The sequence below is a fragment of the Marmota monax genome, unplaced genomic scaffold, assembly GCF_021218885.2.
Source record: "Marmota monax isolate L192 unplaced genomic scaffold, Marmota_monax_Labrador192_F-V1.1 WCK01_AAM20220418_F8-fsc00022, whole genome shotgun sequence".
NCBI classification, from domain to species: domain Eukaryota; kingdom Metazoa; phylum Chordata; class Mammalia; order Rodentia; family Sciuridae; genus Marmota; species Marmota monax.
The window spans coordinates 22,384,392-22,628,184 of record NW_026695215.1 but is presented as its reverse complement, the minus strand read 5'-3'; the positions used below and the strand labels follow the sequence as shown (position 1 = coordinate 22,628,184).

Sequence of the window (243,793 nt, the reverse complement as noted above, 5' to 3'; positions counted from 1 at the left end):
AGACCAAAGACCGAAAAAAAAAAAAAGAAGAAGGCTGGAGAAATAGGACATTTTTTCATGGTAGACGTTTTCACGAATACATTTCTTTTGATAATATTCTTTAAGAATTCCGTAGGAAGTCTGAGTAAAAAAAAAAAGTGCCTTTCCTCTGACCTTTTCAGAGACTGTTAAATCTTGATTCAAGAACAAGGAGAAAAGTGGGTTTTGGCAAGCCTTGTGCCACTTACTGGATTCTATTTGCATGCAGTATCATCCTCCACTCTTCTCCCTTTCAATCTGCGTGTGACATTGCTGGTGAGAGGTGAGTTTACAACTTCTCTGTTCAAAGACCTACCTGCCACTTTGGACTTGGCTGCTTGTCCCCCACTGTCATTCTCTTCAACAATGTGTGAGCATCCTTGTAGTGTGGACCACAGCTGTATGGGAACAGCTGGGATGATGGAGGCCTTTATAGATAGCCACAGGTGGATGAGGAAACCGCTTCCTCCATAGTTGTGCCTTCTCAAAGTTAAAAACTTCAAATATTGGAGATCCCTTGCTGGCTACTCCCCTGCACAATCACCCTCTCCCTTCGTGCATCCTAACTGTTTTGCCGAAGCCTTTTTGTGTGGTGCCTCTTGTGTCTTCCCTGTCTGGTAGTCTGGAGGCTCCTCCTCTCCTGCAACCAGCCACAAGGGAAATCTTGGAGGGATCTTGATGGGGGAAGCCCTGACTGGGAAGCCCATTCTCCCTCCTCTCTTCCTGCAAAAACTTCTCATTTTAAAACCATGTGGTTCCTAACACATGGCAAAGCCAGCACACTACCCTAAGAGGACTGTTGCTCAGTGACTCCTGGCAACAGCCTGCAGAGACAGAGCCCTAGAAATGGCCTGAGGCTCACAAGATTCTAGTCAGTACACTCTCCCCACCATGACCAGGGCAAAGGGACCCTTGTTCTCTTTGTTTTTATAATTTGGAGACTTTTTTCCCCTTTCAAAAACAAAACAAAACAAAACATACTGTTCTTTTTAACATGATTTTATCTAAATAAATAAAGGTAGGGAAAGAGGTAAGTACTGATGACACAAAGTGATCTGCCTTAGAGTGTGGTACGTACAGGACAGTCGATAACTGAAACAAATAACTAATTTAGCCAGCTTTCTTTAAAGAGAGAAAAATCACAAGATTACTAGTATTGGGCATAATCTTTAAAGCCAATTATTCAAAAAAATCCTGATTTCTTCTAAATTACAACTTTGCAAATTAGTAATAAGGTTACAGGATTTGCTCCACATCAAATAAGGAGACCTTATAAAGTAGTATTATGTTAACTAATTTCCAGATGTTCTATATGGCTTCAGTGTTTCTCACAATAGGCCCTTGATAGGTGAGGGTCCTCTAGGATTAAAAACTTCATCTCAATGTGGAGAAAGAAAATGAGCTATACAGAGGGTAACAGGGCAGATGTTGCAGAGGACCTCACCACACACAGGGGACCCCAGCCCAGGGCTGGTCAAATTCCTGCACCTCCACACTCACCCAAGGAGAAATTTAAATCATGATGGAAAGCATCTAAGGACATCATTAAATTCATGGGATGTATATGTGTTCTGATAAAACAAACTTAAAAGGTTTTAGGGGAAAAACCTTTTATTTGAAAATTTAAAACTTGATCAGTTACTATTGCAATGATATTCACACAAAAATGTAATAAGAAACAGGTGAAATAATTTTTAATAATATATTTTATTTAACTCAATATTTCCAAGTTATTATTTTGATATGTAATCAATATAAAAAGGTATTGAGATTTTTTCATGCTAAGTTTTCAAAATCTGGTGTACATTTCACACTTACTCTGTTTTCTTCTTTGGATGCCAAATTTTGATTCAACATACTTTCTCTGTATTAAGATTTCATTAAATTTACAGTTGAAAAAGTAGATTCACATAATCAAGTCATTCTAAGCATACTTAAAAGTTTTCCCCTAATAACTAAATTTAATTTTTTTTAAATTAACAATTCAGTTCCTCAGTTTCTTTTTCCTTTTGGTACCAGGTATTGAACTCAGGGGCACTCAGCCACTGAGCCACATCCCCAGCCCTATTTTGTGTTTTATTTAGAGACAGGGTCTCACTGAGTTGCTTGGGGCCTTACCATGGCTGAAGCTGGCTTTGAACTTGCAATCCTCCTGCCGCAGCCTCCTGAACAGCTGGGATTATAGGTGTGCACCACTGTGCCTGGGGGTTCCTCAGTTTCATTAGCTACATTTAGGGTGCTCAGAAGTCACACATGGCCGACAACTATACTGTGTGTGACAGCTGACGTAACTGCCACAAGGATGTCTGCACAGGCTGCTGCTGCTCCTGGGCCACTCAGAGCAGACTGTCTTTAACCTCTTAACAAAACAGAAGAACTTTCTTGCAGCTCAATCTGTCCACTGTTCTCATTAACATTTTATAAGCAAGTAAAATGGTTCTTAGTTATATTTTCTCAAAATTTGCCATGTTTTCTTGTAAACTATCAGCTGCATTCAGATGGAAGACAAGTGCTCCAGGCTGTATTATGAAGAAGTTAGAATTGCATGGATTCTAAACATCCCATATAGCCATGTGCAAACTTTATGGCACGATTTCAAACTAACCCCTCTAAAAATAGTGTTTAAAAGAGATCCAACTATATGTTTTTAAAAGCAGGATGAAATATTATTGAAGTTATTTACTTATATTAATTCCTAAAATTCAAAACATCAAACCATTTTTATGCCACACAGGAAATGTTTTAGAAATAATTCTCCATTATTTTATGATCTCATTATAAGTTGCACTTAAAAGCAAATACTAAACCACTTAGTTACTAGACCTAAGAACAGCTACAGATTTTCCAACTTATATCTGTGTGACCCTTGAAATTATAAAACTCACTGATCAAAATAGAGGCTAAAATCTTTACCGTAAGTGAAAACTAACCCTGTTCTCAATCTGTTACAAAAATGTGAGACTCAAACGTTGGAGCTGATTAAGGAATGCGTCTACCCTGGGGATGGAGTGGTGTTGCCTTCCTCACATCTTGGCTCTCTGCGCTTTGGCTTGGTCCTGTAGCTCCATCTTGGCAATTGCTGAGAGGTGCACTTCATCGGGTCCATCTGCTAGGCGCAGAGTTCGTGTTAATGCATACCTGATAAAAACAAAAGAGCAGGGATTTGTGGGAGGTGTCAAAGAGGAACATGATAATTTAATGAAATAATAATTCTAAACCAAGATTAATTCCAATACAGCAGGAATAAGAAAAGGAATGCAATTAAAATGAAGGGAGTAAGCCAAAGGACTTCCAAGATGCTATTTTAAAGTTCCTAACTTGGGAGGATTCAAGATGGCTAAATAGAGGTGGCAGTACTCACTCCTCTACAGAGAACTCTAGCAACAGGTGAACAAGTGCATTTTGAGGTGAGTGATTTTGAGAGACCACTAGAGATTGGCAAAGAGGAAATGGAACCTTGGGAAATGTAGAGACCTGGGATAAAAGCAAAAAAACCCAGTATCAACCATCATGACTCTGCAGGGTCAGGGTGAAAGGAAGAATTCCAGCACACTCTATTAATGAGGATGCTGGCAATCCTAGCTACTAGAAAGGCTCATAACCTCACAGGCTTGAAGCCCACTTAGATAGGTAAGCTGAAATCTGCACAGTGGCCTTGCTTTGGAAAGGATTTCACATCGTCTCCTAGTGAACTCACGGTGCTGTGGCCAGGAGCCATCTTGAGAAGGGAGCTGTGGTCTGAATTTGGACTGATCTAGGATTCAGAAACCTACACATGCCCACCCTGGGAGCCCACAGACGTTCCACTGCACTGGCTCAGAAGGTAGTCGCTTCATTAACCCCCAGCTTGGTGCAGCAGAGTGACAGTGACAAAGCCTGAGAGCTGCCCTGCTCTGCAGGGGACTGGTGTTGCAAAATGGGGAGAGTGGAGGTTGGTGCCCTTGAGAACTACAGGCTGGAGGCACTTGCCCTCTGAGTCCAAGGGTATGGCCAGCTGCTGGGAGACTCACACCATTCCAGGACTTAAGGCAGATGCCCGTGCAGTTTGCTGATGCCGTCTACCTGGGCCAGTTTCACCTACTACTGATAGAGCAAGGAGGGAAAACTATAGTTCCTGCGACTGCTCAGACCACAGGGATGAGCTGAGGGGCCTTGGGCAAGAGTGGGTCCAGCCATTGCCTCGCCCTCACATGTGCACTGTAGATAAAGGACTTGTGAAAAAGTCATGGATCCAGCAGCCACTGTAAACCCAGGTGTGCACGGCAAAAAGGGACCAAGAGGAATTTTACCTGACTTCAGCCACCACTGCACCAAAATGGCAAAGAGGAACACTGTGATTGGTTCCTGTTGCTACCCTGCCATCTGGCTATGCACTGCTGTCAGAACTGGATGTAAGGAACACAGAGAGGGTGCTGTAGTTCCTGCCACCTCCTTTCCCCATGCAGATTCTGGGCTTGAACCAGTGGGGTTAATCTCATTCTTGGTTTGCCACATGTTACCAGAACTTGGAAGAGCTAAGAGGTGTCTTAAGTAAGATACAGGTAGCAAATGGTATTACAGCATATGTTTTGTTCTTTCTTAAGGCTAAAAATCCATGGAAGGTGAGACCCTACTTCCAGTGCGATAGACCAGGTGCACTGTGGCCATGTGTGGGGACAGATAGTGGATGGAGAATGCTTCTTCTAACCTCCCTGTAATGAGAATCTGGCTATTTCATGGCCACTGGCATTCTCTGCTGCAAGTGCAGCTGCTGGTTCCCTGTGTGGCTGGTGACTTGTCCCATACACATAGAGTTGGCTCTCAGCTGTTTGGCTCTCTCTGGTACTCCCCACCTTCGTATTTCTGGGTAGATCTCCATGCTATGTCTTGGTGTGAAATTTAACATGTCAGAATGAGCTGATGATTGTAATTATGAGTCAAATATCTCTTGGTGCTGAGGTCTATATTAAAAGTCCCAGTATCACTTCATTAAGCCTTCAATTATGCTGTAAAGTAAGTATCTTTATTTTCTTCCTAAACAATCAGTGTCAAGGTTTTGATATATTTTTAATTAAATATTCTATATCCACTCACATGTTAGCCAGAGGGAAATCCTGAGAGACGCCTGCACCTCCACACACTTGGATGGCTCGGTCAATGATCCTGCAGACGGCCCGTGGGGCAGCCACTTTGATCATTGCAATCTACAATAGCAAGATATGCAAGAATGCTTTTTTAGACCATACACACAGAGCCAGAATTTGATAAAATCTGTATTTTCCTCTGTGAATTGAAATAAGGAAAATTTCCCACAGCAAATCACCACTAAAACAAGATCTTTGGTGAAAGCCAACAATGAGATTTGTTATAATGTAGTTAGTGGCCATATTTCAGTCAATGCAGACCTTCTGGAAAGAGCTATCTCTTCCAAGTCATGTTTTATTCATTTATTTATAACTTGCCTCATTTCCAAAAGGATTTCAGGCAGCTCATAAATTACACTCATCATGATTGGGGTCATAAAAAGAGTTCAAGGGTCATCACTCCACTACTCAGTTTTCTCTTAGTGATTTTATGGGCTTTTAGAAATAAATGACATGTCCTTATCCCATATAAGCCAGAAGGAAGGCAGTGGCAAGAGGTGCCTTTGTGAAACATTACTATGTGGCAGAATTGTCCTGTGTATTCTATATGTATCACCTTGGTTACTCTCCTCAAGAACCCTGGGCCAAAGCAGAAAGATCAGTTACTTTGCCCATGGTCACAGGCTAGCAGAAAGTGGCATAGTGAGTACTGTTAATTCCAGGTCTATATAAAGCCTAGAATTTCCCCATTCCTTGTTACTGCATATCAAGAAAGCTGAAGATATTCTGCATCCCTCAAAATCATCCCTTAAAGCAGCCCTATGAAAACTAGCAAATAATAGATATTTATAATCTTTAAACCATAATTACTGAAGGCTTCCAATATTTTGAGAGCCACTGAAGTGTCTTAAAACCTGAAATGCACAACGGATGGGAGAAAATGAAAAAGTCTCTGCAGTTAGTGGTCCAGGGAGCCTCACCTCCTTTCTGGCACCAGTGCTGCCCAGAGTATCTATGCTGTGGGCGGCTTTCAAGGTCAACAAGCGGATCTCCTCGATGGCAATTCGGCTCTCAGCAATCCAGTGAGCCACAACTTCCTGTAGGGGAGCAAAAGGAAGGAGAAGATAAGCTGGTATCTGAAGATCACATGTGACACAGCTTTATAGTTTGAAGAAAACAATTTCTAGGCCAATGATGTTTCTATATATTTCAAAATGAAAGAGTTCATTCGCTTGATATACACCACCTAGCCACTTACCTGTGGACTACTAGTTAAAATTGAAAATTTAAAAATAAACTTTATTGGTTCCGAAAAATCTTTTATTTTGGATATCTTTATGCTTAAGATGTCTGAACTGGGCAGTTTATTGCCAAACTACTCCTGAATGGCCCTCCTGAATGCAAATTACATGTTCTCATGGAAACCTGACTAGATATTTGGTGGTGGAGTTGGCCATGGTCAAAGTAGATAATTCCCAGCAAGGGGATAATTCAGCAGCACTCTTTTTTTAATTTCATAATTTTATTTATTTATTTATTTATTATTTTTTTGTATTGTGGATTGTACCCAGGAGCACTTAGCCACTGAACCATATCACCAGACCTTTTTTGAATCTACCAGTTCTGCCTGTCCTCAAAACTCCCAAGCAATCTACAAAAAAATTTTCTAGAATTTATGTTATTTCAAGATCATAGGATACAAGATAGACATACATAAATCAACTGCATATATATAATATATATGTGTATGTGTGTATATTAAAAATATAGAGACACAAAAATTAAAAATACAACACCATTTGCAATTGCTCAAAAGCCAAAATACTTATGTGTAAATAGAGTTAAGTACTGCTCTATATGTAAGTAAAGTTAGGCATAGTTGTGGCATACATTCTAGGAAATGTGTTCTTAGGTGATTTTTTTAATTGTGTAAACATCATAGAGTGTACCTACAAATATGAAAACAGCTATGACATCACTAGGTGATACATCTTATGGGACCACCATGTATATGCAATCCATCATTGACTAAAACATTGTTCTGTGAAGTATGACTTTGTAAAAGGACATGCATAGGATCTGTATGCTGAAAGCTACACAGAGATGATAAAAGAGACCAAAGAAAAGCTAAATAAATGGAGAGACACACCATGTTCATGGAATAAAAATACAACATAGTAAAGTATCTGATAAGCCCAGCCTAATTCCCTCTTAAGTCAGGAGCCATCTTGTCAAAAGTTATAAAAGATTCATTTCTGTTTTCTGTAAAATATTAGGATTTCTATTTGGCCTGGCTGTATTTTGATGTTTTAAACTTGTTTGGAATGCCTGCCCGTGCCTTGAACTCATCCATGCCTGGCTTTCCCTAACCAGATAACAACCCTCTCTGAAACCTTAGTGGCGCCTCATAAATTCTGGCTTTCCATGACCAGATAACAACCCTCTCTGAAACCCTAATGGTGCCTCCTAAATTCTGATGTTGGGATCTAAATTTACTCCCTAAGTACTGAACCATTTAGACCATTAACCTACTACCTGCCTTTGTATTATGCTTGACAAAATCCTGTTATCGGAAGTTCTCAAGACACCTCCCTTTTTGCAACTTTCTGTGCTATAAAGCTGCACTCCTAGAGAGCTGGAGTACTGTCTTCTATCCCACGGATTTTCGGAGAGGGACAGTTCCAGCTAGTCAGAATTACAAGCTTGCTTTAATTTGATTTAAAATTGGAGTTGGTGGTATTTTCTTTGCATCGTGGTTTAACATATTAATTCTTTCTAAACTGATGTATACATTTAACATAATTCTTATCAAAATCCCAGAAGGACTCTTTGTATAGATATGAACACGATTATTCTAAGAATTACATGGAAAGGGAAATGAATGAGAACAGCTAAAACACTTTTGAAGAGAAGTCAGTTACTAAATGACTTTTGAGAAGAGTCAGTCTAGTTTATTTCAAGAAAAGTTTTATTACTACAGTAAGCAAGATTGTGTGGTGTTTGTTGGCAGAGAGACAAACATAGATAATGAGGATATAAGACAACCAAAAATAGGCCCACATAAATAAGCCTGATAGATTTTTGAAAAAGGTACAAAAGCAATTCAGTAGAGGAAAGACATCCTTTACAACAAATTTTGCTGAAGCAATTGGACATCTGTAGGGGAAACAACCAACCAACCACCACAACAAAAAACAAACCAAACCAAACAAAAATCAAACTTAAGTCTTATATGTTATTAAAAAAATTAACTCAAGGGGCTAGGGCTTTACTTCAGTGGCAGAGTGCTTGCCTAGCATGTGTGAGGCACAGGGTTTGATCCTCAGCACCACATAAAAAAATACAGAAATTTTAAAAAAATCAACTCAAAATGTATTGCATATTCAAATTAAAAATTTTAAGGAAAAAAATCATAGGGGAAAATCTTTAGGACATAGAGTGAGACAAAGAGACAAAGAATTCTTAGAGTTGATACCAAAACCATGACCCATAAAAGCAAAAAATGACAAGTTAGGATTCATTAAAATTAAATTTGCTCTGTGAAAGACCTTGTTAAGGATGAAAAGAGGGGGAAATATTTGCCAATTACATATCTGACAAAGGAGATTTTCTGGAATATGTATAGAACTCTCAAAATGCAACAGTAAAAAAATAAACAATTAGAACATGGGCATAATACATAAACTTAAGAGGATATAAAATGGCAAATAAGCACACAAAAGGCTCATTTATGATTAGCTATTTGGGTGATGTAATTAAGGCCACTTGAGATAGCGCCATTAGTCTATCAGAATGACTGAAATTTAATAAGTTTCAAACCATAATATGCTGGTGGGAGTGAGGACAAACTGGGTCATTTATACAAAGTGAGAATGAAAAACAGAAGAGAGTCTGGCAGCTTCTTTAAAAATTAAACATGGTAGGCTGGGGGTGTAGCTCAGCAATAAAGTGCTTACCTAGCATTTGTGAGGCCCTAAGTTTGATCCCTAGTACCTCAGAAAACAATAGAAAATTAAGCATGCAACTGTATATGATCTGTTGTAAGTACTTAAGCAAACTTGTCATACAACCATACAAGTAAATGCTACCACAAGAAAAGTGATACATGCAACCTAGATAAATCTCTAAAAGATAGTGCTTGAGTAAAGAAACCAATCACAAAGGTTTACATACTGTATAATTCCATTCCTGGAATCATAGAAGTATAAAAATGAACACCTAGTTGGTTGCTAGGAGTTAATTGTAGGCCATGAAAGGGTGGTGTGAAGGACCTGGTAGGGATGGAAATGTTCTGTAGCCTAACTTTATCCATAACAACATTGTGGTTCTGATACAAGATGTTACCATTAGGGGATGTAGGGGATCTCTCTGTATTATTTCTTATACCTGTATGTCTATTTATAATTATCTCACAACAAAAAGTTTTAAAAAATTGGTAATTGCTTCTCATTTATCTTAGTGAACATCTCTTGAGATTGTCCCCTTTTGTCAAGCCTCACCATAAACCCCAGGAGCAAATGTATATTTAGAATTCAGCACAGAAGCTCAGGCAACATACTGAATGTTTCCTGTTAGCTGAAATCCGTTCTTGTTTCCCAATTGTAAACATAGAATTGGTTTTTACATTGGAGAACAATGTTTGTTAAGAAAGTTAGACTGGCAGTGCTTTCACCCAAGCCACACTCACCTGCCACAGCCATGGTTATGCACCATCATGTTTGCTTTGGGAAATTTCTTTAGCCATAGGATGTTTGGTTAGAGATTCTCTGGAGCACTTATGTTCAGAATGACAGCCACTAATCAAATGTGGCTACTAAGCATTTAAAATATGCTCAGTCTGAATTGAAATGTAATGAAAGTGTAATAGAGATGCCCAATTGTAAAGAATCAGTATTTTTGAATAATTTAAAATATCTCCTTAATAATATTTTTATATTGATTTCAAGTTGAAATGATCATGTATTGGGTATCTTGGGAAAAATAAAATATTTTTTAAAATTAATTTCATTTATTTGTTTTTACTGTTTAAAGATGTTGCTAAAGTACTAGAAGATTTAAAATTATATTTGTGCTGGTGGCATATGTCTGTAATAACAGCTACTCAGGAGCAGAAAGACTAAATTTTGAGGCCAGCCAGTGCATCTCTGTCTCAAAAAATAAAAAAGACTCAAGGAAATACCTTAATGGTAGAGTGCTCTGGGTTTACTCTCCCATACCACAAAAAATAAAATTTGTGGCTCATACTGCATTTCTATTGGATGGCACTATCTTAGAGGTTGAAACATATAGTTCTGAATTCATGATTTTAAACAAGCTGCTGGCAGTCAACAGAATTTTTTTTATGGTTGCAAAACCAAGTAATTGTAACTTCATGAACAGAATCAAAATGCATTTACTTTTTTAGCTTCAGAATAAAAGAATGTGTTCTCAACTGGGTCATTTCAGACCCTAGATTTGCTAAAAAGCATTAAATGAATAGAACTGAGTGCTCTAGGAAACTGACAAATTTATTTACTAAGACTGAATTTTGCTTTAGAAACTGGAATTGTTTGAAGAGAGCTGGAAGGAGTCTCCAAATTCAGGGATATGGAATGTTAAACTTTCACAAATTGGGCGGCGGGTGGTGAGTAAGCTGGCCTGAATTTTTGTTTATGACATACATTTCTCTTTTTTGCCTCAGCTAGATCATCTTATTTGTACCAGATGTGAGAAGTTTCCAATAAAGAAGCATATTTTTAAAAAGCAGAAACTTCTATCTAGAGTAGCCAGGTACAGTGGCATATGCCTGTGATCCTAGCAACACTGGAAGCTGAGGTAGGAGGATCTCAAGTTCAAGATCAGTTTCAGCAATTTAGCAAGACCTTGTCTCAGAATAAAAAATGCAAATGTCTGGGGATATAGCATAGGGGTGAAATGCCCAACGCATGTTTGAACAATGTATCAATTTTACTCTGTCCTCCCTTCACCCTGCTCAATGGATTGTGTGGCAAAAACTGAAAAGAGAAAAGGGGAAGAGGCCATAGTTGATGCTAGGAGCAACTCTTTCATCCCTAAATAGCAGCAGCAGGGCTGTATCCATGACCCCAAAACCTCCTCCAACAGTGCCCATCAATAGCTGAACACTTCCCCTGCTGTGTACTCTGTACTCTGAGGTTCACCACAAACTATTCTCAGTTTTGATATCATAAAGCGAGCTCTATTTTCTTCATGAGAATAGTGTTGCAACTAAGCCATGTGTAGGCTGAATGAGCATAAAGACTACAAGATATTGATCTCAGTAACCATTGCTATTCTTTTTGTGGCTCTCTCCTTCCTGCCCCTCCCCCTCGCACTACTGATGTTATTAATATTAGCATTAGTAATACTGCCATTATTACTAATATTAAACATGTTATACTTCATGGAAAGCAAACACAGTCTAAGAATTTGGATAAAAAATATACTGCAAAAATTTAAAAAAAGATCACAAGTGTACTTTACAAGGGGATTGATGTCCTAAAATATACTTGTCCAGTAAACACAAATACAGTTCTATGAATACAAATTTTACCTAATATTAGCTTGTTAGTAATAGTACATGTTAAATATTTAATAATACTTTTTCTTGATTTCTTAAAAATTAGAAAGTTTTTTGGGGGGATGATTTCATTATCCCACTTTCTGTAGAAAGTTTTTCAAGGGAGACCGCCGCCCATGCCTGCAAGGTAGGCAGACCTGTGACTGACCGGGAGAACAGGCCCAGCCGCCCACCGGTGTGGTAGACAGATCACCCCAATTGGAGGAAGGGCCCAGCCGCTGCCTGCAAGGTAGGCAGACCACGCGACCCGGAGAAGGGGCCCAGCGGCCCGCCGGCCTAGTTGACAGATCACCCCAATTGGAGGAGGGGCACAGCCGCCGCCTGCGCCTACAAGGTAGGCAGACCTGCAACCTGGAGAACAGGCCCAGCGACACGCCTGAGCGGTAGACAGACCTCCCCAGTTGGAGGAGCCCAACCTCCCGCCGGTGAGGTAGACAGACCACTCCAACTGGAAGAGGGGCCCTGCCGCCCGCCCGTGCGGTCACCTGACCGAGCTCTTGACAAACATAAGGTTTCCCCAACACCCCCACCTCATCAAACACCTTATGAGAAAAACTGATGGAACTCATCTTGGAAAATCCCACTAACCCTTAAAACCCACCAACCGGTTGACTGGCGTGGCTACCAGTGCGGTTCTGCAGCGGATCAGGCACTGGTTTACATCTCAGAGAATAAGAGTAGAGAGGCCACAGGTGGAAGCTCAAGTCCTCTCACACTGACTACCACCACCATCCTGAACCTAGAGAATCAAGCTAGGAACAGACAACGCCACCAACTGGAAGAAATGAAAACAGAGTTCTGAGAGACATCTTTTTTTCTTTTTTTGTCTCTCTTCTCTCTCTCTTTTCAGCCATTCACCTAGTCTTCTCTACCCTTCTCCCTCAGGTCTTCGCAACCTCAACATATGTGAAACCAAAAATTGTACACAAAAAAAGGTCTTTAACAACTGAATCACCAGAATAATATACTATAGAGGAATTGCATATGCCCCTTCTCCCTTCCCCCTTTTTATTCCTTTTCTTTTTTTCTCGTATTTTTTTCCCGCTCTCTTTTTTCTCTCCCTTTCCTTGTTATCTGTTTTCCTCCCTCTTACTCCCTCTGTCCCACTTGCAACCCCCTAAATTTTACTATTCATAAGTAGGGTAATCTTATAAATACAGATAGGAATTTGAATCTATACATTCTTCCATAAATTACCCATCTATTGGTTAGAGCTCTCCAAAGTTACTGTTAGATTAACCCCATACCCTCACTCCTTTCCCCATAAACATAACATCCTACACCTGAAATCCAGTTTTCTTCAAGCTACCAGAAATGGTATGCCTTTCATGAAACTAATGACTATATTTGTAAACGATAATCAAAACCAACATTTGTAGTCATAGAGTCTAGCTATAAATGTAGTAATAAGGAAAACTTGTGCTTAGATGATGTACTATTGATATTGAGAACTGTTAAAATTGTCTTTCTCCACAAAAGGGAGACTTTGCAACTATACAAGAGCAATATAAATATATAGGGGGAAAATTCAATAACACAACAGTTTCACCAAGCAGAAAGAAACACGAGCAGTATGAAAAGACAAGGAAAGAAAGGACCACAAGCATTGCAGGTCAACTCAACTTTAGAAGAGGTAATAGCTGCAGCAGATGGAATGTCAGATAAAGAATTCAGGATATACATGCTTCAGATGATCTGGAGTCTCAAGGAAGACTTAGACAGCAAAATCAGACAATGAAAGATCACTTCGACAACGAATTACATAAACAAATCCAAGAAGCAAAAGATCAACTATACAGGGAGATAGAGGTTATAAAAAACAAACAAACAGAAATCCTAGAAATTCAGGAAGCAATAAACCAAATTAAAAACTCAAATGAGAATACTACCAGCAGAGTAGAACACTTAGAAGATAGAACATCAGACAATGAAGACAAAGTATTTCAACTTGAAAAGAACATAGACAGCTCAGCAAGACTGTTAAGAAACCATGAGCAGAACATCCAAGAAATATGGGATAACATAAAGAGACCAAACTTAAGAGTCATTGGGATACAGGAAGGTATAGAGGTCCAAACCAAAGGAATGAGCAATCTGTTCAACAAAATAATATGAGAAAACTTCCCAGACTTGAAGAATGAGACAGAATCCCAAATCCTAGAAGCCTACAGGACACCGAATGTGCAAAATCATAAGAGATCCACACCTAGACACATTATAATGAAGATGCCCAACATACAGAATAAGGAGAGAATTTTTAAAGCTATAAGAGAAAGGAAGCAGATTACATTTAGGGGTAAACCAATCAGGATAACAGCTGATATTTCAACACAGACTCTGAAAGCTAGAAGATCCTGGAACAACATATTTCAAACGCTGAAAGAAAATGGGTTCCAACCAAGAATTGTGTATCCAGCGAAATTAAGCTTTAGGATGGAAGATGAAATCAAAACCTTCCACGATAAACAAAAGTTAAAAGAATTTGCAGCTAGAAAACCATCCTCAGCAAAACATTACAGGAAGAGGAAATGGAAAATAACAATGAAAACCAACAGTGGGAGGCAGTACAGTAAAGGGAAAAAATAACCAAAGAGGAAAAACAAACCATGTTAAGTAACATAAATAAACAAATATGGCTGGAAGAACAATCCATATCTCAATAATAACCCTAAATGTTAATGGCTTAAACTCACCAATTAAGAGACACAGGCTAGTAGAATGAATCAAAAAAAAAAAAGATCCAACAATATGCTGCCTACAGGAGACGCATTTGATAGGAAAAGACATACATAGGCTGAAGGTGAAAGGTTGGGAAAAATCATATTACTCATATGGACTTCGGAAACAAGCAGGAGTGTCCATACTCATATCAAATACAATAAATTTCAAGCCAAAGTTAATCAAAAGGGATAAAGAGGGACACTACATACTGCTCAAGGGAACCATACACCAGTAAGACATAACAACCATAAATATATATGCCCCAAACAACGGTGCAGCTATGTTCATCAAACAAACTCTTCTCAAGTTCAAGAGTCTAATAGACCACCAAACAATAATTATGGGAGACTTCAACACACCTCTCTCATCACTGAACAGATCTTCCAAACAAAAGTTGAATAAAGAAACTATAGAACTCAATAATACAATTAATAACCTAGACTTAATTGACATATATAGAATGTACCACCCAACATCAAGCAGTTACACTTTTTTCTCAGCAGCACATGGATCCTTCTCAAAAATAGATCATATATTATGTCACAGGGCAACTCTTAGACAATATAAAGGAGTAGAGATAATACCATGCATCTTATCTAATCATAATGGAATGAAACTGGAAATCAATGATAAAAGAAGGAAGGAAAAATCATGCATCCCTTGGAGAATGAACAATAGGTTACTGAATGATCAATGGGTTATACAAGACAGCAAGGAGGAAATTAAAAAAATTCTTAGAGATAATTGAAAACACAGACACAACTTATTGGAATCTATGGGACACAATGAAAGCAGTTCTAAGAGGAAAATTCATTGCTTGGAGTTCATTCCTTAAAAAAAGAAAAAACCAACAAATAAATGATCTCACACTTCATCTCAAAATCCTAGAAAAAGAAGAGCAAAACAACAGCAAAAGAAGTAGAAGGCAAGAAATAATTAAAATCAGAGCTGAAATCAATGAAATCGAAACAAAAGAAACAATTGAAAAAATTGACAAAACTAAAAGTTGGTTCTTTGAAAAAATAAATAAGATCGACAGACCCTTAGGCATGCTAACGAAGAGAAGAAGAGAGAGAACTCAAATTACTAGCATATGGGATGAAAAAGGCAATATCACAACAGACACTTCAGAAATACAGAAGATAATTAGAAATTATTTTGAATCCTTATATTCCAATAAAATAGAAGGTAGTGAAGGCATCGATAAATTTCTTAAGTCATATGATCTGCCCAGATTGAGTCAGGAGGATATAGACAACCTAAACAGACCAATATCAATTGAGGAAATAGAAGAAGCCATAAAAAGACTACCAACTAAGAAAAGCCGAGGACCGGATGGGTATACAGCAGAGTTTTACAAAACCTTTAAAGAAGAACTAATACCAATACTTTTCAAGCTATTTCAGGAAACAGAAAAAGAGGGAAAACTTCCAAATTCATTCTACAAGGCCAACATCACCTTGATTCCTAAACCAGACAAAGACACTTCAAAGAAAGAAAACTACAGACCAATATCTCTAATGAACCTAGATGCAAAAATCCTCAATAAAATTCTGCGAATCGGATACAAAAGCATATCAAAAAAATTGTGCACCATGATCAAGTAGGATTCATCCCTGGGATGCAAGGCTGGTTCAATACACGGAAATCAATAAATGTTATTCACCACATCAATAGACTTAAAGATAAGAACCATATGATCATCTCGATAGATGCGGAAAAAGCATTCGACAAAGTACAGCATCCCTTTATGTTCAAAACTCTAGAAAAACTAGGGATAACAGGAACATACCTCAATATTGTAAAAGCTATCTATGCTAAGCCTCAGGCTAGCATCATTCTGAATGGAGAAAAATTGAAGGCATTCCCTCTAAAATCTGGAACAAGACAGGGATGCCCTCTCTCACCACTTCTGTTCAACATAGTTCTCGAAACACTGGCCAGAGCAATTAGATGAAAGAAATGAAAGGCATAAAAATAGGAAAAGAAGAACTTAAACTATCACTATTTGCAGGTGACATGACTCTATACCTAGCAGACCCAAAAGGGTCTACAAAGAAACTATTAGAGCTAATAAATGAATTCAGCAAAGTGGCAGGATATAAAATCAACACGCATAAATCAAAGGCATTCCTGTATATCAGCGACAAATCTTCTGAAATGGAAATGAGGACAACCACTCCATTCACAATATCCTCAAAAAAAATAAAATACTTGGGAATCAACCTAACAAAAGAGGTGAAAGAATTATACAATGAAAACTACAGAACCCTAAAGAGAGAAATAGAAGAAGATCTTAGAAGATGGAAAAATATACCCTGTTCATGGATAGGCAGAACTAACATCATCAAAATGGCGATATTACCCAAAGTTCTCTATAGGTTTAATGCAATGGCAATCAAAATCCCAATGGCATTTCTTGTAGAAATAGATAAAGCAATCATGAAATTCATATGGAAAAATAAAAGACCCAGAATAGCAAAAACAACTCTAAGCAGGAAGTGTGAATCAGGCGGTATAGCGATACCAGACTTCAAACTATACTACAGAGCAATAGTATCAAAAACAGCATGGTACTGGTACCAAAACAGGCGGGTGGACCAATGGTACAGAATAGAGGACACAGAGACCAATCCACAAAGTTACAACTATCTTATATTTGATAAAGGGGCTAAAAGCATGCAATGGAGGAAGGATAGCATCTTCAACAAATGGTGCTGGGAAAACTGGAAATCCATATGCAACAAAATGAAACTGAATCCCTTTCTCTCGCCATGCACAAAAGTTAACTCAAAATGGATCAAGGAGCTTGATATCAAATCAGAGACACTGCGTCTGATAGAAGAAAAAGTTGGCTTCGATCTATATACTGTGGGGTCAGGCTCCAAATTCCTCAACAGGACACCCATAGCACAAGAGTTAATAACTAGAATCAACAAATGGGACTTACTCAAACTAAAAAGTTTTTTCTCAGCAAGAGAAACAATAAGAGAGGTAAATAGGGAGTCTACATCCTGGGAACAAATTTTTACTCCTCACACTTCAGATAGAGCCCTAATATCTAGAGTATACAAAGAACTCAAAAAATTAAACAATAAGAAAACAAATAACCCAATCAACAAATGGGCCAAGGACCTGAACAGAAAATTCTCAGAGGAGGACATACAATCAATCAACAAGTACATGAAAAAATGCTCACCATCTCTAGCAGTCAGAGAAATGCAAATCAAAACCACCCTAAGATACCATCTCACTCCAGTAAGATTGGCAGCCATTATGAAGTCAAACAACAACAAGTGCTGGCGAGGATGTGGGGAAAAGGGTACACTTGTACATTGCTGGTGGGACTGCAAATTGGTGCGGCCAATTTGGAAAGCAGTATGGAGATTCCTAGGAAATCTGGGAATGGAACCACCATTTGACCCAGCTATTCCCCTTCTCGGTCTATTCCCTAAAGACCTAAAAAGAGCATACTACAGGGACACTGCTACATCGATGTTCATAGCAGCACAATTCACAATAGGTAGACTGTGGAACTAACATAGATGTCCTTCAATAGATGAATGGATAAAAAAAAATATGGCATTTATACACAATGGAGTATTACTCTGCATTAAAAAATGACAAAATCTTGGAATTTGCAGGGAAATGGATGGCATTAGAGCAGATTATGCTAAGTGAAGCTAGCCAATCCTTAAAAAACAAATGCCAAATATCTTCTTTGATATAAGGAGAGCAACTAAGAACAGAGTAGGGAGGAAGAGCATGAGAAGAAGATTAACATTAAACAGGGACTAGAGGTGGGAGGGAAAGGGAGAGAGAAGGGAAATTGCATGGAAATGGAAGGAGACCCTCATGGTTATACAAAATTACATACAAGAGGAAGTGAGGGGAAAGGGAAAAAAAACAAGGGGGAGAAATGAATTACAGTAGATGGGTTAGAGAGAGAAGATGGGAGGGGAGGGGAGGGGGGATAGTAGAGGATAGGAAAGGTAGCAGAATACAACAGACACTAGTATGGCAATATGTAAAACAGTGGATGTGTAACCAATGTGATTCTGCAATCTGTATACGGGGTAAAAATGGGAGTTCATAACCCACTTGAATCAAAGTGTGAAAAATATGATATGCCAAGAACTATGTAATGTTTAGAACAACCAACAATAAAAATTTAAAAAAAAGAAAGTTTTTCAAGGAAATCTGCAATGAGGCTTTCTATTCCCTCTCAATACTTTTTGCTGATTTTTATTATATTGCTCACATGTAACTATGTTTATAGTGCTTTGTAAATAAAAGACTCAATAGAATCTAATTTGCAGATGAAAATTCAAAATATCATGAATGGTCCACCGGATATTGGTCCCATTTTGACATACTTTCTCCACTGATAGGGAACTCACTTCCTCCTGGGAGTCCATTCACTATTCAATCTATCAGAATATTCCTCTTTTTGGGCTGGGGATGTAGCTCAGTTGGTAGAGTGCTGCCCTTGCATGCACAAGGCCCTGGTTCAATCCTCAGCACTACACACACATAAAAAGAATGTTCCTCTTTTCACTAAGTTTTGGGCTGTTTTCCATCTTTACACTAATCTGTCCTGATTTCTTCCACAAAACCAAAGATCAAGGCAGGTCCCTCTTCCAGTACAACCTCTTCATATCCACAGAGAGCTCTAATGACCAGGTTCTTTAGAAGAGTCTGAGAAATTTGAAGCCGTTGTCCACACTATGTGCTGAGGTGATGAAGCACTGAAGGAGCTCAACTTTCAAAAGATAAATATTTTTTCATCAAACTATATTTAAATAAAGAATAAATATGCTTTATGGGAAAGAATCACCTTGTTCATATAAAGTAAATTTCTCTAGCCAAGGAATGTTGTTTTTGTTCATGATTAGTGTAGTATACTGGGGTACCATAAATTCAGGGATGTAATCGTCCTTACATGTTCATACAGTTTCTTCTTAAAGGCTTTCCTTTGTGCTGCCCGTTCACACATGATTTGCAAAGCACGTTCTGCTAAACCTATTGTTCTCATACAATGGTGGATTCTGCCAGGTCCAAGGCGGCCTTGGGAAATTTCGAATCCCCGCCCTTCACCTACAAGTGAAAAAGGAAAACATGAAAATGTTCCTTTTGTTATTCACAGAAATTCTAGAAAAATGATGAGCTTCCCTCAATAAAAATTACCTCTGGTGAGGAAAAATAAAAAGGAATGTTCATTATGCATTTAAGGGAATTTTGAGATCTGTTTTTTTTAAACCAACATCATTAAAGATTTCAATCAAACTTAAGCTGTGTCTTTTGAGCACTTACTATACATAAGGTAGTTTATTAGTGCTGCAGTAGTTACAAAGGTGGATTAGACAATTCCCTACCCTAGGGATTTAGAATCCAGAAGAACAGGAGAAGATAAGGGCTACAGAGAGGGCCAAAGAAAGGGAAAGGAGGGCGAGGTTGTTATCATTGTTACCATAGTAACTTTAGAGCCTGGCAAGGGTTTGTTGAGTAGATGGGGTGAGAAATACAAAAATATTCCTGAAAGGAATAACACTTGAGATATTCTTTGAAGGCTGAGTAGGATTCCAATAAGCAAGAGTCTTTCCAGGCATACAGCATACAAAACTGTTTATTCGTCTGTCTTATATATAAGACGTGAATTCAGAAAATACTAAGGTCTTCTTAAAACAAGGAGAGACCCAGAGATCATGTCTTGGGAAAAAGGGTGTTGCTTTACATTGGATATTGAATGATTTTTGTATTTAGCTATGTTTTCAAATCATATGAAATACACAAACACATCTAACATTTAAATAAAACTTTATCATTCTACATAAGTCAAGTCACAAAATGGAAAATTTATCTTTGATAAATGGAGTAAATAAGATAGAAAAGCACCTAAATAAAGGATGACTGGATGTGTTCTACAGATTTAGGTATGAAAATATTAATATACAATACTGGAGAATAATCTTTCCAAACTTATCTCACCTAGTATTAAATTTGTAGCAGGAACTCGCACTTGGTGGAAATGGATCTCAAAATGTCCTCCATGTAAGTTATCTGTAAAATAGAAAATACAAGTTTAAAGAGAAAAATTTTTTAGAAGAAAAAGAGAAAAATGAGTTGACTAAAATAAAATTATACATAATGAATCTGCTGAAGTATGATTACTCAAAAAAAGTAGGGTTTAAAAGATCCATGTGTAATAGACATTCCTAAGTAAAATCATCCCTGAACCCCCAGCACCCAGCAGTTCAGAAAACTCATCATCTCTTCAAGTGAGAAGAGACTTTAGAAATCATTTGATCCAGAGGTTTCTCTGAGCTATGGAAAAAGAAGACTGGGCTCCATGGTGCTGGTAAGACTACATTATTATTATTTTAGTATTGTTTTTTCTTTTAATTTTTCTACATTAGGAATCCTGAAGAAAAGATCTGGTGTTTCAAAAATAGAAAATAAGTAATGTAATTCAAGATTCTATTTTGTCATTGTGGAAACCAATGCCTGAAGATACAAAGGGCCTGCTTGAGAGGACAGAGCAGGCTCAGCATTAGTGATGAAGCAGAGACCTGACCTTCATTTAGGCATGTCACTCCTGATTTGCACTTGTTCCACTATGTGTTTGCTTCTTGAAAAGGCTGGCATTAGAGCCACTGAGATTGGCAACACAATCACTCCTCCTCCCCATCAAATTATAGAAATTATCTCTAGCTAACTCCACACCCTTTTCTTGTCAGAATAGATATTAAAAATCAACATTCTGTACACTGTTTCTTTTGGCCTTGGACACAGGGAATTGGAAAGATGCTAGTGAATATTTCACAGTAAAAATTCAAAAGCAGGCTCTGCAGTCGACTGCCTTTGTACCCAACCTGTATTTAAAATTCATTTTTGGTGTCTTCATGCTGTTGCTCTGCAACCCAAATGTGCAATTTGCTCCAGTGATCTTGTGTGCCCCATCTTGTCCCTAGACTTCACTTGTGGGTACATCCTATAGCTGCATCTACAGAAGGCTCTGATGTCAAACTTCTGTAAAACCAAGCCTTGTGTCTGCTATTCAAACATATTCGTCAGTCATCTTCAATAACAGAAAGTTAGACTCACCATAAAGCCTGAATTTCAACCAATTTTGCATGGCATTTATCCCCTGCTAACATGCTATATAACATATTTACTTATGTTTGTCATTATCGCCTGCTTCCTTCCACCAGTGTGCACGCTCCAGGGGGCAAGGATCTTAGTCTCTCGTGTTCCTTTGTGTATTATAAGCACTTCGAACTGTACTCAGCACTCAATAAGCACTTGCTCAGTGGATGACCTGAGCAGCATGGACACAATGAACATATGCTCAGGATGGGTGGCAGGAAACAAAAGCAGTCTTGCTTCTTAGAAGTTTGTCCCATGAGCAGAAGGCAAAGCTTTGCACTCAAAGTCAACACTCAACTCACTGCTTATTGACAGTTGTAGTAGGTTGATTGACTAAGAAAAGTAAACTTGGAAGCAAAAAAAAATTAATTTTGGTGTAGATTATCTCAATTTATCTGTTTGTCTGAATCTACTTCATTAATCCATTCTCATGAATGACAGAGAAAAGACTGGTGGTTTAGAGTTGCTTTTCCTTGAACACATTCTGCATTTTCCGAAGCAGTAAATGAAATGTGGCCAAATGCTGCACTGCCTCACCTGCTGCACCTGAGTTCCACATTGCCAGGGCCAAAGGCATTTCCAAGAATACCTGTCATATGTTAAGATGCTCTCTATTTTTGCCAGCGTCACTGCAGATTCAGGTCTGCATTAGCAAGCAGGGACATATGTACTGAGTACTTACCCGAGTACCCAAAAACTGACAAAGGCCTTATTATTTTTATTCCAGGTGTGTTGATAGGAACAAGAATCATGCTGTGCTGTTTGTGCCTAGTCAAAAGAAAAATAATGTTAGGAAAAGCTTGCTAAGAGGAGAAATGAAATAGACATTAGGCAGAGTTGAAACTGTCTTGTTATCACAATCACATAAGCAAGCAATAGTGATTGGAATGGGAACTGTGTAAAAGACACACCAGCACAGTCTGTTGCAGGCTATGATCTGGAACAACAACTACAAAAAAAGATTCGAAAATAGTGAAATTTGTTTGATTGAGGGTTGTTATGATTTGGATCTTAAATGTTCCTCAAAATTCATGTATTAAAGGCTTGATCTCCAGATGATGGAGTTATGGGAGCTGATTGAAAATTTCAGAAAGGGGCCTAGTTGGAGGAAGTAGGTCATGGGGGTGTGCCCTTCAAAGATATATTGGGATTCTGGATGTTCCTCTCTTTCTCTTCTTTCTGCCTACCATGAGATGAATGGTTTTGCTCTACCATGCATACTTACCACCATGATGTTCTGCCTCACTGCAGCCCAAAGTGTTGAGCCAATGACCTTGGACTGAAACCTTTGAAACTATGAGCTAATATAAACCTTTCCTCCTTTAAGTTGATTTATCTGAGATATTTTGTTACAGCCATAGAAATCTAATTAATATACAGTTTTATGTTGTTGTTCAACAATTGTAACTGGGAAACTGATATGAAAAATTAAACATTTCAAGACTACAGCCTTTGATTACGACATCTGATCACTTCAATAATACAGACAGTTCTGAAAAATTCTATCTCTAATCATCTGATCCTAACAGCTTTCATGACTAAGTAACACTCTTGAATACCAGAAATTCCACAGTGAAGAATGTACAACAACACTCCCCAAAATATTTTTCAAATATGTCTTTTGGCAAAGTACTTGTGAAATACAAACAATGAAATTTAATCTCATAATATATTTTATATTATTATGATTTGTAAGTCCAGTGTTATATTTTAAGTAAAATAAATGAATAGCAAGATTGACTTTTATTCCTATACATATTTTTCATTCAGTATTATTTTATTACCTGGACTGTGAAGTAGCTTTACTTCTTCCCAAAAGAATTAAAATTTTACACCTGGGATTCCCAGCTCCTAAAACCAGGGAGGAAATGATCAGAACTCTTTATAAAAGAAAATTTCTTATTTGGCGTTTTATCCTAAAGGTTCTAATACTCCTAAAGTTTATTTCTGGCAAAAACAAAAGGGAGAAAATCTTTTATTCATTAAAATAATAATGCTTTACACAACCCTGTTTGTCACCCAAGAGAAACAACTGAGCAAGTACTAGACTGGACTCCATCAATGAATGCTGCTGCACTAAACTAACTGAGAGTCAAAAAAGCAAGCAACAGCTGCCACCCTTGAGGCAGCCCTCCTATTCCCACCACTTCAGACACAAGCATGCTACAAAGGTGTGAAATGTCATGCCTGATATAACTGTATGTCATATATAATACAAATTTTATATCTAACATAATATTTTATATGTTCATATATAAGAGACTCTGATCCAACCTTCAGAAAGCCTGGGTTCTCATTTATTAATTTGTTAAGGGTCAAAATTTGGCAATGTAAAATTATTCCTATTTTAATACTTAATATTATTTTATCACATATTTCAGGGGGTTTGAGAATTCCCCACTGGTCTTGCAAAAAGCATATTTCATGTTTACCAGTAAATCTAAGCACCTGGTTCCTCAGGGAAACTACTGAACTGGCCTTCCAGCTACCATGCCACACACACACACACACACACACACACAAAAGAAAAAAAAAACTGGATCCAGACTAAGTTAAACATGTCTATACAAAGTCTCAAACAAATTATCAGATTCTATTTTCTAATTTTTTATAAAAAGAGGTTTTGACATATTTGAAATCATATAAAGATATGGTGAGAAATGGAATTATGTCAAACAATTGAATAATACCGTATAATTTCAGGAGAGATGCAAGGGTGGCTTATAGATTAATAGACTTAAAGGCACTATCAACCAACTGCAATTTTTAGACTTTACAGGGATCCCAACTGGATCAAATAAAATAAAAAAGTATTAATGGCACTCATGAAACAATAAAAATTTGAACACTTATTGGATGTAATAGTATCAAGAAATTTAGGTTAGTAATAATATTGTTATATCATAAAGGAGCTCTTATTGAGATATGTACTAAAATATTCGTGAAAGAAATGATGTGATATGTGGGATTTATTTCAAAATAATATGGGGAGAGGAAGAAATGGGAGCAGGAATAAAGAAAGATTGGCCATGAGTTGAAAATTATTGAATCTCAAAACTGTTCAGAGAATTCCTAGGGAACTTCAATGTGCAGTAGGGACAGGAAGGAGAAACACGGGTGGTATACTGAAATGTCTGGAAATGACTCACATACCAGCAGGAGCAGTAAGGAAGGTGGCACCCAGAGGAAAATGCTGCTTTGCCCCTGAAGATCCAGAAGAGGTTGGGAGGAGGACAGAGTGCAGCAAAACAGTACTAGGAGAAAGATAACGAGGCGAGAAACAGACACCAAGGCAAGCAGAGGGAAAGAAAGAGTATAAACTGAAGAGTATAGTTAGAGTGAAGCCCACTGCAGACTTTAGCATTTACAATAGACATTTGAAACTTCCTGCAATTTAGTCTCTGGATCTGTGGAAGACACAGATGAATCCAATTCACAACAATTGCTCATACAGAGTTTTCAGTCCAAGGGATGCTAAATAAACAGAGAAAATTACACAATGGAAGCAATGTAAAATTCCCTGAAGTTCAGAATGGTAACTGAGCTGATGGCTTTCTGAAACAAAAAGAGATTTAAGAGAGTAGAAACATGTGTTTGCCTCCCACTGTTCCCAAGATCCCATTGAAAGAAAAATACAAAAGTACAATGAAGACATAACTGACAGAAAAGGAAGAGGAGTCTGTAAAAGCACATGATTGGGGGTGTTGGTGGCTGATGGATAAAGGATTTATTTCAGTCAATGTCTGAGAAATAGGTGGAGGCAAGTGGAAAAATGAAATTTGCAGAGAAGTTAATGTCTAGAAAATAATAATAAGAGGCTGAATATAGAGAATGTTCTTTCTGGCCTCAGGGTCAGAAAGTGTGACTCAGAAGTGAGGCTACAAAAGAGTAATAATGAGAGATTCTTAAGAGAGAAACATAGCAGCTGGTGCTTTCATAGGCAGGTATCTGACACTTAGACTGATGGGGAGAAGTATAAATCATGTTACAAGGAAGCTGAATGGAATGACTCTGATCCTGGGTGTTGAGCCCCAAAGCTGGCTTCCCGTCAGTTAGCCCTGATGGAATCATGGCCCTACGCAGCAGTTCTTACAGAATTCTTACTCAGGAAAGATGCAGGGCTGGAAAAGAGTTCTCTGTTCATAACAAATTAAACTTTAACCAATTACTTTTCCATTCCTTCTAAGTATTAATGGAAAACCAAGGATCTGTTGTATATGTAGAGAACCTGTAGCATTCAAGAAAATGACTGGCCAAAATAAGCTGGAAAACTGACCACAAAGGAATGAAATAAAACAAGAAACAGAGAGAACCTAAGGAGCAAACACAAAACAACAAAACTGAGCTAAACCAAACACAAAACTTCTGGTTAAAGTAACATGAGAGAGCCAAATGTTTTACAGCCATAAAACCAGAAAAACATGCTTCCTGAGAAGAATAACACAAAAATGTTTAAAGATTAGCATATTATTGCTAAACATAAAGTTTCATAGAAGCATTAAAAAAATAAATCAAGAAAAATTTCCATAAGTAGAAGAAAAAGCAAGAGACTGAAAATAAGAGAAAAAAGAGATAGCCAAAACATGAAGTACAGCATCAGGGTAAAAATGATGAATGAGAAAGCAAAAACTTTAAAGAGAAAGAACTTTCTGGGAGAAAAATTTCTAAAATTGAAAAAAATGAAGAGTTTTCAAATGGAAAAAGCCATTGATGAACAAGAAATAATCTATCAGATATGTGCTAAGGACATTTCAAAACATAAATGATAAACTAAAAGGTTTCAAAGAGACTAAAACAAGTCACTTGGTATCAGACTTTTCATTAGCCACAAAGGATGCTAGATGAAAGTGAATAATTCAATTTAGAATTCTATACCTATCCAAACTATCAATTTTGATGAAGGCAGAATAAAAACACATTTACTCATGCAAGAGCTGAGAATTATTTTTCCTAGAGTTAAGAACTAACTCAGGCAAAATGAGGGAGTAAATCAAGAAGAAAAAAAAAAGAAGCCCTAATACCCTAACAGTCCAGTAAAGTAATTCATGAAAACCCCAGGATTACTGCCCTAAACTATGTCTAAAGAACAGTCAGTCCAGGATGGAAAAGACTAACATCTACAAAAGAGAGCTTCCAGAAAAGAAAGTTCAAAGAATTAGTGTGGTTGAAATATAAAATGAACTGTAAATGTGAGGAATTTAAGTAATACACAAAATATAAGAAAAGCTAATTTAATTGTCCTTAATGCTAGAATCACTCCCTAGACTGGCCAGGTAATTTATAATATATCAGTTATGGAAAGACACAAAACTCTAACACAATACTTGCATAGCCTTATAAGTTAAGCATTATGTATTGGTTTTTAAAGTTTAGAGTCATCCTGTGGTCAACCATGATTTGTTACAAGACAGAATATAAATATTAGTCATCTTAACACTGTAAAAGTAGAAGCTGTAGCTGATATACAAAAAGGAAGGAAGGGATAAAATGTAGAGAAAGGGGTAAAAGAATCATATCCTTATATTACAAAGTGGAGCATGAAGAGATTCTGTCAAATGAGAATGCAGAAAGAGATTTAAAGATTAAAATCTAAAAACAATTTAAATCCTAATAAATATCTACATTAGTAAAAGGAAGACAGTTACAATACAAATGATCTAAAATTGTCACTATTCAAATTGAAGTGCCAATTATAATGTTTAAAATGAATATATTAGGAGTGAGAAAAGAGCATTTTACCTAGAATTATAGTGGAAATGAGAAAACTAATATTAATGTTCTCCAGGGCATAATACAGGTATGTGGAAGCACAGGAAATAGCATGCTCTTAGTCTCATTTGTTACCATTTCTAATTGGATAATAATAATTCTTTAAATATATTAAAGAAAAAAACTAGCGTACTATTTTGCAAATTAATCAGCAGATCCCAATTAGGAGAAGGAGAGGCTTGCTGAGTGAACTACAATGTTTTCTTTTCCTAATTTTCTTTTAATCCGAACATTTCACGTACTGGTTAAAGAGGAGTAATTTTCTGCAAACAGTGGGGTATTTCCCCACTTCTCTGTGATTAAACACAATTTCAGAAATCCTATGGGCATTTTGTGCTTGATAAAACATTTAAATTGATCTAAAAAAAACCCCACTTAAAATAGATTTCACTTGGGCTGGGGCTGGGGCTCAGTGGCAGTGCACTTGCCTGGCATGTGTGAGGCACTGGGTTTGATTCTCAGCACCACATATAAACAAATACAATAAAGGTTTATCAACAACTAAGAAAGTTTAAAAAAAAAAGAATTTCACTTGGGAAAGGGAGGGAAGGGCAAGAAGGCGGTATGCCTTAAATGGGTGACTCTGCTCACCCCCAGGCTATTGATAGAATAAGGAGACACCTAAACTGATTTTAAGCTTGAATGACAAGATTGCTTTCCTTACAGGCATAGCCATCAGAATTGTATGAACATGAAATCATATGTACATATATGTGATTTTTATCTATTACTAGAAAGGGAGAGGTCTTAATTTACTGAAAAAGGAAATGTAAAAAATAAAATTAGTCAGGCTGGGGTTGTGGCTCAGAGGTAGAGGGCTCGCCTAGCACGTGCAAGGCCCTGGGTTCAATCCTCAACACCACATAAAAATAAATAAAGATATTGTGTCCAACTACAACTAAAAAAATAAATAAACATTAAAAAAATTAGTCAAAATATGTCACACTGTAATCAGATAACAAATGAGCTAGGCAAATTTGTCTTATTTTTTCATAAATACTTGACTTATAGTACAGTTTTGTTCACAGTATACGTGAGAAAGAGGGAAAAAAATTCTACACTTCTGGGCATTTGTGATATAATCTTATTATTAAATCCAATAATTAGTAAATTAAGTGAAGTAAAATACAAAATTATCATAATGAAAAGGAATATTTTTTTATTAAAAGAAATTTGCAAGCATTTTCATAAATACAAGTAAGAAAATTATAATAGTCAAATAGAAGACTTTGCTTCAAAAAGTGTGCAAGCAGGTGCACTGACATTAGACAACAAAGGCCCTTCATTCAGGTTAAACACACTTTATATTAATCAGTATTGTAGTTTGCATGTTGAATGTCCCTGAAAGGCCCATGTGTTATAAGCTTTGTCCCTTGGTGGCACTACTGAGTGGTGATAGACCCTTTAAGAGATAAGGCCTAGGAGAAGGTCCTTATTTCATTGGGAGTGTGTCCTCAAAGAGTCTGTGGTACCAAAGTCCCATTTTCTTCCTCTTTTGCTCCCTGGCCATGAGGTGAGCATTGGCTCCATCACACACCTCCCACCATTGCTATCAAGTTCCTGCACCAAGGACTTAAAAGCAATAGGTCCACCTGATCATGGAATGGAACTTCTAAAACCATGAGCAAAAAGAAATCTTTCCTCTTTGTAAGTTAATTGTCTCCGGTATTTTGTTATAGTGATAGAAAACTAACCGACAGAGATAATAGGAAATAACAGTTTTAGAATTTCTAGAATTTGTTCTTCTTTATAATGGCAACCTGCCCCTCTCTTTCATTGTTGATTTTAGCTAAGACTCATTATCTGAAAATGCTCAGTTGGGGGAAATTTATCTTACCCATAATTGGCTCTAGTTGCATAATAATATATAATTAAGCTTTAGAGAGGAAAAATCTTTTATAGAGTGGCTTACTTTTAATTTTGCAAATATATATATATATATATATATATATATAATTTAATATATATAAATTTAAATTTATATAAATTATATAATTATGTATAATTACATATATATTACAAAATTATATATAAATTTAATATATATAATTTTGCAAATATATATAATTTTTTTTTTTTTACTTGGGGCTGACTTTGAGGTTTTACTTGTAGGAACCCATGGCCAGTAGCTGAAGGGTTGAGTCCCACATAATGCACTGTCTCCTTGCTGGGCATACTTCTGAAAATCAGATTAGGACATGATGACATGACTTTGGGTTAATTTTCATTTGCGATCTTTTCTTTTTCTACTTTTCAAACTGGCAATCAAGGACATTTTGGATAAATCTTTTAAGGTCTCATTAATTCTAGATAACCAGAAGCTGAAACACAGAAGTAAAATCTGTATAATTCTTTTGAACTCTTGTCCAAAGCCCTCTTTTTCTATACTCAGAATATATAATTTCCTGATATTTCCTAATGTTATTATTGCCTTGTTCTTTCTATTTTGAAGAACTTCTTGTCACATCTTTGTATAAGCCCAACAGATTTCAAATAGTATGTAAAGTCTGAAGAAACTTAAAAAACAAGGCAAATGATTCTTTAATTGTTGGCTTGCTTAAACATGAAGAATGATTCAGATTCTAAAAAATTAAACATCCAACCTGGTTCTCTTTTTTGCAAACATTAAGTAGAGGAAGTAAGGATGAATGCATGGTTTATAAAATTAAAAATATTTTTATTTAATTGTGTCAGAATATAAATATATCATCTCCTCTTAGCTACAAGCAGAATTTGGCAGGTACAGCAACTGAAACATCCTTCTATTGAAGATAATGATTACTTTAGTTAACAAGCAGGATTCAAAAAATCAGAAACAAAATATATTAGGGGAAATATGAATAATCCAGAGAACATTTCAACATATTTGCTGTTACAGGCCTTCATGAATGAAAACAGATGGCATAGATAAAATATTTTTGTTTTTAATCCAGACTCTCTGGTATTTCAAGACTGTTCAAGTGCCAGGATTAAGTCAAGTTGAAAATTATATCTCCCTGATATTTACTGATGTTTTTTTTAACTTCTTAGGCACTTAAAAATCATTTTCTAACAAAAGGAAAGATGAAAAGTGGAGGGGAAAAAAACCCATAAGTGTCATGTGTAGTGTGGTCTGAAATAATTAATAAATAATATTAAAATTACATAATATAAAATTAGTCATCCACAGTCTCAGGGCTATTTCTTCTACAAACATTGAATTTCTGAGGTTAAAAAAAATTGATTTAGGTCTAGGTCTAATAATAACAATTCACTGTAAAATAAGCAAACATTTTTACAATAAAATCACTTGAAAGCAATCCCAAGGTTAAGGAAAAAATATCTCATTTGTTGGGGAAATACCCTTTGACATTCACTGAATCCATCTAAATATTAAGTATTCAATGTTACATGCTGCTGCTCTTACTGCTAAATTACAAATTATGGTTAGAGGAAAAAAAATTCCCAAGAGAGTTGAAACTTTTAAAAATTTTAAAAAGGGACTGGGGATGTGGCTCAAGCGGTAGCACGCTCGCCTGGCATGCATGCAGCCCGGGTTCGATCCTCAGCACCACATACAAACAAAGATGTTGTGTTCGCCGAAAACTGAAAAATAAATATTAAAAAATTCTGTCTCTCTCTCTCTCAAAAAATAAAAATTTTAAATAATTTAAGCCATAAAAATTGGTAGAAAAAATCTAATATTTATATCTCTAGATGGGAAAGAAGTTTAAGCTTTAAAACTATAAATGAAAACAAAAGGAAAAGATCAATTGGTTTGCCTATATAAAATTGTTGTACATTAAAAAACAAGGAGATTCAAGATGGCAGACTAGAGAAGACGACATTCCTAGTTGCTCGATGGCTCAGGATTCAAGCAGCAGGAGTACTACTTCTCTGCAAGGTGGGTGAAAGAGGGGCTCAATTAGTGAAATCAATACTGGACAGTTAGACTGTCTTAGAGACTCAGAAATTTGGGTACTTTGAACAAAGAAGAAAGACTGTTGGAGCCAAGCTGGTAGTGGCAGCTGTGGTAGCAGTAGTGGTTCAGAACACAACAGACAGATTTTGTATGGAAAAACCTGAGATCAGAAAAGTGGGCTGCCCTTAGCCATCCAGAGGCTGCACTGGTGCTTGAAAAGTGCCTTAGGTTTCCCAACTGGCTGTGGAGAGTTGAGGTGGGAGTGGCCACACTGCAGCTACTGCTGTGGGAGCCAGAAGATCTGAGCAAACACAGCTACACTGTCATGGAAAGCTCCTTCCATGTAGCCTAGGATATACCTAGAAGAACTGGAGTGAAACAGGCACAGAGAGTATTTTACCCAGGAGGATTCAAGTCGGAAAACCAAAGGAGAGCCTAACTCGCTTCCTACTTTGAGTCTGGTGGCTCACCTAACCAGCTGAAGTGGGTTGTGAATCTGAACAGTGTGAACACACTTAAGAACTAAGCTGGGGAGCCTAGAAAAAGTGTGTTTGTGGGCAGCAGAGGGGTGAAGGATTGGCTTCCCTGCTCCCCAAGTGGAATCCTTGGGAGGCTTCTAGATCTAGATTCTCAGCAGAGATCAGCAACTGCCAGACCCTAGGGGTGTATTGATCTAATCTTTCCAGAGCAGAAGCCACTCAGCAAAGGCCTAATTAGACCTAAGCCTCACCTGCTGGAACTTGACTCATAAAAGTCCGCAGCAGCCCAAACCTGGGAGTGCATCCATCTGAGTCTGTATAGACAAAACTTCAACTGACAGTACTTCCCATTCCATTCCTTCTCAGAGAAGCTGACAATAATTTGAACCAGCTTCAGTTTTAGGCATTCCAACTGCCATCTTGGTGAGCAACACTAAAAAAGGAAAGGGTTAACAACCCTCAGCCTTTGATCTTGCTATCAGTACACAGCCCAAGAAGAAATGGAAAGATAGTCACAAGATCCTGGGTTTGGTCCCTAGCATGGCATGAAAGAAAGAAATGTGGGTGATGACATCCTTTGGGCCTTGGCTGGGCTAAGAGTGCACAGCACATGAAGAACCCTGGATAAATAAATTTTTTTTTTTAAAAAAAGGAAAGAAAATCTAAACAGACCAATGGCTTGTAATGATATACAAGCAGTAGTAAAAAGCCTTTCAACAAAGAAAAGCCCAGGACCAGATGGATTTTCAGCTGAATTCTACCAAACCTTTAAAAAAGAACTAATGCCAATTCTCCTCAAATTATTCCATGAACTAGAAAGGGATAGAACACTTCCAAATTCACTCTATGAAGCCAGTATCACACTCATATCAAAACCAGGACACATCAAGGAAAGAAAACTACAAACCAATATCCCTGATGAACGTAGATGAGAAAGAATATAGTATTAGTAAATTATATTTAAAAACATATATAAAAGATTATATACCAGGATCAAGTTGGATTTAGCCCAGAGATGCAAGGATGATTTAATATATAAAAATTAATAAATAAAATTTATCGAATTAACAGAATTAAGGACAAAAATCACTCAGTAATCTCAACAGATGTACAGAAGACCTTTGACAAAATTTAGCACCCATTCATGATAAAAACACTGAAGAAACTAGGGATAGAAGGAACCTCCCTCAACAACATAAAGGCTACATATGAAAAACCCAAAGCCAACCTCATAGCAAATGGGGAAAATCTGAAAGCATTTCCTTTAAAATCTGGCACAAGTCAAGGATGTCCATTCTTATCACTCCTATTTAATTCAGTAGAAAGTCTAGCCAGGGCTATTAGGCAAGAAGGAAATAAAAGAGGTAAAAAAGGAAAGGAAGACAAATTATCACTGTTTGCAGATGATACAATTCTATATCTAGAAGATCCAAGAAAAAAAAAAAAAACCTCTACCAAAGACTGTTAGAGCTAATAATAAACACATTCGGAAAAGTAGAAGGTTACAAAATCAACATATAAAAATCAATAGTTTTCCTATATAACAATAATTAATTTGCTGAAAAAGAAATCAGGAAAAATAATTCCATACACAATAGCCTCAAACAACAACAAAATATAACCTAGGAATAAATTTAACCAAGGAGGTGCAAGAGCTCTAAAATAAAAATGATTTGGTCATTAAGGAAAGAAATTGGAAAGACCCCAGAAGATGGAAAGACCTCCCATGTTCCTGGAAAGGCAGAACTAATACTGTTAAAATGGCCATACTACCAAAAGGAATATATAGATGTGTCGTACTCCCCATCAAAATACAAATGACATTCTTCACAGAACTAGAAAAAACATCTAGAATAAAGAGTTCAAAAACTTTTCACCAAACAAATAAAATTAATAAATGGGCAAATGAATTAAACAGACACTTCTCAAAAGAAGAAATACAAATGGCCAACAAATACAAGGAAAAATGTTCAACGTCATTAGCAATTATGGAAGTGCAAATAAAAACTACATTGAGATTTTATCTCATACCAGTCAGAATGGCAGTCATCAAGAATACAAATAATTATAAATGCTGGAAAGGATTATAATGTGGGGAAACAGGAAGCTTTTCCACTGTTGGTGAGACTGTAAATTAGTACAACCACCCTAGAAATCAGCATGGAGGCTCTTCAAAAGACGAGGCATGGAACTACCATATGACCCAACTATACCACTTCTCAATATTTACCCTGAAGAATTAAAGTAATCTTACTGCAGTGATACATGCATATCCATCTTTATAGCAGTACAATTCATAATAATCAAACTATGGAACCAGCCTAGGTGTCTATCAATGGATGAATGGATAAAGAAAATGTGATATATGTACACATATATCAGCCATAAAGAAAAATGAAATTATGTCATTTGGAGGAATATGTATGGAACTAGAGACCATCATGTTTAGCAAAATAAGTCAAACTCAGAAGGTTAAGGATCATATGTTTTCTCTCATATGTAGAAGCTATAGAAGAAAAACGAAAACAAAGTTGGGGGTGGGTCTCCTAAAAATCAAAGGGAAATCAATAGAGGAACTGGATCAAGGAAGATGGAGAGGAAGAAAGGAAGTGCTGGAGAATTATATTGTTATATTGTCATATTGTGTGCATCATGAGTATGTAACAACAAATCCCATCAGTATGTATAAGTATAATGCATCAATAAAAATGTGAAAAATAAATAAATAAATTTACCTTTGGTTATAAAAAATCAAAAAAGGAAAAATATTTCACATTTATGACAAAATATTTATAATAGCTAATACTATGATATTATATCCTTGGAATATAAATAACAACTGAAAATCAGTGTAAAGGTGAACAAAGAATAGATCTTCAAAAGGAGGAAATAAAATGTAAACAGATTATTAATTTATCATTAATTAAATAAATGCAGAAGAATGCATTAATGGAATACTATTTATCTATTAACTGGCAAAGTTAATATTCAACAGCTGTTTACTTCACACATGGCTGGTAAGGGAATGGTAAAGTGTACTGAATTTGTTGTGAGTTATTTAGAAAGCAGAAGGTAAAATACATTCTGTAGGCTATATTTTAGGGAAATTATTGTTGGGAGACCAAAGTAATACATTCATATGAAGTACAATTTAGAAATATTCTTCAAAATTTTAGACTGAGTCAGTCTTTAGCCCATCATTCCAACTTTTATGATTTATCCTGTAAGCATGTGAAGCAGCAGATGCAGATTACTCATTGCAGTGGTATTGTTAATATTTGCACAGAACTAGGCATTAGCTAGTGCCCACGAGTAGGAGACTGTTGAAATATACTGTGGTATGTCCACATAATGGAACTCTTCTAAGAATAATAAACAAACTTTCTTTGCACAAATATGAAAGAACTCCAGGATTATTATTTAGTGTAAACAGTATGAACACTACCTTGGTACGGGGGAAAAGAGGATAATTATATGCATTTATTACATTCCTTAAAATTCCAGAGTGAGATTAGGTTTAAGTTCTTTCCATACAATATCCACAAATATGCTCTCCACATCATTTAGATTAACAACACACTGGAAACAATCTAGAAGTCCTATAATATGAAATGGTAAAGCAAATTATAATAATCTATACAATAAAATATTAAGCTACTGATTTGTCATTTATAGTTAATTTGCAATAACACATTTTGCTCAAGCAAAAATATGATGTAAGAAACTCATACAATATAAATTGAATATATAATAGGATACTACAGAGAAATCATAAGGTTATACTTAGTATATCTCCCAATATTGGTGATATTCTCAGTGATAATGTAGTATATAGTTTAGCCAAATGTCTATTACTGAGCAAAATAACACCACAAAAAAAGAGAGCGGAAATAGATGTGGGGAGACATTCTTCAGGGGCAAGGCAGGAGATCATTTTTATATTTCATTCATAGAAAATTGGAATCATAATGACTCAGTTCTTAGGGATATAATTAAAAACTGTAAGAAAGTTATAGGAAAAAATAACAATTAAGAAACATTAAGTTCTTGGAAAACCTATCTAAGGTGAATGATGCCTTTCCTTATCTTCTAAGCTATATGATTACCTTTTACATTCTGTCAAATCTCTCTTCTTCCCACCAACCTCTTAGTTCTCTCCGAAGAATAGGAAAATACAGGAAAAAGCCAGTGGGTTGGTTTTACTACAATCCACACAACTCACTATATGATACCAGAGTTGCAGCTCAATCCTGACATCCTTTATGCCCCTAGGATTTTGTTTGAGTTCACAAAAATGATGTGCAAATTCAAAAGATGTAAAGATTAATAACATTATAACTAATTTACAAGATGGGAATGCAATTTACAAGAAAATGTGGTTGTCTGGGGTGGGGAAAACAAGGGAAAGGAAGAGAAACTTTCAAATATCTATAAAATAGTATCAAGAGTTTCTAATAGCATAATGGAATATTAAAAAAATTTTTTTGTAGTTGTAGATGGACAGAATGCCTTTGTTTGTTTATTTTTATGTGATGCTAAAGATCAAACCCAGTGCCTTACACATGCTAGGCAAGTGCTCTGTCACTGAGCTACAGCCTCAGCCCAGCATAATGGAATATTTAAAATGTGTTCAGATAGCATGATAAAGTGGATAAAACTGAAGACGTGAAATCAAAATTTCAGCTCAAGTGTTAAACTTATACGTTTGTGGAGGATACTATTTAAACATTGGTTGATTGATGTATGTATTTATTATTTGGTCAGTGCGTACCATAAGTAAGACACCAAGATAAATGTTGAGAATGCAGCAGGGCACAGAACATCTATAAAAGACAGGAAATTTTAATAAGTACTAACAACAGAGTAAGATGGTACTACAGGCATAAGAGCAGCTATATCTGACCTAATCTGGAAGAGTCATGGAAGGCTTCTTGGATTATTTAATGTTGTGGTCAGACTGGAATCTGAATTCTAAATAGAAATTTGAGATCTAAAATGGAGCAGGAGGGAGCTCCTCTAGGCAGGAGCAACAGAATATGCAAAGGCCCCCAATTCCTGATTGCAAAATCTATAGCTGGGGTGAAGAGACTATCTAATTGATACCCAAGGAGGCTGCGGTTATTGATCAGTCATTATAGAAGTATAACATCAAGGACAAGTAAAATGGGATAATAATCACAAGGAACAGTAGGACTGCTATTAACCCAAAATATTTATTGAATACCTATTATGTGTCTAGAATATCTCAGGGAATAAAGCAAATAAAGAGTTTCTGTTCTGATGAAGCTTATATTCTAACACAGGGTGAGGGATGGTAGGAAGCAAACAATATGAATGATATGGTTCACCAGAACATGATAAATGATATAGGAAGTAGACTGGGAGAAGGGGAAGGGTGTTTTGAGTACAGTAGTCAGGGACTGCCTCAGTGAGTGGGTGGTGAGTGGACAAAGACTTGCAGGGGATGAGGAAGTGAGCATTGTAAATATTAAGATAAAGCACATTCCAAACTGACAGCAGAGTCAGCACAAAAGCCATGATGAGGACTTACCTGGTATGTTCTAATCAGCAGGGACACTGATGTGGCAGGCAAAGTGGTGAGTGGTATGAAATGAGGTCAAAGAGGCAACGAGGGGTGGGAAAGGCAGACTTTTGGGATCTTGTAGGTCACTATAAGAATTTAGTGGAGGGTTGTTTGTTCATTTCCTCCAGCCAGGGTAAAAGAAGGGAAAGACCAGATAGTCTAGCCAAGGCAGAGATAACATTAAGAGCAGTATCCTTTAGAAGGCAGCAAGAGATTAGAAAATGATCAGTCACAAGAAGAAATGATGCTGCTCTTGGAAAAACTGCTAGAGCCTGCTCAGTCCGCTAATTATGCCCATCTCTTTAGTGACTTTGTTAGTTCGAAATTGACCAAGGTGGGATATTAACACCATGGAAAGTAGCAAATGCCACAAATCTAGGTAGTGAGCCAGTTTAGCTGCATGCAGATATTTCTTCAGGGTGATGCAAAAATAAGAGAAGTTGGCTATCCCCTGTGATGTATATTAAGGGAAGGTACAGGAAAATGAAGGCAGGCCCCAATGAGCTGGTTTTGTGTGACTCAACAAGAAGGCTAGACTAAAGGCTTGAAGAAAAAAATGACTGGGGTCTAAAATAACTTCTGCAGGTGGGGACTGAGGCTGGCCTTGCATGAGAAAATAAATAAGGCAGCTGCCATGCAAATGTGAGGAGAGTTGAGTTGAAATAGACCAGAAAGGGCCACATCTGCATATACTTTTCTTCTTTCTTTAATTTTCATTTCTTTGAAAGTATGGAAAAATAAGCAGCCTCCTAAGACAGAAGGATTTTGAAGGTTTATAGTCTTTGAAGGAAAATGTTACAAGCAGGCAGGACAGTTTATAGTCTGGGGAAAGATGCACTTTGGGGCATGGAGAAATAAAGAGTATGGGGAAGCCAGGACTCTTATAGATTAAATAAATTGCTCAATGATGTGGCATAAAAGTATTAAGTACTACTGTAAATGTATAATGATTACTCATTATTTAGTCTTCGATAATTTAGTCTTCAAAATGATAATTTTTCTGGGTCAAAATCATTTTTGTTTTCTTTCTTAAACAAAATAACTTCAGAGAGTATTTCTCCAGATGCGTCTAAAAGGAGAAGGTTGCTGCTTCTGGTGAATCTCCTGCTTTAGCATTCAGTTGCTAAGCTGCAGGCACTTTCTTGTTCTCTTCAGCGAAGTGGAAACTTTGAAGAGTCTGTAGTTTTGGAAACAAGATGGAATTCTTCCAAATTTGTATTCTGGGACATTTAAGAACTTGGATTTGACTTTACAGAATGGTTTTACATAAAAGACAAAACCAAGTCCTCATGAGTTTAAAATTTCAGGAAACTTTCGTAGATCCAAGATAAAGGCGGGGTGTAAAAACGAAAACAAAAGTAGCCAGAGTCAGAGAAGCCCTGTGATTTTTATCCTCTGCACTCAAGACTGCTCCTCTTTGCTGGCTGAAACAGGTTGGTTCATTCTTTCTTTTCTCATTCTAACTTGGATATAATTTTTTTAAAGTCCAAGGATTCTGTATTTTTACCTATGTAGAGGAAGGTTAGATAGATGCATAGCAGTTTAATATTTAAATGAACAAAAAGAACTACTTAAAACTATACTTTAACCTTAAAATGAGAATCTGAATATAGCAAAAATATTTTCAGTACCAGTAGTTCTATGTAAAACATTGATGATAAAATAGGTTTTGCTGTGCTATTTTCTTTTGCTTTCTTTTACAAGCACTGGTTTTTTGTTCTTATAATAGTTACAAAAACATTTAAAGACTTTCTATATGTCTGCCATAAGGATAATTTCTACAAATAACTTCCATTCCTATTGCTCACCTTTTTAATAAGATTAATCATTACTTTAAAATGCCCTGCCTTAATATCTTATATTATTTGGACATATTATTCTTTAATCATCAGGCTTAAGAACTCTGTGATAAAAGAGAAGAACGAAGTTCATGTTATGTTAATAATTAATTCATTAAAAAAAGACCACAGTGGTCTTCCAGACTGGAACTTTTCAAATAATCTTAGTGATAAAAAATAGTAGTTTTAAATTTTGGTACTTGGTTTTTGCATAATGAAAACAATTCTTCCATGTGGTATCTTTCCCCAGGGGCCAGCTTCACTTTGCTCTACTCATTCAAAAAGGGTTAGCCAGTTTCAGATTGTTCTTTTGAGAATGTAGCATGGTTGGCAAAATGCTTTGTAAATACGATCTTTATTATTGTTTCTATATAATTACTTGGGATTCTTCAAAGGATAAAAATAACCAAAAGAAGATAAAAAGCCTAAAAAAAAGCAAAAGAATGCTAAGCACTATAATAAAAACATTGAAAGTCATAAAATGCATTTTTAAAATTTGTGAATACTGTGTGAGCTTATCTTAGTACTATCAAGTATTATTAACCAACATAGTACAACAGCTTCATGTTGAAACAGGAGATTCCTGGCATATCCTCTATCCATTATAGAGTAACAGCTTTATACATGCCGGCAAAGCTTCAGTCTGACAAATACTCACTGAGCAGCTACAGTGTGTGCCAGGTACACTAACAAGACTTCAATTACAATCACAAATCAAACAGGTCCAACTTTGGGGATCATAGAGCCTAAAGGGATAAGGCAGTCCAGGACATGTTTTCCTTGGGGTGGGATCAGTTCTTTGGGAGGTATGTCTTAGATCAGGAAAGTCTTCTGAGGTGGTAACATCTGATTTGATTGAGTAGGAATTGGCTCTTAAGGGAAGGGCGGGAAATAATGCTGGATAAAGGATTAGAATGAGCAATGATGCAGACGTGCGTGAGATGCAGCATGTTGCGTGTCCACCAAATTCTGGCAAAGCAGCATATTCCTATTGAAGCATGAGGATGGAGCTGGGAGTAGCACCACATTACAGTGAGAGCTTATCACGCTAGGAAGCTTGGATGTGACTTTGAGGGAAAGCAATGTGTCCTTCAGGAAAGAAGATAGCAGGGAAGTGGCAGACTGGCAATTTAGAAATATAGTACTCAAATAACAATCAGAAAAATGTTTTTGACAAGATGAGGAGGAGGTATCCAGAAGGATCCCAGCTAAGATGATACTGTAGTAGGCCAGGTGAGAGTCACATTGCTCAGATCATGCAGGTGTGTGGAAAAGCGTGGTCTAGATGGAAGAGACAGATTCAAGACAAAATTGGAAGATAAAACCAGAACATGTGGGCTGCTTGGAGATAAGGGATGAAGAGAGAAATCAAGGATTGTTGAGGCTTATAGCCTAAAGGATTAGGGGCTATAGGAGGGATGATAATGCTAACAAATAATAGTATACCTAAGCAAGTAGTGACTGGTTTGGGAGGGAAGTTGACTAAAGGAGTCTTGTTTTATAAAAGCCAACTATGAATCTTCAGCACAGATGCTGAGATAATTTATTTAACTTCAATTTATAAATGACATAAAAATGAGAAATGAATTTATTATTTCTTAAAATTTGTCATAGATATACATCACAAGATTGTTATATATGCAAAAATCATAACTTTTTTATTCTCTTATGTTGAAATCTGACTTAAATTTTCATGTTTTAAAAACTGTATTTATATAAAAGTCTTCAATTTTATTTTAAGATTTAATGATTAAGAACATTTCTGAAGGTATTGTTTTTCATCCCAGTGTCAATCCCAGTTCCTGCACACAGACCCATACATTAAAAGGATGGGTAACTAATTTGGGGGATATACTCCAATGTGGCTCCCATTAAAGCTTTTTAAAGGGTGGCAGATTCAGGCTCACATGTTATAGCAACAATCTATTCTCTAGGAAAGAATAGAACATATGCTGGTCAAAAGCTTGTTTCCTTTTAAGCAATATTAAAATTAGTATCTTGTGTTCTTTTTGCCATCTAGATTGCAGTCATGGCTTTGGAGCAGAACCAGTCAACAGATTACTACTATGAGGAAAATGAGATGAATGGCACTTATGACTACAGCCAGTATGAAATGATCTGTATAAAAGAGGAGGTCAGAAATTTTGCAAAAGTTTTCCTCCCTGCCTTTTTCACAATAGCTTTCATCCTTGGACTTGCAGGCAATTCCATAGTTGTGGCAATTTATGCCTATTACAAGAAACAGAGAACCAAAACAGATGTATATATCCTGAATTTGGCTGTGGCAGATCTACTCCTCTTATTCACTCTACCTTTTTGGGCAGTTAATGCAGTTCATGGGTGGATATTAGGGAAAATGATGTGTAAAGCAACATCAGCCTTATACACAGTAAACTTTGTCTCAGGAATGCAATTTCTGGCTTGTATCAGCATAGATAGATATTGGGCAGTAACTAAGGCTCCCAGCCAATCAGGAGTGGGAAAACCTTGCTGGATCATTTGTTTCTGTGTCTGGACAGCTGCCATCTTGCTGAGTATACCCCACCTGGTTTTTTATACAGTAAATGACAACATGAGGTGCATTACCATCTTTCCCCACCACCTAGGAAAATACATGAAAGCATCAATTCAAATACTGGAAATCTGCATTGGATTTGTCATTCCCTTTCTTATTATGGGAGTATGTTACTCTCTAACAGCAAGGACTCTCATCAAGATGCCAAACATTAAAAAAGCCCGACCCCTCAAAGTTCTGCTCACAGTTGTCATAGTTTTCATTGTAACTCAGCTGCCCTATAACATTGTCAAGTTATGCCAAGCCATAGACACCATCTTCTTTCTGATCACTGACTGTGACATGAGCAAACGCATGGATGTTGCCATCCAAATCACAGAGAGCATCGCACTCTTTCACAGCTGCCTCAACCCAATCCTGTATGTTTTTATGGGAGCCTCTTTTAAAAATTATATTATGAAAGTTGCCAAGAAATATGGATCCTGGAGAAGACAGAGACAAAATGTAGAGGAGATTCCTTTTGATTCTGAGGGTCCTACAGAGCCAACCAGTTCTTTTACCATTTAAATGTAAAACTGTTCTACCTTTTGCTTGGATACATAAGAATGATGCTTTTCCTTTTGATAAAAAAAAAATATTGCAGGGAATCTGAAATTCATATCTCAAACACTGTTGCTGCAACTTATAACAAAGAAGGAGTTGGGGTCATGGTGGAGGTAGAAGCCAAAAAGAAGAGGGGACAATAAATACACAAAATATGAAAATTAAAATTGATGATATAGGAAATAGTAGTAATAGGCATAAATCAAAGCACTAACAAGAAGATCCTTATGTGATGGAATGGTTTTTATATCTTGATTATACTATTGGTTACACAAATCTATAATGTTATATATTGAAAAAGATTTCTATACGCATTGTAACAATTTCAACTTCCTGATTTTGATTTTCTACTATAATTATTATTATTGGGTTCATCTATGGGTGATGGCTACCCAAGATCACTCTGTACTATCTTTGTAACTTCTTGTGGATTTCTAATAATTTCAAAATACAAAAGGTTTAAAAAGAAAAACACACTATACTAGAAGTTTAGAAATCTAAAACTGATTAATACAAAGGCTTATGTTAAAAAGGCATTTGTAATTATTTTTATTTATCTAAATTTTAACACAAGAACAATTTCCTCACATAACTTTAGTACCTAAATAATTGTGTAGCAAAACAATCTTTTTTGTCGTTGTTGTTTCTTAACTTATAAGTAATTTTATAAAATTCCAGAAAGAATAACAATTAATAACTGAAACATCCAAAAACAACCAAAAAAACTCATAAGATTGTCTAGCCCTTTCATATACTCCTGGTAAATTCTTAAAAACACATGTTTTGCTTCCATAATGTCAACTTTCTTTAGTAATACCTGGTTATCCTAATAAATGTTGGTTTATTGTGTAGGTTTTAGAAGAATCCTCAAATTATAGTCATCTATCTTCCAATTTTTATAACTTCCTAAAGAATTCATTTGTTTATGTGAGTCTGAGAGTTGAGTAACTCTATGCATAAAGTTTCTTTATAATGTATAGTTTCTCATTTTTCATTTAAACACTTGTATTTTTAAGCAATAAAAATATGTACCATAATAAATTTTTATTAGTATTACTGGTTTTTGTGCTAGGGATTGAGCCCAGGGCTTTGTGCATACTATACATGAGTTCTACCACCGAGCTATACTCCCATAATAAATTTTTTTAATAACATGCACAGATTATCTTTTATAAATTACTTTTTCTCTATCTACTATTTCTAAATTTGAAAATGCTTTCAAAGGCAGAATTTAAAGAATTTTGATCATGAAATTAGTATCTGTGAGTCATAGCATTATTATAACACAAAGGACCAATCTTTTGAGTGAAAAAATTATGCGGAACACTCACCACTGCTCCACCATTTCTTGCCATTAATTATATAGCTATCTCCATCTTGCTCGATGCTACAATCAATATTTGTGGCATCACTTGAAGCTACATCAGGCTCTGTAAACAAACAAAGATTGGATTTACAGGCAGGCAGATATCATTAGTTTGCAAAAGAGGCTTAGATAAGGGAATGCAAACTCTGAAGAACAGAAGCATCCTTGTCTCTTTCATTTTCCATTCTTCCTCAATTCCACCCTGGTCCTCCCCTCTCCTATACATTGTAGGTACTTAATAAATATGCATTGGAAACCCTGAATGAATGAAGTATTCTATTTCTAAAGCGTGAGACTCAGATTTTTGAGAGAGGGACTGTACATATTCTGTAACCCCCTGTTAGTGCATTGTAAACACTATATCATTCTGTGGGTGTTAAATAAATGCCTCTTACTCATTTAGGTGAAAATCAGTTTTGTTATTACAAATAGTTATAGAAAACAATAAAATCTGGCCTTTATTGAAAGTACTTAATTATAGACAACTGAAATTAAGTTTAACTCAATCATGAAACAATGTTTTGTCTTTTAAAGTGTTCTTAATTATTGTTTCCTATGTATAAACAGTATACAAAGTATTTTTATTAACATTTTCCTAGTTTTAGTTTCTTGTATGATTATAATTTGAGTCATATGTCCATTTTTCTAGGTTTACAGGAGAATTGAGTACTTTGTATCAATATAAAATTATCACAAAGACAAATATTTCACACATAAGGACAAAAAAAATCTTAAATTAGAGAGCAATTTTAGAAATGAAAGTTAAAAGGTTATGAGACTAGATTTACTCTGCTACTAATGCTAAAGCAGGATGCCAAAAAATATCATCCGGTGTTCTCCCAAAGGTGAGGATAACTTTATTCTGCATATTAAAAACTGCAAAATTTAAAAGCAGGCTCAAAACAAACATATTCACATTTCTGGCCATTGGTAAATTTGACTGAAACACACAGCCACATTCCATGCTTCTTCAACTCACCCATAACAACTCCAGGATGACTGAGGACACAGGGGAGAGTGGAGATTTGCCTTTACCTGTCATACAGAAGGCAGAGGTAATGTCCCCTCGAAGAAGAGGCTCCAGCCACTGCTGCTTCTGTTCCTCACTTCCATAAAGGTGCAGTACCTCCATGTTCCCTGTGTCTACAAATAGGAATAAAAAACATTTATTTTACGTTTAAAATTTTACTAGTATGAAATTCACAACTTTATGTAGAAAATATAGGCATGCATCTTTTAAAAGCTAATATTTTCTAACAAAAACATTTGGAAACACACAATAAGTACAATTTGCAATGATGGCATGCCACTATTGTAAGTATGTGGCATTCAGTGCACATTTATTTAATTTCTTCTGAGTCAGACTCTTGCCCAGTTCATCCCAGCAACACATGGCTCCAATAAAGTCTAAATCAAGTAAGACTGAAGAAAACAATTCACTGGAATAGATCGTGCCTGCTACAATTGCAAATCATGTATGCCCTGCAGGGAGTGAATGCAATGTTTCAAGAGAACAATTAACATTACATGTCTGACTGATGTCCCAGTTCTTAAGTCTTCATACTATTCTTCAAACATGCCCTGGGCTTTCTATCTTCCACATGTTTGCTTGGACAAGCTCTTTTCTCTGAAAGTCTATCAGTCATCCGTAAATAAATTCCTGCTTATGATCTCTTTTCTCTGCGAGAACCTCCAATTACCCATTCGAAACATCTCTTTCCTCTGAACTCATATAGCAATTATTTTTATCTCTAACATCGCTTTACAGAAAAGTACTAAGTCTTCTCTCAAGCATGTGAAAGACAGAATCCCTGCCCTGGTTAAAAAGCAGCAGCAGATAACTTTCCCAACTCTTGGATGATAGTATTTGGTACATGATACACTGTGGTATCTCCCTCAGCCAAAAAAGCAATGCTTCATGTTTTCCATGAATAGAATGCTCTAAGACACCTTTGTGGATTTTCACTCCGATCAGATTTCTAAACATACTATGTAAAACATCTCCCTTTTGTGCAAATTACTCAAGATTTTGAAGAACAATTTTTCAGTATCAAGTCTTAGAACAACTTTAAGGATAATTACTTCAATGCCTATGAAAACTAAGTTAAATCTAAGTTAAGTCCTTCTAGATATGTTCGTATTCTGTTCAGATATTCCTCATATAACCAAGACGCACAAAATTCCTAGTAGATTAATTGAAGCTTCACATTAAATAAGACAGAAAATTAGTCTTGAGTTACATTAGATGAAACTCATTGTTTGCATTCTTTGCTTGTTTTAAATTCAGTGTTACTTTTTATAATTCAACTAAGATAAATATTGAATAAATATTCCAAAATTATCAGTTATTCTGAGAAGCTGTCAAAATTATCATTTATAAATTGTGAAAGTAAGCTCCATTATTTCTACAAAAAAATGTTTTCCCATTAAAAAATCATCCCAACAGCCCCCAAATCCAGCAGTAGATTTGGGATTAAAACTGCTATTTCCAACATTCCAATATACAATATTGTATGATTTATTTAAGGGTAAATATACAAATTGGAAAAACACATGTTATAATCATGGTATCTGGGAAATGATTTAGGTAACTTGGATAGAAACTGATCTTTTGTAGTTAAGAAAGTTCATAACGTATTTAACAGCATCACTTACATTCCTTTCTTCATCTGCTTTGGAAATGCTCTAAAACACAATGTTCAAGGCTTTCATGAAGATATCTCTACCACAAAAGAAAACACCTAGTTTTCTACTTCCAGTTTTATATATCTTACTTGCTGAGTAGAGTTGCTAATCATTCCTTGATCAAATAACATATATTTTCCTGCCCAATTTGAAAATTTCAACAGTTTTCTGATATCATTTAAATAATACAAGTGATAGACTTATGAAATTTTAATATGAGGAAAAAATCCATGACCATCTAGTAACAAGTGAGTTCGCAGGTCAAATGGAAAATAATGGGAGAGCTGCATCTGCAAGAATGTCTCCTAGAGACTTATTTGTCATATTATGGCCATTTGTGTATCATGGAATCAGTCTGATTAAATATGGCTAGCATGCCTTAAAAAATAAAACAGAATACATTAGATTAGATTTAGTGGGAAATATCTGAATGCACTACATGTAGTAATCGAAAGTACTGTTTTATGAAACTTTTGTTTCTTGTAACATGTAGGAATATTTATCCATCCATCCATCCATCTGCCCATGCAAATGCTACATATTGGGTCACAATATAATGTATATTTCTTACCATGAATAGCAATAAAAACGTTTCAAGTTAGAAGATCACTAATTAATTTCCCTTTCTACAAACTCATGCTACCTATTGTAGTATATTGTAATAGCTTTATTCAATTGGTATAACTCTTCAGAAACTTTGCAGAAAGATTCCTTTTCATTTACAATGTATCATTATTAGATTACAATGCAGTAGAGTGATTTTTGGATCAGTATTTTGAAAAGGGAAGTCATCTCAGGGCCAAGCTCTGTCATCATCAGACATCTATGAACTGTCTTAGTAATGCCAAAAGAGAGAGAGAGAGAGGGGGGGGGGAGAGAGAGAGAGAGAGAGAGAGAGAGAGAGAGAGAGTCTGGAATGAAGCCACTTTGCTAAATCCAGAATATGTTTTCTCCCAGAAGTCAAATATAATTGCATATCTCTCTCTCTCTCTCTCTTTTTTTTTTTTTTTGGCAGCTTAATACTGCTTTAACTCTTGGGGAAAGCCTTAGCCACAAGGCCATACAATGAGCATGAAACTTGTGTGGGGATACTATCATCCTATTACAAATCAAGTGAAAGTCCTTGACTAATAGCATCAGAATAACCAGAGTAACTGGGGACAGGAGAAGGGGGAGACATTCCATTCCTACTTTAGATATACTAAATTAGAATCTGTAGAGATGGAGCTTGGGGGGGAAGATGGTGGCGAGGGGAGTGCATTGCCCCCGTGTGCCGCGTCACAGTGTGGGAGAATGACGAGTCAGGACGGCTAAAGGCTATCTTGTTAGGAATTTCCAGCAATAGTGGGGTGCTCCGAGATGGAGCTTGGGAATATGAATTTCCCTAAAGCTTCTTAAGCAGTTCTACAAATTCAGGTCTGAAAATACCTCCAACAGACTACATTCTAGGTTTACCTCTCCTTCCTTCATTTGATTTTTCACAAATATCCTCAGAGGCATCCTTGACTCCTCCATTAACAACCCATATCTAATCAGGAAATTCTCTTGGTTCCCTCTTCAAAATATCCTTAGAATCTTTCCACTCACCACTCCCTCCACAACTACCCTCGTCTGAACCATCATCATCTCTCACCAGGATCACTGAAGTAGACTTCCTGCTTCCCACCTTCCCTCCTTTCATCAGTTCTCACATAGCAGCCAAAGTGATTCTTCTAGATCTGAAGTTAATCTTATCATTGCTTTGCTCCAAATTCCCAAAGGTTCCTCTTCTTCCTGAAGGTATAACCCCTTACCTGCCCAATAAGGCCCAACACATGAGGCCTTTTCCTTTCTGAACCCTTCTCCTGCTCTTCTTCCTCTAGCCACATTGGCCTCCTTAGTTATTCCTGGAATACACCAATAACACTTTTGCTTTCAGGTCTTTGAATTTTATGTTCCTTCTGCTATGAAAACTTCCCCTCCCCACCAAGTATCAGTAGAGCTAAGTCACTCAATCACCTTCTACCTCTTTATCAAATGTCATTTTCTCATAATTGTAACCTACCCCTATCCTGCTATTTATTTTTGTTACAAAGTACTTTTCATCCTCAGATTTACTGCTTAATTTACTTATTTCTTATCATTATTATTTATTTTTGTTTCCCTTTATTAGAATTAGACCCTTAAAGGCAAGGTTCACTGACTATTTTATTCCCTATCATAAAGACCTGTGGTTGGCACATAGTAGATAATCAATAATTGGCAAATGAATGGAGAGATAGTGAGGCTAACCAAAAGATTTGGAACTCTATTCAATCTCATGAGCCGTAGAAATACCAAATCTCCAATTAGGAAATCAGGATCCTCTATAACCAATCCCTTTTGTAGCTACTTTTCTTCACCATTTCCCTTACTGTAATGATGTTTAACAAAAGAGTAGTTCAATGAGAACCTCAAGACATCAAGTCCATTTTTATATTTAAATCAAAGCATATGAAAAATAAAAGTTATAGTGAAATTTACAAATCAGTGACTATGTAGAAAAACTTTATCAATGAAAGGTAGAAATTTTGAATAATGCTCAACAGTATCCGAGAAAATTCTGTTTTGAATTAATTAGTAACCTGGTGCTTGGCAGTTAAAGACATCTGGAGCAAAAAAGCATTTTCCTGTTTCTTCAGCTATCAAGGCATAGTCCACCTGGCTCAGACCGCTCACAGCTGGCAAAAACAAGTTCCAGAGGCCCTGTGCTTTGGCCATTTCCTGTCAAGGTGAAGAAAAAGCCAAAGTGAACAGAATTCATTAGGACCTAAATGATCTTATTTTAAAAAGATATTGGTGTTTATGCTTTCTGAATTAAAAATACAAAGTTTTTTTTAATAAAACCAAGCAGTTATTAATTCCTTATAAATCAAGAGTTTCTTAACTATTCAAGAAATGTCTTTTCCTCCAGTTTTCCTTAGATTTGGCAAAACAAAAACAAAAACACTAAATTTGCTTACTTTAGAGCTTATTAAATCTCCCATACTTGAGCATATTAAGCCAAATACACTATTTTACCTGTTTGAATTTCTTACACATGTTGCTAGTAAGACTTGAAAATGAGAAAGGTGGATTAAGCCCACGTGGGACAATGTCCTATTTTATTATTTTCCTTCCAGTTCTGGGGATTGAACCCAGAGTTTTACTCATGCTGAGAAAACTCTCTACAATGAAGCTACACCCTACACTTTAAGCTCCCAAGTGCCTGCTTTGACTTTGATCTTAGGTAAGTGATAGGTGATCATGAAGTTTTAATCTCATTTTTATTTGAATAGCTAAAATCACATACCATATATAGAACAATATATAGCCCAATTTATTGTTTATAGATTCTACTTTTGAGCTTTCTTCTAAAAATTACTGATGATTATCTTCTAAGTAAATAACAACAAAAACTAAGATCTCCAAAAACACTTGCATTTGCATTTTCTAATATTAAAGATTCTCTCATTTTCTTACCTTTAGTTTATCAATCACTAAAGGTTGTTTCCACTTCTCTATGGAATTTTCATTTTGAACATAGTATTCAAATACCTCCTTAAGGTAATAAAAAAAATATTGGCTTAAGTTAACCAAAGTAGATAATGTCACAAGTGGATAATATCAAAAGTAAACATTTTTGAGTGAAGAAACTTTTTCAGCTTCTATTAAATCAGTAATCTTTTTAAAACCAGAAACAGAATAACAAAAATTCTAAAGGTTTGCTGCTCACAAAATTATTCTGCCTCAATATTAGATAGTAAAAATCTAATAACCAAGATTTGAGTGTTTCATTTCCAGCAATACGCTAGATGGGCATAGAAATCCCTCAACTAAAAAGGTTAGGTAAAATATTAAAAACAATTTTGAAATACATTTAGTAATGCAAGGATGTGCTGGAAGGAAAATAAGAAATCCCTCAGGGCCAAGAAAAAACAGGCCTGATTTTTAAGATGTGAGAGAGTCCTAGAGCCAAGTTTGTCTGGGCCATAGAGGCTGATCTATGCTCACTTAGGCCTTGGGTGTTAATGGGCCACATAGGCAGGTGTCCAGACAAAAAGCAAGAGGGAGGATCTGAGATCACCTCTTTCCTCCACCAAAGTCAGAGTTCTTGATGGATAAAACTTAAAAAAACAAACATTAAAGAATACATTAAAAAAAACACACAACACACACCCCTAGACTGGTGTGGTGGTACACACCTGTAATCTCAGCAACTTGGGAGGTAGAGACAGGAGGACTGCAAGTTTGAAGCCAACCTCAGCAATTTAGCAAGACCCTGTCTCAAGATAAAAAATAAATAAATAAAAAGGGGTACAGGTATAGCTCAGTGGTAGAGCACACATGGATTTAATCTTCAGTACTTAAAAAAAATAAAATCCCACCCCTCTGAGGTAGTCCATAGAAGTAGAGAATCATATGTAGGTCTTAGTTCTGAGTGGAATAGAAAAAAGAGATTCTTCTAACTTAGTCTGCCTTCAACCAAGTTTGGGATCTGAATTCAAGTCCTGTGTGGTTTTAGGGAGAAAACCTCAAACCAAAAAATAAGTTTACAACATTCTTGGTGACAGTGTCCACGAGCACTTGGCAGAAACAAAAGTAAATCTTCTCTGAAAGAAAGGGCTTTAAAATAAAGGCCTTAAATAATTCCCTCAGATAAAATTACATTCCAAGGAACATGAGTATACCATGAAAAATTACTAATCACTCAAGCAAACAAGCCACCATAAACAGGAACTAGCAAAAACAATAATTCAACAAAACAAGCTCATACTTCCCAAAGACTACAGATACAGATAGAGTAACAGTGAGGCACATGATATAAAATATTTGTATTCAATAGATTTCAAAAGCAAAAACATTAAAAGTCTGTCAAAGAACTATCAAAATCAACAAGGCAAATTTAAAAATAATGAATGCAACTTGAGAAAAACATAACCTCAATAATTAATCTTAAGAACTCTGTGGCAGAGCTGGGTGTGTGGTGCACATCCATAATCCAAGTGGCTCAGGAGGCTGAGGCAGGAGGATTGCAAGTTCAAAGTCAGACTTAGCAAGACCCTCAGCAACTTGGCAAGACCCTGACTCAAAAAAAAAAAAAAGTGTGGGGATGTGCTCAATGGTTAGGTACTCCTGGGTTCAAACCCTGGTGCAAAAAAAAAAAAAAAAAAAATCTTCCCCAAACATAAAACCTCTGTGGCAGGGATTCTCAAACTTTGGTGTTATCAGTATCACTCGGTGAACTTGGTGAAAAAACAGGGGCACAGGCCTTAACCTACTTCAATGAGCCTGGGCTTCTGTGTTCTTTAGAGGTCTCCAGGCAATTCTGACATACTCCAAAATTCGAGAACTGCTATTATATGGATGAAAAATAGACTACATACAGCTTAAAAAAAAAAAACGGAAGAAAGATCTGAAGAAATTACTCAGGATGAAGAAGAGAAATTCAAGAGAAGAAAAATATGAGTGGTTAAGGGATATAATGGATTTAGAGAGAAGTTCTAACATTATTATTATTATTATTATTATTATTATTATTATTATTATTTTGGTACCGGGGATTGAACTCAGGGGCACTCGACCATTCTGCCACATCCTCAGCTCTATTTTGTATTTTATTTAGAGACAGGCTCTCATTGAGTTGCTTAGTGCCTCACTTTTGGTGAGGCTGGCTTTGAACTTGTGATCCTCCTGCCTCAGCCTCCTGAGCAGCTGGGATTATAGGCGTGCACAATTAAGTCCAGCTCTAACATAAGTTTTACTGGAGCCTTAGATGAAAAGAATGTTTCCATCTTTTTTGTAGTTCCCTAAACTGCAAAAAATTTGGAAACATTTTTGGAAATTTGGAAAAATTATTCCAAGAAGTTTTCAGAACTGATAAGTCAATTCTCAAATTCAGAAAATAAAATGAAGATAAAGCATAGTAAAACTACATAACATCAAAGAAAAAGAAAATCTCTTAAAGGGAAAAAGAGATTATTGATAATTAAAAAATTAAAATTGAAAGATGATATCCATAGTAACACATGAAGCCAAAAATCAGTGGGAAAATATCTTCAACTGCTGAGTGAAAATAACTATTGACCTATAATTCTATATAAAAAATAAAACTACCTTTCAAGTAGTAGGGCAAAATAAAGGTATTACCAATAAAAAAGTCATTACCCACTCAGCATCCCCCACCCCTCAAAAAATAGGGAAAGACAAATAAGAGTTTAGCAAGCAGATTCTCCCTAACAAACTTGATTCTAGAAGAAACACTTGAGTTGCAAGAAAGAATAATAAATCAATAAAGTAACAAATATGTGAGTAAATCTAAATATAAACCTAGTAAAATAAAACAGTAATAACTTCTAGTATGTGCAACTAAAAGAAGTTAAAACATAACGAAAATATTGGACTATATAAGCATTGTGCAATGTACTGCTATTATTGTATCTCTACCTGTTTTTATTTTTTTCCACAGATAAAATTACATTCCAAGGAACATGAGCATACCATGAAAAATTACTAATCACTCAAGCAAACAAGCCACCATAAACAAGAACTAGCAAAAACAATAATTCAACAAAACAAGCTCATACTTCCCAGGCTAGTAGAATTAACTGGGTTAAAGGCTATAAACATTGTCAAAACTCTTTATCCTTATTATCAAATTATTTCCAAAATTGTTCAGACCAAAAGACACTCATATAAGCAATGTATTGAAATGTTCTTTTCATTGAAGGATGGCTACCTTGGAGTCCTGCTTTATTTGGTGATAACTTCAACAAGGCAAAGATCTGTCCTTTCAAAAGTACGAGAATAAATAGCTGTTGTCATTTCTGTCAGGAAATCAGTTAAACTGGAAGATTTCCTGTTTAAGGTTGTTTATTTTTTCTATTCCTCATGTTGCTACAGAAATAGTCAGTGCTATTGTGTTTGGTAATAAACATATTATAATTTCCTTATTTCTGACTACCTCTCTATAATACTAAAGTTCTAAGAAATTAAATCACAGCAATACTAAAGTTCGAAAGAATTAAATTATGCCAGTGTTTACTTGCATTATTTAATACTTTATATTCTAAAGTCATTTAGGGAACTGCAAAATCTATTTGTGATTCAGAATTAAATAAAATACCTCATTGTCAGGGGGCTGCCCTGAACAGGAGCTATACACACATCTTTAAGTCCTGAGTAAAGAGGTATTGGACTGGTATTGCACCCTGCAATGAAAGTGGACTTTACCTCAGCTTGGATAAGAAAGGTGCAGCTCTGGAAGTGGGTGTCACCTGATGGGGCTGAATTACACCCACTTGTTTGTTGTAATTCTACCCTTCTGCCCTTTTTTGGATAGAATGTTCCATGGATTAGTCCCCTCATTAATAAAACCCGGGTTCAAGGCGTGCTTCCTCTCTTTCTTGCCTGCTTTGCCTCCTTTTGTGGGAACTGGGTCAGAGGAGTCATAGAAACCAAAGAAAGATATTTTTCTGTCTGGGTGTCTTTAAATAGTGCCAGCCTAGTTCTTCTGCAGTGACCATGACTTAGTTGTGTGTCGCAACACCTCATTACAAAAAAAAGTCCTTCTCAGTTCTTAAAGTATGAAAAATAATTTAATAAGCTAGGTGCTGCAGGTGCTGTAATATACCTGTGTAATATACCTCTGTAGCCCCAGCTACTTGAGAGGCTAAGACAAGAGGATAGCTTGACCTCAAAGTTTGAGGCCAGCATGACAATAAAGCAAGACTCCAGCTCAAAAGGAAAAAAAAAAAAAAAAAAAAAACCAAACTGTTGGTAAAAGACAAAAGCAAAAAATATATTTTGAGCCTGGTTAATATTCTCGAAATATCAACCTTAATTTGGTACTTCTTCATCTACTAACTGAGGAATATATTAGTTTAGAATCTTAAATCTGAGCATACAAATAATTTCACAGTATATGATTTTTACTTTAAACTTAAGTCTACTAGAAAGAATCAACAGTTCCATGGTTTATGTTTTACATGCTATTTTTAGGATTCTTTATCAATTTTAAATGGGAAGAACTGACTTTTACTATTTTCACAGATAATGGATTATGTTCTCAGTTTATGCTATTCAAAGAATATAAAAAGGTCATTGCCATAGTTTTGTGAAGCTTATTTTTTCATATCATAAAAACTTGAAAACTATGTAAAAATATAAAGTCATTGAGAGTCTTAGTAGCTAAAGGTAATGCTAAAATGTTGCTGTTTTATGACACAAACTTAACTTATAAATGTGACTGTTTTGGGTTTTGTAAAACTCAGTTATATACTACTGGATAGATTTTATATAGGATTTCTCCCCTTCCATTTTGAAAAACCTATTTATTTTTCTCCAATATAATTTCAAATGTGTATGTCTCACCATCAGGGATTGGCATCATTGAGAATCATTCTACCCAATAAAACAGATGTTGGTACAAGTTTTTAAAAGAAGAAAAAGTGCACATTGTCAGTTATGGCACATTCCAGATTTCAAAGATTTGTAAAGACAAAATGACTGTGGGTTTCCTTATCACATAAAACATGGAAAATCTTCTTAAAGATACAGGCTAGGGGATGTGGCTCAAGCGGTACCGCGCTTGCCTGGCATGCGCGGGGCACTGGGTTAGATCCTCAGCACCACATAAAAATAAAGATGTTATGTCCACTGAAAACTGAAAAATAAATACTAAAAAATTCTCTCTCTCTCTCTCTCTCTCAAAAAAAAAAAAAGATAAAGGCTGCCTTTTTAAAGAACTTATACAACATTTTATTTTATTGCAGATTCTTTGCAATATTTTAACTGCTGCATGATAATAATGTCAGTGGAGTATCACTGACTCTTCAGTGCTGCAGTGTCCACTGAATGCCTATTCACATTTATAAGTGAAAGAGACAACTCACAGACTGCATTTTAGGGTGAGCAGATAGGAATGAGGGAGGCTGACAGACACTAGAATCTCTATTCAAGCCCTACCCACCCCCACTAAAAGCAACAAAAGCAAAACAGAAAAACAGTACATGGAGGGCCCTGCTTAATCCACTAATCCTCAGTTAAAAACCTGACTTCTTTGAAGCCCATGGTTACTTTTTTTTTTTTTTTTTTTTTTAAGAATACTATTGCAGTCTGCTGTTTGGGGCAAATACCACTGCTATGCAGGGTTATGATAGACCAACCCAAGCAACCCATCTGCTAATTTCTTCAATCAATCATCGCTCTTTCTCTTCCCCTTGGCATTCTTGCTCTCCTTCTTAGCCATTCACAGAGAACTCCATTTCGGATAAATGGTTACCACCTGTGCTATAACCAGCTCTTTTTTTTTTTTTTTTTTTTTTAATTTTTTTTATTGGTTGTTCAAAACATTATAAAGCTCTTGACATATCATATTTCATACATTAGATTCAAGTTGGTTATGAACTCCCAATTTTACCCCAAATACAGATTGCAGAATCACATCGGTAACCAGCTCTTATTTCCAAATTCTTTTGAAATGTGGCTCATACTGTAATGATTTCTTCTTGGCTATGATCTACTCTGTTTTCCAAATCTAATGTTCATTCTCTTCAAAACCTTTAGGCATCCTGCTTTCATGCTTTTATCAATATATTCCATTTTCTAGGAAAAAAAGTTTTTTGATTCTAGGGATTAAATCCAGGGGCACTTTACCACTGAGCTAGAGCCCTTCTTATTTTTTTATTTTGAGAGGGTCTCAGTAGTTTAAAGTCTAGTTGCTGAGGTTGGCCTCAAACTTGCCAACATTCTGCCTCAGCCTCCCAAACTGCTGGGATTACAGATATGTACCACCGTGTATGGCTTCCAAAAACTTCTTATTATTGTTAATTCAATAGTCTTCTGATTACGGGAAGGGAAGAAAATGTTAAATGCAGACCACCACCTGAAAAGAAAAGTGTTGTATTTTCTTTTTAAAAACCAAAAGTTCAGAACTTTAAAACTCATAATTGGGGCTGGGGATGTGGCTCAAGTGGTAGCGCGCTCGCCTGGCATGCGTGCGGCCCGGGTTCGATCCTCAGCACACATACAAACAAAAATGTTGTGTCTGCCGAAAACTAAAAAATAAATACTAAAAAATTCTCTCTCTCTCTCTCTCTCTCTTAAAAAAAACCTCATAATTGAACAAATACTAACTAAAGCAGAATATATTCAGTGATAATCTCTGGACATGAGAAATGACTATTTTTAGAAAGAAATTTCCTCATATTTAAGCATTTTTAAATAAACTATATCTCACTCTATGAGAAATGTTCATCTCAAGCTAGATATTTACTTTAAAATATGAAATTTATATAATTCAAACAGCACTACTGACTGCCCTACAAACACATACCAGCTCTGAACATTTTTGTTGAAAGAATGTTGGTCTTTTTTGTCCCTATTTGATTTGCCAGTCTAGCTCTAGACCTCTCAGAATCACAGGCAAGTAGAATAGGAATTTACCATATATCTGGTAAGACCTATTCACACTGTAGATGAGGAAACTGAGGCCACACAAGACCAACTAACACAACACCACCTAACCGTGGAAGGGAGGGATTAGAATCAAGCACTTACATTCCTACACCAGGGTTCTACCCACACACATCCCCATCTCCTTCCATAATTTCATAAGAGGTTTTATCTTTTTTCACAGCTCTTGTCAACTCTTATTTAATGTCTGTCTTTCTTGTAAAAGTATTTAAGTGCCATAGGAGCATAAGCCCTATCTTGTTCTTCATAACTTGTTGTTATGTACTCAATCATTATTTGTTAACTGAATGAGTGAATGCATCATACCGCCTCCCTATTTACTCTCCATGAACTTAGTGTAACTTAACATCTTCACAGAGTAGCATATCGGGGGAGAGACCGGGTAATACCTGTGAACAGCTTGAAATGATAGGTGAAATTTTCTGGGCATTACCCTCTTGTGAAGTCTGCAGTTCTCATTAAATTCTTAAAGAGAGTCATGTTTTTTTTTTTTAAAGCTGAATGTTACTGCTGTAGGAAAAGGTACCCAAAGGAGAGTTTTACTCCAACATATTTAGGCTCCCAACTGTTAATTCTGTGTGACTTACTTTCTATTCTACAGACTTACCTGTACAGCCCTCTGGCATGTGTGTTTGTGAGACAGTGAGTGTGAGATATACTGGGAACTGAACCTAGAGGGTCTCTACCATTGAGCCACACTCTGGTCCTTTTTATTTTATTTTGAACAGGGTCTGCTAAATTGCCCAGGCTGGCCTTGAACTTGCCGTGCTCATGCCTCAAACAATAGAGTCCCTGGGATTACAGACATGCACTACCATACCCTGCTTCTCCCACTGTCATATTTTAGAAGCTTGGAATTTCTTAGGTTCTGTGTAAGACGAGGAGGGGAATCTGGGTAAGAATTGACTGCAAATAAAATAACACCATGGTTCTCCTACAAGCAGAAATAACAAAAGTATTCAATAGTCTTTTTAGCACATAACATTGTTTATAAAATACCTTTTCAGCAGGAAGAATGTGTTTTTTCATGAAATGCTTCACCTCCATAAGAACTTCCTGGCCTTTCTTAGTCTGTAGGAACAACTGTCCTGTAGTATCAACCTGTGGCAACACATTACTGAAAGTTCTTGACCAGAAAAGAAAAGAAAAAAAAAAGTTATCAATATGTTCAAAATCAAAATTATCTATTTCTGAAGATAATGTGAAGTCTGCCTTCCAGCTCCCCCGAATATCCCTCAAAGAGAGTTGCCATACTTTAATTTTTGTTGTCTTTCGTATTATGGAGTAAATATAGAATCACCTTATCTTGAACATTAAACTTTAATGCTTAAAGCACTATTTGGGAAAAAATATAAGCCTAGCATGACCTCAATCAATGCTAGTTTTGAATCTTTGTTGAAGTCATCTGTCAAAGTCACTAAAAAGAAGGAAACTGAACACAAATTTAATACTTATACTAAAAGAAACACAAGTATGACTTCAAGGTTATTCTAAAGAAGACCTTTAAAGGTAAACACAAAGAACAACAGTTGGTTATCATGTTGTTACAGATCACAAGTATCCATCTATATGAAGAAATGTGGAAAACCAACTATTGTAATGCTATTCTGCAGGTACTTGTGGCTTAGGCAAAAATTTCCAGGGACAACATTATACACATATTCAGTAACAGGAGTATAACTAGAACAGGGTGTTAGATGCCTCAAAAAGCACTCTAATGATGGAGACATGGATTTCAAATACACTTATGAAGGGGAGTTGTACGGAAGATGGAAGGAGACCCTCATTGTTATACAGAATACATGTATGATGTTGTGAGGAGAAAAAGAAAAAAAAGTGTGTCATATTAGATTGGATAGAGAGAAGTGATGGGAGGGGGAGGGGGATAGGAAGGGCAGCAGAATAGAATAGACATTATGATTGCTGTATGTATATAGGGGACTGTATGACCAATGTGATTCTGCAATCTGTACAATCAGAAAAATGAGAAATTATACCCCAATTGATTCAAATGTATGAATTGCCAAGATCATTGTAATGTCATGTGTAGCTAATAAAAAAATACACTTATGAAGTGTATGAATAAAATACTGTGGGAGAAAGTAATAAATAAGCTTATATACTACATAATTTTAAAGAGGTATAATTAAAATATTAGAAGGAACTATTAGTCAAATATTAGAAGGAAACATTTGAGTTGTACCTATATCTTTAAAAGGTTATACATTCAAATTGATAAAAATATGGTAATTTTTAAGTCATAAATATGGGAATTTTCTTTTCATTTTGGGTCAATTTATTTTTATGCATATAAGAGATTTTACCAAAATACTATCATAACTAGCAACAGAAATCCTGGCACCATCAACAAAAATAATGCCTATCTCATTAAGTTCATAACCTTCACATACCTAATTATTTCTTAATGAATGAATAGACTGTTTTTCCTCCCTACTCTCTGTGAACTTATTCAAACAGACCTAATTAAGGCTCTAATTTGAGTTACTGAAGGACTCTGTTTTCCTTACCTTTTTGAGAGTTGTAATCCAGTTTCTGCCAGAGGTTGCACAATATTGGCAAACAGAAAGCTATCCTCAGATGAATTATTTCCTAAAAGATATCTACTATATACTCCCTATAAATAAATTAACATAGGGCAATTAAAATTTATTGAAAACTGTCCTTCAGCTATCCAATCAGTCTTTCCAAAGTTTCTCAGCTATGTGGGGAATTAAATTCAAAATACAAAGATGTAAATTAGTCTACCAATGCCATAAATTCACATGTAGGAGTAATAATTATACTCCACTAAATTAAAAGGTCATACTGGTATCATGTAGTTAAAACACTCTCATCCAGGGGAAATTGTAACTGATAATCAAAACAAACTTGAAAAGGATCCTAGCAATTACCAAAGACATCAAACCTGCAATTAACATCTCTAACAATCACTACCTTCTCTTCACAGTGAGGGTAAATCTAAAGAAATCAAAATCTGTAAAGGCAAAGAGAAGGCAATGAGATGACCTCTAATATTTAATCTCATTTGTGGACCCTTAATTTAGTAATTTACTATTTACTATTACAGTAATTTACTAATACAGCTTCCTTTGAACTGTGTTAGTTGAATATTAATCAGTTTTAAAAAATAATTCTCCATTTCTGTACTTCCAATATAATAAACACCCCTTTCCATCTCTCTAAATACAAGTGACTGGATTTCATTACTATTTTCTTTATGTAATTCTTTATGCAATAAACAATGTAATGATTTTTCTATCTTTCCAATTTTACATTTCCAGTTAGAATGGAAAGTTTGTGATCACGTCTAAGGCTATTACTATGTAGTTTACAATGAATATTTTAATTTCAATTATAACTCATGTCAAATTTTTATTTGAAATGAAAATCATTTTAAATTTAAAGTCTATTTGGTATCTGATTTATAGAAACTGACAGATACTGAACACATTTCAAGAAATCCATTCATTCAACATGATCAGCTGTTAGAATATAGGATGAGACGTAATATACTATTTCCTGGAGGAGATTTCAGTTGTTCATGTATAGCATAAATTCTGAGGACAAAGAAAATTAAATGTAATTTTCTTTATTCCTTCTTTTCTCATTTAAAAATTTTCTGAAATCTCTTATTTACTGTTCTTTTTCTAAATCCTACTTTTGATGAAGCATCTCAATTTCTTAAAACCTTTAAAATTCAAGGTAGCTGGAAACTGGATAAGAAAAAAGAAGGCATTTGTTTATGTTAAAATTGGAGAAAACCTGAATTTATGCTCTATATCCTCTCAAAATTTATTACATTAAATATGACTGTTAGAAAATGCAAAATTTTTGTCATTTATTCACTCAAAAACATAATAAGCAGCTACCATATATAAGGTACTGGGATTCTTCCCTTGTCATCAGTTCTGGTTAGCTAATGACTTTTTAGTCTGAAGCAGGGAGGCTCAAAAGAGTGTAGCTTGTTTTCACATTGGATATTCAGGAAATGGCCAGTTTCTACCTACTTTTTGCTGTCATTATGTCTTTCTCTCTCTCTCACCCTCCTTCTCCTATGTTTATTATACAAAAAAGTGGCAAAACATTTTTCTACTCAAAATTTCCCTTACTAAAGGTCCTATTCTGTAGATTTACATTTTCTCCATAACTGATAGCTGGTCTTTAAGAAAAGCAAGATAGTCTAAGGATTAAAAAATATCAAATCCTGAAGACCAAAAAATACTGTTAACAGTACATTAGTAAATAATGTCGAAACATATTCAAAACAAATAATTACCTGTGCTATTCCAGCCAGTTTAAAATATGAAAATGCAAGAAAGAAATTCCAGTTAGGAAGAATAGGATTAATTCCCCTGTAGCGGCAATATACTGAAACCAGTTCTTCCATTGATGGTATTCCTGTACAAAAAGTACACAATATAAACTTAAATAAAAAGAGAGGGTAAATATTTCAAAATGTTACAATATGACATATATATGTAAAATAATATAATAACCATTAATCCACACATCAAACATGCTCTAAATATTGATTCTCAAAAGAACATTATATACAAAGGATTATATTTTATCACAAACTACTAACATAAAATACCATATTTATAAAAATTGATAAATAAAATTAATGAGAAACATTTGGAAGAAACAAAAACTAAAATTACAATATAATTAGTTATGATAATAATAAAGATAATTCTGTGTTAATAGCAACTTAGACAACATTATGTTTTGTACCTATGCTTTCTTGAATTTGAGAACTTTGATGCAGCATTGGAATGGTCCTTGGCCAAAAGTAGAACAGAGAAAGATAAGCTAAATCTGACAGAGGATGACCAGTGGTTGAAAGTTCCCAATCCAAAACTGCCAAAACTCGAGTCTGTAATTAAAAAATTTAAAAAAAGGTCTTTTAACATATTAAAATTCAAATCAATGAAAATAAGAAAATAGATGAAATAGAATATACTTAAAATCATGTTTTCCATCAAAAGCCAATATAGAGCTATAGTTTGCCAGTTTTTACCCCCAGTGGCACATCTATCCCATTTATGAAGTAATGAAATGAATTAGCCTTCATTAGGTAGAGCCAAGTCCTCTGGTTTCATTACTGGCCTTCAGTCCTTCTGCATTTTACTTTACTTATTTTACTAATAAGCAACACAAAAGCAGATGAAACTTCTCAACCAGGAGTAGTTGTGATAAAGAAGAAATTTCAATAGTTAATTGTATTTCAAGAAATCATGTATAATTAAGCATTAGCTCTGGTGATTAAATCTAGCTACATAACAAATCTTACACCAGTATGGCAATACTTTTTACAGAGGATCATTTCATGTTGTAGATATAAAACCACAATTTCTATAAAAGATGCTTTTTATGAATACAAAATCTACTATTATACAATAACATAATAAAAAGATCATTATGTAATTTGGAGCCTATAGAACAGAAAGTTTTTTTATTCTATTATGTAACATGTATGAAGGGAAAATGTCTTTTAAGAACACAGAACAATGTAAATACAAGGGAAAAAAGCAACTTATAGATTAATATGTGTAATATGGTTCTATTTTTGTTTAAAGAAAAAAGTTACAATGAATACTCCAAGTTGAAATGATATGCACTAACTGATTGCAAGGGACTGAGGCAGGAGGGAAGAGGTACAGGGAGGCATAGCAACATCTGAGCAATGTGAGCTACTAGGCTTCACGGCTCTGTATAACAGTGCATGCTTGCACCCTCTCACTTCTCAGTGGCTCTGGGGAAAACTGTGGGCTTTGCATCAGATCTATTTTCAAATCCTAGTTCCATCATTCACTAACTGGTCAAGTTAACCTTTCAGACCTCAGTTTTCTCTCAGCTATAAAATCTACCTCTTACATGAGGTTAGTATAAAGAGGCACTAGATAAGGGCAGGTAGCATATCTGTTCTGTTTCCCAGTTCCTAACAAAGTACATATGTACCTGGCACTCAGTAGGTGGGCTACATGTATTTATTCAATGAATAAGTACAGAGTCTGACATATGGCAGGCAATCAAAAATTTGTAGTTATTGCTATAGGAAACATTGATTATTCCCTTCTCCATGACTACTAGATTTCATAATATTTTTTATTGTTGTGATTATATTGTATTATAAGAGGATCATTTCATGTTACTATTCTACCTAGTAATTTATAAGTAATTTTAACTGTATTAAAATGATTTGGATTCCAGAGAGATTAACTAAAGCGATTTCTACAGACCAAAAAGAAGATGACTTGGCTCAAATCCATAACAGCTGATATCCTTACATCTGCGACAGTGATTCTCCCACACCTGGAGGCTAATGAATAATGAACACCATTAAGGCCTATTTCAAATGTAAGAAACCTTGGGGCTTACTTGTGGGAATACCTTCAGACTCATATGCAAGTTACAGGAAGAAGGATGGGATATCATAAGAAGAGTCAAACCCAGGTGGTAACCAGGATGCCTTTTTCAATATCCATTTTATTATTGCCTTTTCCCATATCATGAAGTTTTATTTTATTTTTTGAGCTCATACAGACCTAGGTTAATGTTTTTCTGATCAGTTCTATTTTTTGACTGTGGAGTTTTTAAACATTGCAATGGAGATTTCACCTGTGAAAAGCTACAAGGCATTTACTATTATGTTATGTGTTGTATGTATTGTGTTATGTGTGCACACTTCTGTTTTGTGTTGTATGAATGTATGTGCGTATGTCCATATATCATATATGAGGAGCGCTCATGAAAAAATGGATCCAAATATTTTTTTTTATTCATGTGATTTAAATGGTTTAATTTAAATTGGGTAAACAGCTGTTGAGGATTGTTTTAATATGTGAACAAAAAAGAAGGTTAACAGATCTGTTTGTTTACTTTTACCTTTCCTTTTCATTATATTTAATAATTCTGTTCAGGATAATGTAAATTGTTTAGAAAATTGCTTTCTTTTAGTGCCTGCTAGAATGTTACATAATTATGTAAATTGTTTAGAAAATTGCTTTCTTTTAGTGCCTGCTGGAATGTTACATAATTTTTCTTAGCCATCATTGCCAGAATTCCTATCTTCATCCCAGTGCCGGTGAAGACAAAGATAAAACCAAACTACAGCTTCTGCGATAGCTATCACCACAAACTGTATAAACTGATGCATCAATGAATAATAACTCAGCAAGTGATGCTCAATCAAGGAGTCGATTTACTTTGGGAGGAAATGGACATATTAATAGATTCCTCTGCTTTGAACTGTTTGCAGAACTTGCCTGGACTATGTATCACTTGCATGCATTGTGAACTATCTGTTGGTGCAGCGAATTGTGGTAGTGCTGGGGTATCTTTACTGATGGTGTCATTGGTGGTACAATTTTTTCAAAAAGAGCCATCATTTGGCTTGGTGCCGTGGCATTTTGCATCCTCCTCCCTTCTGCTTGTGATGGTCTAAAATTTGGGGGGCAACAGAGGTAAGGCAAAGAAACTCACCCCCCCCCATTGGCACCAAGGCCAAATTTGGGGCCAACAGAGGTGAGGCAAAGAACCTCACCCCCCCAATGGTGCAAAGGCCTATCCACAAGTATGGCTGTATGCTGGACTGGTAGCCAATGACGGGTAAGATCCAATTACAATGGTACCAACCTAAGACAGGAGGCTGAAGCCTTGAGGTCAGTTCATCCGATGACGGGTAAGGACCATATGTAGTATTGGACAACCTAAGACAGGCACGGTCCCTAAGCCACATGCTTGTTGTTTAATTAAACAGAAGGGGGGAGTTGTTGAGAGCCACAGTTTAGTCGGAATGATGCCTGGCATTTTGCTAGAGGGAATGGTTGAAAGGTGACCCTGCTTCGGGAATAGGGCGGCTCTGGGATTAGGGCGGATCCTGCTGCCTCAGGGCGCCCGCCCACTACTTTGGAGTTCCCGTTGAGTTCTCAGTGGGGGTTCAGTGAGAATTGTCAGGCGGAGCCTGGTGGAGGGAGTGTGTTCCCGGGAAGTGTGTGTAGAGTGCCGGTAGAGTTCGGGAATAAAGAGTTGCTGTTTGAACCTACAAGGCTTTGTGGTGGCTCAGTTATTTGGTGCCCAGCCAAACTGCGGCAAGTATGTAATAAGTTTCATTATCTCTGTACATTTCACTACAAGCAAAACCTGCCACAGCCCGGCTGGCTGGGCAAAATAGCGGGGGGGGGGTGGGGGGGGGTGGGGGGGGGTGACAAGCAACCTGTGAAGGTTGATACAGCGGGGAGCCGCTTTATTGTAGGAGAGTAGAGGTATATATACCCTTAACTGATTATACACAGCTTGTTTCAATTAACATCATCCAGATACAGCAATCCTCATCATCTTAACAATTATACACAGCTTAACTCAGTTATCATGTAGATACAGCAATTACCCAAAAAGGAATCTCTATCATCTTAATGGCTCACTGGCATTACTTCATCTTAATAATTACACACAGCTTAACTTAATTAACATCATCTTAATGGCTCACTGACGTTACTTCTCAAACCACTCCTCCTAGCATACTGCCAGGCGCCATCTTGACCTGTTTGTGGCTCTCAGCAAAAACCAATTCTTTCAACATAGATTCATTCAGAATCATGTGAGCACCTGCTCTATAAATATAAAAAGACCTGTAGGTATATTCATATTCTCTCTCTCTCTCTCTCTCACTCACTCACTCTCTCTTCATCTATTATGTAGATTCCAGAGACAAAGATAAGAAAAAAATAAAGACATAATCCTTAACCTGAATAGAAAAAAAAGCTTTCTATCATATTTCTGTACATATATATAGGGGAGCACATGCATATACATATCTGTCATGTAATCCAGAGGATGATTTTGCAATTTGTGATCTTATGGGGAATAAAAAGTCTAATTCTCTACTGTGAGAATTTTAAAAAGAAGGAGAAAGATAAACTATTAACTGAAATGACATTTTAAATTTTTAAAGCTCTTAGTGTTAGTCCATAGTGAGTATCTTTTCTTCTTCAATTATTCTCATAGTTTGCCTTGTGTGATGTGTAGGCACATAGGTATATATTGTTCTTTTGCTAATTCCTGGGTATCTTTTCTCTACATCTCTATTTTGAGCTCATTAGGAGATACATTTCCTTTCCATCCCATGTTTCAGAGCACACAGTTAGTAATGAATAAATGCTAATTGACTTGGATTCATGGATTACATCCATGAAGAGTTAGCTACAATAGTTATTGGAGGCAGAAGCTATTTAAGTTTGACTTAACTAGTAATTCTGAGATTGCTGAGTATAAAGTAGAAGATATTTTCCTAACTACTAAAAAATTAAAAGGTGATGATATATATTAACAAATTAGAATTGCAGCTAAATAACTAAAATCTATGTCTTTATTGGTTGTTTCCTTTTAAGAAGAAATGTCTCTCCCAGCAATTGGATACCTTGCTTATCTGAAAATAGATGATACCTGTTCAGCTACTTTAATCCCATAAAAGATGGATTTAAAATGTGAGATTAAAGATAAAAGGGAAAAATAATTGGATATTTATAATGGTTTACCATTATGTTCAGCATATTAAAATTAAACTTTAAATATCTTAGTAAAGAACATATAATCTTTTGGGAGACCTAGGTTTGTATTTTTCCTTTCTTAAGTACAGAATAGAAAGCAACTATAGTTACATAACATATTAAGGGCTCTATTAAGAGTAGTCAAAGATAAGCTCCAAGATATTAATGAATCAAGTAATATTGACCAAGACAAGGCAGATCCTGATGTTTTAATGAGTAAGATTTTGTAATTTTCCAGGTTATAAATTGGCACTATTTAATTTTCCTAATCTTAATATAGATAGCTTAGAATCTGGAATTCATCAATGCTATTAAACAAAAGTTTATGCACACACACTTGAAGCGGTCCCCTACTTATGACTGTTAGACTTAGAATTTTCTGTCTTTATGAAATGGTGCAATGACCATATGAATTTCGATCTTTTCCTGGGCTAGCGATGTGAAGGATAGTACCCTTTTATGGTTCTAGACAGTGGCAGTGAACCACAGCTCTCCATCAGCCATGTCATCATAAAGGTAAACAACCAATACTTCCGAGCATACTGTGTAGGTAGGTCATGACATTCAGTAGGTTAGGCATGTTAAACACATATTCAATTTTTGATATTTTCAAATTACAATTAGTTTATCAGAATCTAATCCCATTACAAATTGAGAAGCATCTGTATATAATTATATATACATAATTCTAATATCCGGACTAACTTTCCTATGAAAAATTTCCTGTCCTGCTGGTAAATATGCTCACATATCCTTATAAGGATACTTTGAATAATGAAAACTATGCAATGCAACTTATGTATTTTTTCCCTGTACTCTTTTTGTAAGGAAGGAATATAAAACCCAAAAGTGTAGCATATAAGTTTACAGCAGCTTTTCCTGTTCTAAAAAAAATTTAGCATTGTGAGAAAATTAATGGACCCAGAAAATAAGAAGCAGGATTGGGGAACTGTAAATCTTTGATTTGTCTGTACCCTTTACAAAGAGTACACTGTGTACATTTACACAGGGCAAGGTTACATTAATCTCATGCAATTCTCTGAGGCCTCAAAAGAGGCTTCTGGAATTCTGCCTTCTCTGAGCTTATAATAAACAAATTAAAAATTCTTAATAGCATAGAAAAAAAGAATCCAAAGAAATGTAATGAACCAGAAGAAAGAGCAAGAACATGGATGAGCCAAATATTTTAAATAATAAATGAAAAATGTCTTTGGTAACAGTGATGTACATATAAAAATTCCAAATCCGTTTTAAGTAGTAAATTAGATACCATTTAAGATTAGAACCAGCCTTAAAGGTAGGCATCTACCTGTGCTAGAAATAATTTTTTCAAGTTTTAAGTGTGTATACATCCTGAGTTGTAGGGAAGGAGGGGAAAGCAGGGCTCCATGGGGATGTCCAGGGGGCATCTACTTGCTTTTCAATTGAGACCTACTTTAGTTATTATAAATATGGCTTACAATACCTCCTTAGGGTGGAAAATGATGTTATCTAGCTTGAAATCTCCATGAATCAAATTGCTCTCATTGTCATTATCTGGCAGGTTTTTCATTAGCCACTCAGATAGCTGTTTCATGGCAGGGATGTCCTGATGAGCTGCAGCTTGATACTGCGATGTCCAGGTTGAAACCTAAAGATATAAATATGAAAAATGATAGAGCTGAAAGTGGAATGGAAGGTTGAGCCATTCTAAAATTAAAACAAATTCATTTATCTCAAATTTTATTTTACTCTGAAAAGCTTGAGATAATGCCTATAAATGAAAAATCACATAAGTTAAAACATTCATATCAGCCTCAAATTTTAAACACTCAGGTATTGCCTATCTTCCTTCATTTTACTCTCCTAGCATTTTGTCAAAGACAAAAACAAAACAAAACAAAACAAAAAAAACCCTGGCCTAGCTGGGCTTGGTGGCTCATGCCTGTAATCACAGTGGCTTGAGAGGCTGAGGCAGGAGGATTGCAAGTTCAAAGCCAGCCTCAGCAAAAGTGAGGCACTACTTGACCCAGTGAGATCTTGACTCTAAAAAAATACAAAACATAGTCCTCCAAAAAGTGGGACTATATTAGGTATCTGCATTTATCTTTCCATTTCCAAGTATAAGGTCCTTGCTTAGCATCTGGAAGGCTCAGTGGTCGAGTGCCCCTGAGTTCAATCCTCAGTACCAAAAAAAAAAAAACCCAAAACAACAACAACAACAACAACAAAAACTGTCCTACTCATCATAGGTGTGATATAGTCTTTATCCAGGAACAACTTTGTGGAAAAAAAAGAATGTACACAAACACTCATACAAATAAATAGGCATAGACCATTTCTTAAAAGGGCACAAGAAATAAGTAGCCCCTGAAAAAGGAAATATGGAGGCTAGAAGAAAAAAGGAGATTTTGACTTTCAATTTTAATTGCCTTTCTTAAACTCCCAGAGTCTTCTAAATATACTTCAGGTATGAATAGTGCAAATACTTTCTATCATTCTTAGAATTAAAAACAAATCCACTTTTTCAGACTCCTCCAACAAGTGGGACTATATTATGTATCTGCATTTATCTTTCCATTTCCAAGTAGTCCTTGCTTAGCATCTGGAAGGCCATCTTAAGTGAAAGCCACCATTGTAAGGAAAAAGTTTCACTTTCCCACCCAAGGGCGTTTCTGAGAAAGGCTCACCACTCCTTTACACTAACCAAACTCCTCTGATTCCTGAGCTTCCCCCATAAAAGTCCCCAGAACTCAAGCCTGTTTGCCTCTCTCTCTCCTATAGAGAAGATGCCTTTATTTGTCAGCTCTGACAAATAAACTCTTGTGTGTATCTCTGCCTGGTCTCCGTCTTTTATTTCTTACTTACCCATCTGTGGTTCCTTGCTTTCCCTTCACCAAGTGTATCTCTACTCAATTTAATGCAATAGAACAGAGATCTTTATCTTTAGAGTTTTACTAATCCAGGTTTAAATTATGTTCATGCCGCTTACTTGTGTATTACTTTGTCAGTGTAAGCCTTAGTTTCCTCATCTGCAAAATGGAAGTGAAAATACCTATGTCTTAGGGTTGTCACAAAGATAAGAAAGAGAAGGTCAATAACTCATCTGGTACAGGACCTGACACAGACTAAGTACTCTCCAAAACCTAATTCTCCCTCTCTTCAGCTTTCTCCCACCCAAATTGACATGTTTACAAAGGGAAACAGCCTCCTATATATCTGGTCTTGCTTTCCCTTGATTGAAAGGCTCACTATGTCCCCTATCACTCCAAATTTCGTCTTTCTTAAAAAACTTACTGCAAAATATCTTTCCCAGAAAGTTTTTCCCATCTAAGCAATCTCAGTGCTCTGAATGACAGTGCTCTTGTGATAAGCACCAAACAATTTACTACTAGGTTATACACTCTTTTATATAATTTTCTAGTTTCATGTATTTGAGATGTACAGGTTCATGTACAGTTCTCTCAAAAATGACAAGTTTCTTTAGAAGAACCTATTTCTCTTGTTATTTTTCACAATACTCAGAAAGAATTAAACACACAGTAAAGCTTAACAAATGCCTGCTGGCACAACTTAGAAAGGGAAAACTGTTTTCCCAGTGTGGTGCACACTTGATCCTGTAATGGGTAAACTAACCCAAGCCTGGATGCAAAATAAAACCAAGAACACTGTCCTGAGAATTAGTGCCTGGGAAAGGGAGAGTTCTCCCCTTTCTAGTCAGCTCCTCTTCTGGGAACTTGATTAGCACCATGCCCTCCTACTTTTTGGATTATAAATGACTTCTGCTAGAATATAACTACTTTCCTTTGAAGTATAAAAGTCCCTGTACCAGTGGAGGCACTGGGCCCAAGGCCTCATAAAAGGAGCCAGTTCTTCCCCTTATCATTCTCTGCTTTGTAAACAAGCTTAAAATCTTGTACACAACTATGTATTGTTTGAACTAGAAAATTTATGACACTACATAGCTTATAAATGTTGTGACAAACTGGTAATGCATGCTGAGAATTTGGAGTTTGATCTCCTCTGGGCCTGCTGGTTTAAAATAAAGTTTGAGCTCTCCACTCTTTTAGAGTGCCATTTGCCATTTCTTGCCTGATTCCCACAATAATCCCAGTGATTCAGGAGACAAGACAGAATGATTACAAGTTCAAGGTCAGCCGGAGGAACTAAGCAAGACCTGTCTTCAAATAAAAAATGTTAAAAAGTGGGCTGGGAATTATTAGCTCAGTGATAGAGTGCTTTTGTAGCCTGAGCAAAGCCTTGGGTACAATCCCCATAAAATCCCCAGAGAGAAAGAGAGTAAGGGGGTAGGGGGCAGAGAGAGAGGCCGAGAGGGAGAGGGAGGGAGGAGGGACTAGGCAGAAAATATATTGTAAGTTAAAAGAAGAATCTGAAAACAGTAGCCTAAAAATAAGTCAATCTAAAGAATTATGTAAAAATAACAAATAGCAAAGTTTCAGAAAACCATATAATGATTGGTTTTTATTTTAACAAATGAACAATATTTATTTCGAGGAACTTTAAAAAGTAGGCTTTTTATACTGACACATTACCTGTCTTTTGCAGTACCCAGCACCTGGACCATATCCCTCCAATTGCATTGTCTGTAAATTCAAAGAATGCAGTCGAGCCAGTGTCTCTACCATGGCCACATATATGGCTGAGCGTTCTGCTGGGCTAACTCTGGGAAGTGTGAAGTCACGAAAGATTCGGCCCTATGGATGTGATTATAATGGGTAATTTAAATACTTGAAACCAAAACTAATACTTTGTAGAATATGTCAGAAATACATTCATTTGTGAAACATTTACTATTGTAATAGTGGTCCACTTCCAACTTATTTTTAAAATGGACATGTTTCTTTCTCTTCCTCTCGACTACTCCCTAATCTCAGGGGAAACAGTATTACCTTTCTTCCCCATTTCAGGAAGATTCATCTGTCCTAGAGTACACATCCATTTTAGGAATGAAGTAATCCAGACTTGGGGGTGGCACCAGAAGATCTCAGAAATGACTATCTCCCAAATTAACAAGTGAATTACAACTCCAACAGAGAACACAGGGAAAGTAGCTTTGAATCACCTCCTTAAAAGACCCCTGTTCCTGCTGATGGGCAGAATCACAGCTTCTGGAACAGGGGTCTCCTGTATTTTTCCTTTGCTAGCAAAGTAATAAACCTTCTTTTTTCTTTTTCCCAAACTCGCATCCTTGTTATTGAATTGGCATCAGGGACAAGGACTGAGCTTTTGGCAACAATATAAGAGTATACGTTCAGAGGGAAAATATGAAGGTGTACTAAGATGAACACAAAAGTCAAACTACTCCCAACTTGAATTTTACCAGAAACAAACTAAAAAATAATTTGAATTTATTTTATTAATGGTTTGATCTTTTCTTTGGGAAATGTGCTATCCCCCCATACCTTACAGGACAATTTGCCATTTATAGATAGCTCTTTTCTGACACCTAGAGGAAGACTTAAAAATAAGTCAATATTCTCTAATTATTAAATTAGTTCTTAGTTTATTTCATCTCTCCCTCATTGTATATGCTTAAATTAAAACAAAAATTTAAGCCTTTACAAAGCAAACCGATTAACTGATTAACAGTTGAATAAACTGTCATTTATAAATATCATAATAAAATTTCATCTAATAAATCATACTTAACTTCAAAATTAAAAATAAGAACAAATGAAATAAGATTATTAACTTACCTGCACATGTTCCATCACATAAAATTCTGTTCCAATGACAGAAGGATCATTGCAGTACAGTAAAACCTTGGGAACAGGGAAGCCAACGGAAAACAAGGCTTTCTGGACTTTATATTCTCTATCAATCTAAATACCATGATAGATTATTAAAAATTAGAAACATAGAAATTTAATAACTACTTGTAAGATAACCTTAAGGAAAGAAATCAATTATAAAACAGTGTCAACAAATAATACAGAGGATAATAGTAATAATTTACTTAACAGTAGTCTTAATATAATCATTATAATTATAAACTAAATCAGCTCTAAAAAATTATAACTTAATTAGGATAAAAGGATGGGCACAGGGTCTAATCCTGGATCTGTTATTGTGAAGGCAATAGTTTTTCACAGGTTATATCATAAAATATTCCTTTGTTCTCAGCAGTTCCCTGCTCACTGGCTTTCTCATTCTTTCATATCTCCCAAGGGAGCTTAGGTGAATGTCCCTTCTAGTGTGCAACCATAGTCTTCTAGTGTGAAGGGACCAAGAAAGTTACAATCTGCAGTTTTTCATTACCCAGCTCACAGTGGTCTTTACCCAGTAAGCTAAGCCTGGGAAGCACCTATTAAACAAGATCATATTAACATCCTAAATATGCATAGTGTTTTCACTCTTCTCCAGTATTGTGATTTATGTCCTGGCTTATTTTCTAAATATCCATAGACAATATGTATTTATGCAAAAAGGAAAACTTAGTTGTTTTTAAAAAAATTGATTGAACATAATATTTGTACATATTTCTGAGATATAATGTGATGACTCGATTCACATATACATTGAAATGATCAACTCAGGGTAATTAGAAAAACTTAGTTTTTAACAAAAATCTTTTATAATTCTCACTGCTAAGTCTAATATTTAGAGAATACATTAAAATTCTATTCAACTCTTATTTTTTGTTTTTACTTGTTGATGGACCTTTATTTAACTTATTTATTTATATGTGGTTCTAAGAATCAAACCCGCATGCTAGGTGCACTCTAATACTGAGCCACAACCCCAGCCCTCAAGTCTTTTTATCACCAAAAGATTAAAGCCTTGTAGCAAGTATACTAAAATAATTCAGCAAATAGATAGTGTTATTAGATATAATATTTAAGTATATAACAAAAACAAAACATCTAAAAAATGAGCAATACTGAAAATATTCATGGGCTCATTATATTTCTTGCCAAGTATACAGGGAGGAACCAAATTCCACAAGATGATTGTTTATCAAGATGAATGGCCTGAGATAGTCTTATATTTCAATCCCAAATTCTTTTCTAAAACAAAAGGGATAAAATTCAAGTATAATTTAATTAGAAATAAATTCATTTTTCTATTACTTATTACCCAGAAGATAACTTTTAAAAAGCAATTTAGATTATTTTTGTGTATAAAAGGCATTTACTTGTCACCAAAAAATATACCATTACATTTATGTGCCATACCTTATGTGCTTTAGGAAGAAGTGAACCTGGTGGCTTTTTCCTGAGTACATATGCTTTAAAGCCCTTCTTGAGATGAAAGGTTGGATTGGACTGCCCTGATCTAGATAAAAGCAAAGAAAAGGTGAGTTACAGGATATGTTTTCCTTCTTCAAATCCTGCGGAAATGTCAGAAGAGACAGGAAATGAAAAGGAATCCACCTGAATGTTGGAAAGGCAACAGTAGTGCTATCAGCATTTCACAGTATGTAATATACTAGTAGCTGAGAATCTATGACCCACACTAGTAGAAGAGTGGACCTCACCACCTGACTATAAATCATGTTCTGTCAGAAGTAACCCACGGCAATGTATAGATCTAAGTAAATAAAGGCTGGGAGAAGAAATTTCAGGTAATCAGTCAGAAAAGCACTAAAGGATGCTGGAACAGCTGGGTTAGTACCCTTTATTTGCCCTTGGAGAGAGAACCCCATATGTCACTAAGGCTAGCAATTAAATTCAGCTCTCTACAAAAGGAGAGATAAATGAGATCCCAGAGTGAGCAGCATCTGGGCCAGGAAAGTACAAAAGTGCCACTGGTAACTAATGGACACCAGTGCACTGGCTTTCCTCTCCAGGTGTACAATAATTCTCACATTTACTAAGGATATACACTCCAATTAACAAAACTATCCAATCTACACCTTCATTTATAACATGAGCAGTTAAGCATCACCTAACTTTTGAAGAATTTAATAGTATAAAAGAGAGACCCTGAACCAAATAAGCAAAGGAATAAATCCCAGAGGCATTAGGTAATATGAGAAATGAGGAAAAAAAATCTAAAATTTCTCCCTAGGACTCCACCCTCAATCAGGAAAGAACAATAGTGAGCCCAGACTGAATGCAGCAGCAGCTCCATCTCCTATAAGCCAGAAACATTGTTCCCAGACTCGTATTAAAGAGCAATGATCTTGGCACCATCTAATTCTATGATTATACTAGTGGCTGCTAATAGATGGGGGAGGAGGGAATTAGGCATGAGGTTTCTTTCTGAGGTGACACAAAAATGTTCTAGATTAGTTAATGGTGATTGTGAATATACTGAATCATATACTTCAAAATTGTTAAAACTGTGAACTTTATATTATATGAATTTTATCCCCAAAACATCAATTAAAAAACTGAAAACTTTTCTTCTGAGGAAATACTTACTGTGGTTCTAACAAAGGCAAAAAAAAAAAAAAATGCAGAAGCTCACCTGCACTGGAGGATTATCACTGACACTGTCAAGATAGCATGGGCTAAGTTTAACCACTGCAACCATCAGGCCTTCAGAGAATCTGGATCAGAGGTAGCCTCAATGTAAGAATGATCATCACTGAGCCAATGTTTAAGATTTGGATAAGATATCCATGCTAAAAGAAACATGTTGATCTACAACCTATAAGCACTTTTGGCTTGTCCAATTTCTATTAACAAAAATGCAATCATTACATTTAGATGTGTAGCTAGAGACCTCACTGGGTTGGAGAAGATTTTGACTAGATATCAAACTAGATTCAAAAGCTCAGAAATTACTGTAGGACTTCTTCAATAGAAGAGCTGGAAAAAGGAAAGAACCAACCCTATAAGTGTTAGTTATGTTTGCAGCTACCTAGGTGGCCATCTTGTCCCATTAAATCTTATCCCTTGTCCAGAAATAAATTTGAAAATATTCAGGATTTGCAGTTTCTCTGTGTTACTCCTTATCCATTGGCATGGAAACCACTGTTGAGCCATGATATTCTGACCAAGTACAATACGGCTGTTCACACCAAGCAGCCTCAGACCTTCACCATCTACTCTCCACAATCAATTGGTTTGTTCAGTTTTATGTGATTGAGCAATGATAAAGAATAAGAACCAACTTTGCAAACTTGAACTCTTAGGCTTCCTCCTGTATCCTCTGGATTTCCATGGATTCCAGTAACTTGATACAGTTTCCAACAGCATCTGAGACATGTTTGCTGAAGATAAAAGATCAGGAAACATGAAGATAAAAAGACCACTGACATGGTGTTTGAGAATGGACAACATTAAGTATATATGGTCATTAAGACTTAAAAGTAAAAAATGTGAATATGAGAAACAAAGAGTCAAAATATTCACCAAGAAGTTGCTCAGATCTTAGATATTTAATAGGCCCCAGTGGAAGATGAATTCAAACAGAAGATTCTTGACAAGTGCAATGGAATTATCAAATGGCTGGACAAGAATCAGATTACTGAGTAGAAAGAATTTAACATCAGCAGAAAGATCTGGAGAAGGTCCCAAACCCCACCATGTCTCAGTGACCAGAGAGCAGGCACCATGCTAGGTGCTCTACGAGCAATTTCCCTGGGAGTAGTTGCTTATTCTTCCAGAGGTGCTTCTTTTGGAACCATGATTGCAGATACAAATTAAGCCAACCAAATCACAACGAAGTTTGAACACAGTCTTGACATTTAAAGAACACTGATTTGTAAATAGTTACTTTGATGGCATTTAAAAATCATATTTAAGGTACTATGTAACATTTCCTTAGACATTTTGAATAAATATACACCATGAAAAAATTACAGTTGCATTTTATCCTTGTGGTAAATAAAAGGAAAGTGCAATTCATGTTGGATAACAAAATATTTTTAAATTGGCATCATAAAAACAAAAAAGTAAACCCAGAGCACTTAGCTTTAGACTGCTACTCCCAAGCTCCAACAACCTACGGAGATAGTCACGGAGCACTATGAAAAACAGGACCCCTTAGGATTAAGAGATAAACACCTGTTGGGGGAAATAAGAGCCAAGCTAGCTCTCTGTCTTATGGGGTTAACAGTCATACCAGAAAATTAGGAATTTAAAAGTGCATCCATCTTCAAGGCTATGGGAGTGAGATAACACACCAGGAGATGGGAAGCTGAGGAGTTAGCTCAGCCTTCTGAGATTATGTGGTCAGCAGAAATGTCAAGAAACTGGAGCCAAAGCAAAATCACTGGAAACAGTTCACTGAAACAGTACAATAGTTGGCTTCATTCTGAAAATGCTGTCAGACTTTCCCAGATGATAAGGGGCAAACCAGGGTAAAGGACAAATGCATGCACATGTGGATATCAGTCACTAAAGTAACCCACAGGAAACCTTCAACTCATTAGCATAGTAAAACAGAACCCCCAGGTGGAGACCTAAGGAGACATGATGTATGAAGAGGAGTACGGGTGCAACTAAAATCCCAACACTACATGTGACGACGTCAAGAGATCAGGTTCCTTCCTACTATGTAGATGCCATAAATGCTTACATATTCCTTTGTCCTTTGTTTGAGCCAGCTTGACACTGTTGGTCAGTGCTGTCTCCCTTCTGTCTTGAGCAGAAGCCCGTAATAAAATCTTGCCTGTGCTTAAATTCTTCTGGGTCCAGTTTTCATTTCAACCAGTTCTGGACACAAGAACCTGAGTGTAGTAATACTACCCTATCTCATTTCTTAACATAGTGCCATGGCATTGAGACCACCATGGTGGTCTTCCTCCCTGTTTTTATTCTGCAGACTTCCCAAGGGGCAGATTTTTTTTTCCAATCAGTCATCCCCTGGGTCTGGAGATGTAGTCTGCATCCTTCTTCATTATCATTCCAGACTCTTTGCTCTCTCCAGTTTCATGTCATGAGATTCCGCTCCCACATTGGGCACTAGGACTCTGAAAAGGGGCGGGTCTCCCTACTTCACCCCTTCTCAGCAGGAAGCAGCCAGACTTGGTATTGACACCTCAATTCATTATCCTCTTTCAGAGTCTGGAATGAAGGATATGGAAAACAACAACCCCCAAGGAGAAAGGAGGACAATGGGCTCTGGACTCTGGACTTTCATCCTTTCCCAGCAACAAATGGGCTTTGAACTTTTGCAATTGTTTTCCTGATTTAGGCTTTTAACTTGCACAACTGTTCCCTCTGACTGCCCAAATGATGCACTCTGCAAATGATTCAAACCTCACTTGGTTCCGCCGGGAGTGATATCTCAATAAAGCCTGTTCAGCGGCCCTTTTAAATCTGCCAACTTTGGTTGCTGCCTGCCCAGCCTGATCTGACAGTAAGCATTTCTCTCATCTATTTTTCTACTCACTTTGGCTTGTACCTCAATCCATTGATCCTACTTCTTTTCACTCACTTCCCCCCACCACATCCTTCCTTAACTAGCCTACATTTAATGGTAAATCACATAACCATTACCTTGATGCACCTTCAATACACTTGCCCTTTTCTTACTTCATGGTATTTGCTTGTAAAAATCCCCATCCTAATTAAATCCAATTATCTGCTTATACTTATAGAATTGAAAGTAGCTAGAGAAAGAAACATATGGTCATAATTATTGATTTAGGCTAAGCTTGTGAGAAGCAGACCCTGAGTAAAAACATGTGTGGCCAAATGACTTAAGGAAGGGCTTGATAAACTAATAAAGAATTGGGAGAAACTGGTCAGGGAAGGGAAGAAAGACAAGCCAGGGTATGCTCTAAGACAAAGTTCCTAAGAGGGTAGCTTCAGCCTTAACTCCTGGGAGTGTAGGCAGGTATTGGGGCAAGAGGAGAACTCTGCAGTGTCTAATACCCTGAGAGCTGTCTTACCTTTGAAGCAAAGATGATGGAGATTTCAGACTCCTGAATCACTTGTGGTTAAGGGCCATCTTAGGCATTATAACATTCAGGACAAAGGAGGCTCAGATAGCAGAAGGACAGTTCTCCAAAAAAAGAGCCACAGCTGCTAGCTATTAAAAACCCAACAAAGCTGGTGTATACAGAAACAATAATAAAAAGAGTACCTGGGCAAAACAATAATGTCTACCAAAATAACTACTTGTCCTTCAAATTCATCACCATGAACCTCAAGGTTACCCTAATTGGCAATCATTTTTTATTAGCTCATTTATTCTCCTATGCTCTTGAATTTCATAATTTCCTCTTCCTCAAACCTCTAGCCCCTTCTCCTCCATATTCACTCTCAGCTAATTACCTAGGTGCCTAATTCAGTGAGAAACAACAATTGGATCAGAATTTCCACAAATTTACCCTACTATACCTACTGCATACAATTATCCACACTCATATTATTGTCATCTCTCCAGAGTCTATAGAAGAATGTTCACACATATGCCTAAGGATAACCCCACCTTTTATGAATTGGACTATTTTGGTCTTCATGGTCCTTGTTCCAGATATCCCTCTTGCACAATTACAAATCTCTGCCATCAGCACACAAACATGCTGTGTGTGTGTGTATGTGTGTGTGTGTTTTAAAAAGACTTTTCTTAAACCCCACTTCTCCCTCCACTTAAAACATTTCTATTTCCCTTTGTGGAAATGCTCCTTGCTCCGATTTTCTTTCTTTTGTTCTTTCTTAAACCCATTTCAATCAAACTTTCATTCCCGTATTTGCACTAGAACTACTTTTTCAAGGTCACTGATACAAACCATGATTCTCCTCTCCTCTCTGGCCTCCTCCTTCTCAGATTCCTTTGTAGGTTCCTCTTAATTCTCCAACTTCTTCATATTGGGGTGCTGTGGACTCAATTTCTAAACCTTAGCTTTACAACTCATTTTCTCTGTAATTCTTCAATCTCATGGCTTAAACACCTTCTCTATGTCAATAACTCCCAAAATTATGTCTAATTCAGACCCAAACCCTGACCTCTAGACTCATAACCAGCTGCTATACATATTCACTTGAATGTCTAAAAGCCATCTTGAAACTTAACATTCCCAAACTGAGTTCCTGACAGTCCTCCTCTAATCCATTTTTTATTACAGTCACCTCTAATTCAGTTCATGATAACCCCATACTTATAGCTACCATGATAAAAATAGAATAATTCTGTCTCTATCTTTCTCTTTCCTATGCCATATCTAATCAGTAAATTCTTCAAGATATACCTTCACCACGACCACTCTTCACATATTCTACACTCCCATGCTAGTCCACGCCACTAATCTCTCTCTACTGTAACACTGTAATACAGCTGTCTTGTGTTCACCCTTGCCTCAGTCAACTCTCAATACAACAAACAGAAATTCTGTTAAAAAAAATAATCACGGAAGCTTCCAAAGGAGGACTTGCCAGTGGTATCAAGAACACACCAGAGGCTTTCTGAATAAACTACCACATTCTCCATCACCTCAGTTTAAAACACCAAATAATGTCATTTAAAATGTCACCAGCATTTATTGAGACTTTTAATGTTGAAAAGAAGCAAGACTTAAGTGAAGATTAGGAAAGAGAGAAACCAAGATCAGATGAAGGGATTGAATCAGTATCTAAATGACAAAATGAAGAAGCTAATAACACAGAAACAATGGGAAGAACAATGAGAATTTCTCAAACAAAAGTGGAAAGAAACAAAACTCAATAGAAAGAAATTAGAGAAAATCAATAGAAAGAAATTAGAGAAACAGTGTCAACTGACATCAAACTCAGATGGAAATGACAGAAAACGTGTTGGAAGACATGCTGTTCATAGTACACTCCGCCTTATCATCAACTGTAGTTCAGAACTACAGTTCTGATTTGATGGCATGAAAGGACATTAAGAAACTTCATGAGCATATCCAACAATGCTATGCAGAAAACCAATGAGCACTGCATCCTGTGCAGTTTTACCTGACAAGCCATGAAGGCCAACTGAAAAAGAACATGGATGTAAATGACAAAGGACAGCTCAACTGGAAGGATATCTACATCAACCAGAGCATTATAATGAACTCATAATAAAAAGAACCCAATTTTCAGATTCACCCAATATACTAAAGGAATTAAATAAATCAAAGACATAGGTGATTGGAGCATTAGTGGATCACAATCATCATAAGGGATTCACATATAAACAAGCATCAGAATTTGGAAGTGATCAGGTATGGCTCCCCCTTCAAAATTTTGTGAAGAAAAGTTTTGGCAGTTAATCATGCATTTGAGATTATTCTGGGATACCTGGAAACAAGAAACTGGCAAGAAGCATTTTTCACTCTCTCACCCCAAAGGAAAGGAGCTTTTCCCATAGACAAGCAGTCTGCAATGGTTGAAGGTGGATCAGACAGTGATTCCAGTGAGGGAAATATAGCAAGAATGAACCAGAGTCACCACATAAAGACAAACAGCAGGATAAGGTACATAGCACTGAATGTACAATGCAATCCGAACCACACTAGCATTACCCATAATAAGGAATAATACCACAAACACCAATGTTCTCACTACCTTGAGAAAATTATCATGTCTTTGAAACCCTCTGTAAATCCTTCCTCTTTAGAATAACTACTGTCCTGAATTTTATATTTACCCTTCTTTTGAAGTTTATTTAATTAAACAATATGCTAAATGTACTTTTATTTGTCCATGACTTTTATTCAGTGTTGTGTACAGCTACAGCTGACTCATTTTCACTGCTGTATGGTATTCCATTATATCATTATAGTACAATGTATCCATCTATTTTACTACCAATAAACTTCTTGGGTCCTGGATTTTTGCTATTACAAACTGTGTAGTGAATGGAGTATAATTTCTCATTCTTTTGGTTGTACATGATGTGGGATCTCACCGGTCATATAGTTTTATATATACAAAGGGTAATAAAATCTGATTCATTCTTCTATCCTTCCTATCCTTATGCCCCCTCCCTTCCTTCACTCCCCTCTACCTAATCTAAAGCAACTCTATTCTTCCCTAGCCTCCCCACTTATTGTGAATTAGCCATTCACATATCAGAGAAAACGTTCAATCTTTGTTTTTTGAGATTGGCTTATTTTGCTTAGTATGATATTCTCCAACTCCATCCATTTATTGCAATAATTTCATTCTTCTTTAAGGTTGAGTAATTTTCCATCATATATATATATATGTATATATATATATATATGTATGTAATAATGATATATATATATATATATATATCACATTTTATTTACCTATTCATCTGTGGAAAGGTACCTAGGTTGGCTCCATAGTTCAGCTGTTGTGTTTTGAGCTGCTATAAACATTGATATGGCTGTTTCACTGTAATATGTTGATTTTAAGTCTTTGGGGTACAAATGGAGAAGTGGTATAGCTGGGTCAAATGGTGGTCCCATTCCAAGTTTTCTGAGGAAGCTCCATACTGTTTTCCATAATGGTTACACCAATTTGTAATTCCCACCAGCACTGTATGGGTGTACCTTTTTCCTCACATTCTCGCTCCCCTATGTTGTTTTTTTTAAAGAATTTCTTCTCTAATTCAAAGGTTTAAAAGGTCATGTATTCTAAATATTTAGTTTTGTCTTTAACAACCAAGTACACTGTCCACTTGGAGTGTGTGAAGTAGAATAAGGAGTCTAGTTTTAACTTTTTCATATGGATAATAACTATAATTGTCCCAGTATAATTTCGTTAAAAAGTCTCCCTCCACACTAGTTCTCAATGCCAGCACTGTCATATATCAAAGTTCTATAAATATTAAGTATTTTTGTGAAATCTCAAATTCATTGGTCTGTTTATCCAGCTCCATTAATACCATGCTATCTTATTCAAATTTCTGTTTTGTTGTTCTTTAGAAGTGTTTCTGTGATTGTTGACCTTATGCTCTTGCACACAAAATTTAGGATCAATCTTTCAACTTAGAGAAAAAAATTAGAATTTTAAAAAAGAAAAGTTTACAGTATTATATTTTTCTAATCATGTACAGACATCTCTTAATTTTAAAAATTCTTTTTACACATTAAAAAATCCCAATAAACATTTTCTCAACAAAGGTACTGCACAGTTTTACTAGGATGAATATTAATACATTAGTATTAATATTAATATATAACCCAATATTAAAATTCATACATTAACACACACACTCAAGATTGAATCCCATGTGGTTTGCCACTTAGTTACAACCCTAGATATTTATGTGTGTGTGTGGTGATGGGGATTGAACCCATGGAAAGGCAAGCACTCCACCAATTGAGCTATATCCCCAACCCTCCCCAGTCCTTTTTTATTTTTGAGATAAGGCCTAAATTATTGAGGCTGGCCTTAAACTTATAATCCTCCTGCCTTAGCCTTCCAAATAGCAGGGGTTACAGGAGTATGCCACAATGCCTGGCTGGTAATTTATATTTTTGATGCTCTTATTAATCATAGCTTTTTGACAATTCCTTTTTAACTCTTGGTAAAGTACAGAAACACAATGCATTTGTTTACTGAACTTTCATAACTATTATCTGTGTAGATTATTACTTCTTTAATCCATGAATGTTTCTAAATGTGTATTTGTTAGCTGTTTTTTTTTTTTTCCGTTAAAGTTTTGGCACTTATTTTCTAAAAATGTGTTTTGTTTTTTTTTTTCAAAAAAAGATACTTCAGAATTATTGAGGTTTCCATTGTGGCTTAATGTGTCTTTAACTGTTATAAAATTTTTCATGTGTTCATCTGGTGTGGGATCCAGTTCCATTCGTATGTATAAAATCAAGTTCCAAAGTAATTTCTATACCACAATTAATTTTAGTTAATAAGTATGATTATGGTTTAAGATTCAATTTAATTCAGAATTAGTACTCTACAATCCTAGGTGAATATTATTATTCCTTTTTGTCAAAACAGGACTTGGTGTTCAAAGGGCAATTGATTCAAATTCTTGTGACCAATAGTAATTGAACTTTGACCCACTTTAGTTTGTTTACATCATAAATCTTCTAGGCCAGAGACTACAGCTATTCTTTATTCCACCTCTCCTTTATTTCCCAATGTCTATTAAGACATGGGGGTTTTAAGTTTTTATACCCCAGACTCTCTCTGATTCATCTCCTTTATTTCCATTTTTACTGAAATCAGTAGTCAAAGAATATAAACACCAATGATAAAATGCTAGTGTTATTGCAAAGTTTACACCCTTTCACCCACATTACTTCATTGTATTACCAAGGCTAACTAGAACAGGCAAATGTCACAAAAGAAAACTTGTTCTCAAGGTTATGTAATATATTTAAAATTCCCACGTAGTAAGTGGCAGATCAAGTTTTTTTGGAACTTAGGAGTCTTTCTACAGTGCCCTGTTTATAAAAATGCAATTAAAAAAAATTTTTTTTAGTTGTAGATGAACACAATACCTTTATTTTGTTTAGTTTTTTTATGTGGTGCTGGGGATCAAACCCAATACCTCACGCATGCTAGGCTAGCACTCTACCACTGAGCCACAACCCCAGCCCTAAAAGTACAATTTTAAAATAAAGTTTTAAAAAGTTTAAAACGGTATTCTCTGGATCAGCTCTTCAAGTTTTATTTCCTGGGTTCAGAAACTAAGGCCCAAAGCGGCGCTATAACTTGCCAAGTGAAGACATTAGTAGCTGTTGTAGCCTCCAGGTGGTACCCCTAACTCTGCCCCCAAGAAATATGGCCAATTAAACGTAATTACACCGGCTTCTCAAAAAAAAAAAAAAAAAAAAAAAAAAGTCTTATGGTTGTGGCACAAAAGGCCAGAGAAAGTAACTAAATTTCTCACTGTACTTCCAGCCTCTACTACTTCAGTGAGTAAATCCTTGAGTCACATAATTTCAATCTTGAACAAAATTTCCAGTGGGCAATGTTATGGCAAATGTTACGATGCTTCCGGTACTGCCCTCGAATTGGGACCAGCCCGAATTGGAATTCTGGAACAGACAATAAGCAGTCCCTGCCTGCAGGATGCGTCACTGCAGAAAAAGAAATCGGGATGGGGTAAATTGGAAGGGCCAAAGGAAAGAAAGCACAATGCACAGATCTGTTCCTGCTGCATCAGATACCTGTACTGAGTAATGGTCAACGTAGCTCCGGGCTGTGCCCCGAAGCCAGGCAAATGACGGTTTAGGTAAGCATCCAAGGACTTGCAGTCTAACTGGTGCTGGGGCAGCACTTCTGCGGTCTCGGGCTCGTGGGCAGCATCCGTCCCCATGACTGTCGCCGAGCTGCAAGCCACAGACTAGGCCCGGACAGGTTCTGGAGTGCCAAGGTTCCCCACAGGTTGCAGCAACTACACTTCAGGACTTGGGGGCGAGGCCGGGTGGGGCCTGGCTCTAGCCAATCACACACCTTAGGGCTCCATTACGGCGCTAGGCCGGCCCGCTGAATCTGGCGACTTGAGAAATACCGAAAGCACCCATGTGTGCTCGAATTTTAAAATTCCTGTCAGTGCCAGCGTTGGAAGGGCTCGGTTTTAAAGAAAGTAAAACCGTAGTTACAGGTGCGAGCGAACAAGGATGTAGGAGTCCCTCCCAGCCGATTTACTGCACCTGCGTGCGGAAGACCTCTAGGGTCCGGTTCAGAAAAGAGACCGTCCGTCAGGTCCTCGAGCCCAGAAATAAAAGATCCGGGTGTTTTCTCCTAGCCACTTAGTTAAAAGGCAACGTCGCCGTCCTCTTGCTCTAGGTACTTATTACCCCAGTCCTGCGGCAGCTTGTTACAGCAGATGTAGCAAAGAAAGAACTCAAAAGAGGCGAGTTTTTTGCTGAGGGGAGCGATGAGAGCGACGCACCGGAAGCGGTACCTTGGAAGGTCTTCGGGAGCCGCAGAGACGTGTCGGTCTTGGAAGCGCTGGGGGCCCCGCTCTAGGTCTGTGGGCGTGGAAGGTGACTGCAAGTTGCCCAGCCGAGCAGCGTGGGGCGGCGGCGGCGAAGAAGGCCGGGGCTGGGAGGTTTGGCCGCGGGGGTCCCAGCCATGGCCGAGTCCGTGGAGCGGCTGCAGCAGCGGGTACTGGAACTGGAGCGGGAACTTGCCCAGGAGAGAAGTCGGCGGGCCCTGGGTGACGGCGACGGAGCGGGCGGCCGGGCCCGCATTGAGAAGATGAGCTCAGAGGTGGTGGATTCCAATCCCTACAGGTGACTGCGTCGCGAGTCGGAGGAGGGCGAGGTCCCCAGCTCGGTGGGGTGAGAAGGGCGCCCCATCCCGCTAGCTCGGCCTCCCGCCACCCTTTTCCTGGTCTGGGGTCCCGTTCCCAAACACGCAAGGGCACTGTTTAGGGATGGTCGGAAGACGTTGTTTCTCGGTTTTAAAAACCCAAGCGAGCCTTCCATATGGTACTGCTCCTGCTCTCGCGGCGGGCGTGCATTCGGCTTCCTGTAGCTCTTGCCTCTAATTACTCCTCCTCACCTTGCTTAGGATTAAGAACATTCAGAAGACATCAAGCGTAAAGCCCGCCTAGCCTAAACTTGGAGATTCATAAAGGCTTTGCAATGAAATTTAGATGGAGAAGGGCGAAGGAGTTACAAGGGTATCTCAGGCCTTTCTGCTTTACAAGACCTGCTGTTCCTCTCGCTGCCTTGGGAAGCTTGTCAGTTCAGTGCAGTGGTTAAGGGTAAGAACTATACAGCAGCGCTAATGGGTTTTACCCCCATTTAATAAATGAGAGAATCGAGGCTTAGAGGGCTCTCAAGTTTTTATATATAGTATAAGGCCTGAACTGGGGCTGGGGCTGTAACCTCAGTGGTATAGCACATTCCTGAAGCCCGCCCCCCCCCCAAAAAAAATAATAATGCCCAAAGCCTGAACTGGCATTAGGTTTCACTTAATCCAAAATTCACATGAAACTATCTTCCCTGTAAAAATAAATAAGCCATTAAGTAGTGTGGCTAAAAACTGGGTCGTCTTAACGTGAAATAGAGAAGAGCTCTTATTATTTTTTTTTTTCCTTTAAAGAACATGAGGGTTTTTGTTGTTGTTGTTTGTGACATTATAAAGCCTCAGTGGCAGTTTTAAGGTGCACTGTTTTAACTGTATTGGTAAATATTAAGGGTTAATGTTCCAAAATCTTTAGAGATTGAATAAGCATGAAACTGTTATCTCTAATCAGAATGAGTGCAAACTATTCCATTTGTCATATTTCAGTAAGTTTGAATTTTACAAATGAACACTTGGAAATTTTCCCTCGAAGATAAAATGCAAAGAAATGTGTGTCTTTTTTTTTTTTTTTTTTTTTTTTTTTGTGGTGCTGGGGATTTAATCCAAGGCCTTGTGTATGTGAGGGAGGCGGGCACTCTACCAACTGAGCTATATCCCCATATGGTATAGAATATGATTATAAGCACATGGAGAAACTGGAGAGGCAAGCAGAAGTGTTGATTAGAACACCTAGTTTCAAACTCAAGTTCAGAAACTCAGCTCTAAATATTGTTTGCCAGTTAGCTGACTGTGGGCAATAAATTATTCTAATTTTTTTTTTTGGTCTTAATTATCCTGATTTTTTTCCTGGTCTGGGGTCCAGATCAGGGAGGTGCAATGCATTTTTCTCAGAGATTATTTGTAAAATTAAAGAGAGCATGAAGATAAAGATGGCAGACCACAGGAACTGACGTTCACTTCTGCCCACTCCCACTAAACAAACAGTAAAAAATTAAAAAAAAAAAGGTAATCCCACATTCAGAAAATAGAAGTTTTCCATTAATAATTGGGGAGAGAGGAGTGGGTTCTTATACTTGAAGATTATAGTGACATAATTTTGGAAACTTTGATGGATGAAGGATGACTGATTTAACAGATTCTAAGAAGTTGAATCTTAAATCTGCATCCCAACTTACACCGCACAATCGCCCCAAGAGGCTCAGAAATGGGTACAGGTATTTCTAGAAAGTCTTTTGAAAAAACAGAACCCAAGGACCCTTACTCCACTGGGGGTAGCTGAGCTAATGCCCCTTCCCCACCAGGAGAAGAGATTGGAGATTTATTTATTGAAGAGAGTAAAATAGAGGATTTCTACTAATAACTGGGCAGGTATTGATCTCGGCTGCACATTAGAACAGAGAAGTAGCTTTTAAATACATATATATTATTTCACAGGCTACACCAGGAGAAGGGTACATGAGTGTATTTAAAGCTACTAGGTAATTTAGTTCCACCTGGGAAAAAGCAACTGAAAGATTCCTCTTATTTTAAAAGAGGAGTAATGATTGAATTTCAGTGTTTATTTTATGTAATGATGTATGCCTGTTTATATCACTGTTAACTTATCAATTGTAGCTCTAAAACATTTTCTTTTCTTTGTTTAAGCCGCCTGATGGCCTTGAAGCGAATGGGAATTGTAAGCGACTATGAGGTATGATAACCCTTTCCAAGTTTTTGAAGACAATTTCAGGAAATGAAAATAATTTCTGGTGACAAATTAAATGAAGAACTATTAACCAGAACATATGTAATTTTGCATTTCACAGAAAATCCGTACCTTTGCTGTAGCAATAGTAGGTGTTGGTGGAGTTGGTAGTGTGACGGCTGAAATGCTGACAAGATGTGGCATTGGTAAGGTAAAAATATTTCTCTTTGCCTGTCTCATAGGGAATTCCTCATTCTTGGAGCAAATCAGGTACAAGTTAGGACTTTTTTCCTTGCTACTAATGGTCTACTCATTTGTTGTGTATTTATTCAGATTGTTCTTTCCATCCAAAATATTGAGATATATCCCTGTCCAAACAAAAACTGATATTATTGATAATTACACAAGGACGGTTACAGGAACTTTTTTGTTTGGGGTATTACATAAACAATTTGGATTTAGGTGTTTTAGATATAGATATTTAGGAAAGGAGACTATTAAATTGATAAAGTATGAGTGAAACACTGAAACATATATAAATTATTTTATTAAACATAATTTAAATGACAAATAGGCTCTCTATTCTGTGTATTTCTTACTCTTGAATTTGTACTAGAAAATGTTCAGATTTTTTTTAATCCATATTTTTAAAATTTTGTTTTAAATATTTATTTGGATTATGTGTAGGAAAGAAAAGTAAACTTATACCAGAATTCAGTCCATCAGTCTTTGATTTATAAAACCAAGGTCTATGATGTTAGATACATAGTAATTGAATAGATAAGCTTTCCACAGTTATATAATTGTGGAAAACCGTTTAGTTTTTCATTTTGATAAGGCAAACATTTTCCCATATAGTTTATCAATACTTTGTAATGTGTTGGTGTACCTCAAATTCTTAAAGCGGTTTCAGATTTGGTACTCATTCATCAATACAAAAACACCATCAAAATTTTGATATCTTTTAAGAGGTTTACAAAGGCAGGCCAAAAATTTCTTATAGCCGACTTAAAACATGTTTGGTGAAGATATTAGAGATCAATGGGAGAGATCCGTGGTTCACAAGTTTGTTATCAGAAGCACTTGAAAAGCTTATGAAAACACAGACTGCCAGACCCTGTATCAGTGGTTCTGATTCTGTTGGTATGAGGTACATTGTCATTTTAACACCTTCTCAGGTGATCCTAATGATGTTCAAGGGACTAACTAAACTTTGAGAATTGCTGGAGTCTTGCTAGTACTCTAAGTCTGGTCCTAAGTAGTAGCCTCAGCATCACCTGGGAGCTTGTTAGAAATGAAGATTTTCAGCCTTTGGGCAAATGCTCTAGTTGCCTCATCTTTAAGATGAGGATAATAGTACCTGTGTATTTAGCTCACATAAGTGTTCAGTGAATTCACATATGGCACCTAATGTCTTAGTTAACTAATGTCATCATCAGACTCTTAAAGCAATCAAATGTAGGTCCACTAGTTTGCTATTTGTTAATTTTAGTTTTTTGGAATGTTTTTCATTGGAATCAATTTTTATTTTAGTTACTCCTCTTTGACTATGACAAAGTAGAACTGGCCAATATGAACAGACTTTTCTTCCAGCCTCATCAAGCAGGACTGAGTAAAGTTCAAGCAGCAGAACATACTTTAAGGTAAATGGAATTACAGTTAAGGACTATATTCAGTGAAATCTTATTTTATAAATTTGGTATATGAGTTAACCTAATACATAGTCCTAAATTATTCTCTATACAAATGCAGATTTTTACTTACTCGTGGACTTGGGTTGACGAATTTTTTCTATATGTGGATAGATGGTACATATTTTAGTCTTTGAGGTCCTTATGGTCTCTGCAACTGCTGAACTATGGAGTTGTAGTCTGATAAAAGCCACAGATAACACAAAAGTGAATAGGCATATCTGTGCTCCAATAAAACTTCATTTTTGGACTCTGGACTTTGAATTTCATCATTTTCATCTCATTAGGTATTATTCCTTTGACTTTTTTCTCAAATGTTTAAAAATTGTTCTTAACTTGAAGGCTGTACAAAAACAGGTGGTACAACAGATTTGACCAATGGGACATAGTGTGTGAACCCCTATACCAAATTGAATATGTGACAAATAAGCTGTTTTGTTAGGCTGAGCTGTAGCTACCAGAAGTAGTAAAGATATAATTCCCAGCACATAGATTGATCCAGGTTGGGGTGAGAATTAAAAAAAAAAAAAGGTAGAAGAGGACTTTGGATTTTCTCTGAATAGCTTGAATTCCAATTTTCTAACTTACTCTTTAGCTCTTTCTGTGTTTTCTTAGTGTAGCTACTAATAGTCTTTATAATCATTCCCTTTTTTCCTCTTAGGAACATTAATCCTGATGTTCTTTTTGAAGTACATAACTATAATATAACCACAATGGAAAACTTTCAACATTTCATGGATAGAATAAGGTAACATTTTATTTATGAGTGTTTTGTAAAAAATGCCCAGCCCAGTTAAGCAAGTATTAGACAAATCCATTGATTAATTTAGAAAATTGGCAGATTAATATGTTTTTGTGTTTATTAAAATAGTAATTTTTATATATTAAATGGCAGGAGGATTGCAAGTTTGAGGCCAGCCTCAGCAATGTAGTGTGACCCTAAGCAACTTAGCGAGACCCTGTCTCAAAATAAAAAATAAAAAGTGGTGGGGGTGTGGCTCCAGGATTAAGTACTCCTGGATTCAATCCCTGGTACCAAAAATAAACAAATAAATAAATAAACAAAATACTCTGATATTTACAATGATTTAATAAAGGACCCTCAATTTAAATTTTGTGTTCTAGAAATAGTTTTCTTCAGAGACTGTCAGAATACCTCCAAAATAATGAATTGTATTCAATTAGTTTTTATTACATTGATATTTTAGTGAAGCATGAACAAGATTTTAAAAGCTAATATGGAAACAGTTGTGAACAGATTTCATATTTCCTTCATCCTTTTACCACAATGGTATCATTGATTTTATATTCAAATAGTTATTTAATGTTTCATATATACAGGATATTTAATATTAAATACTTATTGATGTTATACTCAAAAATTTAATGAAAGAAGAAAACTGAACAATAAAGTCTAATTAGAATATATTTTCTATCTTGATATTTTTTCAAATAAAATTTGTTTTCCTTGACTAGTAATGGTGGGTTAGAAGAAGGAAATCCTGTTGATCTAGTTCTTAGCTGTGTGGACAATTTTGAAGCTCGGATGGCAATAAATACAGTGAGTTTTTCTATTATCTAAGATGTAATACTCATGGATTTATCTATATTCTTTTATGATCCCTAGTGTATGATTAGTATACCATCCCCATCTCAAAAATAATTGTGATTTTGAGCCCTTTTTTGTGCTTATTTGTAATGTTCTCTTTGTCTACTTTTGAAATTTATAATAGTTGTGGGAAGTGTCTCGCTTTGTTGGGCATGACAGACATTTCAAGCATCCCACTCTCTCATGCTTATCAGAAGCAAGGACTTTTAACTTTTCAATTAATATTTTAGATATTTTATTTTTGAAATTAATATAAATTTTTATATTAACCTGGCAAGATACCTAATAAACTGTGGTTTCAGTTAATAAATAGGTATTTATCAATTCTTTAATACTGATAGTTTATTCTTTAAATAAAAATGGTAATTGCCAAGGAATTCAATTATTTGCAGCTTCACTCCTTTTTTTCTTGAAAATTAATTTTTAGAAACCCTTGGTGATTCATTGAGTAAGCTATAACATTTCACAACAAGAATTTATAGTAAACTACTTGCTTCTTTGTTTTCTTCCTTGTTTTCATTTATTTCTATTTAAGGCCTGTAATGAACTTGGACAAACATGGATGGAATCTGGGGTCAGTGAAAATGCAGTTTCGGGGCATATACAGCTTATAATTCCTGGAGAATCTGCTTGTTTTGCGGTATGCATTATTTGTCTTAGATCTTTTTACATTGTTAGGCACTAGAGTCCTTAGGGGAATTGAAAATGTGTTATAATTCAAAGAAAAAACAAACTTGAATGTAATGGAATGCTGTTTGAAACATTCATATTTTTCCTTCTTTCTTTTAAAATTGTTTGCCTTTTTTCCATTTTCATGCAGTGTGCACCACCACTTGTAGTTGCTGCAAATATTGATGAAAAGACTCTTAAACGAGAAGGCGTTTGTGCAGCCAGTCTTCCTACCACTATGGGAGTGGTGGCGGGGATCTTGGTACAAAATGTGTTAAAGTAAGTGAGGGCTAATTTTTTTGAATAGTTTTATATGCTTTTGATAAGTATATTTTGTTAAGATTTCAAAAATTGAAATTATCAGCCAAGTATTTAATTTTTAAAAATTTAATTTTAAATATATTTTTATTTTATATATGTATATGTGTACTTTTAATCCATGTATATTTACATTAATTTGAATACATTAACATAACATTAATGTGTGTGTGTATGAATGTCCATTACTCTGATAAGCAAAAAATGCATATTTCATTTTAATTTTCATTCATTTGTTTAAAAAAGGGTTAGGCACATACGTTTCTGTGAGTTATCTTTAATATCCTTTACCCTGTTTTTTGTTTTGTTGTATATTGAAAATATGCATTTGCAAATATTTTTCCTTTTGTTTTATACATGATTTTTCTTCTATACAGAAGATTTTAAAGGGAATCACATTTGATGGGCAGGGGAACAGAAAAGAACTTTATGGGTTATTGGAAATATTCTGTATCTTGATCTGGTAGTATTTACATGAAGATATAAAATATTTTATTTACTATACATTCACAATTGTGTACTTCACAGTAAACTATATACAAATTTTAACTAATTATATTTAATACCATGTCTCAAGATTTTAAAAAACACTTCTCTCACATTTTACTATCTCTGAAATCAGTATGTGTCTTAAAGTTTAAAAACTATATAAAATGCCAGCATTTTTGCTGGGTTTCTGTTCTCGCGACTAAAAGGCTCAGGGGTCACTCCAGTTAAACTGGGCTAACTGGGCTTCACAAAATAACCACACAAGAGACACAAATACCTTTTTCTTCGGGGTCGCTGTGACGGCTCCTCTGACCTTAAGGGTCCGCAGAAAGAGAGAGAGAGAGGAGAAGCTATTCAAATGAGGCAAGGGGTCAGGTTTCAGGGGGCTGAGTCTATCTTCATGATGTCCACTGTCAGCAGGTTGACTGACACCTGGGTAGGCCACACTCAAGGGCACAGTAAGAGAAGGGGACACACACAGGCACTTCCATGGAAGATTCTATCCTAAACAAGGCAAGGGGTTATATTACAAAGGAACAGGTGAGCATAGCTTCACCCATGGGGCTGTAGCAAGACACACCCATGCACGAGACACTGACCCTCGCACCCAAGAAGGGTGCCACATTTCTGTGACTGAGAGCCTCAGCACCCAGCCGGGGAGTGTAACTCAGTCACGAGTAAGGTTGGCCTCGCACACATTTTATTTTTAGTAGAGGTTCAAAAACTAATAATGCATTCTTTAGGTGATGAAATGGAGTAATCTTTTCTTTCCTTCATTAATTCAGCAAATATTCAAGCATCTACTTACGAAGTAGGCTCTGTCAACAAGATAGAAAATTTCTGTTTCTGAGTTGCATGTTGGAAAAATCATTACGAACTCCAAAATAATTTCTAAAAAATTCACTTACTTTCTTTTAGTACTTTTTATGGGTTTTTCTTCCTTTAAGTCTATTTTTGTTTTTCTAGGTTTCTATTAAATTTTGGTACTGTTAGTTTTTACCTTGGATACAATGCAATGCAAGATTTTTTTCCTACTATGTCCATGAAGCCAAATCCTCAATGTGATGATAAAAATTGCAGGAAGCAGCAGGAAGAATACAAGGTATATGTCAAATCTGTCAGAATGTCTGAGGGATCTTATTGCATAGAATAGTAACTTAAACAGTCAAACAAAAGGAACAGATTTGGATTCTGGAGTTTTATAGTTTTAATTTTATAATTTTAACTTATTCATCATATTTATTAAAAATAAAGATCCTTTCTTGTTTGTGATACCATAAAACCCTGTCTGAATTCTTGATTAATGCTTCAGAGAGCTGATAATGATTGAAAACACTGGTATTATTTGATTTCTACAGAAAAAGGTAGCATTATTGCCCAAACCGGAGACTGTTCAAGAAGAGGAAGAGATAATACATGAGGATAATGAGTGGGGTAGGAATTCTTTTATAAATTGAAGACATACATCCAACAAAATCTTCTGTGGTAGAGAATACAAGGTTACACACATTTTGAATAATTATTGCTCATGAAGTTTCTTCAGAACTGTTGCAGAATCTATTTTAATTCAACAGGTATTGAGCTGGTATCTGAGGTTTCAGAAGAGGAATTGAAAAATTCTTCAGGTCCAGTTCCTCACTTACCTGAAGGAATTACAGTGGCATATACAATTCCAAAAAAGGTACTTTTAAAATCTGATTTATCCATAAGTAAATATAAGATAAAATGTATACATATCTTCTTTTATCTTTATTCTATTTAGTAATGCCAATATACTAATTCCTGTTTTGGGTATTTTACACCATAGGCATTAAGATGTGAGAAAGAAGTATTCAGTGTTAAAATGGAGTTGTGTACAGTCTATGTTAAACTTTGAAAACACTGACATAAAATGGTTTCGTTCACTCATTAATAGGTCATGCATAATAGATTTTGATTAAATGAAAATATGATTTTTGTATATTTAGAGCTTTAGCCACAATACCATTTAAAAATACTTCAGTAGACAGTCTAAGTACATTTCTCTAAAGAAGACATTCAGGGGCTGGGGATGTGGCTCAAGCAGTAGCGCGCTTGCCTGGCATGCGTGCGGCCCGGGTTCGATCCTCAACACCACATACAAACAAAGATGTTGTGTCCGCCAAAAACTAAAATAAATAAATAAATATTTTTTTTTAAAAAAAGAAGACATTCAAATGGCCAATATAAATATGAAAAACTGCTCAACATCATTAAACATCAGGGTAATGCAAATCAAAACCACAATGAGGTTATCACCTCATTCCAGTTAGAATGGCTGTTATCAAAAAGATAACACATGCTCAAAAGGATGTGCAGAAAATAGAACCTTTACTATTGGTGGAGATATAAATTAGTAGATGCATTATGGAAAATGGCATGAAGTTCCTCAAAAATTAAAAGTAGAACAGTTTTAAAAATTGAATGTTTGTGGAACAGCTGTTTCACTACTGGGTGTATATCTAAAGAAATGTAATCTTATGTTGAAGAGACATCTATACCTCCGTATTTATTGCAGCATTGTTGACAGTAGTTAAGAAATGAACTCCAGTTAAGTGTTTATTGACTGATTAATGGATAAAGAAAAGTAAGGGGTATATGTACTGTGGAACACTATTCAGTCATAAAAGGATATTTTGTTATTTGTGACAACATGGATAGAACTAGGGGTCATTATGTTTAGAGAAATAAACCAGGCACAGAATGACAGCTGTGTCACTCATGTAGAATCTTAAAAACTTGATCATGTATATATTGAAAATTAAATAGTGCTTATCAGAGGCTGGGGAAAAAATAGGGGAAGTTGGTTAATAGCTACTGAGTTATTGTTAGAGAGTAGAAATAAGTTCTGGTATCCTGTTTCACAGTAGCATGACTTAGATAATGTACTGAACTCTGTATTTCAGAAAGCTAAAAGAAATGATTTTTTAAATGTTTTTACCACAAAGAAATGATAAGTGTTTGATAAGATAAGCGAACCCTGATATATAGTATATACAAGTATCAAAACATCAAATGGTACTCCATAAATAAATATAATTTTTAGGTCAATTAAAATATATGCTTGAGATATCAAGAATATGAAAATTACTGCCTCATAAATCAAATGCTGGTGGGGAAAGTAAAGGACTGTCCTAAAAATTGCAAGGCATCGGTTGGAGCTATAACTCAGTGACAGAGCGCCTGCCTAGCATGTGTGAGGCACTGGGCTTGATCTTTAGCATCAGATAAAAATAAAAGCATTCTATCTAAACTACAAAAAAAAAAAAAAAAAAAAAAAAAAGGTTTTTTAAAATTACAAGCCATATTTATTAGAGGAACTTAATAAACTTGTTGAGCAGGGTTAAAGCTTACTGATTCCTAAGCATAAAGAATTCAGTAAGGCTATTTTTTCACTATATTTTCCTCATTTGTTGACAGCAAGACGACTGTGTATCTGAAGTTACAGTAGAAGATTCTGGAGAAAGCTTGGAAGACCTCATGGCCAAGATGAAGAATATATAGATTATGGACTGGCATATATTTTACTTTTTCTGTGTATAAGCCTATTCTCTTGAAATTAAAAAAATTCAAAACTGATAAAACTTAGGGCAAGATTAACTGATGTTGTAATCTTCACTAAATTGTTATACTTTATTAAAATACTGTAGCTGTTGCTCTTTGCTCCTCTTTCCAACTAAATCTAATAGCTGTCCTAAAAGATTTGCCTTCAGAGTACTATTGTAGCATAGCCACCAAAATATCTTGGCCTTTTGAAGGTTGGGGAAGGACCAATCTGATTCTATAGTCTTTATTTCTTTCTAGTAATCCCTTGTGGTCTGTGAAAAGGACATAGACAATAAAGTAGTACAAACAAAAGGAGGACAGGTGCAGCCTATTGATCAGAGCTGGCAAGTGTCTGTCACTGTGTTTGGTTCAAGAAACAAAGAAACAAGAAAATTGCCCAAAATTACTATCTTGTCCAACTGTGATTTTTAAATACTTAACCCATAAAATGAAATTATCCTCTCCAGTGTTTTTGGATTTAATACAAGCTGCAATGTAATCATTGGAGAAGTTTAAAAGTTGTGAATTATATACTCAAAACAAGACAAAGGCAAGTAAGTGGAACCTGTCTTCATGGGTAAGTAGATAAAGGTACTTTCAGGAAAGTCAAATTTTATTTTATTCTGCACTGACCATGGAAAAGAAATCATTGTTATCTGTGGCATATATATCTGGAGTTTCTGCACTTTACTGGAAAACAAGGCATAAATTTAGACTGACATCCACATTACACCTACCAAATAGGCTACTTCCAAATATTTCATTTAAATTTGATACTTAAGGTAGTGAGATATTGACAAGGGTTGTCCTGGCCAGTAAATATGAAAGAAGAGTTTTAAATTACCTCCACAATGACTAATATATACTTCTTCCTTGGAGGAGACTCATTTCCTGATTGTGACTACTAAATCGTAAATTGATATAAACTGGTTTTCTCTGGAGTTACATACAAATAGCAAAGTTTTAGCATTGGTTGGAGTAAATTCTCAATGGTTTGGAGACCAATAAACAACATGCAGGTATAACCATTGCCAGTAGGCTGTTACTATGCTAATATCTTATTTTGATAGTTGTTCTTTTGAAGATATGAATGTCCAGGTTGTATCTACAGGGGGAAAATGTTAGTAAAAAGTTAAAAGTACATTCCCTACTTGTAAAATAAAGTTCTAAAAACTGATTTCAGAAATATATTCAGTATATTAGTTTTGCGATTCTGGAATTACACTGTGATTTTCATGTTTATAGTAAAATGAGGAAATAGGAGGATAGTTTTTTAAAAAAATATTTTTTAGTTATAGATGGATGCAATATCTATTTCGTTTATTCATTTTTTTTTTTTTTTTTAATGTGGTGCTGAGGATCGAACCCAGTGCCTCACATGTGGGAGGCAAGCGCTCTGCCACTGAGCCACTACCCAGCCCCAGGAGGATGATTTTTCTAGCCTTAAAACTTTCTTATGTTGCCTTGGTGAGTCTTTTACCGTTAAAAAAAAAAAAAAAAAATTAGTGCATTGAGTTATAGAATAGCTCTTCTAGTTACTAAAGATATTTTGGATTTTTAAAATGAAATGTGGTCTTTCTACAATAATTCTGCTTCAGAAACTGGTATACAAATTTGGTAAGGTCTTACTTATAAATTACTAAATTTGATTTGATAAAGTATATAGACCATCTGAAGACCTTTATCTGGTCTTATACTGGTACAGCATCACGGCTGATGTCTTGACTACACCAAATTTTATTTATCTTATTTTAATTTTTTTGGGAGGGTTCTAATATCTTTCATAAACTATTGGATTATTTTATCAGAAAAAATATGGTAATAGGTATCTTGCAACTTGGAATGAATGCTCTCTTGACAGTCTGTGTGCCATGAAAACTTGGGTTAGTAGGCAGCCAATTATGAGGAACTGATCATGACATAATTTTGCATTAAATAAACTCATAGTATTTGGTTAGACTTGAAGACACTAGAGATTCTAATGCGAAAGAGAGAAAAGAAGTACCAAAACTGCTTTAGCAGACTCTAACAATCACTTTTTAATTTTTTATTATCATCATTAATGGAAAATTAATTTATGGTCTGCTCAGATTTTTTTATGTAGTTGAGAATGTATGTATTATGGTTTTCTTATAAATACTTCCTGGATACTTAGCCCATCCAATACAGAAAGGTCTGCACTTTTTAAGAATATATTTAAGGAAGCTTTGACTCCTCAGATCACGTTTTTTGTTTTGTTTTGTTTTGTTTTTCATATTTCATTATCATTGATGAATGAAAATGAGAAAATGAATTATGAATAGCAAAATTTGGTTCCTACCTATTCAGTTTTATGATTGAGTTGTTTGAAAGCTATCTTTTCTGCTGTCAAAGTATATGTTAATGTGAATATAGTATTCCTATTGGAGAACCTCAAATACACATATACACACACACACAAGATCTCTGTTACAGCTGTGTTTATCTTAGACATTCTCATGAAAATATATGCTTGTTAGTAATACAATAAATAGATCAAAATAGTTTTTACATTTAAACTTAATTATTTTTGAAATACATAAAGTGATCATTCTCAGCCAAAATTATAATTTTTACCATAAAGTCACTGAATAATAATAGACATTTCTAATATTTTTTTGTATGTTTTTCAAGTTCAAATTTTGGAGAAGCAAAGAATAAATATATATTAAGTTTTTTTCAAGGTTTTTCCAGAGTACTGGTCTCATTATTTCCTAAAGCAATTTTTTTTAGGCTGGTAATATAATACTTATAATGCATTACTTATAGTACTAAATCAGATTTTAAGCTCCAGTAGCTTAATTTTAAAATTAATTTCTGACATATTTGTGAATTCAATTATTTGTACCTTTCACAGCAAGGTGAATGATATGTTACAGTCATATTTTATTTTCTTTTCCCTCTGTACCTCTTCCAAAAAGGGAAATAAGGATGCTTATTACGATCCTGCCTAATTTATTCAAATGACCACTCTAAGGCCTCAGAGTTTTACCAATGCTTCTCACACTTAAATGCATGTAAATTACCTGGGGATCAAGCTGAAATGCAGATTATGACTTAGAAGGCAGCAGAGTCTGAATACTTAATAGGATCCCAGCATAAGCAGCAAGGCCTTAGAGAACATTAACCAAGACCCTTGTAGAATCACTGAAGTTCTTCAAGTTGACCAAACTACTAAACATTCAAGTCTTTTTATTAGCAAATTTTCAATGTATTAATCTTAAGTATACAAAATGTAGCCCTCTTATATAAACTAGAGTGGGAAAGTAAATTGCACTTTTATTTTAAACAGTGAAGTATGGTTTTTACATTTTTCCTTTACAACTAATACATATTAGAATCTCACAAATTGATGAAGATTTTACTGAGTATAAATACATAAGTGGTATAAATAACATCCAAATGTGGCAATATATACAAAATCTATAAAAATATTTAATTTTTAGTATAAAAATGAATTTGAGTATGAGGTAAATGTGACAGGTTCAGCTGTTCAAGAAAGATGACAGAATGCTAGGTCCACTTTGGGGCAAGATCAAAGAATACTAAAGAGTTAGCCTGTTATTATTGCACAGAGGACTCCAGACACTACAGATGTATACAACACAGTCATGAAAAATGCATAAAGTGGAGAACACAGAAAGCAGGGTGATTGGCCTGTCAAGGGAAAAAGCAGAATAAAAAAGAAAAACACAGCAATCAAGAATTCCTATAATTAATTTGAAGGCAATTCAAACATTTCATAAACATGATCCCTTTATTCGTTTTCTTTGAGGTAGAGGATTAGGCCAGACCACTACTGAAAAACGAGGAATGGCTGGAAAGGCTCAGGTGGCTCTTGAGAGATGAAAAGAATCTTGGAGTTCTTGACTCCCCCACCAGCTCTCGGTGAACAGAGACACATCTACTCACAATCCAGTCCTCACGTAGGCTTAGAATGGATCCCATACATTAGGAAAAGTAATTATTTTAATCAACTTAAACAGACAAAATCACAACTCAAATATAGTCCAATTCCAGACAAATACCAGTTAAATCATAAGAGTAGTAAAAATAAATTTTCTTACCAACATTTTTAAAAAGTTTTAAATTCTTATGTTCCAAATGATAATTATTTTATCCTAAGGTATGTAACTATAATTGCTGCTGTCACCTTTGTCCTTGAGGAAGGAAAACATTAGGAGAATGAGTGGTTTTTAAGCTGAACGTGTCTCCACTTGATGAATGTCTTGAAGGAGCTTTTCCCCCCAAAAGTGATGTTTCTGCTTCTTTTATCTCCATGGCCCTTTTGTACAGTTCAGCAGCTTTTTCAAAATCTCCTTCTTCGTAGCTTTGAGAGAGAAAAAAAAATGAGAACATAAGCTCTTAACAATTCTAAGTGACCTTGAGATAGAGAACAAGCTGTGAACATTTGCTTCTTTTCCCCTTTTGCAGTGTTCATGACCAGTATTCTCTCTCTTCTGTGGACTATTTGCTTCGGTGTCTCATTCACACCATTAAGACCATATTGTAGTACATTCAGTGAAAGTGCTCAAGGAAGTTCCTATCTGCATTCGGAGATAACACAATGAGCAAGCAAAACTCAGTGTGCTTAACAGTGAATGAGCTCCAGGGATAGCAATTTTTTTGTTTTTTCCCCATTGCCAATTAGTAGCAAATGTAAACCATCCAGTTTGCTCTGATACACTCTCATTTCTGGATATGACTTTAGTTTCTCGTGAGATAGACCAGCAAAAATCACCCCTCTTGTCTCCAAGGAAGAACATTCAGCAATAAATATTTTGTGCTGTTCTGTGATGAGTCAAAGCTATTCTAAAAGAATGGGTATACCTGAGGAAAGTGAAGAAGATTCTTACCTAAGCACAGCTAAGTTTTTTAATGTTTCTCCAACTCGAGGATGCATCCGACCCAGGCTATCTTCATAAATCTTTAATGCTCTTTCATATAATGGCAAAGCTTCAATGTGTTTTTTCTTATTAAAAAAAAAAAAAAAGTAACGTACACATAAACACACTGGGTTTCTGAAATTACTCTTAATGCTTTTTACACTAAGTTGATCTATTTTGGTAAGCACTTTAAAATGAAATTATCCTTCAAAAGATATGAGTAAAAAGATTAACTTATTAATATCATAAAGGGAGATGCAGTATAACAGAAAGTCATATATATAAGTTTTCAACCTGGTCTGGTAACCATTTGACCTTAACCTAACAATATAAATGCAAACCTGTTTCTTTATTACCTAGTGGTAGATACTATAAGCTTAAAGATAATATTCTACAGACAACTGTAGGAATCTCCAGAATTTAAAAAATAAGCCTATACTAACTCTACACTCAGGGTTTTACACTCTGAAGGGCACCATCTTACAACTCCAACTTCAATAATTTCTCAAGTATTAAAAATGGAAGCATTAAGTAGAAAAATATGACCTTAAATTTTCTTTACTTTTACTGTGCCATTAGTTCATGCTTATATTTTAAACCTCATTCATTAATAGAGTTGAAATGTAGGAACTTACCATTTGGCAATAAAGAACTGCTAAGTTCACCAAGGCCGTTGCTACGCTAGGGTGCTTTGGGCCAAAGGATTTCTGCCGAATTTCAACAGCCAACTCATACAAAGGTACGGCTTTGTCAAGTTTCCCCTAAAAAACAAGAGTATCATCTAACAAAAATATTAAGGCAATAATACTATCTGATCAGGACTTTCTCCTCAAATACAACTGTGTTTTAAACAGTAATCCTGAGGAAAAAAGTCCCAGAAGAATTTTTCTCTGATTTTAATGGTCAAGTTTGTAGATAAGTGAAAAATCTAATAGAATATATAAGTAAAGTTAGACTGAATATAAAACCACTGACAATTTGGAAAGCCCTTTAGGCTCATTTATTATTATTCATTGTTTATAGTGAAGAAAATATTCTAAGTAGACCTTCTTACTGAACTTATTTAGAAATGGTTTCAGAATAAAAGCTCACTTCTAACCAAATCACTTCCAGATTTTTCTAATTATTTCCTTCTACTGGAAAGTTGGGCAGATATAGCAACAGTGTACCCTTATTACTAACCATCTAGTCAGTGCTACCAGCACCAGCCAGGGTGCCACAAAGTCTAAAGTTTACGTAACTCTGCCTGTACTCATTAGAAGCAGACTTCTCTGGTGGTATTTTGGAGAACAGATATAAAAATTTCAAACTTTGCTCCTATGGCAAAGAATGGCTATGGATGTAGGTAAAGTCAAGAAAGAGTGAAATAAAATGTTTATTTAGTCAACTATCAAGATATTTCCTGCATCCTGACAGCTGGGTGATTTGCTATGTTTATGGTGTTTTATACAACAAAGATAGTAATGGTGAGATGAGATTTTAGAACTTCTGAAATGTAATCTAAGCTTCATTTAGAATAATGAATGGATCTGTATTTGGAATATGTTTTCACAAAATCAAATCAGTACCTTAATTAAGTATTAAATAATATTTTTAAATGTATAAAACAGTTCTATAGATTAAAAATTATAATTAAAAAAACTCATATAAAATAGTCTATCTGCCAAAAGACAAAATGATTTGCTGATAGTAATTGTGGCTTCATTAGTGTATTATAAAACATGTAAGAATGGCAAGGATTACTTACTGTTTTCTTATACAAGATTGCAAGGTGCTTCACTGTATACGCCAAAGAAGGGTGATCGGGAGCCAAGGCTCGTTTCCGAATATCTAAAGCTCTTTCATAAAGCTCTTCTGCTTTTTCATACTGTTTCTTTTCATTGCACAGAGCTGCCAGATTATTCAGAGACTGGGCACAGTCTGGGTGATCTGGTCCTAGAACTCGTTCCCTCATTTCTAAGGAACGCTTCAGAAACTGGTCAGCGGTTCTATGAACAAAATCCCAAAGTGGTTTAAACAGCTTATTCTCTGGAAGTCAGAGTCCTGAGCCCTAGTGAGGTGGAAAATTGGATCATTTTTTTTTTTTTAAATTAGATCCAAGTTAAGGCGGAGGATTTATCTCAAAAATCCTTCCTCTCCACTCTTACTCCCCATCCCTTCCAGTCCTTTGCTTCCTGATAGTTTAAGTTCATAAAATATCTGGATGATTGCCCCGTCACTTCTGCTGAAAGACAAACTCACAAATAATTTCCATAACAATTTCTTACATCTGTACAATTATTAGACCTACATCAAATAAAATATTTTGGCATTCATTCTTTCTTTTTGGAGATTATCCTAAATATTTGTTAATAGAAGAAACTTCTATGAGATGGGTTGAATATTTGTTGCATTTTTTTTGGCATCCGAAGTTTTAAATTTGTTAGATGTCTGTATCATATAAAGAAGTAAAAAAAAAAAACTTTTTTTCAGAAATTATAAATATAAATGCCATTCAACTTTTTTATGTCCAAATAAACTAATGAATAAAACTAGCAGCTATCTACCTTCTTTGATTTGTTCTTCATTAGTTCCAAGTTTATTCTGTAAGTTCTAATGACAAATATTAAACAAACTCACTTTTCATAAATATATAAAATGCACTAAGGAAGCTACAGAATCTTTAGTTTGGAAGCAATGTGACACAGTAAAGAAAATTCAGCTTTAAGTGTGTGTATGTTCATAACCTAACATCATAAAAGAAATCTGTCATGGTTTTATCAATTTTGCCTAGCTTTGGACTTGACAGACAAAACAGCTTTGAATCAAAGAGACAAAATATTTTTAATATTAATACCATGGTACTTACTCCAGGTTATTTTGAAGATAGTAGAGAACACCCAGTTCATTGAGGGTCCGGGCATTATCAGGTGTGTCCTTACCTAAGGTAAGCTCTTCTAACTGTAGGGCCCGTCTGCGTAGAAGGGCAAATCCATACTGGGGCAAACACAAAAAATTAAGACACAATCACTAAGTGCCATCTTTGATTCTGAAACCACACACTGGGGTCCTAAAAAGTCCTTTCTCCTCCTTGTCTCTTTAATCTATCTGGCAATTATTTTAAATAGCACATAGAAGTAGTCTAGTGGTTATTGAGAATACATGTATTTCCACAGGGCATTACGGGTCTCAAATTCATTAAAAACTATTTTGTGAAAATGATTATGAGATATTTTGGGAAAGTATATCTCAAAATGCTCCAGAAAAGATCAGAAAACAGAGCTAACCTGCAGATATTTACCAACCCCTCTGCTAAACAGTCGAATATCAAGTTCTTAAAAAGGCACATAGCTTTTTACAACAAATGAACCATATTTAGATTTTATTAGCAACTCAAACAATAAAATTTTTTGTGTGCTCAAGGAGAAGAATTCCTTTGCATTTGAATCTAATATGTTAATTAAATTTCTTTAATCATGCAAAAGAATCAAAGTAGCTTTAAATTTCAACTTCCAAAGTCTAGCCTTCAATTGAAGCTTCCACTTTAAAAATCTACTGAGCTGTAATATTTAAATAAATTTAAAAAATTTAAGAGCTTTTCTGGAAATCCCTTTAAAAATCTAAAACTCTTAAAATGTGAGGTTTATGCACTTATGATATTCAGAGATCTTTTCCTTTGGTTCAAAATACAACGTAAAGAAATATCTCATTACCAAGTTGCCTTTCCTCCTTGTAGCTTTCTGACGAATCTTAAAGGATTTTTTCCTAAAATGTTCAGCTTGTTCATATCTTTAAAAAGAAAAAAGTATGGTAAGTCCAAAGACGTATACTCAAAGTATTCTATTTCAGTGAAACGAAAGCACTCCTTAGATAGTGTGAGACCTTTTTGGGAGATTAAATATAACAACATTCTAGTGATAGTCATATTTAGTTAGGGAAACGTAACTAAATAAAAAGCCCAAATAACACCTTTTTTGGCACAGGCTATTTTTTGGTTAAATATAAATAAAATTCACATAGATTTGTGTGAATATTACTTGTAGAAGTGAAAAGAAAAACTTCCAATATGTTTCACATATCATGGAGCAACAGAAGTAATTTCTGATAGAGGAAGAGATGTCACTCTGGGTGCCTAATTGATAGGAAAGTTTTTGTTTGTTTGTTTTTTGTCAGTTCTGGGAATTGCACCCTGGGATGCCCTACCACTGAACTACATTCCAGCCCTTTTTATTTATTATTTAAATTTTGAGACAGGGTCTTGCTAAGCTGCTGAGGCTGGCCTTGAACTTGCCATCCTCCTGCCTTACCCTTTAGAGTTGCTGAAATAACAAGCTTGTGCCACTGCACCTGACGGAAAGCTTTTAAAAATCTTTGTTTTGTTTTCCCAGTGCTGGGGATGGAATGATGGTCCTCACATAGCCTAGGCAAGCACTTTACCACTGAGCTCTACCCCAAGCCCTGAAACCTCTTTATCATACCAGGGATTGCAAACTTTTTCTATAAAGGGTTTGATAGTGTTTTAGGCTTTGTGGGTCCCTGGTCTCTGTTGCAAATAAGGAATTCTGCCACTGAGGAATGAAAAACACACGTAAATGAAAAATGTGGCTGCATTCCAATTCCAATAAACCTTATTCACAAAACTGGACTTGGGCTGTGGTCAACAGTTTCTGCCCTTGAGTTAGTAATGCACTCAAAGAGCCTAAATCCAGGATTTGAACCCAAGATCATGACTCCAAAACCCATGCTTTATTCTTCATACATCTTCAATTAGAGATGAACCTGTAGTCTAAGCTTCTCTGTCTACCCCATGATGTTCCAGACCAAGAAATATTATTTGACATGACGCACACAGGGTAAGGAAATGTACACAGCAAAGCAGACCACGTAAGTACATTAAAACACTGTAGTTCTCTTTATGACATCAGAGAACTACATCTTACTTGTTTTGCTTCTGGTACAAAGTTGCAAGTGCCTCCAGTTCACGAGCAGTGTGAGGATGATCTGCACCATAAGCATTTTCTGAGATTTCCAAAGCCTGTTTATACAGTTGCTCTGCATTGCCGAACTTCTTCCATTGCACGTACACACTTGCCAGTTGGTGGAGGGACTGGGCTACTCTTGGGTGATCCGGGTCTAAAGCTGTCTCTCGAATTTCCAGAGACCTCTGCAAAGGCACCACAGCCTGGGGAGAAAGGTGAGAGGCTCATGTTGGTGAGGGAAAGGCTGCCAGACAGAGCTGTCACCTGATTCAACATTAAAGAGCTCAGCCCCACAGGGAAAACTGCTTCACCTCCTCGGAAGGAGAGAGTGAACATGAAAACTGCCCACGTCTGACTTCCTGGGGAGGTTACCTGACTGAGAAGGCCAAGATCCTTGAGAAATCGCCCCAGGGTTTCATAGAGATCTGCAAGGCAAATCATGTTCTCCTCTCCTTCGCAGTTTTTCTCATATTGCTTTAAGGAGTCAAAGTATTCTGTTGCCATTGCGCTTTTGTCTTTGCCAACAAACTGCCAGTAACTCAGCAACTCAGCAAAATGTCCTCTGTTCCAACAAATAACAGGGATTTAATGAAAAAGCAACCTTAAAAGTCCCCTCTAGAGTGAAAATACCAGAATTCATGCCACACTTCTGACAATTCAGAAGCACAGTGTAGTGAGGTCAGATCTGTCTGCAGGTGTGTGCTCTTGAGCAGGCTGGCTGACCTCTCACATCCCATTCTCTCATTACCTGCCCTGGCTGTTGCCCTAAGGACATGACTGGCACTCTATGGTGTTGGCTGTCATCATGAATTCATCATGGTTACTCACAAGGGAAATTCATTTGGATTTCTTTTAGACGTTTTATGTTATGCAGTCAACTGAATTCACTCCAAAAATTATTTTAAATGATGAAAATTGGAACAGAAGAAACTAACAAAACCATTAAGCAAACTGCCACAGAGTATCCACTTTGTATTTTTGACAAGCTACTGAGTAATAAATACAATCTTATTCATTTGCAGATTGCCGCAGTCCAGCTGCGGCAAAATAATGGGGGGGGGGGCGCGGGACGAACAACTTGTGTACATTGATACAGCAGGAGTGGGAGCCCTTTATTGTAGGACAGGAGGGGTATATATACATTACACACAGCTTATCTTAATTAACATAAACTAGATACAGCAGTCAACCAATAAGGAATCTCCACACTTAATGGCTCGCTGGCGTTACTTCACAAACCACTCCCTCTGGCAAAATGCCAGGCGCCATCTTGACTCGTTTACAGACCCTAACAGCAGATATTCAGAAGAATGGAAGAGCTGGAGAGCTAAGGAACGAATCTGATTTCAAGGGAACTATGAGAAGTGGGCATGCAGATCAACAAAGCAATTTAAGAGAGCTCACTCAGGAGCAAAACAAATTATGCTATTTTGTGAAAATGTTTACATTTCTAAGTGAGGTAGAAAAACCTTCCTGAGGCTTATAAGTCAGAACTCTGGCTCATAAAAAGGTAGTTATGCCACTGACCAACTCAAACATATCAAAAGAAACAAGCAGGATACACTTATGAATACATTCAACACAAGTTAGATGTGAGTTGGGGCCAGGTCTGGTTTGAAGGCCACACCTTTGAGATACCTGAAGGGCCTGAGAAGGACACATCTTGATTGACTTCTCTGGGTGATGTAAATAATATTAAGAATAAGATACAAAATTGTCCCATGATCCTTCCAGATCTGATTTTCCAAAGCAGCCATACTAAAGTGTTTCCCTCCCAAAGAAAGCAGATCTCACAACAATCTGCAAACTGTCTCAAATTTTCTCCCACGCTATTTGTTTTTCAGGTACCACTGAAACTGGACTGATTTTTATTGACTGATTTGTGGTGCTAGGGATGGAATCCAGAGCCTTGTGCATGCCAGGCAAGCACTCTACCGCTGAGCCACCTCCCCAGTCCACAGACTGATTTTTAAATTAAAAATGCCTTTTTTTTCTTTTTTTAAATGGAAGGACTGTTTAAATCTGTCCTTCTGGGAGAGATGTTCTAGAAGCTTCTCACCTTTTGTAAAGGTTCTGAGACACAAAGAGGTTGAGGAGGCAACCATGCAGCTTCTGTTTACTTCCTTGCTGCTGCAAAAGCCAAGGGAGCTCATCTGCACTCCTCCAGGTCACTCTGTCCTGGCTGTCGGGAGAGAGGAGACAAGGCTGGACAACAGCTTTCACAAGGAGAGTGCTTCAAAAGGCTTCGGGCAAATGTTCAAGGAAGAAAAATACATTAAACATCTATCTCTAAGTATGGCCTAATCCTGAGACTGGTCAAATTCAGAAACTTCACCAACATAATTATGCAAACAAACATGAGGTATTCAGGACCATCCACCAAATTCTTCCTTGGACCTCTGGGGGGAAGGAGATAAAACATCATTGAAAGGCATTAAGAGAAGTCAAAACCCCAAGTCTATAAAACCCTATATTCTAAAGGTATTTTCCTAAAACTGAACTATTTTTAAAAACCTTCAATAGACCCAAATATACACAGAGAGATACATACACATGTATTTTAAATAATGAATGTGAACAAAATTAAATAAAATGACCCTGCACTGATTTTACTTAAGTTGAAACCTTTAGCATGATATTAAAAGATCTCCTTACAAGATCATCTTTTATTCTTTTTGTAATAACTACATTTTTATACTTGAAGTTATATGCTAAGAAAGAGAAATAAGGAGACAAAGAAAGAGTGTGTTGCCAAAGTTACAAAAAAACAATATGGACATTCACAATACCTTAGCTGTGAGGTGAAAAAGCTAATTAGCTTTTGCCTATATGAAGAAATGGTAGCAGGACCGTCCATGTACTCCAGTCTCACTGTTTCCCAGGCCTAGGCAGAAAATGCTGCATTTTAAGTTAAGTAACTATATATCTAATAATTAATTTGTAAAAGGAATATACTTTTATCATTGTATGATAGAAATGGCATTAGAATATTTTTAAATTCAGGGTATATTTATGTGACAAATTTAGAGTAAAAATTCCTATACAACTATTTAAGAACTCCAAACATGGGCTGGGGATGTGGCTCAAGCAGTAATGTGCTCGCCTGGCATGCGTGGGGCTCTGGGTTTGATCCTCAGCACCACATAAAAATAAAATAAAGATGTTGTGTCCACTGAAAACTAAAAAATAAATATTAAAGAATTCTCTCTCTCTCCACCCTGTCTTAAAAAAATAAAAAAAGAACTCCAAAAAATCTAGTTCAAACTTTTAGTTAATATCTTAAAAATCCCAAAAAAGTGGATAGAAAGTTACTAAAAAGAGTTAAATTATATTCAAGGGATACATAATAAAGGAGAAAGGCTCTGAAATTACAAACATTTCACATCTATAAATATAGTACACTCAGAAGAAAGACTTCATTTGCATTTGCACACATATACAAATCAGGCGTGGCGCTGCATATTGATAAGAATATGAATCCATAGTTCCTAAAGATTTACTATGATGTGCTAGACATCAAATCTACCACCTCACAAGGACCAAGGACCATCTACTTCTCCTTATAACTCTGTGATAAAGTGGAAGTCTCCCAAGGGCTTAGGATTTGCCCAGAGTCAGACAGCCACTAAGCCTTGAAGAGCTGGGTTAGGAAGGGAGTCTGACTCCAAGCCCCAGCTCGTGACGCATATATAACCATACCAGCAATTCAACAAAATACAAAATTGAAAAAAAAAAAAACAAACCTTTTTTCATTTCCAGAAAGAAACCTCCTTTTTGTTTTGTTTTGATTTTTGGTCTTTTGTGACTTGTTTTCTTTCTTTCTAGTTTAAAAATTTTTATTTTTATCATGGTAAAAACACTTAACATGAGATCTATCTTCTTAATAAATTTTAAGTATATAATACAGTGTCATTAACTTTATGGACAATATTGTACAGTGAATCTCTAGAAATTAATGCATCTTGAGATATGACCCTTCAAAATATGAGTTGCCTCATAATATTAGATAATTTTTAACCTAAAGTTATTGTAAAAAATAATTTTATTTTATAACTGAAACATCAAACTAACCCAGTATAATATAAAATAGAGCGACATATTGACATCTGTGTGTAAAAAAATACTATTAAAAGATGTTTGAAATAACACTTACTTGGAGATGTTGAAACCTGAGCAAGCCACAACCATATGTCAACAAACACATTTTGTGTAAACTGTGAATAACGGAGGTCAAGACAGCCCAGGACATCTCAGGATAGAGTTCCATCAATTCTGATTCACTCACGCCATTGTGACTAACATTGACAAGGCAGAGAATCTAGATAGAAAAACAAACAATAATCACTTTATAAGTAACTAACAGTCATATTTTCTCTAATTCCTCTAAGCTTATTAACATTTCACCCATACTTACAAATGATTTAATAAATCAAGAAGCAGAGTTCTTACAATAAAACATGCTGCCCAAAAGGCATTAATTAAGGACAGGGTAATATATGTATATAAAGGTGTATAAAATCTGGCATCCAAAGATCACACATATATAGAAAAAAGTCAGTGAAAACTGGAAGTGCATGAAATAGATTATTAAAACTAATGACAGAATTCTAATTTGAGAAGACAGCAGGAAAAATAACCCTGCTCCTACAAATGCCTATGAACATCAGACAATATATAATAGGAAACCAAATCAGAAGGGCAGGTGCTGAGATGCTGCCCTGGAGGAAGGGGAGACAGAAGCAGCAGTCTCAGTGACTTAGAGCTTGGGGGTCACACCACCCTGGGGTGTGACAAGGAATGGGAACTAGAATGCCTTTCAATTCTAGGACCTACTCTCTGTGTGAAAGGGTACAAGAGGAAAATATGAGACATGGAAAGAATACAAGGAAGCTCAATGGTAAAATGAGAAGTCAAAACCCCAGGAGCCACCAGGCTGGGAAATTCACACACACAAAAATGGATCCAGGTTTGAATTATAAGAGCTCAGCAAGGTGGTTAGATATAAAATAAATTTCCAAAAAATCAAAATTGAATGTATTAACAAACAGTAAAATACTATTTTAATTATAAAGTATTTATAAACAAATCTTAATAGATTTGTAGGATCTTTATGCAGAGGAAGATAAAACATTGAAAGGCATTAAAGAAGATGACTAAATAATGGAGAGTCATCTTTCCATGCAAGGGAAGACTTTTATAATCATATTCCCCAAGGTAGTCTCTACATTCAATGCCATTCTAGTTAACATCTCAAAATGAGTTTCCATGGAGTCAATTCTAAAAATATATAACAGCAAATTAGCTAAGACCATTGTAAAGAAGAATAACAAAAGGGGATTTACCCAACTAAGTATCAAAGCTTAAAGTTCTAATAATTAAGACAGTGCCATAACGGCAAAGAATAGGCAAATATGGCCCAGAAGAGCCTAGAAACAGATTGACATTCATACATGAGCTTGATTTTTGTCAGGGAGTATTCCAAATCAGCAGAAAAGATGTACTAGTTAGCCATCTCTATGACAAAAGATTAAAAAATAAACAAAAATAAACCCACATGAGATAAGGATTTACACAAGAACTATAAAACCTTTTCAAGGAAATTACACACACACACATGCTTTAATAACAGCAAAGCATTTTTTTTAAAAAGATACAAAAAGCCTAAATAAACCATAATGGAAACTGTTGGTAAATTTGATTTTATCAAAATAAAACTTTCAATGAATAACATCCTAAAGTTGAAAGACAAAAGACACTAACAGGAAAAAAGCATTTATTTAGAACTCCTACAGACCAATAAGAGAATGACAAAAAAAAAAAAAAAAAAAAAAAACAACTAAAACATTGGTAAAGTACAGGAACTGGAAATTCATATAAGAAGAAAGAAGGATAATAAATAAATGTGAAAAGATGAGAAACCCCAAAGATAATCGGGGAAATGGAAATTTCGGCAAGCCTGCATGGCTGCCAGCATTTCTGGATATGCTTCAAACATATGTAAGTACAAATTAGAAAAGAATTATCTACTTCAGTTCGATTATAAATAAGACCAACTAGCCTTCTTTTTTCCAAGCTGACCACACTCTACCTGTCTCATTAGCTCTTTGTCCGTGTCATCTGTCATGGACTCCTTGATGGAGCGCAGAACCAGCCTGTACAATGAAACAGTGTCCTGGCACTGGAGACACTCATGAAGGATCTTATCTACACCACCTGCTCTCCCAGCACTGTTGGAATGGAGAAGAGATTTTATTCCTTACAGACAGCCAACATCTGTGAAAAATCTGGGGTGAAGACAATGGGATCTCTCTCTTTTTTTTTTTTTGTATTGTAACTGATAAGAGGAACTGAATAAAATACAATACAGAAAATGCTAATTTTATGAAGCTACTAGAATCACCAAGTTTATTTCAGCATACCACTTAATTCAGTCCAGTAGACATAGGTTGAGACTCCCTACATTTCAAGAAATTTCTATGCGCTGTGCAATATAAAACTGAATAAGACAGATTCTTATTGTCCAGGAGCTACCTACATACAAGATGCAGGGAAGGAACCAAAAGTACTGTTAGTAAGTTAGCCATGCAAATGAAATTTATGTAGATCCAGAATTTTTAAGACATCAGGCTAATAAACTGAGGAAAATCAGTAAAGAGAGGGGTTTGTTTTAAAATACCAATAATTCTTTTTCAGAAAGGAAGATGTATGAAGGAAAGAAAAACATGGTCCCTAGTTCCTATTGAAGTATATTCTAATAAATACCATGAGATCTGTGTGAGAAGACTTATACTCTGAACTGCACTCACTGTACTGCTGATGTTCATGGAAGCAGATTTCCTGCTGTACTTGAACCATGGGAAGGACGGTGGAAATGTCATGCAAGATTTAAAGCTTCAGAAGATTTTTTTTTTTCATTCAAATTTGGTGCTTAAGATGAGAATGTGGAATTAAGAGACAAGAGTACTAGATTCAGTGTTTGAAAATAAGAGTTGTACTAGAATTATGATATATTGTGATGAATGCCAAAAAAGTTATTTTTTAAAAAAATCTCTGGCTGAGGACAGACAAGGTAGAGGCTATCCTGAAGAAGAAACAAAAGTAGTAAAATGTTGTAATGGTTACCTACAGCTAGATTCCTAATAGACACTAGAACAGAAGAACTACTGTATGACAACATGTTTATCAGGATTTGAGAACCAAGACAATAAAAATTCCTGCCTGCATACTGACCTCCTAATATTCCAGGAAACCTGAAACAATTCTTATACCTCAGATGTCTGTGCCACTTTCCCAAAGCTAGGGGCCTCTGCAGGTGGCACAGAGCACTGATGGCTCTAAATGAGGGTGAAGAGGGCCTCATTTTTAAAACCCAGTGGGGAAAGGGTTAGGATGATAAAAATTAGATAAATCTATCATTGAGTTCTGATAATTCACAGGCTACTCAATCTTTAGCAGTCAGCCACATTGTCACAGAGTGTTAGTGTCACCATTAGAATAAGCAGAAATCTGGCCCAGGAAATTGTTTAAGGAGCAGCCATCAGTTCACAGGGTGAGGAAATGCTCTGCAGCAAACACAAAACACACAGACTGGGACACGGCCACCACTTACCGTGCCATCATTTTGCCAAAAAGGGTGATGTAAAGGGCATTGCAAGTTGTAGCAGAACGACAATGTCGTTCTAGTTTCTTCTCCTGCACCAGTTTCCCCAAAAAAACAAAACAAAAATACAATAATCACCCTGGAATTCATCGGTCATCACTACTGAGCAGGTATCCCAGCAGAAATAGCACTTTTCTGCCATCTCCTTGGGGACATCACTGCAGGCAGCAGAAGATCCCTGGCTATGGTCAGGATGCAGCCAATGTGAAAACATGTTTTTGCTTTTCAAATACTTGCTTAATATTATACAGTACTCCTTAAGACCAGAATCTTTTCATCACTTCTTCTCTGTCACTAAAGAATCAGTGCATTTACCAAAGTAATTACTAGATTTCAATTCTCTATAACAGTGAGCCCAATATTGAATTTTTTTTCTAAATTTTTCTTCTTAGTTGTAGATGGACACAATATCTTTTGTTTTATTTATTTATTTTTATGTGGTGCTGAGGATCAAATCCAGGGTCTCACACTTCTAGGCAAGTGCTGTACCACTGTGGTGGACACAACATCTTTATTTTTTTATTTTTATGTGGTGCTGAGGATGGAACCCAGCGCCCTGTGCATGCCAGGTGAGCACGCTACCGCTTGAGCCACATCCCCAGCCCCCCATATTGAATTTTAAGTCTCATATAAGATATTTTATAGGAAGGCTGACACAGAGTGAAAACAGTATCAAAATTAAAAATACATACCTGCTCTTTGCTCAGTTTAATGTCTACAGAGTGGCATTCTGCAATTATAATAGATTTTGCATCTTTTGGATTTAAAGGATCAAGATGAAGTGTAGGCCACAACCTTTGGTTTGAAGAAAAGTAAAATTCAAATCATTCAACAAGAACAGTAATCTATCCACAGCACAATTAAAAACCATGAAGGAAATTGATTTTTTTATTCTGCTTTTATAAAATAAGTGAAGTTAATCTCTGTTAATCACATCAAGGAAAACTATCACTTTGATTTATTCTAACATGTATATCATTACAGCAATTAATCACCACAGAATGCTATAAATAGTATATATATTAGACAACTAAGTGGTAAAACATCTCTAGTTCTATGTTCTGTACCTTTGGTAAAACTAAGCAGAGGCATTGGTACTTATGGGAGCAGTACAAGACACAGTCTTTGTCCACAAGTACTTATAAAGTGACTGGAATTTAACTGCTACAATATTCATTTTCAATATGATAGCAAAAATTGTTTTTTGGGTGTGAGAAAAATCTCATTGTTTTGTACAAAGCACAAATACATATACATATCTGCTTATATATAAAAACAGATAGTGTATGTGTAATACACAGTATTTTCTTAGGGAGCAGAGATTAGAAAAAAAATTTCTATGAGATTTCTTAGGGGGGAAAATAGGTTGAGAAACACTACTCCACAAAATTCAATTTCTGTGTCATTTGTTTTTTATTTTTTATTTTTTAGGGCTGCTAAAGCCAGCTTGCATTTCCAGATAACAGGAGTCTAGACTACTATTGCTGGTATGCTGCCCATTTTTCCTTTCCCATAAATTAAACTGCCTACTAGACATCATTACTTGGATCTACAAGTGGTAACTCAAACTAGCTGTGTCTAAAAACTGAATTCAATGCTTTTCCCCCACAAACTTGCCTGTACTTTGTGTTTTCTGTTTTAGTTCATAAAATCACCATCAATTGATATGCGTGCTTGTGTGTGTGTATGTGTGTATGTGTGTGTGCAGTACTGGGGATTAAACCCAGGTGTACCATACAACTGAGCTACATCCTCAGCCCTTTTTGATTTTTGAGACAGTGTCTCTCTAAATTGCTGAGGCTGGCCTTAAACACCTCCTGACTCAGCCTCCGGAGTCATTGGGATTATAATTGAACCACCAGGTTCAGCTGTTTAATTTCTTGAATACGAAATTTAGAGTCACCAAGTTTTCTCCTTTCCCTTTACATCCCAAATCTCACCTCCCTCCAAACCCTATAAATAGGATCTTTGTCTTTTTCCTGAACTCATCCTGCTATTTACATAAAAATCATGAAAAACACAAATACATATTAAAAATCATTCCTTGTTTGCCCTTAAAACATTTCATGTAATCTGAAAAACTAAAGATAGCATCATACCTCCATGCTGCAGGGCAAGTTTCCACGTTCACGGAAACTATGACTCTTACGTTCACTGGCAGCGGGTCTATCAGCCATTTCATGTGTTTCTCAACTTGCTTAAAAATACAAAAACAAGATTCAATCTATTAACCAAGATATTTCAAACAATCCAATAACTCCCCAATATAGTGAAATTCTCATTAAATTTCTCTTATGATTAAGGACAAAAGTCTTATATTTGGATGATTTAAGATTTTTTTAAAGAACAAGTGGCAGAATACTATTATCACTGATCTGAATTTTGGACACTTAAGAAAATGTCAAGGCCCTGAAAATATGGTAAAACAAACAGTTTTTGCTAATTATTTAAATTCAGTTGGTCCTTCCCAATAAGATAGTAGTGTCTATTGGCACTCATACTTTTATTTATTTATTTTTAAATTCAAGTGCTTTCTTCCTAGAAATGAAGCAGGAATAAAAGGAACAGCATTATTTTCATATCACAAACACAGAATTTAAACACTGGCTCGAGCCATCACTGGTATTTTTGTCTTTAAGCTCATATAACTAGGTAACAAAGTGAAAACAGTACCTGAACTTGATCTATGGAATCAATAACGATGATGATGCTGCCCTGATGACGAGCGGAGAGTTTCTCTAGCCAACGTGGAAATTCTTCCAGGAGCTTAGCGGGATCCAAAGTTAGTGCTGACACAGACCAAGAGTGCTGCATCAACTACAGGGCGAAGACAGGTACAAACAAGGTGTTTACACCGATCGCAGCTGGTGGAAATGTTCCTGTGCCTACTTTTCATATCACAACTGAGTCACCAAGAAGACCTGATTAAATACTATTTTTAACCTTGGACAAAACCAAAACTGGCTCCAGGTTGCCTATCCCTTATCAGAAGTACTTGGTATCAGAAGTGCTTCAGATTTCAGTTTTTTTCAGATTTTGGAACATTTACATAGGCACAGTGACATTTACATATCTTAGGAATGGGACCCATGTCTAAAGACAAATGTGTTTCTGTTTTATATACACTTTCTACACACAGCCCGAAGGGGGTTCTGTACAAATTTTTAGTGCATCTGTTTTGTGACTGTGACCATTGGTCACATGAGGTCAGGTTTGGAATTTTCCATTGACGGTGTCATGTTGGTGCTCAAAAAGTGTCCAATTTTGGTGTTTCAGATTTCAGATTAGGAATGCTCATATTGTAATGCTAAAAAGTTATTCATCATCATCTCCTTAGTCCTGACGATTTCTGAATCTAAATAATATTCTGAGAATTCCAAAGGTGGCACGCTATACCTTTAGCGTCAGGCGTTTAACGATCAAAGAGGACTCTGAACTGGTGGACATGGGCCTCCCCACAAAATGAGAAAGGATCAGTGTGTTCGGGGAATTCTTCTGCTGCAACTGAATCCTGAAAGAAAAACAGGACTGTTAAAAAACTGACCAGTGCCTCTGCTTCAACAAAAGAAGAATTCACAGCAAACTAGACAGTAAATGATGACTATCAGCAATCGCATAGTTAGTCAATTGTACATAAATACATAGCATTCTGATTTTACCTCATTTTTACAAAATTTTAAATATACTTGAAAAAATTATTGGTTAATTTTAGTCACAAATTGATATTTACATTAGAGGTTAAGGTATTAGTAAAGGAAGCATTAAAATAGTTTAATTTGAAGTTAGAAAAGTAACATTTTTTAATTTGAAATATGCTATTTGAGGAAAATTTATTCTGTACAAAAATACTATATTTCAAAGATAACTTTAAATAATAGAGCAATAAACAAGAATCAACCATATGCTAACTCTTCAATATAAATAATAATTATGCATAAAAGAAAATATTCTTAATACTTGTTTAAAAATAATACAATGAAATTTAGAAGCTTATTAGTTTATATGAACCTTCGTCTATAATTTGAAGACTAAACTGCATTCACAGTAAAGATTATCCTTAGTTTTGATGCTTTTTAGAATTCATCTTGCTTTTAATAATCTATCTTCAAAAGACTGGAGATTTATCCCAGGGGTACTTTACCACTGAGCTCCATTTCCAGCCCTTTTTAAAGAAATTTTGTGATGGGGTTTCACCTAGTTGTACAGGGCCTTGCTAAGTTGCCAAAGCTGGTCTTGAACTTGAGATCCTCTTGCATTAGCCTTCTGAGCTGCTAGAATTACTGGCATGACCCACTGCACCTGGCTATAGTCTTAGTCTTCACTCAAATATTTTCAAGTCCTGTGGAACTTTTAAGATGAAGTCAATAACTGAAAAATAAAGATGCATCCCTCTTTAATTTACCTAGTTCCCCGCCATACTGACACACCTTACTCCTGTACTTCTTTATCTCTCACCAATGTAATTTGTGTTCATAATCACGAATGCTCACACTTCCTACTTGTTTTTCCTTCTGTATTTTCTCTCTGACATCCAAATTCTCTACACTGCATAAAGCTATCATTTCACTCCTCTGTGCTTTGTTAGTGGTTAGTATTGGCCATGCAGCAAGGCAAGACATGCAGTGCGTTCTGTTGAAGGACCTCCGTAATTCAAGTGATGAGGATAAGTACGATTTAACTGGACCGTATCATACCACTTTGATAAAAGAAGGGACTTTCCAGAACCTGGTCCTCCAGACACCAGAAGGGGTGGAATCGGGGCTGGTGCTGCCACCAGATCATTGAGGCGTTGATAATACTAGAAACAATAATGAATTTAAATTGTGAGGAAGTGCATGCCTCTGAGAATTCTAGTCAACTTCTGATTATCAATGAAAATACTGGAACAAGCTGCATCAGAAAACTCCACTGTCAGTTGAGGCACCCTCACAATGGCTTATTTTTATTCCCAAAATACACTTAAAGTAGCAAACTAAGAATGGGCCCCAATTTCTCCTCCCATAATGTTGCTGTCAATTGATGAGTGAAGGACAAAAACAAACAAACAAACAAACAAACAAAAAACATTTCAATCCATGTGGGTTTTGCAATTCAGATGCTTTGCAGAACACTGCAGGGAGGTCACTCTGTCACACTGGATCCCTGAACCATACAAGGTGCCACAGAAGGCCTTGAAGGCCCGTCAGGCAGGCATGTTGGATCTCTTCATCATAAAAATCAACACCTGCTTTACAGGATGACTATCCCTTATCTTAAATAGTTGGCACCAGCAATGCGCTGGAGACTTTCTTAGTTTCCAGGGACTGGTGAGAATAGCTCTATACAAGAGCAGGTTTATTCTGGGGCCTTTTTGGGTCTCCTAATTTGCCCCAGGGAATCAGGTTAGCGTAGGATGCTGCAGAGCTTTCTGAAATTGAGTTTGTCTCAGACACTCAAAACTGGTACAGAGCTTAAAGGATGCACTCAGCAAACCAAATTATTACAGTACTTATCAAAGTGCTTGGGTAGTTTCCAAAGTTATCTTGGGGTTTGGATTTTCATTAAGTGGCCTAAATGATAGCTGATGAAATTTTTTAAAATCTGCAATAAGAGCATATGGCTTTAGGCTACAAAGTTTCTCTAGGAACTACAAGAAAGGATTACTTGGAATAGCTTTACAATTAATTTTTCTGCTTGTCTATCTAGATATAGAATACATTGAATCAAATAATTCTGCTAGTAATGATGCATCTGAAGGAAGGAAGAAAGGAAGGACTTCATAGATTTACTATCTCATAAATCCTAACCACTTAGCTAAGGTTCCACAGAAAGCTCAATTATAGAGCCATGGTTCTCAAGTTAAGATCCCTTGTTGTAGAAGAAAAAACAAAGGATTTGGAGCCAGAAGACCCAGGTTCAAATCCCAGATCTGCAATCTACTCCCTGTGCACTCTTGGTCAAACCATAATCAGAACCTCAGTTCGTATATAATTAACAACAGCAGTACCTGTCTTATAAAATACTAATTTAACATTTGTCTTATGCCTGGTATTATGCTAAGTGCTTTATGGGCATCATCTGGCTTAATAACTTTACAACTGCCCAATGAAGTAGATACTAGTAGTTATTCTCATTGTACAGACAAATCATGTCTAGTGCGGTCAGGTGATTGACCAAATAAATTCCAGTTAGGAAATGATGGAACAGGACATAAATACAGATAGTACAAATTTAAAGAAGATAATGCTAAGTGAAGTTAGCCAATCCTCCCTAAAACAAATGCCGAATGTTTTCTCTGATATAAGGAGGCTGATTCATCATGGGGTAGGGAGGGGATGCATGGGAGGAATAGACGAACTCTAGATAGGGCAGAGGGGTAGGAGGGGAAGGGAGGGGACATGGGGTTAGAAATGATGGTGGAATGTGATGGACATTATTATCCAAAGTACTGTATAAAGACATGAATTGGTGTGAATATACTTTGTATACAACCAGAGATATGAAAAATTGTGCTCTATATGTGTAATAAGAATTGTAATGCATTCCACTGTCATATATAAATAAAAAATAATAAAAAATACTGATGTTAATATTAGCTTCCATCATATTCTTTAACATATTATTCTAACATTAATTTTAAATATTAAGTATTTTTTTAACTTAGACACCTTTGTTTGTACACATGAAATTCTATTAATTTTTTAGATATTTAGGATGCTGATTAGATCACTAAAGGACTGATCTACCTATTGCATGAACAACTGCACTCTGCTTTCTGAATGTCTGATACTCTCATTCCTTTAAATTGGAAGAAGAGCCTTACTATTCTAATCAAGTTTCCTAGCTATGCTACACCCAGCCCAGGTGAGTTGTAGATGGTGATACCATGAATTCATAAATTCTAATATATAACCAGAATTGCTTGGTGCTTATAAGTTTACTTGAATCTCACACATCTTTCATAATCACGCTATGACGGCAGACTACTAACCAATCACAAACCTTGATTATATTTAGATGAAATACAATGATAACACAGCCTTTTAGTGGTGACTAATCTTTGCTGGAACAATACTCCAAATGCTTACTTTTTCAAATCCTAACTCATGGGCTGAATTAGAAGCCTGCTGAAAGGTTTCCATTTGCTCTTGTTCATCATGTATGTCCCACAGAACATCCCCAAAATCATCTTCTTCTGGAAGGGAATCATCACTTCCCAAATCCTTAGTCTCCAGGTCTGTGTTCTCAAAGCCCAGTATATCCTGAACACAAGGAACAAGCACACAGAAAAAAAGGAGAAAATGAATGAGAGGCAAAGACCTTGCAGCAGGAGTGAGCACACAGGCCCCAAGTGGTCTTAAGCTGCTGAGGAGGGATGTCCAAACTTACGGCTTTAATATAATACCTGCGAGCATAAAGTTATAACCATAAATGATAATTTAAAAATAAGGAAGACAAATAAAAATATTAAAATAACAAACACAAAGATCTCTTCTTCCTAAAAATAAAGCTAGAGGGATATTGGACTCTGATGAAATTTGCTTTCTGAAAAATGCTACATGGGATCTGTGGTTATATCTGCTAGTGAACAATTTTAAAGGTTGTGCTATCACTTAAGAAATATGCCATAAACATTTAATTACTGCCAGCTGCGGTAGTGCACACCTGTAATTTCAGTGGCTTGGGAGGCTGAGGCAGGAGGATTGGGAGATCAAAGCCAGCCTCAGCAAAGGCGAGGTACTAAGCAACTCAGTGAGATCCTGTCTCTAAATAAAATACAAAATAGGTCTGGGGATATGGCTCAGTGGTTGAGTGTCCCTGAGTACCTCTCTCCCCCAAATTTAATTACCTAGTACCTCTCTCCCCCAAATTTAATTACCTAGATGGAGTTTTTTGATATCAAGTATCTGTGCTGTCATATCTTTATATTAGATCACTGAAAACATATTGTTCTTCAATCATTAAAGATAGTAAATATGGCCAGGTTCATTTTGCTCAATTCATTTTTTCATCTGTCCTAAAATTTGCAAGATTGTTGAAAATATAAAAATTTATAATGACAATCTTTATATTAGATGACATCATGCAAAATAGGTTTGAGCTCACTCTTTCTCTGATAATAAATTTTCATATCTGTAATGCAAATTAATTAGAAAAGGTATTCTAACCCCTTACTTCTCAAATAGACTCTAGTTCCCTAGAGATGTCTAGAGGGATGGGTAACTACACACTAAACATGGTACATCTTCCTCTTGTGTTCATTTTACTTGCATCTTTTATTATATAGTTATTGGTATTTTGTTAATAAGTAATTTTGACAATATTTTTAATATTAAAAATAAACAGGTATACTATCAGACATATTTTTAAGATGATACATGAAATTTCATGAAAACCTTAAGCTCCAGACACCTCTCTGGTCCATGTTCTCAGCTTCCTTAAGGGATACTTGAACCTCTCCAGGCTGTTAGGGATAATGTGGTGGGAAAATTTGAGGACTTTTCTAATATGTAAAAATCCAAAGTGCACACAGAATCTAAGGAGCCTCTCTATTGAGTAAATTGCACATTTTACTTCAAACACCTATTTTATTTATTTTTTTTGGTACTGGGGATCTAACTAAAGGGTGCTTTACCACTAAGCTACATCCCCAGCCCTTTTATTTATTTATTTCTTAAATTTTGAGACAGGGTCTCAGTAAGTTACTGAGGCTGACTTCGAACTTACAATCTTCCTATTTCAGCCTCCCGAATCTCTGGGATTACAGGTTTGTGCCACCATGCCCATCTCAAGTATCTACCTTTTAACTTGCACTTTTGTAATATGTTTTCTACTTAACAGGTATGAACTGTCAATCATCTGTGAGACCGATGAGTGGTAAGAGCATCTGGTCCTAAGTAACGCCATGATCACACCACAGGATGTATTCCCAACAAAACAACAGTGCTTTCCTCGGGGACTGTTCTCAGAAGAACAAACAGGTGGTTTTCTCTGGAAAACTCAACTTTATGGAAAACAGTCTTAAAATATTTTAGGTGAAATCTTACAGGAGATGCATATTTACCTGTTTAATGATCTTTTCCACACAAATATAAGTTTTATATACTCCCTCTGCAGGATCTCCTGAGTGATCAATGAACTGAGAAAAAGAAAAAAGTTCACAGTAACAACAAACACAGCAACAGCAGGAAGAGGTGGTGGTGCTGTGTCAGGAAGTATTCTAGGCCTTAACATATCTGTCCTCACTTATCCTCAATAACATTATAAGGGACAAACTATTATTATCCTCATTTTACAGATGAGGAAACTAAGGCATTTAAAAAAAAAAAAACTTGTCTAAAGTCACACAAGGGATTTAGTGTGACCAGTGGTGTGATAAAACCCAAAGTACACACAGGTTTGCCCGCCTCATCACCTCTCTAACACCACTCTGGTCTGAGCCACTAGCACCTCTCACCTGGATGGTACCACAGCTCTCAGACTCTGCCCACTATGCTCCAAACTACTGTCTATTTTCCACAAAGTGGCCAAAGAGATTACTTGTCCAGGATCGCATCAGGCCCTGATATTCTTCTTCTTAAAATCTTCCAGTGGCTCCCCATCTTATTTCAAGGGAACAAAACCAATCTCTTAAAATGGTGGTCAGGACTCTTGAGGATCAACTGGGCCATCTCTCCTGCTCCCCGCCCCCTTACTCTGCTCTGGCCTAGCTGGCTTCCTCCTTGTCTTCAGACACTCCAGGCTCACGTCCACCTCATGACCTTTGCTCTGGCTCTTCCCTCTGCCAAGCATTTTCTGAAAAAGAAACCCTGTGACTTTTACCTTGGCTTTGTTGGCCTGGTTGAGGTTAGAAACTTGGTCCATCAATCGCTGGACAGAGTCGGAACTGACTTTTCCGTCCTCCAGACGGTGATAAATTAACCGTGGTTTTCCTTCAGGGTTTTTCAGAAAGGCTTCTTCACAGTCTTCCAATAAAAGGCTAGATGGGAAATTGGCATTTCTGGTGCTACACTGCATGGTGGCAGCAAACAGTAAAACAAGCTACTCCAGTGACAAGTGGCCAGAGAAGCTGCAGCTCAGTGAAGCTTCTAAAAGCTACTCTAAGTCCTTAATTCTCTGATGAAACTCTGTTATAGCTTGTTCTTAAAATACAATGTGTTCCTTAGCCAACAATTAGAGTCAGTATGATAGATTATGAATTAAATTGCAAAGCTTAAGCAACTTTATTTTTTAAACCTCACAAAATTCTCAAAAATTCTGTTAAACATGGCTCAAAATGGTGGAACCAGACTCATGAGACTTTGCAAATACATGGAAAACAAAATTCCATTGACTAATTTATATTTTCTAAGTTTAAACACATATATTATCATCTCTAAAGGCTCAAGATATTTTTTCTTCTCCAGTCCTTTAGCCTTTTCTCATTTAATAAGTGGCCTCAATATGTCCAATACCTACTATGAGAAAGACCTAGGGGTAGATGGGTGAGGAAAAATGACTAGCAAAAACCTTGACTATGGGAAAGTTGTTTTATTTTTTTAAAATAAACTTTGCTACAGGGAACCATAATTATATTGTTTACAAAAGTTACTAAAAAATTCTAGAACTAATGAAACAACTAGTGTTTTATACGCCACAGGAACATTGCAGCGAATTTCCCTTTCTAAAAGTTTTAAAGTTGTCTAGAGAGGCATATTGGTGTGTGTATGTGTGTGTGTGTGTGTGTGTGTGTGTGTGTGCATGTAGGGCATGGGAGCTAGTAAAAGATTCAGAATTTGCAAATGCAGAAACTAGTCTCAAAGATAAAACAGAAAAAAATAATATCCTGCTAGATGTTTCTGGGCCAACCCAATGTACCAATCCACAGAAATTTTCATTGTTGAAATCATTCTGGCCATGTTTTACAGAAGTTTGGAATTTAAATGGCCCATTTCTTTTTGTTTTTGGTTAAAAAAAAAATCTGTGGCCCAGATGAATGCCAAAGAGTGGGCCTTCTGTTCAGATGCATGTTTGTATTTGAAAAGCAGGCTCCACAAAATTGATACAGGGGTTTAGGTAAAATGCTATGGTCTCTGGGATTTGGTGGCATCTGGTGGACGGGAAGCAGATGGTACAGATGAAAATAAACAGATCATGTGCTGAAGTCAGAGAGTATGGAAGGCCAGCTGACATGCTGATAATCTTCATTGCAGGATCCAGTAAGAAAGTGGGTTGTACAGACAGACGCAGAGGGAAGGAGCTGAGAGAGGAGATGCCACTACGTGAGGCCATTAGGAGTTGGAAGTGGGGACCACGAGGAATGAAGACAGCTCAATCACAAGAGTGGAGCTCCCACCTCACTAAATTCTATAAGAAAAACTCTACAGGCAAATTGTTACTAAGAACTGAGTGAAACCAAGAGTAGAGCCTAAGAAGTCGTGAAAGGTGATGTGATTACCCTGAAGGCTCCCAAGAGGGAGCTCCTCTCCCTTGAGGGATAATGATGCACTGAAGAAAACCAGGTGCAGTAGTCCCTCTGTGCCATCAGGACCAGAGGCTGCTTCCAAAAGGAAAAGCGGCCTTCTCTTCCACTTATGATCAAGAATTCTTCATTAGCCTAGCTGCCCAACAAGGGTTTTGCCACAATGAAGGAGGGCAAAGAATCAAGAGCAAAGAATATCCTAGACCTTTATCTAAAATATTCCTATTGGCCAGTCCCTCCTGGAGTCTCCCTTGTTCAGTTCACATCCTTCACGTTAGGAGATTTCTCCTATGATTCTGCCACAGAGGAAAGCAGGTCAAATTAATGAAAGAAGAAACACATGGATCAGCAGTGTCAGAAGTCTGACCATTTCCCTTCTCTGGAGAGGGACAATGGAAAGGCACGGCTCCTGTGTTCCTCACTAGACAGGCTTTTATTTATTTATTTTTTTAATGATGACTGAATGTTGTGAGAAGCCACTGAACAGTATCTTTAAGTAACTCTGTGGGTACCATCTGGACACAAGATATAATTATTGGTTAGAAAAGCATTTCTCCATCAAGATTCCAAGTGGTTCAGGAGTAGTATTTCTAGATTCACCTTTTGGGAAGGAGGAAGGATCCATAGGGAGAGGTGAATGAGCAATCTGAGAGAAATGAAGGCCTCAAGAGTCCCTGCTTGTGGTGTGAATCTCATCTTGACTGCCACACTTGGTGACAGCCTTGGAAGAAACAAATGATGAAATAAAATAATAAACAAACAGAGTAAGAAAAAAATCTAAGTAAAATAAAGGTGAAGCAGAGGCTAAGAAAAGACTAAGAAATTAAAAATTCTTGTTCTTTGACAAGAATAACGTTTTAAAATGTAAATAAATGTAATTTTAGTTAAAGGAGATATATGAATCTGCCAAGCAGAAATAATAAAATATGAAAGATATGGGGGACATTAAGAAGAGTTTAAGATTAGAAAGATAAAGATAAATGTTAAAAGTATCAAAATAATGTACAATATTCTATTAACAAATTCCTTTAGGTAAAGAAAAAACAATATATACAAAGATATGAAATATTGTGCTCTATATGTGTAATAAGAATTGTAATGCATTCCGCTGTCATGTATTTTAAAAAATAGTATCAATTTTTAAAAAATCTCTAAAAAAAGAAAAGAAAAATAAGATGGTTTCAAGGATTAAAGATAGGAATTAAAGAAAAATAATGTAAAACAAATGACACAGCACCAATAAGATAAAATATTACTCAATATTAAGTAAGGAAACATGATAGAACCTTAGTAAATTTGAAAACAGGGAAGAAAAGGGAAAGGGGTAGATAGTAATAAAACTCACTGAAGGCAATCAAGTGGAAGGACTCCTAACATACTCCAGGTGAAGGCTCATTGATCAGCCAGCTGCCACCTGCCTGGCCACTAAGCAGGCAGTCTTTTTTTTGTTTTTTTTTTTTTTTTTTTTGGTACTAGGGATTAAATCCAGAGGTGCTCAACCACTGAGCCACATCCCCAGCCCATTTTTTTTTTTAAACTTTTTATTTTGAGACAGGGTCTGACTAAATTTCTTAGGGCCTTGCTAAGTTGCTGAGGCTGGCCTGGAACTTGTGATCCTCCTGCTTCAGACTCCCAAGTCATTGAGATTACAGGCATGTGCCACCACCCTTGACCCACTTAACAGAGTCTTAGGACTAATGATGAGTTAGTTATACAGCAGGGAAACTCTCGTCAAACTTTAGATCCCACATATTTCTGTACACAGTAAAAAAAGTCAGAGTTTGTCCTCAGTCAAAAAAGAGAAATCCTTTGAAGGGTTAAATTCAATCAGACAACAAATCTAGAAATAAAAATTATTAATCTCTCAGTAAGCTTATTTGTCTTTTATCTACATATCTAACTGATAAAAAAATCTTTATTTGCAGGCAAGATTCATTAGCATGCTTACATTCACATTATAAGGAGACTGCTCACTTTGCTGGATTTATTCAAGTAATAAAGCTCCTCAATGCATTTCAATTATCATTCAACAAGTACACCATTGTTCAAGGTGTGTGTATCATATAAAATCCATAAACTTCTGAAATAGTATCCAAAGAAAGAAAGGTTAATAATGATTACTGAAATCACAGATCACCAACTTTTTCTGTAAAAGGCCATAAAGTCAACATGTCATGCTTTGTAGGACATAAATTTTCTGTTACAACTACTGAACTTTCCTGTTACAGTAGAAAAGCAGCCACAGAAAGTATATAGTGAAAAAAACATGGCTGTGTTCCAATAAAACTTTGTTTTCAAGGGCAGGCACCCAGCTGAATTTGGCCACCAGGATGTAACTTACTAAGTCCTGATTAAAATGATCTTTATATTAAAGATGTTGTTCATACAACCTATTAGAAAAGTCTAATAGTCTAAAAATTTTAATTCTTTATTTTAGGTAAGTGTGAAACAGTTTTGGAACTTATTAAATTTCATATATTATTTTTGATTTTAAAGAATGTAATTACAACCTATCTTTGAAGTTCATTTGCAATTTCAATCCTATATACAACTAATGCATATAGTAAATTACAGATTTTTCCATCTTACCTTGGTAAAGTTGAGTGAATGAATAAAATAACTAAGGAACTCTTCTCAATTTCCCATTTTCTTATAGTGAGGTATTGATTTTCAACGTCTATTGGAAAATAAACAGCATGGAAAAAATATCCCATTGTCTCGCACATTCTTTTAAGTTTAGGTGAATAGTCCTAAAAACAAATTATGATATATATAAAATCATAATGTATTTAACTTAAAATATAGTAAGAGTCATATGGCTTTAAATATAATGCTCTGTAACAGGTTATGGCAGGTATTTTCTATCACAAAATTCTAGGAGTAATAATGAATCACATTTAAAAAAAAATCCTAAAGAGAAAAAGCCAATTTCTCTCTAAAACATAAATAATAATAGCTTAACCACCAAGCTATTCTCTAGCTTAGAAAATGATTTATTTCATGATCATAACAGGAGAAAGCATTAGGCTATTTTGCGTCGGTGCTTCTTTCTTTTTGTGATTATTATCGTGAACAATTTTGGTTTTATTGTTCTAAAGAATACAAAATATTGATCAACAGATCTATATAACACAAAGTCTCAAGCTTGATATATTAGAACACCAAAGCAAACAGAAATATGCTAGAAACATGTTGGTCTTTAATAAATTAGGTTACTAAGTAAAGATGATTATCATGGAAAAAATCAGTAACACCCTCAGAAACGTCCTTGGGAATAACCTATATGCAATTTACTGAATGGAAACTCTGAGCTTTAAAATATTTTTACCAAAATTGAGTAATACTACAAAGGAAAGCTAAATGTATTTATTAACGAACAATCTGGGGGATGTAAATAAATACAGTAGGTTTGGTCTGTGGATTTACTTAAAATTCACTTGGAATAGTGGCAGACAAAACTTTTTCTACAGAGTCACGATGGCAAACAGTTTTACAAAAATAATTATAGCTTGACAACTTGGCATTTTAGCAGGGATCTTTGCAGCCTATTTGGTTCTTGTCACAATTTGCTCTGCCATTGAAATGTCCTTGTAGTGCAGCTAGAGATGGCATATATATGAATAAGTCTCGTAATGTACAATAAAACTTTATTTATAGACATTAAAATTTGGATTTCATATAACTTTCAAGTCATGAAATATTACTCTTCCTATGATTTTTTTAAAGCAATTTAAAAATGTGAAAACCAATCTTAGCTCTGGATTATGTGAAAACAGGCAGAAGGCCAGATTTGGCCTACAGGGTACAGTTTGCAGATCCCTGTCTTAGAAAAACTCCAAGGGCTGCCTTGAAAAATTAAAAACGATGTCAAGAATTAAATTTGTTACTACCTGCAAGAGATTCAAAAGATAGAGCTGGCAGATGTAACTAAAGTAGGTGTGATCTATGAAGGTCTTAAACATTGTGGAGAATAGCAAGGATGGTGGAATGTGATGGACATCATTGTCCAAAATACATGTATGAAGACACAAATTGGGTGTCAATCTACTTTATATACAGAGATATAAAAAATTGTGGTATATATGTGTAATAAGAATTATAATGCAAAAAAGTACATGTATTGGCGTGAACACACTTTATTACAAAGATATGAAAAATTGTGCTCTATATGTGTAATAAGAATTGTAATGCATTCTGCTGTTGTGTATTTAAAAAAAATAAAATCAATTAAGTAAAAAAAAAGAGAAAATACACAATAAAATGTAGAACAACATAAAGCTCCAACACCTTAACATGGTATTCAAAACTAATTATAGCTAATTATAATCCTCCTTTCCTGTCTTAGTTCCTTCCCTAAGAAAGTCACTCCCGGAAGGCTAAAAATCAAAACCCTTAATTCAACAGCTATCTTTCTTTGCATCTAATATAGAACAATGTTTTCTCTGAAGAAAAGTCCAAGAGGCTTCCAGTTCTTTAAGACATACTATCTAATATCCAGCAAGGCATGTGGTTCAGAGGCAACAGTATCCTAAATAGGGTATAATATCAACGTGTGTTTTAAAGCAGTGTATACAGAGTTTTTATAGGTATCCTCACCTTCAGGAAAAGATCCATTTCAGGCTGGGTTTCTTCTGTGTAAATGAGGTAACATCTGACAGTGTTACTCCATAGAGAATGTGAAAATAAGGGAGTCACCTGTAATAAACTAGCTACAGCGATATCCCAGTCATCTGAAAAGAAAATTTCCACAAGTTCAAGCAAAAATTAACAGAAGGCATAACAGGCACATAGAATGGAATCTGATCTCACAAGTTGAGACTGAGATGGCTTGTAGAATGACATAAAAGGCAATTAGTTCTGGAACTTCAAATTCCTTCCTGGGACTTGAAGCAATAAATGTCACTAGTGGTCTTCCCTGGTGTACGGGGATTCTAGTCAGATTTTCCAGAACTTCCTTACGGAGCTGTCTGATTACTCCACTACTTGAGGGGAGCCTGCACTCCCAGGATGACCTATCATTGGACTTTCTTATTCTCATTCTATTGAGTCATAAAGAACATTTAAGAATAATATAAAATGAAAAGTAATTTATGTTATTGAGTGAGAATGAAAATTTTGAGACATATTTGGATAATTCAAAAAGCACAATTTAAAAAAATGATTTTCATTTTGCAAATAGAGAAAAAAATTTATAGTTTTTAGAAAAAAAGAGTGGAGCTACTTACAAACCTTCTTAAGTCTGCTCTGATACTGAAATTGTAAACAGACCTTATAGACTTTGGACATTAGATTATATGAAAACAATAAGCACGTTCTCCTGACTAAGAATACTATATGACCTAGTAGGGCTTTGTGTATTTTGTTCCAGACTCTAACTTTCTACATCATCAAAGAAACAGAGGGAAAGATTAAATCCTATTGTTTCTCAGTTAATAAGCATCAGACTCTTGCTATTAAACAAATCACCTGAGCATTCAGACCAGAAGCATAGTAACTAGAAGCTGGTTAGCCTGGCTGGCTGCAGCATCATCTGATCCCAATATGAATTATGTAACCTCATCACCCTGGTTAGGTACAGTGTCAATGGAAGGTACTCAGAACACAAATTTCATGCTCTGTTGGTGGCAGTGGTCTTAGCACAAGATTACAGAATATGAAATCAACGCCACTAGGCAAGAAATTGGCAAGCGGTGTGTGTTACCTCTGTTGACGTTTGCAAAGGGTCCCTCCACATCTATGGAACTGTGGGCGAACTCTGGCCCTCTGAAGGACTGTTGAAGCTGGATCAGGCTCCCTATAGAGGGCTCACTGCCCAAGGCCCCACCACTCCAGTATTCACACTGGGTTCCAGCAGCTGTCATGGCAAGAGATCTTTAGGTTGTACAGTCCAAGTTACCTACTGTTCAAAAACTCAGCACATACATTCAACAGGATTTGTAACTTTAAATACACTACAAAATTCCATATACAATAAATATTCAAATGATTTTGAATATTTTGCTACCAACTTTTGACATAGTCCTAAGGTTCTGGTTATCATCTCAAATTCAAGGAGGAGATTAGAAAGGAAAGAAGAAATAAGAATACAATAAACAAAGGAATTTTAATAAAAGGGCAGTTAACTCCATACAAAATTCTATAAATCATTCTTTTAACTGTACATCATAGATATGAGCTAAAATGTAAAAGAAAGAACTGCAGAGGCAGGCTGCTATTTGTGCACTAATAACTAATCTTTGTGATTTTTTTAGGACATACATTCTAACCTCCAAGAACAACAGAATTAATGTCTGAGTCAACAGTTACTTGTGAACATGTGGATGATTTTCTAATAAACCACGTGGCCAGAATATCTACATAGCATCCTTGACTAACTGTAAATAAATTGATGTTTGGCCTAAATCTCTAGGCTGGGTGTGGTGACACACACCACAATCCCAGTGACTCCTGAGTTTGAGGCAGGAGTATCTCAAGTTTGAAGCCAGCCTCAGCAATTTAGCAGGACTCTGTCTAAAAATAAAAAGGGTTGGGGATGTAGCTCAGTGGTAGAGTGCCCCTGGGTTCAACCCCTAGAACCCCGCCCCCCCAAAAAAGACCTAAAATAAATATTACATTGTTTTTGTTAACTTCCCAAGACAATTATAAGAGTTTTGAAATGCTGTGCATTTGAACATGCTGATACTGAAACAGTCACTCAACTAATGTGACAGCAAAAGTTATTTTCTCAGTTGTTCTTGGCCAGTTAGAATCACTTCATCTTTTTCTCAAAAGTTAATAATAAAAGTCCCAGGGTGCTGGTCAGATTGGAATTATCAGCCGGGTGCAGTGGCACATGCCTGTAATCCCAGCAGCTCTGGAGGCTGAGGCAGGAGTTCAAAGCCAGCCTCAGCTAAAGCAAGGCACTAAGCAATTCAGTGAGACCCTACCTCTAAATAAAATACAAAAAATAAAACTGGGGCTATGGCTTAGGTTGAGTGCCCCTGAGTTCAATCCCTGATAGTACCCCCTTCAAAAAAATAAAAAATAAAAAGGAATTGTTGGTTACTATATTTTACTCCAAAATGCATCAGTTTGTAAGAATACAATTTTATAGTCCTTTATAAGTGGGAGAGTGACTACATTTAAAATAGAATCTTTCCCTTTTTTCATATTAGTCAAAATTTATTAATATTTGCTTGGAACATGGTGCACTCTTTCATTCTGTGATTTTAGGCCTTATTGCCAGAAATATATATTTTATATGTTTAATTATAAAACAAAAACTTTTTAATAGCTTCCCACCTAGGGACATATAATACAGGTATTCTAAATGATAATTGTGAAGAATATATCGTCATATGGGAAAATAATGTTTCAGAGAATACTAGTTCCAATAGCCACTCTCCTCTTCTGCCTTTAGTAACAGAGCCTCACACTTGAGTGGGACACGTCTGCCTGGCTGTCAATTACATTTTCCAATCCTTCTAGGTGTAGCTCTGCCCAATGGGACTTGAGCAGAAGTGATGTGTGCATCTTTCAGATTGTCTTCAAAAAAATAGGAATGTGTTCTCCCTTTCCTTCATTCCTTGGCTAAAACACAGATGTGATGGAGGACATGCAGCAGCTATCTCAGACCAGAAAAGAAACAGGTATGGGGTAGAGCTGGCAAAGCAGCATGGCAGAAGGAACTCGGCCCCTGACTTCATGTATTTCAAGAAGGGGAGAGAGACACATTGACGCAGGAAAAAGTGCAACTCTATTTGTAACAGTGATCTAAGCTAATATAGACAAATAAAAGGAATATAGCAGAATTCAAAGTTTGCTCTATAATACCACTCTAGCTATGATGAACGCTCAACATATTATTAATAGGAATTGAATTTACCAGTAATATCTGTACAGTTGTCATCTGAATCAGACTCCCCAGGATCAAATACTTGGATCCCCTGAGCCTGTAGCCTCTGAAGTTTGCTCTCCAGCTCTCGCTTGGCCCTCAATAAGTCCTGAATTTCATTTTCTTTGGTCTCTCTAAAAATCTTTAAAAAGGAGAATTTTAATTTTGAAATCTTTTTCATAATCCAAAGGTTGTACCATCAACTTTTAAGGGGAAAAAAAAGGTTTCATTCATAAAATCAATATTCACTTGGTCCCCCATCTCCTGTTTTAGGGTAAATGCCCCAGGAGCTTGCCCTGTTTCACAACTGGAGCCCACTGAAATTCTGGAAGAAAGGATGTGTGTGGTGTGGGCCTTTCATGTACCCTGCATGATGTTCAGCAAATCTGTCTTCCTGCCACTAAATACCAGTAATGTCTTCCTACACACAACATCCCCCTAATTTTCCTTTCTCCAAAAAGAAATGCTTTCCTTTTAAAAACTCTATTACAATGTTCATTTTTATACCTTTTCTTTGTTATACCACGTGCAACTCAAAAATGAAAAAGTGCTCAACACTAGTTCTTATGAAAATTCTACATAATTTATTTCTGTTTATTCATTGCAGTATTCTAGAAACTTTTAAAAATACATTGTTTTTATTCTGTGTCATTCTGAGATTAAAAATGTAGGGAATTTACCTTGAATTGCCGCTTAACTTTATCTCTGTCATGTTCAAATGTAGCTGCTCTCTCCATTGCTTGGTATTTTGCTTCTAAAGCACTTTCTTTTTCCCGAAGTATCTTCTGATAAGTTTTCTGCAGTGCCTGGAATAATTTACCTTGTTATTTCTTCTCAAAAATAATCTCTCTCCCAAATTTTATATTTGTACCTTTATATTACATAGCTTAAAGTTTAATAATTTACTATTTTTTCAGTTATCAAGAATTTCATGTTGCCATTTTATTCAAATACATAATTAACAAATGCAAACATGCCTGAACTATAATAAGACACTTCAACAACGGAAATTAATACTTAAAAAAAATACTGCTCTGGCTCTTAAATTCCCTATCGCTCAGTTTTTCTATCTTTAAAAAAAATACACCTTGTAAGGCTTAACTTGAACGACAGTTAATTCTGGGAGTCTATGCACTCCTTGGCACTATATCTTAGTCATTATTATACCCTGAGCCCTTCATAGTGCCTCATATACTGCAGGCTCCCAGTAAAAATGTCCGACTGACTGACTGACTAAAATAAATATGAAAGAGTTTTTCATGCCTACATAGGTGAGAAAGGAACCAAATGGGTTACACAAGGAATCAGGATTGCTAACAGGAGTAATCTGGAACTGTGACATTTGTCAACCCTCTCCACACTCTGCCCTGTTTAGTTTGGCCTTCTTTTCTACCTGTCAACTCACAGTGATTTTCAACATGCAGTATCCACTGGGCAGTGGCCTGGACACATGAAATCAGATATCTGAAATAAACAAGTTCACTTTATGTACTCAAGTGCATTAAATCCATCCAGTGGGAAACTGATACAGACTAATGCCAAGTATATCTTCACAGATAACATGCTAACTCTATAACATATAATGGCTAATGAAGGGGTGAAATAAGAAAACCCAATGAAGAATACCCAGACTAGAAAAGGGGCTTCCTTCTTTTACATAAATGAATCTGAGGTATTTATTTAATTCCTGCTGTGATAAGCTCAGGATCTCTGTAGCTGCCTAGAAGTCTCAATCACAGTAGAGTAAATAAACAACACAATAACCTTCAGAGGAGTCCAGAAGAGATGGCATAATGTCTCAGAATTCTGCTCAGGCAATAATCTCTTGCTTTATATACTATCAATGAATTAAAATGTATCTGTTTCAAAGGAGGCTGCAAAAACTGCACTGAGCAAATTAATAATCATATGGACTAAGGGGCTCCAATTACATTCAGGTAAGATTTGCAACCACAGCAGTTGGATGGTGAAAATCAGGAGGCGTCCAGAATAATTCACGTCAAGATCATTAAAACCCAGCAGCTCTGGAACTTCACAAATGGGCCATGAGCCCACCTTGGCAGTATGTAAAACTGGCGGCAGGGTAGCACGACCAGGAGGAATGTGTACTTTCTCCAACATATGCCACCAGTCTTGGTGTGCACGCTTCAGAGCCTACTTCCTGGGGATCGGCATTTGAGGCTTCAGGGCACTCCCTAGCTAATTACTTTAAGGTGTCTGAATGAATGAACCACAAATCGAAAGGGGGGAAGCACAACTGAAAAGAAATCATTTTGGACTCACGAAAAGAATGCCCCCTCGAAATGAAGGAAAGTTTCTGTTCCACTTTTTAAATAATTTCATTCGGAGAGGGGACACGGTGGACAAGGGACGGGTCAGGCGTCCAGGGTGCAACCTAGCAGTGCCATCAATCTGCTGCACAGCGTGGGCAGGTCGCTCTGGGTCTCAGTTTCCCCAGCGTCACTGCCGCCTCGGGTGCGCGCCCGCGTTACCTGCAGCTCGGCCCGCAGCCGCTTGTTCTCGGTGTCCAGCTTGGCCTCGCGGCGGCCCATGGACAACAACTCCTGGTTCTTGCTGACCCGGAAGATCTCGTACTCTTTCTTGAGCCGCTCGTACTCGGCCGCTGAGTACTCCAGCTCCGGCACCGACGAGCCGGTGGACTTGAAGCTGGCGCCCAGTAGCCCGCCGCTGCCCGCCGCGCGGGGCAGCGACCCTGGCCCGGCCGCCGCCGCCACCCCCGCGCCCCGGCGGAACGAGTTGCGCAGCAGGCGGGCCTTGGGCTTCACCTCTACCGGGATCTCGCAGGCCTCGCCGCCGCCCGCCCCGTAAGTGTCCTCGATCACTTCTCCGCCAGCGGGACTCACAAGGGACGAGGCTGTCCCCATGGCGCCAGGGTCCACCGCAGCGCGTCTGCTGGGTATCAGGAGGGGGCGGGACAGGAGGAGCGGGGCGGGGCGGGGCGGGGCTGGACAGTAGGGCGGGAGGGACAGGAGGAGCGGGGCGGAGCGGGGCAGGGCGGGGCGGGGCTGGACAGCGGGGCGGGGCTGGACAGCGGGGCGGGGCTGGACAGCGGGGCGGGGCGGGGCGGGGCAGCGGGGCGGGGCTGGACAGCAGGGCGGGGCGGGGCGGGACAGGAGGAGCCGGGCGGGGCTGGACAGCGGGGCGGGGCGGGGCAGCGGGGCGGGGCTGGACAGCGGGGCGGAGCGGGACAGGAGGAGCGGGGCGGGGCAGGGCGGGGCGGGGCTGGACAGCGGGGCGGGGCTGGACAGTGGGGCGGGGCTGGACAGTGGGGCGGGGTTGGACAGCGGGGCTGGGCAGCAGGGCGGGGCGGGGCTGGACAGTGGGGCGGGGCGGGGCAGGACAGTGGGGCGGGGCTGGACAGCGGGGAGGGCTGGACAACAGGACGGGGCGGGGCATCCGCAAGGGCGGGGCAGCGGGGCGGGGTCAGCAGGAAACCAGGCTGTTCCGCAGGAGACGCGAGGGGCTAAGGCAGCAGGGCGTGGCAGCAGGATTGCGCCCAGAAGGGAATGATTTTTCGGAGAGTGGTATCAGGCGGTGGCGGGACAGGGAGAAGGACAGGGCGAGCAGCGGCGAACAGCTAGCTTCTTGGCTGCCAAATCTGACCAGTACTGTTACAGGGCCCAGCTGGACCGGCCAGCAGGACGTCTGGGCTGCTCTCTGATTCCTGTGCCCAAATTGAGGCTCCGTGGCAGGCGGACCCGCACAGTGAGCACCGACCTGGATCTAGCTGCTTCACATCCGATGTTACTATTTCTGTCGCTGCCGTTGTCCCTCCTGACCATGGACTCCTTTCTGCAGGCATTTGGGAAATCTGAGAAATGGACTGAGCATCTATTATGTACCTCTTGTGATGCCACCCCCCCCCCCACACACACACCTTTTTTTTTTTTTTTAAATTAGGGATTGAACCAAAGGTGCTTTACCATTGAGCCACATCACGATGTGTGTGTCTCAGGATGCATGTGGATAGAATGCCCAGGAAGACAGAGTACCAGCCAAGAAATAACTTTTAGGTTTTAAAACCGGAGACCATTGGGGACAACCTTAGAGAAGGCCAGATTTTATAACTGTGGCAAAAAGACATTGGGGACCGTACACCAAAGGAACTGTGAGGCAACTCACCAATTAAAGAGATAAGAGTATCATAGAATTTGCAGGAAGGGTTGGATTTAAGGAGAGAGAGAGAGAGAGAGAGAGAGAGAGAGAGAGAGAGAGAGAGAGAGAGAGACTGCATAAGGTTGCTCAGAGAGAGGTTTGATCCTATCTTCCTTGTTATTCTGTTTTGTGATTTTGCCCCTCTTCCTGCTAAACTCTGCAGATTGGAACTTAGGATACAAGGGACCAGATGAGGGCAGGAAAGGTGGTATTTTTCACTTGTGAGCTGGATGTTGCTTTTTGGACTGGGTAACAAAGCTGGCTCTTTCTTTCTTAGGCAATTTTGTAAATTCTTCAAAATACCAGCCCCGCTCCCCAGCCTGCCACCTCTCTCCCATTGCTTGAAGTCTTTAATTTTTTATTCCGTTGACCAGGGCTGATGCAATTTTGTTCCAGCCATAAGGAATCCAGTAATATTTTAAGCATCCTCTCCATTAATGTCTGATCATTGGTTTTGGGTCCTCCTTGAACAATTTTTAAGATAATCCATGCTGGTTCAACTATGGTACCCACCTGTGATCCACAGGTGTTGTGGGTCTGGTTTTCTGAAAAGCAGATTCTGAGATGGAGACAATTGTGCAAGGTGTTTGTTAGGGTGTGCCCTTGGGATCAATGCTTGTGGAATGGAAAAGAAAGAAGCAAGACTGGTCAGAAGGAAAAGTCGAAGCTGTCCTATGGTCTCAATGGGGACCTCAGCCAATCCTGTAGAAAGTTTTGAAGCTGGGCTGGCCATGCAGAATTGTCCTAATTTAGGGGAGGAGGTCTGGAACTTTTTATCTCCAAATAGGCCAGTCTTCACTCTCTGTAGCTGATGAACATTGACAGCTGAGAGCTGTCTGATGGCAGGACTTCCAGTGGCTAGAGGTCAAATCCTTCAGACATCACATCTACCCCAAAGTAAATAACAGCCTTTTCCTCAAAGGATTCTGGGAATGCAGACCAATTCTAATTCCCAAACAACCTCTTCTTCACTCCCTCCTTCAAAGTAGTTGGTCCTCCTGTCTTTGGCCGTTTAGATTTTCTTCAGGCCATTGTGTTCTTCAAAATTCAAGGAAAACATAGTAATTTCTTCAGGTAGTCTCCTGAAAGAAAGGGAAATTTTCCATCATCATAGAACCTTAAGAACCTTCTACCTTTTCAAATCCTTTCTGATCTCTAACTTCCAATGTGTGTACCCTCAATGTGGATCAGAGATTTAAGGACCATCCTGTAGGTTTCTGACCAATTCCTTTAAAATTTCTTGCATCTTAGTACTGCACCGCCTTTGGAAAGTGTCTCAGCTGAAGACTTCTATAATTACTTTTGCATAATAAAATAGGGTTCACCTGTTTCCCCTAACAAAAAGGGATAAACTGCACCAACTACCCACAGATTGTGGGGTAAATTCAGATTTTGCAGTGGGACTGAGTGCTCTGAAGCAATCATCTCTTCTTTCCTCACCTCTTATCAATCTAGTAACATCTCTCTACACATGTTTCTTCACCTCTGTCAGGCTAATTTTCTAATTTTCCATTCCAATGTGGTTGGTTTCTATTTCAGTTCTCTCTGCCAACCCTCCTCCATTCTTTCTCTAAAAAAGTTTCCTTAATAATCAGACTATTTGAAAGTTTATCACATCAATAGTTGCAATTCAATAACCATTGCATACTCTGTGCTCAGCACTGTACTTGTTTCCTGATTCCGTTTTCCATTCATTGCACCTACCTTCTACGAATTTGGGGTTTGGGGTAGCTACCGTTATTGTTGTTATGCCATTTGTTGCTTTTGAGTATTTTTTGAGTACAAAATGTAGATCAAATGACTGATGTGTCTAAAGAGAGCAGTGTGGCCCCCATTGTCAAACAAAAAAGAAAAAAAGAAAAACACATATGAACTGGTTGTCACAGACGTCTTTAATTTTTAAATGGCTTGGCAGATGCCCCAAAGCACAAATCTAGGTTTATCAAGAACCTGGAGATGTACCCCTATATAGTGATTACTGGTCATCTTTCTTATCAGGTACCCTATGTATGATCCTGGATAACCACTGGTCAATGTTGAAGTGATCAAATCTGTGAGTGAGCTCAAAGGTTTTAGCTAACTGAAACTGCCAGCTAGTAAACTCTTTAATAGGATGGTTGGTTTTCAGTGTGTTTTGTAATCCTGAAACATGACAGAGTTTAGTCTAATTTTAATTTCATTATGTTTTCCTTCTTTATGATGAATTTAACCCACCTCCTTCACTTAGCTTTTTGAAAGGGTAACTTTGAACACAGAGATATAGTAAGGAATAAAATCTCTGGCAGGTGGTTTGTGACTGATTAAAAATGACCATAATTTTTTTTAACATTCCTCCAATTGAAAGGTGAAGTTTATGTCTAGGACAGGCTACAATTTTGGGGACATGGTGCCAAATGAAAATGTAATGGCCCAAGTGTGGGACCCTATGAGGTTGCATGTGGCATTCTTCCTAGGATTACATGCCCACAAAACCAGTTTGTTTATTATTCCTTCTTAAATCTGAGCTTGTAGTGGCTTTGACCATAGACTATGGCAAAAGTGACACTGTTTCTGAGGCCAGATCCTGGGAGAATGGCAGCTTCATTTCTAGTACCTTGGAACACTGGGAGCCTTGAGCCACCATGTAAAGAAACCTGTAATCCTGAGCCTACCAGATTGGAGGGGTCATGTATGGGCATCCCCTAGTGACAGTCTCAGATGAGCCCAATCTTCCAGACACACTTACCAAGACACATGAAAGAAAGCCATCTTGGACTCTTTAGACTGGCCCATTCACTAGCTGGATGATGAATGACATCAGTATACACCACAGGGAACAGAATCATTTAGCCAACCTCTACCTGAACACCTGATCCACAACATCTTGAGATATCATAAAATTGCCATTGGTCTAAGCCACTGTACTTTGGAGTAATATTTTCTCATACCTGGAACAAGAAAAAACTTTTCCTACATTTAATCTGGGTAGCTTGTAAAATTAATGAACAGTGCTGTTGCGGAAGAAGTTTCACTTGTGTGTTTGGTCCTCGGGCTATGAATATCAAAATTATTCGGGACACTCATTAAAAATTGAAATACAGTGAATTTTAATTTCTGAGACCGGAGCTTTCAAGTTTGCTTTCAAGTGATACTTATGTATTTTCAGATCTCAGAACCACTGGAATTGCATCAAAATTGTGGCCAGGAATGATCTAATTCTTTGCTAATGAAAGTGTGGTCCACAAAGGCATGATCAAGCATCATCTTGATGCTTGTTAGGCATCAGATTCTCAGATGCCATCCCAGACCTACTCAATTACCACTTGCAGATTAAAATGGTGCCCCCCCCATCCAGTGATTTGAATAGATATTAAAATTTGAGAGACACTGCTGGAGAATGATTCTTAACCTTGGTTGCACACAACAGTCACCTGGAGTACTTAAGAAAATGAAGACACCTGCCTGGGCCTCATCCCAGGTCATTTAGATCAGAATCTCCAGGGGCTGGGGTCTGGCTATCATTTTTTGTTTTTGTTTGTTTTAAAGCTCCACAGAAAATTTTAATCAGTAATCAAGGTTGCAAACCAATGATCTCATCTCTGTCATCTGTCTCCTTACCAACGTGTGTGTGGTCCCCCTTGGTAAGTATCCGGGAGTGGGTTTTTTTTTGTGCACCCAGATTCCTGTTTAACTTTTTTCATTTCATTATAGTTCACCTTAGGAAAGGTATGTGTGATTTTGACCTTATCAAGAGCATTGCATTTCAACTTTAGAAATAGAAATGGCATCACAAATGATCATCATTTCCACTGAAAATCAAGCACCTTGAAATAAATGATTTAATTGGAAATGCTATGTTGGGTAATAGTCTTCAAAGATAAAGGAGCTCAGCAGAGGGTGGGATCCTAGACCCCTTAAAACTGCTGACCTTCTTACAGGTCATTTAGTCCTTGTTACTTCTATGAATTGAACTTTCACTTCTAGAGTTCCTTACTACAAAGTCCATAAGTATGACTCTAATTTCAAGAGTCAATTAACAATAGAGGACTGTAGATTAGTGGATTAGGACAAATTAGTTTAAGCACCTGTGATTTAACACTTCTACCAGTAGGTGTCAGTATAACTCAGGAAAATTTAATTTGACCGGTAATTTGTATAAAATGATGGTAGAAATGAATTCAGCACAGGTGTTATTTTCATTAATGATTATATACATTCTCTTAGTTCCCATCACAAATAATAACAAGACTCTAAAAATTAGTCATAAACAGAAAAGAGTAGGGTTCTGCAAGCTTTCTCTAAGGAAATAAATATTTTAGTCATTGTGGCCCATAGGGTCTCTGCCATAATTATTCAACTCTGCCATTATAGCACCAAGTCAGCCCTACATAATACACAATAACATGTCTGAATTCCAAAAAACTTTATTTACAAAAATAGGTGGTGAGCCAGATTTGGCTTGGGGGCATAGACCCCTGAACTAGAAGGTTAGTCCTTAAACCTGGACCATTTTCAGAATTACCTGTGAAGTCTGTTAAACATGTAGAGTTTTATAACACACATCAAATCCACTGAATCAAAATATTTGTGAGTGGGGTTCATGCATCTGAATTTTTTAAAATCCCCATCTGATTCTGAAGTGATTGCTAATTAAGAATCATTAGGTCAAAATGATTTAGGGAACCATTAAAAAAGGTCTTCCTTGGCATATTTTCAATGTTTGAATAACTATTCATGGTGTAAAAAATACAAATGTAAGGCATAGGCTCAGATCATCTCTATAGATACTCTCAAAGTTTGTCAATGAAGGGCTCTTTCCTCTATAAATGTTTGTATTAAATCATGTTGTTGGGACTGTTTTGTATTGCAGCACAACCTACCCTATACTGACTGATAGAGGGGCATATTGAATTAGTTTGCTTAGGGAAGGGGAGAACATCAAAGAAAGCAGTAAAGGAGAAGTAAAAGGGAACAGGTACTGTTTTACAGTACCTTCCCCCAAAGCTCTCAAATCTTCAATAAATTTACAAACTCAGAAAAGCTTGCTGTGATTGGATATATATTTGCATAAATTGGAGAAGAAAAGCAATTTAGTGTCCAGGTGGGTGGGAGGATAAAACAAAGATGTCCTGGGCCAAGAAGTGGAGTGAGAATATTTTTTAATTGGTTCTTTGTAGTTACACATAACAATAGAATTCATTTTGACATAATTATAAAAGCATAGAATATCATTAGCTCTTATTCAGTCCTCAGTACTTCCCCTTTCCCTCCCCTCCTTCTTCTCTCTGTTTTTTTCCCTCTACTGATCTTTCTTTCTTTCTTCTTCTTCTTCTTTTTTTAAATTAGTGTGTTGTGTGTGTACACAATGGTGAGATTCACTGTGCTATATTCACATACATACATAAGAAAGTTAGGTCAGATTCATTCCACTGTCTTTCCCTATCCCATCTCCTCCTTTCCCTTCACTCCCCTTTGTCTACTCCACTGATCTTTCTTCTATCTTTTTTATTCCCCCTGCCTAATTTTGGATTAGGTTTTTCATAGCAGAGAAAACTTTTAACTTTTGACTTTTGGGGGTTGGCTTATTTCACTTAGCATGATAGTCTTCAATTCTACTTACTGGCAAATGCCATAATTTCATCCTTTTTTTAAAAAAAAAGACTGAGTAATATTCCATTGTGTATATATACCACATTTTCTTCATCCATTCATCTGTTGAAGGGCACATAGGCTGGCTGCACAGCCTGGCTTTTGTGAATTGAGCTGCTACAAACATTGATGTGGCTGTGTCACTGTAGTATGCTGATTTAAAATCCTCTGGATAGGATTGGCATTGGGATAGCTGGGTCATATGGTAGTTCCATTCCTGATTTTCTAAGGAATCTCCATACTGCTTTTTAAAGTGGTTGCACCAATTTGCAGTCCCACCAGCAATGTATGAATGTACCTTTTCCCTATATCCTCACCAATATTTATTGTTACTTGCATTCTCGATTATTACCATTCTGACTGGAGTGAGATGAAATCTCAATGTAGTTTTGATCTGCATTTCTCTAATTGCTAGAGATGTTGAGTATTTTAAAAATATATTGGCTGAACATTTGTATTTCATCTTTTGAGAAGTGTCTGTTTAGTTCCTTTGCCCATTTGTTGATTGGGTTATTTGTTTGTTTGATTTTTGGTGTTTTTTTTTTTTTTTTGAGTTCTTTGAATATCCTGGATATTAATGCCTTATCTGAGGAGCAGGTGGCAAAGATTTTCTCCCATTCTGTAGATTCTCTCTTCATGCTCTTGGTTGTTTCTTTTGCTGTGAAGAACCTTTTTAGTTTGATGCCATCCCATTTATTGCTTTCTGATTTTACTTCTTGCTCTTGAGGAGTCTTGTTAAGGAAGTCAGTTCCTGAGCTGATATGTTGGAGTGCTAGGCTTACATTTTATTCTATAGGCGCAGGGGTTCTGGTCTAATTTCTAGGTCTTTGATCCACTTTCAGTTGACTTTTGTGCAGGGTAGAAATAGGGGTTCAACTGCTCTCTACTACATATGGATTTCTAGTTTTCCCACCACTATTTGTTAAGAAGACTATCTTTTCTCCAACATTTGTTTTGGCACCTTTGTCTAGTGTCAGATAACTCTATTTATGTGGGTTTGTCTCTGTCTCCTAAAGAGTATTTTAATTATGGAGTGTCCATGCCTCATGAAGTATGTTCTCTAAAGCTAGGATTGTCCTACACTGTTTCACCTTGGGTTATGTAAATGTGTAGACTAAGCTTTAAAAAGGGTTTTGTTAAGAATATGACAGTAAATATATTCACCCATGGTTGCATATAAAGCATACTGAATATATAGGATATCTGTTGCATATAAAGTATACTGAATATATAGGATATCTGTTTGACAAATGAAGCAATTCTGTCTTTCTGGAGCAGAATCAGCCCTCAGCTGCAAGAAACTATTTCTTCCCTGTTGAAGAGTTTTCCTTGGTTTCTCAAATTCAGGACTGTTATCTCACCTCCCTCGACCTCCGCCCTGTGTTCAGCTATGAAGTTGAATATAAGTTTAATTTCTTCTGTGGAACCACCCATCCTGAATCTGGTAACCAGTACCCACTTCAGGGTTCCATGAGTGACCGGTCATTCTTCTTATCTGCACTGAATGCCCATATGCCAGGAAGCAGGTGAGGAGCTGGACTTACTCAGTTCCTACACAGGATGATGAAGTTCTCTTTGATACTGTATACACTGGAGAAAGAATGAGCCTTTTTCTGACTTAAATCAGCCAGAGAAGAGAATCAGCTGACATCTGCAGTTGGGGGCGGGAGGAGCATACCTCCTCACAAGTCATGCATGGGCTAATGTGGGGTTGGATTTAACTTTAAAAACAGGACAGTTTCTCTTTTAGATCAGATTTATTCATGCCTACAAAATTTAATGATTCTTTTAACATAGATAGGACTTTTTAAAAGATGAGTTTTAGCCCCAATTTATGAATGAGTTATGTTCCAGCAGTAGATTTAAGAAACTTTTATTTAGGATTTGAAGCATAGTTTCCCAAGCAACAAGATTAAAGCAACTTTGGTTGTTGGTCCAAATTCACAAATGACTGATTACTATTTTTTGATAAGTGCTGAATAAAAACTACCAAAACACCCTTTTATTGTGTATTCTAGGGGGACATACTGCCAGCATATTAACTCAGATTATCCAGCAACACATCCATCCTTGGTTATAAGATCTTAGCTGTCACCCCTGCCTGGGTCTGTGCCTGCTAGGCACTGTGAAGAGTAAATCTATAGCCAAATCTACAGGTCAAAGGAGGCGTATCCCATTGGTCTGGTATAGCAGGGTGGGGATCTAGAGAATCTAGAGGATCTAGAGGCGTTAAGTTGTCATATAGTTTCCATTGCTTGGATTCTAGCAAAATCTTTGTAAGTTCTTTGACGTCTTGAACTTTAGTTTCCTAATCTGAAAAGGGAGATAATAGTAGTTCACTTCAAAGCAATTGTGGACAACCAAGTCAGTAAACTGGAATTGATTGATTTGTTCCTTGGGGATTCAAAAACACACTATTTCAGTTAGCTAAATTCTCTTCTTTAAGGAACCTAGTAGGTTGACTCCAAAGAAAATTTGTCAAACCTCAGAAGTCTGAAAGGTGGTTTGATTGACTATCCAGCAAGATGGCCCTCTCTCACCCTCTCTGTGTCATAGAAATCTCTGGGATATCTGCATCCTTAAGTACATGCCATTGTCCTAAAAATAGCGTCACTTCACCGGTTTTCTGGCTATTCCATTTTGAACCAGAGCCAAACCACTTCACAGAGATGGTAGATGATCTGTTAGATTCTAAGATCAGAGGCAAGAAATGCCAAACATTTTTTTAAGTAAAAAATTAATTATTTAGCTGACAAAAATTGTGTATCTTTATGGTGTTGGTTCAATATATGTATGAATTGCACAACGGCTAAGTCAATATAATTAACACATGTATTATTTTGTATACTTACATTTGTGTGTGTGTGTGTTTGTGTGTGTGTATGGGTGTGTTGTATGAAGACTAAAAAACCCTTAGCAATTTTCTAGACTGTAATACGTTGTTATTAACTATAAGTACCATGCTCTACAATAGGTCCCTTGGACTTATTCCTCCTGTTTAACTGAAATTTGTGTTCTTTGACCAACATCTCTCTACTTCTCCCACATCCTTGCCTCTAGCCCTAATGACCACTGTTCTACTCTCTGCTTCTGTGACTTCTTTTTTTAGATCCCAATTTAAGTGAGATGTTGTGTTTATCTTTCTGCATTTACCTTATTTCACTTAGCATAATGACCTCTAGTTTCATCCATGTTGTCACAAATGACAGAATTTCCCTCTTTTTAAAAACTGAGTAGTGTGTGTGTGGGCACGCGCACATGTGTGTATATGTGTAACTATAAGTAGTATGTGTGAGTCAATATAAAGGTGATCATATACACATTTGTATCCATTCATCGTCGATGGACATTTTGATTCCATTTCATAGCTTTGGTGAATAATGCTGCAGATGTCTTAAGATACTGATTTTCATTTCCTTTGGCTGTATACCCTGTAGTGGCATTTCTGGATCATAGGGTAGTTCTGTTTTTAATTTTTGGAGGAGCCTCCACACTGCTTTCCCTACGGGCTATACTAATTTACATCCCCGTCAATTGTATGCTAGGATTCCCTTTTCTTCACATCCTTACCAACCCCTACCTTTCATCTCTTTAATAACAGCAGTCTAACAAGCGCAAAGTGGTATCTCATTGTGATTTTTTTTTATTTTTTATTGTTGGTTGTTCAAAACATTACATAGTTCTTGACATATCATATTTCACACTTTGATTCAAGAGGGTTATGAACATTGTGATTTTGACTGGCGTTTTCCTGATGAATAGTGACATTGAACTCCCCCAGCCCTGTACTTGTTGACTATTTATGTGTCTTCTCTTGAGAAATGTCTATTCAGGTAGGCTGCCCATTTTACAAATCACGTTCTTTGTTATCTTGCTATTGAGTTGTCTGAGTTTCTTATATATTTGGGACATTAACCCCTTTTCAGATACTCATTTGTAAATGTACCCCCTTCTATTAGGTTGTCACTTCACTCTATTGGTTTGTTTCTTTCTCTATTGCAGAAGCTTTGTAGTTTGATGTAATCCCATTATTGCCTGTGCTTTGGCCCCCACCACCCCAAATCATTACCCAGACCAGTGTTCGGGAGCTTCTCCTCTATGTTTCCTTCTAGTAGTTCTATAGTTTCAGGTTTTATATTTAAGCATTTAATCCATTTTGAGTTGATTTTTGTATATGGGATGAGATCAGATCCCGTTTTATTCTTTCTGCAGGTGGATACTCAGTTTTCCCAGCACCATTTATTCCCTATCTGTTCTGGGGCATCTTTGTGAAAAGCCAGTTGGCTGTAAACCTGTGGATTTATTTCTGGTCTCTCCATTCTTTCCCATTGGTCTCTGCTGCTGTTTTTATACAGTGCCATTCTGTCTCGATTACTATAGCTTCGTAACAGATTTTGAAATAGGTTAGTTTTGTCCTTTTTAAGATGACCATAGCTATTCCAGGTCTTTTGGAGTCCTGTGCAGATCTTAATATTGTTTTCTTCTATTTCTGTGAGAAATGTCATTGGAATTTTGATAGGGATTGCACTGTATATATAGATAGCTTTGGGTAGTATGGATATTTTGACAATATCAATTCCCGTGAAAAAAGGAGAACTTTCCTTTTATTTGTGTCTTCTTCAGTTTATTTTTAGCAACATCTGATTGTTTCCTACACATCAGTTTATTAGATGATAACAGACTCACTAACCAAATTGAGTCAAAACAAAAGCCACAAAAATCCCACAACCTCAAAAGTGAAAGGAAGGGTTATTTTTCATGATGGAGGGGAAAAAAAAGAAAACCACACTAGAGAACTATTGTAGTCTTGACAAAGCATTAACTGGTAGCACAAAATAACAGGGTATAGCACATAGGGACTAGTTTTCTTAATCACTTTTTATTCCCTATAATTAATGTTTTCTCCACTCCTGTGGGACTCAGGAGTCACCCCACAAACCACGTCCTCTGCTTTTCTTCCAGTGTTTCTGGGTTTTGAGTGGCTCTATCCTTAGCCCTGAGGTCTGTGCACAAGTGATATTTGAATTCATTGTCCCACCTTGAACCTCACCCCTCTGCCTATTTTATGTTGCCCTTTGTCCAATGCTACTGGACATTCTTTTTTTTTTTTATTGGTTGTTCAAAACATTACAAAGCTCTTGACATATCATATTTCATACATTAGATTCAAGTTATGGACATTCTTTTATAGCTCAAATTATACCTAGTGAAAGCCCTTCTTCGCATTTTCCCAGAGGAGGATAGCTGTGGTCTTTTTCCTTATACTCTCCAGGTCAGATAATGAAGTCACCCTGCGACTTACCAATAAGGTCTCATCAGCGCCACCAAACCAGCTTATGCAAATTACTTGATTCCCAGTCAGTAGAAAGTTTCCAGAGACTCAAGTCCCCTGCCTCTGCTTCACCCTGTGTCTCACACAGGATAATTTTGATCCTTGACAGTTACCCACCATTTCCCTTTAGGGAAGTTTAAAAATATCACCTAGGTAGAAACTTCAGATTCATCTAAAAAAATTTTTCTTCTTGCTCTGTCTCTTATATATGCCATCTATCACTGAGGATGGTTCACTCTTTCTTTGGGGAATTTTAAGTCTTTATGCCTCCGTTTGGAGCTGTCTCCACCACAGCTATATGGGATGAGATCAGATCCCATTTTATTCTTTCTGCAGGTGATATTCAGTTTTAACTGAATACCACTGGTTTGACACAGTGGGAGGAAATAAGGAGACACACCAGGGTTTGTCTGCTATTTTTTCTAGTGTGACTTTTGACAAGTTTCTTGCACTTCTCTGCTTTCTCTGGATTTCTTCTGTCAGTCTTCTCCTCCTTAGCTGTAAAATGGAGTTGACATTGTGCCCCTTGGACCAGCTCTGAGAATTTAAATGAGGTGGCACAGCAGTGACTCCACTTTATCCAGCTGGATCCTCAAGAGTGGCTCAGCCAGTGGTTGCTCCTTTCTGCCTCTATCCCCACCCGATCCCAGTTGCATCTGAGAATGAAATCGGACTAATATCCTGATAGAGTGGAAGTGTCAGGGTTCTGACAGAAGTAGGTTCTGAGATGTGCCTTGGCGCATGCCTGTAATCCCCGCAGCTCTGGAGGCTGAGGCAGGAGGATCACGAGTTCAAAGCCAGCCTCAGCAATGGTGAGGGTCTAGGCAACTCAGTGAGACCCCGTCTCTAAATAAAACACAAAATAGGGCTGGGGATGTGGCTCAGTGGTTGAGTGCCCCTGAGTTCAATCCCTGGTACAAAAAAAAAAAAAAAAGAAGAAGGAGGAGGAGGAGGAGGAGGAGGAGGAGGTTCTGATATTACATGCATCCGGACTAAAAACCAGCAAGCATGGTTCCACTGCCCTGCAGTTCACTTATAAGGAAACTTCAGCTGTGTTAAGTACCACCCGAAGAAGAAGGAGAGAAGTGATTTCATGAATAGTTCAAGCACTTTGTGTGGCCAACATTCACCTAAGAGTCAAAGGTCTCCCTGAAGATGACAGGCACTGTGTGTTGCCTGTTGGCTTCTGATTAGAAAAGGCTGCACAGGGCGAAGCACTGGCAGGAGGGACAGCGGCAGCTGTGGCCTGCACCTGAGGGAGGGGGAACAGGCAAGCTATAAAAATCAGACAGGAAAATTAAATATAATAATAATAATAATAATAATAATAATGATGATGATGATGATGATGTAGTAGCCCAGCCCCTTCTGTATGCCTGATGTCCCGGAGAACATGCAAGACAGTGTAACAATCCATGCGATACTGATTCCTTGGTTGTCAGCAAATGTAGAAACGATGCTGTCTGTAGTTGGTTTAAGTATATGGAGAACTATACTGATCTTTAAAACTTCACATCCAAAAATGTTAGTATGTTTTCTTAAAAAAATATATTAGTGGCTCTTGATCAGACAAATTTCGATTACCTTGAATTTCAATAGGTGAGGTATTTAGTGATTAGTTGGTTACTCCCACTCCTGACAGTGGTGTGTGTGTGTGTGTGTGTGTGTGTGTGTGTACATACAGACAGCCAAACCTCTTTAAGACATTTTGCTGTAGTTATATTCAGGTACATACCTCCCTTTGAACTTCCCATGGGCAATTTGGTTAATAAAGGTATCAAAATTCTTGATTCCAGTGTGGTTTTACAGAGCATTGGTAGGTTGAGGCCTGAGAGGATAAAACCACATCTATCAAATACGACTTCCCTGTGTAGGAACAAACATCCTTTGAGTACATAAGATCCTTCTTCACCTCGAGACATAAAACTTCAGGCTTCCTATCATCTCCTAAAAAGCAATTTTGTCTTTTTCCCTCTGCTTTAAATTATCCTGAATGTTTCAGCTTCTTACAGCCAATTGGCTTGCCGAGCACTAGCTATGTTTTTGAAATTACTTTTCTTTCCTTAGAAATAATTTCCATGTATTATTGAACTCTATCACTGGGTAATTTTTCCTCTGTGACTTCATGAATTTAAATACAATAGTTACATGAGCTACGTAAGTTCCTTATTATCAATACTTTTGTCTTATAGCCAAACAGATGTTGGAGTTCTGCTTCCATTTAAAAGGAAGACAGAAAAAAAAAATATGTATCTGACCTTCATTTAGATTAATCAAGAATTTAAAAATATCATTTCACCTCTCCATGTGAGCTTGTTACACATTTATGTTTTAATCCTTCCATAGTTCCTCTAAGTCATTCCACCTATGTCCTTGGTTTACTAACATTTAGCATGAATTAAGACTTTTAGCACTTCTCAGATAATATATTTAAAACCAAACTTTGTTTACCCTAACCCTTCAACTTTTGTTACACATTTCTATACTGTAAGGTCCTTGCTTACCATCTGGATGGCCATCTTAAGCGACGGCTGCCATTTTAAGAAAAATTTCACTTTCCCATCCAAGGGCCTTTCTGAGAAAGGCTCACCACTCCCTCATACCAACCCCACCCTTAACTGCCTGCATGCTGACTCGCCCAGCTCTAATTCCTGAGCCTGCCCCGTAAAAGTCCCAAACCCCAAGCCTGCATTGCCTCTCTTTATCTAAGGAGAGATGGCCTTTATTTGTTAGCTCTGACAAATCAACTCTCGTGTGTGTCTCTGCCTGGTCTCCGTCTTTCATTTCTCGCTCCTCTGTCTCCCAGTTCCTTGCTTTCCTTTCAAATACTATCCTTGTTTTCTAACCCTTTAAGACATGATTATCTTAATATAATCAATATTCTATTGATGCCCATTTCACCCTTTCTGTGGCTGTTTCATTCCTTGCTGGATTTCCCTGGTCCCATGGGGTCATTCTTATTTACCCGAAAATTTCCCTATAGCATTTTCTTTCAGTAGAAGTCGACTTGCCCATTTTTTTTAAAAAAAATTGTCTGAATTTAAAAAAAAAAAAAAATATATATATATATATATATATGTGTGTGTGTGTGTGTGTGTGTGTGTGTGTGTGTGTGTGTGTATTCCTGAAAGGTATTTTTGCTGACTGTGGGATTCTGGTCTGGCAGTTTTTTCTTTCAACATTACAAACTTGCCACGCCATTGATTCTATTGCTTTTATTGCTCCTGTTTAATAGTCAACTATCGGTCCCGTTGCCCAGTGTTGGAAGATAATGTTGCACTTGGTCTTTTGGCTGCTGTTTGATTTGCCCTTTATCTTTCACCTTAAGCAGTTTGACTATGATATTTTCATCCTTTGCTTGAGATTTTAGAATTTCTTCAGCCTAAGGCTTGGGTGGATCATTTTTGCAAGTTCTTAGCCATCCCCTCTTCAAATATTGTTTTGGCCCAATTTATAAAATCTCTTCCTGATCTGGTTCTTTAATTAAAAGTATGTTTGACATTTTCCCTTTATTATATACATCTCATCTGTTTTCTGCATTTTCTATTCTCACTGTACTTTGGTATATGAATATTTTATTACGAAATATCTTCACTTTCACTGATACGTATTTGAGTTTGCCTTTAGCATCATTTATTGACTTCTCATATTGAATTTGTTCATTTGGTAATATTTGCCTATTTATACTGGAATTTTAATTTAGCTCCTTGAAATACAGCTCTTTCTTTTCATAAACTTTTCCATATTGCCATCTATTTTCTTAAACATGTTAATCTTTTAGAAGTCTCAGTAGTCAAAAGACTTTAGTAGAAAATAAATTTGCTGAAAAACGATACTGCCTGACCTGTTGAACTTTTTCTCCACGATTAGGGACAACAAATCCCAGATATAGAGGTAAAAAGTCATGACCATTGTATATAGCAAAAGATAAGGTGACCTGTGTTGATGACCTAAAACTGATAATAGAGTTTGCATGCTAAATAGGACTTTGGTGATCATGTAAGCTAAACCCACCATGGTGCCTAGCATCTTGTACCTGAAGAGCACTTCATATATGTATCTACATAATGAATACATTCCCTAGATGAGTCTATTTGTCAGTTTTCTGTCACTATGACTGAATACCTGAGAAAAACAACTTAAGGCAGAAAAGATTTACTTTGGCTCATGATTTCAGAGGTTTCAGTGCATGGCTGTCTGGCCCCATCACTGTGGGTTTGTGGTAAGGCAGAGCATCATGGTGGGCAGCACATGGTCGAACAAAACTTCTTATCTCCTGGTGGCCAGGAAGCAGAAAGAGGAAAAGGGAGAGGGAGAGGAGAGAGTATGCCCCTAATGATCTATTTCCTTCCACTGGCCTTTACTTCCTATAATTTCTACCAGTTCCTAGTGGTACCACAGGCTGGTGACCTACTCATTACCACAAGGCCTTGGAGGGGCATTTCAGATCCAGATCATAACCATGAGTAAATTAAGCCCAGAATGTGACCCACTTAAGACACACAATACAAACAGTTCTGAGACAGAGTTCAATTCTGAAGAATGCCACACAGACTTTTTAATGTGTACAAGTATTGTTCAGTGACACATGCCATTTTTCTTTGATTAACAGACATTTCATTATGTAAAAAAACTTTCAGACATTTACAAAGTAAATAGAATGACTTACATACACAAAGGTAGTTAGAATAATGAATCTGCATGTACATATCACCCAAGTTCAAAATCATTCAATACTGCAATGATTATTTCAACTGATTACTATTTATGCCTCTACCATTCTCTAATCATCAACTTATTATCTTTCAACAGAAATTTCAAGGTAAAATTTATAAACCTTGAAAAGACAAATCTTAACTACACCATGTCGGCAAATGGACCTACTTATATAACCATGTTATTATGGACTAAACTGTGTCTCTCCCAAACTCACATACTGAAACTTTAATTCCCAGCATGACTGTCTTTGGAGACAGAGCCTACAGGGAGGTAATTAAGTCTAAGTGAGGTCATAAGGACAGAGCCTTAATCTGATATTGAATAAGAAGAGATAGTAAAATGGTCAGGCAGTCAGGGTAATGGACCCCAATTAAGGTTTTTTTTTTTTTCCTCCAAATGTAAAAACCACTCCATGAGGGCTAACCTATACAAACTTTCCAAACATTTCGGTCAATTCCTTTGTTCCAGAGCTTTGGGAAAATGGAAATGAGTGCAGACTGGAATAGACCAGGGAAGTTTGAACTCAAGGGCTAAAGGGCACAGCAGTTAGAAGGTTGCAGACTATGCCAATAGCGTTGGTACTTTTTCAATACCTGTTTAACATAGGGTGTTTTTTTCTTTTTTTTCGTTTTTCTTTGGAGTTTATTAAAATTGAGCAATAACTATCGTAATTATCAAAAATCACATAGGAATGGTTTTCTGCACATAGATTGTCAAACTGTACATAAATTGCCCTTAACAAAAATTTATAGCCCTGTACAGTAGTTCCCTGATAGAGCTATGCTAATGAGGATAAGGTCACGAGTTTGCTCCCAGGGAGCCTGCTGTCCCATTATGCTCCAAGGCTACTGACAGATAACAGGCTTTTAACCAGCAGCCTTAACATTTTCCCAATACTTGTCTAGCATGGGTTTTGATCAATGCCTCTACCCAGAAAGCTGTATAAGCCCTTAGACTAGTACATTTAAGTGGGAAAGTCTGCTGTCACATCCCCTCTCACATTGCAGGAGTTCTAGCTCTTTCCTTTTTTTTCTTACTTAAATAATTCCTATTCTATTTACTCTTGCCTTTCATTATTGTTTGGGGATTTCATTCTTTGAATTTGCTAGACAGAAACCTAGAATTGGGTGAGGACTGCAATTTACACAAACTCCACCCACCAGCAGAAGCGGAAAATCTAGTTCCACCTCAGACTCTGGTTTCAATCTAGTCCGTGTCCTTGTAAGAGGAGGACAAGAACCAGACGTTTCTCTCTCTCTGTCTGTGCATGCACAAAAAAAAAAAAAAAAGCGTTATGTGTGCACAGATGGCAGCCACCTATAAGCTAAGAGAAGAGACCTTAGAGTGAAACCTGCCTTCCCAGCATCTTCATCTTGAACTTTTAGCTTCCAACACTATGAGAAATGAATTTCTGTTGCTTAAGCCACCTGGCCTGTGGTATTTTGTTATGGCAGCTCCAGAGTCTAATCCACGCACACCGTTATGAGAGGGAACATTTTAATCTAATCAGAAAATTCTTGCCTCTTCTCAGATATCCTAATCCTCTTCTTCCCACCTTTGAGGCAACCACCTGTTGTTTTATTTATTTATTTATTTACATTATGTTAATGTTGTCTGTTTTAGAAACTCATGTAAATGAAAAAATTCAGCATGTCTGTTTTGTTTCTTTCACTCCACATCATATCTTCGAGTCCTTTGCATATTGTTATGTGGGTAAGTAGTCCCTTCCTTTTCAGTGCTCGGTAGTATTCCAGGGTATGAATAGATCATAATTTGTTCATTCTCATGATGAATTTATTCCAGTTTTTGGCTGTTGTGACTCGTAGTGCTATGAACGTTCTTGTGCAATCTTTTTTTTTTTTTTTTTTTTAGAAATAGTTTTGATTTCTCTTGGGCAAATGTCTAGGAGTGAAGTTGCTGGGTCAAAGAGTTCTTGTATGTTTTAGCCATTCTTGTGGTTGTGTCCTATCTCATTTGGAATTTTAGCTGACATTTCTCTGATGACTAATGATATGGATCATTTTAAAAATGTACTTATTAGTCATTTATATATCTTCCTCTGTGAAGGTGTCTGCTGCATCTTTGTCTATTTTCAATTGATTATTATTTTTATTGTTAGGTTGTAGCAATTCGTTATGTGTTCTGGATATAAGTTCTTTGTCAGATTTATGATTTATGACATTTTCCATATGTCTGTGGCTTGCCTATTCTTTTTCATAATGCTTTCTCTTGATGAGCACAAATTTTACGTTTTGACAATGTCTAATTTATCCAAATTTTCTTCTATGATAATCATTGTCTACGTTCTGCCTATGGAATCTCTGACCATGTAGGTCTCTTGTGAAAATGCTCCCCTATGTCTTCTTTGAAAAGATTTATGGCTTTAGTTTTTATGTTTAGATCTATGATCTATTTTCATATTGACCTACTTAAAATCAGATTGTGTACACAGCTTTGTAACTTGCTCCCATCTCTAGTACTACTGCATCAATCTTTTCATGTGTCTTTGAAAACACTTCATAAATAATGTTGGCGACTGGGTGACTTTCAGGGCTATGGATGTGCCATCATTTATTTATTTAATTATTCTTTTGTTTTTTTGGACCTTTAAGCTTCCCCCCTCCCTCTGCTGCTATAAATCATATTTGTAATGAAAACGTTTGCGCATATATATATATATATATATATATATATATATATACACACATACATTTTGGATGCATTCCTAAAATGGGAATTACTGGGCCAAAGAATATGAAACATATTTTAAGACACTTAAGACACATCATATCCCCAAATGCTTTCCAGAAAAGAATTTAATCACTTTAATTCCCTCCATCTTGGGCTGGGGGTGCAGCTCAGTGGGAGAGTATGTGCTTAGCATATGTAAGGAACTGGGTTCAATCCCTGGTAAAAGAAAGACAGACAGATAGAGAGAGGAAGAGATAAAGAATGAGAGTTCCCTCCAGCAGAATATGATGATGACTATCTCATTATGTCCTCCCATTGGGTTCCATCCTTCTATAAAGTCTTTTCTTCTTTGACATGTTAAGGAAGGTGTCTGTCACAGTGTCAGTTTGTATTTCTTTTACTATTCATGGGTTTGAGCTATTAAAATGGATTTATGAGGGTTGTTTTCCTCATCTTTGAACAGATCATTAATAAGCTCTGTTACTTATCCTTTACTGATCTGTAGGGGTCCTCCCTTTATTTCCTTTGAATTTCTTCCAGAAATGTTATATGAAGGATATTATAATATGCCACATGTCTTATTTTATACCCATGTTATTCTCAGGTTTTGCTTGCAATGTTCGACTATCATATTTTAATGTTCAGTGTTTCTAGTCAAGATTGTTGTTACTGTTATTGAGGTAGGATAGAATGAATAAGAAATGGAAAGAGGATATACAGGAAGCACAGTGGGAAAAAAAAAGGATTTTAATCAAAAAATTCTGCATACTTTTCCAGGTCTATTACTCTCTAACCCTGTCTCCTTCCAAGGCCTACTATTTCCAAATGAATGGGAAATCTGTAAACCTACCTGTGCACTGTTATCCCCCCAATAAATAGATGAAGAGAGATGTGCTATCTTGAGGAACCTATAATTTCAGGGTCTTTCCTGTACTATCTACTGAGCAGGTAATGAAGATGTCAGTCTGAGGATCCTGAGTTTGATTAGATCATCAGAAACTGTTGGGAGTCACCCCGGCTCCAAAGACTAACTTCCCCATCTCCCCAAAAGAGCCGTCCAATGGTGAGCCCTGCTGGCTCACATGATCCTGCCATCCAATCAGACTAGCCCTGCTGGCTCACCTGATCCTTACCCACCAATCAAAAAGCACCCCATGCCAACTGTCAAACCACCCCAGGCTCTATAAATATGCAGAGCTGTTCCTCAATAAACAGGCATTTTTCTCCAAAGGCAAGCCTTGATCGTTCTCTCAGAAACCATCTTGAGATCCTAGGACTGGTATTCCTACATACCTTTCCATTCCTGCCCCTCACCAAGTTTCCTTTCAAACAAGAGTTGGGAGTTCTCAAAATGGCATCTCTCACTCCTGCATTCTCCCTTGAGTGCAAGTTTCTTGCTTTACCTACAAAGGAGTCTGTGTCTTGAGTTTGCCCTTATTCTCCCTTGAATATGCATCTACTTTCTTATATAAACCTCTGTTAATGTCTGACTGGCATGTGCCAGAATTCTTTTTGTTACACAAGCCAGCAACCCCAAGAACTTGGTCCCGAGTCAAGTTCCCGCTTCTCTCTGGGAATTCCTCAGACCTTTCTTCTTACACTCCTCTTCTCCTGTGACACTAACAATGTTTAGAAGTATAGCATAGTAAAATTTTAAGAGATAGGGAAGGTAGTAGTAGTGGTGGGCTTTCACTAAAAAGTAGAGGAAGGAATTTCATCTTTGATCTGCTCATCAATGACTGCGTATTCATAAGTTGATCCTGTGGTTATTCTATGCCTGATTCCCTATGCCTAGAAACAAACATTAAAATTTTTGAGACTCCTGAATGATAGTATAATTAAATGCAAAGTATTATGCCTATAAGTGATTTTAGCGTACATATTGGTGGTAGGTAGAGACCCATGTGTTTTCATTTCACAAAAGTTTTAGGAGATAAAATGTAATAAAAATGCAATAAAAATGCAAGTATCATTTTACATTTTTTTTTTAGTAAAAGTAACTTTATTGTATTTAAGAACAAAAACAGTTCCCAAAGAGAAAGGATATATCATTGAAAATAAATTCAATTGCCATTGTATGTAATACCCTGGGGAAATTAAGGAAGAAAGATAAGTCTTAATTAATGAAGACATATTCTAAAGACATCCTTTACCGTTAGGTGCAGCAATGCTTTCTTAGACTGTATCATGAGCAGTCATTCCTCCTGGTGGTTAGTAATAACTCTAGAATATTTCTTATGAATTGAAACCATCTTAGCATATCAGGTTATTTCCTTTGAATTATGAAATCATAGATTCATTGTAGACTTAGAAGATTTGAAGACTATCTTATCTAGTTTTATAGTTGTGAGAATTGGGACCAAAAGAGTTTAAATATTTTCTCAAAAACTAGTTATTTCTTAGAAATTAATGATAGAGTCCAGACCAGAAACTAGTGTCTCTTGATGTTATAGGGCTGGGGTCTTCCAGAAAACTGAGGCAGCATGAAGCCCCCCCCCCCCCACTCTTCAAACCCTGATTCTTGGGAAAGATTTCAGACATGTTGCCCAGAGTAACAGCAGGAGTTTTTAGGAGGGATAGGACAGGGGAAGGGGACACTCTCAGGGGAGAGAGTGCATCCTCTCAGAGAGAAGAGGGACCATGCACTTTTCCTGCCCTCCAGTTTTATTAGGGTTGCCAGGGAAGTTTCCAGAGAGTTCCACCCAGGTCCACCTCTTGACTTTTGACTGACAGCAGGATGATATCACTTTTGAATCCCCACTGCCTTAGCAACTCTAGTTCACTTTGGCCCATGCTGATGTTCTAAGTGGAACTTGTCTTACAGATTTATCCTTATCTCCCTGAGGTTTTGGGATCTGGTCACAAAAATTGTCCCTTTCAGGGTAACCTGTGTTCTTTTTTTTTGGCGGGGGGGAGGGATACCAGGGATTGAACTCAGGGGCACTAAACCACTAAGCCACATCCCCAGCCCTATTTTTTTTTTTTTGTATTTTATTTAGAGACAGGATCTCACTTGAGTTGCTTAGTGCCTTGCTTTTGCTGAGTCTGGCTTTGAACTCGAGATCATCCTGCCTCAGCCTCCCAAGCAGCTGGGGGATTAGAGGTGTGCACTAGCCTGGCTACTTGTATGCTTCTTGTCAGCATTTTGGAGCCTGCATTTCTGCTGCAGATAACAGGAAGTTTGCAGAGGAATGTAACATATCCTGTGAACTTAAGCCAGGCAGGGTTGCAGGTAAATTGCTTTTCCAAAGAGAAAACCTTTGGCGGTCAGCACAGTGGGCCCAGTTTATAGAATCATTCCCTTAACCTCCTGTTCCCACCATTCATGTCTATCTGACCTCCCCTACTGCCATCTATTTGGTAGTTCTTCTGAGTTGGTAAGTAAATTCCAAATACAGTTAAGTCAAAATTAAAAGTAGGCCACTTCAAAATTAGTACCTTTAGCATAAAATTCATCAGTTCAAAAGCTAACATGCTTTCTAGTTTTAAAACAATGACTTGATTGTTCTTTCAATGGGACAGGAAAGAAGTCCCCAAATCCTAACATCTGAAAAATTATACACGTAGAAAAGGATATAAATTATGACTTTCAGAGAGTTTGTCCATTGCATATGGAATAGATCTGATCTTTCTACTAGATGTCAGAAGGTAAAACTTTGAGGGATATTTTACTTTTGTTACTTAAGAAAAAATATACCAGTAGCTCCGGAGGCTGAGGCAAGAGGATTTCAAGTTCAAAGCCACCCCCAGCAACTTAGTAAGGCCCTCAGCAAATTAATGAGACCCTGTCTCAAACTGAAAAAATGAAAAAGGGCTGGGAATGTGGCTCAGTGGTTATGTGCCCCTGGATGCCATCCCTGGTACCAAAGAAAAAGTATATCTACACCTCAAACATCTTTTAAAATTTACTTCAAAGGAAAAAAAAAACATATTTGCTGCAAAGACTCCTTAGTCTATCTATGAAAAATGAATTGTTGTTTCATTTTAGAACAAGGTAAACAAAGCCATAAAAAGCATTGCTCAAAAATTGACAGAGATGCATACAGCTTTTAAATCAGAAGGGAGAGCCAGTGCTGCATTTTGTTATGCCAAACTAAGTAAGTAGTTGAAATGATGGATGAAGAAAGCAACATTCTAGCATTTGCCGTGATGAACACACGATCTACCCTCTTGTTAACTCCTACAGGGCATGACTGATGGAACCCATCCACTGACCTTTTTGGAATAAACTGCTTTCTGTAAACTGCGTGAAAAGCTTGTTATTATCTAGATTTATTTTAAATTAGATGAACTGTTGTTTGGATAAAATATAGTTCTAGTAGCTATCAATAAAATAAAAGGACACAACTAAATGCTATGAATTTAATAACAGCATGTTTCACCCACACGGAAGAAGTACCTGTGTAGACATGTCGGAAGGTGAGGGAGTCTAAAGCCTTTTGTTTTTCTTTCTGAAAATGAATCAGGAAGTCAGATATTAAATGAAAGATTTAAAAAATACCGCCACTATATTTAACTCAGAAAGCCCAGCTTTGCAAAGCTGCCCATTTTTTTCTGTTATGTTTCTCTTACTGAACATTTAAGTATTCCAATTAGATTCTCATGAAATGAACTCTAGAGTCACTACTGAAAGCTTCTTTTTTTCCATCTTATTAAATTAAGTGTCTATTTGTTTTTAAACTTGGACCAATGACTATTTGTGCAGATGATATAAACGAGTTGGTATAGGCTTTCTACTCTGAGCCCATTTGAAAGGTAAATAAGCTCAGAACCAGTTCCATCTATGGAAGCACTAGGCAAGGTATAAGACTGGATGTTTTCATTTTACCACATTTTTCTCAATGAAAATGGAAATACAGATGTTGTTAAATAATTAAATTTACCAGAGAGTTCTTTTTGGGGGAAGCGAATTCATCAGGAAACCTATTATCGTTTTCTCTTTCTGGGTCAAGAGAAAAATATTCCAATAGCACTCAGGGGATTTTAAAGTACTCGCAGAGGAGAATTATAAAAGCAGGGATATGATTGCTTAACTGATGATTAAAGAAATGCAGACTGCAATCTAGCTTCTAGCACATTGGGAGTCTAGCTTTGATTTCAGCTGCGTCAGTTGGAGTTGATCCTGTTGCCCAGTATACTGCCTGTGCCAACAAGCAGGATTTCCACTGGGCCCTAATCCTGCTCATCCTTGAAGACAGGATGCTGGAAGGAAGGTCAGAAGTTCCTCACCAGGTGGATTAACCCAAATTGGCTGGGTCTAGGATGGTTACTGACCTTTGGGCCACCTCTAACCATATAGGGACCTAAATTCTATACAAGTGACACATCTATCAGCCCCATGACCAGAAGCACCAGACCACATATAAGGAGTGAAAAGGGGTTGTGCCTGAGTTGGGGGAGGCACCTCCAACTATTCCAGGAGAAGACATGTATATTCCTCCCTCTATTAGCTACACCCCCCCCCCGCCCACACACACTGCCTTTACCCTCTGTCTAAAACCTCCCAACCCCCAACAGGATGAGAGGCTGACTTGAGAGCTGGGCTCCCACTTCTCCATTCTTTGGCCGTTGAATAAACTTGTCTCCGACAAATATTGAAATCATGCACCCACTCTACGGTAATTACCTTGCAAACTCTGACCCTAAAGGGAGAGGCTTGTTAAATTGGGAAAGACAGATCTATTTAAACACAAGACCATTTAAGAATTTAATTAAAACTTCAGCAGGGAATAGAAATAACATAGAGGATAACTGGCCATCCAGAATGGAGACTCATGCCCAATGGCCTGATGATTTACATCTATACATGTTGAACTTGAGATTTTCATACCTTGAAATTCAGCATCTGGGGAAAAAAATCATTCCACTGGAATTAATTCAAGTGTTTCCAGAATTAATATTCAGTGACCAAGTCAGAATTTATTCATAGAAAACTATTAATTAATATTTTCTTTTTTTGAGCTTTTAAATTGTATGAGTGATATAAAATATTATGGTTTACTTCTGGAGTGTCCCCAAAGCTCAATTATTGAAAGCATGGTCCCCTATACAGCATGGTTCAGAGTAAGGCTTTTAGGCAATGATTAGATTTTGAGGGCCTCTGACCTCATCAGTTCATTAATCCAAATCCATGTGGATTAATCCATTATTAGCTTAATGGACTACTAGGAGGTGGGACCCAGGTGGAGGAAGTAGGTCACTGAGGAAAATGCCCTTGAAGGCCCACCGCCATGGATTTGAGCAACTTTCTTCACTCATGCCCTTCCCCCGTGACATTCCTGTCTTGGAGCTAGCTGACCACAGACTAAATCCTCTGAAACCATGAGCCAAAATAGATCTTTCCTTCTCTAAGTTGTTCTTGTCAGGTATTTTGGTCTCAGCGACAAAAAGCTGACTAACACATAAATGGAAATCTTTATTTGGGAAGGAAAGGATGATGTGTTAATCAGCATCTTGTTTGTTCTGTGGTTATTTCCTTCTCCCAGTCCTTGGTATTTTAGGTCACCATGCATATGTGTGGATGGTAAAGCCAAGCCCTCAGCAACTCCGCAAAAATCAATTGACAAGCAATGATTTAGTTTGTTCACGTACTAATTGTTGCATTTCAGACTGTTTTCTTTAACCAAGGCTATTAACCTTAGTGGATATGACCTTGAATAATTTAACACTTTTAAGCCTTAATATTTTGTTGGAATTATAAAAAGGATGATAAAATGGGAACAGAAATAGAATCTGCTTCACAAAGTTGTAGTTGGTAGTAGGATATTCATGAAGTCACTGTCCAACACAGGCTGGCACATAGTAAGCACTCAATAAATGAGTTCTCTTAGGATGATTAATGATATATTAAAGCTGTGAGGATGAGTGTGTGTTTTCACTATAAAAGCTTGTCTTTTGTGTGCTCTTTCGGAATTTCTAAAAACACCTAGCAAGAGCAGACTGCATTAGCTGGGCACAGTGGCACATGCCTGTAATCATTGTGGCTTGGGAGGCAGAGGCAGGAGGATTGTGAGTTCAAAGTCAGCCTCAGCAAATGTGAGACCCTAAGCAACTCAGTGAGACCCTGTCTCCAAATAGAATACAAAATTGGGCTGGGGATGTGGCTCAGTGGCTGAGTGCCTCTGAGTTCTATCCCTGGTATCAAAATACAACAACAACAAAAAGACCCAGACTGCATTATAACAAACAAATATTGGCTTTAGAAGCAAAGTAGTGTGAATGGATATTATAAATATTTATTGTGGATTATTTAAAAATTATGTATTAGATCTGAGAACTTTGGTAGAAATAGAGAGTTTTAGTCTGATACATTAGAAGAGAGGTGAATTAGAGCAATCAGACACAATTCCTCACTTTATCTTTTATGAGTTGTTAATATGGAAACTTTAAAAAGAGAGTTTCTACTCCTGCAGAAAATTAAACATTTCCTTTTTTTTAATAATGACTCTTCTAGATTATCTCATTAAGATCTTTAAAATAATCTTTTTTTAAAAAAAAAATTTTATTGTTGGTTGTTCAAAACATTACAAATTTCTTGACATATCATATTCCACACTTTGATTCAAGTGGGTTATGAACTCCCACCTTCACCCCATACACAGATTGCAGAATCACATCAGTTACACATCCATTGATTTACATATTGCCATACTAGTGTCTGTTGTGCTCCGCTGCCTTTCCCATCCTCCACCATCCCCCCTCATAAAATAATCTTTTTATTTTCCATTTCTAGCCTAAAATGAAAAAAAATCATAAGAATTTTTCTCCATTATATTAGATTTCAAAATGTTTATACTCTCTGTATCTCAAAAATGACCTGTCGTTAAAATTGCACTTATATTACAAAGAGGAAAAAAAGGTCCTCATTTCATTGATGAGACCTAAGGATCCTGGACAGCCAGTACCCAAACCTCATTTACTGATTGGCTGATAACCAGGAACCTGACCCAAATCTTAGGTCGTTCACCAAGCAGCTCATAGGCTAGGAAGACAGTTCATGACAAAATAATTCACATTATTTTTTTATTCATTTCTAGTCCTATAGAAGAGAGACCAGAAACAGGAAGATGGGGGCTCCCTGCCCATCTTTTTGGCTTCTACCTCATTCATGCGACTATCGCCCCATGAATTACATAAGAAATAAGGTGTGATATTTCCCATTAGATATATGAGGAAACTGAGTCATAGAGCAGTGAAATGTATATCAAAGATCAGCCTAATGGCAGTGGCTACAGAAACTAATAAATTCTTAGGGAGGAAATAAAATAGTGCAAATGAATGCATCTGCCTCCGATGCATTCATTTGAGTTTCCTTTACACACTAAAACATAGTCATTCTCATATTGATTATTTTTAGTTCATTTTTTTGCAGTACTGGGGATTGAACCTAGGGGTTCAATCACTGAGCTATCTCCCCAGCAACCTCCCCCCCTCTTTTTTTTTTAATTTTGAGACAGTCTCGCTAAATTGCTGAAGCTGGCTTTCAACTTGGGATCCTCTTGCCTCCGCCTCCCTAGTAGCCAGGATTACAGGCTTGAACCACTATGCCTGGCATACTGTATGATTTACATAAAGTCTTAAAAATGCAAATTAATTTCTAGTGGCAGGTAGCACTGTGTGTGGGTGCCTGGGGTCCAGAGTGGAGGGAGTGATAGAACTGTTGTATATATTGTTTGTGTCAGTAGTTTCTCAGGTGTGTACATGTGTCCAAATGCATCAAATTGTAACCCTTTGAAGGGATTCAGTTTGTTTTTCATAAATTATAGCTCCATGAAGTTGATGAAAATTAATGTGTATATAAATTAAGTATACTCAAGGTCTTGGGCTTGACCAGTAAAGCCTAGAAAGCAACTAGTTAGATAAACTTCCAGTTTCTTCCTAGGACTCCACATCCCAAGTAAAAATTAAGGTTAACCAGAGCAGGATGTATCAGTGGGAAAGAGGGTCCTACTCACTCTGCCTTGGTCTTGGAGGACATGGGCAGGAGCCAAATGGGTGGTACAGGAAGGACATGTGAGTCAGGGTCTAAGAACAGACACTACACCAGTTATTTGTCTTTATTATTTGTTCTTTTTAGTTGTACCTGACAATAGAGTATATTTTGACATATTTACAAAAACTTGGAGTATATATTATTCTAATTAGGATCCCATTCTTGTGGTTGTACATGATGTGAGTTTCATCGGTCGTATATTCATACATGAACATAGGAAAGAGATGTCCAATTCATTCTACTGTCTTTCCTATTCCTGTACCCCTTCCCTTCCCTTCATTCCCCTTTGTCTAATCCAATGAACTTCTATTCTTCCCTCCCCACCATGTGTGTTAGCATCCACATGTCGGAGAGAACATTGGGCCTCTGTACACCAGTTAATTGAACTGGGGGGATTTAATGTAAAAACTTGTTCACTACATATTGAAAAAACTGAAAAGAGAACAACGAGGTATCAGGGAGGTAGCAATTGTTGATGCAGCTTCCATCCTCAGGGTAGCAGGGACAGGTGGAAGAGGTTAGAATTATTAAAATATTCAGTCACTCAAGTCTAATCCTGGGTGCTGGGACCTAGACCTCTAGGGAGGAGGTCCAGGTTGGCTGGAGCTGGTGTCTCTGAGTGGGCATGAGGCTAGCTTTACAAATGTTGGAGAAACTGCACATGAATTCCCCAGAGCTGGGTTGAAGAGCCCTTGCTAAGGTGAGGCTCACAGGAAGAGGAAACAAATAGGAAAAAGCACATCTTTTTCCTTCCATCAGATCCTGATCTTCCTCTAGTGGCCAGAGCCCAACAGCTGGAAGAAACAAGGTGTTTTGTAGTGACTCACTCCAGCATCATGAAGCATAATATGGAAAGATGTGAGAGGCAGTTTGAAGTCAGGAATTGGACCTCAAACTGTTTTGTGTTTAAATCTGGGTTTGGCTTCTCACTCATTTTCAGAACTCAGGAATACTTCTTCACCTCTGAGCCTCAGATCCACCACAGTAAAATAAAGGTTATATTCCCTTATAAGCTTGTGTTCATGAGCTTGCAATCAAAGGGCTCTAATATTCATTGCTTTGCTCAGGTAGTACTGGTTTTCCCCTCCTTTGTTTCTCTGAATCACTGCCAGCATCAGGGCCCCTGGGATGGCTCTGCTTAGAGGTGCTTTCCAGTCCCCCCATGAGAGCCCCCAGTGACTGGATATTCAGCCTGGCATGGTGGGGTTGAATGGTGGCCCACAACGAGTTTCAATCCTGAGAGGCTAGGATGAGCAGCTAGGGGTGATCCATTTCTCCCCTTTCACTGGGACACTCCTGGGGAAAAAAAGAAACCAGTATTTTACTGTAATTTCCTTATAAACTTGTGATAATTAATCTCCTGGTAAACAAACTAATGAGATTTTCTAGAGGAGAATCTTCACCTATGGAAAGCTTTTAGCAGGAATAACCCTGAGTTAGGATTGCTTTTGCAAAATTAACCAGTAGAATCTATGGATTTGTGACGCAGGGTCCCCTGGAGAATTTTAAGTCCTATAATAATCTGGATAGAAAATGGAAATGAGTCATAATCTAAAATCAGAATTCTCTAACTGATCCTGATACCTAAAATTCCCCAATTCATTTATTTTTAAAATACATTTTTATTTAAGAATTCACTCTATTTTATAAAACCACAGTCTAAACTCATTTGACATATGCACAACACCTGTGTAACCCAAAGGTGTATCAAGATAAGGAACACTTCTGTCACCCCAGAAGGATCCCATGTGCCACCTGCTAGTGCATCATACCTTTCAGAAATAACCATTTTCTCCTGATATTATTGATGCATATTAGTTTGGCCTGTTCTAGAACTTCATATTCTCTTGTGTTTGGCTTCTTTCACTCACTATAACATTTTTGAAATTTAACCCTATTGCTGTGGATAAATTAATAATTAGCAACTTTTTAAACATTTATGTTTCTTTGGTGCATTGTAATTTTACATAACTGTAGGGCTCAGTAAATAGCACTTTTAGCATTTTTTTCCTCTACAAGATTTCAGTTTGTGAATGTATCACCATACTTGTATGTGTACACATACATATATGCTTCTGATGGTGGACATTTGGGTCATTTTGAGTTTTTGGCTGTCAAGAAAACGGTTCAGGGTCATCTTATATAAGTCTTTGTTAAACATATGTTTTTATTCTTTTGCATCAATGCCTAGGAATGAAATCAATGACTCATAATATAGATGATATATGTTTAACTTTTTAAGAAACTAAGCAGTTTCCTAGAGTATATGAAAGTTCTGTTTTTTTCTATATCCTTGCCAGTATTTGGTATTGTCAGAATTTTTTCATTTTAGCCTGGTATGTCCTGATATATCTGGCTCTTTAAAAAAGTTTTCTTGGATTCTTAACCTGGTATCTATAGAATCCCCTTAGGATATGATCATGAAGTTCTATGCAAGAACTATTTCCTACTTACATTTTTATGAGGATAGAGTCTATAAATTTTTGCTTCTCAAAGCAGTCCCTCATCACTTCAAATATTAAAATTATGCAAAGAACAGTCTCTAAAGATGTGATTTCTGGTCAATCTCATATGGTAGGCCATAATAAACTAGCAGGAATCAGCTATTTATGTTCTCACTTCTTAAAAAATTTATTTTACTGTAACATGCAGTTAAATATAATACAAATTCTTACTAGCTCTTGATGTCTTAAAATACTATTTGGCCTAGATTTATAGAATGTTCTCATGCATCCACAGTCTTTTCTCTAATGAAAATCATATCCTCTGGCCTTGTGCTATTAGGGAAGGAAATTTGCATTTCTGATTTGATTAAGGAAAAATTAGTCATGGGGCCTTTCACAATAAATGTCTTTGGTCTACCTGAAGCTTGAGCAAATAAAACAGGTAGGGATGATTGTTGCAGACATCCGACATGCTCTTTAAGGCCCAATTTATAATTGTAATTAGCCTCATCATTGTAATCTTTTAGAAATTTGCTCCAAGATTATTGTTTATTTTCATGTGCATAATTTAGCAAAAAATTTCAAAGCATTATATATATATATGTGTGTGTGTGTGTGTGTGTGTGTGTAATTTTAAAAAACAATGAGCCTCAGAAGAGATGAAGGGGTTTTTTTTGGTTGATTTTCCTTTCTTTCTTTCTTGCTTTTTTTTCAAAGCTTTACATTCACTTTTAGAATTCATACTGAATAAATTCAAGGATTAAAGAAAGAATTGAAAGATATTTTCTCATTCTGTGGATATATCTGTTTATGCTTAATCCATAGGGGACAATTAAATGGAAATGGTCATTTTTTAGCATAAGCTTTAAAAAAAAGTCAACTTAGTAATTGTCCTTTGTTAGGAGTTTGGGTTTGACTTAAAAAAAAAACCATAGAATTTTATGTGTTGGCCAATCTACATGGCATCCAAATTGCTTGAGTCATATAATAATGAATGAGATGCAGGAGGATAACTGTATCATCCTAGACTACAGGCAATTCTACAGCCTTTCCAGTCCTAGATAACCATGAGCCTATTTTCTGTCTCTATGAATTTTTATGGATTTACCTATTCTGGACATTTTGTATACATGGGATCATATACTATGTAGTCTTTTCAGACTACATATTAAAGTTAGCATAATAGTTTGGAGGTTCTTCCATATTATAGCATGTGTCTGTATTTCATCCTTTTTTATTATTATTTCTTCCTTTTTATTCTTCAATATTCCAATTTTTGGAATATTCCACATATCACATTTTGTTTATTTTAATTGTTTCAACTTTTTGGTTACTGTGAACAATGCTGCTATGAATATTTGAATAGAACCTTTTGTGACATGTTTTTGACACTCTTGGGTAAATGCCTAGGAGAATTGTTAGGTTAAATGGAAAGTTTGTACTTAACTGTTAAACAATTTGCCAAACTGTTTTCCAAAGAGCTGGACCATTTTGCATTTCTACCAGCTGTATACCAGGGTTCTGATTTCTGTGCATCCTTGCCAATCCTTGCTACTGTCCAGCTTTTTCTACTTCAGTCATTAGAATGGGTGTGAAGTAGTATTGTGGTTTTGAATTGCTTGATGTCTAAGGCTGTTGAACGTCTTTTATAGGCTTATTGTTCACTAGTATTTTTTTTTTTTGAGAAATGTCTACTCAGATCCTTTGCTCAATTTTTAATTGCACTGTCTTATTGAGTCAAAAGAGATTCTTGTTATGCTTTTGAATAATAATACAGAATAAAAAAGAAATATTGACATAAGCACCTCAAGATGATGATACATATGAATTGACATGCTTGGAATCCTAGAACTTAAGAGGTAGAAGTCATCATAGAAATCACCAAGGCAAAACCTTCCTTTCACAGGAAACAAATGCTCATGAAGATTAAGTGACTTTGCAAGAAGCTGCAGCTGGAAGGCCAAAGAGCAGGCCTAAAGGCAGTAAGTTCTTTATGCAGAATTTGCTACTCTGGCCGAGTTGTTTATTGCCTGAAAATTGAGCAAGATGCTCTGTGCTGTTGAGAATTCTTAGATTTTTGACTCTTGTTCTTTAAAGGTAAGTACGGCATTTCCATTTATTGCTATGAATTAGACCAGGTTTCTGTTTTAGAGCAGGACTAATGCAAAATGAGTTAGAGCAGTGCTTCTCAAATCTGAGAGTGCTTCAGAATCACCTAATGAGCTTGTGAAAATGCAGTTGTGCCTAACATACATAATATGTTATATCATGCAAGTTTATTCTTTTAAATGACTATATGTGATGCACAAGTGCCATTGGCAAAGTTTGAATAATGTGCAGCACTTACCACATGACTCTAAGTAAATATTTACTGAATGAAAATTGAAAAACATAGTTTAGTATGTAATCATGGTGCTGAAACTTGAGCATGCATCAAAATTACCTGGAGGGCTTGCTAACACACATCTTGCTGTGCCCCCAACCCCTGTGTTTCTCAGTAAATCTAGAAAGAGACCCAATAATTTGCATTTCTAACAAGTTCCCAGGTGATGTTGATGCCCGCTAGTGTGGGGACCACACCCTGAGAACCACAGAACTAGCGGACATTTTAGTGTCTGGGGAAGGAATAATGTGGTGGATGCCAGACAGAATAATATAATGCCATACACAGTGATAAATTTTTCCAGATGTTCTTAAATAATTTCAGTCTTTTTCAGTGTATACTTAGGAATATACAACTTGCCTTTTCTTATGATAACTTGAAAAGGAAAAGGTAACAAAAACAATAATATTTTTGATTTAAATATAAATCTCTACACATAACTGGCAGAATATTATACCATCCCAAACTTTGATATTAATTTTATATACACAAAAATATTTGACTAGAATACTTGGCTTCACAAGTGATGCAGAATGGTTGCTTGCTTATTTTAGAAATAAGGCAGCAAGAGGATTCTATTATAATGCAACTAGAAAGATCACCAAATTTCTCTGCAAGATTTAAGTCGTGGCTGGGTGGTATTTACAAAACATAACACTGGTCCTTGCACCCCACGGGTCCTCTGTAATATTTGCTGACTAGGTAAATACTCTGCCACAGGTCTTACTTTGGCTTAGTCATGACAATTTTCCAGTTGAATTACAAGGCTGACAGATTTTTAGCTCCACTTTTCAGACTTCCATATCAAGATGTGGGGCATATACATTTCACTAAGGCTTTCTGGGTTTAATTCCTGCACTTCTTTTTCTTTTGGGGTTCCAAACCAACACCTATTTTTAACCAGTAGGCTGTAGGTGATCAAAAATATTTAAACATGAGTACCACACGTCTGACAAAAGTTATGTTACTCAATTGTTCCTGATTTCTAAAATGAAGCATCTGGAAGCTAGCTAATGAAGAATATATTTTAAGTCTCAGGATGCTAATCTTTCTGATTTGAATCTAGTTTTAGAAATAAGGATATTTTTGTGGGTAACCTTACAAAAAGTATACATTACTTTTTTAAAAAATGGATAATAGATTCAAAGTTGAATTAGCTACATAAAATTGGAAAAGCCTCCTGATGTCAAGATACCAGGCTCGATTTCCAGAACCAGCATGCAAACTATTTTTCATTTTTACCATTTTCTAAAATTGTTAAATATATAGTCACCCAATTTCCTGGTTGCCTCCTGGAGCAAAGTGAGTAGAAATGAACTGTACTTTATCATATATATGGCTATACCTATTATAAGTTCAAGTAGGTTGCATTATGAAGTCCATATGGGTTTTGGTGTCAGGACTGTGTTTATAATCCAAATTAGTTATTCCCAAGCTGGTTGACTATGACAAAGTCATAGTGTGTTGCTCTGATACTTATTCAGGATTGAATAACTTATTTTATCCAGCTGCTGCAACTGCTGTAGACTGCTTCCCACTCATTGACATGGAAGTATAAAATTCTGGCCCCCTCATCCCAACTTGGGACAGCCTTGAATGGCCATGACAGCTCTGGAGCTCCCGGTCAGAGCATCTGAGGCCTTACTGAGACTACAGTGAAGGCCAACTTCTCCCTTTGCCCACTCCATTTCCTGACCTTCCCTTCCAGATACTGATCCTTAAAATACTTCCTAAGAAATTTTCTGAACACAGAAACCCGGATTCTGCATCTAAGAAATCCAATGTGCAACAGTGATCTTTTATAATTAATTTCACATCTTTGACCCTAAAAAAAATTCTATGATAATGTTTACCTTGCTTAAGGTTATTATCAGAACTAAATTAGATAATGTCTTTGGCTGGAGCACAATATGAGACACAGAATAGATGCCCAACAATGTTAGAATCCTTTGTAGTTCCCAACTGGAGTCTCTTCCTGTTTCTGAATAAGCCTCTTTTCCCCAGACTACCCACCTCATGCAGGCACAAATAACATAGAGAATCTGGAATTTGAGAGACTGTGAATCTTTTCAGTTGGTTTTCCCAATCTCAGGCAAAAACAGATCGATTCTGGGACAAGTTATAAAGAAAGATGGATTACAAAATATTACCGCATATCTGGGTAGGCCCAGCTATGGTTCCCAATGGCTGCTTTTGCATGAGATTTCCTCTGGCTGCCAAGGAAATGGATGATAAACATTTTTTTAGTTAATGGCCTCATGTTTGATTTAAATTTTCAGCTTGGGAGAACATTACCCTGCATCGAGAGCTAATTTTTGAAAAGACATTACTCTTTTTTTCTTAAAAAAAATACCATATTAAGAACATGTGGATTTCATTATGCAACCTACTGGAACTTATAATAGGTATAGCCATAGATATGATAAAGTGCAGTTCATTAAAATATGGAAAGTCTACAATCTGCATATTCCTAAAGGAGTTTAACCCAGTCAAGGGCTCTAGGAGTGACCATAATTGTTCATTTTGACCAAGATTGACTAAAAATAATTTTGTTTTAGCTTCTGGAGATTTATGGATGAATAAGATATGGTCCTTTGTCCTCAAAGATTTAATCTAGTCCTTGAAGTTGCTGCCTATGTGACTTCTAGGCCTATAGGAAAGGGGATATCAGAAATAAAATGTCAAGTATTTTTTTTGGCAGTAATGTTAATTTATGTAATAGTGAGAGAGTAGCTAATGTAAATTGCTCATTATTCCCAAATAGTAATTTTCTCTTTCTTTGTTTTAGTAATAGACCACTTCTCTTACAATTTTATCTGGTCATTTGGAAATGTAGTCTCCATATAGAGACTACATTTCCCAGCCTGCCTTGCTGCTAGATGTTGTGCAACCACATTCTGGCCAATGGGACATAGGCAAGATGATCGTGTGGTTTCCAGATCCTGTTTTAAAAAAGGAAGGTATTTACCCCCATTGTCACTTTCTTCCATGCTGCTGGCTCAAAGATAATCCATCTTCAAATGAAAGCCACAGTTTAGGAATGTACAGGCACCCATCATTCCACAATTGCTGACTGCTTCTAAAATATTACACAAGTAATAGACTTTTATCTTCCTTAAGACATTTTTTAGGTTGTTTTTGTTATAGTTACTTTTTTCTTGATATTGCCATTTATATATGAAGAAACTGATTTAAATTTACCCAATGTCATTAAGCTAGCAAGTGAGAAGCTAGAATTCAAGTGCAGATAATCTGTATTCAAGTCTAATTCTTTTTTCCAAATGAATTTTTTTTTCCAGGAGAAAACTAAAACATTTCCAAGTCTATATAGTAAAAGGCCATGGAGACATGACCAAAAGTTCATAAAATCAAAGGCGGATAATTTGAACAATTTTTAAATCAAAGCTTGACTATTAGAACTGGGGATCTTCTGTGAAAGTCAAAACTGGAATAACAGAAATAGAAAGAAAAATTGTCCTATTGTGTATAGAAAGTCAACTAAGAGAAATCACTGTCCCAAGAAGTGAAGGTGAAGTATAAATTGGCTAAAGGTGATTTAGTCTGTTTAATCAATGTAGACTCAGGGAAGTTTTGTGGGTGTTTGGGTACATCCTTTATTTAAAGTTTTAAAGATCTCTGCCATCTCCACAAAATTCCCCTTGAGACTTCTCCCAGCCAGAAATCTCAGATGGACTGACTGGCACCACATGACATTCCTTAAATTCTCCTGCTATTGCTAACACGGCACACCAAGCTGTGAGCAGCTATGTTGCCAACAATTTCAATGAGGAAGAAGCAGACCATATGCTAAGATGTGACCTCTATAAATGTCCATAAATTCACAGTGAGGAACAGGCCAGTGTTTAATAATCTTGTTTTTCAATTATGTCACGGTTTGGGTTTTGGAAGAGCATCAACTCATCTTGTACCCATCACCAGAAGGCTACAGAATTGTGTTTGAGTTGTTTGCTCTTGATAGTTGCTTTTGGATCCTCAGAATGAAAGGTGACACAAGTCAGGTGACACAGGTCTTTGAGAGGAGCGCTGTCCTCCCTTATGGGTGCTCTCCAGTTCTCTGGCCCCTTGTCTTTTTTCCTTGCTTCTTTCTATTTATGCTAGAGCAAGGAAGTTTTATTAAACCAGTGGTTTCTAAACATGAATGAATGCCAGAATCACATGGAGAGTGATTGATTAGGCTCTGCCCACAATTTCTGACTCAGTTTCTGACTAAGTAAGCGTTGGGTAAGGACTGAGAATTTACATTTCAAACAAGTTTCCAGCAGATGCTGATGCTATTGGTTTAGGTTTCACGACTTTGAGAATATGCACATTCCACACACACACAAATTTCATTTTGCTCACTGTAGGAGTTGCTATATAAAATTTCCTCTCTTCTTCTTAGACTATCAATCCTCTTAGGTCTCATACTTTTTATATGCACAGAGTTTGGCAATGTGCCTAACCAAGTAGATAGCTTGTGAGTGTTTGTCAATTCCCTGCTGATATTGACTGAATATTTATGTCCCCCTAAAATTTATACATTGAAATCCAACCGGTGATGTAATGGTTTTTGGAAGTGGGACTTTTGGGAGGTAATTAGGTCACGAGGGTGGAGCCCTTAAGAGTAGGGATTCTTGCCCTCTTTTTGACATGTGGTGATACAAGGAGAAGTTGGCAGTCTGCAACTTGGAGAAAGGCCGTCCTTACCAGATACCCTGATTTTAGACTTCCAGCTTCCAGAACTGCAAGACGTAAATGTTTGTTGCAGAAGCCATCCAGTCTATGGCATTTGATTATAAAATCCCAAATTGATGAAGACACCTGTGTAGTCCTGCCCCACTTCCCTTTTCTAACAGAACTCATCTCCTTTCAGCAAAAAATTCTATTGCACAAAGCTTTCTTTAAGATGCAGAATTGTTCCTAACCTTAGCAAATTTCATTGGCATAGGAGCAGTTGGATACTATTTCCAATGACTTGCACATAGTACACTCTCTCATGTGTCTGGAAGACTAAGCTAATTATGTTTTGGTTGCTGGCAACTTTCCAATAAGAGATCTGTCAAGTGTAATATCACAAGACATTTGGCAACATAAAGAAGAGTAAACTATATACACAGAATAAACATTTTCCCCCAGTAGGGTAAGGAAGGGAAGTGAAGAGAAGATTATCATGTTAGTAGTTTAAAGTACTCTTTTCTCATGAGAACATTCCGGAACCACAATATTGGTTTATACTAGTTAACATTGCGTTCCTAGAGGTTGTGCAATTCTGTATCTATGCACCCTCTTCCTGATAGCTCAAAGCTTGGCTGAGGCTCAGAACCATTTTCCAGCCCAATGCGATTCCCCCATAGAGCTCTGAAGGGAAGAGCCTTTCAAAGAAGGTTTTGAATCTTTCATGATGTTTTTAGAACTTTTGTGTTAAGGTGTCTAGAGGCTCTCGAACACCATATTCTTTAAATAATATTCTTTCTAGTTAATTGGCCTGAAAAATATAGCCAGTCATTAGAATGTGAAAATGATATCTTAGTCTGTTTGGGTTTCTATCACAAAGTTCCACAGACTGAGTGGCTTACAAACAAAAATGAATTTCACACAGTTCTGGAAGTGACTCCAATCAAGGCATTAGTCCAAAAGACCTCTTTGAATCCTAATTACCTTCCAAAGTCCCCATGTCTTAATACTTTCACACTGTGGGCAGGGTTCCCACTTGTGAATTTGGGCTATACAGAAACATTTAGCCCATAAAAATATCCTATAAAGTTATAAAACACAATTATAAATTCCTTTTTTTTTCTAAATTTGATGCAATCCATAGCAATTTCTCATTTAAAAGCAAGGCATCAGGATTCTAAGGCACTCACTTTACAGTAAGGCAGCTAGTAAGAACACCTACTTTCATTTAAACAGGATCTATATATTTTGGACGCATCCTCTACTGGTACAGAGGTGGCAAGTTTATGTCTTGCCAGACCGCACCTGACTTTGCCCGGATGAGGCCAAGTGCCTCTTTAGAATGACTGATTTCTAAGCTTTAGTAAAGAGGGGTGATAATCGTACCTATCTCACAGAGCTCTAATAAGCTTAAATGAGAATGCACACCCATTCCTTAGCACAGAGCCCGGCCCAGGCTCTCCATCCTGTTTCCTATTCTTCTTGTTATTAATTATAACTAATAAAAATTGGCCAAGGGTGAAATTGTTTGAGCACCACCTCTTTCCCATAGTTCTTAGATCAGGACTGGGGAAGCCCTTATTTGTTAGGTTTCAAAGTTGCTTCACTTATCCTACTCTACTCTCTCTGGCATGACAGTGCATTGGTGCAAGCAGTCGCTTATCCAGTCGGGTTACACTTTAGTCACCTTTTGAGTCACTGTGGCCAAAATACCCAACAGGAACAACTTAGAGGAGGAAAAGTTTATGTGGGGCTCACAGTTTCAGAGGTCTCAGTCCATAGATCGCTGATTGCACTGCTCTGGGCCCAGGATGAGGCAGCACATCATGAGGGAAGAGCCCATGGAGGAAAGCTGCTCAGGTCACAGCAAGGTCAGAAACAGAGCATGTGTGAAAGACAGAGAGAGACAGAGGAGGAAGAGGAGTGTCCGGGGCACACCCCCAGTGACCCTTCCCTCTGCCATACCCCCACCTGCCTACATACCCAGTCCTAGTTTGGACAGACTGATTAAGTTACAGCTGTCACAATCCAATCACTTTATGCCTGAATATTCCTGCACTAATAGAAGCTTTTGGGGGACCCTTCATATGCAAACCATAAGTCCAGCTTCCCTGCAACCTCAAATCTTCGCCAAATCTTTCTGTTCAAATGGTGGTTATTGTGACCTAAGTGTCAGTGCCATTACTATTATGTGCCACGTCCTTTCAACCCTTAGTGGGCCCAGCCTAGAACAGAGTCCCATACAACTTCTCACTTGCTCCCCTCTCTTAGTAGAATTTAGAGATGTTGAACATGAGAGCTGGGATTCCATTCGACTCCTCAAGCTATCTTAAACCCATGCATTCTTCCCCTGTGTGCTGTTGCCACACCCCTAATTCAATCAGAATGTATTGTGGTATATTCATACATACACCTAGTATAATGTGGTCACATTCATTCCCCAGTTATTCTCCTTTCCCTCCCTTCATCCCCTCTCCCACTTGGTCCTTCACTTCTATACTGATATTCCTTTTATTTTCATGAAATCCCCCTTTTATTCTGTTTTTTTTTTCCTCTGTAGTTTCCATGTATGAAAGAAAATATTCAGCCCTTGACTTCCTGAATCTGGCTTATTTCACTTAGAACAATCTTCTCCAGTTCCATATAACAAATAACATAATTTCCAAATAACATAATTTCATTATTCTTTGTGACTGAGTAGAACTCCGTTGTGTATATATATATCACATTTCCTTTATCCATTCTTCTGTTGATGGACATCTAAGCTGGCTTTATAACTTAGCTATTGTGGATTGTGCTGTTGTAAATATTAGTTTTCATGTATCACTGTATGTTTTAGTCAGCTTTTCTACTGCTGTGACCAAAAAAAAACCCAACAAGAACAATTGTAGAGAGGGAAAAGTTTATTTGGCACTCAGTTTCAGAAGTCTTGGTCCATGGACTACCAGCTCCCTTGTTCTGGGCCCAAGATAAGGCAGAATGTCATGACTGAGTAGTGTGGTGGAAGAAAGCAACTCAGGACATGGCCCCCAGGAAAGACAGAGGGAGAGGGAGGGAGAGAATGCCACACACCGAGGAGGACAAAATACATAATGCAAAGGTACACTCCCAGTGACTACTTCCTCCAACCACACTGTACCTTCCTACAGTTACTCCCTAGTCAATCCCTATCAAGGGATCAATGCACGGATTAGGTTAAGATTCTCATAACCCAATCACTTCACCTCTAAATTTTCTTACATTGAAATTTTGGGGGACCCCTCATATCAAAACCATAACATTCTACCCTTGGCTCCCAAAAGCTCATGCTCATATCATAATGAAAAATACATTTAGTCCATACTCAAGAGTCTCCATAGTCTTAATATTTCAGCATTATGCAAAAGTCCAAGTTTAAAATCTCATCCGAGACTCAAGGCAAATTGTGAACCCCTATAAAAATCAAAAGTAAATTACATGCATCCAATATATAAAGGCACAGAGTATACATTTCCATTCCAAAAAGAAAGAATAGGGGCATATAAAGAAGGGATTGTATCAAAGCAAGACCAAAATCCAGCTGGGCAAACAAGTCCTGTAGCTCCATGAATAGCATGTGAGGCACGTGTCACTGCGATGTTCTGTCCAAAGGGTTTATGAAACTCTGTTCGTATGGCCTTGCTGCTTGCACTCACAGGTTCTCTCTCTGGCCTTTCTTGTGCTCAATTCCTGAAGCTTTCCTTGACAGATGTTCCATGGTACTGGCATTTGTTAATTTCAGGGGTCTCCACTGCAGCTTCGGCTTCCTCCTCACATCTCCATGCATCCACCTCTCAGGGGCAGCCTTCAGGATAAGAGCCACCAGCAACGTCCATGCTACTGCCCGAATTCTATGCTGCCTTGAATTTTTCTATCAGATTAATTAGTCCTTCACCTTTAAATTCAGCCTTACAAAAAATCTCAGGACATGAGAAAAATGTATATAACTTCTTAGCCAGAATGCAACATGATGGTCTCTAGTTCAGTTTCCAATGGAGTCCTGCTTTTCCTCTGAAACCTCATGAGCCCAGTCTTTGCTATCTGCAGTCCTATTACAATTATTATTTTCTGAGCTCCCACTGGATTTTCCCATTAAGCTGTATTTATAACAATCTAAGCTTTCCCAGCTTGCATCTCTAAACACCTAAAAATTTCTTGTGTAATTCTCAAAAGCTCCCAAAACTCTTGAACCACAAGGTCAGGTTAGTCACATCAGTGACCCCACTCCTGGTACCAATTTCTGTTTTTGACATATTTTTTTTGCTTCTATGACCAAAAGACCTGACAAGAACAATTTAAAAAAATGAAATGTTATTTGGCACTCATGGTTTCAGAGATCTCAGTCTGTAGCCAGCTTCATTGCTGTGAGCCTGAGGAGTGGCAGAACATCATGGTGGAAGAGTATGTTTCAGGAAAGCAGTTCAGGATATGGACAAGAGGAAGCAGAGAGAAAGAGAAAGTCACTCACCAGGGGAAAAAATGTATACCCCAAAGGAAAACCCCTAATGACTTACTTCCTTTAGCCATACCCTACCTATATATAGTTACCACCCAGGTAATCCCTATCAGAGAATTAATGTACTGATTATGTTAAGACTTTCATAATCCAATAATTTCACCTCTAAATTTTCTTGCATTGTCTCACATGTGAGTTTTTTTGGGGATGCCTCATACCTAAATCATAACACTAAGTCTTAATACTACAGCTGATTTTATTCTTTTGGATAAACACCAAGGAATTGGGTAGCTGGGTGATATGGTAGTTCCATTCCTAGTTTGGTTTTTTTTGAGGGATCTCCATGCTGTTTTCCAAAGTGGTTGTACTAATTTTCAGTGCCATAAGCAATGCATGAGTGTATCTTTCCCTCCACATCCTTACCAGCAATTATAATTATTTTATTCTTGATAATTGATATTCTAAATGGGCTGAGATCTAATTTCTGTATGTTTGTTGGCCATTAGTATTTCTTCATTTGAGAAATGTCTCTTTAGATCTTTTGCCCATTTATTGAGTGGGTTATTTGGTTTTTGGTGTTTCGATCAGTTCTTTATATAAGATATTAATTCTCTGTTGGAAGAGCAGCCGGCAAATATTTTCTCCCATTCTGTAGGTTATCTCTTTACACTCATTTCCTTTATTGCATAGAAACCTTTTACTTTTATGTTACAATGCTCTTTCCTTCCTTCCTTCCTTCCTTCCTTCCTTCCTTCCTTCCTTCCTTCCTTCCTTCCTTCCTTCCTTCCTTCCTTTTGGAAAGGTGGGGTGTATTGTGTATTGGGGATTAAACCCAGGGGCACTTGACCACTAAGCCTTATCCCCAGCCCTATTTTGTATTTTATTTAGAAACAGGGTCTCATAAATTGCTTAGTGCCTCGCTTTTGCTGAGGCTGGCTTTGAAGTCGTGATCCTCCTGTTTCAGCACCCCCACCCCTAACACACTCTCAGCTGCTGGGGTTACAGGTATGCACCACTGTTCCTGGTGATTTTATGTCTTGAGGTTTAGAAATCTCATCAAGGAAGTTGGTGCCTGTGCCAATATGTTGTTGTGTTGCTCCTATGTTTTCTTCTAACAGTTTCACTCTTTCTGGTATAATTCCTAGGTTTTTGATCCATTTTTAGTTGATTTTTTTGAAGGATGAGAGGTAAGGATCTAGTTTCATTCTTCTACTTATGTTTATCCATTTTTTCCAGCAACATTTGTCAAAAGGCTCTCTTATCTCCAATAAATACTTTGGGCACCTTTTCAAGGATCAGATGACTGTATTTATGTGCATTTGTCATTGTATCATCTAGTCTATTCCATTGGTGTTTTTTTATGCCAATACTATGCAATTTTTGTTACTGTAGTTCTGCAGTGTAATTTGAAATCAGGAATTGTGATGCCTCCAGCCTTGCTCTTATTGATAAGGATTAGTTTGGTTATTCTGGATCTTTTATTCCTCTATATAAATTTCAGGATGTTTTTTTCTAGTTCTTTAAGGAATGCTAATGGTATGTTAATTGGGATTGCATTGAATCTGTAAATTACCTTTGGTACTATGGTCATTTTGATGGTATTAATTCTACTCTTTCATGAACATGGTCTTTCATATTCTAAGGTATTCTTCAATTTTTTTCTTCAGTGTTTTATAATTTTAGTTGTAGATGTCTTTTACCCTCTTAATAATATTTATTCCTATGGGTCTTTTTTTAGATTGTTGTGAATGAATAGTTTTCTTGATTTCTTTCTTGGTAGATTAGTTATTGGAATATAAGAAAGGTATTGATTTTGTGTGTTGATCTTGCATCCTGCTACTTTGCTGAAATTTTTAATCAGATCTAGAAATTTTATGGTTGAGTTTCTTGGGTGCTGTAGGTATAGAATCATGTCATCAGTAAATAGAAATAGTTGGACTTCATCTTTTCCTATTTGTATCCTTTTAGTTTCCTTCTCTTTCCTGATTGCTCTGCCTAGAGTTTCAAGAACTAATTGAATAGGAGTAGTGAGAGTGGACATTATTGTCTAGTTTCTGATTTTAGAAGAAATGCTCTCAGTTTTTCTCTGCTCAGTATGATGTTGAATTTGGATTTGTTACATATAACTTTTATTATATTGAGGTAAGTTCCTTCTAGCCAGTTTCTCCACTATCTTTAGCATAGATAGTTGCTGAATTTTGTCAAGGGCTTTTTCTGCATATATGGAGGTAATCTTGTGATTTTTTTGTCCTTGATTAAATGATGAATTATATCTATTGATTTACATATATTAAACTAACCTTGCATCCCTGGGATGAATTCAACTTGATTATGGCATAAAATCTTCTTAATATGTTTTTGGATTTGGATTGTTCGTATTTTATTAAGAATTTTTTTGCATCTATATCTATCAGGGTTATTGGTCTTCTGTTTTCTTTCCTTGATATGTCTTGATCTGTTCTTTTTTTGGTCAGGGTGATGCTGGCTTCAGGGTGATACCTGAAAGAGTTTAGGAGTGTTCCCTCCCTTTCAATTTCATGAAATAATTTGAGAAGGATTGGTGTTAGTTCTTTAAAGGCCTCGTAGAACTCAGCTGAGAATCCATCTGGTCTTGGGTTTTTCTTTGTTGGAAAGCTTTTTATTATTGCTTCAATCTCATTTCTTGATATTGGTCTGTTTAGGTTTTCTATATCCTCTTGGTTCAATTTGGATAGATCATATATTTCTACACATTTGTCAATATCTTCTAGATTTTCTAGTTTTCTGGAATATGTCTTCAAATTAGTCCCCAATGGTCCTCTGGATTTCACTAATGTCTGTGGTAATATCCTTTTCAACCCTAATTTTGTTGTTTTGGGGCTTCTGTCTCATTCTTTTGGTTAGTTTGGCTAGGAATTTATCAAGCATGTTTATCTTTTCAAAAACTAACAATTTGTTGCATTGTTCCTTTTTTAATTCTCATTCATTAATTTTAACTCTGATCTTAAATATTTTCTGTCTTCTATTGGTTTTGGAATTATTTTGTTCCTGCTTTGTAAGGGCTTTGAGATGTAGATTGGATTTTTTATTTGGGACATTTCTTTCCTTGTTTGTTTTTAATGTGAGCACTTAATGCTATGAATTTTCCTCTTAAAACCACCTTCATAATTTCACAAATATTTTAGTATATTATCATTTCATACCTCTCATTTCTTCAATGATCCATTCCCATTTAAAGCAATATTTTTCAATTCCTATGTGTTTATGTGATTTCTATAAGTTTTCTTTATAGAGGTTTCTAATTTCAGTCCATTATGATCTGATAAGATGCCAGGATAATAGAAATTTTTTTTTTGTAGTTTTAAGATTCACTTTGTGTCCTAAAATATGGTCTATTTGGGAAAAGATTCTACGAGCTGCTGAGAAGAAAATGTATTAAAATAAGTTTTTTTTTTGTGTGTGTGTAAAATATACTATAAATGTGGGTTAGGTCCATTTGATTTATAGTATCATTTAGGTTAAAAGTGTTTATTGATTTTATGTCTGGTTGACTTATCTCTTATTCAAAGGGGTATTTTTAAATTATAAGCTATTATTGTATTGGGGTCTATGTGGAACTTAAACTCAAGAAGCATTTGTTTTGTTTAATTAAGTGCACCAACATGTGGGGCATATAATTTTATTATATCTTTGTGTTAGATGTTCCCTTTAACAGTATGTAGTAGCCTTCCTTGTCTCTTCTGTTTATTTTTTCCTTCAAATTTGCTTTGTAAGATATGAGAATAGCTAGTTCTGCTTATTTTCAGACTCCATTTGCATGGAATATCTTTTTGCATCCTTTTACTTTCCGTTTGTGTATATCATTGCCTGTAAGATTCGTCTCTTGCAAACAGCCTATGGTTAGGTCTTTTTAAAAAAATCCATTCTGCCAGTCTGTGTCTTTTAATTGAAGAGTTGAGACCATTTACATTCAGACTTATTATGAAGAGATGTTTATTATTCCCAGTCATTTTGGTTTGTTTCATAGGTTTAATTCATTCATAATTTTCATTTACTTAATTTCTCTTCTGGGGATCTTCATCCATTTGAGAGCTCTGGGGTTTGTTTTGACTTCTTGTTTGTGTAAATATTTTCTGTAATGTATGTTTAATGGTCAGGAATTCTTTTAGTTTATCCTTTTCATGGAAAATTTTTCTTTCTGATTCAGTTCTAAATGATAGCTTTGATGGATATACAAACCTTGGTGGACAATTGTTTTCTTTCAGAGCTTGGATTATCTCATTCAAGAGATAATTTAGAGTCTTAGTTGAGAATGTGAAATGCATTTCATTGGTCTATTTTTAAATGTGACCTGACATTTTTCTCTTGTGACTTTCAATATCCTATCCTTTTTCTCTGTGTCAGGAATTTTGATGATGGTGCATCTTAGAGGGGTTATTTTACGATTTTTTTTCTCTTTTATCTTCATTATGCCTCTGTAGATACCCATCTTGTTCCTAAGGGTTGGAAAATTTTCTGTTATTTTTATCAAAAAGTTTCTTAATGCCATTAGCCTGTATTTCTATATCCTTTATTATCCTAGTGACTATTGAGTTTGTTCTCCTAATGCCATTCCAGAGTTCTTGTATATTATGATCATTTTCTGTTATTTTTTTCCTTTTAGTCTACTGAGTGTTTAGCTCTGATACCTTGTCTTTGAGTCCTGATTTTCTGTTTTCTACATAATGTAGTCTGTTGATGATACTCTGAAGTGAATTTTTTATTTGATTTATTGTGTCTTTCATTTCTGGAAATTCTAATTGGTTTCTTTTCAGAATCTCTATTTCTTTATTGAAATGGTCTTTTACATCTTGTAATTGCACTCTTAGTTCATCTTAGTTCATTCCTTAATTAGTTTCTTAGATCTTCTTTTAGTTGATTAATCATTTTAATGATAAATATTTTAAAATCATTCTCTGGAATTTTACCCCTTTCCATGTCTGTGTGTTCCTTTCTTGGGGAATTATAACTTTTGGGGGGAGACATTTTTTTTTCTTTATTTTCAGAGGACTTTTGCATCTGTTGACAAGCATTCCTCGTCCTCTTTTGTGAAATGTCCCTTGGTATATATTTTCCTCTTTTGTAATAAGTCCTGTGTTGTTGGTATCTCTTGGCTTCAACATGTAGGCTCAGTGTAATCCAAGCATTAGTTTCAATCACCAATGCCTCTCAGTTTACCACTGTAGAGTTGCTAAATTAATTCACTTGGAGAGAGAGCTGCTGTAACACTGTGGATTTTCCTGCACTTCCTTTTGGGAATTGTTCTCTGATTTTGCTGTAGGAGTAGATGTCCAAGAGTGGGACCTGATATCTCCCTCTAGTCATTCCTACTTGGGGTTTGGCTGTTGGTTTGGGGGTTTTGTCTCCTGTATTCTAAGTGTAAAATATTGTTAGAGCTTGAGCAGGATTGGTTTGTGTGGATGTAGGTTTGCTGTTAGTTTGCTGTGTGCATTGTGGGTGTAGTTCAGCCTTAGAACTCTACCCTATGAATTTGTAGTGTACCAATCACTTCCTAGCCCCTCTCAGAAAAGGGGGAAACAAGCAATAGCAGCAATCATAGCGATCATTATATAACATTAGAATAAATGACTGGTGCCTACAAAGGCATGTATACCTTAATTACCCACAAAATATGAATTATATACCACAACAGCAACAAAAATGTACATCTATGAACGAGATCTAGCATCAAAGTAAATAGCATATTCAACTATGCCCTCCTTAGTACTAATAACCACAACAGCATGAATGGTGGGAGAAGTAATTTATAAACTAAATTTTTCTTTGAGGCTGTAAAATTGCCACACATTAAAAGGAAAGACAGGCACTGTGGCACATGCCATAATTCCAGAAACTAGGGAGGCTGAGGCAGGATGATTGCAAGTTCAAAGCCAGCCTCAGCAACTTAGCAAGGCCCTAAGCAACTCAGCAAGATCCTGTCTCTTAATAAAATATTAAAAAGGGCTGTGGATGTGGCTGGGTGGTTAAGCGCCCCTGGGTTCAATCCCTGGTACCCCACCCCCCAAAAAAAATAGAGGAAAGAAAATGGGGTAGGAAGGTTAAAAAAAAGTAACATATTCAAAAGTCAAACAGAGAGAGGTAGCAAGTGATGTCTATGAAGAAGGAGGAGTAAAAATTAACTAAAAGAAATAAAATTTAAAAAATGAGAGAGTAAGCATGTGATGTTAGCTACCGAAGGAGGAAGAGAGGTGAGAAGGAGTAATAAGAGACACAAAAACAAGGGCTCAAACAAAAGTCAAGCCAAAACATAAACAGAAAACTTTGCCCTTCTAAGGTCAAAACAAGGTGAAATAACAAATGGTTGAGGGGAGAAAAAAAGAAGAAAACAGAAAGTGATAAAAGTGAAGAGAAAAAGTGAATGTATAATATGTCTCCATGAGCCAGTCAATACCCCTGAACACACCCACATCCACACCCATAAGCCCATTCACACTTACGCTCCATTGATTAAGGAGAAAAGAAAAACTATAACCTTAATGAGAAATGAAGGGTCATCTTTGCTGTGGTTCTTAATATTTTTTTTTTGGGGGGGGGGCGTGTCTCTGTACCCTTAGATAGGGTAAGGGGTGCAGGCTGCTAAGCCTGTTGTTTGAATCTCTCACTAGGCTGTCAGCTGGAGGGGAACTGAAGTTGGTTGTATTGTCTCTCAGCTTTTGTTCTCACCTGTTTAATTGAGTGACAATTGGAGCTTTGTCCATTCAAACTAGGTAAATGGCCTTCCAGGGCTAGGCAGATGCAGAGTTGTATAAATATGAACTTAAGGAGGCTTGTGTTTAGTTCTGACTGACCATTCAAGCTTTGTGGTGAGGCGTCTGCTCTAGAGAGAACAGCCCCACCCACCCTATTGCCGGGAAGATGCTGAATTTCTGCTGGGCATAGGGTCTGGGAGAGGGTCCCTGAGAGCTCCACTCTTGGTTCAAAGTGACCAACTTTCCCATTATACACTCCACTGCCCCCAAATATGGTCTTCCCAGGATCAGGGTCCAAATGCACATGTACCTGCCTGTTCAGCTTCTGGGATACGTCCAGCTAATCCCACAAGCCCCCAAACTTCAAGGGAGAGCAATAAGCACCCAGCTCCATATCCCTGGCCTGAGTTCCCCTGGGGAAATCCCCTCTGTGTCCCTCAGTCGCAGCTCACCAGGAGGACTCTAGATCTCATGGCAGGTACACGCAGGGACGGTCAGCTAATGCTTGTTATGAACTCCCTGGCTCCTGCAGTAGAAAGCCATATCAGAAATCTGCTGCGATTCTACCCCTGAGGGTGCCCACCATCAGCTCTCCACTCTCCAGCCAAGGAAGGCGTAGCAGCTCTCACACACAGGCTCACCACGCCCCCTATGAGCCACTCCAGTTGGGATCACCTCTATCTGTTCCATGGCTCCACCCCGCCAGATTTACCTCAGAAATCTAGTCTTTCATTTTGCTTGGAGCAAAGCCCCCAACCCCACCCCTCACACCCTCCCACACACAATGGACCAGTGCTGTGGGCTTATTGCCTGGATTCCAGAAGTCTTCTTCCCTGTTCTAGGTTCAAAGAGCCCAAGTTTCCGTCTCTGTGATTCTGATGTTGAGATTCAGTGTCGCCCACGTCAGTAGGAAGCAGTATCCCCACTGCTTGACTCCACATCATGGAACAGCTAGAACTTACACCCTAGCTCTACTCCTGCATCTTTAGACCTACCTTTTGCTGGGATTTTGGATAGACCCCTCCCAGATGGGCTTTCTTCTCCCACTTCTGCCTCTCTCCCACCAATCTCCTTCTTGGCTGTTTTTGATCTTTTAAAAATGCAATCCTTAAAAAAAAATGCAATCCTGATCAAAATGCTTGCTTAAAAATCTTCAATGATTTCCCAAGTTTTTGTAATAAAGTATAAAATCAAGAACAAGGCCTGGCTGGCCTTGTAGGAATATGCCTCTGTCAAGTTTCTTTCATAGCCATCATCTTATCCTTCTCTGCCTCATAGTTATACTTGCATCCTTTGTCCTCAAGTGACCCATCTCTTGGCTTTTTTCAGGGCCTTTGCACATGCTGTTTCATTTTCCTTGAATGCCTTTTCCCATCTCTTAACTTGTTTGACTCTGATTCCCCTTTTAGGAACCGTTGCTTCCTCAGAAAATTCTTTACCCACTCCCTTCCACTAATATGATTTATATTCCTCCTGTTTTTAGACTGTTTTTACCGTTCTCCATAGAGCTTAGCATGATTGGCAATTCTATGCATAAGCCTATGTTTATTTGTTTAATGTTTCTCTCCCCCTTTTATACTTTTGATGCTAGTTTAATCACCCTCTCAGCCTGGAAAAAATTTAAACTGGTTCTGTTTAGTTTCACAAGCATAAAAGCAGAACCTTTCTCTTTCTCATCATCACAACACCATGGTGATTGTGAAGACCCCATGTAATGGTTAATTTGAAGCGTCAACTTGATTGGATTAAGAGATGTCCAAGCCTCCTAAGGCTTCTGGGTATGTCAATGAGGTATGTCTAGGAATGACTGGCATGTGGGATAGCCAACTGAAGTGGAGACCCTCCCTAAGCATGGGCAGCACCATCCAATAAGCTGGAGGCTTGGATGGAATCAAAGTTGGAAGAACAAGGAAGCAGCAGCAGATGCAAGCTCCATTCTACTTGAACAAGTTCTTTGATTGCTACTGCGATCACCTGAGGATGTCACACTCTCGCTCCTTCACTTCCAAAGCACACTCTGCCAGTGGTTCTCCAGGGAGTTTCCAGAATCCTTCAGTCTCAGATTGCAGTAGCATCATTGTTCCCTCTTGTTCTAAGGCATCAGCCTTGGATTAAACAGCTACTGGTTCCTCCAGCTCTCCAGCCTGCAGACAGCCACTGAGGACTCTCCAGCTTCTGTCGAAGCCAATCTAATAAATCCTTTCTTTCATAACCATACTTCCTATTGATTCGGTTCCTCCAGAGAGCCATAACTAATACACCTCATTTGCCTTTTTGTTTTTTTTCTCTTGGTGGGGGCTGCTTACTATGACCTCATATTTTGCAAAATTAGCTTCCTATCCTCATGGGGTAAGTTGCATAAGACATGAAATAAGTAAAGTATAGAGACCGAAAAGTGTTACTTGAGCTTCGTGGTTGTTGAGAATATTTGTCAGGGTAGGCCAAAATTTCTGTAACAAACTTCAACATTATAGTGGCTTAACACAATACATTTTTTTTTCCTACTTACATTAGAGTCCAATGCAGATCTTTATGGTCAGAGGGGGTACCTTAAGCCACGTCTTCCAAGCAGGGATTCAGGGACACAGTCTCCTTCCACCTCTTGTTCCTGTCATCCCCTAAAGCCTTTGAGCCCACCATTTATACCTGGTAAAACAGAAAACAGGGAGCAGGGAAGACTGCATGGGATTACGGAATGGACAGGAAGAAGTGTATATCGCTTTTCCACACATTCCAGTGGCCAAAACTGACCATGATATTTCTTCATCTAATGGCAAAGGAGATGTAGTCTAACTGTGTGCCTGGGAAGAAGAGGCAATCCTGGATTTTGGATGCTCAGGGAAAGCATGATTGGTATATGCCCTGGTGAGGGTGATGGATGCCGCTCACTCCATGTCGGCAAATCTACCCTTGGCCCCTCTTAGGTTTCTGGTGCTCACCAGTTTTCTGGCAGATACATCTTTTTTAGTCAGCTTTTTTGCTGCTGTGACTAAAGGATCCAACCAGAACAACTATAGAGGAGGAATAGTGTATTTGAGGGCTCATGGTTTCAGAGGTCTTAGACCATAGAAGGCAGCCTCCATTCCTTGGGGCTCAAGGTGAGGCTGAACATTATGACGGGACAGAGTGGCAGAGGGAAGCAGCTCACATCACGGTGGTCAGGAAGCAGAGAGAGAGGAAGATTCTACTCGCTAGACACAAATATCTATCCATAGCCACGTCCCCAATGAGCTACTTCCTCCAGCTCACTCACATGTCTCCAGTTACCACTCAGTTAATCCCATCAGGAATTACTTCCCTAGTTGGGTTAAGACTCCTACAACCCAATCATGTCTCCTCTGAACCTTCTTGCATTGGCTCAATTGTGAGCTTTTGGGGGACACCTCACATCCAAGCCATAAGAATAGCTCAGACTCGTCCACCGGCCACCTACTCAGGTCTGCATTGCTTCCCCTACCTCACTGGTCTCTCTGAGGCAATTCCCCTGTGTCTGCTGCTCAGCTGAGGGGAATCTGTTCTATCTAGTGGGGTATCTGGGTGAGGTAAAGCCCTGTTCATGTTGACATTTTGCTTATGCCTGATGCCATTTCTATTCCCCTAAAGTATCCCTGCTTTCTTCTTATTACACCTCACCCCTCAGGAGGTGTGCACAGCCTAGCTGTGTAACTGCAAACGGGGGTGGGGGTAGGGATTGAAGCATTAGGAGAAAATAACATAACTTCAAAAACATTGTCCCCCAACAAATGCCCAGTGAAGGCACAGGCTACATCTGTATGTTCACTGCAGTTTCCCTGGGATATAGCAGATGTGCTCGGTAACTATTCATTAAATAAATAAATAAATGCATGAATAAGCACACGAATGTGGTAAAAAGCAGCACTCCTCACAGGTACCTCTCACCTCCTGATCATTCCGTACCTTTGCAGACCTACATTTTCACAGGGTGGTGAGCTAGGTTCTTCATGGCCCTGGAGGGAGGCTCTGAAGAGTTGTATTTCTGGTGCCCTTGACTCTGCAGGCTTGATGTATTCTCCTACACATTCGCACACACACAAATTTCCATATGCACTTGGGGAGAGAAATGATCCAAGAAAATAGGACAGGGAACAATAATAGAGGGAAGAGAAATGCCCCTCACCCTGTGTCTGGCACACAGGAATTCTAAAAAGTGTTAACTGAATTAGAGAAAACAAGGCATGCCAACTTTCCCCCATCGAGACTGAAATGGGCAATTCACAGACATGCATCGAATTCCAGCATTCATCCTTGGAAAATCTAAAGAGAGATGCTGGATGCTGATACAATGTGACTCTCATCCTCTAGAAATAGACTAGGTTAATTCTTCTGGTTTGATCAACTTTCTTTTAAAGACTGGGGAAGCGCTGCAGAAAGCAGGAGAAGAATTAAGTCTCCCAGAAGGAGGAGGCTGAATCAGTAGGCACAGAGATGGTTCCCATCCAATGTGAAGATAGAAAGTACTGTGGCTTAAGACAGGATCTTTATCACTGGTCCCTCTGCTAATGTTTTTTAGGGAAGGCAAAATTCAATGAAAAGACTTTTTTCTCCCTGTTACCTCTCATAAATAAATCTTTGTGGAGATGCTACCGGTTGGCACTCCTGACTCTCATATCAACCCTCCTTTCTGGCTTAAGTCTATAATACAGGCTGAAAAACAGACTCATTTCCAGCCTCTTTTGCAGCCCAATGAGGTCATTTGATACAATTCTTGATACAGAGACATGGTACCCATCCCTCACTTTTCCTTGTTTTGTACCTTGCCTGGATAAGATGGCAGCAGCTGTAATTTTGTGACCATGAGGGAGAAGCCAAAAGACCCACAGAAAAGTTAACCCTGACATCATTGAACTTCTGAAACAATGCTACAGAAACCCGTCTTCAGACCTCTTATGTGAAGAAACACAAACCCCTATTTATTTAACGCACATTGAACTTCAGGATTCCATAACTTGCAGCCCAAAGTTTGTCTTACCTATGATTGTTATTTTTTAAAAAATTTTCTTTTTTCCAGATAAAAGTAAAGGAACCAGCTGTTATGTTTTAGATATGAGGTGTCCCCCCAAAGCTCCTGTGTGAGACAATTCAAGAAAGTTTAGAGGTGAAATGATTGATGAGAGTCTTAACTTAATTAGGACATTAATCCCTGGATAGAGATTAACTGGGCGGTAACTGTGGGCAGGTTGGTTGTGGCTGGAGGAGCCGGTCAGTTGGGGGTGTGCCCTTGGGGGTTTATATTTTGTTCTTTGTGAGGAGAGTCTCTCTCTCTCTCTCTCTCTCTCTCTCTCTCGCTCGCTCGCTCTGTCTCTCTCTCTCCTTCCTGGGTGCATGTCCTGAGCTGCTTTCCTCCACCACAGCCTTTGCCATGATGTTCTGCCACACCGTGGGCCCAGTGCGACTGAGACCTCTGAAACTGTGAGCACCAAATAAACTTTTCCTCCTTGAAAATTGTTCTTGTCAGGTCTTTTGATCAGCAGCTAACAGCTAACTAAACAACCCTCCAAAGTGGGGTCATTGCTGTGACTAACCTAACCATGTGGTTTAGAAGCCTTTGGAGCTCTTTGGAATTTGTGGAAGGAATTTTGAAAAGTTTAGAGATGTAAGCTGGAAAAGTTTTAGATTGTTGTAAGTGGAGCTTAATTAGTGATTTTGGTGGGAGCTCAAAAGACCAAAATGCCCATAGGACTGTGGACAGTAAAATTCAGGCTCATGAAGTTTCAGAAGAAAAGGAGGACTCTATTGGAAATTGGACTACAGGCCATTCATGTTATATTCTGGCTAAGAAGTTGTCTACATTTTGCCCGTGTCCTGAGATTTTTGTGAGGTTGGATTTAAGGGTGACAGACTTGTTAGTCTGGAGGAAGAAATATGTAGGCAGAATAGCATTCAGACAGTGCCGTGAGCTTTGCTGGGGGCTTTTAATCAGATATACTATGATAATCAGGAGCAGAAAACAAAGCAGGAAGATCTGAAAAATTTGCAGTTTGGCCAGAGAAGTTTGAGTAAAAGTGGGGCTAAGAAGGTGTGGTTGTTAAAAACTTTACAGCCACCAAAGAGACAATGTTAAGTGCTTTACCTAGAAACAACAGGAAAGACGGCTTGAGGGCACGTCAGGGATTGACAAAACCACACTCATCTCATGCTCAAGGGTGCAAAAGTAAAAAAGTTGTTTGAGAAGAGACCCTGTGTTCTCCCTGCTTGCACAGGAAGGCCTAAGAAGTTTTTTCACCATGCTCAACCACTCAGAGGCTGCTGCAGACAGAGCCCCAAGAGGCTTGGCTCCTGCTCAAGAAGTAGCAGACCTTGGCGTCAATCACATGGTGCTGGCTGTGCAGGATTGTAGGAAGTTGGAGTTAGGGGGTCATGGAAGCTTCGACTTAGGTTTCAAAGGAAAATCTGGGAGACTGGGCAAAGTGCAGCAGGGTTGGAGACCCTGCAGGCTGCCCCTGAAAGGGTGATGCATGGGATGTGAGGAGGAAGCTGAAGCTACAGTGGAGATCCATGAGATTAAGAATTGCCAGTAACATGGGATATCTGCTAAGGAAGGCTGGAGGAATCAAGCAGGCACAAATCAAGAGAGAGACCATGTCAGCTGCAACCAGCAAAACCATAGGCACAGAGCTACACAGCCCTTTGGAAAGAACATCACGATGCCAGTGGTCCAGATGTTAGACACAGAGCTACAGGACTTGTTTGCCCAGCTGGATTTCGGTCTTGCTTTGGTCCCATCCCTTCTTTTTATGCTCATATTTCTCCACATGGAAATGTTTACTCTACTCCTTTGATTTTTGTGGTGGCTCACACTAAGAGTTTGCCCTGAGTCTCAGAGGAGACTTTGGACTTGGACTTTTGGGCAATGCTAAAACGTAAGACTATGGGAACTCTTGGAAATGTATGAAATATATTTTGTGTTGTGAGATGGGCATGAGCTTTTGGGGGCTAAGGGTGAAATGTTATCATTGAGATAGTAAGTGTTCCCCCCAAAACTTATGTGTGAGACAATGCAAGAAAGATTAGAGGTGACATGATTGGGCTAAGAGAGTCTTAACCTAATTAGTGCATTAATTCTGATAGGGATTAATTGGGTAGTAACTATGGACAGATAGGGCATGCCTGGAGGAGCTAGGTCAATGGGGGCATGCCCTTGGGTTTGTATTTTGTCCTTGGTGAGGACAGTCTCTACCTCTCTGCTTCCTGGTTCCATGACCTGAGCCACATTCCTCTACCACACTCTTCTACCACGATGTCCTGCCTTACCTTTGGCCTGGAGAATGGAGCCAGCCATCTATGCATTGAGACTTCTGAAAACATGAGTGCCAAATAAACTTTTTCTCCTCTAAAACTGTTCTTATCTGGTCTTTCAGTTATAGTGTCCAAAAAGCTGACTAAAAGTAAGTATTTTTAAAATTTCATAAAATACTAAAATAAGACTTAGAAGATAGAGATTTGTAAAATGTATGACTTGTAGGATAGAGAAAACAATTTTGAAAAAGAACAAAATTGGAAGACATGCACTGCCTGATTTAGAAACTTATTTATAAAGTCTTTATAAGTCAAGAGAGCATTATTGGGCTGGGGTTGTGTCTCAGTGGTAGAGCACTTGCTTGGTATGTGTGAGGCACTGGATTCAATCCTCAACACCACGTAAAAATAAAAAAAATAAATAAAGGTATTGTGTCCAACTACAATTAAAAGAGAGAGAGAGAGAGAGAGAGAGAGAGAGAGAGAGAGAGCATTATTGGCAAAAGGATAAATACATAGGTGAATGGAACTCAATATAGAGCCTAGAAGAGATGGAATTGCAAAGCAGTCATTGCTCCGGAGCATTTCTGCAAGGAGGAAATCTCTAGCAACCAATATGCCTCTTCCACTAACAGAGTTAAGTCAGTTTCCTTCCTCGGGAGCTTTACTTGGCAAAAGATAAATTTTAATCATAATGACTATGTTTGACAGTAAATTCTATAGTAGCTTCTCCTTGACTAGACTACATTTCTCTAATTTCAGCTCATTCTTCCCTTTGATCTCCCTGGCCCACGTGAGCAGATCCTGGCAATCATTGTCCACTCTTGGTACCACCTCTACCCCCTCTACCCTGGAGCAAGCCCAAGGATCCTTCTTTCCAGGGTGTCTACTTCCCTTTTCCTGCCTTTACTAATATGTTCCCTCTAAGACACATCATCCCTCTGTCTTCCTTAATTGACTTTGTCTCCATAGTCTCCTTTCTTCTGATTCCTCTTCTTAAACTGCAAATTAGATCATATCATCCCCTTGCTTAAAATCTCCAATGGATTCATCCTTTCATGGGTCTGTTTCTTCAATACAGCAAAGACCCGATGACCTTTTCCTTACTGATCCTCTATCAGGACCATTCTGTTTCCATAGCTTGGTGTCCCTGAGGACACTGAAGTCTCCAGCCAAATGTCATCCCCTCAAGCAGGACTTTAGGACTGCTCTTCCTCAACATCCTGCATCATTTCACCCAGTTTTTACATTATCCTCAAAAAATTCTTGGTCTTTAATTTCATGTCCATGCGTTTGTTTACTTTCTTACTTTTCATCACTAATTGCCATCATCTGCCAAAAGAGGACATTTGTCTTGGACCTAAGAGAAAATGAGTTCACTGGAGGTGAATGATCCATAAGTAGGATATCTTTATTTTCCAAGAATAGCCCAGGTTGTTTCATGTAGTTATTAACAGCATTCATTTTCATTCTCAAAGGTGTGTCAGGAGAATGATGAGTTACATGGTCACTCCACCTATGAGGCAGGGGACCCTATGCATGACTTAAAACCTGGTCAGAAATCCCAATGGCATTTCTTGTAGAAATAGATAAAGCAATCATGAAATTCATATGGAAAAATAAACGACCCAGAATAGCAAAAACAATGCTAAGCAGGAAGTGTGAATCAGGCGGTATAGCGATACCAGACTTCAAACTATACTACAGAGCAATAGTAACAAAAACAGCATGGTACTGGTACCAAAACAGGCGGGTGGACCAATGGTACAGAATAGAGGACACAGAGACTAATCCACAAAGCTACAACTATCTTATATTTGATAAAGGAGCTAAAAGCATGCAATGGAGGAAGGATAGCATCTTCAACAAATGGTGTTGGGAAAACTGGAAATCCATATGCAACAAAATGAAACTGAATCCCCTCGTCTCGCCATGCACAAAAGTTAACTCAAAGTGGATCAAGGAGCTAGATATCAAATCAGAGACTCTGCGTCTGATAGAAGAAAAAGTTGGCTCCGATCTACATATTGTGGGGTCGGGCTCCAAATTCCTTAATAGGACACCCATAGCACAAAAGTTAATAACAAGAATCAAAAAATGGGACTTACTTAAACTGAAAAGTTTTTTCTCAGCAAGAGAAACAATAAGAGAGGTAAATAGGGAGCCTACATCATGGGAACAAATTTTTACTCCTCACACTTCAGATAGAGCCCTAATATCCAGAGTATACAAAGAACTCAAAAAATTAAGCAATAAGAAAACAAATAACCCAATCAACAAATGGGCCAAAGACCTGAACAGACACTTCTCAGAGGAGGACATACAGTCAATCAACAAGTACATGAAAAAATGCTCACCATCACTAGCAGTCAGAGAAATGCAAATCAAAACCACCCTAAGATACCATCTCACTCCAGTAAGATTGGCAGCCATTATGAAGTCAAACAACAACAAGTGCTGGAGAGGATGCGGGGAAAAGGGTACACTTCTACATTGCTGGTGGGACTGCAAACTGGTGCGGCCAATTTGGAAAGCAGTATGGAGATTCCTGGGAAAGCTGGGAATGGAACCACCATTTGACCCAGCTATTGCCCTTCTCGGACTATTCCCTGAAGACCTTAAAAGAGCGTACTACAGGGATACTGCTACATCGATGTTCATAGCAGCACAATTCACAATTGCTAGACTGTGGAACCAACCCAGATGCCCTTCAATAGATGAATGGATAAAAAAATGTGGCATTTATACACCATGGAGTATAAGGCAGCACTAAAAAATGACAAAATCATGGAATTTGCAGGGAAATGGATGGCACTAGAGCAGATTATGCTTAGTGAAGCTAGCCAATCCCTAAAAAACAAATGCCAAATGTCTTCTTTGATATAATGAGAGCAACTAAGAACAAAGCAGGGAGGAAGAGCAGGAAGAAAAGATTAACATTAAACAGATACATGAGGTGGGAGGGAAAGGGAGAGAAAAGGGAAATTGCATGGTAATGGAGGGAGACCCGCATGGTTATACAAAATTACATATAAGAGGTTGTGAGGGGAATGGGAAAATAAACAAGGAGAGAAATGAATTACAGTAGATGGGGTAGAGAGAGAAGATGGGAGGGGAGGGGAGGGGAGATAGTAGAGGATAGGAAAGGTAGCAGAATACAACAGTTACTAATATGGCATTATGTAAAAATGTGGATGTGTAACCAATGTGATTCTGCAATCTGTATTTGGGGTAAAATTGGGAGTTCATAACCCACTTGAATCAAATGTATGAAATATGATATGTCAAGAACTTTGTAATGTTTTGAACAACCAATAAAAAAAAACCTGGTCAGGTGAGAGACTGGTACCAATCAAGGGATGCTGAAGAATCCTTTCGGGTGAAACAGTGGGTATCCTGGGGTGGTGAAATTAGAAAGCCTGACTTGGGCTAACTTACTAAAGGTCTTGTGTGTGCTGTCATGCAGAATTACTACTTTGATGAAGTGTCCTCCTTGCACGCTTCTGAAAGAACTGTTTACGGTGCTTTGCTTTTTAAAGAGATTTAGGGATGAGAATTTCTCAGCCCGCAATATTTTCTTTTTGCATGTTAAAACAGTAAGACTATTTAAGTTTACATTAAAGTTAACAACCACAATTTGAAACTTCAGTTTCCCTATTGCACTAACCACATCTAAAGTTGTGGTTAGTGCAATAGGGAAAGTCCACATTCCAGTTCTGCTACTGCCGTGGGATAGGTTGCTGAGAGACCAAAGAAGGCACTTGGGAGATGGAATGTGAGACATAAGATTTAGAGAAAAATGCTTATGGGCAAGGTCTGGTAGCAACAGATTGGACAAGTAGTACCTCTGTTTCTTGTGCACCTCCAGTGCTGTATCAGAAAGTCCATGGTGACAGACTGGACAAGTAGCACGTCTGTGTCTCACTATGCCTCTGGTGCTTCAGTAAGAAGTCGCTCCTCCATCCCTCATGCTTGTCCAGTGGCACTGGCTGGATGAGCGCTTACCCTCTCTGTGATGCTCTGCTGTGCACTGGTTACCACAGGGAGGGCGCTTTTATAGGACAGGACAGCTTTGTCCTATTGTATGACCAGTATTCCAGGGAACCTGTGTACATGCAACAAAGCAGTTTCTCCAGTGAACACTAGTTTCCAGTGTATGTTGAGGGTCCACGTTCTTCAAGATGCTGCTCATCCGGTTGCTCTTGTCCAGGTCTGGTTTCATTGTCCCCTTTACTTGGCTAAGTTCTTGGGAATGGAGAGGGGCATTTCAGGGACATCATTTGACTGTCCTTTTTTTTTTTCAGTGATGACACACAAGAGTTCAATGCCCATGTGTGGTTAGTGTCTACTACATTGGACAGTACGGTTTAAAAATATTTCCACCATCACAGGAAGTTCTATTGCACCACACTGCTCTAGATTGCTTTAAATTAACGGAGACTAAGTTGGCATGAAAGCTAAAGGAAATGTATGGTCCTGAGTTTGGTCTTGGACCAAACACACACACACACAAAAAAAGGACCTCAGTAGAGGGGCTGGGATTGTGGCTCAGCGGTAGAGCGCTCGCCTAGCATCGCAGAGTCCTGGGTTCAATTCTCAGCACTACATAAAAATAAATGAATGGAATAAAAATATTATGTCCAACTACAACTAAAAAATAAATTAAGAAATATATTTTTAAAAAGGACATCAATAGAACATTTTGTGAAATTTGAATAAGGTCTATAATATTAGTATTGAATCAATTCTGATTTGGAGAATTCTAATATGGCTATATATGATGTAAGTATCTTTGGTCAAACTTTATATATTATCTTATACCTTTTGCATAAGTCTGAAGATGTTTCAAAATGAAAAGTTAAAAATTTGTGTGTGCCCGTGCACACACACACACTTCTCTAAAAGCAGGGCCATGACCTGTTAGGTAGGACAATGAGAATAGTTAAACCAGTGCTTCTCAGATTTGAGTGACCCCACAAATTAAATCTTTGTAAGTGCCTGCTTCCATAGGTCTGAGGTTGTTCCTGAGATTCTACATTTCTAATAAACATTATGTCGAGTCCCAAAGAACATTCCTTGAGTAGTAAGGACTTGAAGAACTGTGAAAATTGTGGCTCCTCTATATATAAACCCAGTAGTCAGGCTGTTGACATTGGAATGTTAGTCATAAAGGTGGCCATTGACCTCCTTGGATCATGTTCCAGGAATAGAGTAGAAATGTGATTGCTGATGTTCTGAAATATCTCTACATTAACCATCAGATCCTAGTGACTATGTTTTTTTTTCTGTTTAGTTTTGGTTTTGTGAACTCATAAGAGAAGGAAAAAGTCAAGAAATCTCATGCTCCATTTCCAGAACACATCAACTGATTTTTTTTTACTTATGTAAATTCAACTGTAATATAAAACATTTCAATGTACATAGGTGTTGAAGGTTCTGAGTAGCTTTCATGTATATGTTGGGTCTAACTCTTCTTGTAAAAGGGGAGACAAGTGGGAGGACTAATTAATGAATATATATTATACAAACCCTTATGCGCTTTCAGTTATTCAAGTTTTTTTTCCCTTTCTCCTTGGGGGATTCAACTGTGGATGAGGACAGGGTAAATATGGCCCTCCTCAGAGCAGTGTCAGATCTGCTTTTTCTCTCCTATCTACAAATCTTTCTTTTGTCCTTGAAATATATTTTTCAAACTTAGAGAATGATTCTAACTTTGCAAGTTTTGAATGGGCTTCATTTTTGCTACAGGTTAAAACCAGTAGCAAAATAAATTTTTTGCTCTCTTATTGGTGTCTTGTTCCCTTGTATGTCCTCTTTTGTTTAACTCTGACTTGTTCGTCTTCCTTGAAACTTAGTATATGGAAAAAGTTGAAAACTAGGACAAAGAGGAATTCCTCCAGGGTGAGTGTTTATTGGTACCCATTAGATCTCTTGGCCATTACTACTCCTCTGGGACTATTGTGAATCATCAGCTTGTATTTTTTGGAATTTGATTTCAAATTCCTGTGAGGTTTGATTCTTGATGATGAATTCTCATGTCAGATATCTTTCTCCTTCCTCTTATCCTCAAGGTTTGAGAAATTTTCTTTAATGTCTCTTTAGAAAAGAACTGAGGGTGGTATTATTTCTATTTTACCCTTGTATTAAGAGCAAAGCCCTTCAGAGACCCAGGTCCATGTAGAAATGGGATGGGGTGGGGGTTAAAGAGGGTTTTGTTAGACTTCCTCCCCTGTGAAGAACTAGGCTTTGTCATCTATTTGTAGACCTGAGAGGTGTGATGTTCAAGCTCAATTAGTGTAGCCATTATCTTCAGGGCAAAATCACTTTTCAGTAGTCTCATTACTCTCTATGATCACTTATTTAAATTTTTGCCCAAGTAAGATCATGGATTAATCAAATATAATGACTTTACCTTTATCACTCAGACTTCCAAAGTCTATTCTTTTGGGCCCAATCTTTGTCTTTTGGTTTTCCAAGCTAGGAAAACCAAAAGATGAAGAGTGGCGTTATTTGGGTGTCTTCTTGATATACTTTGGGTCTGAAATGTCCCCTAGTGGCTCATGTGTTGAAGCCTTGGTTCTCAATGTAGTAATGTTCAAAGGTGGGCCTTCAGGGAAGTGATTGGATCACGAGGGCTCTGACCTCATCAGTGGGTTAATTCATTGAGAAATTAGTACCTGTACAGACTATTGGGAGGTGGTGGAAATTGTAGAAGGTGGAACCTATTTGAAGGTAGTGGGTCTTCAGGAGTGTGCCTTTGGGGACTCAATCTTGTCCCTAGACACTTATGCTCTCTCCCCTGTCTCATCTGCTCGGTTTCCTGGCCACTATGAGGTGAGCAGCTCTGTCCCACCATACCCACTCTGCCATGATACTCTGCCTTACCACAGTCTCATATACCATGGAGCCACCAACCATGGACTGAAACCTCAAACCGTGAGTCAAAAATATATCCTCCTTTAAACTGTTTTTCTCAGTTATTTTGTTACAGTGACCAAAATCCAACTAACACATCTATTCTCAATTTCTTAATGCAAAATGCTAATAATGTTTTTTAAATCAGTGCGTTTTGAAACAAAAAAAAAAAGTACCTTTATGAAACAAAGAAGAAGACCTTGGCTTCAATATACATTTGACTTAAGGCAGGTAGTAGATATGAAGTAAACAAACAAATTGTGAATAACAGCTGTATCATTTAATGGCTATCCAAATTTGGCTAGGTTGTAGATAGCAATATTTTCTCATGCCGCTCATTCTCATCTATAAAGATATATTTGATTGTTTTTAGTAAATATAGAGTATTCCATCATATTGATGGTTGATAATTTATTTAATCCCTTATCTATGAGTATTTCAGTTGTTTCCAATTTCCCCCTGCTATCCATGTTATAACAATGAATATTCTAATACACTTACTTTTGTATAAAAGTAAAATTTGTGCAAATTTTGTAAGTGCAAAATTTCAGCAGAATAAATTTCCACATATAAATTTAGTTGCTCAAGTAGTATATCCATTTATAATGCTGAAGGTTGTTGTTTAGGACAATTTTTAAACAGAAAATTAATATAATGGTCATCTGTCACAAAGCAAGCGTGTAGTTTTAGTTTCAATTTCAGAGTATTTGACTTTTACACATATATACAAATATGCCTTCTATAAGGAAGGCTTTTCAGATCCAAACTATATAATTATCTTTTGCCATCCCCAGCTTTTGTTTTAATGATCTCTTATGGATGCATATGAAATGAATCTATGGGTCATTAGCAGTGGCATGCTTTCTGTATTAATTTTTAAGTAATTTATTTAATGGTCACAGATGGATCCCTAGTTTACATATTTCTCTCCTGGCCCTTTCTTTCCTTAGACAGGAGTCCCCAGATCTGTAAAATTAAGGATAGAGTTGTGTGCTCAACTCTAAAGCAAGGTCAGTCTTTGTGTTTTGTTTTGAATCAGTACCCTCAAATCACAACACATTAGAACTCTAACCTTACACTTCTTCATTTAAGAACTTCAGTTTATCGCCTGGGACTGAAGAGCAGGTGGAGACCAAAGTTGAACATGTGAACAGTCTCATGCCTATGGTAGGAAATAATACTCTTTTCCAGGGCTTCTTCCCCTAATATGCCAGGGCCAGTCCTTGTCACTTTCGTTTCAACTCTTGGAATTTCAATTCAGATGTGCTCCCTCAATACCAGAAGACTCTGCTGTCCTGCAAAAGGGTGGGAGCTCCAGATGCTGCTGGTATAGACCCTGGCTTTGGCCTCTGCTCTTTTAGAAGGGCCCAGGGGGAAGATCCCCAGTCCTCGGGGGTAATTTCAGCCAGAGATGAGATTTGGGAAAACCTAGACTCCCATCATTGTAGCTCCTCATATTCACTCACACCGACCCTTCTCCAGAACTCAGATCTGCTCCCCAGTTCCTGGGTTGGTTCTAATCCTGGTATGCACTGCTTTTCAGCCCCCAAACATATTCCATTTGAATTGTGCAGAGGCTGGCTGGTGGTTCTATCTTTTTGCTTTGGTGTGGGGGCTTATATGAGGGGTCTCATGGGCCTTTCTTGACTCCACGCCTTGTTCAGGTCTGACCTCAATCCACCCTGACTAGGTTTAATTTTTGTGGCCAAGTGTGATGGTCTTAATCTCTTACCATAGGAGTGGTCTTGGGCTCCAAATGAAAATTTGGCTATCCAAATTTGCCTAGGTTCTAGATAGCAATATTTTCTCTTTTGTTCCCAGAAGACATCGTATTACATTTTACTCATCCGTCATACTGCAAATTATTTAACTCAACTCCCCTCATTTTAAAAGTGAAGAAATTGAGGCAGAGGCAAGTTGTACGCACAGGGTGACACACTTGGTCTTGAAAGATCAGAGACAAGAATTCTTGCCTGGACACCTTTACTATTTACATAGTAGTAACTTCTAGAATCAAGCCAATAAGCTATTGTTTTGGAAAAAGCACTTCATTGTTCCACTTATTTAAGAAGATCATCAAGGGCCAGAGCTGAGTACAGGTGTTGTCCTACAATGTACTTTGCTGTCTCTCTGGGGCCCAATGACTTTAGAAAATACTTACGTTGCAGCTCAGAGTTTGCTGCATGCTTCATTTTCAACACTTCCTCTGGACTCTCCATTGGGTCTAATCTTTTCTAAGTGCTTCTGATTCTATTTCATCTTAAATATTTGTCGTTTGATCATCCACATTTCAATATCTGTGAGTGGTGTAAGACAATCTCTTTCTAGAATCCAAAAAGGAAGTGAGTGGAATCCTTTCCTTCAGAGATGGGCACACTTGTCTTAGCCCCTGTCTTCCCATCTCTCATCCACCTTCCACAGTTCAGAGGAGGAGTACTGGAAAGACTCAGGGGCTCCATCTCTTAGTTACCAATGTTCTTTCTCTCCCCACTGGACATAAAGTAATGTTTTATGTTCTCATCTTCCAAGCCAGCTTCTTATGTTTAAGAAGATTAAAAGGAATCTAGAAAACCCCTTTCTATTTTAAACATTTATTCATTTATTTGTTCTAATTTGATATACATGACAGCAGAATGCATTTCAATTTATAGTACACATATGGAGCACAATTTTTCATTTCTCTGGTGGTACACAAAGCAGAGTCACACCATTAATGTCTTCATACACGTACGTAGGGTAATGATGTCCATCTCATTCCATCATCTTTCCTACCCCCAGGCCCCTTTCCCCTCCCTCCCCTTTGCCCTATCCAAAGTTCTCCACTCCTCCCATGTTCCCGCAACCCCAATTATGGATCAGCATCCACTTATTAGAGAAAACATTTGGCATTTTCTTCAACTGTTTTTTGACTCCATGAGTCAGAGTGTAGATTACAGAAGTCAACCTACACTTAAGGGAGGCTGAATAGGAGGCTGTCAGATCCTCGGAAGCCTTGTAAATTGTGTTGTGAAATTAAAATTTCACCCAAATGTCAAAGAGAAGCCCCTGAAAATTCACACTGAGCTACCCTCAATTAACATGGCTATGGAAGAAAGAGAAAAATTGCATGTAGGGGAGAAATTATGGAGACCAATTGATGTTGCAAAAAAGTCAGTAAGCAGACAGAGAGCGAATAAAGACCATGCCTTTAATTTTGCCATCATTGAAACTTATTCCATTGATTATAACTCATAACTAATATCACTATACTAAAAATCAACATTTTACAGGGAATTTAATTAGAAAAATGACAACAAGTTCTGTTAATATGCTTGCAATAGTTATTTTGCATTATAATAAAATCAATATCTTAAAAAATTCTAAATTACCTTTTTGAGCAACTCTTGTAGAGCACAAATAGTTAGATTTAGAATGAACACATCGCTACCAAACACTATTCCACTCAGTTATTTAAATGTGAGACTCAGTGTTTTTCATTTTGAGAATATAAATTTAGAGACTCTAACTGACATTGGAAATGATCCTTTCCTTGCAGGAAAAAAAATATTTTTAGTAAAAAATTTCTTGGTGCTTTAGTGATTAATTTTGGAAGTTAGGGCATCTATAGCTTAACTATTGTGAATTATGCTGCTATAAATATTGATGTGGCTGTGTCACTGTAGTATGCTAATTTAACTTTGTATATATACTGAGGAGTGGGACAACTAGGTCAAAGAGTGGTTCTAGTGGTTTCTAGTTTTTTGAGGAATCTCCATACTGCTTTCCATAGTGGTTGCACCAATTTGCAGTCCCACCAGCAATGTACGAGTGTGCCTTTCCCCTACACCCTTGCCAACATTTATTGTTGCTTGTATTCTTAATAACTGTCATTCTGACTGGGGTAAAATGGAATCTTACCATAGTTTTGATTTGCATTTCTCTAACTGCTAGAGATACTGAACATTTTTTTTTTCATGTATTTGTTGATCAATTGTATTTCTTCTTCTGAGAAATATCTGGTCAGTTCCTTAGCCCATCTATTGATTGGGTTGTTTGTTTTTCTGGTGTTAAGATTTTTGAGTTCTTTACATAGCCTGATGATTAGAAAACCCCTTTCTTTAAAAAAATAAGCTTATTTTCAAGATTTAGTTCCTGTGCATGCTCAAAAACATTCTAATTTAGCTGCCAGAATCTGAATATTAATTGCTTTTGTTACGGTTTAGGTGTGAGTTGTCCCCTGAAAGCTCATGTGTGCGACAGTGAAGAATGTTGAGAGGTGAAATGATTAGATCATGAGATATAACCTTATTGTTGGATGGCCTCAGTGGAATGGGTTATCTGGGTGGTGACAGTAGGCAGGTAGGGTTTGTCTAGAGGAAGTAGGTCACTAGGGGCATGCCTTTGGGGTTTATATTCTGGCCCTGGTGAGCGGAGCATCCTCTCTGCTTCCTGGTTGTCATGTTCTGAGTTACTTCCCGCAACACATTCTTCTACCATGAGGCTCTGCCTTTCCTCAGGCCCAAAGCCATGGAGTTGGCCAACTGAGAGTTCTCTGAAACCTTGAGCCAAAACAAACTTTTCCTCCTCCAAGTTGTTCTTGTCGGGTCTTTTAGCACAGCAATGAAAAAGCTGAATAAAGCATATTTCTTCATGTTCCTGCAACAATGCTTCTAATTATTTTCCCTTCCCACTACATCTCTCTCTATCTACCCTCCCCCAGATTAATGTTCTCTATTGGCTAAGGAGATACTTCATATGAAAATACAAAGAAATGCACATTTATATGTTTTAATGTATTATCCTGGCTATACTTATAATAGTTATTCACAGTGGGCTCAGGCCATGGGCTGAGTACTTCCTACATATTGTTTCATTTAATTTTCATAAAGCTCATCTTACAGATGAAGAAGCTGAGACATAAAGCAGTTGAAGAAAGTGCCCCAGAAATCATTCTTAGTTAGCTGGTCATGGTTGCTCATGCCTGTCATCCCAGCAGCCCTGGAGGCTGAGGCACAGGGGTCACAGGTTCAAAGTCAACCTCTGCAACTTAGCAAGGCCCTAAGCAACTTACTATGTCTCAAAATTAAAAATAAATAAATAAAAAGGTCTGGAGATGTGGCTTGGTGGTTAAGTACCCCCTAGGTTCAATCCCTGGTAACAACAACCAAACAAACAAACAACAACAACAACAACAACAAAACATTCTTAGGATCAGAGTTTGAACTTAGTGATGCCTAATGTCACTGCCCCGCTTCTACCCTTGCGCTTTCTGTTTCCCTGTAAGATCAATCATATGGAAGTTTCCCTTTATAGAATTCTAAAATTCCTTGGTGCTACCCTATTGGTTTGAAGCCCATTTGCTACTCTAAAAGGCATATGAGTGCAAAGTTCAGGGATACAACTTAAAAAGAAGGTAGGAAAAAACAAGAACAAAAACCACTAAGAGCTATTGTAACAGCAACAAAACAAAAATTGTAAAAGAATAATAGGATAATCTCCATACAGAAAGCTTTTTTCTAACCCAGAGAAGCAACAATGACATTTCATTATGAGGAACAATGTGGCAAGAATGGACCACCAGTTTGAACTATATTTTGACTGTTTTATCTTCGTGTTGGGCACATAAGCAAGAGTACATATACATGCATTATTATTTTTTACTGTGGTTAGGGCATGCCACAGTAAATTTCGCTTGTTGTATAGTATTCTAGTTAAACTTCTCCCAAAAAGGGTCCTAGGAGTTCTAAATTTAACATCATTTAAACAGATGCTTTTTCATAGCTGCTAAATTGCTTGTTCTTAATCCTAAACTATTAATAGTTTTAATTTATTCTAGAAGCTTCTTTTACTACTTTATAATTATTTAGAGGAAGATTTGAGTGATAAAAATAACATTTTTTTCTTACACTATGCTATTAAAAAATAAAGATAAATGTATTATACTCCTTAGACCAGCAGCCTGGACATTACCTGAGAAACTTTTTCAAAATTCAAGTTCTTGGGCCCAACCTCAGACCAGATGTGGTCTCCCAGAAGTGGTTGCATTTGGGTTTAGAATTCATCTACTGTCAATTATTTGTCCATATACTTATTCAGTTATACCACTTTGAATTACCTTGGCTCCTTGGCCCAAAATCAATTAAATATAAATATGTGTTCTATTTCTGCACTTCTCTGTCTGTTTCATTAATCTAGTTCTTTACCCACTAATACCACATTGTCTGGATTACCCTTATAATAAGTTTTGAAATCAGGCAGGATAAGTCTTCAGCATTGTTTTATTTTGTTTATTTCTCCATTTATTTAGGTCTTTTTCAATTTTAGCAAAATTTTATAGATTTTGATATAAATGTCTTCGATACATTTCTATCTAAAATTTATAGATGTATTATCTGTGTGTATGTGTGTATATATAACACACACACACACATATATATATAGTACACACACTCACATATATACATACATACACACGTTTTAGTGCTACTATAAATGGTATTTTTTCTTTGTGGTAAAAGATAGATAGCATAACATTTACCATTTTAACCATTTTTAAGGGTACAGTTCAATGAGCTAAGGACATGCACACTCTTGTTCGGCTCTTACTCTAGGCAAAGGCCCTTACTCAAGCATATGGCACTTACTCCTAAATTATCAGGGATTTTGATGAGCTCCCTGAAATCTCTCCATTCCAGCTGAGCTGCTACTCTATTTGGCAACATTGCATAACCTTAACTGTCTGCCTCCAACCACAGCCACGCAGTAGCCCGCTGTTGCACCTCCTGGGCTCTTTTCCTGAGCACGTGTACCCTGGTTTTCAGTTAACATCCCAGGGGAGACCCCCACACACTTTTGCCTACCTTCTTCACAACCAGGCCATTTTATCCTCTCTGATGGCCTGCCCTGCAAATCCAGCTCCCTCAGCAACCCTAAAATCTGGTTTGTGTCTTCCCAGTGTAAGAAGACACTGCCTCTGTTCACATTTCATGTCTTTGCCTTGTGGTCAGGAAAATGCTACCAAGCAAAGAGCCATAGTAAATATGGGTCAACGCCAGGTGTTCACTTTCTCTTGAGGATTATGATCTTGCGCTGCATGTGATAAATGTCTGAAAACTGTTGCCTCGTAAGTTTTTTCTAGTTTAATACCTTTTTATTGTAGGAAGATAAATCCAATAACTCTCCTTGCAGAATGTTTTGAATCTTTCTCTCTGTGTATACATACACACATGTACATATATACTTTAAAAATTTTTTTTTTAGTTTTGATGGGCCTTTTTAAAAAAATTTCCTTATTTATATGTAGTGCTGGGAATCGAACCCAGTGCACTTTACCACTGAGCTACAACTCCAGCCTCTGTACATATATACTTTATATACATATTCACAAACATTTATTCCAGAGAATATATATGTGTATGTGAAACATTTCACTTAGAAAGCTTAGAACATTGCAACATTGTTGCAACATTGCTGTAACATTAATGTAACATGGCAACAGCTTAATCTTTACAAACATTTAATCATGTCATACAATAGTAACCTCATAAGTTACTATGTTATTAAGGAGATATTTTATAACAGGAATTTTACCCAGGGATGCTCTACCACTGAGCTACATCCCCAGTCCTTTTAATTTTTTATTTTGATTTTTTATTTTGAGACAGGTCTTGCTAAATTGCTGAGGGCCTCACTAAGTTGCTGAGACTGGCCTTGAACTTGAGATCCTCCTGCCTCAGCATCCTGAGTTGCTGGGATTATAGGTGTGTGCCACCATACTCTGTCAAGGACCTATATTTTTGCTCTCTTTCCCCCTCTACCATTTCTGTATTTTTTTTCCAATCTTTTTTTGTCATCTCATGTTTGTAGGATCGCTGCCTCTACTCCAGGCTAACCATCTTCACATTGCTATTTTCTGGGTAATAATATATGTGCCATATGAATATATGAATTTTTTTTCCTTCAGTGCTGGGGATAGGCCATATATGTTTTTATTTGGGGGAAAAACACTTAAAATACCCCAAAATTTTCCAACAGACTTCATATTTCTTTGGCCAGAACTGGGACATACCCAAATAAATCATAATGAAAGGCAGTGAATTTTATGGGCAAATAATGAACCAACTAGTGAGGTAAGGGAAAAGGCCGGACTTCCTTGTTCATTTTGCTGCCTGAACAATATCAATATTTTAAAAACTAATGTAGAGAAAATGGTTGTTGGGATAGCAACCAATAGCAATGGCAATCATAAGGCCTCCCAATTCAATTTGGGGAACTTGTAAAATTCACATTACAAATAATAGAACAACCTGTTACATTTGACATCTTGTTTCACTTACTTATCCTACTCATGGTGATCAAAATTATCTACCAGAAATAGAGATCTAATTTTATTACTACTTTGCTCAATTTTTTTTTTTTTTTTTTTTTTTGCTGGCTACCTATTGCTACAAAACAGATTCCAAAACATGGCACCCAAATGCTTTGAATACCCAATTCGCTCCAAGTGTCTTCCCCTGCACCCCCGTGCCCCACCCCCCTCCCCCCCCACCAGAAAGCAGGGCTTTATTCTGCAATATGGAGGAAACATGCTTTGCCCACCTGCTCCAGATGTAAATAGTTACCACTCAGAAACTGGCCAGCAATGCCCCTTGCAGACCCCTTGCAGCATTCTAAAGACAAAACAGAGCCCCAAAATTCATTCTTCCCTTAAATACACTCAGCAAGTATCATCTTTTCATGTCCTTCCTTCTGCGTTTGTCATTGTAGCATTGGTGGTAAAACCTTTGTCCTCCCTGTTTGCTCTCCAGTTCACTCATTTTTGAAGACCTGCTTAAATGCCACCTCTTCTATGGTACCATCCACAACATTTACAGTTGCAATTGATTCTATCATCTCTATGCTCCTATTGTAGCTATCATGCTCCCTTGTAGGATATTTAAGTGCAAATATGTTTGTATTATGGTTTACTCAGTTGTTTAACCTTGTGTTGCCTCGATTGTTTATCCTTGGGTAGCATTGGCATATACACTGCACTGAAGCCACAAATCCCCATTCGTGAGCTCGAGGAGCACATAACTAAATTATTACAACATGGTTTTCCACTAAGCCAAAATGTACTTCAAGTCATCTCGGGACATTATTAATTTATTATTAATAACTGCTCCAGGCAGTTATCACCAGTCAACTAAGTGAAATCTGCATTCCTTTTCTAGCCAAATGTATGACCTTATTCATAAACCAAAGGTCAATACTTTGATGGACTGAAGTGAATTTCATTGTACAGATTCTAAAGGTGGTTTCTAAATTTATTCAGGAGAGGGTAGACAGATTATAGAGGATTATAAAGCTAGGACACTTAAGCATGGAGAGAGGCTGCCCACATTGGAGAAATCTGTTAGTAAGAGCAGCAAGCTCTTGCCAAAGGGAGCCCAGCCTGTCAAACCTATTTTATTTTCTACTCAAGAAACCCACCAGGAAACCTTGTTATTTCTGTGGTTTAGAATCTAAGAATCAGATAAAGGTCTGTATCAACTATGTGTAAGGCCATGCTCTGGGAATCTCTTGGGTCAGAGGAAGGAGTGAGAGTGTTTCCAAATGTCACAATCCATTTCATTACTGTGGAACAAATCTCATCTGACATGGCTTTAAGTCCCCCCCTGGGAACAGCAGGTGTCTATAAGAAATAGGAATCTTTAAACCATATAGACATAAGTCTCATGCTCAAAAGTCCATTTGGGAAATGACAGAGACATCCAGGGTTTCTTTGAAGATGAGGTCAGTTTTGAATGTTTATTTCTTGGCAACCATTCTAAGGCTGCACCATCTAATACAATAGCCATTAGTCCTATGCAGTTATTTAAATTAAAATGAATTAAAATTAAATAAAGTTTAAAATTCAGTCCTTCAATCACACTAGTCCCATTCCAAGTACTCAGTTAGTCACACATGTGGTTAGCGGCTACTATGTTGGACAGAGCTGACATAGAACACTTCCATCATTGCAGAAAGCTCTGATGGACAGCCCTGTTCTGAGGCCTTCTGGAAGACTTGGGTGTCTCAGCATTCTAGTTAATTTTGTTTTGCAGAAGATTTGGCTTCTGTGCACCAATTACATTCTTAGGTATTATCATTATTTATATCACACAACATTTACTTATGTTTCTTTTGTCCCCCCAAAATGCTTTTTCTCTTTAAAGGCTTTTCGGCTTAATGACCCATTCAAAAAATATATAAAGGCAGTATTTATCTGTTATAGTTAGAGGCCTGTATGGTAAGCAAAATTCTATTATTTATATCCTATTGTTTCCTTATAGCAGTTAATATCTTGTCTGATCCATATGAGTTCCATTTTGTATCTCACTGCAAGCTAAGTCTGCTAAGTTCCGCATGGTTGTGTGAATTTAAATTGCCTAGCTTTTTGCCTCACTAAGGAAGATGTAGAGCATTCAATCATCAGAATGAGGGACTATCGGGAAATAATGCCCCATAAGGCTCCTCACCATTCTGTGACATTTTTATTCTCCCTTCTTCTCCCACCATAAATAAAAGCTACGGTGTATAGGGAGGTGCATTAAAATCAGGCCCCACGATACAATGTGAGAAAAGCTCCCACAGTAGTTTTAAATGGGGTTCATTTGAAACATCTTAATCCAGGTTATGTTGCCTACTCCATGTGAAGTTTACCCTTTGTAACAATTCAAAGCCATGGGTTTACTTCATTTATGCCATATATTTACTTCATTTATTCCAATGAAGATGTGATTAAATGTTTTTTTAATATTAAGGAAAATATGAATAAACAGAATAAAGTGCATTATGTCATAGAAGAGCAAAACCTCATTATTTTTTTCCTATCCCTGTGGTTCCATAGATTATTTTCTGTCTTGTAATATCCTGCTAAAGCATCCTTTTGAATAAAGTGTGGACTGACTACTTAGCATTCACATTATCTCTTTATCCACATGATCCTGAGGCTAAAAACCTGGTATATATTTGGAACAAATTAACCCAAATCTTCCCTTTCCTCCTTGTCACCACCCCAAGCTCTCTTCAGAGACAGCTGCAGAGGGGCAGTTACTCACAGGGCTGGGATTCAAAGCCAGGTTGTGTGGACCCCAGAGTTACTTAGCATTGTTTCCTGTAGCTTCTTCATCTCAAAGATGAGTTTGATTTCCAAACCTACACCATCGGATTTTTCTGAGGTTTAGTAAAAACCCTCAAAACAGTGGTTTTATATTTCAGTTTGAGACTAAAATTCACTTTTCCCTGTGACTTTAAACATTTTTATGTATGTGCGGTACTGGGGATTGAACCCAGGGGGTGGTCTATCACTGAGCCACATCCCCAGCCCTTTTAATTTTTAATTTTGAGACAAGATCTTGCTAAATTGACAAGACTGGTCTTGAACTTGGGATCTTCCTGCTTTAGCCTCCCAAGTGACTGGGATTATAGGCCTATCGGCCTTACAGATTATGACTTTAAACATTTAAAATGGAAATGTTCATATCACAAACTCTCTGACCCTCACTCATCACTTTAAAATGAATGACTGTTTTAGTATTTATCTGAAAAAATTTTTGTTATAGGACAAAATAAAATAATGCATAGAAAGTAATCACTAATGTAGTGTGAAATGCAGATTTTCAGTATATAGTTGGATGAATTTTAACAAATGCATACATGATGTCACTTTCTCTCAAGATGTAGATTTCTATTTTTTTAGTAAGACTTCTTTGCCCCTTCTCAACCCACCCTTGTTCCCCAAAACAAGACTATCACTATTGTGATTTTATCACTATAGCTGGTTTTTGTTTTGCCTGTTCAAGAATTGCATATAAATATAATCACACCACATATATTGTTTGAATCAGGCTGTTGTCATTTTTCTATGAATTTTAATTTAATGTTTCATTTTTTACTGCAATGTCCCTTCCATCTACATTTTATAAGGAAAACTTATCTTTAAAACATTGAAAAAATCATGGGTAGAGAGGTTAATTTAAAAAGTCTAAGAAAATGGCTTGGTGTTTGGGAAATGGTTTTCTAATTTCTAGTCACAAGACATTGTATATTTTAGCAAGTTTTTAAAACTCTCTGGCCCTCATTCATCACTTTAAAATGACTGTTGTATTATTTACCTCACAAAAAGTTTCATTAGGATAAAATAAAATAATGCATGTAAAGTAACAACCCTCTGTGGGCACTAAAAAATGATCAATGCCCTCCCTTTTTTAGGTCTCTAAGTTTTGCAGTAGTTACCAACCTGTCATTTTGGCATTTTTTGTGACCAATCACATATCCATTAATTGTAATGAATACCTGACTCTGTCAATTGTCAAGAAGGCTCAAACCAAGGGTTGTTCTCCTGAAAAATCACAACTTAAACATTTTACCTCTTGTTTTTGTATGTTAGAAAGTCAGTCTTTATTGTGTCTCTCATGAAAAATAGCTGACATTATTTCATAGATAAGGAAATTGACACTGGATGTGGACTTGAAAATAAGACTTCTGGCATGAAAGTTTGCACCTCTACTGGGCAATGCTGTGTGCCCTGAGGTGGAGATGAGGGAGACCCAAGACCTTCAGGTCTTTCTGTCATTGCTTTGCAGCCAGGAGTTTCCAGCACAATTGGGGGAGCTGGGCTAACAGATGTGCCTATTCACCAAAATTCTCCATATGTCTTCTGCCTCATGTTCAGGTGGTACTTGGCTGTGAAAGAACCATGGTCCAATGGCTCCTTTGTGAGTTCATTCATTCATGAACAGGTGTATGCTATTCTGGCCATTTATGTAACTGTGCCAGAAGTTATTCTGGGCCCTGGAAATCCATCAACATGTAAAATAGGACAAGAAAAATAATCCCGACCAAAACGGAACTTATATTCCAGATAGGGAATCTGGACAGTAAGTTCATTTACTTATTTATTTATCGGTGGTGGCAATAAGTCCTTTGGAGAAAAAATAAAACGAAGAAGAGGAACCTTATAGGGTGAAGGATTTACCACCATATTTATTTGGGGAATTGATAAGATGAAGGAGGTGAGGAAGGAAACACAGATATGGGACAGGTCAAGGGAGTGGTTCCAGGCAGAGAGAAGAGCATGTTCAAAAGCGTCAGGGCAGCAGGGTGCTTGGTATCTTCCAGAACAGTCAGGAAACTAGGGGAGCAGGATAGAGAGGAGTCACATCAGGGAGGGCCTTATTTACCATTTTAGGGATTTTTGGCTTTTATTGTATGTGTGTGTTGCAAAGCCAGTAGAGGATTCTGAGCAGAGAAAGCAACATGGTCTGTCTCATGTTCTTTTTTTTTTTTTAAGTTTTATAAACTGCTTTGTAAAGGTAAATATTTAAGATGATTGTCTCGTGTTCTTAAGGGATTATTGTGACTTTCAGCATGAGCACAGACCATAAATGAGCAAGGGTGGAAAGAGGCCAGAAGGAGGCTGTTGCAGCCATCTAGGGAAAGAGGTGACGTTGGCTTGATGGGGTCAGTAGTGGTGCAGGTTATGAGAAGAGGTTGGGTTTTGCATATGATTTGGGGCTAGAGTTGTAGGATTTGCTGATGGATGGGTTGTGGTTTGTGAAAGAGAAGTCAGGAAGATGTCAGGGGTTTTCCCCTGAGCCAGTGGAAGGATACAATCACCATCACCTGAAACAGAGAAGGCAGGGAGAAGACTAGGGTTGGGAAAGCAACTTTAGGAGTTCACTTTTAGGCAAGCTGAGTTTGAGATGCCTGTAGGACATCAAGTGGGGATGTTGGGTAGACAGAGGGGTATGAGTCTGAAGTTTAGGGACAGGTCTGAGCTAAAGATGCAAATGTAGGAGTTGTCAAGAAAGAGGACAATTTTAAAACAAAGGCTAGATGAGAACACCCAGTTGTGAAGACAGAAGAGGGGAGCCCAGGGAGAGCCCCTGGAATTGATGAAATGGAAGTTAAATTCCATTTTCATACTGCCTCATTATTACAGAAAGGCTATGGAGAGCTCTTCTTCTCATTACTATTTAGCATTTCCATGACATTTCTAGCTCACTCTTTCTACCCCCCCCCCCTTTTTCTTTGCTAAAGAGGTTCTTGCTGGCTTTATCTTAGGATGAAAACCAGCCCTGCAGGTCACTTGCTCTGGACCCCTCACAGGTTAGTGGGTACTGAAGTTACAACTGGCCTCTTTTTGAAACTGTTCTCTGTTCCTTTCAGCCCTTTAGAAGTTAAGAGGAAGCCAAGGAGACATAAAAACAAATGCACCTTTTGTGAGTTCTAGGACTTTGTCAATGTGAGGAACAGAGTTTTATTTCGAAGAAGTTCTGCTCTCCTGTGAGAAGTAGAGATAAGAAACACCCCAACTGCTTTGTTTTAATTGTGACCTTGAGAACTGCCTTCATTTCACAATCAGAGACAAAATTCTACTTTGTTGAAACGTGAGCAGACAGAAATGATCCACGCCCCCCATTGCCTTAGATGCAATCATATAATCTTCAGGTTGCTTGAAAAAGTCACATTTGTGAGTTATATAAATATAAAGTAAGGGATAACATGCTTGGAAATATTGTATTACCATTATTATGGGTGCCTAACAAATCACCCTAAAATTTAGTGGAATACAATGGACATTTATTATGCTCTCGAATCCTGTGGAGAGTGAATTGGGTTAGACACAGCAGGTATGGCTTTTTTTTCCCCCTTCATGATGTCTGGGGCATCAGATAGAAGACAAGAATGTTGGGAGTAGGAATCATGTAAATGGTTCATCACTCACTCTAAATGGTTTGTCACTCAACTAGTGTGGGTGCTTCTAGGCAACCAATTGGGGCCACAGTTGCTCTCTGTAGGGGCTTTTCTATGTAGTCTTTCTATGTGGGCTAGTTTGGGCTCACTTGCAGCATGGTAGCTGGGTTCCAAGGACGACTGTCCTGAAAGAGAAAGCCAGGTGGATATTGTACCCTTTGTGTGATCTAACCTCAGAAGTCTCACTGATCACTTTGGTTATACTGCATTGGCAGGGACAGTCTCAAACTCACCCAGATTCAGTGGAGGGAATATAAGTGCCATATTTCAGTGGCAGGAGGGTCAACCACATTCTCAGGGCAGCATGTGGGATGGCATATATAAAATGGTGTGGCCATCATTGGAAAAATATGCTAAAGATTTAGTAACCATAAGGAGCATAAGGTATTAGATTTGTGGAGTATTTGGCGTAGGAAGTGAGAGGAGATAAATGATAAAAACATCTGGGAAGAGATAAAGGGTAATCATCACTGATTTTAGAAATGTCCCCCCTACCACCTTTTTCTTTTTCTTTTTTTTGTTTTCTACTCTGCAGACCATGGAAGTATTATTCTGGCAAAAGATCCGTCTGTATCTTAGGATCACTGTCTCATTAGGACAGCACTTGTACAGAGTGCTGTTGGATGAGGAGCTTCTCAAAAAGGCTCAGGGAAGTGACACAGGGTGGAGTTTTAAATAATCACTGAAGGTAATTACAGAAAGTTTGCAGGCATCACCCATGGGAGAGAAGTTTTCCTATGAAGCTGTCCCCAAACCTGACCAGAGACCTGTGAATTCCCCTATCCCACCTTATGCTTAACTTCTACCAGCTTCCCTCTAGACATGTACAGGATCACAGGCTAAGTGATACCCTTTCCCCTCTGTGGGTTTGGATATGGGGAATCAAGAGCATCTTTCTCCACATATAGAGTTAGTACCGTGGACTCATATTTAAAAATGATTGGTGGCAAGATTCAGGTTAGAGGACAAATTAAGAAGATTTAGAACCTCTAGACAAAGTGAACTCAAATATATGGACCAAATTTGACATGATTTCAAATTCCTTATGGGAATTCTATGGGGATATGGGTATGGGGATGTTTTAGTCAGTTTGTTTTTGCTGCTGGGACTAAAAGACCTGTCAAGAACAATTTTAGAAGAGGAAAAGTTTATATGGGTCTCAGTTTCAGAGGTCCCAGTTCATAGACAGTGGGCTCCATTCTTCAGGGCTTGAGGTGGGGCAGAACATCATGGCAGAAGAGAGTGGTAGAGGAAAGTGGCTCACATGATGATCAGGAAGCAGAGAGAATGATTGCTATGGCCAGATATAAAATACAAGCCCCAAAGGAATGCCCCCAGAGATCCACCTCCTCCAGCCATACCCTACCCGCCTTCAATTACCACTCAGTTAAACCCATCAGGGAATTAATTCACTGATTTTGTTAAGGCTCTCATAACCCAATCATTTCACCTCTAAGTCTTCTTGCATTGTCTCACACATGAACTTTTGGGGAGCACCTCCCATCTAAGCCATCACAGGGAGTAGACATGAGGGTGATGTTTTCTGACTTTGTTTCACCAGAAGTTCTAGGCTCCCTATCAACCCTCCTAAGCAATATGACACAAAGGAGAAGGAAAGGTTTTTTTTTTTTTTTTTTTTTTAAATAAAGAGTGCTGGGTCATAAAATAGTAATATTCATGTCACCTCTTAATAGAATCTGAATGGACCAGATTTTTGCAATTTTCAAAATATAACACAGCTAAGGTTAAACTTTATTAATGAACTTTTTAAAAATCAGCCTTTGAATATTAGAACCTTAGAACGTGTGACTATCAAGTTCCCACAGTGTTGGGGTTTGGCTCTATGGGTGGCTGCAGAAGCATAGGCAACCAGGGAATGGTGGGAACTAAGAGAGCATTGTGGGTCCAGGCTGACTTGGCAAACACTGGGAAGTAGGTTTTGGTCAAGGGAAAAGTGAAGGAGCCAAGGATAGAGAAGTCAGTTTTCCTAGGAATGGGTAATCTTATGGAAGCAAGGATATGGATATAAGACGGCAGTGGGAGGTTGGGTTAGGGATGAAGTCCAAACCATTTCTGATAGAAGTTTAGGAACAATGGCCTGTCTATGTGAGGGACTTACATTTTGTGTTCTGACAGATAATGCAAAATTTCAGTAATCCAAGCTTTCAAACAGAATGATAATAGTTTATAGAGTTGAGTAAGCGTATGCCTCATGGGGTAGAGAATTCTAATGTTCACTATATCCTCTTCACCTCTCTTCCTGGCTCATACAAGGTTACCGTTATCCCTATGTCTTCTGTCTGGATGGGACCACGTAACTAGTCTGGAATGTGGGCTGTGGGCAGACCTGACATGTAGACCAAAGTATTTAATTACTCATGTGTAATGCTCTGATTCCTTTTCCTCTACTATCAGGACCTGAGATGTTTTGCCAGTAGAGAAACCTGCTTAGTAGAACCTCCAATAGTCTGGGTGCTGGAGTGAGGACTACGTGGAGCAGAGAGTCTTCACCCATACCCTTGCTAATGTATAATGGACATGTTTCATGGGCAGGAAATAACTGGTTTATTAAGCTATGGAGATTTTAGGTTATTTCATTACCTCAGCATAACACAACACCCTGAATGACCCTACTCAGATGTGCAGATACTATGCTATGTTTTTCTAAAACTTATTTCATTTTGCTACGAAGTCTGCACTTTGTTGGAGGCTGACGAGGGAAATTAAAATGTGCCAACCAATGGTAACAGTCTCTCTCTACCTCTCCCCACATGTAGCTTTTGGGATTTCTTTACCAGTCAACGTGGTATCTAGGTGTAGAGGGTAGATCATTTGTCCTAGTGGCAGAAGGGAGAAGGGGACCTTACATCCTTTCTGATCCCTGGATGTCCTGTGGACTTTAAATTCAGTACTTTGGGAGAAGACGGCTGCTAACTCTAACCCTCTCCAGGATCCTCTAGGTCCTCAGGTCTCAGGTCTTGACTAAGTCCCATCCACCATCCTTGCCTGGCATGCCCACCCTGTGGTCCCAACTCTGCTGTGGAGTTACCTTTCCATGGCAACCTCACACAGGCTTGCTAGCCTTGACCCTCAGCCATGATTTTTCTCCCCGCTCCCCACCACTGGCCTATATGTCTGTCTGAACCACCTTTTCATTGTGTCCTATCTTATTTTCATCTTTTTACTGTCTATTCCCACAGTTTGATTTGAGGATCAGAGAAGGGGGAGTTCTGGGCTCCTATGCCATCAACCAAACCCTTTCTCTTACATTCTTTCCTCCTCAATCCCTCCCCACTCCATCCATTAGGAGATGGCCTCCATTTCTGCTGATGGGGATCTCCTCTAAGTCATTCCCTTCCTTTTTTTTTTAAGAGAGAGAGAGAGAGAGAGAGAGAGAGAGAGAGAGAGAGAGAGAGAATTTGTTAATATTTATTTTTAGTTTTCGGTGACACAACATCTTTATTTTATTTGTATGTGGTGCTGAGGATCGAACCCAGCGCCCGGTGCATGCCAGGCGAGTGCACTACCGCTTGAGCCACATCCCCAGCCCCCACTCTCTTCTTTTTAACCATCGCTAGACATCTTTGTTCTAGGTGGCCCTGCTTCCTGTTTTTCAGGCATTAAGCCTCAGGGCTTAGACTGAATGAATGGTGGACATGATTAATGGAGAGAATGAATTTTTTAAAAACTCAGGGTAACATTTTCAAGATAATTACATTAGCATGTATAAAGTATTTTCTTCCTGGAAATTCTGTCTACTAGCCTGACATTATTGACATTTTATGGCCCCCTCGGAGAATCTAGTGGCTTCTAGTGTGTGGTAAGGCCACTGGGGAGTGAGGATACCCTGGCATAGACCCTCTTAATTCAAGTTGATGAGTCAACTGGGAGAGCTCCTTCCAGTCTGTGGATCACTATTTATAAAGTATTCATCTGTAGCCAACTGAATTCAGTATTTGACTTCAAATTTCCAGGGAAACCCTATGGGAAATATAATTCTTTCTTTTGGGTTCATCAGCTGCCTTATTTCCCAAATACCATAGCCTAATATCCTCTGGAGTCTCACTTATATAATCATTTTAAGACTAGCAAGGATCAAATAAATAAATGCTAGAACCTTACTTTCTTTTTATTACCTCTTTGGTCTATACATTGAGGCTTCTATTTTGTCTTGGTTGTATTTTGTCTTATTAAGAGAAATTCTCTGCTTTCACATAGAGTACATTGTCTGATTCTTTACCTCTCTTATGGGCTATCCACATTAATATGATGTTCACAAATCATTTTAAGCCAAATCCCAGGGAGTCTTTTTGCTTTTTAAGCCTTGAGAATGGTTTCATCTGGAGATTCTTAGTTGCTTTTTATGAAAAATAATGATTACTTCAGTTCTTTTTAATTCTTCTCTTAGTTTGATGCTGATATTTTTAGCCATGTATGATCTTATATTTGTTGAACCTAAGATACTGTCTTTAAACTCCTCACCGAACAATCAAATCCTACCTCAGGAATATGCCATCTATCTCCTTTACTCTCAGATACTGAAAGTTTGTGCTAGAAGAAAATTGCTACAATTTTTTCTGGTGGCAGAAACAAGGCATAGGAAGCTTTCTACTCCTTTTTATAAAGTTAGCACCGGGATGATGGAAACTGTTTGTGGGCGCATGTACAGCATATTAAACAAAGGAGGTGCTTCTGAAAGTTGCTTTGAAAGCAAATCTCTTTATTGATATTGGACAAGTTTGTGTATGACTTCAAAAATTTCTCAGACTCACCTCTTATTCAAGGTACTCTTGTGGCCACTAGTTCTTGCAGACATTAATAAGCTTTATTGCAGGTGCAATTAGACTGAAACTTGCTATGGACTCAGGCCGTGGACATATGCCTCAAGTTTTGTACCTTATGGCTTCTCTGATGTCACAGCCTTGGATTTAACTCTATAATTATGGATATCCAATTTCTGGAAATTTAGGGGCATAAATCTCCACTTGAGCCATCCTTGACCAATGAAAGAAGCAGATGGATAACTGCTTCCCTAGTTTGTTCCCAGGACAGATACTTTCTGAAGTACAGTTTATAATACTCCTTGGAATAGCCTGGTAAATCAAGCGATGGTTGCTCATAGGAGTGATCAACTCAGTAACACCTTTATATTGCTTTGCCTTCTCCCTGGTCCTGTACTCTTGCTCCCTGGGAACCATATTTTAAAATAAATACAAAGTTTTTGCCTCAGTTTCTGATCTGCAGACAACACAAGCTAAGATATAACTTCTCCTATATAAAATAGAAGCTAGCATTTTCTCGTTTCTTACCCTTTCCCATGGAAGTGTACCAAATATAAAGACAAGCATTTATGATGATGATGGTGTGTGTGTGTGTGTGTGTGTGTGTATGTATATGTTTGAGGGTGTTTATAAGTGTATGAGAAAACCAGTGTTATGGTTTGGATATGAAACATCTCCCAAGACTTATATATTGAATGATTATTCCCCATTGCAGCAGGGTTCAGAGGTGGGGCTTTTGGGAAATGGTTGGATCATGAGGGCACCAGCCTCATCAAAGGGTTAATCCATCATGGCTGAATGGACCATGGGGAGGTGGTGGAAACTGTAGAAGGTGGTGCCTGGTTGGAGCAAAGTTGATCACTGGGGGCATGCCCTAGAAGGGTTTATCTTGTTTCTGGTCACTTTGTCTCCTCTCCTCCTCTTTTCTCTCTTCAACTCTGCCCCCACCTCTGCTTTCTAGCTGCCATAAGCTGAGCAGCTTTCCTGTGCCACTCCCTCACACCATGATATTCTGCCTCGCCTCTGGCCCAAAGCAATGGACCATGGACTAAAACTTATGAAATTATGAATGAAAATAAACTCTTCCTCCTTTAAGTTGTTTATGTTAGATATTTTGGTCACAGTGATGAGGAGTTGACTAATACAACTAGTTTTAGCTATTATTTGGTTACCTACAAAGACAAATTATAAAAAATCATATCAAGGTATACCAGTTCTCACATTTATTGGCAGTTAAAACTCATCTTTCTTTTTCTAATGCTAGCTCAAGTTCCTTCCAACTTGACACTTCTTTTATAACCTGGGCTCCTGTGTATGACGGTGGGGAAGCCATCTTGCAGAATCTACAAAGCAAACAAACTGGTTTAACTCTAAAAGTTAAGTTGGAATTATGTGCTTCTTGGGATAATTTTTATTTTATTCCCACCAGTTAATACAAATGATTTAGAATTGATTATTAATGATAATTTAATATGATTTTTTAAAATTTAAAATGGGGAAACCTGTCCAATTAGCAGTTCCTTATAGACACATTGTCAAAATGGCCATCCGGACGGTGGTGTGCATAATTTAGGGGATTAAAAGGGATGGGGTTTTGAAGACCCCTTTCTTAGGTGACACTGGTTCCCCCTCCAAACCTAGAGCTTCACAGTTGTGAAGGGAGAATCCTGATGAACATTTCCATAATCAGTTCTTGAGAAGGAACTTATTTTCCTGCCTAGGAAGATAAATCCCATCAAAATCTCAAAGGTTACAGAAAGCTTTGGAGGAAGGGGTTCCTAAAATCATGCCATCTACCAGGGATACTAATATTGGGTTTCTACTCATTCAATGGCATGCTTCAAATGATTTTTATCCTATTATTGCTCATTTCTGAGTAACCAGCAGCTACCATATGGATTCTGATTTCTTTATGCTTTTGCCAGTACAGGCAAAAATTAGACAAAACCCTGAATTACCTCTTTTCTTGTGGTTGTATTATGTGGGTGATAATCCATCATGGAATTCCTTCAAGCTTCTGTTCAATTTTGATCACTTTATTTCCTTTGGTGAGTCATAAGGGCTGTGATTGCACACATATTCCTTTTTGAAATCTTTCAATAATGTACCATTTGGATAAAGAATTTTACAAGTTGGTTGTATTAATCACAAAGATTTTGGTTGCAGTGATTCAAAGCCAACTCACAGTGAATGAAACAATGACGTTAAGTCTCTCACAGATCTCAAGGGCAGGAGTGGAGGTGGGCCATGTCCTATAGGCTTGTCCCCCAACCCTTTACCTCTCTGTGTCTTTATTTTTCTACTTCATTTCTCTCTTACTCTGTCAATCGACTTGCCCTGTTTATATGAGATAGAAACATGGCTATTGATAAGACCTACATGGATATTTCATTTATAATTTCAGTCACCTGGATAAAGGAGGACCCACCTTGCTTTCAGATACCAAATCCCTGGTGAAAGACTCTAAGCAGCCATCTTGGATCAGATGCTCATTCTGGAATGAATCTTTGGTTAGGAAAAGCTGTAAGAGGTGATTGGCCCAAATACCTTCCCTAAACCAATTGACTGAAATCAGGCACATTTTGTGCAAGATGATTGGTCTAGATGTTAGGAATGGGGCAGAGGATAGGAAGAGGTGATTTCCACAAGGAAGTAGGGGAGGGTTGGAAGTGATACTATGTAATTAGAACAATAATTAATTGTTCATTTCATTGATCTGATGGAACCAGACCCCTATTATAAATATGGTATATTTCACATAAAATAACCAAATACACTGGGTGTTGGGAATATCAAATAGTTCCTTTAGGAAAATTGGGCAATCTTTCGGTACCTCAGATTACTTATCTGTAAAGTGGGAGTAATAACTGTAGCTCGTTGTTGTGATTACAAAATTGATTAATACAAGCAAAATGCTTAGAACAGTGTCTGACCTGTAGTCAGCATTTAATAAGTGTTAGCTATTATTATCACGATTCTTTGGCCATTATGACTTTCTTCAAGATTATGAATAAATGGTAAAAAGTGGACTCTCTTGCCTAACTTTTCATTTAATTTCATCGCAGTGATCACTTAAAATGTGTTCCCTGCAAAATGTTCCTGAGCAGGATTATGGGAAAAGATGGTGGAGCAGAGGAAGGGTATAATTTCTAGATGCTCTGTGACTGGGGAATTCAAGCTGTGGGAATATTGCTTGCTAGGGAGGTGGGTGATTCACCAAATCTCAGTATCATAGAGACGGAAATTTGGGCACTTGGTACATAGAACAGGAAATCCAGCTGATAATTATGTGGTGCTGGTCCACCTCAGAGGAGAGGGAAAACCCAAGCAGAAAGAAAGACTGAATTTGTGAAGAAAATTTGGCACAAGGCACCTAAGGAACAAAGGGCCATCTGGTGTTTGAGGGGTGTGTCACTCTTCTCTGTTGGAGAGTGGACAGCTGATGTAGGACACCATCTTGTGGCAGCTGAATGGCAAAGTCAGGGAATTTATATCAAGTATGAGCCAACTGTCCCTGCGTGCACCGCCATGAAATCTAGAGTCCTCCTGGGGAAAGGATGCAACTGAATTGAACAAAGAGGAGATTGCATGCAGGGGCACCCAGACTGGCGGGTAGAGCATAGTGCTTCTTTCTCTCCCTTTGGATTTGACAGCTTGCAGGATTAGCCAGAGAAACCCCAGGAAATGGACAAGCAGGCATATCTGTGCTTGTGGTCTGATCCTGAGAAGACCACATCTATCAGCCGTGGAGGGTGTAGTTTGGAAAGTTGGTCTCTTTGCTCCAAGTGTGGAGCTCTCAAGACCCCTACTAGATCCAAGTGCACAGCAGAGACAAGCCTCTTCCCAGCAATGGGGTGGGCAGGGCTATTGTCTCTAGAGCAGAAATCTCACCCACCATGAACCTTGAAAGGTTGGTCAGAACCCATCACAAGCAGCTGGAACTTCATATTTAGAACTCTGGATCAGCCCTGCCCTGGGAGTGCCTCTGCCTAGTTTGAAAAAAAAAAAAAAAACTCCAATTGTCACTGCTTTTCATTCTGTTCTAACTTAAATTGGTGAGAAAAGAAGCTGAGAGTCAATACAACTAGCTGGGTTCCAAGGCCACTCCAGGTGACAGCTTAGTGATCAATTTAAGCAAGAGAGGTTTAACAATCCCCACCCCCTGCTCCTTAGATAAAGGAGCCACAACCCATGAAAAATAGAAAGAACAAAGACAACCCCTTCATTGTTCATTAGGTTCTTTTTCTTTTTCTCTCTTCTCATTTTTCCATTAAATGTGGATGTGAATATGTATATGTGTATATGTAGGGGTGTGTTCTAGCTGTATTGATGGGTTCATGGAGATAGGTATCTCCATGACTTTTTGTTTTAGCTCCTGTTTTTGTTTATCTTATTACCCCTTCTCATCCTTCTTTCCCCTTCAATAGCCAAATTCACTCGTTCACTTTCTCATTATTTATTTTATTATTTAATATTTACTCCTCCTTCTTCATAGCCATCTCTTGCTACCTCTGTCCTGCTGTATCTGTTTGCTTTTTGAGTATTTTAAACTTTCTTTTACCTTCCTACCCTGTTTCCTCTTCATGAGTGCCAATTTTCTCTATCTTTAAGAACAATTTAGTTTATACAATTACTTCCCCACTATCCATGTTGTTATGGTTATTAGTACTGGGGAGAGCATAGTTGCCACATGCTCTTTACTTTGATGCTAGGTCTAGATCATGGCTATATATTATTGTTTTTCTTGTCAGATTCTGACCATACCATTCATCTTTTTGTGGTAATTAAGGGTGTGCATGCCATACTAGGCATGAGACATTTATTCTTATGCTGTATATTGATCACTATGATTGTTGCTATTGCTTGTTTCCCCCCTTTCTGATAGAGGCTGGGAAGTGACTGGTACACTACAAATTCATGGGATAGAGTTACAAGGCTGAACTATACCTATGTCTCATAAATAGCAAACCTACATCCACACATAAACCAATCCTGCTCAAGCTTCAATAATACTTTAATAATAAGAATATGGGAGATAAAACCCCCAAACCAACAATGAGGCCCCCAAGTATAAATGACTAGAGGGAGACTAAAGGAAGATCTAAGAAACTCATTAAGGAATGAAGTAAGAGTGCAATTACAGGATGTGAAAGACCATTTCAATAAAGAAATAGAGTTCTGAAAAGAAACCAATTAGAACTCCCAGAAATGAAAGACACAATAAATCAAATAAAAAATTCACTTAAGAGTATCATCAACAGACTAGATTATGTGTAAAACAGAACATCAGGCTTCAAAGACAGGGTAAATGAGCTGGAACACCAGTAGATATAAAAGAAAAATAAACAACAGACCAAGATCAGAATATACAAGAACTCTGTGACAGCGTTCAGAGAACCAACATAATAGTCATTGGGATAGTTAAGGGACATAGAAATACAGCTAATGGCATTAAGAAACTTCTCAGTGAAATAAATAATAGCAGAAAATTTTCTAAATCTTGGGAATAAGGGATTGGATTTACACTTGGGGGCATGAGTACAGAAGTATCTGTCTGATTGGGTCCCCCACTTGTGTACGTGAGCATTTTGATCAAGCAGGAGATTGACCTCATCAGAAGGCCATCTCCCTGCTCTTTTGTTGTGGCCCCCTGCCCCTGACCTCCTCACTTGCCATCTTGCCCTGGCTGCCTAAGCTCTTCTACATCTCCCTCAACTGGGAATAATAAACATCTCCATAATATGTTTGAATGTAAATGACCTTGACTCTTCAATTAAAAGACAAAGACTGGCAGAATGGATTTTTTTTTAAAAAGACCCAACCATAGGCTATTTGCAAAAAAATATCAATCTTATAGGCAAAGATATACACAGACTAAAAGTAAAAGGATGGAAAGTGATATTTCATGCAAATGGAGTCTGAAAATGATCAGGAGTAGCTACTCTCATATCTGACAATGCAGATTTCAAGCAAAAATTAATCAGAAGAGGCAAGGAAGTGCACTATGTATAGTGTTGGAGGGAACAATCTAACAGAAAGATATAACAAATTTTATGTCTCAAATGTTGGTGCCCTTAGTTACACAAAACAAACCTTTCTTGACTCTAAGTCCCAGATAGACCCCAAGACAATAACTGATGTAATCTAAGCTGAAGTGTACTAGATCTTCAAAGAAAAGCTAACACCAATCCTCCTCAAATTGTTCCATGAAATACAAAGGGAGGAAACACTCTCAAATTCATTCTGTGAAGCCAATATTACCCTGATGTCAAAACCAGATAAGACACATCAAGAAAGGAAATTACAGGCCAATATCCCTATTGAACATAGATATAAAAATACTCAATAACATATTAGCAAACTACATTCAAAAACACATTAAGAAGATTACCATAATCAAATTGGATTTATCCCAGGGATGAAAGGTTGGTTCAACATATGTACATGAGTAAATGTCGTTCATCACATGAATAGAATCAAGGACAAAACTCACATGGTCATCTCCATAGATTAGAAAAAGCTTTGACAAAATTCAGCCACCATTTATACTAAAAACAGTGAAGAAACTGGGGATAGAATGAACTTATCTCAACATCATAAAAGCTATATATGACAAACCAAAAGTCAACATCATACTGTACAAAGAAAAACTGAAAGCATTTTCTCTAAAACTGGGAACTAGATAAGGTTGTCCACTCTAACCACTCCTATTCAATATAGTTTTTGAAACTCTAAGCAGAGCAATCAGGCAAGAGAAGGAAATTAAAGGGATATGAATAGGAAAAAAAAAGTGAAAATATTTCTGCTTTTTGATGACATGATTCTATACCTAGAGCACCCAAGAAACTTCATGAGAAAACTTCTAACTCTGATTAAAAATTTCAGCAAAGCAGCAGGATACAAGATCAACATACAAAATCAGTACCTTTACTACATTCCAATAGCAAATCTACCAAGAAAGAAATCAAGAAAACTACTCCATTCAAAATAACCTCAAAAAAAAGATCCTTTAGGAATAATTGTTACTAAAGAGGTGAAAGGTCTCTACAATAAAAATTATGAAACAGTGAAGAAAGAAATTGGAGAAGGCCTTAGAAGATTTTCCATTTTCTTTCCGACTTGCCAATGTTCATGGATAGTCAGAATATATATATATATATCACAAAAATGGCCATATTACCAAAAGCAATTTATAGATTCAATGCAATCTCTATCAAAATACTAGTGAAAATTTTCACAGAAGGAGAAAAAAAAGTCCTAAAATTTATATGAAATAATAAAAGACCCAGAATAACCAACACACTTGGGCAATAAGATCAAGGCTGGAGATATTACTTTACCTGATCTGAAACTGTACTACAAAGCTGTGGTAACAGAAACAGCATGGTTTTGGTTTTAAAACAGAAAGGAAGACTAGTGGAACAGACTAGAAGACACAGTGGCAAATCCACATCAATATAGTCATCTGATCCTTGATAAAGGTGCCAAAAGCATAGGTTGAAGAAATGATAGGCTGTTTAACAAATGGTGCTGGGAAAATTGGTGTCTATATGTAGAAGAAGGAAAACAGATCCATATCTCTTATCCTGCAAAAAAATTAACTCAAAGTGGATCAAAGACCTGAAAATTAGGCCAGAAACAGTGAAACTGTTAGAAGAAAGCATGGGGTCAACACTTCAACACATTGGCATAGGCACTGATTTCCTTTGTAAGAGTCCTAAACCTCCAGAAATAAAACCAAGAATTAACAGGCCTTATAGTATTAAATTAAAAAGCCTCTACATGGGAAAGGAAACAAGAGTATGACTATAATGCACCAATTTAAAAAATAAATAGAAGGAAGACCAATAGAGTAGAGAAAAGGGATTAGGAGAAGGGAGGAGGAGAGGGAAGGTGGTAGTAGTTGGGATTGAAATGGAGAAAACTTTGTTGCATACATAGGTTTATATGCATAAAACTACATTATATTGCAAAATGAACCCCACTATTGTGTGTAACTGTAGTGCGCTAAAAAGAGCTTATGAGCTGCATATCATTTACAGACATAAAATAGAGATTACTGTCTAGGCACTGGAAATCTCAGATCAACGACTTTCTATCTTCTTGGATAGAAACTGTAAGAATCAGGATAGGTTTTTAACACACTCTTTTTCCCTCCATCATGACAACTGGCAACTTGAAGTCTTCTCCAGTGGCCTAGATCCCTACTGACAGTTCACAATGGATATGTAGCATGAACAACAAAGAAGTTTTGTCATTTTAATTACTGAGAGTTTGCTTTTTAATTCCAGTGGAATTTTTTAAAATAAGCCCTCTGGAAAGGAGGGTATCCTCAAACACTGGATGTGGCTGAATTGGTATTTCTTTGGCTACAGTTCATCCAGAAATGAACATCTGCATAATTAGGATATATCGATTTCAGAGAACATCACATTACCAAGAGTAAACGTATTCTGGCATCAGTTGAAAGTTTACATTCAATCAATACATTTCTAACCCAGCCTCACAAAAGCAAAGAGCTCATTTTTAAGGTTGTCATCTCTGTTGGCTTGGTAAGGCCCATATACTCATCCTTCCAACACTTCCAAAGGCTGATATTGATGAACTCTCTTTCATTGTTCTGTCTAGTGTTTACCAGCCATCTTTCTTCACTCTAATTCATGAATGCTTTCTGAGCTACATGCCCAGCCCTTTCAAGTTTTTATTTTGAGACAGGGTCTCACTAAGTTGCTTAGGTTGGCCTCAGACTTGCTGTCCTCCTGCCTCAGCCTCTCCCCAGTCTCAGACTACAGGCATATTGCCAGTACGCTCAACTTGTTTGGTATAGTTTAAATATATCTTGAAACTTCAGCACAGTTTCTGAGGTCTTTTAAACAGCATTTCTGTCATTTCTGGGCAAGGAATAGGTATACAGTTAAGTTGGGGAGCATATTCAAACATGGGGATGGGTTTTATTGCAGACACAGATTTTGGTTCTACGATTTCCTCCACATCCAATGGGTCAATAAAATCCTTTTAATTTTTTTCCCCTAAGAAATGTCTTTTCAATTCATTCACCCTTTGTATCCCTTGGGTAATACCATAACATGATCCAGTTCTCCTTATCTCTTGCTTATAAATGTCAAGATGTTCTCTCACTTACCATTAGATTCACCATTCAAGAAACCAAATTTTAGGAGTTCGTTCTCTGCCCAGGGAATAAAATGAATGTTTTAGCATTTACAGATCCTCTTCATCTTAACTTTTCTTCCCCCTACCTCATAACTTCCAATTCTCCAGTGACACATCTTCATTCACTATTTGCTACAAAAATAATAACTTCTCATGTCCCCTGAGGCTTTGGCCATGTTGATTTCCCTGATCCAAAAATGTCATCCTGTTCTACCCTGTATTAGTCTACCAAGGCTCCAATAACAAATCCACAGACAGAAGAAATTTAAACAATAGAGATTTATTTTCTCACAGGTCTGGAGGCTGAAAGTCTAATATCAAGATGCCAGCAGGGTTGGTTTTCTCTGATCCTGTCTTTGGCTTACAGGTGACTACCTTCTGGCTGCCTATTCACGTGGTTGTCCCAGTAAGCATGTACTCTCTGGTGTCTCTCTGTATGTCCCACTCTCCTCTTCTTATAATGATACCCTATTAGCCTTATTTAACTTAATCTCTTCCCTATTGGTCCTATCTCCAAACACAGTCATTTTGAAGTCCAGGGGTTAGAGCTTCAACATAGGAATTTGGCAAGGGCATACAATTCTGCCTATAACCTACCTTTATCTCCAACTATTTATTCTTCAATATCTACTTTTCTGAGAAACTTTGCTTAGCTTCTAGTTACTAACTCTTTAATGCTGGAGTCCTTGGTGCTTACCTCAACTGTCTGTTGCAGTGATGGATGTCACAGATTATGAACTTAAAGGGCCAACTAGTAAATATTTTAGGCTCTGTAAGTCAAATGGTCACTGTCACTATACTCAACTCTTCCACTGGAACAAAGGGAATGTAGAAAACTCTATACCCAGGTGCCAGTTGTTGGAGCATCACAAGCTTCCGTAGGAAATTTTTTCTTTAAATTTTATTCTAATGTATGGGAACATTATTTTTATTCATTCACTTCTTAGAAAAATCCAATGATTAAGAAGCAAAAGCACTTTGCCTTTAACTGTATTTGGCTTCCCATGCTATGGTCCAGGGAATTGCGTTTTAGTAGCAATTCTGTTAGCTATGGGATCCAGCATGGATCTACAAATCTCCTGGGAAAGATTCCTAATTTTTAGAATAAACAGTTGAACAAAATGTATTGTCTATGGAGGAATAATTTTCATGGAGTTAGGATAATTCCTCCATGTACAAGATAATCCTGTATACTGCAGGACATTTAAAATGTCTGGCCTCTGACCAGTAATGCCTTCTGGCCTTTATGACAACCTAAAATATCTCCAGATAGTTCTGAACAATCAGAGTTTAGTGTACCCTGCATAACCTCTAAAGTCTCTTCAATTCTAGAATTCTATGACTCAGGTCGTTTGTTTGAAAGTTAAGTATATGGAAAATTCCTTTTTATCTGAAGTTTATGGTAATCAGAAAGCTTAGATAACTAATTTTGTCTTGTATATGCTGGAGACATGGATGTTACATAATCTGACTTCACTTTTCTTTTTTGAAAATACAACCAATAAATTACGTAAGTCTTGATTCTAAAATGTTGCATGCAAGGGACCATGGGGTTACCTCATATTTAAGCCAATCTTGGATCATTCAGCAACTTACCAAATGGTAGCCACTAGCCACCTATGACTATTTAAATTTAAATGCAAAGTAAATGAACTTAAATAAAATTTTGAATTTAGCATCTCCGTCATACTAGCTATATTTTGCTATACCTATGGCTGGTGGCTACCATATTGAATGGAGCAGATGTGGGATATCACCTTTGACACAGAAAGTTCTACCAGCGTGGTTCCCACCCTCCTAGTTCAAGCAGTTTTAACTGATCCAAGCTATGTCAAGCAACATTTTGTTTTTCTCTGTTCATTTTTAATACTGGGAATGTCATTACATTCTAATTATCTAACACCCCAGCCTCTCTATCTTGTTTCTCCCTCCTAGATCCTCACCCGTCTGCATCCTCCCCGGGAGGCAGTACTAGAGCTTGCAATCTCAGAGTGGATGAGGAAAGTGTAAGATCCCAGGTGGGTTCATCAGTCCCTCATGACCACATGTGCTATGTTTTAATTAGTAGAGTTTTTTTCTTATCTGCGTGGCTGCATTTTAATTACCCAGGGGGCAGAAGCTAGATGAAGCCTCACACAGCCCACCAGAAGTCCAACAATGATTTATTGCTATTTATCCAAATCTTCTGAGTGGTTTTCTGCTTCTCCACTTTAACTCAGCTCACAGTTATAGGGAAGAAGCCCAAGCAAAGAGACAATCTGATTGTCAGGCCCTTTTCCCAGCCTCTGATTGTGCAAATCCATTTTTCTCCAGAGAACACTTGAAATGGTGAAATAATCTCTTGGAATTGTGCAGTCATGATAGCTAGCACTGATCATTGCATCAGGCACTGGGCTTAGATTTTTTTACATATATATTTCACTTACTGCTCCCAACTTGATGGGGAGACTATTTTATTACAGCCTTGGGCTAAGTGATATTAAGTAACCTACTAAAAGCCACACAGCAAGTAAAGTACAGGGCTGAGATTTGAAACCAGGCATTCTGACTCCACAGCATGAGTTTTTGTGAGTGACATATGGCATACTTTTCTACTTCTTCTTCTTTACAGTCTATGATGTAGAAAAGGCCCCACTCATCTATTGAAGGGCATTTAGGTTGGTTCTACAATTTAGCTACTGTGAATTGTGCTGCTATAAACATTGTTGTGGCTGTGTCCCTATAGTACTGTTTTTGAGTCCTTTGGGTATAGACCGAGGAAAGAGAGAGCTGGGTCAAATGGTGGTTGCATTCCCAGTTTTCCAAGGAATCTCCATACTGCTTTCCATATTGGCTGCACCAATTTGCAATCCAACCAGTAAGGTATGAGTGTGTCTTTTTCCCCACATCCTCGCCAACACTTATTATTGTTTGTATGCATAATAGCTGCCATTCTGACTGGACTGAGATGAAATCAGAGTGGTTTTGATTTGGATTTCTCTAATTGCTAATGATGATTAACATTTTTTCATGTGTTTGTTGATTGATTGTATATCATCTTCTGAGAAGTGTCTCTTCAGGTCTTTGGCCCATTTATTGATTGGGTTATTTGGTTTTTTGGTGTCTAGCTTTCTGAGTTCTTTATATACCCTAGAGATTAGTGCTCTTTCTGATGTGTGAGGGGTAAAGCTGTGGCATATATATACAATGGAATATTACTCAGCAATAAAAGAGTATAAAATCATGGCATTTGCAGGTAAATGGATGGAGTTAGAGAAGATAATGCTAAGTGAAGTTAGCCAATCCAAAAAAACAAATACTGAATGTTTTCTCTGATATAAGGAAGCTGATTAATAGTGGGATAGGGGGAGGGAGCATGGGAGAAATAGATGAACTCAGGGCAGAGGGTTGGGAGGGGAAGGGAGGGGTCATGGGGTAATTAATGATGGTTGAATGTGATGATCATTATTATCCAAAGTACATGCATGAAGACACGAATTCATGTGAATATACTATGTATACAAGCAAACATATGAAGAATTGAGCTCTATATATGTAATAAGAATTGTAATGTATTCTGCTGTCATATATATATAAAAGGCCCCACCATAAGGCTAAAGAGGCAACGACCTCCAACATTAGACAAGTTAAATTTCAAAACTCCTCAACAAATTAACTTTCTTGTCCTCAGAAAAGATCATGCCCATGACATCACATGACACGACAGCTCCACAAATGTAGGAGAAGACAGAACTGGAAGGAAATCAAGAATCTCACAGTATGACAGATGCCTGCCAATTAGCCAACTCTTTTGGTCAAGAGTGTCAGAGATTTGGGTAACTTCAGAAGAAGGATGCTTATTCTAAAGCAAAGAAGGCAAAGAAGGGTGAGGAATTTCATGGAAATACAACCAGTGGGTTTGGACCTTCCCAACCTAGAAGGTGGAGACCAGTAAGGATGGGAGAAGTTCAAGATGTTTCAGGAATCCACCTTCTGAGTTCCTACATGGTCAGAATAAGATTATTATGCATCCCCTTCTTTGCAGTACATCCACATCGGCTCCACACCACCAATTACCTTATTCTTCTCCAATTTCCAGTTCCAATAATGAAAGAGATCTGATTGGCTCAGCAGACAGCATGATCCCCAGCCCAAACCTCCTCGCTACCACAGGCAGATGACTGTCTTTGTGTCAGGTGCGTGCCCCAGGGCCCATCACCTGGAGCTGGAGGGTCAGAGCAGGGTAAGAACCGATGGGGCCATATTAAATAAAAAAATTCTTGGCTTTCTAGACAGAACCATCTGCAGAGCTATTTCCCGTAGAATGGGTCAGGGATTACAGGTTATATCATTTCCAGAGGGAAACTGTAATTTTACGGAAATAAGATTGGAATTCACTGCTCTCTAGTGGGTGTTTACATCTCGGAGGGTGATTTCTCATTTTTCTCCCCATTACGCAATTCTACAGTGAATCAACCCAAAGTACTGTTAAGTAATACTTTGTGGGAGGTGGTGGAGTTGGATTGGGTATGTGCAGTGGGCCCAACAGACTAACTCAAGGTAGAGTTTAATCACAGTCACCGAGCTTTGTTTGGTTGCCAAGCAACTGATTAAGCTGCGAACAACAAGTTAAGCTGTAACCCATTGACTGGTTGACTGGGGTAGAGCCAGTTAAATTGTTTCCTAGGCTTACCTTCAATTTTCTATAAATGCTGTCAGATCGCCAGTGTTGGCTGTAGTTCTTAGAAGCTTCCCTGGCTCTGGGAGATTTTCCAATTCTCAAATCAGTTTTTATTTTTTTGTTTGGCTTTACTAAAATTTTACTTTTAATCATACTCTTTGCTTTCCCTTGAAAATCAGATTTAGGTAAATTTTTTTTCCTATTCTACATGCTAAAAATGTTTTCCTGGAACCTTTAGGGACTCAAAGTTACCTCAAAATATGACACTATTTTGGAAAGCCCTATGTGGGATTTTGGTTGAGGCTGTTTGGAAGAACTTGGTCCTAGGTAATGAGGACCTGCCCCCAAGTTGCCATGAGAGGTAGACAGGTCTGGGTTGTATAGAGTGCGAGTTACTGGGGGGGGGGGGGGCTACAGAAACATGGTTCAGGGGAGCAGCAGACCAGCTAGATCCCCACAATTCAGGTCAGAAAGAGGGGCTTATATGTGGATTAGGGCAAAGGTGACTTCATCCTGGTTGGAAAGTACCTGATTTATCTTCAGATAATATCAGAGCCAGGCACATCCCTGGCACCAGGGTCCAGTCGTAAAGCTTCACATACACGCTAATGGTTTTGTCCATTTATAGTTGACTGGAAACTGTGCAGAAATTAAACGAGGGTTATTTTAGAGAATCCTGGAGGTTATGATTCAAGATGGCTGCAGTCCTGTCAAACTGAATCCATACAAGGCTTTTGGAACTTAAGTTCTATTCTTCTTTTTTTATATGTAAATTCTGTTGTTTCTTATCATCTCCACCACATGGTCAGTTTTACTTGAATTCTGAGCGTTGCTGCTGTTTTGTTTTTTTTTTTTTTTTTTGCTGACATATACTCTTATCTAGTGGTTCCCATTCTAACTACCCGGTAGAATCATCCAGGGAATGTTTAGAAAGCACCACCACCCATGACACAGCTCCGGAAATTCCGATTTAATGATTCTGGGGAGGTCTGGGTATTTTAATAAAAGCTTCTCAGTTGAGGATCATGTAAATCCAGGGTCCACAACTATAGCTCTCAAAGTATGGTTCCTGACCAGCAGCATCAGAATTCTATGAAAATTACTAGAAATGTAAGTTTGGGGGCCTCATCCCAGACTTGCTGATTTAGAGGCTTTGTGGGTGGACCCTGCAATCTGTGTGAGATTCTGATTCTCATTTAAAACTCAGAACCTCTGGTCCACATTGAGCTGTTTAATGTGTTATAACGCTTCACGGAGCCGTACCTCAAACTTTGAACTAAGCCCTTTGGAGGTGGCCTCCCCAGTCACATTTGTCACATTGCTTGACTCATTTCCTAAGAGTTACAATGGCTGTCTTATCGCTTGGCAGAAGGTTAACTGTTTTGACAATGTTGGCATCTTCAGCTCATTTGTTTATGATTATTAATTTCCAGAATAAAACAGAATCTCCTCCCACTTGGCAGGCTCCCTTTATTATTTCTTGTTTGTTTTTTTTTAAACATGATTGTTTTACTAATTGTTTCAGACAATCATTTTTTCTCTCCACACCTGTTCCATGACATGATAAATTGGTTGGGTATTAAGAGGCTGGTAATTCTGTCTTCAATTGCCAGAAAATTGAGGGCTTTTTTTTTTTTTTGGAAGACCCCACATTTTTTAAAATCAATACTTCTGATAACAAATATTGTTACAAGCACATACATAAAGTATAATGTGCTTGCCATGAAAGCAAATGCATATCCTAATCTATTTCAGTAGAAGCTCAGTACCTGGTATCAGATGGGATCTAAAATTCAGGATGCAATGCAGTCATTGTTCCTGTATTATGAGTCCATTCCTTATGAATGCTGAGCTTTTGGGATGGTGGGGTGGCTCATGTTCTTTTCTGGCTGCCAGAGTGCCTAGTATACAGCTAGCACTCACTATGTTTGATAAATGAATGAATGAATGAATGATATCATCGTGCAACACTAGCCAGTCACATCGGGCATCAGGTTTATTTGGTCTGGGCTCACCGTATTGGTGACCCAATCCAAAGGTAAAAGTCAGAATTGGGACATTAGGATCCTTTGGGTAACATTGGGAGATCTAGGAGAAGAAAGGGGAATATGGCATGGGCTTGGAGTCGCTCTTGTGGAGATGGAGCAAGATCTCCTCCTCCCCCGTGGAAGATCTGGAAGGCTCAATGCTCTGCAGTGAGGGAGGTGGAGAGCAGAGCTTGGTGCTTCAGGCAAGTGAAATTATTATAGCAATTAAGAGGGAATTTTTTAAAAAAAGAACACTGGTGGGAAGGCAAAGTCCTTACATCCCTGGGGACTGAGATCTTTATGGTGGGACAGTGGGGAGAGTGTGGTATTGGTCACCCATTTTAAGCATATTCCCCAAAGAGGCATCATGACAATAGATTTTTGTGAAGCTGTCTGTTTAAGACTTTGACGAAAAGGCAACTGGAACAGGTGAACTACAAAGGAATTCTCAAAGGTGGCACCATGTCAGCCCCTCACGTGAGCCCCTAACCTCAGGTGACTAAAAGGAAGCCAGGAGGAAGGTTCAGAAAGGAAGCTGTCTGAAAACAAAGTCACCTCTGGAGGCAGGATGTCCCCCACTACAGGTCAAGCCAAACTGGGGAAGGGGCTGGGGTGCAGCTTCTGATTGTGGATGCACATGGCTGCCCTTCTGAATGCTCTCCACCCTCACAGAAGGTGGGAGAGTCCAGGAAGCAGTGTGCATTAGCAAAGAACATTAAGCTTACAAAGGTCTTAGAGCAGGGCTTCCTCTGTAGCCAGCCCTGGGCACTACTGGGCAAGGTGGTATGTGAAAGGCAGGGGGCCTGAGCTGAGGGAACCATTTTTGCCCTTTGCTAGAAGAGCAATAGCCCTTTTTCTATGATGACTGATTTGGGTTTGGGGGTCCCCTGATCACAGTAGTCAATTTTCCATCACCTTCTCCTCCATTACTTCCTCTACCTATAGCAGCCTCCAAACCATTTTCTTCTGTTTCAGTTTCTCCTCTCCATCCAAATTCTACTGTGATGGATGTTTTCCATTTTTGGTCCACTTGCACTCGGATGGACCTGGTATCTACAATGAAAATACGGTTTTGTTATCTACCCACACCAGGCCTCCCAGTGCATGCAGGCACTCTGTTCAGAGGCCCAGATGAAGTCTTTCTGGTTATTATGAACCCATATAGAACAACTGGCCATTAGAAGCCTCCCTCCAGCTCCACCTGTGGGCCATGGCAGCTCTTGCCTCAGAGTCTTGGCTATTCCCCTATCTAGAATATTCTTCTCCTCCCTTTTACCAAGCTTATGCCTATTCATCCTCTGGTTTTCAGTTCAAATGCTGTAATCACACTATTAGATCAAAATAACAATGCAGATATTTCAGTGCTTATTTCAAGTTTCAACACTACTATTTTATTTTTTAAAAAGCGCCATGGGCTCTGCAGCCAGGAAGCCTAGCTTTTCATCTTAGCCCTGCCATTTACTAATGCGTGACTTTGGGATCCTTTCTTAAACTCTCTGAGCTTCTCCCCACCTGTAACTGGGGACAATACTAGTGCCTTGCCTTTGCTGTGAGCATCCAATGAGTGATGGTTACTTTAATCATTCATTCGATTAAGAAATAGAAATGATATTTAGTACACTTAAAATGCAAACATATGTAAGCCTATTACTAAAATAAAATGAAAAATACAAAAAGTCATTCAGCATTTTTTCATTCTTCTATAAATCACTTGAGGCTACAATAAATAGGAAAAAGCATCATAACAATAAATCGATGTTAGATAAAAATGACTAAAGCTGGGTTAAAAATAACAAGTTGAATGTGAGAAATATTTTTTGATCTCTTAAAAAAAAAGCCATGGTCTTAAGTCAAAAATGACAACGGTGTTATTACTGAAACTCCAGAGTACTTCTTTGCAGAAATATCCAGCTGTTAGCAGCTTTGGTCCATGGCAACCAGGGATTTAAAACTAATACCACATCCTTCTTTCTGATTTTTCAAACTTGAAATAATCCCATCTTCTTGATTGATCATATTGAGAAGATAGTTTGCACATCTTCTCCCACAGGAGCTACAGAATTCCAAACCCCAAGAAAAATTTTAAAAACATGATATCTAGAGGTTAGGGGTGTAGCTCATTGGTAGGATGTTTGTGTGGCGTGCACAAAGTGCTGGGTTCAATTACCAGCACTGCAAAAAGAAAAAAAAAATTCCCAAAGACGACAGCTAGAGCTTCGGTTTGAGTCTTTATGGCTCACTGCCATTGTTATTAGGTTTCTCAAATATAGGTGAAGATTCTAGTGCAGTTATCCCAAATTGTAGTATCTGCTGTCTTCTTCTTTTCGAATTTTTAATCATAACTGGATAAAAACCTTTATTTATTTATTTATTTCTATGGGATGCTGAGGATTGAACCCAGTACCTCACACATGCTAGGCAAGCACTCTACCACTAAGCCACAACCCCAGACCTCTGCTACCTTCTTATTCCACTCTTTTCAGACAGTGTTTGCTCATTGACATTTCTATGGGTCAAATCCAGCCAGTTGCCTGTTTCTCTGAATAAAGTTTTATTGGAATCCAGCTATATCTATTTATTTATGTACAGCCTATGACTGCTTTTGCAAATTTGGTCCACTTATATTAGGATGAAGCTGGCAGTAGCAACAACCAACAGAGACTATGTTATATGGCCCACAAGGCTTTGTGTAAAAATATTGACTCTTTGACCCTTTACAGAAGAAATTTGCCAATTATTAGCTCTTTATAGTATTTTTCTTCAAAGTACTGATGTAATATATAATGATCTATCATGTGATTGTTTTATTAATATTAATCTCTCATATCATTAAGTTCCATGAAGGCAAAACCACATCTACTATTCTATTCCCAGAACCTGGAGCAATACTGTAACATATTAGGTGCTCACTAAATGATTGTTAATTGGATAATGAGATCAACTATAATGATAATGGGGGAGCAAATGGTGCCCCTGGGGTAAATCTCCTTTTCTGTTTGAATGTTTGGGATACAATCGGGAAGTCCAGATGAAATCATATACAAAGTGCTGAGTATTTGTCTAGAACCTAGAATGCTAAATAAATGGCAGGTATTATTATGTGAACTCTTCAAATCTTCTTTTAAAAATCCTACAGGGGGCTGGGGATGTGGCTCAAGCGGTAGTGCGCTTGCCTGGCATGCGTGGGACACTGGGTTCGATCCTCAGCACCACATAAAAATAAAATAAAGAAGTTGTGTCCACCGAAAACTAAAAAATAAATATTAAAAAATTCTCTCTCTCTTAAAATAAAAATCTTACAGAGCCATTTTCTTAAAAGAACAGCCCTGTAAATGCACAAATTGGTAGGAAGTATGCTCATTCTAACACACATTTAATAAGTGCCTACCTAATGCTAGTGAAGACACTTACCTTATTTCAAGGCGTCTCTGTCTCACCTAATTTAGTACATCTAATTTTTATAAACCTTTGTCAACCTTGTGTGTTCGAGAGAGGATGAATGGAGAGGTCAGCAGTATTACCAAAGAATATGTTCATTCTTCATTGGTTTGCTCGCTAATCAGGACTTTGCCTTGGAATTGACTGGAAAATTGTTTAAAAAACCACTGAGCTCTGTGCTCTGTCCCCAGAGATTCTGGTTTAATTGGTTCAGGGTGGTGCTTTTAAAGCATCCCAGGTGATTTTCACAAGCAGCCTGGGTGAGACTGTTCATTTTATTGGTTAGAAGGTACTCAATGAATATGTGTTCTGAGAGACTAAACCTACACGCTGGATAATGGCCAGACCACGTGTGACAATAGAACTCTGACCCACCATCTTGGCAGCAACCAGCCGAGGAGTATCAGTCTCAAGTCAATAACTTCCAACGTCTCTATTCCCCCATGCCTCAAGTCAGGACCAACCAGAAAAAGTTAAATATGCTGCCTAAAGAAATCATATAAGGTTCCCTGCTTCCAGTTAGCCTGCCTCTAGCACCTCCCTGCTAACAACCTTCAACCATGGGTTGCCATCCCTGAAGGCTTCCCTTGGTTCCACATAAAGCTCTCCTATTCCCCTGCCTGCCTTTGAGACTCAGCCAAACAGAAGTGATGATGGCGGGCTCCCTTGCTATAACAAATTCTGAACAAAAAAAGCCTTCTGATTATTTTCGTTGGGGTGGTCTTAGTTTATTTCTACAGTGCTCTGTTCTTGTTACCATAACTGGTACTATAAGCATTGCATACATAAATAACATGCTTTTGCATATCTGACAGCAACGAGAATTGTGTAACAGACTCACTGGGATTGGGATTACCCTAGGTAAAAACTGGAATGAACCTAAGGATTCTTCAGTGTGTTTCAGCATGGCACATTTGGGTCTCAGGAACCCAGAGGTGAAAGATTGAAGGAAACTAGAACATTTTCTCTTGTTTCATGCCTCCATTTTTCTTTGTGCATCAGCTTTACTTTTTCTTCTTGATTTTAGAGCAATTTTTTTTTCTATTCTACAATCCATGTGGCAGAATAACCATCTCCAGCAACTGCCAGGTTTGCATCTCTTCCATTAGAGACGAAGACCTTGTCCAATGGGGATCTCTTAGTTCTGATTCTGGATCCCCAATTGTATGGAGCATCTGCCATAGACAGACATGCTGGGACTCACTAAGTTGCTGGCCATAAGGAACAGCAGCCATTGAACTGCTTAGTCATGTCTGCTTGTAATTGATAAGGAGCTGTAAGGGGCATTAGCCATAGACATGTTTAGCAATGACTAGTTACAATTGATAGGGAGCACAGCTCCGTGAACATGTGCAAAGAACATGCCCAGGTGATTTTCACAAGCAGCCTGGTTTTATTGGTTAGAAGGTACTCAATGAATATGTGTTCTGAGAGACTCAACCTACAAACTGGATAATGGCAGACCATGTGTGACAATAGAACTCTGACCCACAATCTTGGCAGCAATCAGCTGAGGAGTGTCAGACTCCTCACTGGACATAACCAATGGACATTGACTGTCACTGGGTGTAACCAATTACCAACATACACCACCAACTTGGAACTGTATTTAGATTGCTGGTCCTGCCACATTGAAGAGTTTTGCTCCAAGGACATCAATGAGACGGGCCACCTTGCTGTCCATCCTTGGACTGACTCCACCCTTCCCTGACATTCTCCCAGCTGGAGAGAACCATCAGACAAGGACAATGTCTGCTCTTTGGCTAAGAGACGTCACGTGGCATCAGAGGTATTTTGGGGATCAACGTGGTTGCCCTAGGATTGCATAATGTGCTCATAGTGTTCAATTAGTGTGCACTGAATGCTAGTTGGGGTGCTCCTGCACACCCAACACTTTATGCAGTCATTGTTTATATTTGATGGTTGGTGTGATGGAATATACTCTTGCATTTAAAGACAATCCGACTCCGAGTAATTATTAATAGCACTGCTCACGACACAAATAAAGATCTCATTGGCAAATATTAGGGAGTTTCTTTTCCTACTGCCCCAGTGCCACCAAATGGGTTAGTAGGAGGGGGTCAGTTCCCACAGGTGACAGGAAGGGTGGCTGAGGAACCCACTTTTACAAAACTTTAGTAAAACTCTAATTTAAAAAAGGAGCTTAATTTAAATTCTAAACCTGTACCTAGTTAGCCATTTTCTGCTCCCTGGCTGTATTGTTTTTTCCCCGGTAAAACATTGTCTAACTTATACCTGCTGCTCCCCTTAGAGATAGATTCATGGAGTGAGTTTAGAGCCATCCTCTCCTAATCAACTCAGACCCTAAATTCTGGGAAAAGCAGGAGGCAATTAAGCATAAGTGTATGCCATTTTTGTGTGTGTGTGTGTGTGTGTCGGGGTGGGGGGTGCCTATAAGTTGCAGAGACAGAGTTTTGGGACGCTGTGCCTTAGCCCAAATTAGGGCATACTGTGCTTCTCCCAGCAATCACATGCCATAAGTACAGAGGAGCCCACAGGATTAAGTCCAGAATTGATACTTTCAAAGGAAGCTTGGAGAAAATCACTGCTTCCAATGTTCCAGCCACTATAACCATGGAGCCCTCTGCTGAGTCTTGATACCAAAGATTTACTGGAGACATGGAACATCTCCCGTTATGCAAATAGCATATTCTTACTTTTTTTCAACTGTGAAGTTCTATTAATGTTTTATTATGTGAAGTCAAACAGCCGCCTACTCCTTAAACTTCTAGCTTTAAACAAGTAGCAATACTGTCAGTCTGCTTTGATGTCTGCTTATCTCTGAGCAGAGAGAGCCTGAACACAGCTCTCTGGGAGTTTTGCGTGGGTTATGTAATTGCAGAGTTCATAGCCTCTTTGTCCTTTTCAAGGTCTTCCGGACTATCTGATCTGACATTTCCCAAGCCAGATATTTGAAGACAGCTTCTGAAAGACTGTTGCTCCCTTTCATGTTTTCCCCCTCCTGATCAGTGCTCCTGATCTTTCAGTGGGGAGGATTCATTAGGTCCTTACGAATCCAGAGGGACAGAGGGACAGAGGGCACCTGACTTCCCTGGGATCTGCTTTGAGTGCCCATGCTTGCTAATCATAGAGTGTTAAGGTTGGATCTGGAATGTCCCCCAAAGCCTCGAGTGTTAAAGACGTGGTCCCCAGTGCAGCAATGTTCGGAGGTGGAGCTATGGGGAAGTGGAGTCCTGAGGGCTTTGACCTCATCAGTGGATTGATTCACTGATGAATTCATAATCTGAATGGACCATTGGGAAGTGGTGGCAACTGTGGGCAGTGAAACCTAATTGGAGGGAGCGGGTCCTTGTTGGGGGGGCATACCCTTGGGGATTGCATGTTGTCACCAGATCCTTCCTTTTTCAGCTTTCTGTCTGCCATGAGCTAACAGCTTTGCCCTTCCACCCTGACATACTGCCTCATCTCAGCCCCACAGAAATGGAGCCACCAACCATGAACTGAAACTTCTGAAACCATGAGCCAAGATATATCTTTCCTCCTTTCAGCTGCTTTTTTCAGGGTATTTTGTCACAGCAATGAAAAGCTGACACACACAGGTTGTAGCAAGACACAGGTAATTTTCATCATCTGTCCAATGGAAGTGATGAGGAAAGTGACCAATGTTCTATGCACCTCATGGTGAGTCAAATTGATAATCAATAGAGATTCTAATATGAAATCCCTGATTATTGAGCACCTACTATATATCCCCATATACTCATCCAGGGCTTAAGGATGCAATGATAGAGTAAAGACAGCATTTCTTTTCATATGGGTTCATTTGAATGTACTGGGAAAATTAGACATTAAGTTTTAAAAGTCATACAACCAACGTAAACTTTAAGTAGGCTAATGCCCCAAGGCAGAGGTATGTGGTGCTCTGAGAGGCCATATTCGGGGATCTGATCTAGGTTGTAGGTCAGAGAAGGCTTCCCTGCTGCAGTGACAGTAAACTATAATCTTAAGGAGAAATCAAAGTTGACTAGGGGACAAGAGAGCAGGGAGCTTGTCAGGTGCGGTGGCACACAACTGTAAACCCAGGGTTTAGGAGGCTGAGGCAGGAGGATTGTGAATTCAAAGCCAACCTCAGCAACTTAGGGAGGCCCTAAGCAACTTAGCAAGACCCTGTTTCTAATATAAAACATAAAAATTGGCTGGGGATGTGGTTCAGTGGTTAAGTGCCCCTGGGTTCAATTCCTGGTACCAAAAAATAAATAAAAGAGAGCAGGGAGCATTCCATATACGGGAATGAGATGTACAAGAACCTGAGTAAAGAAAAGACACAGAATGAATACAAGGGCCAGAGAGATAAGAGGAAAGGAGCACTAACTCCTTATCCTGCACCATTATAACTAAGTGTGCACAGATCATATCTAGAGGGGAAAATAAAAGTAACTTTGTATCTTGAGATAACTAGAAAAATCAGAAATACCCTGTCTACTCCTTGTCCCCCAATTGGATAAAGCCTGGAGCTCTTTCCTGAAGGTTACAAACTTAGCCCTGACTTTTGTGACTTTTGATGTCTTCAGGTATATGAAGATCCTTGCAGATAGATGTGTCAATCAACCAAGGAACTTGTTTTCTGAGCATGAAAATAACAACTGCAGCTGTTATAAAACTGTGGTTTTTTCTTTAAGTACATGCATTATCCCTTTTGCAGGGTGCCTCATTTTTCTGAAGGAGGGACTCTCTTGCAAACACAGCAAGGAACATCTCTTACTGTGGAGAGCTCCCTCTGAGAGCTGGTGCTGCTGGAATTGTCTGGAGTGAAGCTAGCAGCGTGTAGTGGGGGCTTACAGAAAGAGCTTCAGGCCGTGTTCAAGAAATCTTGGCTTTGTTTTAATAGCATGGGGGAACACATCGAGGGTGATAAGGGACATGATCTCTTACTTTTTGAGACCTCACTGTCTGCAGAGGTAAAGTGCCTTACAGAGGGTCAAGTAAGCACAAGTCAGCCAGTTAGGAGGCCACTGCAGTAACCCAGTTAGAAGGAGCTGGAGATCAATGCTGGGGTGGCGATGGTGGTGGTGGCAGAACAGAGAGGAGAAAGCAGAATTGAAACATATTGAGGCAGTAAAATGAACAAGACCTGATTCTGGCCTGGGAACAAGTTGGATGGTGAAGCTATGTCCTGGGCTGGGAAGTGCTGGAAGAAGGCGGGTTGGGGATCTTGTCAAGTCCTGGATCCATCTAAACATTGGTGCTCCTTACCTAGGGATTGAGGAATCCGCAGGGCTGCAGGTGCTGTCTTAACTCCATTCCAAACCTTATGGTACCTGCCCAGCATCCTCACCTCTCCAGGTGTCCTCCATTAAATACTCAGGTGAAATGCAAAGAATTCATTTCACTATCAAAGCCACTGTGGTGTCTCCCTAGAGAACTCATTTACATGTACATATCCCAGGGACAGAGAGGCATTGATTGGACCACAATCCTCCTCTATTAGTAACCCTTTGCTTTACACTGCACTTTAAAATTCACAACGTTCCCAGAACACTTCTCAAATTGTGGTGACCAAAGCAGATCAGCATCACGGGGAGCTCCTTAGGAATGCAGATGCTCAGGCCTCCCTGCAGACCTAATGAGTCAGAAACTCGGTGTTCTGGGGCAGGATGCATCTGAAATCCATGTAGTGACAAACTCACTGGTGATGTTTATGCACCCTCCAGCATGAGAAGCATTGCTCTGGGTCATATCTTCTCGACGCTTACCAACAGTTCGATGGGTAGACATTATTATCATTCCTATTTCACTAAGAACTGAGGTTCTGAGAGGTTAAGTCATTTGCTTAGTTACTTGGTATTGG

The 243,793-nt window shown here is 37.6% G+C and overlaps 4 protein-coding genes and 1 pseudogene across 9 annotated transcripts; 3 read left to right on the top strand and 2 right to left on the bottom strand.

Annotated features, from left to right (window-relative positions):
- Positions 1 to 1,706: 1,706 nt before the first annotated feature.
- On the bottom strand, positions 1,707 to 84,767 carry Acad11 (acyl-CoA dehydrogenase family member 11). Of its 5 annotated transcripts, none has more exons than XM_058574907.1 (20): positions 84,550 to 84,767; positions 73,486 to 73,585; positions 72,007 to 72,132; positions 70,843 to 71,004; positions 67,776 to 67,940; positions 61,494 to 61,635; positions 61,036 to 61,157; positions 59,267 to 59,373; positions 57,738 to 57,864; positions 49,746 to 49,823; positions 48,869 to 49,007; positions 44,616 to 44,723; positions 43,546 to 43,644; positions 23,310 to 23,376; positions 22,208 to 22,293; positions 20,368 to 20,439; positions 19,322 to 19,476; positions 6,062 to 6,178; positions 5,092 to 5,201; positions 1,707 to 3,156 (listed from the first exon to the last, which is right to left on the bottom strand). In XM_058574907.1, the coding sequence occupies exons 3-20, from the start codon at positions 72,019 to 72,021 to the stop codon at positions 3,042 to 3,044; spliced, it is 1,986 nt and encodes a 661-aa protein (XP_058430890.1). In that variant the 5' UTR covers positions 72,022 to 72,132; positions 73,486 to 73,585; positions 84,550 to 84,767; the 3' UTR covers positions 1,707 to 3,041. The 5 variants fall into 5 exon arrangements, with proteins under 5 accessions (XP_058430890.1, XP_046287607.1, XP_046287609.1 ...); XM_046431651.2 differs by lacking the exon at positions 84,550 to 84,767 and adding an exon at positions 84,264 to 84,537; XM_046431653.2 differs by lacking the exons at positions 49,746 to 49,823; positions 84,550 to 84,767 and adding an exon at positions 84,264 to 84,537.
- Positions 37,221 to 43,255, top strand: Ackr4 (atypical chemokine receptor 4). The gene is made up of 3 exons (XM_046431656.2): positions 37,221 to 37,271; positions 38,307 to 38,691; positions 41,117 to 43,255. Exon 3 carries the CDS (start codon positions 41,126 to 41,128, stop codon positions 42,176 to 42,178), a length of 1,053 nt encoding a protein of 350 aa, XP_046287612.1. The 5' UTR covers positions 37,221 to 37,271; positions 38,307 to 38,691; positions 41,117 to 41,125; the 3' UTR covers positions 42,179 to 43,255.
- LOC124084404 (tRNA methyltransferase 10 homolog A-like) lies at positions 79,546 to 80,702 on the top strand (annotated as a pseudogene).
- Positions 84,768 to 84,790: 23 nt separating the features above from the next.
- Positions 84,791 to 96,344, top strand: Uba5 (ubiquitin like modifier activating enzyme 5). 2 transcript variants are annotated; one of them, XM_046431654.2, is made up of 12 exons: positions 84,791 to 85,334; positions 87,499 to 87,544; positions 87,660 to 87,749; positions 89,072 to 89,181; positions 89,891 to 89,977; positions 90,706 to 90,790; positions 91,374 to 91,478; positions 91,659 to 91,786; positions 93,281 to 93,416; positions 93,673 to 93,748; positions 93,889 to 93,995; positions 95,753 to 96,344. In XM_046431654.2, the coding sequence occupies exons 1-12, from the start codon at positions 85,174 to 85,176 to the stop codon at positions 95,834 to 95,836; spliced, it is 1,215 nt and encodes a 404-aa protein (XP_046287610.1). In that variant the 5' UTR covers positions 84,791 to 85,173; the 3' UTR covers positions 95,837 to 96,344. The 2 variants fall into 2 exon arrangements, with proteins under 2 accessions (XP_046287610.1, XP_046287611.1); XM_046431655.2 differs by lacking the exons at positions 84,791 to 85,334; positions 87,499 to 87,544 and having other exon boundaries at positions 87,660 to 87,744.
- Positions 96,345 to 98,320: 1,976 nt separating this feature from the next.
- Nphp3 (nephrocystin 3) lies at positions 98,321 to 135,641 on the bottom strand. Its single transcript, XM_046431649.2, has 27 exons — positions 135,206 to 135,641; positions 133,394 to 133,519; positions 132,705 to 132,855; positions 130,542 to 130,694; positions 129,437 to 129,570; positions 127,430 to 127,590; positions 123,202 to 123,358; positions 122,444 to 122,518; positions 120,468 to 120,641; positions 118,095 to 118,198; positions 116,797 to 116,911; positions 116,074 to 116,217; positions 115,500 to 115,597; positions 114,093 to 114,195; positions 113,350 to 113,432; positions 111,829 to 111,967; positions 109,894 to 110,058; positions 108,530 to 108,624; positions 107,800 to 107,922; positions 106,113 to 106,302; positions 105,702 to 105,943; positions 104,475 to 104,550; positions 103,631 to 103,758; positions 102,530 to 102,770; positions 101,418 to 101,543; positions 100,753 to 100,868; positions 98,321 to 100,226 (listed from the first exon to the last, which is right to left on the bottom strand). The coding sequence occupies exons 1-27, from the start codon at positions 135,596 to 135,598 to the stop codon at positions 100,046 to 100,048; spliced, it is 3,993 nt and encodes a 1,330-aa protein (XP_046287605.1). The 5' UTR covers positions 135,599 to 135,641; the 3' UTR covers positions 98,321 to 100,045.
- Between the last annotated feature and the right edge of the window lie 108,152 nt (positions 135,642 to 243,793).

Coding starts and splice junctions, on each gene's coding strand:
- Ackr4 (XM_046431656.2), top strand. CDS start 41,126: ATGGCTTTGGAGCAGAACCAGTCAACAGATTACTACTATGAGGAAAAT.
- Acad11 (XM_046431651.2), bottom strand. CDS start 84,412: ATGGGGACGGATGCTGCCCACGAGCCCGAGACCGCAGAAGTGCTGCCC. Junction 71,005..72,006: donor ATGTGATGGAACATGTGCAG/GTAAGTTAATAA, acceptor TCACATCCATAG/GGCCGAATCTTTCGTGACTT. Junction 67,941..70,842: donor CTGGGTACTGCAAAAGACAG/GTAATGTGTCAG, acceptor TTATATCTTTAG/GTTTCAACCTGGACATCGCA.
- Uba5 (XM_046431654.2), top strand. CDS start 85,174: ATGGCCGAGTCCGTGGAGCGGCTGCAGCAGCGGGTACTGGAACTGGAG. Junction 85,335..87,498: donor GTGGATTCCAATCCCTACAG/GTGACTGCGTCG, acceptor TCTTTGTTTAAG/CCGCCTGATGGCCTTGAAGC. Junction 90,791..91,373: donor CTCGGATGGCAATAAATACA/GTGAGTTTTTCT, acceptor TTTCTATTTAAG/GCCTGTAATGAACTTGGACA.
- Nphp3 (XM_046431649.2), bottom strand. CDS start 135,598: ATGGGGACAGCCTCGTCCCTTGTGAGTCCCGCTGGCGGAGAAGTGATC. Junction 115,598..116,073: donor ATTCCATAGATCAAGTTCAG/GTACTGTTTTCA, acceptor TGTATTTTTAAG/CAAGTTGAGAAACACATGAA. Junction 101,544..102,529: donor CAATCTTGTATAAGAAAACA/GTAAGTAATCCT, acceptor CTTGTTTTTTAG/GGGAAACTTGACAAAGCCGT.